Source organism: Bos taurus, chromosome 11 (assembly GCF_002263795.3).
Source record: "Bos taurus isolate L1 Dominette 01449 registration number 42190680 breed Hereford chromosome 11, ARS-UCD2.0, whole genome shotgun sequence".
Taxonomy (NCBI): Eukaryota; Metazoa; Chordata; class Mammalia; order Artiodactyla; family Bovidae; genus Bos; species Bos taurus.
Window position 1 is genome coordinate 100,932,292 of NC_037338.1, and position 251,744 is coordinate 101,184,035.

Below are 251,744 nucleotides of genomic sequence, written 5' to 3' on the forward strand. Positions count from 1 at the left end.
CCCCTGGGAAATCAGAACCTAAACGGGCAGCCTGGATGTGGCCCGGTGCATCGGCCGCCCGCCAGTTCCTTCCACGGCCCGGGGCCTGCCCCTTCCCTGGATGGGTGCCGTTTTCTCTCAGCCCACATCAGTGGTGGGACCTGGGCAGCTGGGAGAGCTGGAAAGTGCCAGGAAACATGCTCGTTCTGTTTCAGTGTTTTTATGAAGGAGACAAAAAGGGGTGCCCCTACCCCCGGGTTGAAGCCAGGGAGGGTCCTGTGGATTCAGGACACATGGGCACAGTGTGGGCCCTGGACTGGAGAGTTTTTGAGGGGGTAAGGAGATGGGCCTTTGAACTCTCCTTTTCCTGCCTCCTTTCCCATTGGTGGAAGTGACCAGCTTTGAACAGAGCTCTCCCCTTGACTCTGAACTCTCCTCCCTCTGCTGTGAGCCGTGCGCGTGAGGCACCTCTTGGTTTAGACACAGGGCTGCGAGGAGGACCCTGTTTAGAACCTCCTTATGGCTCATTCTCATGGCATGTGACTCCCGTTCTGGTCCCTTTTCTTCTCTCTACCCCAGGCGCTTAAGAGGAGGGGGAAAAAAAGCATCTGTGGCTCCTTTAGGCCAACAAGGGGTGTGGAGAGCCGCCCATCTGTAGCCATTCTGAGGCCTGTTGAGAGCCGGAAGACAAAAAGGAGACGTGGCATCTCTGACTACACCTCTAGAGAATCGACTTTGACGTTGAGAAATTGAATAGTAAAAGCCACTTGGAAAGAAGGAGGGGGTCGCGCCAGAGAAGGGCATAAACGCTGATGGTGGGAATGGGATTTAGGGAGACGGCATTACAGAGAAGACTTCCTTCTAATTCATCTTCCAAGCTCCGTGCCAAAACAGCATTTGGCATGGTTCACAGGGAGCGATTGTGTGATAATGAACCCTAAGGTGTCCCTTAATTGAAGACTGAGCATTGCGGTTTGTGCCAAGAGTCATAAATGGCGCAGGCTTGCGGGAGGATGCATTTTCTTAAATGTATCGGTAAGTACAGATTAGCGCTTGTCCCCAGTGAAATGCCCATACTATAAATTATGGAAATCTCTCTCTCTCTCTCTCTCTGATGCAACCTTTTATTGAGAGGGGGTGGGGTGCAGTATAGCAGGAGGAGGGGGGAAAGTTTGCAAGCATATGAAATTTGGCCTCTCATTAACATGGCGCCCACGGAAGATGGTTTTCATCAGCAGTCTGGTGTCCTGGAAGGCTAAAGTGCTTGAAATGTACCAAGTTCAGCGATTGTGTTCCATTAAGAAAGCTGCATGGTCATCACGGGAAGGACAGTCTGTGTGTTGGGGGAGGCGGCGGAGGCGGGGCGGGGGCCCAGGCTGTCTGCAGAACTCTCGCCTTGCCTCTGTTCTCCATCACACGAGTATGCCTAGTTTCTGCCAGCCACCTAAGCTCAGGTTCCAAGGACCCAGCCAGGCTGTTCCCCATCCATCCAAGAGTTTGGGCTCGGGGTGGCGAGTCCTCCAGCCAGGGTGCCTCCATCATACCCCTGGTCTCAGGTAGGAGGCGTCCTTCTCCAGGGGTGATCATCTATGACATCCTCACGCATTCAGGTTGGCTGGGGTACAGACAGCGTGGTGCAGGGCTTGGTCCAAGATGGAGTCTGGACACCATGGAGCCTCTGCTTCTGGCTGGCTACAGCAGTACTGTTTCCTGAGCCCATGTCTGGCCTGCTGGGACCCAGCTGGGGTTTTTTAAGATGGGCTAATGCAAATGCTCCTGATAGACTCTTCGAGATTAATGGCCAGAAAGTGGACTGACACTCAATTCCGCAGGGGGTGCTGGTCTGGGTCCACATCTTGGGTGGAAGGGCAAGTGAAGACAGCCCTGAAACAATGGGAATCTTTGCTGGCCTTTGTCTTGAGGGCCTGTGAGTAGCATCTCCCGAGAAGGTTCTGGCCCTTTTCCAGGCATTTCCTCTGCTGGGGTCTCCACACCTGGGGAGTCAGGCAGGTCCGTGCTTCCCCTTTCCCAGATGAGGGCTCAGAGTCAGAAGCGAATCAACTGCCTTTATCCACCCAAAATCATGGGCCTTCCATGCCGGGTTCTCTGCTCTGCTTCCCCTAAGACTTCAATCGAGAGAAACACAATTGCCCACCAGGACCTCATGGTCAAGGAACGGGGACCCTGCCATCGCCACCAAGTGAGATGCTTGGTAGGAGGAAGAAACGGTCGTGAAAGTCGGTGCCACGTGACAGCCACGGGCGAGGCCCTGCCGGTGCACTGCAGTCAACCATCTTCACTGATTCTGTATTTGCAAATCCACCTACTCACTAAAATGTGTTTATAACCTTAAGATCAACACTCACCATACTTTTGTGGTTATTCCTAACAACAAAAAAAAAATTTGAGTTGCCTGGTTCCCATGTTCCCAGCTGAGATGAACCAGGCAAACAGTCTGTCTTCCAGTTCCAGCTCATCCCATAGCAAGGCTCCTTCCTCCCAGCACTCTCTTTAGTGCCGTGTATTTTGCATTTTTGCGCTTTCTCTGGGTGATTTTGCATTTACAACGACCCCTGAGGTAGCGCTGTCTAATGATGTGCTTTACAGAGGAAATACAGGTGTGAGGTAAGCTTTGCTCAAGCATGAGGTGCTGTTGGCTGTGAGTTCAATATTAATGAATCAACAATAATACTTTGGCCACCTGATTTAAAGAGCCACCTCATTGGAAAAGACCCTGATGCTGGGAAAGATTGAGGGCAAAAAGAGAGAGGGCAGCAGAGGGTGAGATGGTTAGATGGCATCACCCACTCAGTGGACATGGGTCTGAGCAAGCTCTGGGAAACTGTGGAGGACAGAGGACCTTGGTGTGCTGCAGCCCATGGGGTCGCTGCAAAGAGGTGGATACAACTTAGTGACTGAACATCAACTGTATATGAAGCAAAGTTATATGCCGGTCAGTTGATGAAAAAATGCAGTGGGCCTATATTTCCCCAAGAAGCAAGGGTTCAGTATTCACAGGTTCAGTGTCTCTGCAACTTTATAGAACATCACATTGCAAATAACAAGAACAGACTGTATCTCACTTTCCTGCAAGAGCCCCATGGCTCTGGGTACCCACATGGGAGATGAGGAACAGGTTTGAGTAGGTTCTTGCCAAAGTCACACCCCAGATACGGAGACAGCAGAGCAGGGCTCAGACCTCAGTCCGACTGTAAAACCTGTCCATTGTGCCCCGCCAAGGACAGAAACAGACATGTTCGAGGGCCCCCTAAGTTCGTTCTAGAGAGATCTAACAGGTTCAGCCCACATGGGGAGCAGAGTGGAAGGTTTAAAGATACAAACTCAAGCTTCCATCTCCAATGCTCAACAGTCATCCACAGAGTGGGGATAACAGCTATCTCCCAGATCTTGGGGCTGAGTGGGGGGATCCATGACTGTATGTAAAGCCCTGGCTTATCCTGAGCTCTCAGAAAGTAGCAGCTTAGAGGAGTCACTGAGTCACTGGGAAATTGTGGAAACTGTGGAAACTGAGTCCACAGCTTTTGACTGCTTTGATGGTATTTTCTGCTCCTCTCTGAGGGCCAGGACAGGCTGAGATCTGAAACAAATTCAGCCTCAGCACAGACCCTCTAAGCTTCCCCTGGGGTCTCTGGGTCTCCCCAAGACACATGATCTGAGGCCCAGCTCATTGGTTCCCTGGAGTCTGGGCAGCTATAGGAGATGCATGCACGCTCAGTCATGTCTCACATTTTGCAACCCCACGGACTGTAGGCTGCCAGGCTCCTCTGTCCATGGGATTCTCCAAGCAAAAATATTGGAGTGGGTTGCCATGCCCTCCTTCAGGGGATCTTCCTGACCCAAAGATGGAATCCAGGACTCCTGTGTCTCCTGCATGGCAGGCAGATCACAAAAATGACTTTAAAGCTGCTAGGATTTTGATTGGGATTGCAATGAATCTATAGGAAGAATCGGCAACCTAACACCATTGTCTTCCAGTCTATGAACGTGGTATAGCCCTGTCTCTTGTTTAGTTCTTTGATTTTGCTCTATAATTTTCATGGTTCTCAGTATAAAAGTCTTGCACATCTTTCCATTGATTCCTGGGTTTTTGATATCTAGCTGTTATCCAAAATGATGTATTTTCCATTTCAGTTTTTTGGCTGGTGATAGAAATATAATTTATGCTTACACATTGACTTTGATTCCAGTGACTTTACTTGAATTCTTTATTAATTCTAATAACTTGTAGGTTTATGTAGCATTTCTATGTACAGAATCATGTCATTTATAAATAATGATGGTGTCTTTTTTTGCATTCCAATCTTTATGCCATTTGTTTCTTTTTATTTCTTCCTATTACTGGCCAAGACTGCCAGTACACTGTCAGCCAAAAGGAGGGAGAGTGGTCTTGTTTGCAGTCTTAGGGCACACTTTCAATAACTCGCCATTAATTATGTGTGTTGGACAATTGTCATAGATACATTTTATCAGGTAAAGAAGTTCCCTTCTGATTCTGTGTTGCCAGAAGTTTTATCATGAATGAGTGTGGAATTTTTCACATGCTTTTCCTGCATTTTTTTCACACTTTTTCATAGACATCATCACATGAATTATCTCCTTTTTAATTTTAATGAAATGAATCACATTGATGAGTATTCAATTTTTTAATTAATTGTTTGCTGTTTTGCAATGTTGTGTTAGTTTTTGCTGTACAGCAAAGTGAATCAGCTATCGGTTCGGTTCAGTCACTCAGTTGTGTCCCACTCTTCCTGACCCCATGGACTATAGCATGCCAGGCTTCCCCATCCATCACCAACTCCTGGAGCTTGCTCAAATTCATGTCCATCAAGTCGGTGATGCCGACCATCTCATCCTCTGTCATCCCCTTCACCTCCTGCCTTCAACCTTTCCCAGCATCAGGGTCTCTTCGAATGAGTCAGTTGAAAGAAATGCGAAAGTGTTAGTTGCTTAGTCATGTCCGACTTATTGCGACTCATAGACTGTAGCCCGCCAGGCTCCTCTGTCCATGGGATTTCCCAGGCAAGAGTACTGGAGTGGGTTGCATTTCTTACTCCAGAGGATCTTCCCAACCCAGGGATGGAACCTGGGTCTCCTGCATTGCAGGCAGATTCTTTACCACCGGGGAAGTCTATAAATATATAGAATGTTTCATGACTTTGTCATCCTTGTGCAAGGACTGCTAATCTTCTCTATATCATTTCAATTGTAGTGTATGTGCTGCCTAAGCGAGCCCGGATTTTCAAATGTTAAACTAGCCTTGCATTTCTAGAATAAACTTCACTTGGTGGTAATGTATTACCTATCCTTGCATATCATTGGATCGATTTGCTAATATTTTTGTTTAGGATTATTGTGTGCATATTCATGAGAACAATCTATAATCTATACCATAACTTAACCCATTGAAGACTAGAAACGTGCCCACCCATGCTCCTAGCTTAACTCATTCCCATTTGGGTTATACGCCCACTGTTCACATTCCTGATGAGGAAAGTTCTCACTCCGGACTTGGTCTTGGAATTCAGACTGCCACTATCTACTCTAGCAAAATCGTACCCAAAAGTTTATCACTCAGTTTATTACTGAGTTCCATGCTCGGTTAGAAGCCAGGCAAGAGGGAAATGACAATCCACTCAAAATCCCATGGACAGAGAAGCCTGGCAGGCTACAGTCCATGGGGTCACAAAGGAGTTGGACATGACTGAGCGACCAAACACACGAGACTCTAGCAAGCAGATCATCTCAGCATGGCCAGTAGACATTGTGCAGTTAATATTCACAACTAATAGCACTGGAGCACCACCTATATACTCAAGGCACTGACCTTGACCCTGGTGGTCAAGTTCTCCTGTTTCTCCCCCTACAGACCTTCTCGCCCTATAGAGCTCCTCCCCCTATAGAGCTTGCCCTGCTGGAGAGGGGCTCCTTTACCACTGGCCGTGGTTACTTAGCAACTCAACTTTGAAACAAAAAGTTCTTCCCACACGTTCTTTTTGAATCTTCTTCATCGGTTTTATTAAAGAGTTATCTAAGATAACAAGGTAAGCAGTTCAAATACCATTGTCATTAACAACTGCATATTTGTCTGAGTCAAGGTCATGCCCATACTGTGCAACTGATGCAGAAATAACGTGGATGCTGTGGCTTCCGTGAAACTCATCCCCAAACTCCTAGTTTAGATTCTATCACTAGCCACGGACTGTTGTTTTTGCTGTTTAATCACTCAGTCATCTCTGACTCTTTGCAACCCCGTGGACTGCAGCACGCCAGGCTTCCCTGTCCTTCACTATCTCCCAAAGTTTGCTCATAACTCATGTCCGTTGAGTCAGTGATGCCATCCAACCACCTCATCCTCTGCCGTCCCCTTCATCTCCTGCCCTCAGTCTTTCCCAGCTTCAGGGTCTTTTCCAGTAGGTCGGCCTTTGTGTCACGTCTGGCGAGTAAATATGTAAATATGAATTTAGCTCTTACTATTAAATGCCACTGAGTGTCTTTTCTTTGGTTTTCTGCAGTGTGACTGTGTCGTGCCGAGATGTGGTGTTTTTGTGCATTTGTTTCTGTTGTTTTGTTTCTTTTTGTTTGCGTTTTTTTTTTTTTAATGTTCTCTGAGCTTCCTAGATCTATGGTTGACTGCCTGTCAATTTTTTTAAATTAAAGTAGAGTTGATTTACATTGTTGTGATAGTTTCAGGTATATAGCAAAGTGATTCACACACACACGTATGTATATATGTTCTTTTTCAGATTCTTTTCCTTACAAGCTGCTGTGCTGTTTGTGTGTGATCATTTGTGTTCCACTCTTTGCGACCCCACAGACTGTAGCCCGCCAGGCTCCTCTGTCCATGGGATTCTCCAGGCAAGAATCCTGGAGTGGGTTGCCATTTCCTCCTCCAGATGAGCTTTCTGATTCAGGGATCGAACCTGGGTCTCCTGCTTCTCCTTCATTGGCAGGTGGATTCTCTATCACTGCACCACTTGGGAAGCCCTATAGGTTATTATAAGATGTATTAAGCATAGTTCCCTGTGCTATATGATACGACCTTGTTATTTATCTAATTTATACAGAGTAGTGTGTAGATATCGATCCCAAGTTCCTGAGTTAGGAGGGATAAGCTAGGTGCCTGTCATTAACTTTTGAAAATTCTCAGCCATCATTATTTCAGATATTCTGCTCTCTCGCTCTTTCTGCTCCTCATGGGATCCCAGCTTCACAGATGTTACAGCTTTGGAGACAGCCTCACAGTTCGTGGCTGCCTTTCCTGTTTTTTTCTCTTTGCACTTCAGTTCGGAAAGTTTCTCTTGACGTCTGTTCAGATTCACTGAGTCTTTCCTCAGCCGTGTCCAGTCCACAGATGAACCCACCAGAGGCACCCTTTACTTCTTCCGTTGTTTTCCATCTCTAGTATTTCCTTTTGATTCTTCCTTAGAGGTTCCATCTCTCTGCCTAAATTACCCATCTGTTCCTGCATGGTGCCCACTTTTTCTATTAGAACCCTTTATGTATTAATCAGTTATTTTAAATTCCTTGTTAGAGGGACTTCCCTGGTGGTTCAGTGGTTAAGAATTCACCTTCCAATGCAGGGGACGTGGGTTCAATCCCTGGTCGAGGAGCTAAGATCTCACATGCCACGGGGCAGGAAAGCTCACATGCTACAGCGAAGAGCCCACAGGACACAGCCAAGACCCAGACAAAATGAAGAGCTAGTGCAGCCAAAAGCCTATCAATCAATCAATAAATTTCCTGTTTGATAGTTTCAGGCTGGTATCCTATCTGAGTCTCGTGCTGATCATTGCTCTGTCTCTTCAAATTGTGATTTTTTTTCCCTTACCTTTTGGCATGCTTTGCAATATTTTGCTGAAAGCTGCACAGGTTGTATGAAAGGATAGGAATTGATGGGTTTTTAGAATGAGGGTACACGTTCATCTGCCTAGGAGTAAGGCTATATGCAAAGCTCTCCATAGACGTACGTGCCAGAAGCTTCAAATTCTCGAGTGTCAGATTCCTCCCCGACCTCAGGGTTCCCTACACGCTCCTCCTCAGATAGAACCTGAGACCTGCAGCTCTTTCAGTGGCAATGCACCAGTTAGCATCAGTTCAATTCAGTTCAGTCACTCAGTCATGGCCGACTCTTTGTAACCCCATGGACTGCAGCACGCCAGGCCTCCCTGTCCATCACCAACTCCCGGAGTTTACTCAAACTCATGTCCATTGAGTCGGTGATGCCATCCAACCGTCTCATCCTCTGTTGTCCCCTTCTCCTCCTGCCTTCAATCTTTCCCAGCATCATGGTCTCTTCCAATGAGTCAGTTCTTCACATCAGGTGGCCAAAGTATTGGAGTTTCAGCTTCAGCATCAGTCCTTCCAATGAATATTCAGGACTGATTTCCTTTAGGATGGACTGGTTGGATCTCCTTGCAGTCCAAGGGACTCTCAAGAGTCTTCTCCAACACCACAGTTCAAAAGCATCAATTCTTTGGCACTCAGCTTTCTTTATAGTCCAACTCTCACATCCATACATGACTACTGGAAAAACCATAGCTTTGACTAAATGAACCTTTGTTGGCAAAGTAATGTCTCTGCTTTTGAATATGCTGTCTAGGTTGGTCATAACTTTCCTTCCAAGGAGCAAGTGCCTTTTAATTTCATGGCTGCAGTCACCATCTGCAATTAGCATACTAGGGCCCTGCTGGGGCCCTAGAGAGGGGTGGGGGATGGGGAGTACCCTAGCATCTCCCAATTAAATATCAGACTTTTCTTTATTGTTATACTTTGGTTGCACTGGGTCTTCATTGTGGCCTGCAAGCTCTTCACTGAAGTACACAGGCTTCTCAAGTTGCAGCTTGAGCTTTTCTTGTGGTGCCTGGGATCTAGAGCACACGGGCTCAGCAGTTGCTACTAACCCTGGCATTGGAAGACAGACTCTGAACCCCTGGACCACCAGGGAAGTCCCCTAAATGTCAGTCTTTTAGTGCACCTGTGTCTCAGGGTTATTTCTTCCAGTGGTAGAGCTGTACCTTCTGCCTCCCCAACTTCTCTGGCTGCAGCAATTCCAAGCAAGTTCCTATCCTGTTTGTTTCTCCCTGAGGTGATTTGGGAAGTCTGGAGGTGGCTGCAGGGAGAATTCCCATTCCCCACATGGGATTGGGCTTCCCTGGTGGTTCGGATGGTAAAGAATCTGCCTGCAATGCAGAAGACCTGGGTTTGATCTCTGGGTCTGGAAGATCCCCGAGAGAAAGAAATGGCAACCCACTCCAGTATTCTTGCCTGGAAAATCCCGTGGACAGAGGAGCCTGGTAGGCTACAGTCCATGGAGTCACAAAGAGTCAGACACGACTGAGTAACTAACACACACACATGCACACACATGGGATAAGCCTCTTCACCAGGATTTTTCTCCTGTCCTCCCACCAAGGACTCTAGAGGGTCTTTACAGATCTTCTCCTGGAGAACCTGGTGGGATTCCTGGAGATAAAACCCATGAAAGTATGAGCCTTCCCCACCCCTCCCCCCCTGCCAAGACAGGAAACCCTGGGAGTTTCTCAGCTGGTCCACACGCAGCCTTCCAGCAATTCATCAAAATTACCACTCAGTGTTCCTACCAGCCTGTGGCCCCAGGGATTGTTAAAACTGAACAGACCTCAGCTGTGATCCTCCAGAGTTCCGTCTCTCCAGATGGCAGGGTGACAGCTCACCTTGCAACCTCAGTTCTCTGATGGGCCCAAGAAAAACTGCTGATTTTCCATTTGGGAAGGTGATGCAAACTCAGGGAGATAGTGAAGGACAGGGAGGCCGGGTGTGTTGCAGTTCATGGGATCACAGGGAGCTGGACACGACTTGGCGAATGAAGAACAAAAAAATGGTGAAGGTGATGATTTCCAGGTTTTCCACATGGCAGAGCTGCAACTGAAAGCCCTGTAACTGTGTTCTAATCAGATTCCTTCCCAAGATCTCACCCAAAGAAAGTATTTCACTGCTCACCCAGCATTCAAAGCCCCCCATCTGGGGGTGTGAGTGTGTAGCTTCTGGGACTTCCCTGGGGGTCCAGTGGCTAAGATTCCATGTTCCCAATGCAGGGGGCCTGGGTTCGATCCCTGATGGGAGAACTAGATCCCACATGCCAGAACTAAGAGTCCACGTGCTGCAACTAAAGATCCCTCATGCCCCAATGAAGACTGAATATCCCATGTGCCTCAAGTAAGACCAGGCACAGCCAAATACACACATACATAAATATTAAAAAAAGAAGAGAAAGTACAGCTTCGCACTTCATGGTGAGAAGAAATGGGCACGGTGGGCTGGTGGCTCCAAGCACTCCCTTCACGGGAGCTGTAGGGAGGAACAGGACATTTCGACCAGCGGGAGAACAAGGAGACGAAGCTTTTCTTCTTGAACCTGCATGGAGAAGGAGTCTCCATCTCTGGCTAACATCTCATGCTTGGTGTGGGCACGTGGATATGCCTGGCTTGCTCCGGAAGCATCAACATGCTGAGGGTGGAAACCAGCTGGGTCCTCTTTAGCCTCTCAGTGCCTGGACAGGGCTGGTGTGTGCAAGTGCTCCTTAGATGCTGGCTGAACTAAATGACCTTGAACCAAAGTCTCTGGAACCAGAAGCCACCAGGGCCAGGCTGACCCTGCAGGACGGGACAACCCTCACTCGATCTTCAGGTCCAGCCTGGCACCCAGCGGGCATGCATTAAACATTTGCATAATTAAAATAAGTACATGAGGGACTGTCCTGGCTGTCCAGTGGTTAAGACTCTGCTTTCCAGTGCAGGGGGCAGGGGTTCAATCCCTGGTCGGGGAACTAAAATCCCACACGCCTCTGGGCCAAAAAACCAAAACAGAAAACAGAAGCAATACTGTAACAAATTCAGTGAAGACTTTAAAAATGGTCCACAACCAAAAAAAAAATCTTAAAAATAAATAAATAAAATAAATACATGATGATCTGAGAGACTGGGGTGTCCAGAAACCTCCAGAAAAAAAATCCAATTTGTGACTTACTGGATATCTGAAAGTGAAAGTCACTCAGTCATGTCCAACTCTTTGAAACCCCATGGACTATACAGTCCCCAGAATTCTCCAAGCCAGAATACTAGAGTGAGTTGCTATGCCCTCTTCCAGGGGATCTTCCTAACCCAGGGATTGAACCCAGGTCACCTACATTTTGGGCAGATTCTTTACCAGCAGAGCCAGCAGGGAAGCCCTGGATACTTGGAGCGGCACCTTTCCTTTCATTATAACTGTACCTTATTTGGAAAAGGAAATGGCACCCCACTCCAGTATTCTTGCCTACAGAATTCCATGGACAGGGGAGCCTGGTGGACTATGGTCCATGGGATCGCAAAGAGTCGCACACGACTGAGTGCACAGCACACACCTTATTTAACTGGTCTGCAAGTGAGTTTGTTTTTCCTGATTGCCAAAGTCTGCCATAAGACAAAGAGGAGGAGGGGTGGGAGGAGAGACATGAGTCTAACGTTAAGAAAAATCTCCATCCCAATTTGAAATGGATAACCAACAAGGACCTACTGTATAGCACAGGGAACTCTGCTCCATATTATATGGCAGCCTGGACAGGAGGGGAGTTTAGGAGGAATGGACACGTGCACATGTATGGGTGATTCCATTCGCTGTTCACCTGAAACTATCACAGCATTGTTTTGTGTGTGTGTGTGTGTGGGTGGGTGTTTGTTTTCTTTTTTTCTTTATTCTTTTATTTTATGGGATTTTTTTGTTTTCTCTTTTTTAATTTTTTTTTATCACAACATTGTCAACTGGCTATACCCCATACAAAATAAAAAGACTTAAAAAAAATCTCCATTCAGTCCAGTTGAACACCCATTTTCTGATACATCTAGAGGCCTGAGCATGGGGGCACATGGAGGGTTTTCTTCTCTGGCTTATACTCGGGCTTATACACAGATATGAAGACACCACCCTGAGGGCTTTCTTCGCTGGCTGCAGAGAGCAAGGAAGGCATAGAAGGGAAGGGTCCAGGCTTGGAGAGCATCCATTACTCTTGCACAGCCTCCATTTCCTCTGCTGTAGGATGGGGTGACTGTGGAAACCTATCTTGCAAAGTTGCTACATAAGCTCTTCACAGTCTCCTCTGCACTGCCTGACCCAAGGCCGCAGAGGTGCAAAAGAAGCTCTCAGAGAGCAGCAGCCCTCAGCACTTTATACTCCATGCTGTGGACGGTTTTGGAGCTAGGACAGCAACGATGATGATCAAATGCTACGGGAGCAGCATCTCTCCGTGGATGAGATATAGGACTGGAGGCAGGAAGGTCCAGGGAGTCTGAGGCCCCAGCTAGGATGAGTAGGAGTGGGCCTGGCTTGCAGTCGTGGGTCCCTCTGGCTCAGCCTCTCAGGTCTGATGACATACATCCCACAGCCTCGTGTCTACCCAGATGGGAGCATCCGAGGCTGAGCCTTGGCATCTCCTCCCTAACATCCTAACTGGGGCCCAGGGTTCTGAGGATCTGGGCTGCCCTAGCCTGTTGGCTATGCTGGCTCGATAGCACCTGGAGATCCCTAGATGTCACTTCGATGGGACAAAGAGGCTTCCTCATGCCGCCCAGAGAAGGTGAGCGAGTTCAGAGGCCTCGTGGTCCTTTGAATTAGTCCACACCAAGAAAGCTGAGCACTGAAGAACTGATGCTTTTGAACTGTGGTGTTGGAGAAGACTCTTGAGAGTCCCTTGGACTGCAAGGAGATCCAACCAGTCTATCCTAAAGGAAATCAGTCCTGAATATTCATTGGAAGGACTGATGCTGAAGCTGAAACTCCAATACTTTGGCCACCTGATGTGAAGAACTGACTCATTGGAAAAGACCCTGATGCTGGGAAAGATTGAAGGCGGGAGGAGAAGGGGACAACAGAGGCTGAGATGGTTGGATGGCATCACCGACTCAATGGACATGAGTTTGAGTAAACTCCGGGAGTTGGTGATGGACAGGGAGGCCTGGCATGCTGCAGCCATGGAGGTCGCAAAAAGTCAGACATGACTGAGCGACTGAACTGAACCGAACACCATCTTGCCTCCATCCACCCCCTTCATTCTTTCCCTGGCTGAGCATCCACTGTGTGTTAAGCCCCAGAGCTGGCCCCAGAGACCAAGGAAGATCCAGACAAGGTCTCTGCCTTCCAGGAGCTCCCAGTCTGATCACTAGGCTGTGAATCTGGCAGAAGGGAAGGTGAGCAGGTGCAGGGGCCCAGAGATGGTGGAGGAAGGGCCTCTGGAGAAAGAAGGGGGTATGAGTGAGTCAGGGACCCTTCCTTGGGGCTGGTCCTAGGCACACAGGAGGGGCTGAAAACTGGTGAGGGGCCAGGCCAGAGGGCCTGGAGAAAGACAGGCAAAGAAGGGTACCACCCATCTCCCACCTACCCCTGCCCCAGCCTCCTCTCTTCATCCTTCCTGCCTGCTTTCTCCAGACCCTCTCCCTGTACCCCAGTCTCTGTGTCCCAGGCACCCCCATTCCTGCCTCTCCACCGTTTCTCTGACTCTCAGAAGTCTCCCCAAGCCCCAGGCTCTTTTGGAATCCCTGCCTCCACTTCCTTCATTTCTCTGCATCCTTGGATCTCCAAAGTCTCAGACTAAATTTTATTTGGATCCTTCTCGGCCTCTCTTTGCCTCCGTCTCCCTCCATCTCAACCGGACTCTATCTCCCAAAGCCTGTGCCTTGCCGCGCCCCTCCTGGAGTTCCAGCTTGCCCACGTGCCTCACCCCTCAGCCCCGCCGCATCCATCTGCCAGGACTTCCCGGCTTCCAACCGGCGGGCCTGGAGGCCCCGGGCGTGGGCGATGCGGGGGGGAAAGTTCCAGGAGGCGCAGAGGAGGGGGCACTCGGGCCTCCACGCCCAGAGAGACTCGCGTGCCAGTCACCTGCCTGCCGGCCTGGGCGCAGATGACGGCGGTCGACCTGGGAACCCCCGGGGCGCGCCTTTGTCTCCCCGCGGCCACGGAGGCTAATTAGATTGGAGATGGGGGGAGCGGTCCTTTTTCACGGCGGTGCTGAGGCCGCCACTCCGCCCGACAGCCCCGCGCTAGCCAGCCTGAGTCACGTCTATTGAAACCGTTTCGGCGGACCGCGCCCCCCACCCCATCTCCGCAGTGGTAGCTTGTTTGCGCGCGCGAGCGGGGACGCACCCCGGACCCCCAAATCGGCCTGCGGGAACCGAGGAGACACGGGCCCCAGGCGAGGAAGTAATTTCCTTAGGCCCCGCGGGCTTGGGGACCAGAGAGACTGAGATTTAGCAGGAGAGAGAAATTTGGGGAGGAAGCCCAAAGGGTGTGAGAAAGCTGGAGGGGTGGCCGGAGCGCAGGAGAAAAAGGAGAGAGCGCCAGGGACGGAGCGGGAGAGAAGGCGAGACGTGGATGGGGGCGCGCGACGGCTGCGGAGAGCTGGCGGAGCAGGGACGTGGCGGGAGGAGACTGGAACCGGCGTGCGGACTAGGAGGGGCGGGGGCGGGGGCGGGAGCGCGGGGCAGGGGAGGGGGCGAGGAGCAGCCAGAGGCAGCCGGACCCGCCGACCGCCGGACGCGCGGACCGCGCAGGGGCCCCACTCCCGCCTCGGGGCTGCAGCTCAGGGGGCCAGGGGACCGGGGTAAGCGGCCGGGGCGCCGCGGGTCCGCATTCTTCGTCTTTTCTTCCTCCGGCTCATTCCGGCCGATCGATACCTGCGCGGGCCCTGCCCCCGCCGCTAATATCTTTTTAATGAGTTCGCGGGGCTTAGAGCGAGTGCGAGCTGCCCTCCAGGGTGGATTTTCCCCTGGCAGATGTTTCGGGAGGAGGAGGCGCGCGGGGCCCCTGGGAGGTGGGGACAAATCTCTCCCTCCGAGGGGCGAGGCAGAAGACTCTCTTCTAAAGTTCAAAAGAAAGACGGGCTTTCACTCGGCCCCCAAAAATGTATTTCCCGGCGGACAATGGGCTCCTTTCTGCGCCTCCTAGGGCCGGCGGGGCGGGAGGGGCGGGAACCCGTGCGCCGCGGCCCCGCCTGACAGACGAGCGCCCCCTCCAGCCCGGACCGGGGCCGCCGAGTGAGGCCGCGGAAGCCGGGAGACAGGCTTCCCCTCCGGTCACCCCGGGAAGAGAACAGACCAGACCTGAGCGCACCGGCGAGAACGAAAGTGCCTTGCGGGCGGAGGAACGGGGCCTGGGGAGCCCTAGGCGGCCCCCCTCCAACCCTGTGCCCTGGGCCTCGCAGATGCGGCCACCGCACCCGAAGGGGCTCCTGCGGGTGCCTCGAGGGGAGGTAGGACAGGTCTCTGGGGTCGGGCTGTGGCCCGGGTTCTCTCCGCGATCCGCCCAGCGCGGGTCAACAAGTAGAAATCACCAGCCAGCCTCCAGCGGCCGCAGTGCGCCAAGTCCGCTTCACCTGCCCGGATGTCCATCTGCCCCGCCCGCCCGCCCAGTGCCCCTCAGTCCGTGGGGTCGGCCTGCTCGCCGCCGCCTCCCTCTCTTCACTCCCGTGGGCTCGCGGAGAAGGGGGGACCCCGGGCTATGAGGATGACCTCCGAAGAGCCGCGGCCGATTGATTCGTTCCGCCCGGAGCCCGGGCCGCGTGAATAGGGGCCCGGGCTGCAGCGGCGGCGGCGGTGGCGACGACGGGGATAAAGATGTTGTCCCCGCCAAGGGGAGGGGGCGCGGGGCGGGAAGCGGGGCCATTCACTCCTGGCCCGGCCCCTGGGGAAGCCGCGCTGAAGAAAGGGGGCCGGGGCCTATTCAAGCCCTACGAGCCTCCCACAATGGACCGATATACTGGGGGCCTCTCTATTAACGCCCATGAATATTAAAGAGATCTCGGAGCGGCGGCCCGCGGGCGCGAGGGCGGAGGTGGCGGGGGGAGGGGGGACGCGCCTGCGAGTTCAGGCCAGGCCCGAGCTAGGGGAGGGGGCTTGGAGCGGACACACTCCGCGCCCGGGACCCCCGAAAAAGGACTCGGTTCATCCGCGGAGAAACCTCAGGAAATGCAGGGCTTTCCCTCTCAATCTCAGCGAGGGTAGATGCAAGTGCGGGGGCCTTGCTCCCCAATTCCAAGGGGCCCTAAGACTGGGGCGCGGTTGAATGGGTCGGCGCCTAGACACGAGGCACAAAATGTGAGCGCGCGGTGGAGATGCTCCCAGGCCGCTCCGCCTCCGCCCCGCCCACAGCACCGCTTTCTGCGTTCTTGGGTGCAGACGAAGGGAATAGGGCTCTCTAGCTGCAGTCCGAACCCTCCATCACTTCATCTTCTGACCCCGAGCCAAGAAGGTCCAGGACCTAAATGCTGCACCCCAGGACAGAGGGACCGCACAGAATTGTCTCGGTGGGGTGTGGCCCCTGGAATCGGCAAAATTCGCAGGGTATTCATTGGAAAGTGACCTGACCCAGAGAGACACAAGGCGCGAAGAAGCCTCAGTTCACAAAGTCCAACGCAAACCATTGCACACACAGGGACATCGAGGCTCAGAGAGGAGAAGGGCCTTCCCAAGGACGCACAGCAGGCGTCGATCCGCCGCTGTCTCCCGGAGGCGCTCGCTGAGCTTGGCTGCGGCTCCTGGGGGCTCTCCCCGACGGCGTAGTCGCCTCCATCCTGGGCGCATCTTGCTCTCCACCGAGTCTTCCTAGAAACAGAGGCCCAGGAGCGGGGGAGGCTCCCACGCCCTGAGTCCCTCCGCTCCCCTCGGAGTCGAACTCTCGGCTCAAGCCAGAGCCAGTGTGGCTCTCTGGCGACGTCTGGAAGAAAGTCGAGGTTCCCGGGACCCTGACCCGCGCGCGGGCTGCAGCTCGCTCCTCCGCCGCGCTGCCCTCTGCTGGCGCCACGCCCGACGGTCGCCCCTGCTGCCCGTTGCGGCTTCCCCTGAGGCATCAGACTCGAGGTGACCTCAGGCCTTGGGTCTGAAGAATAGGGGTTCCCGCCTTCCTGACTCTATGCCCCGATGTGCACCCTGGGATGACAGGAGACCACTGGGCCAAACAGGGTGTGTCTTAGTGTGTCAGTGGTGGCCAGGTGCGGGGCTGGCTTAGCAAAGACAGGACTTGGCTGTGAAAGGAGCTCTTTGCCAAGGGGCACAAAGACAGTACTCCTTGTAGGAAACCAGGCCCCCTTGACCCTCTGCCCAAGTCCCCTCTCTGAGGACAAGGCCTGTAGGGGGGGTGGGTCCCATTCCTCCAGCTCACCAGTGAGCCCAAGGCACTGGCCTGAAGGTCCAGAAAACTGGTTATTGGAATCTGACATTGGTGGGGAGGGTGCGGAGTTCAGCAGATTGGGGTGCCCTCGGTGCTCCCCATTCCTCGTCTGTGGCTGGTAGGGGTTGGGGGGCGGGGCGGGACTTGAGACTAACCCTGGGCGGTAGCAAAGCCCGCAGGTTAGCGGTGGCCTTCCCGCTTTGGTTCCCGGCTCCCGGTTTCCCGAGAGAGACTGCGCTGGCCCTCCGGGAAGCCTTGGAATCTTCGTGAAGAAAGTCTGCTGGCCGGGTCAGGTTGAGGTGGGGTGGGGAAGCAAGTAGGGAGGGAGGGAGGGAGTGAAGTGGGAGGCCAGAAGAGAAAAAGGTAGGAGGCAGGAAGGGGTGCAGGACACTGGTGGGCTTCCCTAGGTCGCAGCTGAACTGAAGGAATCAAGGGGCTCGAGCCTCAAGCCAAGGGCGCAGCGCGGCCCGGCCCCGGGGAGCTCCCGGCAGATATGCGGAGGGCGTTCGCTCCAGGGCACCGCCGTTCCCATTGGCGATGCTCCAGGGACCTCTTTTGATCTCTCTACATCCGTCAGGAAAAAGCCTTTGCCACGCGACCCGCGAATTTCGGTCTGTTGGTGTGCCCTTCCCAACCCTGATCTAGCCCCCCTAGGACCGGGAGATGTCTCCCGCGAAGCCGTCTCGGGACAGCCCCAGCCCCGACGGCGGCCGCAGCTCCGCCCCGCAGCCCTCTCCGCCCAGAGAGGAGTTTCGCCACCGGCTACCGGCAGCCAGCCGGGCGGTTGCAGAGGCCCGTTTGAAGCGAAGCGCCGGTCTCCGCAGCGCCGTCTGCGCAGGAGTTCAGCACCGGCCTGCGCCGGGCCGGCTGGCTCCGGGGCAACTACCGCTGGGGCGTGGACAGCGCGGCACCCGGCGGGCCAGGCGGGGCCAGGGAGCGCAGGGGAGGTGAGTGGCGGCCTGGCCCGGCCGGGTTGCCGAGCGCAGATCCGGCCTGGGATCGTGGGTGAGCGCGGGGCCCGAGGGCAGGCGTCTCCTCTTGCCTAGTCTTGGTCCCTGGAGTCCGAGCGAGCCTCGCTGCGCCCCCTGCCCTGCTCCGTTCACCTCCTCTCTTCGCCGCGGGCCGAGCCTCATGCTTGGCCCGGCGCTTCCCACGGGGAGAGGAGGAGAAAGAAGCGGGGGGGATGGGGGGGGGGGTGGAAGGGCCAGGGAGGGCCGGGAGGAACGCGAGGGGTGGGTGGGTACCGATCCGAGCGGCCGAGCGCCCCCGCCCCTTGAGCTCTGGCGGCAAAGGCTCCTCGCGCCTGGGCCGGGTACAACAAGTCTGTCCTCCGACGTCAGGGGGTCATTAATAACCAATTAGGAGGGTCACTGCGGCTCCTATAAAGGCGCTGAGATTTTTTGCCAAGGGGAAGACCGTCCGGGCCGGGTGTGTGAGAGGCGAGCGCGCGGCGGAGAGCCCCTCGCCGCCCGTTTCTCTGCAGCCACCCGCCTCCTACCCACCCCGCACCGCCCGCCCCCGCCTTCCCGCACCCGCCTCCGCCTCCACCCCTGGCTCTCCAGCCCTTCTCGCCGCCTCTGCCATCGCTGCACATTTCTCGTTTCCCTCTGCCTTCTGCCTCGCTCTCCCTCGTTCACTTCCCTCCCAACCACCCCCTCGCCTCCCGCTCCCTCCTGCCCCTCTTCCTTCCCCATCACAACCCTCTTCTCCCGCTCCTGGGCTCCCCGCCCCCCGCCCCAGCTCATCCAACACATCCCCCGCCTCGGCCGGGCCGTCCGTCCGTCCGTCCGTCCCTCCGTCCTCGGCGCCGGCGAGCCCCGGGCCGCCCATGATGGGCTCCGTGCTCCCGGCGGAGGCCCTGGTGCTCAAGACCGGGCTGAAGGCTCCGGGGCTGGCGCTGGCCGAGGTCATCACCTCCGACATCCTGCACAGCTTCCTGTACGGCCGCTGGCGCAACGTTCTGGGCGAACAGCTCTTCGAAGACAAGAGCCACCACGCCAGCCCCAAGACCGCCTTCACCGCCGAGGTCCTGGCGCAGTCCTTCTCGGGCGGTGAGTCGCGCCGTCGGGGCCGATCGCATCCCTCCCTCCCCGCAGCCCTCTGGTTCCCGGGCCCACACGCGCGGGCCACGGCGGGGACCAGAGGACGGTGGCAGCCATTCGCGCCCATCCGGGCGTTCCACACGCGGCCCGTGACTCAGTTTCCCGTAAGCCGAGCCGGGGCGCAAGCAGCCAAGCCCGGGCGGGGGGACGCCTCCACCGCGCTCGGCTCGAAGTCCGAGATCTGGGCGCTCCGGCTGTCGGGCCCGCCGCCCCCGCGCTTCCCCAGCCGCCCCTCATCCCCTTTGAGCCGGCGGGTTCCCGGCATTTAAAGCCTTACTAGGCGTGTAATAGCAGTTGACTCAAAAAGAAGGGGTTTTAAATTCATTTAGTTAACTTGGGCTTGACCCGCGAGAGTTCCCACTTAAACCAAGAACTTTAAAAGGCAGCGGGGGCTGGGGAGGGGGCGAAGGAGGGCGGACAGGAGAGAAAGCGGCGGAGAGAGAGCGAGGGAGAGAATGAGAGAGGGAGAAAAGTTTCTTTTCTTTAAGATGTCTCAAGTTCTTACTCCTCATTCATCAACCCGCAAACAATATCTTCCCCCCGGCGCTGGCATCTCTGCGCGTCGCCCCCTTTTCCCCCTTTACGATTTCTGTTCCTCTCTTAATTTACCGTGCAGACTAATTCCACTTCCATTCACGCTATGTCAACCGTCTAATCCCCCCTTTTTGTAAGGGGAATTCCTCGGCCCCTTTTAAACAAGTCCCCTCCGCATTGAGCTACAATTTACTGCTACAGCATTCTTCCAGGGCTAATGAATTTAGAATTAGCAATTTCTTTCGAATGGAGCCGAATGAATGCGATCACTTTAACAGCGTGACAAATTGCCGGCCGCGCCGCAATGGACACCGTTTAACCCCCTCTTTCAGCCGGCCCGCTCGCCGGGTATTTTCCCAGGTAGCTTAGAGGGGAACCTTGTAAGACATGAAGGCCGCCCCTGTGCGCCTCGCCGCTCCCACCCCGGCTGCCCGGCCAAGGCAGGAGGACCCCCCCGGGGGGTTGCGGGCCGCCCCGGCTCTTATCCACCCTGAGAAGCGACTTCGCGGCTGGCCTAGGTCCGGGCACTGCCCTTCCTGGCACCCCCGGATCTCGCCGGGCAGCGAGGAACCCGGGCGCACCCAGGGTCACCCAGAAAGCGTGAAACACGGCCCGCGGCAGTCGTCCGCCTTTCTTTTGAGCCGCCTCCGCCTCAGAGCCCGACTTGCTTTCCCAGCGCGGTCGGCGCGCCGCGGCCGCGAGGTTCCCCGCACCCCGAGCGGAGTCAGAGCCCCTGGCCGAGCTCCGGGTCCTCCGACAGTGCCCTGCGCTCGGTGCGGGAAAGCGCAGCGCGCGCGGAGCCATGGGAGAACCGCCCAGAATCCGAGCCCGGCGAAAGAATCTTGGCTGGACCGTCACCTCCTCGTGGGAGAGGGCCTCAGTTTACTCATTGGTTAAGGCCTAAACTGCCATCGGCCCAGCAGTTCTTAAACTTGGCCGAAGTGGAGGGAAAGAGCGGTTGTGGATGTTCTGAGAATTCGTGGAGAGACCCCAAACGAAAACAAACACAAGAAAACCCTCCTAGAAATGAATCCCAAAGGCACCTCTTGCTTTCGGAGGCTCCACGGGTTGCTGAGCCTCCACCCCCGGGGGGGGGGGGGGGGGGGGGAAGAGCCGGGCCTCCCTGCCTCCCACTCTGACTCAGTCCCCCTGCCTGGCGGCCACAGAGGTTCAGAAGCTGTCCAGCCTGGTGCTGCCGGCCGAGGTGATCATCGCGCAGAGCTCCATCCCCGGCGAGGGCCTTGGCATTTTCTCCAAGACGTGGATCAAGGCCGGCACCGAGATGGGCCCCTTCACTGGCCGTGTCATCGCTCCGGAGCACGTGGACATCTGCAAGAACAACAACCTCATGTGGGAGGTAGGCAGGGTCTCCGGGTCGTGGGGGTGGGGGGAAGAGCAGCGTGGACTGTGGAGTGTGGGATGTGGGTGGGGCCCTGGCGGCCTGCCTGACCCACCGCTGGTTCTTCCCTTGCTGGAAGCTGTAGGCGCTTTGGGCTGGGCCATGACTGGTCCCTGAGGTCGATTTCTACACCTGCCCGATGTCTGGAGGTTCCTCCCCAAATCACAAGGCGAAGCCTCTCTCCTCCTGCGAGCCTTGGGGAGCACTTCCGGGGGTGGGGTGGGGCGGCGCCAGGACCCAGAGAAGTCATGTGCCTTGCCTAGAGTCCCACTGGAGACCTGGGAAGCCATTCCTGGGAGCCACCTCCATTCCTGGGAGCCATCTCCCAGCCACCTGCATTTTTCCCCTCATTCCAGCAGCAGCAAAAGAGAGCCCCTCAGAGCCAGCCTTGGCCTTGGGGTGATCATGGCTGGAAGGAAGGATGAAGGGAGAGGGTGCTCCCTGGGAGTCAGCTTCTCAAACCAGGTGGAACAATGACAGTGAACATGAATGCCATTGAACTGGCACAGAGTCCGCTTTCTGAGCATGGAGTCAGCTTTCTGAGTGCCGGGCCTGCATTCCACCAGATTGTCTCAGCAGCCCAATGTATTATTATTCCCATTTTAGAGAAGGAAAGTGACCTTCCATCCAAGGTCTTCTGTCTCTCCTCCCTACAACAGTGCCAGATGCCAGCAAAGCGCTCCCCCCGCCCAACCCGCCTCAGGATAAAGCCACTCCGAGAGCACTTCCGCCTCCTGGGGCTCTCACTTGGAGGAGGTCAGCTGATGCACCCACTCCCTAGTGTCATTTCCCCTCCCTTCCCCAAGGCTCCACCATAACCCCCTCCTAGCAGATGCTCAAGGAGCCGAGTGGGACAAATGTTACACATGGTCACAGGAGCGGGGGAAAGAGGCCACGGGATGCCCCGCGGCCTCTCCTAACCTCACCTCCTCCCACACCTCTGGAGGCCTGAGCCAGCAGTTCCTTTCTCCACTGGTTGCTGGGTTAGTAAGTTGGGCTCCAGTAGATCTAGAAGTACTTTTGGTGACTCCCACATAGAGAGGCCAGGCCAAGGTCCCTAAGTGGGCCAGGCTTCCCTTTATAGGCTCCTCTGTGTCCCCCTCTGAGGTCCTGGCCAGCGCTCTCCACTACTTCCCCAGAGAGCTGGCTAGAGGGGATGCCGTTTTGGTCAGTGATCTCCTGGAGATCCCTTTTCGTCCAGGGATGGGGAGGCTGTGGCAGCAGGAGCCTGTGGAGTCCTGGAGACTGACTCCCTGTTGGCCACTTCTAGCCAGCTGGCCTCAGGCAAGTCGCCACACTGCTCTGAGCCCTCCTTTCCTCCGCTGGAAAACCGGGATTATAATAGCTGTGTCCACTTCCTGGGAGTGTTGGGAGGCTGGAAAGAGACAATGTGTGGATGGGCCTGGTGTGGGGCCTAGCCCTGGCCCCAGGCAGCACACACCACATAGCCCTGCCTCACCCGGGCCCCGATTTACCTGCGCCCAGGTGTTCAATGAGGACGGCACGGTGCGCTACTTCATCGATGCCAGCCAGGAGGACCACCGAAGCTGGATGACCTACATCAAATGCGCGCGTAACGAGCAGGAGCAGAACCTGGAGGTGGTCCAGATTGGCACCAGCATCTTCTACAAAGCCATTGAGGTGAGTGTGTGTATCATTGTGTAGGGGGCAGTCGGGGAGCAGCCAGGCTGGGGTGCAGGGCAGTTGTGTCCAGGGACTGAGGTGGAAGCAAGAGGGGAGTGTTGGGGAAAACGCTGGCCTAGCTGGCCCTGCCCAGGCTGGAGGACTGAAGCCCGAGCATCATGGTCTCTGGGAGCATGACCTCCAGGGCAAGCTTCCTGCTGCAGATCAGAAAGAACAGAACCTTTGACTGTATGCCATTGTGAACGTCATGGGTGCCTCAACAGCGAGGTCCCGGGATACCGGCTGAGGGCGTCCCGGGATTGAGAAGCCACAGAGATGCAGAGTCATCAGAAAGCAGTCCAGTCCGGGGAAAGCATCTGGTGGGGAGAGAGGGTACCGCGTCAGCAGTGTTTCGGCTGTGCATTGCCCATCGTCCCACATGCATGGGCCACCAGTGACGTGTGGATGGTGTGGATCGCGACTCTAGCCTCAGCTATCACATCCTCATCACTTGAGGCGTCAGGCTTTTCCTAGATGTGGTACGAGCGTGATCGCATTTAATCCTCATGCATTTAATCTGCGAGGAAGGCTTCTGTGATCATCTACAGTTTACTGGGTCTCACTTGATAAGACTGGCAGACTCGGGAGCTTTTACGTGCATTGGAGTGGGGTGGGGGTACGGGGATGTTAGCATTGATATCTGAGCGAGTGAAGCTTCTCAGACAAGACGGAAAGTGAGAGATAGCAGGCAGATATATATCGCTTCCCATGATGGGGGTGGGGGTGGGGTGAGGAGCTGGCCAGGCCCAGGGCAGGAGGTTCAAGGGGGATGGAAAGGAGGTGTGAAATGCTTGGGCAGAGGCAGAGGCAGACAGGCTCATGCTTTTTGGGGAGAGGATAATGGCACGAGGGGTGGTAGCTGAGGCAGCCTGGCTGTTGGGACCCTTAAGACCTTGTCCCTTGGCAGGAAATTTGCTCAGTGTCTGGCCCAGGATGGGGGCTAGCAGCCTCGCCTCCCCATGGCAGGTTGGCAGCAAGTGGTGTGTGGGGGGGTGGGGGGTCGGGGGGGGGATTGTGCGCCCACAATCCTCTGGATCCCATGCTTGTGGAAAGAGGCACTGTGCCTCTTGGGGTGGGGCTGGGCTTGGCTGAGTTTGGGGGTGTTCTGAATGACTCGCCCTTCCTTTAGTCCATTTTCTTCCTGCAACTCAGAGCCTCACGTCTTTCTAAGGCTCTGAGCGGGCACTGGATAATTGTCGCTTAATAACCAAACCCCAGGGAATTTCCCAGGGGTGTCAACAGAATGGCCTTTGCTTGGGCCCTGGTGTGGCCAGGAAGTGTGTTCCGAGGGCTGGACCTGAGGAGGACCAGGAAGGGTAAAGAGAGGTTGGGAATGCCCTGGAAGTCCAGGGGTTAGGGCTCGGCGCTTTCAAAGCCAGGCCCAGGTTTGATCCCTGTCTCAGTACTGAGATCCTACACGCCCTGCTGTGCAAAAAAAAGGAAGGTAAGCAGTTCTTAGACTGAAGTTTGCATGAGACGGGGTAGAGTGAAGACAGGACTGATCCGAACCCAGGCTGAGGGTGGAGGTGCTTCTTACAGGAGAAAGGCCAACCCTAGGATTGGTTTCATGTGTGGCTGAACCCCACTTCTGGCAGAGAGCACCCCCTTTCACCTGCTCGACCTCACATGCATCCTTAACATTTGTGCACTGCTTCTTGGCTACACTGAAACAGATGAGATGGGGGACACACATTCATTCCATCCCTCCCACGGAGAGACGCGCACACTCATATACACACACACTCACACCCACGGGAAACAGGGTAAGGATGCCAACGTGATTTTAGCAAAGGACTCCCGACAGCATCAGTTATGGAGACAGGCGTCTCCTCTCACTGTTCAGGTCACTGGCTGAGCGCTGAGCAGAGTCAGGAAATATTAACAGACATTTGTACGGAAATTCAGAGTCAGAGGACAACGTGGCTAAGATGTGTCTCCACAGAGGAATCTAAGATTATCAGATTTTTAAAAGTCATCTACATTTGACGGGGAATTAAAATTGAAGAAAAGAAGGGAATTTCTTAGTGGTCCAGTACTTAGGCCTCAGCCCTGTCACTGCCAAGGGCCTGGGTTCAGTCCCTGGTCGGGGAACTAAGATCCCAAAAGCCGCCACTTGGAGCGACCAAAAGACAAAACAGAATAAAATACATTTTAAACATTGAAGAAAGAAGATTAGGCAAATATATCCTCCTGGATATGATCTAGATTAGTGGATATCAGCAATTTGGCTATCCATGCTTCTACAGAATTGGCAAGCAGAGTGCTGGAGTGAGGGATAAGAAAACACAAAATATCACCCATTTTACTTTAAACAAGTGATGTTGGACACATATTTTTTTTTTTTTTTGGTGGTGGCAGTTTTCTTAAAGTGATGCGCCAAAATGTCAGATGCCACTTACCGGACCAGCTGTGCGTCTGGGTGTGTGTGACTGACTGCCATGCAGCAGGGCTCGGCTGGAAGAAATTCCTGCTGCCCCAGGCCACTCCCCCCGACGCCTCTGCAGTGTGGGGGCTGTCTGTCCTGTGTTTGTGTGAGGGGGCCAAGAAGACTCTGTGCCATGACCTGTTTTCTTAATCTTCCTGTCACCCAGAACTGCTATGTTTATTTCATAACAGTAACCCGTTTCTTGCGAATAAAAGAGAAACAATGGAAAGAAGCATCTTCAGAAAATAACAGAATATACTAATGTGGCTCTAAAATTTTCTATAAATTCAAAAGGAAGGCTGTCCAAATGGAGACGAGGGTGATGGGTTTCTGGGGCCAGCCGGTCCAGGTGGATTTGGTATCTGGCTGGATTTGCCGGCATGTTATGCTAGGACCCTCCTCCCTTTGCTGTCCTCTACCACGGAAGAATTTACTGTAACCTCAGGTGCCTAAAATGACATTTCTAGAAATTGCCCAGCACATGGCACATGGGCACTACATGTTAATGCATAAGTCTTTCTCTGGGTGATGGGAGCTGGCTTGAAAGTGGACACACAGACCTGTTTCTCCCAGGAAAACAAAACCGGTAAATAAAACTGGCTGCCCTGCGAAGCAAGAAATTTGACCCCCAAATTCAATACAAATAAAGTATTTAGGAATAATTTATGCAAATTTTGGATTTGGGAACTGGGAAGAAACTTCTCAGGCTTTCCTCGCCCTATGTTTTGGCATAGGACAAATGCCAAATAGCCCTGAAATGTGGGCTCTTCGCTTGTTTGCGACTTTTATTCTCTTTCCAAGCTATTGAACTTCTTCTCCCCCTGGAGCCCAACAGCTCCGTCTCTCCATCCTTCTTTTTCTGTGAGGACAGGCTCTACTTTCCTTTCAACCTTGCTCACTGGTGGGTGCAGTTAAGGGACTTTGATTATTAATATTAAGCATCATTAATGATGCTACCATCCATGGACCAGTTACCATGTGCCAACACCACGCTAAGGATTTTCGCAACTTTCATCCCCTCAGCCTGGGGCTTTCCTTATCCCCATTTTAATGACGATGAAACTGAGGTTCAGGGGGATCTTGGGAGACTGTTGAGCTGTGGTTTGAATTTGTCTGATCCCCGAGCGGAGCCCTTGGTCACTGCGCCATGGGACCTCCCTGGCCAATATCTATTTGCTGGAACTCTATTAATTGCTATGTCAGGACATCTGTGGTACAATGGAAATTGATATTCGTCCAGATGACACCGAGGTCCTTCTGGACTAGGGTTTCTGTACTGCCGGGGGCCGGGACAGGGGGCATTAGAGCCTCCTGGGAGCATGTTCCATGTTGTGACATGAATTTATATTAGGAAAACAAACCCAAACCCCCACACATTTTCAACTGATAATAAAAATTCAGAAATGGGTCAGGACAAAAGTTCTGGGCTGATAGGGAAGGTGAAGAAGCACACGTTGGGAGATCATGTAATTTGTCAATTAAAGAGTCAGGCTCTGAAATTCACCCAGAGTCTTGATGATGCGAACTTTATGGTGCGGCATTCGTCTCTTTGGGAATTGCTTTGTTTATTGTGTGTCCCGAGTTAGTCTCCGCTCTCCAGAAAAGTGAACAAGCAGTTGATTCTCATTCTCTGAGCCCTAGTGGAGAGCCCCGGCTGGGCCAGGCCAGAGTGTTGACTGGAAAGAAATGGGGCTAGGGTCTTCCCAGGCTGTCCAAGGGTTAAGACATCACACTTCCACTGTGGGGGGCAGGGTGTGGGTTCGATTCCTGGTTGGGAGACTAAGATCCTACATGCTGTGCAGTGGGCATCTCTTCAAAAAAAGGAGAAATAGGGCTTCTGAGGGCACTGGGGGGCCCTGCAGAGGACCGTGGCTATTCTTTGCTCTCAGGCGATCAGCATCCAGGAGCCTCCGGCCAGTGGTACTAGGCTTTCAGGGAACAGGCTGCCGGTTCTTGGGCTCTCCTGGTCTCCATCCCTGGGGCCATTGGGAGCAGGCAGAGGCCAGAGGTCCAGGCCAGGAGCTGCTGCTAGTTTCCCGGAGCTCTGATGGGTAGAGAGAACCTTCAGTGCCTCCAAGAGGTGAGGCTGCCTTCCCCAGTGCTGCCTTGAGAACTGGATGCTTGTTTTTTTTTTTTGTCTTGACCGGGATAACCTCAAATACGCTCATGTCATCAGTTCCGATTAGTTTATTTTTTAAACATGTTTAATTTTGTACCGGGGTACAGCCAATTAACAGTGTTGTGATAGTTTCAGGCGAACAGCAAATGGACTCAGCCATACATACACATGTATCCATTCTCCCCCACACTGGAAACTTCTTGCTGTCAGGGGATGTGTGTCATTGTCAATTCTAGCAGGTTCTTTTTAATAGATTTTCTTTAAAAACTGTTCTTTTTTGGGACTTCCCTGGTGGTCCAATGGCTAAGACTCCACGCTCCCAACGCAGGGTGCCCAGGTTCGATCCCTGGTTAGGGAACTAGATCCCCCATGCTGCAACTGAAAAAAATAAAAATAAAAAAGTCCCTCTTGTTGCAACTAAGACCTGGCACAGCCAAATTAATTAATTAAAAAATATATATTATTTTTGTATAAAAGTAATATGTGCTCATTAATTCTTAAAACATCAGATGCAGCATGTAGAAGATGTAAGTCAATTTTTATCAACATTAAAAAAAAAAAGTCTCAAAATGACAAACCCGTCTGAGGAAAGATTCGCAGAAAACCAGAAAACGTGGCTGGGCACCTTGGTTGGGAGAATTACTTTTCCCATTATGCTCCTTTGTGTCTGTGTCACTGTTCTAATTTTTAAAATCCAGGAGTAAAATTAATTTTAGTCCATTTGAAAAACGTGTACATAAATAAATGACTCAAAACAGTCAATATTAAAGCTCTTATTTTAAAAATATTGTCCCCAACCACCATGTTGAATAATAATCTTCAGAATTCATGCATTTCCAGATGCTCTTGGCTCTTCATTCACCACCATGATTGCTATCACTGTTATATTTGTCTTATGTTTCATAATGGTTGTCACTGTCAATTCAAATGAAAAGGCTGGTGTTGACTTAGGTATTTGACTCCCGGACTGCAAGTCTGGAGATGGCGATGCAGTTTTCAGAGACATCGTGGGGGCTTGCTGACCCCTCTCACCCCACCTCTGGGCTTTCCCCTCCCGCTCAGGGCAGATGGGGCCAGGACACGGTGGCACCAGCGTGGTATTGGTGTCCTGGGGGCACGCGGGCCAGCCTGTGCTTTTTTTGTTGTTCTGCCTCGTGGCATGCGGGATCTTAATTCTCCAGCCAAAGATTGAACCTGGCCCTCGGCAGTGAAAGCACCAAGTCCTAACCACTGGACCGCTGAGGAATTCCCCAGCCTGTGCTTCTGATGGTCACTGAAGGCAGAGCCACGGGCATCCTGGGCCCCCCCTCGCCACACTGCAGGCTCCGTGGGGACAACCGGGGGACCCAATACCCCAGAGGTGGATGTCCAGCAGAGGTGTGGTCACTGTTTTACAGTTGAGGAAAGTGAGGACTGGGTATAAAAGGCCACTTGCCCAAGGGGGCACGCTCAGCAGGCGGGGAGCCCAAGTGGACCCTGACCTCTGTGGCCCCAGCACCTGAGCTGGAACCCTTGGCAATACCACCTCCTGAAAGAAGGGGCATGTACAGACAGCTGGACAGCTGGACCAGACAGCTGGTCACTTTAGAAGAACCATGATGTACAAAGATCTGGTGTCGTGTGAATATTGAAGCCAGTGGCTGGGACAGTGTCAGAGGTGACTGACAGAGTCTTAGAATTGGGGAGACCTCAGAGATCATGCTCCCCACCACCCTCATTTGAGGAGACCAGCTTAGGAAGGCCGAATGCTCGCCTAAGGTCACCCAGGGACCCAGGGACTGAAGGCCCACCGGCACCATCTCTCAGCAGCTTCCTTCACAGTGAATTTATCCTGAATACTTTAGCTCCATCACCCTCTTTTCTAAGGGGTTCACTGAACCTCTCTCAGCTTTTCCAGCAGGGCCTCCAGCTCTGACCTGCTGGCCTCCTTGACAGTGGCCGTGCCTGTGAATGATCAGAGGCCACGAGGACTCTTGCTGCAGTGCCAGATTCTCATCTATCTGCTTTTAGGCATGGCCTAATTTCCCTTGGCTTCTGAGACTGCCTTTGATCTTTCCATATTTAAACCCCATCAATCTGAGCAGGCGTGGTACCCTCTGCCAGGCTCCTTGTCACTCAGTGACCATGTGGCTTGCCATGACACCCCAAGGGCTGTGGGGTCTGTTAGAAAGGGACATGGGGACTTCAGGCCAAGTCATTGGAGGATGGACATCGCCTAGGCCCCCTGGAACTTTGCTTCTTCCACTCTCTCCTCTCCCTGCTTCCCTCCCCTGCAGGGTAGGGCAGAGCTGGCTCTGATGGTCGGAGGTTCTTCCTGGCTCAGACCAGAGGAACGCAGGTGTGGCAAGCAGAACGGTTCTGTGATTGGCAGGGGTCTGCAGGCCAGAACCAAAGGGAAGGGGTGGGGGCTTTCTCTGTGACCCTGGAAGCCAAGGAGAAGGGTCCATTCTAGGGTGATTTCAGACAGCCTACATGGAGTCTTGTGTGATTTTTTTGTATTCACTTCAACTAAAAGAGGACTCACCTGGGGACTTCCCTGGCGGCCCAGTGGTTAAGACTTTGAGCTCGCACTGCAGGGGGCACGGGTTCAATTCCTGATCCAGGAACCAAGATCCCACATGCCACGTGATACAGCCAAAAAACCAAAAAGGGCCCACTAGGAAACAACCAGCTGTTGCCTGGAGGTGTCTACCTTGCTCTGGGCCGATCAGAGAGTGACCCCCAGTGGGATCCACCCAGTGGGTGCCAAAGTCACTCCTCTGGGGTCCAGGCCTCAGGAGGTGATGGGCCTTGCCCTCTCGCCTTTGCTCTAGCTGGCTAGGACCAGAGGGTTCTTCACCTTGAGTAACTGGCTGCCACCAGAGGGGTGGGGGCCCCTGGGATGTCCCAGAGGAAGGGGTCAGTGCCACCTCAGGCAAGAGCCTTCCGCAGCCTCCCTGGATTGTCACTGCAGAGCTCTCCCGACGGCAGGCCCCTGTAGCAGGTCCTCCCCTGGCAGCAGCAGAGCCCCGTCACTGTGGAGTTCTCTGCCATAGACCTATCGTTGCTTAGTTCCCAAGTCATATCCGACACTTCTGCAAACCATAGGCTATAGACCACTAGGCCCCTCTGTCCATGGAATTCTCCAGGCAAGAATACTGGAGTGGGTTGCCATTTCTTTCTTTAGGGGATCTTCCCGACCCAGGGATGGAACCCTCGTCTCCTGCACTGCAGGCAGATTCTTTACCTCTGAGCCACCTGGGGAGCTGTGCCACAGGCCTATGACATGGCGAGACAGATCCCATTTAAGGCTGGGTGCCCTGGTATGTCTGGAGGCGGAAGCATTCATTGATCTGAATGCTTCTCTTTTAGCCATTTGCAGGGAGTCATACAGAGGCCTGTGACGGGGAGAGAAGTATATGTGACGTGGTGCTGCCTCCTGGGTGCGCTGGTTGAGAGATGTTTCCAGAACACCGTCAGGCAGGGTATAACTGAGAACCACAGGGCGCCCCACAGCCCATTCTCCTTGGGGATGTCTGGCTTAGCCCTGCAGACCTGAGGGCTGGTTGGCTCTGATTCCCCTCGGAGAGAAATGACAAGTTTTCTAGCTTTCCTTCTTCAGTTATTTCTGCTTGAAGCATGGTTTCCATCCCATTGTTGTCAGTATGGGAGAGCGGCCAGGAGACAGCTCTGGTCCCAGCAGCAGAGCCAGGATGAGATGGTGAGAAGCCTGGGCAGAGTGAAGCAGAGGGGCGGAGCATCCCAGGGCCTCCCGTGTCTGTGAAGCTTGTTGGAGATAGCCTGGTAGAAAGGGACCCCAGTGTGGCTCTCTTGGGGCTGCAACTGTATCCACATGTCCATGGTGGGAGCTAGGACAGCTCCTCCTGGCTGTGAGGGGACATTCTCCCCTGGTGGGGGGACAGGGGACTGCTGCCTCCCTGACTTCCTCTTGCCTCCTTCCCTATAGATGATCCCTCCAGACCAGGAGCTGCTGGTGTGGTATGGAAATTCACACAACACCTTCCTGGGGATCCCTGGTGTGCCCGGACTGGAGGAGGAGCAGAAAAAGAACAAGCATGGTAGGTAGTCCCATGAGTCCACAAAGACAACGGACCCACAGAACTCAGAGAGTGAGAAAGTAAGGGTGTGTGTGTGTGTGTATTTGGCAGGGAAACTCCTGGCCTCTGGGGACCTTGGTTCCATCTTCAGCAGCGTCAAGCACATGACACTTCCTGGTTTAAGGAGGCTGATGCCCCTGGAGCCGCTGCCATGGTCCAGGCATGGATGGAAGACAGTTCTTATTCTGGACAAAATAGACTGTCTGGGGGCAGATTGGGTGGAGGGAGAAGCAGGGTGTGGCAGAGAAGCAAGGGGCCAGGCAGTAAGGACACTGGATTGAATTCCAGTTCTGCTGTGCAATCTTGGGAAATGGCTCTGTGCTCGGTTTCCCTACCTCTAAAAGAAGGATGCTTGTTGGGCAAGATGATGTCTAAGTGCCCTCCCCGCTCTGTCCATGGTGCTGGACCTGGCACAGAGTAGGTGCTCAGTGTGCCTCTGTTGAATGAAGTCTGAGCAGAGTGTGTTCGCGTGTGTGTTTGTTGGGCGGTGGGGGCTGGGGGCGGGGGGGCGCAGCACTGATCACCATGGTACAGACCATTTGCTCAAAACCTATTTCCTGCCAAGTATTGGGCTAAACCTTTTACAGGTATCATCCCACTCGGGTCCTCATAAAACCTTTGTGATATTTGGTCATTTTTATTTTTAAAGGATGAATCTGAGGCTCAGGAACTACTGTCTATCCAGCCCTTGCTCTAATGTTTCACAAACCATTTTTTCTGATCCTCATAGCAACTTTTTGCTATGATAAGCAATGATAACAATGTCATCATTGCTTTCATTTTGGGGATGAGAAAAGTGAGGTACAGTTCACTGGTACATGGTTGAAAAAGTGCAAGTTTCTCAGTCAAACCCAACTCTTTGCAACCCCATGGACTGTGGCCCACCAGGCTCCTTTGTCCATGGAATTTTCCAGGCAAGAATACTGGAGTGGGTTGCCATTCCCTTCTCCAAGGGATCTTCCCAACCCAGGGATCAAACCCAGGTCTTCTGCATTGCAGGCAGATTCTTTACCATCAAGGCCACCAGGTACATAGATGGCACTCAGTAAATAAATGTGGGATAAATAAATGAGAGGCTTTGGGGGAAGAGGAGTAGTTATAACAGTTACTACCATTTATGGACGGCTGCTGTAAGCCTGGTACTTCCTAAGTCCAGGCTTAGGCAGGTAAAGTGCTCTATACAGAGTAGCCTTTGAAGATGTCAGCTTTTTTTGTGATCATCTCAGGAAGATCCCCTGGAGGAGGAAATGACAACTCACTCTAGTATTCTTGCCTGGAAAACACCGTAGACAGAGGAGCCTGGTGGGTTACAGTCCATGGGGTCACAAAGAATCTGACACGACTGAGAACTGAACACACGCACTCAGGTGTAGCTGTGTGTAATCCCCGTGAGGTCGTAGTAGGTTCCCATTTTAAAAAATTATTTTTCAAAATGTACTTATTTATTTTAATCGGAGGATAATTACTTAATACTGTGATGGTTTTTGCCTTACATCAACATGAATGGGCCACGGGGCATCCATGTGTCCCGAACCCACCTCCCTCCCCACCTCATCCCTCCAGCTTGTCACAAAGCACCTGGCTTTGGGTGCCCTGCCTTCACGTAGGTTCTCATTGTACTGGATGAGAAACTTGAGGTTTCCCCGAGAGGCTAAGTCACTAAGTCCCCGAGATCTCGAAGCATGGGTCTGGAGTCCGACTCCTAACGGATGCCAGGTCAGGGCGCTCGCTGCCCCTTCCAACCCCTGTGCGGTGGCCCCAATCAGTCTGCGGAGCGGTCACCCCGACGGATCGATGATCCGAGGCGGCTGAGCCCCGGGAGGGGGACCCTCGGGGAGGCGTACGGGGGCGGGGGGAGGGCATGGTGTCGAGCCGCCGGCCTCGGGGATGCCAACGAGGCTGCTCTCTCTCTCTCCTCCTTCCCGCCTCCCCGTCCCCCACCCGGACCCCGCCCGCGCGGCCAGAGGACTTCCACCCCGCGGACTCGGCGACGGGCACGGCGGGCCGCATGCGCTGCGTCATCTGCCACCGCGGATTCAACTCGCGCAGCAACCTGCGCTCGCACATGCGTATCCATACGCTGGACAAGCCCTTCGTTTGCCGCTTCTGCAACCGCCGCTTCAGCCAGTCGTCAACGCTGCGCAACCACGTGCGCCTGCACACGGGCGAGCGCCCTTACAAGTGCCAGGTGTGCCAGAGCGCCTACTCCCAGCTGGCGGGCCTGCGCGCCCACCAGAAGAGCGCGCGCCACCGGCCGCCCAGCGCCGCGCTGCAGGCCCACTCGCCTGCGCTGCCAGCGCCGCACGCGCACGCGCCCGCGCTCGCCGCTGCCGCCGCCGCGCACCACCTGCCGGCCATGGTGCTGTGAGCACCTGCGCCTGCGTGCGCGGCCCCGCTCCCCGCGCGCGCCCCCGCTCACCCCCGCGCGCCCCCGCTGCCCAGACCCCAGGTCGCCGCAAGACACCTGCCGGCCTTGGTGCTGAGAGCGCCTGCGCCTGCGTGCGCGCCCCCGCTCCCCGCGCCCGCGCCCCCATACCCCAGGCCGCCGCGCAACACGCGGCTGTCATCTCTCCTGACGCGACCTCTCGGCCGCACGCGGCTGCCGGACCCGGCTCAGTAGGCGCGCCCCAGAAATGACGCCGAGGCTTACCCTCTTCGCCCCAGTTTCGCACACGAGGACCCTGAGGGGCGAAGTTCCTCTCCCGGGCCTTCCCTACCCCCTCCCCGACCTCGGCCACCTCTTCTTCAGACGGTCCCCGAGTCGCACGCCTCTTGAGTCGGCTGATCGGGATGATATAGCCCCCTTGTGAGTGGCCGGAGAGGGGACTGAAAGCCTCCGAGGGTCCTCAGCGAGGGGGAGGGGAAAGGGAGACCCCCACCATCCTCACAGAGAGCCGCGTGTTGGGAATGGAGAGTGAACTCCCGGTCCCAGGGTGGGCATAGCGGGGCTGGCACGCGCCATCTCTCTCCTCCTCCCTCCTCAGGGACTGCTATCCTGCAGTGTCGCCCCCTCCTTGAGAGCTGGGGGCTGGCGGGCTCCGGGGCAGCTAGAGGAGGCCGGAGAGACCTGCCCTTCCCTGCCAGGACGGGGTTGGGGGGCTTCTCTCCTTCGGGCCACCTTCCCCCCCCCCGCCCCCCGCCATGGGCTCCCTGGGGACACACAAGGCACAGATGTGCCAAACAGGCTGAGAAGGAAGGCGAAACCGCGGTGGCTCAGCGGTAAAGAATCTGCCTGCCATGCAGGAGACCAGGTTCGATCCCTGGGTGGGGAAGATCCCCTGGAGGAGGGCATGGCAACCCGCTCCAGTATTCTTGCCTGGTGAATCCCATGGACAGAGGAGCCTGGCGGGCTACAGCCCACAGGGTTGCAGAGAGTCGGACAGGACTGAAGCGACTTAAGCACGCACCAAGGCAAAATAGAAATCCACTCCTTGGGATGAGGCCTGCCTCTCTTTGGGCCTACGCTTCCCCTATCCCCATCTGTAAAATGAGAGAATTGGACCAACGCCGCCTCGCTTTCAGCTCTAACGTCAAGCTTGGAAAGGGGATGCCGGGCCCTCCTCGCCACCCTTCGGTACCAGGAGGCCAAGACTGGGTTTTCTGCCCGGAAAGCATCTCCGAGCTGTGCGGGATGCCAGGAGGTTCCGCCCTGGGCTCTGTCCGGTTTCCCCACGCTCCGGGCCGTGGGCGCCCTCTAGTGTCGCCTTTCCCCACCTTGCAGTCATTTACTAGAATCCCGCCTAGGGCGTTTTGTAAAATTAATTATAATATTGATGAAAAGTATAAAATGTATAGAGTTTTCAAGAACCTGTGCTCTACTTCCAGAAAATGGTCACTTTAACTTTGTAAATATTTATCTTAAATGATATTTACGAACCTGTGATATATATTATTTGATTGTACATGTACAACTGTAAATACATTTGTACCTCTCTTGTATTCTAAAATAAAAATTACTTGGGACATTTACCACTTAGCATCTGAATGGGTCGACGCTTTTGTCTGCATGAAAGGGAAATGTGGAAAATACCTAGGAGTTGGAGAGCGGGCAGGAAGAGTTGTTTCACCTACTGGTTTTTAAAATAACCATCCTTGTCGCAGCTGGGGCATCAGCTCCCGGAAGAGAAGGCCACAGTATAAAGCAGTCAAAGCTCACAAGGCGCTGGGCAGATTCCTCCTGGTTTCCAGATGACTCTAAAATATCAGTGTCTTGCTTTGTTACTGCCCCTGAATCTTTGCTGCTTTTTTTTTTTATTAATTTTCATGGACAGCTTGAAGGAATCCATGCAGCCTGTGCAGGTGGACCAAGATGGACCTCAAGTGCCCTCCCAACGCCTAGAATTTCAAAATGCTCTGGTGCCCATTTCCAGATCCTCCTTCAGGAAGAACAAAGAGCAGGGAGGCCATCAGTGTAGAGCCAGGCCCTGGCTCTCCTCTCCAGGACCTCCTGGCCAGGAGGAGGTGCACAAACTGGGAAGTGTGAGTTCACGCCTGTGCTCTGGCATGTAACAGCCGTGAGGCTATCACCCTTCCAACCTGCTGGCACCCATCAGGCCCGCCTCTCTGTGCATTCTAGCTGTGTACACACATACACACACACCCCTGAAGATGCTGGAATTCACACTTGTACGTACAGGCCATTCCCATTTGGAGCTTCAGGTATTCCCAAAGACCCAGTACTTCGGGGGGCTGATCTTGCTTGAAGGTCCTGCAAGTTGTTCGCTTGCAGGTCTTTGGGGCCAGTCAGGGACATGACTCTTCGTACTCCTCCTCTTCATCCCGTTACAAATTTTGCTTCCCCTTGGGTTCCTCGCGAGACGTTTTCCGATGCCTCTGGTGGCCCCTGGCCTTCCCCTCCTCTCACTGCAATGGCAGTGTCAGACTTCATAAAAGTCAGTGCGCCGGCCCTTGATCAAAAATCTAAATTGCTTTCTGTAGGTAATTTTATGAAATTCCAACCGGCAGATCTGAAGGGCAACAGCTCCTGCTCCAGAACCCACCTGGTGGCAGCAGGCTGTAATTGCAGACTAAAGTGCTTGTGTTCGATAGTGTTGCTGGAGATAATACTGGAGATAACAGGATGAGCAGGGAGGCATTGGCTGCCGGAAGGACTGCACACAGGTGGGGGCTTCTCTGGTGGCTCAGCTGGTAAAGAATCCGCCTGCGATGTGGGAAACTTGGGTTCCATCCCTGTGTTGGGAAGATCCCTTGGAGAAGGGAAAGGCTACCCACTCCAGTATTCTGGCCTGGAGAATTCCATGGGCTATACAGTCCCAAAGAGTCATGTCCCAACCCAAAGAGTCATGTCCCAACCCAAAGAGTCATGTCCCAACCCAAAGAGTCGTGTCCCAAAGGGTCATGTCCCAACCCAAAGAGTTGGACACGACTGAGTGACTTTCACTCCTCGCTGGGAGGCTTGATACTCAAAGCTTAATCTCTTACTTTGTTCACTTTTCCAACAGGGGCCTCGGGCTCCTTTCCCAAGAGTGCACGTCCCCCTCCTCCCAACAAAGGCACACAAATACACCACCTCCCAGTCAGTCTGCAGATTCAATCTGAAGGGCTTGCTGCGTATCCTGTAGGCATGCGGTATAGACCAGCTGGTCAAAAGGTAAAAATAAATAATTAAGTCTTTTAGGATATTCAAAAATAAAATAAAAAATAAAAACAGGTCAGATTAAATTACTTCCTTGCTTAGAACACTTCTGGCAGCTTCCCTGTTCCCAAGAATAAAATCCAGATGCATCTTTGCCTGACTGTGCCCATCTGCGACCAAACCTGCTCCCTCTCCCAGTACACACGCTGCGGCCAGAGGTGCTGGCACCACGGATGTATGTGCTTTTGGCGCTGTCTTGACCTTGTAGCCTTAATCTTGGAAAACTCACTTATTCATTCTTGTAGCTTTGGGAGGTTAGATTCCTTAGGACCTCTGTGTACATGATTATGTTGTGTGTGAATAAGGCAGTTTTATTTCTTTTCCAATCAATATGACTTTCATGTCTTTTTTTATTGCATGGTTCAGGACCTTTGTGTATAGAGAGTTCTAGATAGAGGTCACTGCTCTGTGTTTGAAACTCTACTTGGCCATTCACTAGCTGGGTGACCTTGGACAAGTGAATTAATGTCTGTGTGTCTCAACTTCCTCAAATGAAAAATGTGGTGATACTTCGCTTCTAAGGAGATTGCGAGGACTAAGTGGGACAATGGATGTAAGTGAAATACATGACTTGGGATCTGGCACGTGGTAAGTGCTCAGTAAATGGAAGCCATTGTTAACACAAGGATGCCTTTGGTGGAGTAAAGGGTTGTGGCTTCTTCTACCACCCACCTCTCTGGGCATCCCCCAGGGGCATCCAAGGAAGCTGTCCATCACCCCATCTTCTGCCCTTTCCATTAGCCATTATCCTTGGAGCTCCTGCAATGGAGGAACAGATATTCTAAGCTCTCAGCTTCCTTCGCACTTTGGGGCTGGTCTGCTAGGCTGCATGGCCATGACGGGGTGGGACAGATTAAGGACAATGGCTTGTTAGCACCCATCCTGCCTGCTTCCCATGGCATGGCTGCCTTGGGGAAGTCAAACTTCGTGCGTGTTGGCTCAGGGCTTCAAGGGTGGGTGTTGTGGAAGAACCAGGCTACCTGGTCTGTTCTGATTGGTCTTTGGAGTCCTGTAGAGGCACTTCTGACATGTGCTATCAAGATGATGGACAACTGCCTTAGTCACAAGTCTGCCAGATGTAAGACAAGGAGGCACAGACTGCCATTCTTAAAATTCGTGGACATGCTTAAGAGCTGCCATAGGCATCAAAACTGTTTCTAATATTTTGGGGAGAGGCAGTCCTCAAAACATGAGGTCCTTGGGTGGAAATCTTTGTGCACATCTCTGATTGCAAAACTTCTGGGGATCCGGGGGTGGGGGGAGGAATTCCCTGGCGGTCCAGTGGTTAGGACTCCATGCTTCCAAAGAGCTCAGGGCTAGAGGGTTCCTGCTGCCTCTGTTTTCACACTTTTCCTAATTTTCTTTTTGGTTACTTTCACTCAGAGTTCTCTGTGGCCCTCAACCCAACTCCTGAGTATCAACAGTTCCTTGCCTTCAAGGCTCATTCGAACACCATTGCTGTCAGGAGGTCTTTTCTGTCCTCCTCTCGACCCTCTGATCCCTGAGCTCCTGACCAAACACCCTGATGCCTGGGGTAGAAAGGCTCCAGAAATGCTTGCGGAATAAATTCATTCATTCCACAGATATTTGCTGAGTGCTGTTCTGAGAGTCCCTGGGTTTGTTTTTCTATTTTTTCATCTTGTGACTGCTCTGCATGGCATGTGGGATCTAGTTCCCTAACCAGGGGAAAATTCAATGCCAAGAAATAAAACAGGATCCAGTGACAGAAACAGGATTAGTCTAGATAAGGTGGTCAGGAAGGCTTCTCTGAGGAGGTGATATATGAGCTGAAATCTAAGTGAGGAGGAGATACATGAAGACCTGGGAGGAAGAGCATTCCACGCAGACAGCGCCAAAACACACACGTCCTTGGTGTTAACACCTCTGGCTGCCGCGTATGTACTGGGAGAGGGAGCAGGTTCAGTCACAGATGGGCAGAGTCAGGCAAAGATGAATCTGCATTTTATTCTTGGGAAAGGGAAGCTGCCAGAAGTGTTCTAAGCAAGGAAGTGATTTAGTCTGATCTGTTTTTATTTCTTATTTTATTTTTGAATATCCTAAAAGACTTAATTATTTATTTTTACCCTTTTCCATTATGGTTTATTCAAAAAAGTGAAGGTTAGTCGCTCAGTTGTGTCGGACTCTTTGTGACCCCATGGACTGTAGCCCACCAGGCTCCTCTGTCCATGGGATTCTCCAGGCAAGAATACTGGAGTGGGTTGCCATTTCCTTCTCCAGGGGATCTTCCCAACCCAGGGATTGAACCCAGGTCTCCTGCATTGTGGGAAGATTCTTTTACCATTTGAGCTACCAGTGAGGCCCTGGTAAGGTTTATTACATGATATTATATATAGTTCCCTGTGCTATACAGGAGAACTGGTTGTTTTTTGTTTTTTGTTTTTTTTTTGCTTTATGTGTCTTGCTCATTTTGTTTGTTTCATTTTTAGTTACATGTTTTATTGAAGTATAGTTGGTTTATTATGTTGTGTTAATTTCTGCTGTACAGCAAAGTGATTCAGTTTTATGTGCTCAGTTGCAGAGTCGTGTCCAACTCTTTGCAACCCCATGGACTGTAGCCCACCAGGCTCCTCTGTCCGTGGAATTTTTCAGGCAAGAAAAATTGGAGTGGATTATCATTTCCTATTCCAGGGGATCTTCCTGACCCACGGATTGAAACTGTGTCTCCTGTGTCTCCTGCGTTGGCAGGCAGGTTGTTTACCACTGTGCCACCTGGTAGGCCCCATTCAGTTCATATATATATGAACATGTACCATTTTATACATATATGTATATGTATGCATTCTTTTAAAATTTAATTAACTAATTATTTAGTCACATTGCCATAAAATAGTTTTCTCTTCTTTTCTTTACTTTTGTATACATTCTTTTTAAAAAATATTCTTTTCCATTATGGTTCATCGGGCTTCCCTGGTGGCTCAGCTGGTAAAGAATGTGCCTTCAATGTGGGAGACCTGGGCTCAATCCCTGGGTTGGGAATATTCCCTGGAGAAGGGAATGGCTACCCACTCCAGTATTCTGGCCTGGAGAATTCCATGGACTGTATAGTCCATGGGCTCGCAAAGAGTTGGACACGACTGGGTTACTTTCACTTTATGGTTTATCACAGGATACTGAATATAGCTCCCTGTGCTATATAGTAGGACCTTGTCGTTTATCCATATATAATAGTTTGCGTCTGTTAATCCCCAACTCTCAATCCATCCCTCCCCTGCTCGCCTGGCAACCACAAGTCTGCTCTCCCGGTCTGCGGGTCTGTTTCTGCTTTGTGGATAAGTCCAGCTACCTCTGGCTGCTGTACAGAAATTGGGTGTAGGCATGGTAAAGGTAGAATTAGGGAACTGAGTGAGGTGGTGATGCCATTGGCTTGGGGTGATGGCCCTGGTGCTGCACAGATGGGGCGGTAGATGGATATGGGAGGAAATGGTGAATGTTAGACCTGTTCAGCAATTAATATCACTTTGGAAGTTCAGACACCTACTCACAGACTTCTGGACCCCTCTTACAAAACCCCAGTGCTTAAATCTGGGCTCAAGAATCAGTATTTCTAACAAGCCTCTTGGGGATGTGATGCAAAGTCGTCCACCAAGGATCATAATGCCTACCTCCAAGATGAGCTGACTTGGAGGAATGTAAAACACAATATTTTATTGTTTTTGTTTTGGCTGCGCCAACCAGCTTATGGACTCTTAGGTCCCCGACGAGGGATCAAACCTGGGACCCTGGCAGTGGAAGCACAGGGTCCTAACTACTTGACCGCCAGGGAATTCCCATAACATAACGTTTGCTCAATGCAAAGCACCAGACGCTCAGGATGTGCAAGCTCTAGGGTGAAGCAGGTGCAGTCAGGAGGAACATGGTCCTGCCACCAACTGCTGTGTGAATTCCAGTCCTTTTCGGGGCCTCAGTTTCCTCCTCTTTAAAAAGGGACCTGCGGTGGACTAAATGAAATCTTAACCCCAAGGTGATGGTAGTAGGAGGTGGGGGCCTTTGGGAAGTGATTAGGTCATGAAGGTGGAGCCTTCCTGAATGGGATTGTGTGCCTTATAAAAGAGACCCCAGAGAGCTCCCTGGCCCCTTCCACCATGCAGGGGTCACAGGTACCCCCTATCTGAACCAGACACTGAATCTGCCACTATACTAAGACAGATCCACAATCCCAATATTGTGAAAGGCTCCATAAGCATAGTGCCGTGAGAACGGGAGGGGTTATGGTTATGTCCATCCTTCCTTGAAACTGGATAGTGTCAAGACTATAATCCAGCATACATCTATAACCTAAGACTAGAACTTGGTCTAGGAGCGTTCCCAGGCCTGGCAGCCTGACTGAGCTATACTGCTTCAAAGGACACCACCGCCCTCTTCTGGTCGAGAGCAGACTCAACAGACGCACCCTTTCTCATACTTTTCTTGACTCTAGCCCCTTCTCCTCTGTCCTCTGTCTTATGAGATGGTTGGATGGCATCATCGACTCAGTGGACATGAGGTTGAGTAAACTCCAGGAGTTAGTGATGGACAGGGAGGCTTGGCGTGCTGAAGTCCATGGGGTCGCAAAGAGTCGGACATGACTGAGTGACTGGACTGAAGTGAGCCCCTTCTCCAGGCAAGGAGGAGGGCAAGTGTCTGGCTGTCTGCTTACCGATTACCTGTGAGCAATTAGAATCTATATCACTGACTACCTTATAGGGTTGGCTTTCTAGACAAATGTAGCCACGCTTAGGTGAAAGAAATGCTATCCTTTTGAAGATTTACCAGGCTATTGGTCTGATGGATCTTCAGGAGAAAACAGACTTAATTTACTGGTCTCAGTGAGTGGTGCTGATGCAAGTTATTTCATTTCATCCTGTTTAGAATCCCTGTGCTGGGCTGTGCTGTGCTAAGTCACTTTAGTCTTGCCCAGCTCTTTGCGACTCCACAGACTGCAGCCCACCAGACTCCTCTGTCCATGGGATTCTCCAGGCAAGAATACTGAAGTGGGTTGCCATGCCCTCCTCCAGAGCATCTTTCCGACCCAGGGATTGAACTCGTGTCTCTTATGTCTCCTGCATTGGCAGGCGGGTTCTTTACCACTAGAGCTACCTGGGACGCCTGCATGAAGAATTATCACCTCCAATTCCCTGAGGTTAAAACTAAGTCTGTTGTGAATGCTATAAAGCATGCAGGGCAAGGGTGAGGGAGAGGGTAGGACCTGGAGAGAGGGACAAGCGAAATACTCCTGACGCCTAGATAAAACCACATATCCTTCCATCTGTTCATCACTAAACCCTTAGGACAGCTCCTGGCTCATTTCTCTGTGTGAGTAAATATAGGCGAAAATCTTTGTATTGTGTCCATTTGTCCTCCCTGTCAAAATACACCCGCTTGGCAGGATTCAAATGTGTTCTTAGACGGTTTCCTGCTTTTTCCAAAAGAAATACCAGGGAAATCAGCTCACTTAAGAAAGAATGGAAAAAAAAAAAGAAAGAATGGAAGCAGCACCTGCAGCACTGTTTGGGGGTGTAGGTGATGGTTGGTGCTGAACCAGCACTCAAGGGCTACTAGTAACAGTACGAAAAGAGGCTCTTTCCTCTGTCCAAATAGTGTTTTTTTCTCTTGATCCTCCTGGTCAATCGCATACCAAAAAAAAAAAGAGACAGAGAGATTTCAGCAGCTTTGAATTGGAAGGAAACTCAGAGGCCCATTTCACAATTATTTCTAACCTGGAAAACAGTAAGTGGGATGAGCACAAGAGTTTTGCTGAAAAGTCAAATGCTATGCAACCTGAGATTTTATTATTTGACAAGAGCAGCCTTGCCAATAGTAAAAATGGCAACTTGACTCCTTCCTTCCCTTCGTGTTAACCTAATGGTTGCCAATAGCCAACATGGAGGCCAGGCTGTGAGTTCCCATTGGCGGCTGTTCTGAGGCCCCGCCCCTACGAGCGACGGCTGGGAATTGCGGAGACGGAAAGCGTGACTCCGAGTGGGGCTGCGCCTGCGCGAGTTATTGGCGCCAAGATGGCGTTGGAGATGAGGCTTCCCGTCGCTCGGAAGCCCCTTAGCGAGAGCCTGGGCCGCGAGAGTAAAAAGCACCTAGTGGTGCCAGGGGACACGATCACCACGGACACAGGCTTCATGCGGTACGTGGGGTTGTGGGGGACTCTGGGCAGCAAGGGGCGGCTGCATTGCTCTCTCTCCACGTGAAACCTGGGCCTGTGTTCTGCATCTAAGTGCCCGCGGTACCCGCCGCGCATCTGCGGAGCATCTCAGTTGCCTTGTTTTCGAGACTTCGGACTTCCTACTCCCTGCATCTTGTATGTCCCCGTCTGCAGCTGCCTCAGCGGCCCCGAAACCTTCCTGTGTCCCAGGCCCCGATTCTGAGCCTTCCTCGTTGAACCTGGAGCTGGGGCCTCTTCACAGGTTTCGGCGTAAGGGATAGTGGGCGTTTTTGACTTCGTCCACTTAGCCCTCAGCATTCCATCTCCTAGTCAGGGGCACGGTTTTGGAACGAGTCTTTGGGCTTAAACAAAGAAAGTGAAGTCGCTCAGTCGTGTCCGACTCTTTGCGACCCCTTGGACTGTAGCCTACCAGGCTTCTCCGTCGATGGGATTTTCCAGGCAAGAATACTGGAGTGGGTTGCCATTTTGGGCTTAGGGGGCATGCAAATATATTACGTTACATGCACCAGAATAGATAACTTTGAGTCTGAGGGCAGGCTCCAACTTAAGGGCAGCTGGGGTTCCAGCCCTGCTGCCATCACAATATTAGCTGTATCACCTCTCCGAGGTCACTTTCCTCGTCTGTAAAATAATGATAATAACTATTCCAGAGAGTGGTGAGGATTCCATGAAAGTGAAAGTGTGGAAGAGTTAGTCCCTCAGTCATGTCCGACGCTTTGCCACTCGGTGGACTGTAGTCCGCTAGGTTCCTCTGTCCATAGAATTCTCCAGGCAAGAATACTGCAGTGGGTTGCATTCCCTTCTCCAGGGGATCTTCACCACCCAGGGATCCAACCCAGGTCTCTTGCATTGCAGGCAGGTTCTTTACTGTCTGAGCCACCAGGGAAGGATTACATGAGGGATAATGATTATGGAAAAAAGTAAAGACTCACCGTTCTATCACCATCACAGGGGTCAGCACTGCTGATAAGCCAGCCTCCGCCCTCCCCCCATGTGCATATGAGAGAGGTACAGCATTTATTCCATTGCCCTTTAACCTCTTAGTTTGGCATTATTGGTTCCCAGGAAATCTTAAGATTCAGTCCTTTATTCATGCAGTCAATAAATATTATTTGTGGTTGGGGTATAAATTGAACAAAGAGGAAATCTCTGTCCTGGTGGACTTTATGTTCTGAGAGAGACAGAAGAGAAATAAGCACAACAAACAAGTTATTCAGAATATTTGCTGGTAAATTCAGTAGAAAAAAATTAAGAAGTCAAGCAGGGTAAGTGGAGCATAAGTTGGAAATATGGTGGGGGTGGCAGCCACAGGGCCGGTGACTATTACAAATGGGAGAGTCGAGGAAAGCCTGGTGGAAAAAGTGCCATTTGAGTCGACTTGAGTACAGTGAAGGAGATGGCCACATAGGACTCTAAAGAAGGAGTGTTTAGGCAGAGGTGGCAGCCAGCACAAAAGCCTGTCTTTGAGGCAGGAGGAATCAGGTTTGAGGAACACATTGTTCTGGCTGCGAGAGGTCACCTCAAGCATTACCCTGGTATCCTTTGTATCTTCCTGTTGCAACAGGGGCCATGGAACCTATATGGGGGAAGAGAAGCTCATTGCATCTGTGGCTGGCTCCGTGGAGAGAGTAAACAAGTTGATCTGTGTAAAAGCTTTGAAAACCAGGTGAGAGCAAAAGGTGTGTATTTTGTGGCATCTGAGTTGCACAGCCAGGTCTTTTCGGCCATGACACACCCCCTACCCACAGCCCTCCCTGCCCTGTCGTGCTGTAGGTCTGGGATTTCGGGAACATGACTGGAGGAAGGGTAGAGATGACAAGGTAAGGGCAGGCTTCAAAGGTTTCCCTACGATATCTGACCTCTTCAAACTTGGGTTCCCTCTTCTGCAAAATGAGATCTTGCCTGACCTCCTGGGTAGGATCTTCCTTGGAATTCACTGAAATAGTGTGTATAAAGTACACAGAGAGCCGCCTGCCTTGAGGGCTCAATAAAGGTTAGCCCCAGAACATAAGCCAGTGGGGTTGGAACAGAGTGAGCAGGCGAGTAGTAGGAGCAGATGCAGAGAGGTGAGGTAGGCAGTCTGCATGCCTTGAAGCCACGATGAATGTTTCTGACTTCCACTTTGTGCAGTCTAGGAAGGCCCTGGAGCAGGTGGAGCAGAAGAAGGACATGATCTGATTTCTGTTTTAATGAAATCACTCTGGCTGCTGTTGGGGGGTGGGGACAGATTCCTGCTCTGTTTTCATCATCTCAGTTGATGGTGGCTTGGACTAAGGTGATAGCCATAGAAGTGGGGAATAGTGATTAATTCTGCGTGTATTTTGTGTTCTGAGTGTATTTATCGTGAAAAGCTGTAGGATTTTGTATGTGGGCTTTTCTACATGTAGGACTGTGTCTGTGAGAAGAGATAGTTTTACTTCTTCCTTTGGGATGCTTTTTATTTTCTGCCTACATTGGTAAGATAGAGGTTCTAGAATCTGCTGCTGGACTTGTCCTGGAGCAGGAGAGGGAGGGGAGGCGGGAAATACACAGGGTTCCTCCAGAGACTCTAAGGACTGTGGCTTGAGCAACTAGAGGGGTGGAATTGCTATTTCCTGGGCTGGTGACAATTGGGAGAGGATCCATTTGCTATAGTGGAATTGAAGGGGCTGCTAGAAAGCTTTGTTTGAGGTTTGTAACTTATGCAGATTCCTCTTAGTCACGTAAGTGAAGGTGCTGGGTAGCCAGTGGTTGACTAAAGCTAGAGCCTGAATTCAGGGGAGTGGTGGACTCATCCTTGGTATTTGAAGCCATCGAGCTGGGTAAGCTCACTAAGTGAGTGAGTGTGGGCTGGAAAGAGAAGAGGCCCAAGGACTTAGTCTTCAGTGTGGAGGCTCTAATTCATCATTAGAGTTGGGAGGAGGAATTAGGAAAGGGGTCGAGACATGCAGCCAGTGGGTGGGGGAGACATGAGTAGACCGGTTTGGGTGGTGCCTGTCTCACTTTCCTTTCTCCTCTTCTGGCTGATGCGGAATTTGTCTGTGTTCCAGAGCCCACCAGAAAATATCCCACGCGTATCCATTTTTCATGCAATTAACAAAATAAGGGGTTTCAGATTTAATGCACTCCTTGCAATAAATGGTGTGAGAATAGTTGATGGAGACTTTATATGCATAGGAACGTTGGAAGTTGTCAGTTCCTGAAACTAAGTTCGAACAGCATGTGAATTTACCAAATGTGGTGCCTGATCCAGGCCTGCGTGCTCTTTAACTGAAATCTCAAATGATGCTTGGTCTTGTCATGGAGTCTTTTCACTGATGGAGGACCTTCTGCTTTTTCTTTCAGATATAATGGTGAAGTGGGAGACATTGTAGTGGGGAGAATCACAGAGGTAAAGTCTTAGCAGATTGGTTTTCACAAAGTAAAAGTGAGCTGGTGATCTAATGAATGAGATAGTCATCCTATTACACGCAATTACACGAAAGAAGGATTCACTGTGTTTGGCTCTTACGTGACCTTTGATGAAAACAGTTTGTTTGTAAACAGTTTGATGTAAATGGTTTGTTTGTAAACAGTTGGATGTAAGTGGTTTGTCCCATCGGGGGTTATTGTTCATTTACAGTGTGAGCTCTGGCCTTGGAGTATGTGTCCAGGTGTGGGGTTCCTTTGTTTTGTAGGTTCAACAGAAGAGGTGGAAGGTGGAGACCAACTCCAGGCTGGATTCAGTCTTGCTTCTCTCATCCATGAACCTTCCCGGAGGAGAGCTGGTAAGGATCTCCAGCTAGGAGTGTGTATAGCTTGCTGGTGAGAGTGCTGGGTCCCTTGCGCCACCAGAGGACTTTGCTTTATACTGAGGCTGTCACTTGTACTCCTGTTCGTCTGCTGTGAATTTTGCTGTCTGGGTGTACACGTAGGCTTTTCACTTGGCCCAGGCCTCCCAACTCAGGCAGCAGTTGGTGTGTGGTAGAATCTGGGATGTCTGTGGGGAGATCCCAAAGGAGAGTTGAGAGAAGCTCTCTCAGATGCTTGGTGCTAATAATTTTCCTTTTCTGGGTGTGTCAGTTTTGCTCAGTGAAGGTCTTGCTTGAAAAACTGTGTTTACAAATCAGCTTTACGTGAATCGAATGACATTGGGTTATTCCAGACAACCATAGTACCTAAGCTGCTTGCTTTTGTAAAATGTTGTGATTCAGCCTTATCTTCAGGCCAGCATCTATTTACTGAGAGGCTCATGGTGCTTAGCTGTCTGGAGAATGCCAAGATCCAGGAGGCGTGATTCAGTTCCTGAAAGAGCTTAGACGAGCAGGGACTATGAGATAACTGGTCTAAATACCCGGCAGTCCAAGAGTAAACAAGTGTGTGATTGTACAAAAGGCGTGATTAAATTCCCCGCGAGAAGCTTATAGGAAAAATGAATGTTGAAGTTGATTCTATCCTTGAAGGATGGCTAGAATTTTAACAATGAATTCAGGAATCTGAGATAAACGGAAATGTGTGAGCAAAGATACAGTTAAGCTGGAGGTAGCCGGTCATACTGGAGCGTGGTGGGCACCACGGCAAGTAGGTAGGCTCGATTGGGGTTTGGCAAATCACGTAAGGAGTCTGAATATTATTCAAAGAAGAGGGGCCACGGGAAGGTCTGTAAGACAGAAAGTAGTGGTCATGGCTTTGTCTTCTTTGAGTGGCACGGGTTACCTACCCTGGTGTGTGTACACTGTGGCTGCCTTCGGAGGTCTTGGGAGAAAGTGAAAGAAAAAGAAGAGATGGAGCAAGATTTTGGTTTAGGGTCGGACTCCCTAACGTGGCCTTCTCCTTGTGTGTTTCAGAGGCGAAGATCTGCAGAAGATGAGTTGGCCATGAGAGGTTTCTTACAGGAAGGGGACCTTATCAGTGTATCCTTCACCTTGCATTCCAGCATCTTTATGTTTGCTGTGGAGCTGGGGAATGGGGCTTGGATTGTCGGTCTCTCACAGGAGAAACTTGTTATCTTGGCCTTGACCAAGAGCCAAGGCTTCTGCTGCAGCCTGTCTCTTTCTTTTCTTTTTACATTAAAAAATATACATTAAAAAAAAATTGAAGTATAGTTAGTTTTGGGGGCTTCCCATATGGTGCTAGTGGTAAAGAACTTACCTGCTAATGTAGGAGACATAAGAGACGAGGATTCAATTCAGTCCTTGGGTTGGGAAGGTCCCCTGGAGAAGGCAATGAATATCCACTCCAGTATTCTTGCCTGGAGAATCTTATGGACAGAAGAGCCTGACAGGCTACAGTCCAGGGGGTTGCGAAGAGTCAGACATAACTGAAGCGACTGAGCATGCATGCTCACAATTAGCTTTATGTGTATAGCAGAGTGAATCAGTTATATACACACATGTATGAGTATATGTATATTCTTTTTCACATTGTTTTCCTATATATATTATTATAAAATATTGAGTAGAGTTACTGTGCTAGACAGTAGGTTCTTGTTTCTCTGTTTATGCATAGCAGTGTGTATATGTTATTCCGAGATTCCTCATTTATCCCTCCCCACCCCATCTCCTCAGCCCAGGCTACGCTCCAGCTCTTCTTCAGACCTGCTGCTGCTCAGTCGGGTTTTTGGGTCTTGTAACTTACGGTGGCTCATGCTTGAAGCCAGCTCCAAGTTTCCTGGTGATGTTAACTTTCATCCCAGGAAGGAGAAAAGGTGGCGTTCATGTCAGGATATTCACGACAGCCAAGGGGGAGAGATTAGGTCACAGCAGTGTGACCTCCGAGTCCACCTACAGCTGTAGGCGGGACTGGTGGACACAGACACGAGGGTGGAGGGAGAACCAGGGACACAGGTGATAAGAAAGTGTTTGTTCCTTCATCATCGACCAGGCTGAGGTCCAGGCAGTGTTCTCTGATGGAGCCGTCTCTCTGCACACGAGGAGTCTCAAATACGGAAAAGTAAGTTGGTCTTTGGGTGTTCTCTCTGGATGAGTGAGACTTCAAATCCATTTCCCGGTCTCCAGCTGTCTCTGGCATTCTGGCCTAAAGCACCTGGAAGTTAAGCGCTGACAGGCTGGCATTGTGCGTGCTGACTCACATGGTTGTGGGCTGGTAGCATCGTAAAGCATGACGACACTCACCCTTTTTTTGCGGAGGAGATTGTTCTGGCAAAAGAGCCCCTATGACCCTGGGCCCTGGCCCCGCGGCTGTCTCTGCTCTCTCCCAAGGGGTGCGGTGGCTTTGCATGGCCTCAGCGCTGAGTTGCAGCCAAGGGAGCTCATGGACTGATGAAACACGATGGCCCCCGGCCCTTGGACAAACGTCCGGTCAAGAAAATGGATATTATTGTTAGGAAAGATGGGTTTGTCACTTGAGCCTCTAAAGGAAATTTTGTTGCTTTTCTTGCTATAAGGTGACAGACATTATTGAGGCTATTTTTTTAATGACAGCATGTTTTCCCAAACAAATGATGACTCATTAGTCTTGGCTTTGTCTGGGTGAACTTTCTCATTCCTGAGTGGAAAAGAAACCTCCCTGTCAGTGGAGTGGCTGCAGCCGCCACACCCGAACCCTTGAATCAGGAGGGGAGACAGGCGCACTGCCTGTGCTGATCTTTGTGGGCCTGGGGCCTGTAGCAGACGCGCCTTCTGCAGGATGTGGGCCTTGAGCTCACCTGCCAGGACCGGGGATGTATTTGTGCCCAGCCCTCAGCCAGTCCCCTTCTCCAGTGGCATATCTCGTGGGCAGGACAGGCGGTTGGGGTCAAGGTGGAACAGAGCAGTGCTCCTTGGCCCTCAAGAGGCTCAAGCCCACATCCTCATTGGCTCCACCCTCTCTCAGCCGTCACACCAGCCCTGGATCAGAACATGATGACGCTCGCAAAGGAGAATAAATGGTGGAGAAGAGAGTGAAAGTCACCTTCTGTTGGGATGTGTAAATGACACATGTCTCTGGAAAGTGTCTTTATTTTGCATGTGCGTGTCATGGCAGTTGTCACCAGCAAGGAGTCCAATTCCAGCCTCCCTAGGACACAGTCTGTACTCTGCTTTATAGTCGCCTCATTGGGGATCCTACAGTGACTTAATGTACGATATATATATTTTTTTAGCTAGGTCAGGGCGTTTTGGTTCAGGTCTCCCCCTCCCTGGTGAAACGGCAGAAGACCCACTTCCATGACCTGCCGTGCGGCGCCTCAGTGATCCTGGGCAACAACGGCTTCATCTGGGTCTACCCAACCCCCGAGCACAAAGAAGACGATGCAGGGGGCTTCATCGCAAACCTGGAGGTGAGCACACTCCGCCCACCGTTGCCCTTTTGGGATGGAGAGGCACTGAATGGGTACTGTGCTTCAGCGGCAGGGGCGGGCACTCTCTGTTTCTCCCTGCTGCGTGGCGGTAGTTAGAGCTGGTTTGCATTTCCACTGAAGTCTGCTCAAAACATCGTGCTGCCCTCTCTTGTTCTGGAGAGATGAAATCAGCGACTTTGATCTCTGTTGGCCCAGATGGCAGTTGCAGGGTAACAGCCAAAAAGCCACTGGAGGTGCCATCCTTTTTCATCTTCCTTGGAGTCAGCAGTTTGCTTGGTTTGGAGTCCCAGCGTGATCCCGCCTCAGCTGTAAGTGGGTCCTGTGATCTGCTGTAACCGTTCACTCGTTCTGGTCTTGATTCTGTTTGCCTCCCCTGGTAGCCGGTCTCCCTTACTGATCGAGAGGTGATCTCCCGGCTCCGGAACTGCATCGTCTCACTGGCAACTCAGAGGATGATGCTCTATGACACCAGCATTCTGTACTGCTATGAAGCATCCCTTCCACATCAGGTATGCCACCCAGGGCTCCCCTTCTTGCTGATCTGTGAGCAGGCGTGGCGTGTCATCCGCTCCATGTCCCCGCCACGTACCTTCACCATGCCCATCAGTGTGAACTCACCTGGTGGACACCCTTGTTGACTGGTAGAGCTTTACCAGAGATGCTAATAATATTCTCATTGTCTGATGTCCATGTGAGGGTTTGCGGGCAGTTGGCGGTGCCAGGTGGGGCTGGTTTATGACAGCGACCCCCTGGACTTCATCTTGGCCATCCCAGTTTTAGCTCCCTTTCTAGTGAATGCTGGAGTAATAGCTTTGTTGTTCTTGTTAGCTATATCCCAGAGAACTTTGCTGATTTATTAAGCTAGTTCTAGCAGATCCTTTCTTGCAATAGGTAGCCTCTGATAAACGAAAGAAGAACAGAAGGCTCGTGTTAGCCAGGCTTGGTTTCTACATTTGGGTTGGCTTGATGGTGTGCTTACTGGTTGAACAAATTACCTTTTGTCCTTTCTTTTTCAGATCAAAGACATCTTAAAGCCAGAAATAATGGAGGAAATTGTGATGGAAACACGCCAGAGGCTTTTGGAACAGGAGGGGTAAGAAGAAGCACCTGAAGGCCAGGACTGTGTGGACCCGAGCAGAGCAGTCCTTGGAGGTGGAGAATCTGATTGGCAGTCCCTGCGTGCAGCTCAGTGAAGAACTGGGAAATTCATCACTGGACCTACATCGGGCTGCCTCTGCCTTGAAGACCTGCTTTCTCCTGTTTTAATGGAAAGCGAGGGGGCAGGTGATTACTGCTGCCACCCCTTGAGTTGCCCACAGACTTCGGGTGCTACAGGTAGTTTCAGGCCCTTAAAAGCATTCCGAGTTCCAGCCGAATACACTCCTATCCTGGAATCATACGGGGAATCTTTCGTCTTGTAGTCACCGACAACTCACCAGGCACAGTGCCCCATGAAACTGCCCCTATGTAAAACATAGCCTCCCTGATCCCCCCAGTTTGATCTCCCCAGTTGTCTGTCTTGGCCTCCATTCCCACCTCCTCTGCAGTGCGAGAATGACACTGAAGAGTGTAGCTTGGTAAAATGAACCCAAGAGTCGGTGGAAGAACACAGCGACCAAGCAGCCTTTTGCTTGGACGGAATCTCATTTCCTGTTACATGTTCCTCCTAGTGACAGATGTAAGTACATCCCCGCCAGGCTGCCTTAATCTGTTCTGCCTTTGAGGATGATCTATAAGAAGCTGAATAATTGAGGAGAGAGAGAATGAATGTTTTGGGTGCTCTGATGAACATGAAAACAAAGTAAAAAGGTGGAGATGGAAAAAGAAAAGGTTTTCCTCCTATAACTGAAGCAGCAATGCATTTACTTTTGAATAATTCAGGGTTGAAAGATGAAAACAAGATATTGAAGTTCTGTCTCACTGAGAATGGCTAGAATTCCTATGCATTCTTTTTCAAATGACTTTCTAAACATGGTGCCCTGATTTGGGTTTGGGGTAAACAGTTCTTTTAAAGTCAGTATATGAGAGTGCTATTTGGTGAGCTGTTTTTTTTTTTTTAATTTATATATGTGGTATCACTGTTTCTGTTCTTGTATTCTGTGTAATACTTGGGAGTTAAGTACAGGTGAAGGATGACTTAGGAGATTGAAATTCTTCTGACAGAGGACCTTAAATTTAAACCTAGAATACCTAATAAAATTTAAACCTAGGACAGTTTCAGTAGTAATGTGGAGCATATGGCGGTTTTGAAACATAACTCAGCTCTTTTTTGTTAAATTGTACGTCTTCATAATATTATTCAGTCTGTCACCTGTTTTGAAGAGTGCAATCAGCTGAGTTGGACAGGGGACGTTGCAGCTGTAGGTTTGCTCCCTGTTTTTGAGATCATGTTCTAGGTTGTATGTCCCTGTAGAGAAGGGAATGGGGAAGGATGGGAGCCTGCATGCCTGCTTTGGGTTGGTTTTGATCAGAGCCATAAGTGGGTTCGTTGAATGTTTGCCCTTCTCACTTGGTCTCCCAAGCTGCCAGCCCATACTGTTCACTCAGAATTTCCTGAATAGTAATTACCTAAGTCTCAAAACACCTTTTTGGTGAGTATCTACTTTTTTTTATGGCCCACTAGAGGGTGCCCTTGTTAAGCGTAATTTCAGTAGGTATTTAAAAAAAAAATAAAGCTGAAGTTTTTACACTGGTTCTGAATTCCTCTAGCAATGTGTAGGTTGCTTTGCTTTATAAGCGTGAGCACAAAATTAGGCTGAACTGCATCACTCTTAATGATGAGCTTAAAGGGATTTATTCAAATTTGGCAACATTTATTTACTTCTGACTGTCAGGCATTTTCTGGGCTCTGGATTCTAGCTTTAAGTCCTTAAGAGTATCATTCTATAGTGTTACACAGTGCATCTCTGGAAAAAAATATAGTCTAGCTTGGGGGTTCACCTAAAACTAGAAAATGGCAGTTAGTAAATGGCAAGTAGGATAAACCTTTAAATCAAGTGCTGCTGGCCTCTAAAGCACAGTTAGTCTCAGTATTTATGGGAAATAAAATCCCATTTGATTCTCATGGTAACCTGTAAAGTTTGATATGACCCTCGTTTATAAATGAAAGCCATTCAGATAATTAAAGTGACTTCATTAAAGCTCATTAGCAACTATGGATCGGTAGGCTTAAGCTCTCGGGATGGATCATGAAGCAACCCTCGAGAGAAGGGGTTGGACTGACACTGAAAGGATATGGGGTCCAGCATGGAGACCACACTTTGGATTGTTACTCATTTTGTACACTGCCTGTCCCTCCCATGTCTGCTGGGGGAGACGGATGAGGCCCTCCACCCCCATGCCTCATTTGTACCCCAGCACCTAGGACGATGCTTGGCACACGGGCTGAATGCTTGTGAATGATTTATTAGTTCAAGAAGTGTGGGTTAGAGTTCTGATTTGATTGGTCAATTTTAAGCTAGAGAGTGAAGAATGAAGATGTGTAGGAAATGATGAAAGGGTGAAGAGGAATAAAAAGTGAAATCTTCAAAGAGAAAGGATGATGGTAAGGATAAGGTGATGGGTAAATTAAGGGAACAGGGTGTTGACACTTGAAGACTGATCTATAAGCCAGGATGATGTTCATCAGCCAGACTACTCAGTGATAGAGCAAAGCTAACCTAGTTAACATCTAAATATAAATTCTGCTTCTGAATTTGCTTCACATTCAGTACCTCCAAGGAACTCTATTTTTACAAGCCAGTGTCTATAAAATCACCATTTCCCAATCCAGCAGAAATATTTCTAAAATACACAACTGAACATAGAACACCTATAATGCAACTGGTTTTCCCCTACTATCAGTAGCAACTTCTAAAATATCAACTAACTTTAGATCAACAGTTACTTGATATTGAATGATACAACAGAAAATTCAAGGCTTTGGAGTAGTATCAGTCTGGGCTCAAATTGTCACATGACTAGGCCAGTGACCTTCAGTAACTCACATCTTACTTGGTTTTCTCATCTGTATACAGGGGATAACATTACTTGTGTTACTGGGCTACAATACAGTAAGGACTAAATGAGAATATGGTTTATGAAGAGCGGAAGACCACAGTGTAGATTAGCTGGGATGAGTATATTCCCTTAGAGATGGGTATATCCTGGCAGGTGCATTGCTCTGGGGAGACGTGGAGAGTGAAGAAGGGGACCAGGAGGGTACATTTTAGTTGCATAAAAATGGGTTATGGCATGTGTGGATCTGGTTGCATGGGTCATTAGCTAGTTCTGTAAACTCAACAGTTTCGGCTAACATGTTTTCATGTGACTATGCGTACACCCCTGAAATTAGATCGTGTAATCTTTTTCTACTGTTTACCCCGCCCCCCTCCCCAGTTTTATTGAGAAAAAGTTGACAGACATCACTGGACAAGTTTAAAGATTCCTTCTCTCTCAAACACCTATGATCATGCTTCGCCTCCGAAAAGTTCTTAAAATGCTGTTAATGAGTGGGCTCCCCGATACTCCAAAGAAACAATTCGTTAGCAATATGTCGACGCTCTCCAGTTGTTTATTTTTCGCTCGTTCTAATATTTATGCTTCTTGGAGTCAAGGTGGAAGTTGGTGAGGGGCGGCAGTGGAGGCACCAAATAACGTAGGTTTCGAGGAGCGAGCTAAATTCTAAAGAAGCTCAAGGAAGCGATCCAACTCCGGTTCTGGGGAAATCCAATCCGCAGTTTTCCCCTTGCTTTGGTTCCTCGCCGGCCTTACCAACCCGCTCAGGGGAGACATTGGCCAGCCCTGCGCGAGGCCGGCTAGAGTCCACTGGCTCCCCGGAGGGCGGGACCGACGCTCAGGAGCCTGGAGCAGAGGCCAAGTCTCGGGCGATTGCGGACAGGGGCGGGGGCGCAGCAGGACCACAAATTCCGGCCTGCCCCGCGGGCTACGCCGAAAGTGGTTGGTTGGGAGCTCTAGCTCCGTCGGCCAATGGGGTGCAGGAGAGGGAGCTGACACGGATTCTCGGGGGCCAATGGCAGTGCAGGGGAGGCGGGAGCTTCCTTACCACTCACCTTGCCCCTCTGGAGAACCACATTTAACAGGTCGTACGGGGCCGGACCTTGGAGGGCAGGTGGACCAGAGCCGAAAGACGCCGCAGTGTCTCCGAAAGCGGTGTCTGGAGGGTCCCGGTCCCCACGCGAGGCGCGCACCGGACGTCATCGGGGGGCGGGGCCGGGGCGGGGCCTGGCCTCGTTGTGGAGCGGCTAGTAATCCATCATGGCGGCCGCGGGGGTCGGTGACCGTCCCTGAGCAGCGCCGGAGCCGGAACCGGTTCCTGGGTCCTGCAGCTGAGGAGCCCGCCTTGCGTTGTCCACGGCCCCTACTTGGGCGGGGAGGCCGGGTCTTGCGACGGAGCCCGGGGGATGTGACTGCCTGGCAGCGGCGGCCGTAGCCACGTTCGGGCGCGGGGGAGGCGGGTGTCTCGGACAGAGACCCCCCCCCCAGGCTCGGGGCAGCTGAGGCGGCCGGGCCTCCTCCCCGTTCTGTCCTCTACCCGCCTTCGGGGCCGCAAGAGCCCGTCGTCCCTTATCAGCTCCATCCCGGCTCTGGGACCCTGGGGTTGTGGTCTCTTTCCCCAGACCTGGGGACACCCCGTTTCCTGAGGCTTGGAGGAGCGTCGCCCCCCGGAGTAAGCCGCCCATGCCCCCCCGCCCCGGCAGCCTCTCTCTTTACCCCCGAGCCGCCCCTTAACTCCGAATCCCGGCCTCAAGTTTGGCCTCGGAGGCCCCCCTCATTCAAATCCCCTCCCTGCTGTCAAGTAGCCTCCCCTTCCCCCCGCTCCCAGCCTCCCCCCGCCCCCCGCCCCCCCACGTTGCTCCCGTGAGCCTGTAATGCCCTGACTTCTTCCAATGTCACCTACGGCCCCCTCAGCCTCAGCCCAGCCAGAAACTTTAATGCAGAGGAAAAGCCTGGACTGGTTTCACAGGCCTTTTAAAAAGCGGACTTAAAAAGTTGCTGGCCATGCATTCCTTCTCGTCAGAGGGCCAGCTCTCGCTGAAGTCGGGGTGACCCGTGTCCTTTTCCGGAGAGCAGGGTAGAGAAAAAGCAGGAGCGGCAGCTTGTGTGGCAGGAAATTTGTTGGAAGATGGAGACACCAAGATAGGGGGTGGCTGACTTCCCCAGGAAAAGTTCTGGAGGAGCATTCAAAGACCGATCCACGTTTCCTCGATGTGTGGAAATCGACACGACTTTAGCCTCACTGACCGTTGTACAGCATCCTCTGTGAATATTTCTCTTTAGGTTTTTCTCCTTGAAAGGGAGGAAACGTAGCCAGTAAAAGACACGTGAAATCCAGGAACTTTGAGGTCGCACTGCAGTTACATTACTTCGAATTGATAAACTGCGAATATAATCGGAACTCCTGTTTGCACACGTCAACCTAAAATCCTAAGATCTTCGCTTCCTTTTATTGTGGAAGATGTCTTGTGATTGACCTCAGTTACTGACTGGTGGAGATGCGGGGAATGTGAAATCCCACGTAAAGACCGTTTCCTTCTCAGCTCACTGATCATTCTGAAAGATCTTGAACCCTCTTCTGGAAAGGGGTGCCTATCCTTGCTTTATGGGGCAGCAGCCTGGAAAAGTTCTTGGGGACCAAAGGAGGCCAAGTCTGCCTGCCCTGCACTTTATCAAAGGAGCAGGCAAGAAGGAGCCATCAAGGCACGGGGGTCCACACTGCAATGTTTTTGTGGAACACGGTGAGTGCTCTTCCTGATTTCTGGTCCTATTTTCTGCTTTGCCATGCGTAAGGAACTTTCGAACCACAGGGCTTGTGTTGGTTCCTTCCAGCTGTATTTAAAACTTCAGTTCCTGTAGTTATCTTTTAGTCTCACGTGGAACTTTCTTTGTATAAGAAAAAGTTACTTGGTGACACTGGATGGCTTTATTCAAAGTCTTACTGATTATTTCTTGCCTGATTGCCTTTCTAACTCACCGTTGACCTTGGACAAGCCATTTTACTATTCCAGTTTCCTGAGGAGGTTGGACATAAGCTATTTCTCAGGATCCATAGTCCATGATTCTGCTCTAACCTATGGCCTGGGCTCTTCCTTCCTCTGAGGTACATGGATCCTTCACTGCTTTATCTGTGGGAAGATTTCAATCTTATCCTCAAAGGGGTTTGTGCACCCCCCAGAGCTGAAAACCACAGGCCCTAGTTGACACTAATAACCTTGATCTTTTCAGTCATAAGTAGAACTTGAAAATCCTCACTTTGGAGCTACGTGGAAACAGTTGGGGGAGGCCACATTCCTTGTGAACTGAGGAGCCCCAACTTTCAGTGGTTCCACCTGAGACAGGGAGTAGTCCTTTCCTCAGAATGGAGCTTTTTATTCCTTCTCTCTTTGTTTCACATGACACCTGGGGCAAGAAAGGTTGTCTTTGACATTTTTATGAACACCACTGGCATTTGAGTGCTGACAGTACATATTATACTGGTCACGTCCAGTAATTCTGCGTGAAGTTTTAACGCTAAGGATCAGCTTAGACTGATGTCTGTGCCAGGGGCCAGCCACGCACCAATTAATTAGCATCCTGTTTGTACTGTCACAGCCTGACATTTTTCAGACCTAGTACTTATTAAAATATCAGTCGAGCCCACCCACCCTCTGTAAGCAAATGGACGACGTGTGCAAGTAGCATATACTTTGAAATTCAGTCACAAATACCCTTAACAATCTGTGACTACAATAAACAAAGTTCTCTATTCAGTGAACTTGTATTTGACAATTGAGGTTTGATTTTTCTGAGTAATCTGGGTACTTGGATTTTATTTTTGCCTTGAAACATGTTGGATTTTACTTTTGCCTTGAAACACGAGTTGTATTTTAGCATTGGTTTTAGACAGGTAAATAAAGTAATGTATTATGGCACTTCCCACGATCAAGATTTATAAGTGAATTATTTGCATTTCAACTAGTGATGATCATGCAACCTTAGGTAGTGAGAATTGTTCAGTCTCTGAGTCACGTCCAACTTTCTGCAACTCCATAGACTGCAGCTTGCAAGCCTTCCCTGTGCTTCACTGCCTCCCGGAGTTTGTTCATATTCATGTCCATTGAGCCAGTAATGCCATCCACCCATCTCCTCCTCTGCCACCCCCAGTGAAAATTGGTACAGACTTTTTGGAGAGCTTTGGCCAAACATATCTGAATTTAAAATGTACATAGCAGCGACCCAGTAATCTCACTTGTAGGAAGCGGTCCTAGCATGGAACGGTGTAGTGCCCTTGGTGTGCCTTTCACCCCTTCAGGGGGTCCAGAGGTGAAGACTTTTCATATTAACACAATACTAAGATGTTGGGCTTCCCCAGTGGCTCAGCAATAAAGAGTCCACCTGCAGTGCAGGAGTTGAGGTTTCCATCCCTGGGTCAGAAAGTTCCCCTGGAGAGGGAAATGGCAACCCGTTCAAGTATTCTTGCCTGGAGAATCCCATGGACAGAGGAGCCTGGCAGGCTACAGTCCATGGGGTCACAGAGAGTTGGATACGACTGAGCTGACCTTAGCATGCACTCACACAAGACGTTATTTGCAATCTTTGCAGTAATGGTGCAAAAGTAATGTAGGCTTCTAGGCATGAATCAAGGTTGTGGCAACTAACCATAGTAGCCATTGTGTTCTTCATGCCATGCACTCATAGTAAACTAGTTCAGTTCAGTTCAGTCGCTCAGTCGTGTCCGACTCTTTGCGACCCCATCAATCGCAGCACACCAGGCCTCCCTGTCCATCACCAGCTCCTGGAGTTCATTCAGACTCACGTCCATCAAGTCAGTGTTGCCATCCAGCCATCTCATCCTCTGTCGTCCCCTTCTCCTCCTGCCCCCAATCCCTCCCAGCATCAGAGTCTTTTCCAGTGAGTCAATTCTTCGCATGAGGTGGCCAAAGTACTGGAGTGTCAGCTTTAGCATCATTCCTTCCAAAGAACACCCGGGGCTGATCTCCTTTAGAATGGACTGGTTGGATCTCCTTGCAGTCCAAGGGACTCTCAAGAGTCTTCTCCAACACCACAGTTCAATAGCATCAATTCTTTGGCGCTCAGCTTTCTTCACAGTCCAACTCTCACATCCATACATGACCAAGGAAAAACCATAGCCTTGACTAGACTAGTAAAAATAATAAATACATATATTTTTTGGTTTTCACTTAAGGATGTTCCTGATGAAACAGCAAAAAGTATTAATTTTGTCAATTCTCAACTGTTAATATCTTTGTAATCTTCAGTGAAGGAACTGGAAAGTACTTCTGTGTGCTGTTTGTCTCTAGGAAGAGCTTTGGGCAGTGGTTAGTTCGAGCTGAACTTGCTGCTTTTTTCATAGACTACCGTTTTTACTGACAAACTGGTTATTCAGATTAAAAAAATGTTTTAAAAAGTGTTTCAAGGAAAACAGCTGGTAGTGTCTGTTGTCAATGAAAACATCTTTGCTTTCCAGCAAAAATTAGGGTTTTGGAAAACTTGTATCTGCTCCTGTGAAGTAGAGATTGGTGGTAATATTTATAAACACACTATTTTGATGTCTTATAATGGACTACATTATTTGGAAGACCTGCATGATCCAGTGAACTGATATTTTGTAAATGACAATACATCATGTTATAAAGTCAAGCACAGGTGAAAAAGATTCATTCAAGGGGCAAGAAGGACCATTGAATTTTCATGTAACAGAATACAAATATTAATTGATACGAGTTTTAGATTCTATATCAAAACTAGCCTTTAGGAAACTACCACTTACCGAGTTTGGTGTAGCTTCAAAGAACAGTATCTATAGTTATCTACAAATGGGGGAAAACAAGCCATTTCCCAGTGGAAACAGACATGTTTATTTTTAGGTGAACAAATGAATTATTTAAAATTTTCAGTTTAAATTATACTACAGTAAATATTGATGAGGTAATCTATATAAAAGCACTTTGGGGTTCTATATAGTTTTCAAGAGTGTAAAGAGGTGAGATAAAAGTTTTTAAACTGTTGTTATAGAAGGTCTATCAAGAAGTCATATAAGGGAGTGAGCAAACAAACAGAAATAGGAAATCATATTAGGATGTTTATTGCCCACATACTGTAAGTGCCAACACGGAAAGCTGTCCATGTACTGGTAAGTGGAAAAAAGCAGTTTGGGGATCAGTCTACGTGGTGTGGCCCCATTCTTGTAAAACAAAAATTAACTATTTATTTGTACATGTATGGAAAAAAGATAGAAGCATTTAGACTGACATAATTGTTAATCTCTAGGGAATTTGGGATTTAGGTGAAACAGCAGAAAACTTACACTTTTTACTTTGCATTTGTGATGTTTCAGACTTTTTACAAAAAATTTGTTCTATTTTGTAATACCCAAATTAGGGTTTAAAAAACAAATTGATGGCATCTCAACCAAATAGTCAATTCTTTGTAATACATATTGTTTAATGAAAGAAATTGCCTAGATCATGTTTTAACTGAAGACAAGTGAATTTCTTTGGACTTTGGGTATACTTTTCCTAGGGGAGCAAATGGTTCTTGATCTCTCACAGGCTGATCTTTCTAGAGTTGGTTAATATCCATATAGTTTGGATTGAAAAATTCGCAGCCGTAACATACAGTGTTGGACCAGACGTGAATCTGGAAGCCAAGAATAGTGTGTGGTACGGTGGTGGTGATGAACCTGAATGGAATGGGCAGATGGCAGCTTTTTGCTAGGATTATTCAGGGTCAAAGGGCTAGTCATATGTACAGGCAACGGGGGAAGGAAACCATCATATTGTTTCATGGACCTTCTGTTCCTTCCAAATTTCAGTGTCTTGACCAAGAAAATTCACTTTTGTGAAAGTTGGTAAAACAGGATTGAAAGCACTCCCTAGTAAACTTGTTTACCTTAATGTGTCCTTTTCTCAGCAAATATCTATTGAGCTCACACTACGTTCCAGGAAGTGTTTTAGTCGTTGGTGATACATTAGTGGGTAAAAGCACCTCCCTGCCCTCCTCAAACTTACGTTCTAGTTGGTGGAGTTATTGTTCATTGTTCAGTCACTAAATGGTGTTTGATTCTTTGTGACCCCATGGACTATAGCATAGCAGGCTTCCTTGCCTTTTACCATCTCCCAGAGCTTGCCCAAACTCATGTCCGTTGAGTCAGTGATGCCATCCAGCCATCTCATCCTCTGTCACCCCTTCTCCTCCTGCCTTCAATCTTTCCCAGCATCAGGGTCTTTTCCAGTGTGTCAGTTTATCGCATCAGGTGGCCAAATTGGAGCTTCAGCTTGAGCATCAGTCCTTCCAATGAATATTTAGGGTTGATTACCTTTAGGATTGACTAGTTTGATCTCCTTGCTGTCCAAGGGACTCTCAAGAGTCTTCTCTAGCACCACAATTCAAAAACTTCAATTCTTTGGCATTCAGCCTTCTTTCTTTTTCTACTGGAAAAACCATAGTTTTGACTATACGGACCCTTGTCAACCAACTGATGTCTCTGCTTTTTAATATGCTGTCTAGGTCTGTCATAGCTTTTCTTCCAAGGAGCAAGCATCTTTTCATTTCATGGCTGCAATCACTGTCTGCAGTGATTTTGGAGCCCAAGAAAATAAAACCTACCACTGTTTCCACTTTTTCCCCATATATTTTTCATGAAGTAATGGGACCAGATGCCATGATCTTTGATTTTTTAACGTTGAGTTTGAAGCCAGCTTTTTCACTGTCCTTTTTCACCTTCATCAAGAGGCTCTTTAGTTCCTCATCACTTTCTATTATTAGAGTGGTTTCATTTGCATATCTGAGGTTGTTGATACTTCTCTTGGCAATCTTGATTCCAGCTTGTGATTCATCTAGCCCAGCATTTCACATGATGTACTCTGCATATAACTTAAATAAGCAGGGTGACAATATACAGCAAAATCCTTTCCCAATTTTGAACCAGTCCTTTCTTCCATGTCCGGTTCTAACTGTTGCTTATTGACCTGCATACAGGTTTCTCAGACAGCAGCTCACGTGGTCTGGTGTTCCCATCTCTAAGAATTTTTTTGTTGTTGTTGTTTTCATCTCTAAGAACTTTTCATAGTTTGTTGTGATCCATACAATCAAAGGCTTTAGCATAGTCAATGAAGTAGAAGTAGATGTTTTTCTGGAATTCCCTTACTTTCTCTATGATCCCGTGGATGTTGGCAATTTGATCTCTGGTTCCTCTGCCTTTTCTAAATTCAGCTTGTACATCTGTAAGTTCTTGGTTCACATACTGCTGGAGCCTAGCTTGAAGGATTTTGAGCATTACCTTGCTAGCATGTGAGATGAGCACAATTGTATGATAGTTGGAACATTCTTTGGCATTGCCTTTCTTTGGGATTGGAGTGAAAACTGATCTTTTCCCAGTTCTATGGCCGTTGCTGAGTTTTCCAAATTTGTTGGCATATTGAGTGCAGCACTTTAACAGCATCTTCTTTTAGGATCTGAAATAGCTCAGCTGGAATTCCATCACCTCCACTAGCTTTGTTTGCAGTAATGCTTCCTAAGGTCCACTTAAATTCACACTGGCTCTAGGTGAGTGATCATACCATTGTGGTTATCTAGATCTGGTTAAAAGGATCATTAAGACCTTTTTTGTATAGTTCTGTGTATTAATGCCACCTCTTAATCTCTTCTGCTTCTGTTAGTTCCTTGCCATTTCTGTCCTTTATTGTGCCCATCTTTGTGTGAAAAGTTCCCTTGTATCTTTAGTTTTCTTGAAGAGATCTCTGCTGCTGCTAAGTTGCTTCAGTCGTGTCCGACTCTGTGCTACCCCATAGATGGCAGCCCACCCGGCTCCCTCATTCATGGGATTTTCCAGGCAAGAGTACTGGAGTGGGTTGTCATTGCCTCCTCTGTGAAGAAATCTCTGGTCTTTCCCATTCTGTTGTTTTCCTCTATTTCTTTGCATTGTTCACTTAAGAAGGCTTTCTTGTCTTCCCTTGCTATCTCTGTTGAGTATATCTTTCCCTTTCTCTTTTCTTCTTTTCTCAGCTATTTGTAAGGTCTCCTCAGAAAGCCATTTTGCCTTCTTGCATTTCTTTTTCTTTGGGATGGTTTTGGTCACCGCCTTTTGTATGATGTTATGAACTTCTGTCTGTATTTCTTCAGGCACTCTGTCTACCACATCTAATCCCTTGAATCTATTCGTCATCTCCACTGTATACTCATAAGTAGGATTTGACATAGGTCATACCTGAATGGTCTAGTGGTTTTCCCTACTTTCTTCAATTTAAGCCTGAAGTTTGCAATAAGGAGCTCAACACCAGCAACAAGTAAAACATAGAGTTGCTGAGGAGCTGAATAACACCGAAAGGGACAGGGACTGTTAGGGGGTGACTTTAGTTAGGGTGGCCAGAGAGGCTCTTTGAGAAGGTGGGGTTTGAATAAAGACCCGAGGAGGAAGGTGAGGGAGCAAGCCATGGAAGTAATGGCTTTCAGGCAGGAGGGGAATCGAGGCGTATGGGGGCCCTAGGTAGAGCTTGCTTAGCAGGTTCGAGAAGCCCAGAGTACCTGGAGCAGAGAGAGTGAAGGAGGGTTGCAGGAGATGAAGTGAGGGAGCCGGGAGGTTGGCTGGAGAAGAAAGTGGCCTTGTTGTCCACTTCAAGGATCTTGGCTTTTCCTCATGTGGTCTTGGGAGAATTTCGAGGGAGGAGGACCACAACCTGCTTCATGCTGTAATGAAATCTCTCTGGCTGCTTCGTCCTGAAGGGGAGCCGAGGAGGCAGGAGGGAGTCCACTGGCCATTGATGGCACTAGTCTGGGTGAGAATGGCGCTGGCTTGGTCCAGGGTGTGGCTGCGGTGAAGGGGTCAGATTCTGTGAATATCTGAAGGCACTCCTGACTAGATTTGTTCTTAGATGTGGGATGTGAGAGAAGTCAAGGGTCCGGGGACTGAGTGACTGGAAACATGGAGCTGCCTGTTCCTGAAATGTGAACCAGAGGGTGGGAGTGTGAGGAAGTGGCAGGGACCTGGAGCTGCTGCTTGCACTGGCTGTGTGTGAGGCGCCTGTGCGTGGCTCTGTCAGATATGCGTACATGCACACCCAAGCTTGACTTCAGGGAGGCAGTCCAGGCTGGAGAGGGAACCCGAGAGTCACCAGGTTCTCGCTGGCATTTAAAGCTACGAGAGTGGATGACATCCCCAAGGGAGGACCTCTGTGTGTGTTTCACATAAGCAAGTTGCCATTTGGTGGTTTATGAAGTTAAGACTTGACACCTTTTTGTAGGATTAGTTTGAATTTTTTTTTTTTTCTTTTGCGGAGGTCAGGGTGGTGATATTCAAAATTTTACAAGACAGTGATTTTAACTCATGTTTAAGTTTTAAATCCCATTTCTCTAGGTTTTTCCACCCTAAATCAGAAAGTTGCAGAGTTAAAAAAAAATTTGCACACGAGTTTTCCTGTTTTTCTTGGTAGTGAATGTTGTTAATATAAAATCATTTCAATTTGTAAAGCTTTGTAATGCTTTTCTAGTTAGTACTTTTAAAAATGGAAGGTTTTTTCCCCTCTAAATTATTTCTAGATTTTCTAATTTTAAGTTATTACATTCTATGTCTTTCAGGGTATTACTTATTTAATTTGTACATATCAGATGTTTTACTATGAGCTTAACTGAAAAATGATTGTAAGAAATTATTTACTCTCAGTTTAAAACTATTTCACTGTTTTCAAATAAAACTTTATTCGAAGTAATCAAATAGGAACTTCATAGAGCAACAATATAGTTCTTACTGTTGTTAAATTATATTATGCAACCATATAGATTAGAAGGTGGGAAGAAGTACAGCTGTTGAGTCTTATAGGTATTGAAGTTCACTTAGGTCTTTAAATAAAGAGGTTGTTTAGAAAGATTATATCATGTACTTTATGTTAGTGATTGGGGTTGTGGTACATGAACTAAGAAAATGCAAAATTGTATGTTTGTAGATTTTTCAAGGCATCCTGTTATTTTTCATAGTCTAATACATTTTGTATGGCTTTCTTGTTTTTCATCAAATCTTATTCCCCATTTTTAAAAAAAAAAAAACTTATTTTTGGCATTACAAGTAAGGTTTTTAAAATTTTTATTGACCTATTATTTATTTTGGCCGAATTATTTTTGGCTGCACTGGGTCTTCGTTGCTGCATGCTGGCTTTCTCATTAAAGCCTCACCTGGCTTTAATTGCAGCAGGTGAGGGCTGCTCTCTAGTTGCAGCCCACGGACTTCCATTGCGGTGGTTTGTGCAGCTCTAGACACTTGGGTTTGAGCAGCTGCGGCTCCAGGGCTCCAGAGCACAGGCTCAGTAGTTGTGGCACATGGGTTTAGTTGCTCTGCGGCATGTGGGATCTTCCCGGAACAGGGGTCAAACCCATGTGCCCTGCACTGGCAGGTGGATTCTTTACCACTGAGCCACCAGGGAAGTCCCTTGTTCCCCTTTTTAAGAAATATGCTAATAATGTAGAAGAAAACAGAAAATTCAGAAAACAGAAAAATGGGATTAGTAACGGAGGATAATCAAAGATGATTTAACTGAAAGAGTTTTTACCTTATTTAAATGAAGCAACCTAGCGAGGAAAATAATAGAAATTGGAGGAAAGAAGAAATCACTTTGTATTGGTTAGGGACTTTGCCTGTGCCACAGATCTCCATGTGATAACCACTGGTGTGTTGTGAAGTGTGTTGCAAAGAGATGCATTTAATGAGTGGGAGGGAGAAGGACGAGTTAACATGATTGAGTTGGGAATTACACCCATAGGAGTATGTCAGGCATATTATCTGAGTCTATGGGCTAAAAAGATGAAGACTGCTACTCAGAAGATGAGCTGCAGTGAGGGGAAGCACTCCCTTAGGGCCTTCTGCGTACATCTTCTGCGTGGTGGTTGTGCCCCGGACATCACTGTTCTGTGTGTTCAAAACCCATCTGCCCTTCAGAACTCTGCTTGACTCCCCCCTCCTTCTTAAAGGCAGACTTTGATGTGTTGTTTTTAAAGGGTTTAATTCCCAGATATTTGGGAGAGTCTAGATATCTTACTGATTTCAAACTTAATTCCGTGTCGTCAGAGAACATCCTCTGTAAAATTTCAGTCTTTTGACATTTACTGAGATTAATTTTATGGCCCAGCCTTTGACCTGTCTTACTGAATGTTCCATTTGTACTTGAAAACAATATGTGTTCTGCAGTCATTGGTTGTAATTTTCTGTAAATGTGAATTAGATCAAGTTGGTTGACAGTGTTGTCTAAAATCTTCTATGGCCTTACTTATTTTTTGATACTTATTTTATCTGTACTTTTGCTCAGCTTCTTTTTTGGTGTGTTTTGTTGCCGAGCCTTAGATGTTAAAAAGCACAGCTATGATGATAGATTTGGGGGTTTTTTTGCTTTTAATTCTATCTTAAATTTTTTTATTTTTTAGCTTTAAAAGTTTTTATTAGAAAACAAAGATGGTAGGTAACTAAGCTTTTAATTAAAGAAGTTAGGAAAGCAGAGTAATCCCACAGTACACAGAAGAAGAAGAGTGGCAAAAATAAAAACACAAGCTGAGAGATGGAAATGATCAAAAATACCACAGGCTGGGGCTCCCCTGGTGGTCCAGTGGTTGAGCATCTTCCTGCCAACGTAGGGGACTCAGGTTTGATCCCTGGTCCTGGAAGACGCCATGGAGCAACTAAGCCCGTGCATCGCAACTCCTGAGCCACCTCGCCTAGGGTCCGTGCACCCCAATGAAGAGTAGTCCCTGCTCACCACAACTAGTGCAAGCCCACGTGCAACAGCAAGGACCCAGCACAGCCAAACAAGTAAATAAATAGATAAAAAATTTTAAAATATACCAAAAGCTGACTTTGAAAGAAATTTGTCAAATAGGCAAACATCTAGTGAGATTGATGAAGAAAAAGAAAAGGCATACAAGAGCAATATTTAGAATGAAAATATAATTATAGATATTGTGTTAGTTTTCATGTCATATAGTTTGAAACTCTATTAAGTCACCAGACTTTTTTTTTTTCCTATTTTTCAGTTGAGATACTTTCTGTTGATCTACAAGTTCACTAACTGTCTGCAGTTTCTAATCTTCAGTTTCTTTAACATTTTCATGTCAGATATGATCAGTTTAAATTCTGAAATTTCCATTTGGTTCTTTTTTATAGTTTACATTTTTCTATTGAGATTCACCATCTTTTCACTCAGTAAGTCCATCTTTTCCTCCAAATCCTTGAAGGTAGAGACCTGTCTGTTAATTCAAATATCTGAGTCAAGTGAAAGTGAAAGTGAGAGGTGAAAGTCACTCAGTCATGTTCAACTCTTTGCAACCCCAGGGACTATACAATCCATGGAACTCTTCAGGCCAGAATACTGGAATGGGGTAGCCTTTCCCTTCTCCAGGGGATCTTCCCCACCCAGGGATCGAACCCAGGTTTCCTGCACTGCAGGCCGATTCTTTACCAGCTGAGCCACTGGGGAATCCCAGTCTGGGTCATCTTGGGGTCTGTTTTGATTGATTGCTTTTTCCCTGCCTTAGGAGTCACCTTTTCCTGCTTCTTTGCATGTTTAATTATTTTTGATTATATGTCAGACATGTGGATGTTACACTGTAGGGATTTTCAGTCTTGTCTTACTTTAGAGAGGTTTTCATTTTGCTCTGACAGGCGGTTAAGTTACTGACATGCTCTTTTGACCCCGTAGGTTGTTTGTATTTTGTTAGAGTGAGTCTGTTTGGGGATTTATCCTTAGTCCAGAGGCATGGCCCTTACTGTAGAGGACATTCTTGATACTAATGCTTGACTTTTCTGGAATCTCAGCTAAATGAAAGAGGTGTTTAGCAAGGCCTCTCCACTCTGGACCGGCTGCACGTGCATGTTCTGGGCGCCGTGAAGTCTTGGTACCCCTGTTCACTTCTCACCTCGCAGCTGATGCTGCCTATTGAGCCTTATGGCATCTCACCTTGCGTGTGTGTCAGCCACCTGCTGTTGTCTGATGCTTTCCACTTCCCAAAGCCTCCCCCCTCATGTCCTGCCCTGCAGTTCTAGTTACCTCAGCAGTCTGGAGCTCCAGTCTTGTCTTCCACAGTTCACAGGGACTGCTGCTGTCAGCTTGGCTACCATCGTCTCCCTGCACCATGGTTGGGAAAGTGCCCTGTGCAGGAAGTTGGAGCTTCCCTGCTGTTTTCCTCTTCTCTAAGGGTCACAGCCCTGCCTTGCCTGCTGTCTTATGCCTGAAAACAGTTGTCTCATTTATTTTGTTCAGTTTTGCATTTGCTTAGGGCGAAAGGATATCTGAAACTGCACTATGGCCAGAAGCAGAGGCTCAGGTCTGCATGTGTTCAACCCGAGCAGGATATATCTGTGTAGATTTCTGTGCTGTGAGAGCTTCTTTCATTCCACATTGTTTTTGTAAGATTCACCCATGTGGTTGCAGGTATTGGTAGTTTGTTCATTTTCATTGTTAATTAGTAGTCTGGTCTATAAACGTTCAAGAATTTATTTACACATGCTATTATTGATGGCCGTGCAGATTACTTTCAGTTTTAGCTACTTACAAATAATGCTTCTACGAATGTTCTTATTATAAACCTAGAAGTGGAATCGCTCGTTTACATGGTATAGGCATGTTCCCCGTCAAAGAACTTTCCAGTCATTGCATCAGCGAAGTTCCCATCAGCAGTAGAGGAGACTAAGTTTCTTTACATTCTTCTCAAATCTTGATGCTGTCAGTGTTTTAAATGTCCACTTTTTGTGGGACTCTGCAGTAGTGTCTCATTCTGGGTTTCATTTGAACTTTTTTGTAACTCGTGATATTAAGTACCTTTTCATATGTTTATTGGCTATTTGGGTATCATGCATATATACACATACATATATGTGTTTCTTATTGATTTATAGGAGTTGTTTATATATTCTCAATCTCTTTTTGAATGCATTTATTGCAAGTATCTTCTTATACTTTGTGGCTTGTCTTTTTTTTTTTTTCTCTTATTCTCTTAATGGTATCTTTAATGAACCAAAGTTCTTAATTTTAATGTTAAATTTAACAGTCTTTATGATTAGTGCTTTTTTTGGTCCTATACAAGAAATATTTGTCTACCGCGAGGTCATGGAGAAGTTTTATTCTATTACCTTTCGTATTTAGACCTATAGTTCACTTGGAATTGATTTTTTTTCTATGTAGAGACGATGGTTGTTTGTTTTTCCCCCATATTTAACTAGTTCTTTAGTTGAGAAGAACATCTGCTGCTGCATAAATCAGGTGTCCACGTGTGTTGAGGTCTGTGTGGGAATTGCTTACTTATTTGTGCGATTTGTCTGTCCTTGGCACCAGTGTCTTGTAGTCTTAAACACTGTAGCTTTAAAGTAAGTCTTACTAGCCAGTAGAGGATGGAGAAGGAAATGGCAACCCACTCCAGTCTTCTTGCCTGGAGAGTCCCGTGGACAGAGGAACCTGGGGGACTACAGTCCGCGGGGTCGCAGAGTAGCACAGGACTAAAGCAATTTAGCACAGAGCAAGACTTGTTCTTCAGGATTGCCTTGGCTATTCTTGTTCCAAGTACCTTTTAGATACATTTCTAGATACATTTTAGAATCAGTTTAATTAATCTCTATACCAAGGTATTACTTAGTATCAATAGATAGTGGTAGGTAGTAGATATTAAGGTGGATACTATGTTGATACTACACTCTCTTCACTAGTAATGCACAAGGGTAATTGTATCCCTAGAGCCTAGCTGAGAGCCTGTGTTATCAAATTTGGGGACTTTTCAGTAGGAAATAGTCTCTTGGATTTACTATGGGTTTAATTTAATTAGTAGCTCTCCTCTGAGTGAGGTTGAGCATTTTTAACATGCTTAAGGGATATATGTATTTATGTTGCTGCGAACCATCTCAGCAGGCTCACTGTGTGGCAGATCCTGAATAGGTAACTGCAGGGCCGGGTTGCTTGCCTGGCCAGCCCCCACTGCCCTCGGCTCCTTCACTGCCCTGCACCTCTCAAGGAACAGCCCCACCCTAGCCTCCAGAGGGGTTCTCACCAGGTGGTTTTTAGCCCCCACTCTGCATTAGAATCTCCTGTGTGTTAGTCACTCAGTCGCATCCTATTCTTTGTGACCCCATGGACTGTAGCCCACCAGGCTCCTCTGTCCGTGGAATTCTCCAGGCAAGAATACTGGAGTGGGTTGCCATTTCCTTCTCCTTAGGGGCTTGAGAAGACTTCCATCTAGGTTCCACCACTCGGGAGGATTTAATTGGCCTGGGGAGATACCCTGGGGAGCATCAGTTTTTTTAATTTGTTTTTTAGCAGAGAAATATTTTATACAAAAGGATTACTGCGAGGGAGGGAAAGGGGCTGTTGTGCTAGAGAGAACACCGTGACCATAAGGTCTGCAAAGTGTCTCCTCGTTTCTGTTTTTAACTCTCCAGGTGATTCTAACAAGCAGCCAGGATGAGCACCCCTGCCCTCAGACCCTCATAGCATTCTGAATTGGCCCTCTGATGGAAAGCAAGGCCTTTTCTTCCCTGAAGTTGTGGGAGGACAGTCTTTGCTTCTGGCAGTCAGTGTAAACCATGAGGCAGCCACCTTCAGGCGGGAGCCCGGAAGCCTTGGGAGGGTTGGCATTGTGGTGGAGCTGGGGAGTGAGGGGGACAGTGTAGGGCTGCTACTGCCAGCTGACCTTTGGACTTTGAATTCTGTGACATCATACTGTTTCCTGATTGTTTAAGCCAGTTTTGTGTTGGATTTACTGTTACTTTTGGGCTTCCCAGTGGCGCAGTGGTGAAGAATTCACCTGAAGTGCAGGAGACACAGGAGATAGGAGGGTTGGATCCCTGGGTTGGGAAGAGCCCCTGGAGAAAGAAATGGCAGCCCACTCCAGTACTCTTGTCTGGGAAGTCCCCCGATCAGAGGAGCCTGGTGGGCTGCAATCCATGGGGTTGAAAAGAGTCGGACACAGCTGAGCACGCCTGCGCTTTCCTGTAACTTATACCACCGGTGTTCTTGCTGAAAAGGCGATACATTTTAAGGTGATCAGTTATTTCACCTTTCCATTTTTTGAAAGAAAAATGACAGATTCCATTGACAAATCATAATTATATTTGTTAGGCTCTGCCTTAGTCTAAGGGATTCCCTGGTGGCTCAGACAGTAAAGAGTCTGCCTGCAATTCGGGAGACCTGGGTTTGATCCCTGCATCAGGAAGATTCCCTAGAGAAGGAAATGGCAACGCATCCCAGTACTCTTGCCTGGAAAATCCCATGGATGGAGGAGCTTTGCAGGCTACAGTCCATGGGGTCACAAAGAGTCGGACTCGACTGAGCGGCTTCACTTCTGTGTTTGTATTCTACTTTCACATTCGTTTTTATGTTTTGTGAAACTGGCAAAATTCTGTCTTATAAGGATGCTTCTCCCTACCACGGACTTCCCTTGTGACTCAGCTGGTAAAGAATCCACCTGCAAAAATAAGTTTAAAAAAAGAATTCAGAAGCAATGCAGGAAACCCGGGTTCAATCCCTAGGTTGGGAAGATGCCCTGGAGAAGGGAAAAGCTACCCACTCCATTATTCTGGCCTAGAGAAGTCCATGAACTGTATAGTCCATGTGGTTGCAAAGAGTCAGACACGACTGAGAGACTTTCACATATTTGGGCTTCCCTGATAGCGCAGTTGGTAAAGAATCCACCTGCAATGCAGGAGACCCTGGTTCAATTCCCAGGTCAGGAAGATCTGCTGGAGAAGGGATAGGCTACCCACTCCAGTATTCTTGGGCTTTCCTTGTGGCTCAGCTGGTAAAGAATTTGCCTGCAATGCAGGAGACCTGGGTTTGATCCCTGAGTTGGGAAGATCCCCTGGAGAAGGGAAAGGCTACCCATATCAGTATTCTGGCCTGGAGAATTCCATGGACTGTATATGTATAGTCCATGGGGTCACAAAGAATTGGATGCGATTGAGCAACTTTCACTCTCCCTACCGCACTATACTAATTATATCCCTGAAGTATATTGCTGGACTGCCTTGTTACAGCAGCACTTTGTTAAAGATAATAGGTTATTTTTATTGCCTTTAAACCCAGTCCTGGGTTGGTAGTGCGGCCTGGCTACTGCCACTTCTTGGAGACTGACTGGGCTAGCCAGTGCCAGCCCTGGCACAGTGCCTGGCCCTCCTGTGCTTGGCTCTTCCTGTGGTCAGCACCCCAGCTAACGTGCTGAGTTCCAGGTCAGTTTAAAGAACCCAGGACCTCTGGCTTAAGGAGCTACTGTGTTTGTTCCGGACCGTTTTACATGGAAGCCGTGTGGTAGAGTGTGCTGAGTGCCCAGGGTAAAGACTGGTCAAGGACTCAGCTCATTTTCAGTGCCTTCTTTGAGGCTTGCTGGTGGCCACTCTTGTCTAAGTATTAAAACTGCCTCTGCCTCCCAACACTATCTGTTCTTGAGCGATGACAGTTGGAAAACCAGATACAGTCATAAGGCAAAGAACCTCAAAGTGTAAGATACAGTCAGAACATTGCCGAAGGGGAAAGAAATGTCACAGTAGTGTTTATCTTTCAATTGCCCTCCCTTCCACAGTAGGAACTGGCGACATTTGATGAGGACATTCAGGTAGGAGTCCAGTCACTTGTGATACATTAAGTTATTTAATACAACTACAGTTTCAGATACTTTTAACAGCGAGGAAAACATGGAAACTAAGAAGTGATCATTTTTAGCACATTTGGAAGGTTTGTTTTGTTTGAGAAGCACATTTGACGTAGTTGCTGGGATCAGGTGGTCTGCGTGGGTGAATGATAACATAAAAATGTTAAATCATGTTGTTAAAAGTAATAGTGACAGTTATTACTCTCCACCCCCCCCCCCATTATTCAAAACAAAATATATTGTTCAGTGGCTACAAGGTAAGGAAAAGTTTTTATCCTTAGAAAAATATGTGTTTCATTGGTGATATGTAAGCCTTTTCAGCCTAGCAGGGAAAATGGAGCTATTGAAATACAGAAAAGAGCACTGCTTCTGTTATGTGTTAGCAGGAAGCTGCCTGTATAGCCTTGTCTTACTTTGGCTGAGCCATGACATGTGATGTTTAATTAGTAGCACCTGCCTTGGCGTTGTCTAATTCACAATCATGCCATCATGTCATTGTCAGTTAAGTTAAATGCATAGCGTTTCCTGAATTTCTTTTTTAGGGCTCTTATTTTTTAAAAAAGTTTAATTAAGATGTGGGCATAACAGAGAAAGAGCTGAGGTTGTATTGCTGTAGAAGACTCTTAAGAGTCCCTTGGACTGCAGGGAGATCACATCAGTCAATCTAAAAAGAAATCAACCCTGAATATTCATTGGAAGGAATGATGCTGAAGCTCCAATACTTTGGCCACCTGATAACAAAGAGGAGCCGAGTCACTGGAAATGACCCTGATGGTGGGAAAGATTGAGGGCAGAAGAAGAAGGGGGTGACAGAGGATGAAACGGCTGGGTGTCGTCACTAGCTCAATGGACATGAGTTTGAGCAAACTCCAGGAGACAGCGAAGGACAGGGAAGTCTGGCATGCTGCAGTTCATAGGATTGCAAAGAGTTGGACACAACCTAGCAACTGAACAACATCGACAAGGACATGACGGAGAGACACCTTCAGGAAATGTAAGAGGTGTTACTTTAAAAATAGCTTTTTTTTTTTTTACAAAAACAACATGTATTTCTGTAAATTATTCAAAGAAGAGTTGATTCAGAAAGTAATTTAAAATTCAGTCAGCATTGTTCAAATGAAAAATTAATACTCTCCTGGGACAAGCAATACATGATCCAAGTAAGAAAAATGGAGGTGTCCTGCGACAGTTTTCAGGGTGCGTTTGGGTTAGTGTTTCCAAATTATGAAGTCATGGTTATGGGATGGATTCTGTAAGTTGATCAAACTCTGGTATGACTTTCTAAGTTCACATCATTGTTTTGTAAGAATGTGTAATCATGATGTAGATAGTGAGTCAGTGGAGTCAGTAACGTATGATTCTTTAATTAAAATGAAGGTTTTGTTTAAATTGACTTGTGGGAGGACTTACCAGTAAATTAATAATGAATCCCATAATGAATGGCCACAGATAACACAACCCAAAGAACCCTCGAATTGCAGGGCTGGAAAGAACTGGAAATTGGCTCCTTTTCTGTGCATAGGTACAAAGTTCCTAAGCTAAGTGGGCGGCTGCTCTGTGTGGTTGCTAGTCATGGGGCTGGCTGCTCTCACAGACGCCACCGGAGACCCGTGAGCAGGGATACCAGTGAGCCCACCAGAGTGCCTATGTTGGCCAAGAACTGTGGGTTACACAGAAGAGGGCAAGACCACACGTGTCCTCAGCCATTTACAATCCAGCACAGAGGAAAACAAGAACAGGGTAAGGAAAATGCAGCAAAAAGGGAATTGGATGAGAGCCTAAGAAAAGGGATAAAGCAGGTTTGTTGGGATTGGCGACGCCCAGCTGCTTGGCCACTGCACAGCACCGGGGCTCTGAGGGCTGCGATAAATTGGACCCAGACCTTCCGTGCTGTTAACAGAGCAGTCGCCAGCCCCATCGCCTGGGTCCTCTGCTGTGGTGCGATGCTCACTCCTAGGCCCACAAAGGTTACAGGGTCACGTGTACTCTCTGGTTGTCTTTGGCTTTGGCTGAACTCAAAGGAGGGCCATCTGTGAGGAATAGCAGTTCTCTTTCCCACATATGTGGGATGTCTCCAGCTGTGTGGATGTCAGTCATTTTGAGGCTGTGCGCTCAGCAGTGAGTCAGACAGGACGCACACCGGGGCTTTTCAGTCATTAACCAATGCCGTGCACTTGGACAGACTTCTGAGAAGGCCTGATGACTACATGCAAAACCTTTTCTCCCCTGGCTGGAGGCTGAGCCCCATTTCAGCAAAGCACGTCCATCTCTGAAGGGCGTTAGGTGAAGTGAAGGCTTGGACACTAGGCGTCGTCATATACCCCTTACCTGTTGTACCTGCCCCTGGAGTGCTTTCTCTGTGCAAAGCACTGTGCAGAGCCCTTGGTGTATTACTTTTTAAAATTATTATTATTTTTTTTTACGATTTATGTCAAAGTGTATTCTTTTTCTCAATTAATTTATTTTAATTGGAGAATAATTACAATATTATGATGGCTTTTGCCATATATCAACGTCAGTCAGCCACAGGTATACATGTGTCCCCCCACACACAGCCTGAACACCCCCCTCCCACCTGGCATATTATTTTTAAAACTTACCAAATTAAGCCAGAGCCCTTATGCTAAAGAACAATCTAAGTGTGGGGCATTGTAGCTTAAAACCTTCTGGTGGTTCCCATTATGTAGAGCAGCAGTCTCTATTTTTGTAAAATATCACGTACCTTTATCTCTCAAAAATTTTTGAGCAAGCAAACTATAGTTCCCAAAAAACACCAGAGCCCTTGTGCTAAGGTGCAATCTGCCGTTGTGTAGCTCAGAAACTTCTGGTGGTTCCCATTATATAGTGAAACAGTCTCTATTTTTGTGAAAAATTACGTAGTCTTATCTAAAAATTGAGCAGGTAAACCATATATATGTACATACATATTATACATATATATATATTCATTTTTTTTCCTTTTGCTGAAGTTGTGTTAGAGTAGAATTGTTTTCACTTCTTTGCTTTTACAGAGACAAAAGTGGGCAAGAATAGAGGTAGGGAGCTGAGAAGGTCCTCTCCCTTCCTTCAGTCGGTTCAGTCGCTCAGTCGTGTCCGACTCTTTGCGACCCCATGAATCACAGCACGCCAGGCCTCCGTGTCCATCACCAACTCCCGGAGTTTACTCAAACTCATGTCCACCGAGTCAGTGATGCCATCCAGCCATCTCATCCTCTGTCGTCCCCTTCTCCTTCTGCCCCCCAATCCCTCCCAGCATCAGGGTCTTTTCCAGTGAGTCAGTTCTTCTCATGAGGTGGCCAAAGTATTGGAGTTTCAGCTTCAGCATCAGTCCTTCCAATGAACACCCAGGACTGATCTCCTTTAGGATGGACTGGTTGGATCTCCTTGCAGTCCAGGGGACTCTCAAGAGTCTTCTCCAACACTACAGTTCAAAAGCATCAATTCTTTGGCACTCAGCTTTCTTCACAGTCCAACTCTCACATCCATACATGACCACTGGAAAAACCATAGCCTTGACTAGACGGACCTTTGTTGGCAAAGGAATGTCTCTGCTTTTGAATATGCTGTCTAGATTGGTCATAACTTTTTTTCCAAGGAGTAAGCGTCTTTTAATTTCATGGCTGCAGTCACCATCTGCAGTGATTTTGGAGCCCCCAAAAATAAAGTCTGACACTGTTTCTCCATCTATTTCTCATGAAGTCATGGGACCAGATGCCATGATCTTCGTTTTCTGAATATTGAGCTTTAAGCCAACTTTTTCACTCTCCTCTTTCAGTTTCATCAAGAGGCTTTTTAGTTCCTCTTCACTTTCTGCCATAAGGGTGGTGTCATCTGCATATCTGAGGTTATTGATATTTCTCCCGGCAGTCTTGATTCCAGCTTGTGCTTTTCCAGCCCAGCATTTCTCATGATGTACTCTGCATATAAGTTAAATAATCAGGGTGACAATATACAGCCTTGACGAACTCCTTTTCCTATTTGGAACCAGTCTGTTGTTCCATGTCCAGTTCTAACTGTTGCTTTGGACCTTTTAACTGTCTGCTGTGTAGGTGGCTTAGACTGGCCTGCCTAATAGACCACCCTGCAGTTTTGATTTGTATTTTTCTGTAGAAAGAAAAAAATAAACAACAGCGTAACTCTTGATACCTCCTCGTTTCTCCCTTCCTCCCTTCTGCCTGTGAATTCTGGCTCACGATAGGAAATGGAAACTCCCGGAGTGAGGGGGAAATGACTTTCACATTTGTGTTGATCATTCTGAAGTTCTTTCCCTCAGATTTCAGCCTGAACTCTTTTGATAACAGACTTTAGCTCTTGTTCTTTGAAATGCATGTGGAAAATGTTTATCAGCGTGGAAATTGGCCCGTTTTTCCATTCCTTTTGTTTTGGCCACAGTCTGCCACATGGGGATCTTAGTTCCCCCTGCCAGGGATCGAACCTATACCCCATGCATTGGAAGTATGGAGTCTTAACCACTAGACCACCAGGGGAATCCTGAAATTTGTGGCATTTTTGATCTCATAAAACTCCCCAAATTGTCTAATTATTGAACTCCTTCTTGTTTGATTGTGGCTGGTTCTGTTTTTGAAAGAGAAATTGAAGATTAAGTTAATAACTTAAAGTGAACCTGGAAAAGTAAGGCTTCAGTGAATGAAGAGTATATGTTAAACCAAGCCTTCCCAGAAATCAAAGTACAGACTATGGAATATACAGGGGTTCTTTTGTTCCTTGACAGTTTCCTGCTTCTGTGTCTCCCTCCTTGTCCCAACAGGGAGATAAGGGTGATACTGAAATCATGACTTTTTCTGAATGCAGATCCCTGTTTACCACTTCTGAGCAGTGTGACTGCCGACACCAGCGTTGGTGTAGTTGGTACTAGCTTAGGACATCCTCTGTGCTACACATTTTGCTGGGTACTAACAAAGCACTGGCACCCCACTCCAGTACCCTTGCCTGGAAAATCCCATGGACAGAGGGGCCTGGAAGGCTGCAGTCCATGGGGTCGCTGAGGGTCGGACACGACTGAGCGACTTCACTTTCCCTTTCCACTTTCATGCATTGGAGAAGGAAATGGCAACCCACTCCAGTGTTCTTGCCTGGAGAATCCCAGGGACTGGGGAGCCTGGTGGGCTGCCGTCTATGGGGTCGCACAGAGTCGGACACGACTGAAGTGACTTAGCAGCAGCAGCAGCAGCAGCAGCAGCAGCAAAACACTACAGAGCCTCTTGATGAAAGTGAAAGAGGAAAGTGGAAAAGTTGGCTTAAAACTCAGCATTCAGAAAACTAAGATCACGGCATCCGGTCCCATCACTTCATGGCAAATAGACAGGGAAACAATGGAAACAGTGAGAGACTTTATGTTTTGGGGCTCCAAAGTCACTGCAGATGGTGACTGCAGCCGTGAAATTAAAAGACGCTTGCTCCTTGGAAGAAAAGCTATGACCAACCTGCTGCTGCTACTGCTAAGTCACTTCAGTTGTGTCTGACTCTGTGCAACCCCATAGACAGCAGCCCACCAGGCTCCCCTGTTCCTGGGATTCTCCAGGCAAGAACACTGGAGTGGGTTGCCATTTCCTTCTCCAATGCATGAAAGTGAAGTCGCTCAGTTGTGTCCGACCCTCAGTGACCCCATCGACTGCAGCCTTCCATCCATGGGATTTTCCAGGCAGGAGTACTGGAGTGGGGTGCCATCGCCTTCTCCTGAACAACCTAGACAGCATATTAAAAAGCAGAGATGTTACTTGACTAACAAAGGTCTCTCTAGTCAAAGCTATGGTTTTTCCAGCAGTCATGTATGGATGTGAGAGTTGGACTCTAAAGAAAGCTGAGCACCGAAGAATTGATGCTTTTGAACTGTGGTGTTGAAGAAGGCTCTTGAGAGTCCCTTGGACTGCAAGGAGATCCAACCAGTCCATCCTATAGGAAATCAATCCTGCATATTCATTGCAAGGACTTAAGCTTGCATATTCATTGCAGTGCTGAAGCTGAAACTCCAATACTTTGGCCACCTGATGCAAAGAACCGACTCATGGGAAAAGACCCTGATGCTGGGGAAGATTGAAGGCAGGAGGAGAAGGGGACAACAGAGCATGAGATGGTTGGATGGCATCACTGACTCAATGGACAATGAAAACTTAGTGGAGTTTTTTAGTAGGCTCTGGGAGTTGGTGATGGACAGGGAAGCCTGGCGTGCTGCAGTCCATGGGGTTGCAAAGAGTCAGACATGACCGAGTGACTGAACTATACTGAGCAATACAGCAAGTGTTGTTTTTTTAATATATATATTTACAATTTTATTTATTTATTTTTGGCTGTGCTGGGCCTTCACTGCTGCTTGGGCTTTTCTTTAGTTGTGGAGATCGGAAGCTACTTTAGTTGTGGTTCATGGGCTTCTAATCGTGGTAGCCTCTCTTGTTGCGGAGCACAGGTTCTAGGGTGCGAGGGCTTCAGTGACTGTGGCTCCGGGCTCTAGAGCACAGGCTCAATAGTTGTGGCGCACAGGCTTTGTTGTGCCGAGGCGTGTGGGATCTTCCTGGACCAGGGATCGAACCCGTGTCTCCTGCATTGGCAGTGGATTCTTTACCACTGAGCCACCAAGGAGACCCAGCAAGTCTTTTTAACTTCTCAGAGTCTCTGGTTCCTGATTTGCAAAATAGGAATCATAGTACTCACCTTGATTGTACTGTTGATGGGAGAATTAAATGAGATAATAAAAAGTCTAACAAAGCCTGGCACTTAGCCTCTCAGTTCAGTCACTCGGTCGTGTCTGACTCTTCGACCCTATGGACTGCAGCATGCCAGGCCTCCGTATCCATCACCAGCTCCCGGAGTTTACTCAAACTCCTGTCCATTGAGTCAGTGATGCCATCCAACCATCTCATCCTCTGTCATCCCATTCTCCTCTCACCTTCAATCTTTCCCAGCATCAGGGTCTTTTCCAATGAGTCAGTTCTTCGCATCAGATGGCCAAAGTATTGGAGTTTCAGCTTCAGCATCAGTCCTTCCAATGAACATTCAGGACTGATTTCATTTAGGATGGACTGGTTGGATCTCCTTGCAGTCCAAGGAACTCTCAAGAGTCTTCTCCAACACCACAGTTCAAAAGCATCAATTCTTTGGCGCTCAACTTTCTTTAAAGTCCAACTCTCACATCCATACATGACTACTGGAAAAACACAACTACTTAGCCTCTAACAAATGTTAATTATTGCTGCTCTTATTATTTATAATTCTAGAATAATATACCTGTCAGTCATAAGGAGCAGGCCAAAAAGGACTAAACTAGAGGAAAATTAAGAGATAAACTCTAGTAGTGATAATGTTGTGATGAGCAGTTTGCCAGAGACAAGGTTGCACAGTGTTGGTAATTATGGCTTATCTGTAAAATCCATGGGTTGTATATGAACACATGATGACACTGGAATGCAATGCCTCAAGAAAATTCTCAAGAAAACCCTTCTTAAACTGTAAATACTTTTTTTAAAAAAAAGTACTTCCTTCAGGGTGGTTGGAGGATGTGAACTGTAGAGATCTTTCCATTCCTGCTACTTGATTTGTGTGCCTCTAATCACCTGCCCTGAGGATTTCCTTGTCATTCGGGCCTTCGGGCCATTCCTGCTGTAGTGGCAGCGTCCTCTGACCTGACGCCTCCTTTTCTTTCCCTCCTGTAGTTTCATATTTCTTCAGGACAGTTTTCTAATCCTTAAATCTACTGCTTGTCATTTCGCACACATTTTTTTTTTTTCAGCCCTCTTGTCAGAGTCTGCATAGGTTTTATTTGTGAACCTTTGCTAGTTCGTGAGGCACGGTTTGGTGTAACGTGTTGTGGATAGGGACTTCCCTGGCGGTCCAGTGGTTGAGACTGCGCTTCCAGTGTAGGGGGGCATGAGTTCGATCCCTGTTCGGGGAACTGAGATCCTGCAAGCCACACAGCACGGCCAAAATAAATAAATAAAAATGAGAATAATAAAACAATTTATAAAATATTTAAATTTAGATATTGTGGTTAGTTTGCTAGAGATTAAGTTCTGAGGTTTATAAGCAACCCTGCAAGCCTTCAATTCTCCTAGGTCAGAAAGATTTCTTGCATGGGTAAAAGCCTAAGGAATTTAGTGGTCTACCAGAGCCCGGTGGGCTGCAGTCCATAGGATCGCAAAGAGTTCGACATGAGTGAAGCAACTTAGCACGCACACACCAGAGTATTTGCATTTTTTCTCTGTGTTGTTGTGATGGCTGATTCTCCTCATGACTTTCTGGGCATTTGTCAATTTAAAGAAGTCTGTAGGGATTTGAAGTAAAGCTTACACTCTGCTGGTTATTTGGCAACTGGTTTTCCAGGCCCTTGCTTTCAGCTTCCTCCATTCTTATACTATGTAGCCATGTTATTTTTCACCAGCATTTTCACCTGCTGGTGAAGGATGAAGGGAACGGGTGAATTTCTTTGAGGCTCTTCCAATACAGAATCATTTTTTGACCTTATGGTCCTTAGGCTTATGTTTAGTTACATAGTGAATGTGGACTGACCCAAATGTCTTTGGAGCATGCTTTGGGCTCAAAAGTTATTTCATTCTTCTTTATTACTGTGTTAGTGCTGATTTAATTAGAGAAGATAAGAGGGAAGATATGGAATAAACTATAAATAACTACCACCCATGACAACAGGACACAAAATGCTTTCAGTGCCCCAGTAACCTTCCCCTTTCGATTCCTTTGCAGTCACTCCCTTCCTTCATCCTTGGCCGCTGGCAACCGCTGATGTGTTGTCGTCTCCGTATTTTGTCTTTCTGAGAATGCCACGTTGTTGGAACCATGCAGTGTATGACCTCTGAAGGCTGACTTCTCTCACTGAGCATAACACCTTTGAGATACACCCACGTGTTGCAAATAGCACTAGTTTGCTCCTTTTCGTTACTGAGTAGTAGTCTGTTGTGCCGACGTACCGCAGTGGTTTATTCGTTCATCAGTTGAAGGCCATTTGGGTCATTGCCAGCTACTGATGCGTATGAATAGAGTTGTTATAAACCTCTGGGTACAGTTTTTAATGGGAATATAAGCTTTCAATTCACATAGCATGTTAGTTTCCTATGAATGCTATAACAAATTACCACAAGCAAGAGAAATTTCTTTCCCCACTGTTTTAGAAATTAGAAGTCTGAGACTAGTACCGCTGGGCTGAAGCCATTGTGTCGGCAGGGCCTTGCCCCTTCCAAGGTTCTAGGGAAGAACCTCTTCCTTGCCTCTTCCAGCTTTTAGAGGCCACCAGCACTCCTTGGCAAGCCATGGAGTAGCTTCCGTGGAAGTAACTCCTTCCTCAAATCCCTCCAACCTCTGACTTCCATCTTCTCCTGTTTTGTAGTCATGTTTCCGTCAGCCTCCCCCTTCTTTTTCTGTTATATTCGTTTGCTTGTTTCATTGTTTGGATTCCACGTATAAGTGATAACATATAGCAGTCGTCTTTGTCTGGCATTTCACTAAGCGTGATACCCTCCAGGTCCATCCGTATCCTTGAAAATGGCAAAATTTCGTTCTTCTTTATGGCTTAGTAGTGTTCCACCGTATGTATGTATGTGTATGCACACATATGTGTGTGTGTCTGTGTGTGTGTGTATATATATCTCACACCTTCTTTATCCACTCTTCTGTTGGTGGACACTTGGGTTGCTTTCATATCTTGGCTGTTGCAAATGCTGCTGCTGTGAACACTGGGGTGCGTGTAGCTATTTGAATTAGCTTTTTTGTTTTCTCTGGATATATGCGCAAGAGTGGAATCAGTAGATCCTGTGCTGATTCTGTTTTCAGTTTTTGAGGAACCTGGACGTTGTTTTCTGTAGTGGCCAGTTACATTCCCATTGACAGTGTCCAGGGGTCCCTTTTCTCCACATCCTTGCCAGCATCTGTTACTTGTGATCTTTTTGGTGATAGTCATTCCAACAGGTGTGAGGTGGTACCTCACTGTGGTTTTGATTTGCATTTCCCTGTTGATTAGTGATGTTGAACATCTTTTCATGTGTCCATATGTTTTCTTTAGAAAAAAATGTCTATTCACTCTCTCATCCCATTTTTTTAATGTTTTCCTTTTTGATAATGCGTTTTATTAGCTGTTTGTATATTTTGGATACTAACCCTTATCAGTCATATCAGTTGCAAGTATTTTCTGTGGATCTGCAGGGCACCCTCTCATGTTGTCACTGGTTTCTTTTGTTGTGCGAGAGCTTTTAAGTTTAATTAGGTCCCACTTGTTTATGTCTGCTTTTGTTTCGTTTGCCTTAGGAAACAGATCCAAAAAACTACCTTCAATTTATGTTAAAGGATGTTGTACCTATGTTTTCAAGGAGTTTTATAGTTTCTGATCTTACATTTAGGTCTTTAATCCATTTTGAGTTTATTTTTGTATATTATGTAAAAAATGTTCTAATTATATTCTTCTACATGTTGCAATTCATGGGGTCGCAAAGAGTCGGATATGACTGAGCGACTCAACTGAACTGAACTGAGTATACCAGTTATTGAAAAGACTGTCTTTTTCTATTATATATTCTTGCCACCTTTGTTGTAGGTTAACCATAAGTGTGTGGGTTTATTTCTCAGTGTGGGTATTACTAGGTCACCTGATAAGTTTATTTAGTTTTATAGGAAACCTCCAAACTCTTTTGCAGAGGAGCTATCATTTGACATCCCTACCAGTACCTTGCCGTGCCAAAATTCCTGGCTTCCTTATCAACACTTGGTACTATCTTTTTTTTTTGCTATTCTTGTTGGATATTTCTTTCTGGTTTTAATTTGCATTTCCCTGCTGGCTAATGATGTTGAGAATCTTTTCATGTGAAAACTTTATACATTTTAATTTTGCTCTTTTTATTGCCTTTATAAATATGAGGAAGAAAAGGGTGAACTGAATCATAGCTAAAGAAAGAACCTGATCGTCTTGGAGCAGAATCTGGCCTAACAGCATTGTCATACAGTACAGTTTCACATGCTAGGAAGTTTAAGCTCAAAGTCCTTCAAGCCAGGCTTCAGCAGTACGTGAACCAAGAACTTCCAGATGTACAAGCTGGATTTAGAAAAGGCAGAGGAACCAGAGATTAAATAGCCAGCATTTGTTGGATCATAGAGAAAGCAAGAGAATTCCAGAAAAACATCTACTACTGCTTCATTGACTACACTAAAGCCTTTCACTGTGTAGATCACAACAAACTGTGGAAAATTCTTTAAGAGGTAGGAATGCCAGACCACCTTACCTGTCTCCTAAGAAACCTGTATGCAGGTCAAGAAGCAACAGTTAGAACCAGACATGGAACAACAGACTGGTTCAAACTTGAGAAAGGAATATGATAAGGTTGTATACTGTCACCCTACTTATTTAACTTATATGCAGAACATATGATGCAGAATGCCAGGCTGGATGAATCACAGGCTGGAATCAAGATTGCTGGGGAAAATATCAGCAACCTCAGATACACAGATGATACCCTCTAATGGCAGAAGCGAAGAGGAACTAAAGAGTCTCTTAATGAAGGTGAAAGAGGAGAGTGAAAAAGCTGACTCCAAACTCAGCATTCAACAAACTAAGATCATGACATCCATTCCCATTATTTCATGGCAAATAGAAAGGGAGAAAGTGGAAGCAGTGACAGACTTTATTTTTTTGAGGTCCAAAATCACTGAAGATGATGACTGCAGCCATGAAATTAAAAGATGCTTGCTCCTTGGAATAAAAGCTAGATAGTGTATTAAAAAGCAGAGCCATCACTTTGCTGACAAAGGTTTGTATAGTCAAAGCTATGGTTTATCTAGTACTCAAGTACTGATGTGAGAGTTGGACCATAAAGAAAGCTGAGCACCAAAGAATTGATGCTTTTGAATTGTGCTGGAGAATGGGAGTCCCTTGAGCTGCAGGGAGATCAAACCAGTCAATCTTAAAGGAACTCAACCCTGAATATTCATTGGAAGGACTGATGCTGAAGCTCCAATACTTTGGCCACCTGATGGCAAGGAGGAGGCAACTCATTGGAAAAGACCCTGATGCTGGGGAGGATTGAAGGCAAAAGGAGAAGGGAGTGGCAGAGGACGTGATGGTTAAATAGCATCACCTACTCAATGGACATGAGTTTGAAAAAACTCTGGGGATTGTGAAGGACAGGGAAGCCTGGTGTGCTGCAGTCCATGGGGTCGCAGAGAGTCAGACATGACTTGGTGCCTGAACAACAACAACAACAGTGCAATACCACGTTGCGGATCTCTGTTATTCCATTTAGTGCGTCTTCTCTCAGACTTCTTTATAAGATGTTATCTGAGTCGATGATATTCTTGATTGTGTTATAAGAGGTGAATGTTATGTAGCTTTCTAATGAATAATTTTAAAAATCTAAAACATGTTGATTCTTTACCTAATTATCTTTTTAAATGAAGAATCTCTACCAAACCCTGTCTCCACCATGACCCCAAGCATGATGAGTGTATCTTTTTCCTGCTGTCAGGCTGCAGTTCACACTGGTTTAATGTTGCTATAGATCACTTTTAGGGACATTTAATCATCATTTAGACTAGATTTGAAGTACAACCGTTTATCTCCTCCTGAAGCAGTGGTAATTTATCGTAATAAATTGTGCTAAGTTGTGTTTTGGTCCTTGATTAAGTCCAACACACGAGCTTCTGATGTACGAGTTCTTATTGAATTATGAGGGGCAATTAAATGAATGCTGGTAACCATTATCTGAGAATAAAAAAACCTCAGTTCAGAAAGGCATGGCAGAGTAGAATAAATGAACTGATACGAAATAAATGACATATCTTTATATTATTATGTTAGTCTAATTGTGTTCCTTTTAATATGACATTTGGGGTTTAATATAAATAAATAGCACCAAGTTTCAATCTCTGAAAACTGAAGAGCCCATTATTTAACCTAAAAATGGTCATGGCTCAGAAAAAGGGATTCCATGTCATTTCCTTGCTACCTGCCAGAATCCACCCCCTCCAGAGAGGTATCACTTCCCCTGCTCCAACTGCATTCTTTGCTTATCACTGTGGCATTTATCACTCTGTTTTATAATTGCCTCTCTGTCATTTCCTCTTACATGTCTTTAGAGCAGAGATTGTGTTTAGTGCCTGTCACATAGGCTATTCAGTAAGTATTCAGTGACTGAGTGTGTAAGGAATAGTTGAACCTGGGTGATGTTTTGAGCTTGGAGAAGAGACCAAGGGAAGGTGTGTTAGCTGTCTGAAGATATTTAAAGGATGGTTATTGAGAGGAAGCGGGTCTCACCCTACACTGCTTTAGAAAGCAGAATTAGGAGAAGTTGATGGCAGTCACAAAGTAAAATGTGTTTGGGCTCAGTGTGGAAAGAGTTTTCAGACAGGAGAGCAGTTGAGCAATAGCATGAGAGCCTTGGAAAACCAGGATCATTTTATCACTGGGGTTATTCAGAAGGAGGCAAGATGTGACGGTAAAGAGGGATTCGAATTCAGTGGGGCCTCTCAGGACTCTTCCTTCTCTGAGTATCTTCATTGAGTGCCCTAGGGAACAGTCTCAGGGAGATTATTCTTTAATAAGGGAGAGGAGATGTCTTCAGGTGGCAAAGGAAAAAATTTGTTAGGAATGGCTTGGCTGCAGTATTTAGGGTGGTACATGGATTAAGGCAGAAAGGCACGTTGCGCTTGCTTCAGTGATGACCTCAAATGCCAAGCCAAAGATTCTGGGGATATTTGGCAGCCAATGAAAGTTACAGAGGATTCCCATTAATCTGTTAGCGTCATGAGAGTATCCCCAGTACTTAGAACAGTAGAGTACATGTTTAATAAATGTTTGTTGAAGGAGTTTGTCAAAAGATCAGAGCCATGATTTAGCATAATCAGTCTGTAGTTTGAGAAGGAGGTAAGGAGGGCCTGATGAACAGCAGTGATGCCAAGAGCCATCTTGGGTATGGGCTCGACTGGGTTGGTCAAGTGGGCAGAGATGGGCAAGAGGGAAAAGTGACTCTCTTGAACTTCAGTCTGGTAACCAAAAACAGCAGTGAAATCACAGAAATAGGGCAGTTCCTTGCACTTCTCACGTAAGCAGAAGGTGAGCCTTGTTCTGGGCATGCTTTAGTAATGCTGTTGGTTGACAGTCTGCATCCACTCTTCTCACTGTTTTGTACACAGCTGCACTCGCTCACCACTTATTTCCATGGTGTTCATGGTTCTCACTTGACTTGGGAAGTCTAGGTCTCTGGAGAGAATCAACTGTAATGATGAGAATAAGTGCCTGGTAGGATTACTTCCTGAAGATTCAGTAAGACACACCCCTTCACGTGGTTTTCCTCTTCACTTGTAAGGTGTATTTGATGTGTTAGCTATAATAGTGTGTAAGTTAGGAGACCGTTTTGAGCAATTCTCTCCTTTTTTCTACTTTGGAAAAGCTAAGCAAAACTGTATTTTCTTGTGTTTTGGGCACCCTGGAGCTCCTCTCCCTGGGCATGCGGCGCTGTGGAATGAAGGCTGTCTCTGCAAACCCAGTTCCAGGGGCCTCTGCGTAGCTGCTGCTCTGCCTGGTCTCCAGAGATGGGGTCTGTGACCTGCCATCTGCGGATGACTGCCCCGGCTGACCAAGGAGGCCGGGCCTCGTTCCAGGACCTGTGCCTTTCACGCCTTTAATTGTGCAGGAAGAACACCCTTTAGCGTCAGGATAAGTTTCTGTCAGGATACCCAAGTGTCGACCACACTTCTCCTTTATTAAAAAGTGATCTGCAGACTGTGGTTGTTTCACTGTGTACGCCATTTAGTATTTCTCTGTGAGAGAAGAGGCAACTACTTTTCTTATGAAGACGAATGGGTTTCGAAATGCAAAGATCAACAAATAGAAGCTGGTTCCCTGCTGTCATAGCCTGCTTCCAAGTTTATACCGCTTTAGGAAAGCAGCTGAGTCTGGGAGGCTTTGTGTTTTCTCACTTCCTTTTCTCCTTGACTTTGGTCACACCGGGCTCACACAGAGCCCCCTCTCCCTGCCCCCCTGCCCCAGGTTTCCTCCTGCAGAGAGCTGCTTCTCCGGCTTTCTGCATCTGGGTGGGGAGTTTAATTAATTATGTGGTCAAATGAAAGGCATTTACTTCAGATATTCCGTATGAAATTGCAACAGACTTTAGATTTCCAGCTAGCTTATTCAGTGGGTCACTTAATTCTTTACGACTTTTAAAACATTTTGACGAATGCAGGCACAACAAAATTGGTGCCTTTTTCAGCAATTTTTCAGCACTGCTATAAATGACCGTTTTCTCTTCTAAACCATTGAAGTCCATTTCACTCTTAACATTTCCTCTTCACCTTTAGACTTACCTTGACAGTGTCTAAGGCCGCCCGATAGTGTTTCACCGAAAAAGAGAAATAGTTAGGGCTGTGGGAGTTGAGGGGAAGATGTTGTTTTATTGCTGCTGTTTGCCAACTTATCTTCAGATGTCTAAGGGAACTTTTGTGCCCATGGTGCCAGCTTGCCGCTGGCCTCTGCAGAATAGCGTTGGCTGGCTACATTCTATTATGTGATAACTGATCTGTGTCCACTTTGCCTTGACCATAAGGAGGTTTTGAGGTGTGTGTGCCTGGGGCATTTTAAAAGGAAATGAAAACCAAACTCTTTCTTGCCCCATGCTCATGGCTGTGGGATCAGGGCATTTGGAATCCTCTAGAACCTCAGCCTGGGCAGAGCAGGGCTTCTCTTGGTGTTACCTGCTGGATTCGCTACACAGTTGACCTCAGGAAAAGGGGGAGAATCCTGAATGCTGGGTGGAAAGGGGGGTCTCAGGCCGCTTTATTCTTCAGAATTTCCTTCTGACCTTGTGGGAAGGCAGTCTGGGGCCCTCAAAACTTGCCGTGTAAGGGAAGAAACTGAGATTGGCTCAAGCATTCTTTCTTATGACAGGCTTATGACAGGCTCTGAGTTCAGCCCACTGGGGAAGTCTGCTCGCCTCATGGAGGAGAACGCCAGATCCTGTTGAGAATCTAATGTCATACAAGAAACTGGAGAGTTTGGGCAAGATTCTGAGAAAGCTGAGAAGCCATGGTCTCTCCAGGACGCCCCCATGCACTGTCTTTTCTCCCCCAGGAGCATTACCCCAGTTCCCTTCCTTGAAGGGATATTGTTGACATTACCTCGGTGGTTCCCTGACTTAGATTGAGGGCTTACTCTGAGTGGGCGACCTGCTGCTGGGTGCTCAACGTCTCACGCCCATTTTGCTTTGCAGAGTGGCTAAGAGTTTGGGCCCAGGAGTGAGTCAGACGTGGGATGGAGTTCTGACCCTGTCTTTACCAGCTTCAGATCTGGCTGGTGGTTTCAGCTAAAATCATACCTGTTTCCTTGGGTTTGGGAGGGCATTCTCTCACTCATTAGAGCAGAGGGAGGCCTGGTAAGTGCCTAACAGCAGTTCTCCAGGGCTGGGGAGGCCTGGGGGCACCCGCAGAGCTTGCTGTCTCAAGTAGAGCAAGGGGTGAGCGTTTCCCAGGATGTCTGCCATTTATTATAATAACTATTGAGCATATCGTGTCTGGAATTCTCCTAGTCTCTGGCTTAATCCTCCCAATCACACTGCAGGGCTAGTGTCACTAAGTAGCCACGCTTCCCATCTTCTCAGTGGTGGGCCTGGACGAGAGCCCAGGCTCCTGTCACAGACTTGGAAGGCTCACCCTTGGCCACCTTGCGGCTCTTTAGTTTCCCCACTTTAGCCTTGTTAAAATGTGGTCTCCTTAGGATTGTCACTGCCTTGCCTGCAGATCCTGGGGCTGTCGGGACGTCATTTTGCTGTGCCAAGGAGAAGCAGTGGCTGTGTTTGGTCTCTTACCCCCTCCTTAAAGGCAGTCCTTTGGTGTGGCGACTTCCAAGTGGCTGCTATCGAGTGGATTCCTGTTATTCTTGGGTTTGTATTAGACAGCACCGTCCTATAACAGGAGACCTGTTGTTCCTGAATTTCTTTCCGTTCTCTTAACATTCACTCTTACAAATGTCAGGGGTTCTTGAAAGCAGGAAATACTCCATTCTTTTCCAAGTGGCTGCATAATTGATCCTTGTAAGAAGACCCAAAAATATTAGGTGACAGCTTTTCTGCTAAAATATTGGGATAACACATCCTTAACATACTGCTTCTCTACTTTTTAAGGAAGAAATTTTCTCGGTGGCTAAATGTATCTGCCCCGCCCCCCACCCCCACCCCCACCCCCGTTTTTATGACTATTCATGGGCTTTGGCATATCACTGAAATCTGATCATTGACTTTGGAGTAGCAAATCACACCTCTAACCTGTCAGTCCTTCCCCACCCTGAAGCTTCTCCCAGCCTTTTCTCTTTCCTCTGTGAAGGAAAGGTCTTTTTTGGGAAGCATTTTCAGACCAGGAGGACAAAAATCAAGAAATGCTGAAATATCCTGTTTTAACCAACTCCCCCTTTAATTTTTTGAAAAATCATTGTTAGACATTAACAGATTTCTTCCATGCTCTGTCACGAACATCGCATCTCGCAGCTACCATGTGGCCAGAAGATTCTCCCAGTTCAATTATTCTGCTTTGAAATAATATAAATCTTCATTTAGTGGGCTATCCAGCCATTTCTTCAAATGTTTAAAAAAAATATTTGAAAAGTTAAGTATTTCCTTACCAATGAAAACAATTTTCTGTTTCTCTCCGTTAAATGAGTGCTCATTACTAAAAAAGAGAATGCATGTTTTTCCATCAGGTCTACCGTGTGTGTTAGTTAAGTCACTTCAGTTGTGTCTGACTCTTTGCGACCCTGTGGGCTATGATGAATAGTGTGTATTTATACGTGTCTTTTGGTAAATACAGGTAAGAATTCTTAAACTGCTAGCCATAGGGTGTGCATATACGAATTTTTAATAAATACTGTTAAAGAGAATTCAGAAGTATAGAAAGGGATCACAAAGAAAGTAAAAGCCGTCCACAATTTCACTGAGCTCTCCGATCCTGTTTAGAGATAACCCACTCTTTGTTCTGTGGAAACCTTTCAGATTTATTTCTCTGCTCAGAGCCATACCACTCACATATAGAAACTGTTCATTTACTTTTAAAAAAAACTTTCACAATATATTGTAAATATTTTTCCATGCCACTGAATGTAGAATATGGTAACTTTTATTTTGTGTTGGGTGCACGGGTGTGTACTTTTTAGTGATTGCCTATGTTTATACTGATTTTCAAATTGAGCCTTCCCAAAGGAAAAAAAGAACAGTTGGGTGCATAAAGTCTGCCAGGCGGTGTGCCCCGTACTCATATAGGAATCACCGCATCAGATCCTCATTTCATCCGGCCGTGCTCACTGGCCTCTTCTTGCTTTTGGACTTTATGCTGTACAACTTATTTTTCATACAGAAGCCTGAATAATCTTTCAGGAATGCAAATGAGATCATATTGCTCCTCTGCTAAAAACCCTCCAGTAGCTTCTCATTTCACTTCAGCTAAAAGCCAAACGCCTAACCAAGATCTGCCCCATCCATGTCCCCAGCCTCCCCCCACAGCCACGTTGGCCCCATCTTGCTATTCATTAAACAGGACAGATCTGTTTCAACCAGAGGGTCTTTGCCCTGCTTTCTAGTTCCTCTGCCCTGGGACACTGGGTGATGGGCTTTCCTTCCTTTCAGATCCCAGTGCAAATTGAATTCAAGTGAAGTGAACCCCAGAATACATGTACTTGGTAGGAACACTTCAAAAAACCTAGCCAAGGGGCTTCCCTGGTGACTCGGTGGTAAAGAATTCGCCTGCCAGTGCAGGAGACACAGGTTCAATCCCTGATCCGGGAAGATCCCACATGCCTCAGAGCGCCTGAGCACGCGTGCCACAACTGTCGAGCCTGTGCTCTGGAGCCCGGGAGCTGCAACGACTAAAGCCCTTGCCCCTAGAGCTTATGCTCCCCAGCAAGGGAGGCCACGACAGTGAGATGCCTGCGCAGCAGCAGAGAGCCAGTACGGCCAGAAATAAACACAACAAATAAATACAATTAAAAACCTAGCAAAATGTAGGCTAGAGCAGGCCACCTTATAAATTCCACTACTGACTCCACATTTTGGTGATTCTTTTCATTTATTTTTCTTTTGACAAAATATCTGCTATATGCCAGCTCTGTTGTACTGGTGTTTGGTGGGGTTATAGCATTAAAAAGAAAAAAGACAGTCATGATTCTTGCTTTTATGGGGTCCTTTGGGGTCATTACGGAGAAGGCAGTGGCACCCCACTCCAGTGCTCTTGCCTGGAAAATCCCATGGGCAGAGGAGCCTGGTAGGCTGCAGTCCATGGGGTTGCGAAGAGTCGGACACGACTGAGCGACTTCACTTTCACTTTTCACTTTCATGCACTGGAGAAGGAAATGGCAACCCACTCCAGTGTTCTTGCCTGGAGAATCCCAGGGACGGTGGAGCCTGGTAGGCTGCAGTCCATGGGGTCACACAGAGTTGGACACGACTAAAGTGACTTAGCAGTTGGGGTCATTAATCCTGCTGTGGAGAAGGCTGCCAGGTGGAATGATTCAGAACTCAAGTTCTGGAGTCAGACTGAAAGTGAAAGTGGTTCAATCATGTCTGACTCTTTGCAACCCCAGGGACTATACAGTCCATGGAATTCTCCAGGCCAGAATACTGGAGTGGGTAACCTTTCCCTTCTCCAGGGGATCTTCCCACCCCAGTAATCAAACTCAGGTCTCCCACATTGCAGGCGGATTCTTTACCAGCTGCGCCACAAGGGAAGCCCAAGAATGCTGGAGTGAGCAGTCTATCCCTTCTCCAGCAGATCTTCCCAACCCAGGAATCAAACTGGGGTCTCCTGAATTGCAGGCAGTTTCTTTACCAACTGAATCTTTCAGGGAAGACTAGTGGGATTCAAAAATGTTGGTCGCACCACTTGTAAGTTGTATAACCGTGTTTCATTCTGCATCCCAGTTTTCCCATCAGTATTATCTATTTCTGCATGACAAATCTCCTCACAGTGTAGAGGCTTAAAACAACAAGCATCACGTCACAGTGTCTGTGGGCCAGGAATTTAGAAGTGGGTTTGCTGGCTGAGTCTGGCTTGTGATCTTCAGTGAGACTGCAGTCTGGACATCAATTGGGGCTACAGCCATCTGACAGTTTGACTGGGGCTGGTGGGGAAAGGGGGGTCGTTTTCAAGGAGGCCTCCCTCATAGGGCTGGCAGGGTGATGCTGAATGTTAGCGTGAGGCTTCAGCTTTTCGCCACATGGCCCTCTCCACAGGCTACCTGAGTGGCTGCAGAGCAGGCAGTCCAAGAGACCACAAGGCCAAAACCACTGTGTCTTTTACGACCTGGCCGCAGAAGTCACACTGTTGTTTCTGCTGTATGCTGTCGGTTATACTGGCCAGCATTATTCAGTAAGGGAGGGGACTAAAGTTTGCCAACAAAGGTCCATCTAGTCAAAGCTATGGCTTTTCCAGTAGTCATGTATGGATGTGAGAGTTGGACTATAAAGAAAGCTGAGGCCGAAGAATTGATGTTTTTGAACTGTGTTGGAGAAGACTCTTGAGAGTCCCTTGGACTGCAAGGAGATCCAACCAGTCCATCCTAAAGGAAATCAGTCCTGAATATTCATTGGAAGGACTGGTGCTGAAGCTGAAACTCCAATACTCTGGCCACCTGATGCGAAGACCTGACTCATTTGAAAAGACCCTGATGCTGGCAAAGATTGAAGGCGGGAGGAGAAGGGGACGACAGAGGATGAGATGGTTGGATGGCATCACCGACTCGATGGACATGAGTTTGAGTAAACTCCGAAAGTTAGTGATGGACAGGGAGGCCTGGCATGCTATAGTCCTTGGGGTTGCAAAGAGTCGGACATGACTCAGCGACTGAACTGAACTGAAGGTGCAGTGGGAATCACTGGGGACCATGTTGGATGCTGACTGCTATACCGGCCCTGCAGTGACCATCCTAATGGTACTCGCATCCTTGGGTTATAGTGAGGATTAAACGAGATTATACGGGTAAAGTGAATGAGGAAAACTCCCCAGGACACAGCAGGCACTGCGGGCATCTCAGTTGTGACTGTGTCTTGTCATTAACCACCACCACTACCTCCTCTGCCCTCCCACATGAGATACCGTCCTAACATAATGGGTTTGGGGGGAGGGCAGGAAGAGGAGACCTTTAAGCCGAGACTGGACCAAGGGGCAGGCTTCGGAGCAGTAAGAACTTTCCAGGCCAAGGGGCAGCACATGCGAAGGTCCTGAGTGGGCAGGCTGCTGAACGGGGAAGGGAGAGTGGCCATGAAGGGGCAGAGAGCAGGTCACACCCAGCTACAGAGGCCAGGATGCGCCATCACCGTGCTCTTTAGGGAGAGTTTCTTCTCTAGAAGAACAGCTGCGTTTATCCAGAAGATAGCAGAGAAAGTAAGAGCTGAACTTTCTGGATTGTGTTTATCCTGCAAAGGGAGGTATTTGTGTACCATGCATCTCCTGAGAGCTCTTTGTTTTCTTTCGTTAACCTTGGAGGAATGTATGTCCGGGTCTTCTGGTTTGGACTAAACTCTGTTGCTGACCTTTCTACGTGTCAGAGGTTCCTTCTCTCATTAGAGGGTCTGGGCTTTTTGTCTCAACGATGTATTGGGTTTACTTAGCAGGATCAGACTCCTGTTCTAGTGAATGTATGCAAAAATCTTGGAAATCGCTACAGATTTCTCATTCCTTGTGCTTGTGTGTTGTAGGGCCAGGCATTTTGTGTTTTGTGTTCCCCACACCTTGTGTGGATTGGTTTAATCATTTCAGGAGATAACAGGTAGTATGGCAAAAACCACCACAATATTGTAAAGTAATTAGCCTTCAATTAAAATAAATAATTGAAAAAGAAGATCCAGGTAGAGTTCCTGGTGTGCTTGGGGCCTGCCTCCAAAGACTCAATTTCCCCTACCCCTGTTCTTTGTGGTCAGAGTTGCCCATATTCAGAATTTGTTACCTTGCCAAGATGATTGTTTATGCTTTGTTTGTTTATTCTTAAATATAAATGATATGCTTCTCTTTGGATTTTGTAGGCCTTTTTGAAATTATATGCAGACATTTGTATATTCACGTGGCTTTTGCGTGTGTGTGTGTGTGTGTGTGTGAGAAGGCCTTTATTGGTTTCTCAGGGCGGTTGTTAGAGACGCATGGAGAGGCTTTGCTGCAGTCATGACAGCGCTGCAGCCGGCAGCCCGGGCCACCTGGGTTCTGCTCACCTGCTTCTCTGCCGAGTGCTCTCAGGGGAGGAGGGAGCACTGCACGCATGTGTGGCAGGATGGAAATCTCATCTGCCTGGTAGATGTGGCCACGCCATGGCCTATTCTAATCGCCATTTACGAGCACTGAATGCTGTTTGCAGTTTTTCTCCCCAAGATTGTCTTCATAATCCATTTTTGTATGTTATTATTTCCTCAGGATAAGTTTTTTAGAAGTGGGATTTCTGCATCAAAAGAATAGGTACTTTTAAAGGCTTTGGAGATGTCCTTGGGAGTGCCGCCTGGAAGGTGTGTCCAGTACAACAGTTACCTGTGCACTGACAATAACAGAGCAGTGTTTATTTCTCTTTATGAAGGAGGAAATTCACATCACTTTGTGGTGTGGAGCCATAATTCCACCCGACGGCCCCTGTGTTTCTGATCTGCCTCTTAGGCCCCCAAGAGCCCCTTTTGCATTTTTTTTCCTTCTTTTTTATACCATAGCTTAATGCTTTAACAAATGTTGAGGTTTTTGAAAGCGTTATAAATCTAGCAGGGCATCATAGTTTGGCACATTTTCCAAATCCTGGCATGGGCCAAAAAATCAGTCGTATGCATTCGCTTGGTGAAAAAAAAAAAAACTAACAACAACCCTTATCAGCAGAGTTAGGTACGGAGAGGAGACGTCACAGGGACCGGGTGCTGGTTGCCTGATGAGCGCTTCCCCGAGGAGAGCAAAGCCAAAGCAGAGAACTGGGCGAATTCATCAGAGCGCATCTGGCAGCACGGAGACCAAGTGGGTGCGGGTCATCGCCCACGACAAGTTTCCCGGGATTGCCAAGAAACGGCTGCCCAGCAGGGGCTTCCGGTGCGTTGGTGCGCGGCGCCGAGGAATGCGGCCGTGGCCGTGGCATTGCACACACGCATGCCGAGCACACTTGTCCTCCCCCCGGCGCCCCCCACCGCCCGCTCCCCATCAGGCCGAACAGCCAGCGCAAGCTGCGTGACCGCCAGCGCGGAAGGTGGGTCTGGCCGGGCGGAACCATTGGCTCAGGGAGAGAAGGTGATCCCCAGACAGACTCTTGAGAAGGATCTGGAGTAAAGAAGGAGAAACCTGTGGTGAACGGCCGCCCAGCCCGTGGGGGCTTCTGGTGGGACGCCGGAGGGCCGCATAGGTGGGCTCCCCCGGGTGGCTGTGTCGGACGCAGCTCGTTAGGGCGCGGATGAGAGTGAACCTTGTGACTGTGACGAGGAAGACGCGCAGGCGCTTTCAGGGTTGTTGGGTGTTTTTTTTTTTGCGTTAATCCGTTCTTCCCAAACCTGGTCTTCGCACTGTGGTCCTGTCCCCTTTTTTTTTTTTTTTCATGGCTTCGGGCCTGGGGAAGAGGTGACAGCCTGTGACCATGGCATCGTCTCCCCAGGTCTCCAGCCCACTCTCCCTTAGGTGTCGACCTGGACCTCTCCTTCATCCCCACTCCTGCATCTGAGGTGGCAGCAAAAGCTCCAAGAGGAAGAACTCCCAGAATAAATCTTAGAAGAATCCTAGCATCCTAGAATAAAGGCTAACAGCAAGTACGCACCACCCTGGCCCCTCACCCCCACCTCTGTTCGGAAAAGCTCTCCGCCTTCCAGCCCGGTCTTTTTCCCCTCGGTGTCTGCTCGCCTGCTGTCAGAAAGACCCTTTTGCAGACATTCGTGTCAGACCTTTTCACTTCCCAGTCTTCGTCCTCTGCTGGGTGCCCACCTCAGAAGGGAGTCCCCAGTCTCCCTCCACGGCCTGTGGGCCCTCTGTGGTCTGGGCCTGGTCTCCTGCTCAGACCCCTGCTCCCTTCCCTCCCTCTGCCCACTCGGGTGCTCTGCCCTGTCAGTACCTGCCCCCCAGCCCTGCTCTGCCCTCTGCTGGGTACTAGTACACTGGCTCTGGTTACTGGCCTTTCAGATCATGCAGGCCCAGCTCACATGGCACCTTTAGGAAAGACCTTCCCCGGCGACCTAGCCAGAGTACCCATCCCAGCAGAGTGCCCATGCTAGCACCAGCGCTTTCTCCCCCTTTAATTTCTTCCCAACTCATGCCATCCAAACTCAACCTTGTTTATTTATGGAAATGGTTGTGTGTGCTAAGTTGCTTCAGTCGTGTCAGACTCTTTGAGACCCCATGGACTGTAACCCACCAGGCTCCTCTGTCCATGGGATTCTCCAGCCAAGAATACTGGAGTGGATCTTCCATGCCCACTCCAGAGGATCTTCCCAACCCAGGGATCGAACCCATGCCTCTTACTTCTCCTGCACTGGCTGCTGCTGCTAAGTCACTTCAGTCGTGTCCGACTCTGTGTGACCCCAAGGGCTGCAGCCCACCAGGCTCCCCTGTCCCTGGGATTCTCCAGGCAAGAACACTGGAGTGGGTTGCCATTTCCTTCTCCCATGCATGAAAGTGAAAAGTGAAAGTGAAGTCGCTCAGTCGTGTCCGACACTTAGCCACCCCATGGACTGCAGCCTACCAGACTCCTCTGTCCATGGGATCTTCCAGGCAAGAGTACTGGAGTGGGGTGCCATTGCCTTCGCCAGAGGATCTTCCTGACCCAGCGATCGAACCCATGCCTCTTACTTCTCCTGCACTGGCAGGCGGCTTCTTTACCACTGGCGCCACCTGGGTCTCCCCTCTGTCTATACTCGTATAATGCAGAGGACCCCTTCATAACCCTACCGTTTGTATTTGGCCACACTGCACTGCATGTGAGATCTTAGTTCCCCAACCAGGGATTGAACCCAGGCACCCTGCAGTGGGAGCACAGCGTGTTAACCAGGGAAGTCCTCCATAGTCCTGTTCTTCTAGAGGCTTGCTTGGCCTCAGAATGCCCTGGAGAGTCTGACCTCATGAGGGAATACCAAGTTTTAGTTGTGAAAGAGTTGCAGTTTGTCTGAGAAGCTCATTTGATTCTTCCAACCAGCCACAGAACAGCCCTCCAAAATAAAGTGTGCACATTTATCCATCCCCGCCCGCCCTCTATACGCAGAAAAAAGCACCTCTCTTAAACAGGAGTCGTCACCCGCAAATGAGCAAAGGAAGTTTTCACAGGAAAAGAAACAATTAAAATTCAGCCTCCTAACATGTTAAACTTAGTCATCAAAATTAAGACAGAGGGCAATACTGGAGCAAAGGTCTTGATTTATTTAGAAAGTGAATTAGAAGAAAAAGATTAAGTGGAACCTGTAGATTAAAGGAGAAGTAACCACAGTACATAGAGCTTATTAAGATCTGAACTCAAGCAAACTATAAAAATTGGAGTGGTGGAAATGCATTTATGAGCTGGGGAAATTTGAAGTTTAACTGAATATTGCATGATATTTAAGATTTACTGTTAATTTTTAGATCTTATAACCAAAAGGATCATTATGTTTATAAATTAGATTTTATCTTCTAGAAGTGTGTATTAAAATATTTATGAATGAATGAAATTATATAGTATCAGATATATGCTTCAAAATTATTTGGGCCAAAGGAGTGGGCCAGGTCTAAGTGAAAGATGATCGCTGTGCGTCAATACTTGCTGGAGCCAGGAAGAGTCGCATGTGGGGACATGGAGTATGTGGAGTGCCTGGAGGTTCCAGTGCTCTTCTGTTTTGAGATACATTTTTTTAACTCCCATAATACCTTTAAAAAAAAAAAACTGTGAGATTTTACCCCCAGACCCTGCATTTCTACTTGTAGCTGTCTGCTGGCTCTGAATCACTGCTTCTTTCAGTTGCATCTCTTAAAATGGGAATCTTTCCCTGTGCCCTTCGTTCATGTCTTCGTTCATGTCAGAGCCCACGGCCTCCTCTTTTTCTGTTTCCTCTTTGAGAGAAAGATTTACTCGGTGGCCTCATTGGTGAACCTGTGAGCTACTTTATGATTTGCCGAATGTACCACTTCCTGGGAGGCTTGGTGTGAGCCAGCATGTAGCAGCAGCAGGTGGACGACTTCCATTTTGGGAGCAGAGCCGCTCTGGGATAGAGTCCTCGACGACTCTCCCTGTGTGTCCTCCGTCTGATGGGGATGGAGGAAAGGCCGCAACAAGTATCAGGAACGGGAAGGCCTCCCCCGGCGGTCACTCTGCACCCAGTCCAGGCCGAGAGTCCCTCTGCATGCCCCCAGAGCCCCTCTCCCATCAGCCCTGACTTGTACTAGTTGGGGGACTGAGGGGGTTTTTACTGGTTACAGCCAGTGAAGAAGAAAGGTAGTGACTTAGGTGGTGGCCAGGAGTGTCTGACCTGTGCACTGCTGTGTTCCTGGCACAGAGCAGGATTTGTGGAAGGAAGGACTTAGTGCGTCTTTCCAAAGCCCTGGGGTACTTATCTTTAATACGCCCTCTCGTTGTGGGGTCATTGGGAAAATTAAACTCTCTACGAGGAACCTACCTTAGAGCATTTGGAAGGAGTTAGGTACACGTTATTAGGGAATGGCTAAATAAATTATGGTATGGTTCTGTGTAACATCCTGCAGCTGTTAAAGAGGTTGAGGCAGCTTTACACAGACACGGAGCGACGTTTAAAGCGTTCAGTAGAAAAGCCAAGTGTAAGATGGAATACATCCCATTCATACCACAGGGGAAAGTGTGGGTCTGAACATGTGTAGAAAAAAGTCTGTTGATGGTGGTTATGTCCTGGGAGTGGAATGGGTGCGGGAGCATGCTATGGAGAAGTGAAGGGGCATTTTCCCCTCCTTATCTCATATGTATCTGAAGTTGCCATAGAAGAAGAAGCAGTAAAGGGGAAGAAACAGAATAGTGCTTGTTACATAGTTAGCTCCGCAAACCATAACTATCGTGAAGGGTAGTTATAAAGTTAATAAAGGACAGAGGTCCGTGACAGAGAAAACAATCTGGCCAGTTTTTGTTTCATTTTTCTAAAACGCAACTTCTTTAGCTTCTTAAAATATAACCAGTCTTTAATTTGAAAAGCTAAACTATGGACCTAGTCAGGTTTATTGAGGTATAATTTCCATATAGTATAAAACTTACTCATTAGGGTACAGTTCTGTGGACTGTGACGCATGCGTGCAGTTGTGAAATTACCACCTCATTCAAGACACGGAGCCCTGCCCTCATCCCCCACATCCCCAAGCGCTGCTCCTTTGGAGTCATCCCCGCCCCGCTTCCTCCTCAGCCTCTGGCAACCACAGCGAGTTTTCTGTCCTTATATGTACAGGACATCCTATAGCAGAGGCATATAGCCTATGGCCTTTGGAGTCTGGCTTCTTTCCCTTAGCGTCAGCATCGTGAGTCATTCATGGTGCTGCGTGTCATGCGAGTCCCTCCCTTTATGTCTGAGTGCTGTCCCTCTGTGTGGGTGTGTTGCTGCTCGTGTTTCCAGTCACCAGTTGAAGGACAGTGCTCCAGCCTTTTAGAGCACAGACTTCTGGTGTTTGCTTTTAGCTTGCTGCTACTGCTAAGTCACTTCAGTCGTGTCCGACTCTGTGTGACCCCAAGGGCTGCAGCCCACCAGGCTCCCCTGTCCCTGGGATTCTCCAGGCAAGAACACTGGAGTGGGTTGCCATTGCCTTCTCCAGTGCATGAAAGTGAAAAGTGAAAGTGAAGTCGCTCAGTCGTGTCCGACTCTTAGAGACCCCATGGACTGCAGCCCACCAGGCTCCTCTGTCCATGGGACCCTCCAGGCAAGAGTACTGGAGTGGGGTGCCATTGCCTTCTCCTTTGCTCTTAGCTTAATTTCTATGAATTTTGCATCCTTTAAAAAAAAAACAAAACCCTAGAAGATTGCTGAGATTCTATAATATAGGCTGTTGCTTCAGACTCCTCAGATGAGAAGAGCTGCATTAAATACAAATTATTTGGAGATTTTCATTTTTCGTTTATTTGACACGTGTAGTGTTTACTGTGTGCCAGGCACTGCTCTAAATATTGCTTTACAAATATTTATAAAGTGCTGACAACAGTCGCAGGCACATAGTAAGCGCCATGTACGTATTTGTTAAATAAATAAAATTGAAAGTTGCCAGATAACCTGCGTCTTATACAGAGGAGCTGTGGGGTTGGGACAGCCAGGCAGGAGACCAGGATTGCAGGGCCTAGCAATGTTCCTGCCCCACCTCTCAGCCCTGCCCCAGTTGCTGTGGGGATTATTGACTCTGGGTCTCACTAACATGAAATCAGGGTCCCAACCTGAACCCTCCTGAAAAGAACAGAGAATATCATATTAGACTTAAAAGTCTGATCATTTGTGAAAGTGATCTGTTATAAAATGCGGCCTGGATAATTTATTCCTTCCCCTCCTGTTCTCGAGCACACAGCGCACCTTAGTGGCATCTGTTAGAAGTGTGCTAAAGTCGGTCACCGCATGGTGGCACTCCCTGAGAAAGTGAGACCAGGAAAAGCTCGAGGTTTGGGCGTGGATGAGTACGGGCAGCTGGAATGCCAGTTTATGTTCTATACATTTGTGCTTTGAGCTTGGGGGGACAAATCGGGGCCTAGAGCCCTTTCATTCTGTTGGCTCAACAAATTATGCAGATGTCAGAATATAGGAACATTTGTTCTTTCTTAAGCACTGTGACATATTCATGGTACATTAACCGGTGCTAGACTTTTGAAATGCTGCAGATACCTTCATTCAGAAGCGTGTGTGCTTATGAGGGAAAAATACATCTGTAAAGAAAGTATCATCGATATTTCTCCTTCAAAAATTGGTATTAAAAATGCTACCTGATAGTTACTCTAGGGAGTGCAGTTTTAACATTTTAGTTGTGATTCTCTTGAAGCAAACTGTACATGCCCTGTAGATTTGAAATGGATACTTCCAAACAGTTCTTGCTCTGACTGTCTGGATTTAAGTGATTTGTATCAGAATGTCAGGCTGGTTGGGCTTCCCAGGCGGCACAGTGATAAAGAATCCTCCTGCCAATGCAGAAGATGCAGGAGACTCAGGTTCGACGCCTGGGTCAGGGGGATCTCCTGGAGGAGGAAATGGCAACCCACTCCAGTATTTCTTGCCTGGAGAATTCCATAGACAGAGGAGCCTGGCGGGCTATAGTCCATGGGGTCGCAAAGAGTCGGACACAGGCCCACGGTCGGCCCTTGTGCACCTTTGGGAGATCTCTCCCATTCTAATAATTTGCCCTTAAGGATTTTCATTCCCGAGTACATTCAGTGATTCATTTGCCAGGTGTTTATTGTTTGTTTACAGGACCACAAGGCATTGTGCTAGAGCTGTGGGAGATTCAAAGATGGTCCTGATTTTCAGGAACCAAGTTGAGAAGATGAAACACCCAAGCATTTAATTCAAATGCTAGGCATGATTTAGTTCCCATTAAGAGAGTTGGTGAGAAGAATTACAGAGGTCGAGAGGAAGGAGAGCCTGCCACTCACTAGGGTGATAGGTCAGGGAGAGATTTGGGAGTGGTATTGTTTGGTGGGGGGAGGTGAGAGAGAGCTTTGGGGCATGTGCGAAGGCCGGGAGTAAAGGGGTGGGATTTCACTACAGCCCAAGTAGGACTGTTGAAAGGAGTTAAGGGTACAGGACGAAGACACAGCTTCTGGGCAGAGTGCATGTCAAGAGCCCGAGGAAAGGACAATACAAGGCCCGTAAGGATTAGGTTGTGATCCAACTCTGCTCGCCCTCCGGGTTTTATTGTTGAAGGATCTGGGATGGGATGGCATAATGTCATAGGACTGGAGGGAAATTTAGCATCGCCTGCAAGCACAGATACAAGGGAGACTTTCACTGGTGACGTGACAGGTTAACTGTTCTGAAAATCCACCTGATAAAAATGCTTAGACACAATGCTTAAATAGATGACATCTTTTAGTAACTGGCAAGAAAAGGGGGAACTCCTCAAGGCCTAAAAAATAATGGACAACCTGAAAATTAGAGGCGCAAGCTGAAACCACAGCTGTCTTGGCGTCATTTGCTGTTTTCAGTAACCAAGAGGCCTTTTCACACCCCCCAGATAGTTTTATTGAGGTATAATTGACCTATCAGTTCAGTTCAGTCGCTCAGCCGTGTCTGACTCTCTGCAACCCCATGAATCGCAGCACGCCAGGCCTCCCTGTCCATCAGCAACTCCCAGAGTTCACCCAAACTCACGTCCATCGAGTCGGTGATGCCATCCAGCCATCTCATCCTCTGTCGTCCGTCCCCTTCTCCTCCTGCCCCCAATCCCTCCCAGCATCAGAGTCTTTTCCAAATGAGTCAACTCTTCACATGAGGTGGCCAAAGTATTGGAGTTTCAGCTTTAGCATCAGTCCTTCCAAAGTTCACCCAGGACTAATCTCCTTTAGAATGGACTGGTTGGATCTCCTGGCAGTCCAAGGGACTCTCAAGAGTCTTCTCCAACACCACAGTTCAAAAACATCAATTCTTTGGCGCTCAGCCTTCTTCACAGTCCAACTTTCACATCCATACATGACCACTGGAAAACCATAGCCTTGACTAGACGGACATTTGTTGGCAAAGTAATGTCTCTGCTTTTGAATATGCTATCTAGGTTGGTCATGACTTTCCTTCGAAGGAGTAAGCGTCTTTTAATTTCATGGCTGCAGTCACCATCTGCAGTGATTTTGGAGCCCCCAAAAATAAAGTCTGACACTGTTTCCACTGTTTCCCCATCTATTTCCCATGAAGTGATGGGACCAGATGCCTTGATCTTCGTTTTCTGAATGTTGAGCTTTAAGCCAATTTTTTCACTCTCCACTTTCACTTTCATCAAGAGGCTTTTGAGTTCCTCTTCACTTTCTGCCATAAGGGTGGTGTCATCTGCGTATCTGAGGTGACTAATATTTCTCCTGGCAATCTTGATTCCAGCTTGTGCTTCTTCCAGCCCAGCGTTTCTCATGATGTGCTCTGCATATAAGTTAAATAAGCAGGGTGACAATGTACAGCCTTGATGTACTTCTTTTCCTATTTGGAACCAGTCTGTAGTTCCATGTCCAGTTCTAACTGTTGCTTCCTGACCTGCATACAAATTTCTCAAGAGGCAGATCAGGTAGTCTGGTATTCCCATCTCTTTCAGAATTTTCCACAGTTTATTGTGATCCACACAGTCAAAGGCTTTGGCATAGTCAATAAAGCAGAAATAGATGTTTTTCTGGAACTCTCTTGCTTTTTTTGATGATCCAGAGGATGTTGGCAATTTGATCTCTTGTTCCTCTGCCTTTTCTAAAACCAGCCTGAACATCTGGAAGTTCACAGTTCACGTATTGCTGAAGCCTGGCTTGGAGAATTTTGAGCATTACTTTACTAGCGTGTGAGATGAGTGCAGTTGTGCGGTAGTCTGAGCATTCTTTGGCATTGCCTGTCTTTGGGATTGGAATGAAAACTGACCTTTTCCAGTCCTGTGGCCACTGCTGAGTTTTACAAATTTGCTGGCATGTTGAGTGCAGCACTTTCACAGCATCATCTTCCAGGATTTGAAATAGCTCAACTGGAATTCCATCACCTCCACTAGCTTTGTTCGTAGTGATGCTTCCTAAGTCCCACTTGACTTCACATTCCAGCATGTCTGGTTCTAGGTGATCACACCATCATGATTATCTTGGTCGTGAAGATCTGTTTTGTACAGTTCTTCTGTGTATTCTTGCCACCTCTTCTTAATATCTTCAGCTCTGTTAGGTCCATACCATTTGTGTCCTTTTTCGAGCCCATCTTTGCATGAAATGTTCCCTTGGTATCTCTAATTTTCTTGAAGAGAGCTCTAGTCTTTTGCATTCTGTTGTTTTCCTCTATTTCTTTGCAACTACAAATATTTAAAGTGTACAATCTAATAAATTATGACATACGTATACACCCATGAAATCATCACCATAATTAAAATAATGAAAATATCAATCATTAGGTTTTCTTATGACCTCCTGCAGCCTTTCCCCGTCTACACTGCCCTGTCCCCTGTCGGCCACTTACCTGTTTTCTATTCCCATGTGTTAGTTTTCATCTGTATAAAATTCTAGACAATGCAGTCATATCCTGAATACTGTTATCTGTTTTGAGATTCACCTGTATTGTTGTGTGTATCAGAAGTCTGTCCCTTTCGATTGCTAAACGCGATTCATTGTCTGGACATGCCGTACTGTGTTTATCTGCTCACCTGTTATTGGACATCCAGGCTGTCTCCCTTTTGGGGCTGTTACAAATAAAGCTGCCAGAACATTTGTGAACAAGTCTGTGTGGACATATGCTTTATTTCCCTTTGGTATATAGCTACAAGTGGAGTGGTTCCCTCATATGGTGGGTGTCTGTGAGACCTGGATTTTAAAGGCTTTTTGGAATAGGAGACAAAGTCTGGAGCGTGTGTTAAACAGGCAGGTGGAACTGAGACTACTGTATAAAGTTAGGGTTATTGAAGTGCTACCTGTATCTCTAGCAAAATGGTAGAATGAAAAAGTAAGCCCATTGGCAGATTTTTTTTTTTTTTAAACTTGTCTGATTTGGCCTGTACTTTGAATTGCTGGGGCAGAGGTTTGTGGTGGTGATGGGATTCTCCTTGGATAGTTTTTACCCTAGGCCTGCTTTCTCATGAACTTTGTTTGAATTTACCTGACCTATGTAGTCTGGAGAATTCCAAAAAGAGAAATTATCTTAAAGAGATCCTGGGTTGATAGAGTTCCCGGATACTGGCAGTAGTCAATATATATCCTGTTTGGATATAGCTGCCTTTATTCTAGCCTTAGCCCAGGATTCCCACAGATAAAGCCTCTCCAAACATTAGCTCATAATCCTCAATTTAAAAACATGAGGAAATAAGCAACTATGAGTGCAAGAGAGAGAAAAAAAGCAGAACTGGTGTGGAGCTTTAGATATTAGAATTATAATATAAAATTATACCTTAAAAACATTTAGATGAGTAACGTGAAATAGAAAATAAGAGCTAAAATCCTATGAAGAAAGATCTGGAAGAATTGAAAGCAGAGATACGTAATCAGTGAAATTAAACCTTAGTGGATGAGTCAAACAATGTGTTGCTGCTGCTGCTGCTGCTGAGTCGATTCAGTCATGTCCGACTCTGTGCGACCCCATAGACGGCAGCTCACCAGGCTCCCCTGTCCCTGGGATTCTCCAGGCAAGAACACTGGAGTGGGTTGCCATTTCCTTCTCCAATGCATGAAAGTGAAAAGTGAAAGTGAAGTCGCTCAGTCGTGTCTGACCCTCAGTGACCCCATGGACTGCAGCCTACCAGGCTCCTCCGTCCATGGGGTTTTCCAGGCAAGAGTACTGGAGTGGGGTGCCATTGCCTTCTCCGAACGATGTGTTAGACAGAGCTAAAGAGAGTTTTTGTAAACTGGGAATAAAGCTGAAGAAACTCCATAGAATACAGTATAGAAAGACAAAGATGAAAACTGTGAAAATTAAATCTAAAGAAACAGAATGAGATAATTTAAATAGCGAGGCAGAAAAAGATAAAAGAGATAGTGAGGAAAAGGCAGTATTTGAGAAAATGATGCTAAAAATTTCCAAAAATACTGAAACCCAGAAATATTTAGATTTAAGAATCAGAGTAAATCCCAAGTAGAATTAAAATTAGAAAAAGCATTATCCAGACAAATTAGTGTAATAGACCACCAAAGGCATAAAGATGATCTTAAAGCAGTCAAAAAGAAAACTGATTGCCTCCCAGGGAGACTTCTCTGCAGCAGCAATGGAAACCAGAAGGCAGTGGAATAGTGTTTAAAGGGGCTGAGAGAACATGATTGCCAAACCTAGGCTCTTAAACTCAGCTAAAATGTAATTTTTTAATAATCAGGGAATAACGTTTTCAGATAAATGAAAACTGAGCTTTGACCTGCAGCAGACTCTCGCAAAGAAACTTTTATACTTTAAGGAAAAAGGGAAAAGGACCCCAAAAGGTAGAACAGATGTCTGCAATGCAAGAGAGACTGTGTGCGCCTGAGTGGTATAGCCACTGTGAGATACAGGAGTTAAACCTGAGGGTCAGTCTGCTCTAGGTGGTCTCTGTGAAATTTGCATCAGGTGAGCTCCAAGTGAACCTCAGGTGACAAGTTGTGGTAGCTCATTTCCAGGCACCCTGGTGGCCAGGATGGTGTCACGCAGGAGAAAGCCCCGGAGGGGCTGGGCAGAGTAGGGAGAGTGCGGACCACCACGCAAGCCGTGAATCTGGGTTGTGTTTACTACGAGGGCTCTTTGTATTCATTTCATATTTGCCCTCCTGGACTTTGCCTTTTTTCTAGGGTTTTGGGAAATTTCCTTGACTACCTCTCACTCTTTAAAAAAAAAATAATAATAATAATTAGGCTGCCCCAGCTCTTAGTTGTGGCATGTGGGATCTGGCTCTCCCGCCAGGGATCAGACCTCCACTGGGAGTGTGGCCACTGGACCCCCAGGGAAGTCCCTATTTTTCATTCTTTTTTTTTTTTTTTTTTTTAAGAATTTTTATTTATGTAGTTGGTTATTTTTTGACTGTGCTGAGTCTTCACTGGTGCACCGGCTTTCTCTAGTTGTAGTGAGCGAGGGCAGGCAGCTCTCTTCTCGAGGGCTCAGTGGTTGCAGCTCCCAGACTCCAGAGCACGGGCTTCGCTTCTCCTCCTCGGCATGTGGGGTCTTCCCGGATCAGGAATTGAACATGTCTCCTGCACTTTGCAGGCAGCTTCTTTACCACCAAGCTACCAGAGAAGGCCTCATTTATTTTTTTAACTAAATTTTTTTTTTTTTTTAATATTGGCAGTCATGTTTTTAACTACCAGAGGGTTTCTTTAATTTTTTAAATCTTTTCCCTAGCATGACATTCTTGATTTCTCAACATGTAATCCTTAGGAGACTCTGAGGGTATGAATTAGAGGAGTTGGAGGGTCTTGTGTTTTGGTGCTTTAAATTTTTTTTTTCCCCCTAAATTATCTGTTCCCTTCAGGGTTAATCAGTTTGTCTTGATCTCTTTCTGTGATGCTCTAGGCTTTCCTCAAGAGTCTGGTGATCCTTGTTGTCCATAGAAAAGTGGGAATTGGGAGGTTGAGTGTGTTCTGTGTATGTGGGTGAGTAGGGGAGTGAAGAAACCTTCTCCGGTGGCTTATGTGACATCGGGGCATCAGTGGGCTGCATCTGTGCTCTGCAGACTTGCCCTTAACTCCTTTGGAGCAGACTCCTCCTTGCTGGTGGGGTGAATGTCCAGGGGTACAGAGGTGGGTCAGGTGTGGGTTTTGGCTGCGGATCGTTTTGTGCTCAGGCTTGCATCCCTCAGTTTTCACTCCCCTGTCTCACTTCCACCCTACGTTCTGCTTGCCATCTTGGTGCTCAGAGTTCTCCCGGCACACGGGCTCCCTCTTAACCACTCTCCTCTTTCAAGACTCTGTGCAGCGGTGATTTCTTCTGCTCTGCTTCACCAGGCAACATGTACCCATCCACTTTCAGATTTTAAAAAAATTTAGTTAGAACTTCTAGTCTGATGACAACCCCCCTATCTTTTCTCTTCCTTGTTGTGGGTTTGCTGCAGTCATGTCCGACTCTGTGCGACCCCATAGACGGCAGCCCACCAGGCTCCCCTGTCCCTGGGGTTCTCTAGGCAAGAACACTGGAGTGGGTTGCCATTTCCTTCTCCATTGCGTGAAAGTGAAAAGTGAAAGTGAAGTCGCTCAGTCGTGTCTGACTCTTAGCGATCCTGTGGACCGCAGCCTACCAGGCTCCTCTGTCCATGGGATTTTCCAGGCAAGAGTACTGGAGTGGGGTGCCATTGCCTTCTCCGTGCCGTGGGTTTAGACTTCCTTTAAAATTCCTTTATTGCAATTTAAAGGGGCTGCCGTCAGGAGAGGAGCTGAGCACGTGTGCTCAGTCCATCATCTTTCCCCAGAAACCCAGTCGTTATTTTACCACCTTTGATGATGATGGATGACTGCAGATAGAGGAAAGCATAGGCCGTGAAGCCAAATATAGAGCTTAGAATTTTTTAGAAGTTTCTTATATTTTGAAAATTTGTCATTTTCTCCTTGAAAATTAAAAAGTTGTGGCCATTAGGGAAGAAAAAACTTTCTAGTTGATTGAAAATTATGATTGAGATTTAAATATTACCGTATATTGAGAACTAGGACTTAGGAATTTTCCTAACTACTAGTTCACAAAATAGCCCCTCGTGCGATGTGCTAAGCAGCCTCTGGTCTAAGCAGCTGCCAGGTGAACAAACGCCGAGCTGGAGTGACAGAGCGGCAGTAACAGCACTGGAGATGTGTATGCAGTTGTTAAGATGATTCAAATAGTAGTTATGGCAACGGAGATCAACAGAGGGAGAAAGAGGGAGATACTGGAAAAGCAGCCGCACATTTTAGTAACAGTCATTATTCACAATGGCAAAGCTGTTTACTATAGACATTCCATCCTCCGTTGCCTCTTTGCTGCCCTCCGCCATTTTTTACTTTATGTTAGAGCTTGCTGACTTACGGCCTAATGGGGTACAATTTCACCTCTGATACAAAGTCCTGTAAAGTCTTGAGATGTGTTAAAGACTTTAGTCCCCAACAGTAAATCCCGAAAGGGCCTTGTACTGTTTATCCCTTTATGCTTGGGGAGGGAGAGCATAAACATTTATATAGAGAAATGAGTTCAAAGTGGTGCATTTGATAGTGAACTATCTTAGTTGGGTGCCTCAACTAAGCTCCCAACAATATAGAGCATGTGAGTAATCTGTTATGTGAGGAGCTTCTCTGGGCTTAAAACACTGTCATACTTCTGATACTTTAGGTGGCTAACGTGCCTGCAAGGCTCCTCTGTCCATGGAATTTTCCAGGCAAGAATACTGGCGTGCTTGCCACTTCCTACTCCAGGGGATCTTCCTGACCCAGGGATCGAACCCTTGTCTCTTGTGTGTCCTGCATTGGCAGGTAGATTCTTTACCACTATCGCCGCCCATGTTGTAAGGATAAACTAGAAGTGTGATGAAGTTGCGTTTGATTTTGAGAGATACTACAGGCAAAGCCTGACATTTAGCTTGATTACTTGAGGTTTTATTATTTACAGCTGCTCAGCTGTTGTATTAATAGACCCCACTCTGCTTTCTGGCACCACGGATACCTTTTATAATTTGAATGTTCTCAGAAAGAACACTGTGTGAAAATGATCAGCCCCAAATGTAAACTATTTTTTTTTTAAAAAGCACACACATTTTATGTTGGTTCAGTCTCTCTGCGTTTTGGGAAGGAAGCAGTAGGGCTTTTAGGAAATGTGCTGAACCAGGTAACCCTGAAGTTACCTGGTTTTCAGGCCAGGCAGCTGTAGCCTTATTTGCCTTTGTCACGTTGGCGGTGATTGGGACTGTCTATGTGACTGGTCTCCGGGTGAAACCCCTTGAAGCTTCAGGTTTGCATTCTGTTCACCTCATATTGATTCTTGTAGCGAGTCCTTCCTTGCCTCGGGCCTTTGTCCCTGCTATTGCTAGGTGATCTGTTCCCCGCATTTCTCATATCCCACCCTCTCCTCTCCTTGGCAAACATCACCTCTTCCTCCAGGTCTCATCTTACCTGTCACTTTCAACGAGGCCTTTGCACTCTCAGCCAGATTGTCTAGCGCCTGTGTTAGCCCTTGTCAGCACTTCTCCGTGCTTACAATGAACCCTATTAGTGTGACAGTCATTTAAAGCCTCCATCCTTCACTAGAATGTCAGCTCTGTGCAGGGAAGGCCCATGGCTGTCTGGGCCTGCTCCATCTCTGGTGCCTGCACGGCGCCCGGCGCGTGCCATGGGCTGCTGCTCTTGGATTTTGAATGGCTGCATGGAGGTCCGCCACGGCCAGTGCTTCCCGTTCCCCACTCTGCCCATGGTTGGTGGATGCAGACGGGGACTGATGCAGGAGTTGAGGGGAACCATTCGGTGTTGTCTCTGTTAGCACTGGAAGAAATATTGAGTTATAGCCAGCTCTCAGTTTTTTCTAATAATGGGGCAGGAGAGCATGGATAATTGAAGTTGCTCTCCCACTCCCCCCCCCCACACACACAAAAAAAGATTAGAGGAGGGAACTGGAGATGTGTAAGAGACCCAGCACTGGAGAAATTTGAACTGGATTTCTTGTTTTCATTCTTCTCTTACTATATACCCAAGTAAGTCCAAGAAAGTAGACTGGACCCCACATGGGCAGAGAAGGTGGCTCTGAGGTCCTGAAGAGGATAGGCAAGTTAAGAAAAGATGTGGAAAAAGTGGTCAGGGTCTTCTACCAGTTGAAGAAAGTTTTCAGACCGTGACTAAATTGAAGATGAGAGGCAGAGCATTCTCGTCACCGGCCCGGTCCTAGCAGTGGTTGTGCGAATGGGTGCCTGATGGACCTGTTGGCTCCCCAGACAGCCTTTGCCTGGATATGTTCACAGTCTGTTTTGAAGTTGTACAGAGAAGCTCACTTGCGTCATTCTGAAGATGCAGTGAGTCAGTACAGTCCCAAGGGAGCAGTAATGGCCTTAAACAGAAACTTGGAATGAAAAATAGCTGTGGATTTAAAGACATAGTACTTTCTTCCTATGACTTCATTTGGTGCTGGTAAGACTAATTCACAGATAACCCTCTTTAAATGGTAGTCCTTCAACACATTTGGAATTTTTTTTTTTTTTCCCCTTCACTTTTCTCATTTAACCTTTTAAAAAAGGTTGGGTACTTGGTTTGGGGAGACGCTACTGATATAATTCTCTACCACTCATTTGCACAGTCCCACGCTGCCAGCAGCACACACACATAGCCATACACGCCTCACCTTGGACTTCTCAGTGTAGTTTTCACTCTTCATTCTTGACCTCAGTCTTGTTGACATGCAATGGGATTTTCAGTGGAGAAGAATCACCAGAGAAGAATTTTCATTTAAAAACTGACTGTATTTATATGCACTATTTCAGCCGGAACTTTAAATTGGTATCTTTTAATAGAATGGCAGATAACATCTTACTGTAACAAACATCAAGGGGATTATCCAGATTCTTACTTGAAAATGTCTTTTATATTAGCAAATTTGCCAGCTGCATTGTTATCTATTAGTGTGTACTACAAGTATATTATTTTGGCTTATATTGAGATTAGAGAATTCCCAATGGACTTTTCCCTCTTAACTCTCTGAATCTGCATTGCTTTTTTTTTCTCTAGTCTCCTAAACAGGCTTCTGGGCAGGAAATGAAAGAAGCAGCAGCAATATAGAATAACGCAGTGGCTTTCAAACATTGTAACCTGTGTGGGGAACATATACTCTAGTACGATTCACTCTGTGTGTATGAAGAAAATCTGTGAATTAATACGCACACTCTTTATCCTACACAGTGATTTCTCTATTTTATTTCATAGTTGAAAAATGCTGGACTATGACTTACTAGTGGATTTCATGACCAGGAATGAGTCCTGATCCAAGTTTGAAGAGACGGTATAAAGAGTAGGGGCCCCAGAGTTTCTCTGCCCAGAAATCCTGACTCTACCGTAACTGGAGTGGGATCTCATAGTCACTGGGTTACCCCTTGAAAGCTTTGGCTCTGACTCCCCTGAGATAGGAATGGTGATAACACACTCCCACCTCAAAGGATTATTGAGAGGATGAGGAGAGGCCACGGCTAAAGCTCTTAACACGGTGCCTGCAGAGACCTCCCCGGTAATTGTATTAATGGCTGCTTCAGTGGTGGTCGGGATTCCCCTTATTAAGATGCTGCAGCTGTATTGGCTACAAGGGAAGTCAGGAAATTTCCTTTCCTGAAGATGTTAAGAAGGATAGATTGTACTTATCAAGAACATTTATTTTCTTTTCTTAATTTTTTATTATGAAAATTTTCAAACCAGTAAAAACTTGAAATAATAAGTGCAGAGAACAACCAGTCTATCCCTCCCCTTGATTCATCAGCTGTTAACAACTGCCACACCCTCTCTGTCTCTCTTTACATACAAAACTTCCTTTTTACCCAGCCACCTGGAAATTGGCTGTAAACGCCTGGTAGCCAAGAATAAGGACCCTCTCTCTTCTACCAACACAGTACCAATGTCGCGCATAAGAAAATCAGCATGGATCCAGTGGCATTGTTCAATGTGCGGTCCATTTGCAAAATTGCCCAACTCACAGGAAGGTTGTTTTTTTTTTTTTAATTTTATTTTATTTTTAAACTTTACCATATTGTATTAGTTTTGCCAAATATCGAAATGAATCCACCACAGGTATACCCGCGTTCCCCATCCTGAACCCTCCTCCACCCTCCCTCCCCCACCCTCCCTCTGGGTCGTCCCAGTGCACCAGCCCCAAGCATCCAGTACCGTCTATCGAACCTGGACTGGCGACTCGTTTCATACATGATATTATACATGTTTCAATGCTATTCTCCCAAATCTCCCCACCCTCTCCCTCTCCCACAGAGTCCATAAGACTGATCTATACATCGGTGTCTCTTTTGCAGTCTCGTACACAGGGTTATTGTTACCATCTTTCTAAATTCCATATATATGCGTTAGTATACTGTATTGGTGTTTTTCTTTCTGGCTTACTTCACTCTGTGTAATAGGTTCCAGTTTCATCCATCTCATTAGAACTGATTCAAATGTATTCTTTTTAATGGCTGAGTAATACTCCATTGTGTATATGTACCACAGCTTTCTTATCCATTCATCTGCTGATGGGCATCTAGGTTGTTTCCATGTCCTGGCTATTATAAACAGTGCTGCAATGAACATTGGGGTACACGTGTCTCTTTCCCTTCTGGTTTCCTCAGTGTGTAAGCCCAGCAGTGGGATTGCTGGATCATAAGGCAGTTCTATTTCCAATTTTTTAAGGAATCTCCACATTGTTCTCCATAGTGGCTGTACTAGTTTGCATTCCCACCAAGTGTAAGAGAGTTCCCTTTTCTCCACACCCTCTCCAGCATTTATTGCTTGTAGACTTTTGGATCGCAGCCATTCTGACTGGCGTGAAATGGTACCTCATAGTGGTTTTGATTTGCATTTCTCTGATAATGAGTGATGTTGAGCATCTTTTCATGTGTTTGTTAGCCATCTGTATGTCTTCTTTGGAGAAATGTCTATTTAGTTCTTTGGCCCATTTTTTGATTGGGTCATTTATTTTTCTGGAGTTGAGCTGTAGGAGTTGCTTGTATATTTTTGAGATTAGTTGTTTGTCCGTTGCTTCATTTGCTATTATTTTCTCCCATTCTGAAGGCTGCCTTTTCACCTTGCTAATAGTTTCCTTTGTTGTGCAGAAGCTTTTAAGTTTAATTAGGTCCCTACCAACGGTATTCTTCACAGAGCTAGAACAAATAATTTCACAATTTGTATGGAAATACAAAAAACCTCGAATAGCCAAAGCTATCTTGAGAAAGAAGAATGGAACTGGAGGAATCAACCTACCTGACCTCAGGCTCTATTACAAAGCCACAGTTATCAAGACAGTATGGTACTGGCACAAAGACAGAAATATTGATCAATGGAACAAAATAGAAAGCCCAGAGATAAATCCACGCACCTATGGACACCTTATCTTTGACAAAGGAAGGTTTTAAAGATGAACCATTCAAAAGAGTTAAGGATGAACCAGATGGCCTAGGAAGGTCCTCACTCCTGTGAAGATGAAAATAAACACCCAAAGTGTAACTCTCATGTGGAATATTAAATCAGCTGCTGGCCTCCTTTTATATGAACCACAGAGAGCTGCTGAGATGAGATGGAGCCGGGGGTTGTCTCCTCTGTGTGGGGACAGCCATCACACCTGCAGTAGAGAGAGCATCCTTTACTCAGCCAGTTCACAGAGATGTGCTCTGGTAATAAAGTGAAGCACCAGAAAGGTACCCGCCAAAATGCAGAGAGGTGGAGCAGCAGGTTACATGTGAATTTAGACAGCTGTGAATTGGGAGCACATATTTTGTTGGAATTAGAATGTGTCTGGGTAGAAATTTAAGTTCTTCCCTCAAATTGAGAGTGACCAGGATGTCTTTTAAGGAGAGAATTTAAGATGAATAGTAGGGAAGTTTGTGCATGTGTGTTTTTTTAAATACAGTGAGAAAATGAAAGCAACAAAGGAAGGCATGGAGAAGGCAGTGGCACCCCACTCCAGTACTCTTGCCTGGAAGATCCCATGGACGGAGGAGCCTGGTGGGCTGCAGTCCATGGGGTCTCTAGGAGTCGGACACGACTGAGCAACTTCACTTTCACTTTTCACACTCATGCATTGGAGAAGGAAATGGCACCCCACTCCAGTACTCTTACCTGGAAGATCCCATGGACGGAGGAGCCTGGTGGGCTGCAGTCCATGGGGTCGCACAGAGTCGGACACGACTGAAGCGACTTAGCAGCAGCAGCAGCAAGGTCTACCTTGCTGGTTTCTCCTGTGTTTTTTCAGAGCTACTTTGTGAAAATGTCCATTATTTCACACTTAAAAAGCTCTATAACAGATATTTTATAATAACTATAAATGGAATATAGCCTTTAGATATTGTGAATATTGTGCACCTATAACATATATATCAACTGTATGCCAGTTTTAAAAAATGGTTAAAAAATTAAAAATTGAGAAGAAAAACTCTAATATCAGGATGGATCTTATGAGAATTCTATTAGAATGCCATGGTTTAATGATACATAAAGTAAAACTATCTCACAGTGGCGTCTTAGGTTTGATGAAGTTTAATATTGTATGCATATAGGAGTTAGTGTGTTCCTTTTGGTTTCTCCGTCTCTTTTAAAGACATAGAGTAATGTAGACGAGTCATAGATTTATATACTACCACCTACTGTGCAGAGATATGAGAATCTTTTTTTTCCTTTAAATCACCAATCTGTCTTCCTCATAAATTGCCATCTTGTAGTGGGGAGAAGCGTTTTAATTAGCCAGTTAACAAGGTCTGATTTCCTTTCAGTTTAAAAATTACCTTCTGGGTAAGCTCTGAGGCGTCCACATTTCCCTCCTCCCCCTCCCCCGCCCTTCCCCAGGAGAGAATGACATCTGAGCGGCTTGAGGATAATAAGGTCTTATGATGAGGGCGGGCTCCCTGTTCGCCGCCTTTGCTGATCCAGCCCCGTCTGGTCCCTTGGCCCTTTGTGCAGACGTCCCCAGAGGTGTGTTTGGTAACCTTGTGTTTTTGTTTTATGCTTTTGTTTCCATCAGGTCCGGCTGACTAGCCTTTTCTGCCTTTTCAGTGCATTCACCCTGTGGCAGATGACATGGCCCTTGACTTGATTTTTTTTCCGTGAAGCAGAAAAGAACTTCCGAGTCCCTTTCTTCCCACACAGAAACTAAGGGAGGCTCAGAGTGCTTCGTTCAGACTTTCCCTGTGTCTCATCCTGCCACGCTACTCCCCACTTTTATTCTGTGGCCATCCCTGCGTATGATGGGAGGTTGCCTCCTGCAAGGTGGTCCCCTCTCGAGTTTCAAGTGGGGCACAAGCCTGTTATTTCCCCTCCACCTACTAGCCTGCCCTCCCCTCCCCTCTCTGTGCCAGATCCCCATTTATTGCCTTTCATCTCCAAATCTGTTTTTCTTTGCCCTGCTTTGTGACATGGGATCTGGATGGGATCTGGACTCTGTAAGCATTTCTCCTTTGCCAGCTGGCTTCATGTTAGGCTTTGTCAGTAGAGGGACAGAGTTGAAGGGACCCTGCAAGGCCATGGAGGGAGAAGGGGTTTCCTTCCCTATTTCCGGTGTGCTGATTTTCAGTGGGGCGTGGCTTTTCGTGGACTACGCCCAGTGACACTCAGCATCCCTCCCAGACCACCCAAGAGGCCATACTGTGGACTGGCTCCAACCCATTCACACACTCTCCCAACAGGTTTCCCCACCGCGCGGAGGCCCACTTCCTTTGTGCTTTGCTCCCCCTGGCAGGTGTCCTGTGTGGGACACACAGCTGGCTGTGTGTTCTTGCTGTGCAGCAGGACCTCTCTGTGCAGGGTCTGAGCCTCATCTTTGGAGTGGCGGGGAGGCTCTTCTGAGCTGTCAGTTCCTTCCTCGTGTGCTTTCCCTTGGCCCTGGATGACTTAGGGCAGGGGAAGTACCAGCTGGGTGTGTGAGAGCTGGATAAGGATGTGGTTTGGAGTGAAGGCTCTGGATCACGGGGCAGATGTAAGCAGCTTGGCTGGGTACTTTGGCCCTGTAGTTAATGGATGCCAAATAGACACGTAGAGATTCTTAAGAACACACAGCTAGAAAGCCCTCTTACTAGTTAACAACTTTTTGTTATTTAATTCTTTATATTAAAATTGCCCTGTACAAATTACTGTTGTGGTTTCTGTCTCGACCGATACGTCTGTCCCTGACTGATAGGTCATCCCTGCCCTCAGAATGTTGCAGGAAGGGGAGGTGATGACACGTCTGTCTATTTGCTTCTTTCTCTCTTATTCTCTTCACACTTCGATACAATGGGAGGTTTAGACCTTCTACTTGTTTCTGGTGGGACTTAACTCCTCTGATATCGTCTCCTCCCTCTTCCCTAATGCAGTAAACATCTCTGCCAACTTGTCATAGGACATTTAAGTTGTTTTGCTAACACAAACAGTGCTGTGATGAAAATAGGGCATATGTTGAAATTAGTCATTAGCTTTCAAAGCTGGTTACCTACCATATAGTAACGAGTGATAAAAGTTGGACTAGTAAGGATGGAGGAAGGACAAAGAAATGACTAGTTGGAATGAAAGGAAAGACTAAATTACTTTTATTTAGATTATTTCTTTTTATATTTTAAAGCTGTGTTATTAGGTATAGACACAGTTAGGACTGTTTAGACTTGAATGGGCCTCTTTATCATTATGTATCATCCCTCCTAATCCCTGGTAATACTTTTTGTTCTGATAGCCACTTCAGCTTCCTTTTGATAATGCTTGTGTAGTTTTTCCCCTATTCTTTTACTTTTAACCTACCTTTATTATTACCCAAGTGGTAAATTGCTGTAATTTTCTACTTGGAGACAGGCGCGTGGTTGCTTGGGACAGGGAATTTCTTGGTCCCCTTAGTCCTGTGGTGGGGCTTTCTTAGGGGCTTTCCAGCACTTCCACCCTCTGTGGCACACAAACTCTACCTTCTGTGGCAGGAGTGGAATATAATTTCTCACGGGCCGCTCCTCCCCAGCAATAGCAGACCTCTATATTGTATCAATGCCCAAGTCAGCCAACAATGTCTTTGCTTCTCCTCCACCCCCAGAAATGGTAGATCTTTGCTTGGATCCTGGAGTGCAGGGAAGGTTTCTTGCCCTTCCCCCTGGTGGATTAAAACGCACTATTTGAGAGAATGGTCCAGGAAGTGGGCACGACTTTATCCCAAGTCAGTACTGGGGGAGTGAAGGGCTCTCCAGTCTTCCTCTCTGCTCCCAGTCTTTCTCGTGAGCATCTGGTAGAATCCTAATGGGAAGGAGCTCGCAAGTCAGTTCAGACAGCAGTGATGTTTGGACCCCCCAGAGATCTGTTATATGAAGCCACAACTGGCTTTATAAAAATTTATTAAAATTTAAGCTGTTTCCCTTTTACCTGATTTTATGGCATCCAGCTTTTTCTCTTGTGCTCTGTGAAAGGTCGCAGAGTTTGTGTGTCTTGTCTCTCCTTGGAGGGACTTGTCACTCTTTAGAATTCAGTTCACTTGGTTACCTCGTGACCTCAGCTCTCTTTGATTAGCTCAAGAAATGTTATGATTTTATAGATACTCTTAACTTTTTCTTGTTAGGTTGAGAGAGATGTTCTCTTACAACTTTCTGTATCTTAAACAGGAGCAGAGCTCTATATTATTTCTTCACCGGCTCCTCAGCAGGAATACTTGGTAAAATGGAGTTTTAGGTTCCTCACAGATCAGTATAGTTTGCTAATGCAAGCACTGTATGTCTGTTTATTCTGTTTTCCACGGCTGCCATTGGCTCGAGTTGGATCACCCACTTTTTTTACTTTGTATTTTGAAATTATTTCAAAATTTACAAGATATTTACTAGGATAGTATATAGAGATTCCCACACGCTCTTTACTTAGATTCATCGATTTTTAGGATTTTTATCAGTTTATATTTTCTTTATCCTTCTTTCTCGCCCCCCCCCCCCCCGATATGTGTATGTGGATATAAAATTCATTTTTCTGAGTCATTTGAGGTTGTAACATTTGTCCCTTAATGTTTCAAATATATTTCCTTACAACAAGGATATTCTCTTATTTAACTACAGTTTGATTACCAATTTTAGGAAATTTTTAACTCTGATAACTATTTTTGTTTAATCTATAATCCGTGTTTCCAGTTTTCTCAGCTGTCCCAGTAATGCCCTTTAGAGCATCTCTCCACCCCCACCCCCAAGTGTAGGATCCAGCCCAGGATCATGGATTGCATTAAGCAGTCATATTCTTTAATCTCCTGTAATCTCAAACAGTTCCTTAATATTTCTATCTTGCACAGCACTGATATTTCTTAATGAATATAGGCCAGTTATTTTATAGAATGTTTTTCAGTTCTGGCCTGTTTCCTTCCTGTTAGATTCTGGTTACGCACCCCTGGTTAGAATACTACAAAAGTAAAGTCATGTCTTTCTCATGGTGTGACTTCCAGGTACCCACCGTGTCCTTCTGCCTGTCATTCGTGACATTGATTTTGATTACCTAGTGAAGTGCGTGGTTTGGATAATTAGTTGCTGGCTTTGCTCCTGCAACTAAAAAGCAATCTGGGGAAGACCTTCTGTGACAATGTAAATAATCTGCTATTACAAAACTTCACCCCCAGAATAAGCATCCATTGATGATACCCTGGTACATAGATTCAGATGACCTGGAACTGTGGTGGAGGGAGGTAGGGGGGTAGTGTGCCTGTGACAAGCCTTGGGCTCTCTGAGGATAGAGAAGTGAGTTCACTGGTGATCCAGGACCATTTCTTGTGAAGCCAAGACTTGAGAGAGGTTACACTCGCAGAGGAAAGGTGGACTAGGAGAGAAGGACTTTATGTAATATCAAGCAGCAAGAAAAGTTTCTGTTTCACTTTTGGCTTCCGGTGGAGGACAAAGTTGAAAAAAAAAGTAACATAAGAACTGTGGCTACTGACCTGCTCTCACATGGATTTGGAAACTGATTTTATACTATTTCTGTGATCCCCACCCCCCTCCAATAACTACAAGTTGGAAATCTTGACTTAAAGTGGACCTAGGTTTTCAGTGGCCTTGGGCACTTGACAGAAGCAAATCGAAGTCTTCTCTGGACTCAAAAGAGTTCCTTTGGGTCATTCCAGCCAATGTGAACACACCAAAAAGCCGACAGGCAGACACACAGAAACAAGATATGAGCAAGCGTCACTAGAAATCATAGTCAACTCTGACATCTAATGATTTCAGATATTTGAAATATCGGATATTGAAAATAAAAAAAAATCACTTAGTAATTTTTGGAAACAAAAAGGAGGAGTTGAAAGTATGAGTAAATAAAAAGATCTCATCAAGCAGAACCAGGCAAATTTATTTTAAAAACCAAATATAATGTCAGGAAGTGAAAAGTGTAATCTTTGAAATAAAAATTTCAAGAAGGGATTGAATATGGAAACAGACCTAGCTGAAGAGAGAACTAGTGAACTGGAAGATAAATTTGAAGGCGGAACAGAGGGTGCAGTTTGGAGAGATGAAGAGGCAGACAATGCGATTGGTTAAGAGAGAGTACATAGCGAGAGCATCCAGCTTATGTTTAATTGGAGTTCTAAGAAAAACATGCTGTGGGCAATGGCCTAGAGGAAATACTGAAAGCGACAATGGGTGAGAACTTTTATAATTGATGAAATCAGGCCATCCCTTAACATTTGTGAGAGCTAGTGCATCAGTATAAATGGAAACATACACACCATATGTCTAAATATTTAGAAGTTACAAATGTAACAAACTATTAAATAAAATATGTTCTGTATTCCTTTCTCGGTGGATATACATGCCACAGTACCCTAGGAATTTAGAGTGTCCAGACGTCACAGAGTTTTGCACTGGCGTGGAGCAGCACACACTGAGCCAAAGCCTGGCCTGTGGCCTGACCCCCCTTCTCTTTCTTCCCCCGGCTGCTTTCTGCGCTGCCGAGGGGCCTTGAGCACACATGCATGGATGTTTCACCCTACGTGTATGATCTCAGGTCACACTTCTCACAGACATGCCACCTGAGGACACCTCTGGCATGTTTCCACACCGCTGGTGCCTTCCACTTTTAGAGTAGACGTGGGGAAGAGATCCAGGTAAAGCCTGACTGTGGGCTTGGAGCTGTTTAGGCAGGGGATTCCGGGGTCCTGGGTACCTGAAATATGCTACTCAGGCTCTGGGTGGACATATCCCCTGAACCTTCAGACCCCTTGCCTTACGGAGAGAGCTGGAGTCTTAAATCGTGGAATTGAGGACGAGCCTCTCTTGTCCTAAGTTCTAAGTAAGGGTGGTAGAGAGATAAAAATTCTCAGGTTCAGGAAGCCTATTAGAGTCCAAAGCAGTCAAAGAGAAAAGGGAAAGAAGGAAAGAAACACATGTCTAAATATATAGTGAACCTACAGAACATCAAAAACAGAAAAGACTCTTAAAATAGCTATAGAGAAAAGACAGATTACCTACAAAAGATTAGAGTGATGGCTGGCTTTTCTAGAGAAGCCCTGAAATGGTAGAGTGGTATTTTCAATGTAGGCAAAGAAAATAACTGTTAACCTAGAATTACATAGCCATGAAACTGTCTTTCAAGAATGAGAGTGAAATAAAGACATTTTCAGGTAAATAAAAAGAATTTACCACTGAGAACTCGGCACTAAAAGACATCCCCAAGGATATATTTCAAAAGGGAAATGACTCTAAGAAAAAAAGATAAAATTTAAGAAGCTGAATAGACCCAGAAAGGTGGATTAACTTGCCTGAAGATCCCAGGTGGTTTAGAGCCTGCTGCTGCTACTGCTGCTAAGTCGCTTCAGTCGTGTCCGACTTTGTGCGACCCCATAGACAGCAGCCCACGAGGCTCCCCCGTCCCTGAGATTCTCCAGGCAAGAACACTCTAGTGGGTTGCCATTGCCTTCTCCAATGCAGGAAAGTGAAAAGTGAAATCGAAGTCGCTGAAGTCTTGTCCGACTCTTAGTGACCCCATGGACTTCGGCCCACCAGACTCCTCCATCCATGGGATTTTCCAGGCAAGAGTACTGGAATGGGGTGCCATTGCCTTCTCTGGGTTTAGAGCCTAGCCAGGACTTAAACCTCCAAATCATCTTTCTTCCATCCAGACAGAATGAGAGTTAAGGAAGTTGAAAACAGAATACCATTTCTGTCTAGGAAGTAGACCTCGGGCGCCTTGGGGTTCACTTGTGAGGTAAAGCCTGCATGTTTGCCAGGACCCGCCATCACTTAGGTTGAGACAGTCTCTGGGAATTTGCTCTGAACTTCTCATTGCTCATGTGTTATTTTCCCTTTCTCTGGACACTGGTTGCTCAAACAGAACTTTCTTATCTTTATTTTCTGCCCTTAAGAGGCCACATGGTAGCCTAAGGCCACAAGTAACCGAAAGCCTCTTCTGTTTTGCCAGGGACGTGACCACTTTCATTTCACTCCTGGGCTCTTGATTTTCTTCTTTTTCCTTTCCAGTTTCCATCAGCTTCTTCTTGCACTGACCACCCTTCAAGTGTTTCATCCTTTTCCCAGCCTTCCACAGACCAGTAGCTGCGTCAAGTAAGATTTCTGACGTAGGGTCCTGGGCAGCACAAAGAGTGGAAATAGCGAATAGGGAGAGTATGAGATGGGTTAAGATGTGTGAAACATGTTGAATAGGATATTTTAAGAGAAAATCAACTAGAATCATGGAGAAGGCAATGGCACCCCACTCCAGTACTCTTGCCTGGAAAATCCCATGGACGCAGGAGCCTGGTAGGCTGCAGTCCATGGGGTCGCTAAGAGTCGGACACGACTGAGCGACTTCCCTTTCACTTTTCACTTTCATGCATTGGAGAGGGAAATGGCAACCCACTCCAGTGTTCTTGCCTGGAGAATCCCAGGAATGGGGGAGCCTGGTGGGCTGCCGTCTATGGGGTCATACAGAGTCGGACACGACTGAATCGACTTAGCAATTAGCAACTAGAATCAAATTAAGAAAAATAGATTTTTAAGAGCTATTTCAAATAATACTGTACCTTCTGTTTACATGGTTGTGCTGGCAACACTGGTCATGTGACATCATCTCATTTGGTGTCATATGAGATGGCTGATATTATCTCAGCTGTATGGGTAAAGGCTGCTGGGCTTAGAGAGGTTAATTGACTTGCCTGTGTTCATGAAGGGACAGAGTCCCAGGACTCAAGCTCATGTCTTCTTGGTTTCTAATCAGATACTCTCCACCAATACCATCTTGCTTCTGTATAGTAATGGCTCATAGATGTTGCTAAGGAACAGCACTTTTTAATCAGCCACCAAGAACCATATGCAATTTGCTTATTTTTAGTATTCCTATCACTATTGATGAATTTCTTCAAAAGTTTCTTCCATAGATTTACTTTGCTCCGCATTCCCCCAGTTCCTCCAAGTACTCAGCCTCTACCCGCTTTGTTCTCAATAAGTATTGTGAAGTCTAACCTGGGCCCAAGTTATCATGAATTTTTAATGGGTGGTAATCACACTAATCCAGAGAAGGCAATGGCAACCCACTCTAGTACTCTTGCCTGGAAAATCCCATGGACAGAGGAGCCTGGTAGACTGAAGTCCATGGGGTCGCTGCAGGTCAGACACGACTGAGTGGCTTTGCTTTCTCTTTTCACTTGCATGCATTAGAGAAGGAAATGGCAACCCATTCCAGTGTTCTTGCCTGGAGAATCCCAGGGACGGGGGAGCCTGGTGGGCTGCCGTCTATGGGGTCCCTCAGAGTCGAACACGACTGAAGTGACTTAGCAGCAGCAGCAGCCATACTAATCAGGAATCCCTGTAATTGGAATGTTCTTAAAACCTTTCAGGACATTGTTGATATTATCCTCTGGGTGGAGTTTAGAAGTTCAGACTATTCCCTCTGATAAACAGCTCTGGTCCATATAAGCTGCGTTGCGAACTGTACATTTTGATTTGGATTTTAATACTGAGCTTTTCCTGCTTTTTAAAGAGTGAGGTAAACCCAGCTAATGAGTGCAGTTTCAAACCTGGGCCACCATTACCTTGCGGGTGACATTGGATGGTGGTACCTCGCTATCTTGTTGAGTTTAAGTTTGTGACTGCCTTTAGGTCATATGTATTATTTTTTACCTGTAAGCTTACATCCGTAAATTTAGCAGAATACATCACAGTCAGGTTCATAAACTAACTGATTTATTTTGTTCATTTAGTGAGCTTGGGAAGAATCTTTTTTAAAGGTCTAGTTTAAGATACCTTAGACCATAAAAATGTGTGTGTCTCCTGGCCTGTTCTGTCTTTTGAAGGCCAGATTTCATCAAAACAAATGAATCACTGTTTTTTCTTCCTTCATCCTAATTGGTTTCCAAAATAAAATGATTAATGGCTGCATTTCTCAACTGCGTTGTTTTGATTACAGTCCTGCCACCACTGCTGATGACACATTGGGAAACACTTTCATAACGGGTGATAGTCCTGACTGGGTCACATGACTTCACGAAGGGTTCCCCTGATATACTGCCACTAGGAAGTCTTCAAAGAAGCAAGCTCTTTTTTGTGCTTTTGTTATAAGTTAAGGAAAATGATTTTAAATAATGAAACCTTGTTTATGATTCAGACTCCCCTTTTTCTTGAGATCTGCTTTAGTTTTCAGATTGGAAAATAAGTATGCATTTTTTTAGAATTCCCTAGAGCATATTTTAATTCAAGGAGTGTTTTTTTTTTTTTTTAACCAGTTTGTGTGAAAGCATCATTAGTTGACCCACTGGCAGAATGTTGTTATTCCTGACTATAGGCCTCTCTCTCCTGGTACCCTCAAAAGAGCGGCTCCCTTCACATTTCTTCAGCACGTTGATGCGTGATATGGAGGCATAAAGCTATTTGAACTAGCTAGTAAGACGCAAGGTTTTTGAGGGCATCCAACTTATGCTACAGTTGGGCCTTTTGTTCACTGGTACACTGCTCCTTGCCATGCTTTCTTATACCAAGTTGGCCATTGAGTGTTTCCTTTATAGCAACAGGAAGGAATAATTACCCAGATATTATGAAGTGGGTGGTTTTAGAATTCCACTTCAGATGGCATTGACCCTTAATGCAGCTGGTTTCACTTAATACATTTTGTTTAAACAAACCCTATTCCTGGAAATGGTTTCAGAATAGTCTGTTCCTTGTAGCTGTTTCTTTGCTCTTATTTTTAAAATTGTTTTCCCAATAATATCATAAGTACATGAGCATGACAGATTCAAAAATTGTGCTTAAACTTACTGCACTTATGAATACAGTTGTGTCCACATATGATATGTTGATTATTGACTTCATAGCTTAAAGATTTAATTTGGTATCTTACTTTTGCATAACTGGCCAGATATTTTTTGTTTAGCTACATTTCTCTGTAAGGGACTCTGATGTCTAAAAATTGCAGCTGGCTGAAGAGATAAATTACAAAATAGGTATTTTTCACTTTATAAATATGAAAAATTCTTAATAAAAACCCATGGCTGGGCTGATTAAGCAATCAGTATATTTTCAAATGGGATGTAAATTTCTAATTATTTGAAATTTTATTTATTTATTTTTAATTAGAGGATAATTGCTTTTCAATAAAGTGTTGGTTTAAATTTCTATTTTAGGTATGATACTATAATACCAAAAATAAATTTTTAAAAAGACTAAATAGAAATAAAAAATAAGATACTAGTATTCTCTACTCTGACTTTTCTAAAATAAATTTGTATTACTTCAAAAAAATTTTAGTGAAAGAATCTTTTTTATATATTAATTTTTAAACTAGTGAATGTATTATTTTATCAAAAACATTATCACAGAAAATAGGGCTGGCTTGGTTTACTAACATAAGAACAGAAATCCTAATATTCTGCAGGATGCTGGAATCCAGTAGGGGGTTCTTTGGAATTTAAGTTTATTGGTGTATACCTCAATTAAAAAAAAAAAAAGAAATGGTGCTTATGTAAACTTCATAACTCTAGAATCTGGTCAAAAGCCAGGAAACCAACAAGTGGAATTCCAGTGAACCCTTCCTTCAACAATAGATATCTATCACTATCCTTAGAAAACAGGGCTTATGGAAATTCACCTTAACACTGTTTGCTTAACAGTGGAATTAGGTTCTTAATTCAACCAACCCAACCAATCAATAATGAATAACTATAGGACTTGGCTCTAAGTATGTACAAAGGTGAATTGGACATAAGACTTGGTTTTAGCTGCCTGGGGAATTCACAGTATAGCTCTTCTTTTGAGCAAAATATTACTTAAGTTGTTGCCTTAATGGTAGGCTAAATCTGCCTTGGAATTAATCCAAGGTGATTTAATTACTATGAAATAGTTGCTCCAGTAAGACTTAAATTCCAGAGAACGCCCTACTGGACTCCAGCATGCTGCAGAATATTAAGATCCCTGTTCATATGTTAGTAAGCCAGGCCAGCCCTATTTCCTGTGATGATTTTTTAAAAGTAAAATAATGAATTTGCTAGTTTAAAAATTAATGTGTAAAAAAAGTAGATTGAGAAGTCTTCCTCTGACCCTTGTGCGGAACTGCTTGGTTATTCCATTCTCATTTCTTGCGTGAATAAACACGATAGTCAGTTTTGTTAGCTGTCTTCCCATCACTTCTTTGTGTAAACATAAGCAAAAATGAATTCATATCCTTTTAAATCCCATTCTTACACAAAGCTAGAATACCAGTTCAAAGGTGGTCAGGCAGTAGGAATTCTGTCTTACTTGGGAGAGGATCAGCCCTTTTTTTCTAGTCAGGTCTTCAGCTGATTGGATGAAATCCACCCACATGAAGGAGGGCAATCTCATCCAAAAACACCCACATGGAAAGAACCTGAATGACATTTTGACCAAATATCTGGGTGCTTTGTGACCCAGTTAAGCTGACACATAAAATTAACCATCACAAGGGTCTTGCCCCAGTTAACGGTACAATAAATGCTACCCTGGTCTTGCCTAACAACATTTAAGAGCAAAACCCCAAAGGGTCAAACTGTTTCCAAACTGTATCTCAGAACAGAGCTAAAGAATACTTTTAGCAATGGAAAAATACCTAGGACCTAATATGGTAAAATTCACAATGTCTGCATCCAATCAAAAGTTACTAGGTATGTAAGGAAGTAAGAAGGACAACCAGTGACTGACCAGAAATGACACAGATGGTACAGATAGTAAATATGGACATTAAAATAAGTATTATAATTGTATTCCATATGTTTAAGAAGCTAGAGGAAAGATTGTGTTAGAGACATGGAAGATAAACTTCTAGAGATTCTAGATGAAAATATACTGAATGAAATTAATGTCAGAATAAACAGCATGGAAGTAAAGATTAGTGGTTTTGAAGGCAGGACTCTTTGCGACCCCATGGACTGTAGCCCACCAGGTTCCTCCGTCCATGGGATTTCCCAGGCAAGAATACTGGAGTGGGTTACCATTTCCTTCTCCAGGAGATCTTCCCAACCCAGGGATCGAACCCAGGTCTCCCACATTGTAGGCAGACACTTTACCGTCTGAGCCACTGGGGGAGTCGAAGACAATGTACGTTGTCCAAAATGAAACACAGAAAGAAAAGAATCTGAAAAAAATTAATGAACAAGGCATCACTGAAGTGTTGTGCCAAGTATGTATGTAATTGGGATGCCTGACAAAGAAGGGAGTGTGAGGGACACAAGAAATAACACAAGAGAAGAATAACTGGAAAAAAAAAATCTCCAAATGTAATGAAGGTAATAAACCCACAGATCGAAAAATCTCAAGAAACTCCAAGCATTAAAAAACATGAAGAAAAATGGTTTCAAGGCACATCATACTCAAATTATTTAAAACTAGTGATAGAGAAGAATGTGAAAAGCAGCCATAGAAACAGACACATTGCGTATATGAGAATGAAGCTCAGGATGACAGCAGATTCCTCTTGGAAAACAGTATAAGCCAGGCAGCCGTGGAGGAACGTCTTCAAAGTAACGAAAGAAAAAGAAAATTGTCAACCTAGAATTCTTTTCTTGGTAAAAATATCTTTCAAAAACAAAGGCAATATAAAATCTTTTTCAGACATATTAAAAGCTAAGAGAATTCATTATTGGTGGGCTACCACTAAAAATATGTTTAAAAGAATGTTCTTGAAGCAGAAGAAAATTGATACCTGGTGGAAACCAGAGCAACAGAAAGAAAGTAATACACTGGAAAAAGGACAACTATTATTACAAATATGTAATATTTCTTCTCTTTATTTAAATCTCTCTTTAAAAGATATGTCTTTTAAACAAAAGCGGAAATAACACACTGTGGCATTTATACCTTATGTAGAAGCAAAGCACAAATGGGAGTGGGGAAATGGAAGCATACTGTTGTAAGATTCTTTTTCTAATATTTATTTATTTATTTGGCTGTGTGGGGTTTGAATTGTGGCATGTGGGATCTTTCATTTTGGTGCACAGACTCTCCAGTGATGGCACGCAGGCTTAGCTGCTCTGCAGCATGTGGCATCTTAGTTCCCCCACCAGCGATCAAAACCATGTCCCCTGCACTGCAAGACAGATTCTTAACCACTGGACCACCCAGGAAGTCTCAAGATTCTTATACCATATGTGAAGTTAATATATCATTTGCAGATAGATTGTAATAAGTTAAAGATGTACATGATAAACTCTAAAGCAGCAGAGTTATAGCTAATAAGCCAACAGAGATAAATTGTAATCATGAAGTTACTTACCACAAAAAAAGGACAGGCAGAAAAACTTGGAAAAATGAACACAGAGCCAATTACACATCAGTACTTGTCTTGTTCAGTTGTTAAGTCGTGTCCAACTCTTCGCAACCCCATGGACTGAGGCACGCCAGGCTCCTCTGTCCTCCGCATCTTCTGGAGTTTGCTCACATTCATGTCCATTAAGTCGTTGATGCTGTCTAACCATAGCAGTACATCTGAAGCTTACTATTTGAAAAAGAATAGATAGGATAAATATAAAATAGCAAGATTATAGATTAAACTCTATCATTGATATTATGTTAAATAGAAAAGTTGTAAATGTCCCAATAAAAAACAGAGATTGTCAGATTTGGTAAAAAAGTAAGACCCAATTATATGCTGCCTACAGTGAACCTACTTTTAGTATAAAGATGTGTTGTTGTTTATCGCAAAGTTATGTCCAACTCTTTTGATACAGATAGACTAAAATCAAAAGGGTAGGGAATAATGTACCATATCAACACCAATTCAAAGATAACTTGAATGGCTCTATCAGACAAAGTAGATTTCAAAGCAAAACATATTACCAAGGGTAAAGAGAGTCATTTCACAATGATAAAGAGGTCAGTCTAATAAGAATCTATAATCCTAAGTGTTCATATATGTATTAGAGATTTGAAATACATGACTCAAAAACTGATAGAACTTCAAGGAGAAATCCACAATTATATCTGGAGATTTTAATACTTCCCACTCAGTTGATGGAACACATAGACAGAAAATCAATAAAGATATGGGAGGTTTGAACAATAAAAACAACTATCTTGGTTTAATTTATGCTTATAGAACACTCTGGCCCCGCCTCCAAATAGGAGAATACACATTCTTTTCAAGTGCACATGGAACTGTTACCAAGACAAGTCGTTTTCTGGGCCATTTAAAGGGTCTCAATACATGTAAGTTGATTCGATTCATAGAAAGTATGATCTCTGACCACAGTCGAGTTAAATGAAGAATCAATAACAGGAAGATATCTGGAAGAGCTTTCACCTGTTGGCAAATGAAATAACACACTTTTAAGTTAAACCGTGAGTCAAAGAAAAAAAAAAATCAAAAGTGAAATTCTTAAGTTTTTGGAACTGAATGAAAGTGAAAATGCAGTGAAAAATTCGTGGGATCTTTGCTCTTGCTTGAACCTTCCGCAGTCATCCTCCCTGCCCCACTGACTGTACTTTCTGTTCCCTGGGCTAGGAAAGTGCTTCCCCATAGTTGACGCTGCCTCCTTTGGGTCTTTGCTCAGTTGTCATCTCCAGTGATGGTTTTCCTAATCACTTTATTTAAAATTTTGCTCTCAGTCCCTACTCTTCAACCTCAGCATCCCCACCCCTATTATGTGCTTTATTTCCCTAGTGTTTTGTTTTGTTTGTTTTTAATTTATTTTTTGGCTGTGTGGGTCTTCGTTGCCGCATGGGCTTTTTCTCTAGTTGTGGGGCTCGAGGACCACTCTCCAGCGGAGGTGCACGGGCTTCTCGTTGCGGCGGCTTCTCATTTCAGAGCGCAGGCTCCAGGGCACGTAGGCTGCAGTGGCTGCGGCGTGTGGGCCCAGGAGCAGCAGCTCCCTGGCTCCAGAGCCCCAGCTCAGTAGTTAGCTGTGTTCTGTTGCTCCATGGCAGGTGGGATCTTCCCTTACCAGGGATCCAACCCGTGTCTTCTGCATTGGCGGGCGGATTCTTCACCACTGAACCACCGGGGAAGCCCTCTCTAGTGGTCCCTACCCTCTATGGAGTCTGTAATTTACTAGTTTATTTTGTTGTCTGCCGCCACCCCACCCCCACCCCTACCCCGGGCATGTGAACTGTCAAGGGACAGGGATTTTTTTCCCCCTCTATTCTAGCTGTCGTAACCCTGCCGTGTAGGACAGTACCTAGCTCTTAGTAGGTACTCCATAAACATTTGCAGAATATTTAATATTTATCTCTTAATGGGCATCTCTTTGTTTTGTTCTCACAAAAAAAAAAGAAAGAAAAGAATTGTTAATCCACTATCAGATCAGATCAGATCAGTCACTCAGTCGTGTCCGACTCTTTGCGACCCCATGAATCGCAGCACGCCAGGCCTCCCTGTCATCACCAACTCCCGAGTTCACTGAGACTCACGTCCATCGAGTCAGTGATGCCATCCAGCCATCTCATCCTCTGTCGTCCCCTTCTCCTCCTGCCCCCAATCACTCCCAGCATCAGAGTCTTTTCCAATGAGTCAACTCTTCACATGAGGTGGCCAAAGTACTGGAGTTTCAGCTTCAGCATCATTCCTTCCAAAGAAATCCCAGGGCTGATCCCCTTCAGAATGGACTGGTTGGATCTCCTTGCAGTCCAAGGAACTCTGAAGAGTCTTCTCCAACACCACAGTTCAAAAGCATCAATTCTTCGGCGCTCCGCCTTCTTCACAGTCCAACTCTCACATCCATACATGACCACAGGAAAAACCATAGCCTTGACTAGACGGACCTTTGTTGGCAAAGTAATGTCTCTGCTTTTGAATATGCTATCTAGGTTGAATATGCTATCTAGGTTGGTCATAACTTTCCTTCCAAGGAGTAAGCATCTTTTAATTTCATGGCTGCAGTCACCATGTGTAGTGATTTTGGAGCCCAGAAAAATAAAGTCTGACACTGTTTCCACTGTTTCCCCATCTATTTCCCATGAAGTGATGGGACCGGATGCCATGATCTTCGTTTTCTGAATGTTGAGCTTTAAGCCAACTTTTTCACTCTCCACTTTCACTTTCATCAAGAGGCTTTTTAGTTCCTCTTCACTTTCTGCCATAAGGATGGTGTCATCTGCATATTTTAGGTTATTGATATTTCTCCTGGCAATCTTGATTCCAGCTTGTGTTTCTTCCAGTCCAGCGTTTCTCATGATGTACTCTGCATATAAGTTAAATAAACAGGGTGACAATATACAGCCTTGACGAACTCCTTTTCCTATTTGGAACCAGTCTGTTGTTCCATGTCCAGTTCTAACTGTTGCTTCCTGACCTGCATACAAATTTCTCAAGAGGCAGATCAGGTGGTCTGGTATTCCCATCTCTTTCAGAATTTTCCACAGTTTATTGTAATCCACTATACTCAAATACAAAATAAAAAAAATTTTTTTTTAAAGAAAACCAACTTCCTGTCTAAAGATATATATTCTCATATTGTCCCATGGTTTATAACCAGGAATTTTTAAACCCATGGACTTACGAGGGGTATTCCTCTACTTCGTGGCGAAAGTGAGGGGTCATTATGAGAGCAACATTAGTCAAGGAGAACTGACAGAGGCGTTCTTAGGCAGATCAGTTGTAAAAAGGATAACGTGTGAAATTGAAGCTCTGAAAGTTGATTCCTTTTATTTATTTATTTTTTATTCCTTTTTAAGTAAATACTTGCATATTTCTTGGAAAGCTAATGTGTACCCCCATCCAGGCATAAATGTACCCCATTTTGAAGGCTAAGACCAAAGTTTCTTTAACTTAAAGATGGATACTTGCTGTTTAAACAATCTACAATGAATGTATGTATATTTGAATGAATATGTGTATATTCGCATCCACTTGTGTGTGTATGGATGGCTATATAGAGTAAACCCCCCAAAATATAATCGCTGGGTCAAAGGGTAAATAAATTTATAGTTTTGATAGATATTGAATATTGTCAAATTTCCCTTATGGGGCTTTTTGAGACTCAGGAATCAGATATGCAAACCCTAGGCAGAGTCAAGAGCCCACAACTATGGGACAAAGTTAAAGGCAATTCTATGGCCTTAAAGAGTGGAAAGCTGCAGAATTAATTAAACAGTGCTTTCAATCCTTAGGAGATTGTAAACCTGCTCAGCCCCACCCCATCCTCGTCTTTGTACACCTTACCAGCAGGAAGTTGAATGCCCAGGGCTCTGGACATTGTTTTTCATAAAGCTTTCTGGCTCACTTGCTCTGGAAATGTTGAGAGCAATCAGTTGCAGCCAGCCAGGGCTGACCGTCCACACTTCTGATGTGATTTGCTGGAGACCTGCCCTTCATTGTCCTGTGGCCCCAGTGCTCCTAAGTCCATCTGTGAAGATTGACTGGCTGTGGACATGGTCTAGACAAGGGAAGCCAGTCTTTCGGTATGGTGCTGGCATTTGTAAGTTAGCAAACCTAACTTATCCTGGTCAGGAAAATGCCTGTGGTCATTTTTAAAAAGCCCTTGACAAGGAGAAGCAGAAAGATTTACCTTAGACCTTGAACCAGCTTATCGACCGAGAGCCTGGACGTATCACAACAGCCATGGTACAGCCTTCATTTTGCAGGTGAATGAGGCTCAGAGCTGGTGAAGTGCCTTCCCGAGCCTTACAGAAGCCTCTGGAACCCAGGGTTCCACTGTCCTGCAGGGCTTCTCTCCATCCGCCACAGCTACCTCTCCTCTGTGGTCACCAGTGCCTTCCCATCCAGGTGCAGGGCGGTTTGCGTTAGAGAAAGACAACCCTTTAGCATGGATGTCTGCCGCCTGGAATGACAGTGGATAAAGCTGCTTATCAGTGCTGTGTGTACTTCTGATATATATTCATCTTTGAGTCTTGTAGGTAGAAGGAACAAAGGCAAAGAAACCAAATGGTATAGACTGTTCTCACCCCTCTAGGACCACTCGTTTAGTTCCATTAATGTAATTCTCACCAGCCAAATCAAGTCCAGTAATGCAGTGCCCTCTCACAGCCCCTGAGGGGTGTTATTCACAGGCAAGCACCAAGCTGGGGCTCCGGCAGTGAGTGGATTTCCTGAAGAAAGAAGGAAATGTTTTTATTGAGGCATAATTTACCTACAGTAAAATTTGCCCCTTTTAGAGTTTTGAGTTTTGACAGTGCTTATAGTCATGTGGGGCTTCCCTGGTGGCTCAGCAGTAAAGAATCCGCCTGCAATGCAGGAGATGCAGAAGACGCTGGTTCCTGGTTCGATCCCCAGGTCAGGAAGATCCCCTGGGAAGATCCCCTGGAGTGGGCATGTTAACCCACTCCAGTATTCTTGCCTGGAGAATCCCATGGACAGAGGAGCCTGGTGGGCTACAGTCCATGGGGTTGCACAGAGTCAAACACAACCGAAGTGACTAAGCCCAGCACACACAGTCATAAAACTACCACCACCCTTGAGATCGAGAACTGTCCCATCACCCATGCCTCCAGCCCTGATTCCTTTGGTTGTCAACATATCCTCCCAGCCCCAGCAAGTACTTTTCGGTTTTCTTTCCTGAAGATTCTGTCTGTTATAGGATATCATAAACAGAATTATGAGTCAGAATGCATTTAAGATTCATCTGTGCTGTCGCATGTAGTCAATATGGTTCATTCCTTTTTATTGCTGAGCAGCGTCCTGTCATGTGATGGTGTGGCAGTGCGTTTATCCATTCAGCTGTTGAAGGACATTTGAGTTTCCAGTTTTTGATGGTTATGAATAAAGCCACTATACTGCATGTAAATTCACATACCGGTTTTTGTGTGAACATTAGTTTTCATTTCTCTTGATTAAATAGGAATGGAATCAGTAGGCCATATGTTAAGGGTATGCTTAGCTTTTGAGAAACTGCCAAACTGTTTTACGATGTGAATGTGTTACTTTGCATTCCCCATCAGCAGTTCACACCAGTTGCTCCACATTTTCACCAGCGCTTGGCATTTTCTCCCAGTCTTGTCCTTTTCATTCTCTCTAGATTGTCTTTAGAAGAGCAGAAATTTTTAATTTTGATAGAGTCCAGTTTATCAGTTATTTCTCTTAAGGTTTATACTTTTGGTATTGTAGCTAAAAAATTTTTGCTGACACCAAGGTCACAAAGATACTCTTCTAGAAGTTTTGTAAGTTTTCATTTAGCATATATGGTGCTTATTGACCAAGTGTCATTATTTTGCGTATGGATGGCACAGTGTTCCAGCTCCATTTGTTCAAAAGACACTTACTCCTTGGAAGGAAAGTTATGACCAACCTAGATAGCATATTCAAAAGCAGAGACATTACTTTGCCAACAAAGGTCCGTCTAGTCAAGGCTATGGTTTTTCCTGTGGTCATGTATGGATGTGAGAGTTGGACTGTGAAGAAGGCGGAGCACTGAAGAATTGATGCTTTTGAACTGTGGTGTTGGAGAAGACTCTTGAGAGTCCCTTGGACTGCAAGGAGATCCAACCAGTCCATTCTGAAGGAGATCAGCCCTGGGATTTCTTTGGAAGGAATGATGCTAAAGCTGAAACTCCAGTACTTTGGCCACCTCATACGAAGAGTTGACTCATTGGAAAAGACTCTGATGCTGGGAGTGATTGGGGGCAGGAGGAGAAGGGGACGACAGAGGATGAGGTGGCTGGATGGCATCACTGACTCGATGGACGTGAGTCTCAGTGAACTCCGGGAGTTGGTGATGGACAGGGAGGCCTGGTGTGCTGCGATTCATGGGGTCGCAAAGAGTCGGACACGACTGAGCGACTGAACTGAACTGAACTGATCCCCACTCAACTGCCTTTGTACTGCCTCTGTGGAGAAGCAACTCAACACATATGTGTGGGCCACTTGTATGCTTTTAGTTGATTTCTATATTCTAAAAGGAGATAGTACTGTACTACTGGTTTCTCCACTGGAAAACCTTTCCTGACATCTCTAGGCAGAATGTCTAGGATCTTCCTGGGTCGGGAAGATCTGCTGGAGAAGGGATAGGCTACCCACTCTAGTATTCTTGGACTTCCCTGGTGGCTCAGCTGGTAAAGAATCTGCCTGCAATGCAGGAAAGCTGGGTTCAATCCCTGGATTGGGAAGCCCCCCTGGAAAGGGAAAAGCTTCCCACTCCAGTATTCTGGTCTAGAGAATTCTGTGGACTGTATAGTCCCTGGGGTCGCAAAGAGTCAGACACGACTAAGCGACTTTCACTTCACTTCTAGACAGAATTAGCCACTTCTTCTGGGCTCCTGTAGCTATTATGCAAATACTTATTATTGCAGTTTTCTAAACTGAAAGATAGCTCAGTTGGTAAAGAATCCACATGCAGTGCAGGAGACCGCCTGCAATGCAGGAGATCCACATTCGATCTCTGGGTCAGGAAAAGCCCCTGGAGAAGGAAATGCCTACCCACTCCTGTATTCTTGCCTGGACAATCCCACAGACAGAGGAGTCTGGGGGGCTACAGTTCATGGCGTCACAAGAGTTGGACACGACTTGGTGACTAAACCAACCACAACCTTTTAATTCCTTGTTTCAGTGTCTGCTCCTCTCTTTCCCATGTCTCTCTCAAGACCAGCATCTTGAGAAGGCTGGAAGTGTGTCTTCTTCCTTTTTATCGTCTTCATCACCACTGGCTCTATAATGTTTGTTGCATGAGCAGCCCATTCTCAAATCTCTGATGACAAGTCTAATCTTTGATTGACAAGTAATAAGAGTTTTATGAGAGCTAAGTCAAGAGTCAGACAAGGATCAAGAAGTGAAGATAAATACCCAGATCTCTTTAAAGCAGGAACTGACTCTTATTCTACTTTCACACATTGGAGAAGGAAACGGCAACCCACTCCAGTGTTCTTGCCTGGAGAATCCCAGGGATGGGGGAGCCTGGTGGGCTGCCGTCTATGGGGTCGCACAGAGTCGGACACGACTGAAGCGACTCAGCAGCAGCAGCACATGCATATACATGGAATCATACACTATGCGGCCTTTGTGACTGGCTTCTTTCGCATCACAGTGTGTTTCTGAGGTTCATCTATTCTTTGTCGCTGTTGTTGAGTGGCTCCACAGCGTCCGACTCTTTTGTGACCTCATGGACTGTAGCCTGCCAGGCTCCTCTGTCCATGGGACTTCCCAGGCAAAAATACTGGAGTGGGTTGCCATTTCTATTGTAGCACTTCATTCCCTTTTGTTACTGAATATTACTCCATTCTTTGGATATACATGTTGTTTAATTCATCAATCATCGATGGGTATTTGGATTGTTTCCAGTTTTTGACCATTACAGACAATGCTACTGTGGACATTCATGTGTGGATACGGTTTCATTCCTCTAGGGTAGATTCCTAATAGTAGAGATTTTGGGGTCTTATAGTAAATTTATGTTTAACTTTTTAAGAAACTGCCGAAGCATTTTCTATAGTAGGGCCGTACCATTTTATGTTCCCACCAGCAGCGCTGTAACAGCTGTTCAGTCGCTCAGTCGTGTCTGACTCTTTGCGACCCCGTGGACTATAGCACACCAGGCTCCTAGTTTCTCCACATTCTCACCAGCACTTGGTTTTGTCTGTCTTTTTGATCAGTTATTTGAGTGGCTGTGAAGAAGTACCTCGTTGTGTTTTTAGTTTCCCTTTCTAGAACAACCAATGATGCTGAGCCTCTTTTCACATGCTTATTAGCCATTCATATTTCCTTTTTGGTGACACTCCAGTTTAAATCTTATATCCATTTTTTATTTGGTTTGCTTACTGTCTTATTGAGTGTTGAGTTCTCTGTATTCTGGATACAAATTCTTTCTCAGATATGTCATAGAACACAGAATCTTTTAATCTTTCTCACACCAGTACCAGAGACTGTGGAAAGGTGAAAGGGACAGTTAAATACTAGTAATAACAGTTAATGTGTAATATTTGAGTCTTTGCTATGAGCTGGATACTGGACTGTGTTTTTCACAGCGATTATTTAAAACACTTTCTCATTTTCTAAAGGATATAGGGCAATTTCAAATGCTTGCTCTCTGATTAACAGTTTTTACTAGATAAAGAAAAGAAACAGTTGATTTGGGAAATTCTTCGATTTATAGGAGTTAGAACTGGTCTTTTAGTATTATGGTAAAGAATAAATGGCTGTCGTACAGACACAGAATATCTGTGGTTTAAACAACTGCATGTTTATTTCTGGCTTCTGTAACAGCCTGGCATTAGCAGTCCTGCATGTGTATGAGGACTCCACAGACTCAGACACCTTCTCTCTTGTTACTTCATGATCCAAACGGCCACTCCAGTTAGCCTGTCTCCTTGCAGGCAGTGGGAAGTAGAAAATGGGAGGGAAGCTGTCCTCACTCCTTTTAAGAACCTGGCCCAGAAGTTACATGCATCATTTCTGCTCACCATGTTGCTCAGAGGCTCATTCGTGTCTGACTCTTTGTGACCCCATGAACTGTAGCCTGCCAGGCTCCTCTGTCTGTGGGATTCTCCTCACAAGAATACTAGAGTGGAGTGCCATTTCCTCCTCCAGGAAATCTTCGAACCTACAGTCTCTTGCATCTCCTGCACTGGTAGGTGGGCTCTTTGCCACTGGCGCCATCTGGCTCTAGCAGAGCGCCACCTCTGCTCCCCATTATCATTGGTTAAAACTTCAGTTGTCTCTCAGTCATGTGTCCGACTCTTTGCGACCCCATGGACTGCAGCACGCCAGGCCTCCCTGTCCATCACCAACTCCCAGAGCTTGCTCAAACTCATCTCCATCGAGTCGTTGATGCCATCCAACCATCTCATCCTCTGTCATCCCTTTCTCCCACCTTCAGTCTTTCCCAGCATCAGGGTCTTTTCCATTGAGTCAGTTCTTCACATCAGGTGGCCATCATATTGGAGCTTCAGCTTCAGCATCAGTCCTTCCAATGAATATTCAGGGTTGATTTCCTTTAGAATCGACTGGTTGGATCTCCTTGCATTCCAAAGGACTCTCAAGAGTCTTCTCCAACACCACAGTTCAAAAGCATCAATTCTTCGGCACTCAGCTTTCTTTAAAGTCCAGCTCTCACATCCATACATGACTACTTGAAAAACCATAGCTTTGACTAGATGGACCTTTGCTGACAAAGTAATATCTCTGCTTTTTAATATGCTGTCTAAGTTGGTCATAGCTTTTCTTCCAAGGAGCAAGTGTCTTTTAATTACATGGCTGCAGTCACCATCTGCAGTGATTTTGGAGCCCAAAAAAATAAAGTCTGACACTGTTTCCATGGTTTTCCCATCTATTTGCCATAAAGTGATGGGACCGGATGCCACGATCTTAGTTTTCTGAATGTTGAGTTTTAAGCCAACTTCCACTCTCCTCTTTCACTTTCATCAAGAGGCTCTTTAGTTCTTCTTCACTTTCTGCCATAAGGGTGATGTCTGCGTATCAGATCTGCGTATCTGAGGTCATTGATGTTTCTCCCGGCAATCTTGATTCTGGCTAAAACTTAGTTACATGGTAATGACTAGGTACAAGAGGGACTAGGGGCCATATGTCCATCTAAAACTTAAGAGGTTGAGGGTGAGAGAGGAGAACAGATATTAGGGGCCATTGTTGGGCTTGGCGGTTCCTATAACTAGTCTGTGTGGGATTCCCATGACTTTTTCATCAAAGAAAGTCTAGTTGATATGCTGTTATTGGCCTAAACCTTTTGGAGGAGTTCATTTTACTATTGTTTTAGAATTGTTCTTAATGGTGAAGTAGCCATAAATACTAAATATGAATAATTATTACTTAGGGAATGTGAAAATACCCTAGTGATCAAATACAGTTCTGGAGCTGCTGTACTGAATATAGATTTTATATACCAATGGTAGGGAGGTGGCAGACAAGAGGACAGCCTCTGCCAGGTCAGCTTCGTTTTGTAGCTTTTCAAGTGGCTCTTTCCCCCAGAAGTGCCGTTTAATGAGCAGTTTCTCCAATGTTAACTGTGGCTGTTCTTCTCTGGTGAGTCTGTAGTTCTGTATTAATATGCCAGATCTGTCTCTTTAGGAGGAAAAAGAGCAGCAGTGTTTCATTTAGAGATGTCATTGCTTCTCTAAGGACCGCGGTAATTTCTAACAAGTGTAGGGAAGAAATCTTCTGAATCCGTTTGTCCTTTGTGTGTTTAAAACCTTGACAACAAAACAAATTGGTACTGAATGTTGGAAGAAACAAACATTAACGCCTCCTGAGTGTTTCATTTCTAGGTTTTCAGGCCTTGGTAACAATTACCAAGAAATCCGCTTTCCCGGGTGCAGCTCTACTGCTGAGAAGGTTTTAATATCGAGGGAGCCCATACGTTCACAGCCCGTTTCAGCTGCCCCAGAGATAACTTGGATAAACACGGGCTCCTCCACGTACCTCCTAATCCCTGCTGGGTCTTACACTGTGGGGAGGTTCAGACAACTTGTTTTCTTTCCCTTCTGGCCCTTCTCTCTACACTCCCCTCCAGCTGCCTCCTTCCCCCCACCCCCAAAGTAACGTGATCCCCAGGCCTGGTCTGCTGCTTTCGCAGATTCTTTTAGTCTTACAGAAAGAGAGGAAAAAAGATTAACCATTGATTTTCCAGTTCAGACGGAACAAAACTATAAAAGCCAAAAGCAGTGCTAGTGTTTGAAAATAAAAGGAGTACTGTTTATAAATAACCGGCACTTGGGCTTTCTTTTTTCAACCAGTTCTACTTAAGTGGGCTTAAATTTACTTTATTATAAAGAAAATAGTTTGAATCCTTTAGATTTCGGCAACATTGCTCTTTTTTATTTGTCTTGTAGATTTCTCAATTTTTATTCAATATTCTGATTAAAAACAAACAAGACTTTCCACGATTTAAAATAAAATTCCGTGGCATTTATTTTAAAAGTTAACCAAAGTGAAAGGGACAAAGACAATTTATGAAATCATGCGAAACCTCTTTAAATTGAATTCAAGCACTTAAGAGTTTAATAAGAATATCCCAAACTATTTCTGTTTAATAACATATCTGTTTATAATTTAAAGTTATGTGACTGGATTTAAGAATTCAGGGTTTGGTTGTTTCTTCACTACCAGCAATATTAAGATTTGAGACCTGTAGCTCGCAACAAATTTTAAATACTTTTTCAGCCTCATATCCTAAAATTAGTCTGCCAGCTCTTGATTATGGGTGCCTCGTGGGTGTCATATAATGGAAAAACTCTAGCAAGGTAATTCAGAGATCCGGGCTCTTTCCCTGGCTCTGCCACTAACTGGCTATGAGACCTTGTCAAGTTACTTAACCTGCCTCAGTAGTCTCATCTGTAAAATGGTCAAATGAGACTCTGATTTAAAATGATTAAAGTTTGCAGACCTGTTTTCATTTCTACTACCTCCTCCAAGGCCTACTGGAACAGCAGTAAGATGATTCTTTTTTTTTTTTTAAGTGAAAATGTATAAGGACAAAAAGAACCCAATAAGAAAAGCAGATAAGAAAGACAAAAATGTTTTTTGAAAATGGAAGGCAGTCAAGAGCATGGTAATAGGACTTCCCTGGTGGTACGATTGGAGAAGGCAATGGCACCCCACTCCAGTGTTCTTGCCTGGAGAATACCAGGGACAGGGGAGCCTGGTGGGCTGCCGTCTATGGCGTCGCACAGAGTCAGACACGACTGAAGTGACTTAGCAGCAGCAGCAGGTGGTACGATGGATAAGAGTCACCTGCCAATGCCGGGGACACAGGTTCGATCCCTGGATGGGGAAGATTCCACATGCCACAAAGCAGCTAAGCCCAGAAGCCACAACTGCTGAGCCCGCGTGCTCCAACTATTGAAGCTTTCGTGCCTACAGCCCGTGTTCCACAACAAGATAAGTCACCGCAATGAGAAGTACCACAATGGAGACCTGGCACAGCCAAAAATAAATGAATAAACTCATTAATAAAAAACAATTAAAGAAATTCATATATATATATTTTTTTAAATGTGTAATAGACCTAGCAGAATCAAAGAAACTAAAGCCTAACCTCTTCTGAGAGAGACACTGATTAGAAGTAAGCCAGTTATAAGAATCTGAGAAGAAAAAAATAAGAAATTGGAGTCTTTAGTACTACAAAAAGCAGGGGGTGGTGAGGCTCTTAACTGAAATCAAGCGGATCAGTTGAAAGCTTGTAAAGGAGTTTTTAGATTCTTCATACCCCTCCCCCTCCCTGTACAGCCAGATCACCACTTCTCCTTCCCACTTTCATGAGACTAGAAGTATTACTGAGAAATTGCCCTATAAAGGCTCCAGACTCTGGGGTATTATCCCAGCAGAGGTGTGGGTACACCATTGGGCTGAAACCAGTGGGGTGGGCAAGAGCAGATTCTTTTTTGAGCCTGCATACTGAATAATGAGATTCTCCAGCCCTCTTCCTAACAGAGAAGAGATGGAAAGAATCTTTTCTAGAAAAAAACAACAAAAAACTGAATGGTCTCAGAGAAAAGCCGACTTGGGCATTCTCTTGATGGAAAAGTAAGCTCACCACCTCCCTTCATCTAAGTCCACGTGTTGTACCCTTTCTGTGCATACTTTTTAGTTCCTCTCCCATGGATAATGAATGGACAGCCAAATTAAAAGTCTCTGCATGATAGATAAAGGGTAAAAGAAATTCACAGAGAAAGGGAACGTGGTGGAAATAAAGACAATGTAGGAAACAGAGGAAGAGTTCAGAAGAACTGTACAGGAGACTTGGAAATAGTCCCTCTCGGAAAGCAAAACATAAGGCAAAGACTCAGACAACAAAACAGGACAGGTAAGAAGGTTAGAAGCTCAGTCCCAGGGCTTTAGTAGCCATCTGGCAGGACTTCCAGAAAGAGAGAACTGAGAGCAAGTGGAGGAGAATTTAGGAAACAGTAAATATCAGAAAAATTTCAGAACTTAATGAAGTGAGTATTTTCTGGAGTTCAATGACTGAAATCTTTGAATTGGATTGGCTCCCTGAGTGCACAGCATAATATATGAAAAAAGACTCACTCCAAGCCATCTCATTGTAAAATCTCAAGACACTGAGAATATTAGAAGATCTTAAAAGCTTCCAAAGACAAACGCAGGTGATATATAAAAGATCAGGAGTCACAGTGGATTTATATTTCTAAACAACAGAACTGAGAACTAGACGATAGCAGAGAGATACCTTCAAAATTAAGCAGGGAAAATGATTTTCAACCTACAGTTCTATACCCAGCCAAACTTACTGGAATGGAAAGGCATTTTTTTCAAACATGCACCTCTCCCCACCCCCAGGAAGCTACTGGATGGTGAATTCCAGCCACCTGAGGATGTGAGTCAATAAATAGAACTGAGGATATTTTAAATGTTTTTTAATATTTGGAAAAAATACTACTAGTTGTTTAACAGATATTTGAAATGTTTGGGGAAAAAACAGTAATAGGTATACAGAAGACTAATCAAATGAAAAAAAAAAACAAGGCCATTATTAGGTTGGTGCAAACGTAACTGTGGTTTTGGACCGTGAATTTTAAATCATTATATATTTACATCTTTATTAATCAAAGGAGGAACTGTAACAATCAACACATTTTTTCCAACGGGAAATAAATTTGTTTATTCTTTTAGCATAAAAATCTGTGCTTCGGCATTTGATGAGCTATTGGAAAGCATTTTCCGCCTCCTGCTGGTTGTGGCCGCATTTTCCCTGCAAAAAGCTGTCAAGATGCTTGAAGAAGTGGTAATCCATTGGCAAGAGGTCAGGTGAACGTGGCAAAGCTTCACAGCCCAACTCTTTCAACTTTTGAAGCATTGGTTGTGCCACGTGCGGTTGGACATTGTCATGGAGAAAAAATGGGTTCTCTCCGTTGACCAATGCCAGCTGCAGGCAATGCAGTTTTTGGTGCATCTCATCGATTTGCTGAGCATGCTTCTTGGATGTAAGGATGTAATAGTTTCGCTGGGATTCAGAAAGCTGTAGTGGATCAGACGGGCAGCAGACCATCAAACTGACCATGACCTTTTTTCAGGTGTGAGTTTGCTTCTGGAAGTGCTTTGGTGCTTCTCAGTCCAGCCACTGAGCTGGCCATTGCTGGTTGTCGTATAAAATCCACTTTTCATCGCACGTCACAATCCGTTTGAGAAATGGTTCACCATTGTTGTGTGGAATAAGAGAAGACAACACTTCAAAACGATGATTTTTTTTGATCTGCAGTCAGCTCATGAGATACCCACTTACCAAGCTTTCTCACCTTTCTAGTTTATTTCAAATGCCAAATAACCTTAGGTAGAATGGTCAATGTTGAGTTCTTCAGCAATTTCTCATGTAGTTGTAAGAGGAGCAGCTTTAATGATGGCTCTCAATTGGTTGTTCTCAACTTCCGATGGCTGGCCAGTACGCTCTTCATCTTCAAGGCTCTCATCTCTTTTGCAAAACTTCTTGAACCACCACTGCACTATCCTATCCGTTCTTTAGCAGTTCCTGGGCCAAATGCATTGTTGATGTTGCAAATTGTCTCTGCCCGCTTTATGACCCATTTTGAGCTCAAATAAGAAAAATCACCCGAATTTGCTTTTTGTCTAAATCATTTCCATAGTCTAAGATAAAATTCCCAGCAAGTAATAAATCATTAGCAAAAAAAAAGTGAGAAGTGCACATTAAAATGATGTATAAAATAACCACATTTAAGAATGTATTCCAATATCAAATGGCAAAGTTAACAGTGCAAAACTGCAATTAGTTTTGCAACCTAATAATATTTCCAGGATAAACAAAGTTATATAATAAAGGAAACATTCACAGTATATTATTGGTGGAGCAATGAACAATATTTATGTCATTGTAATAATGATCAACACTGACCGTTGTTGATTTAACCAAAAATTGTGATTGTATTGTTATGGGAGATTGGAGATGGTGATAGCATGATACTACTATAACCAGTTAATATAGCATGTGGAAAGTTGATGAATCCAGAAACAACAATATGAGGATATTCAGAATCTGAAGAAGGCTGCCTTTGGAGAAACAGACAAGGGGATGGAGTCAGGGGACTTCTGATTTTATTATATGACTTTTAGTACTATTTGTTTTTAACCATGTACTTTTATTACTTTGATTAAAAATAAAAATAAGACTATTTAGGGCATACCAACAGTAATACTAGTTTCCTCTGGGAGAAAAATCACTTAATAGTAATGTTTGACTTGTCAATTATAAAAATATAGTAAAATCTTTCTCGAATGAGGTTTTCTAGAAAGTGGATGTAATTACCCTAAAGCAGTTCAGATGTGCCTCTCCACCCCACCCCCGTTGAGAATTGCAGGTCTGGAACTACCAAAGGGAGTAACAAAACAATCAGTGTTTTGCGAAAGACAGTCCCATGTGTAGACCGCACATCAAGCTCTCGAGTTCTGGGCCTGAAATAGGCTTTCACTAAAGATGTGCGGCGTGGAGTTTGTGTTTTGCCACCGAGCTGTGGTTGTAAAACTTAGTCTTTAGAAGTTAAAGATAGGACTCCCTGTGACATTTGAACCTTGGTTGCTCCTCTTACCCCATAACTAGTGTTTCTTTCCCTTAATAAAATAAGTTGATTTCCTTGTCCCTTGGAAAACCTCCAGATTGCTTTCACTCCCTCAGACTGTGTTTTCTGGAATCATTTTCACATATCACATTTGTTAATTTTAGCTCTTGACTTGGTCCTAGTAAGACTTAGACAGGAACACAGAGCATCACCTGATACAGTAAGAGTCCTCTTTTGGAAATAAAAATACTGTTCACTGAGCACCTTCTCTGAGTGGGGCACTTTTCATACACTATTTCTAATTTTCATCACCCAGGGAGATGGCTACTCTTAAGACCACCCCACAGTTTTACAGACTAGAAAATTGAGTCACTTGGCTATGCCACCACGGTGAATGGAAAATCTGAGAATAAGGTCGCGTGATGTCATAGCTCTTTCAGCCTCACTGCACGGCCTCCCGTCTCACCTGGTTCCCCCACACCAGAGTACCTGGACCTTTGTGACACTTGACCAATAAACAGTGTTATCTCACTGAAAATCTATGATACTTAAAGAGATGCATGCATGCCCTTTACTGGGGCAAAAGCAGGTATGGTTGATATGTTCTTCTAAGCCACATTTTCCTGTGGATTGGACCCATCACTTGGGAACCTGGCAGGCTCTCACTGGACAGTGTCTGCAAATCAGAGGATGTAGTCTCTGTTGGCACGTGAAATAGTGGAATAGTAAGCACGTACATACCTCAAGATCTTTGCTCTTTCCTCCTAAAGTTATTAACTGGGCTGGAAACAGAGAAGGGGTCAGTCAGATCTGGGATCATTTGGTCCTGAGGGTCCCAAACCAGGCACCATATCAGATTTCATCTGTCTCCCTTAAACCCCCACCCCCATCCTGCTGCTCCCAGGTAGAGCTTCCACATCTTGCCTCCTGCATCCATATCCTGCTTTCTTCCCTCGAGCAACTTCTGTGGTGGGCCCTTGCCTATCCACGCCCCACCCCCTGCAACTCTATTTAAAAAAAAAAAAAAAGGACTGAACTCCAGACTTTAAAAAAGTTCATTCTTTATCCAAAATTTTCAGAGAAAAGTCCTCTTTTGGTAACTTGTTTTCAGTTCAGTTCAGTCGCTCAGTCGTGTCCGACTCTTTTCGACCCCATGAATTGCAACACACCAGGCTTCCCTGTCCATCACCAAGTCCTGGAGTTCACTCAGACTCATGTCCATCAAGTCGATGATGCCATCCAGCCATCTCATCCTCTGTCGTCCCCTTCTCCTCCTGCCCCCAATCCCTCCCAGCATCAGAGTCTTTTCCAATGAGTCAACTCTTCGCATGAAGTGGCCAAAGTATTGGAGTTTCAGCTTCAGCGTCAGTCCTTCCAATGAACACCTAGGACTGATCTCCTTTAGAATGGACTGGTTGGATCTCCTTGCAGTCCAAGGGACTCTCAAGAGTCTTCTCCAACACCACAGTTCAAAAGCATCAATTCTTCAGCGCTCAGCTTTCTTCACAGTTCAACTCTCACATCCATACATGACCACTGGAAAAACCATAGCCTTGACTAGAGGGACCTTTGTTGACAAAGTAACTTGTTTTAGAGTTATACAATTTCTTAAATGCAGAAATTGCTTTCAGATGAGTAAATTTTAGAAATATCCATCCTTATTTGTCCTATTTCCAAGGAAAACAAGGGGGAACTCTTCCTTCTTCCAAAACAATGGTTGTCAGACTTACGTATGCATGCAGATCATCTTCAGATCATGTTAAGATACCACCATCCATATATTCTGATTGTGTAGGTCTAGACTGGAGCAAGAGTCTGCATTTTATTTTATTTTTTTATTTTTTATTTTTTTAGTTCTACCAGTTTATTGCTACCAACCCGTGACCCTCCACCCTCATGCACACATGCTCAGTCATGTAACCCCATGGACTGCAGCCTGCCAGGCTCCTCTGTCCATGGACTTTTCCAGGCAAGAATACTGGAGTGGGTTGCCATTTCCTTCTCCAGAGAGTCTGCATTTTAAACAAGCACCCCAGGCAATTAAAAATAGGTTGTCCGTGGACCGTGCTTTTAGAAACACAGCACAGATAACATATTTTAATGTAAGTAAGGACTTTTATTCTTTCTCACTATTCTGATATATTTTAAAATATTCTTAAATAGTTCTAATTCCATCAGCTGTTTCAAGACATTTTTCAATAGTTACTGATTTTTATTTCATCCTCTGGCTTTGCTACAATTATCCACCTTTCACTTAAATTACAAATTATGTCCATTTTGGAAAGTTCAAGGGCTTTAGACCTTACTACTTCCTAGCTATGTGAACCTAGACAGACTGTTAACCCATCCCTGTACCTGCTTACGCCTCAGTTTCCTTACCTGTGAAATGGAGTTAAACTACAGGAAATCCATAGGATTGTTGGAAGGTTTGCGCCTGGCACATATTAAAAGGTTATTCCTTTCCCAAACTGAGTACAACATAGCAAACAAGTTACTTCACAACCTTTTAGATTTGTTTTCCTTAAAAAAAAAAAAAGTTAATGGCCTTTAGGTTTAAGATTACTTGGAAGGAATCCTTCTCAGGCTTCTGTTTGTTCTAGTAAGAAGACTGGAGCTCTCCTATCTGCTTGTAGCAGAATGTTTTTTGTACTTGTGAGTGAGTTTCAAAGGCATCAAAAGCTAGATCTGGAAAGAATAGTCCTAGTTTAATTTGGTAGTGGGGAGCTCTGCGATATTTTCAGTGTTCATTGCTGCTAATTCAGAGTGTTTTCCCAGACCTGATGATGTATGGTTTTGTAACTATTTTAAAAGATCTGGACACAGTTTATAAGCATTACTCATTTTAAGATGTTTTAAAGGGATAAGATCATTTTAGACTCAAGAGCAGAATATTAGTAATAGTCATTAACTTTTAAAAATCAACTTACGTCTTAATATAAAGTTTAACACATGCAGGCAAATATCTGGGCCTGTATTAATTGATAGAATTCAAGGATATGGTTAAAATTGCAAAAATGCCCACTGTTCTTGTCATTAAGGTGCCTATTTGAATATAGCCATCACATTACATCTGAAATGCTATATGACAGACTTTATTATAGTCTGATCCAAAGCCCTTGAACTTTCTAAAAGGTACCAACACAGTAGTTTTCAGCTTATTTGTATTGGTGGCACCCTTTGGGATTTTATTTTTGGCATTATACTTGGAGGTTGAAAGGTTCAAGGAACAGTTGGCCGTCATTACACATGGGCTGTTTGACAGAATGATAGTGTCTCCCAGCATCCATCAATAGATGGCATCCACAGTCACGTGTCACCTCGTAGCCCTGTAGCCCTGTCTCCAGGCAGTGGGAAGTGCTGTGTCTTCTTAGCTGCTCATGAGGTCTGACCTGGTACCACAACACAAACCACAGGTCACTTGGTTGCAGTAAAAACACATTTTGTATGTGAATCAGAATTTGACAGGACATCTCTGAAAAATGAATGATACCGAGGCTGAGAAACACTGATACACACTAGTCGTATCTAGTCCAGCCTTGAATGGTCAGGTTTTGGCAGTGTGAGTGAAGGTCTTGTTACTTTGCCACTCCTAGTATAGTGAAGATACCCAGGCTTCGTCATTACAGGATAGGCTGGACCACAGATGAGTCCAGCTTTGCCTGTGGAACTGATGACTGTAGCCAGGGTCTCTTGTTTCAGAAGGTTTCTTCTGAAACATATGGTAACCTTAGTTATTAGCCAAAGATAAAGATATATGTAGCTTTAATTTACTTGGGATTTATTTTTGGTGAGAAGGGACTGCATAATCCACTGGTTAGGAGCCTGATCCTTGGAGCCAGGCAGACCCCGGCGTAGTCCAGTTCAGACTTTGGGCAAGGTGCTTGACTCCTCTTGAATTTCAGATTTTCACCTGAAGAATCAGGATGATAATTCTGTTTTCCGTACAGAATAGTTGTGCACAGGTAACGATTGGAGGGTGTTTCTCACAGGAGTCTGATTCGTAGTAGAATCTCAGTACCCCTCAGCTCTTAGTATTCCTGGACGCTATCTTGATTTTTCTCCCTGTTGCAATTTAGTTATCTAACACTGTTTAAACAACTTCTCCTTCCTATACTTGCTAAAACGTTTCTGATTTTGTTAAATTATTTGGTATGTCTGGATTCGTATTCCACTGATGTAGATTTCCAGTTTGGTGCCAAGTCACACATTATTGTTATTTTTTATGTTGTTATATGTGATGATATTGTCTATTGGAGCCAAGCACAGCAGTGAGTGAAAGTTGCTCAGTCATGTCTGACTCTTTGCGACCCATGGACTGTACATGGATTCTCCAGGACAGAATACTGGAGTAGGTAGCCTTATCCCTTCTCCAGGGGTGAAATGGGTTTTAAGTAATGTGTTTCCCCTTCCCCCCGTGGCACACACCAAACAAGAGAAGGGTTTTCTCTCAAAGAAAAATGAGGCTTCTTAAAGAAAGGGCGTAGGCCATGCCCCTGATGAGTTCTCATGGAGGAGACTAAACTCCTTTGTTAATAATCAGACATTGTGTTTGACCTCACACGTCTCCTTTGTCTCCTAGTCTGGATGTATGACTTGACAAATGTGTTGCAAACTTGTGTAGTTGTACTGTGGGTTGCAGCTCTCTGATTATTCACTCCTCAGACACCCACTGAGTTGGCCTTAATCACAGTAAGCTCACCGAATAGAAATGAGACCAGTATTGATAACTGCAGAGGAATCTGCCTTATTCACCAACAGTCAGGGGACACGGGGTTGGCCAGGGCACCGCGCCCGGTGCAACTCGCTTGGCCTGCAGCGGTGCAGTTGGGGGTGGGGTGGGGTTGGTGGGGGGGATCTCCTCCCAGAGATGCAGGAGGTTCCTCAAAGTGATGCTGAGCAGGCCCGCCCTCCCCCGACTTGCCTGCCATAATTGCTGCTGTCTTTCCTTGGGGCGTCAGGACAGTACTTCGCAACTCTGAGAACCAAGGCATGCCGCGCTTAAAATCTCCATCCCCCCGCTTTGCTTAACGTCGAAACCCGCGAGGCGTCGGTTTTGGACGGCGGCCCGGGCCGGTCGGAACACGGGGCAGCCCTTGGGTGCGGGCGCGGCGCGCAGAGAGTTAAGGCGGCGGGGGCGGGCCTCGCGGGGCCGGGCTCGGGGGCCCTTTGTTAACAGGCGCGTCCGGAGCCGACACCGGGAGAGGCCGCGGGCGTGGGACGGCGGGGCAGGCGGCGGGGCAGGCGGCATGGTGGGGCCGCGGGGTCCCGGGGCGGCGCGCGGGGCGAGCCGGGCCTGAGCCCGCCGCGGAGGGCAGCCCGGGGCGCGGGCTCCCCGACGCCTCCGGCGCGCCAAGATGTTGGAGATCTGCCTTAAGTTGGTGGGCTGCAAATCCAAGAAGGGGCTCTCGTCCTCCTCCAGCTGCTACCTAGAAGGTGAGCTCGGGGGAGCGGGCCGAGGGCGGCCGCGTGTCCGCCGCCCGGCCGGCCGGCCGGCCGGCCGGCCTGCCTGCTTTCCTAGGCCTCGCCCGGCCGCGCGCGCGCTCCCTCCGCGCCCGCCCTCTCCCCCTCTCCCCTCTGCCTTCCTCCCTCGCCCTCTCCCGCTCTCCGCTTCCTTCGCCCGCCCCTGGGCGCCGCCGCCAGCCCGGAGGGTGCGGGGCGTCGGGCCCCCTCCAGCCCACCCCACCCCCGCGCGCACTAACCCCAGGGGTGTGGGGGGAGCCCACACCGGGAGGGCCAAGTCACGGGGCCCCCAGGCCTCCAGGGTCTCCCCGAGAAAGTTTGAGAAAGCGAAGCGTACAGGCCCGAAGGGCCTCGTGAGCCCACGTCGTGGAATTTCCACCGCTAATTGGGAATTACGCGTCCAAAAGGTCGACCCGTGTTTGCGAAACAGACGATTTTCATTAAAGTCTCGTGGACAAAAGGGAGCACGGCTCTACCATTTATGGATACAGAATTTGAAGTGATCTTTCTACACCATTCCCCCCCCACCCCCCAACACACACACACACACACTCTCCATCTTATCTACGGACCACGTAGAGGTCGTAAGAATTCTTAAGACTTCTGCGGGGAGAAAAGAGAAGTTCCACCGCATTTTAGGAAGATTTTGAATGAGTCCAGGGCACTTGGAGGAGGGTCAGCTCGTGTTAAGTTCCTTCCGTAAAGCCTCAGAGCCCCAGAGCCCGTGCGGTTCACATTTGCCCTCTTCCCATTCTACTCCCCTTTTCTTCTCTAATCCGCCCCCCACCCCTTTTTTCCCCTTTCCTGTGTGTCTTTGTTTTCTGTCCTAGTAAGGTGACAACTGGGAAAAAAAAAACAACCCAAGAAACCAATTGACTATGATGAGTGGCCTTCATTTTGTAGCTTCAGGATGAAGCGGAAATTTATCTGACTTGGGGACTCGTGGCCCCAGACTATTGCCTTTCAGCAGAAAAGTTAATTGTACTTTAGGGATGTAAATCTGCTTACATTTGTCTGTTCTTTTTATTTAGGACTTAAAACAGGAGTAGAAATGTAAAGCTCTTTTTAGAACAAGTGCCATCAGAGTTGTAACGTTTTTCTCTTTAAAATGGAGAAATGAACACGAGGCCTTGTTCATTGTCTCACCTATTTTTCTTTTCTCTCCAACTTTTTGACCTGAGGGTCTGCATGAAGTCACGTGCGCAGCTCAAACCATAAACACCAGTGGTACAGATGAAATCAGCTGGCCCTTCTTGCCATGAGACGTGTATATTGGCCGCCTGGGAGAAGGCGCATCCAGATGGAGTGGGCTCACAAGATCTAGCGTTTAGAGGGAGAAGATGGTTTATTTGTCCCTAGAAGTTGGCATGTGAGCCGCCAAAATCATCTTCAGTTAATATGCTGCTTATTTTCCAAGTTGCTCAGAGTTCTGAGCACATGCTCATTTACATCTGTAACGAGTTAGTGTTAGGCATCACCATCCATTTTGCAGATGATGCTTCAGGCAGGGTAGATGAATGGACTTTTGTAGCTGCAGAGATGGAGGAAGGTTTAGGTCACAGCACTGTTGTGACATTGTTTTGTATTCCCTGAGGGTAAACAGTAGATTTAGTTCTTACCTGGATGGCTTAATTATGGTTTTGTTTTTTTTTTGGAGGTGAGGGTTTACAAAATCTAATGTGTCTTGAAATGATGTTGACTCTCAAGTTTAAAAAAAAAATTCTGATTACAGCAGACCACCTGGCATTAAGTCTCCATCTAGGAAGGTATCACTCTAGGAATTCTTTTCTGTTACTGAGTTTTCCTTCTTTCATTGTTACGTTTAATTGGAGAAAGTAAATGAAATCATTGTTGTGTAGTTGAGGGAATTTAACAGACCTAAGTGATCGTTTCTTAAAGACTGGATGTGCTATTAGCTGCTTGGGAGAAATATTTCTAACATCTGGATAAGTAGTCCAGCCTTTTTGTTTTTAACCGACATCCTAAATCAGTCAGTCAGTGTTTATTGACACAAACTGGGGGCCCAGGTGTCCCAAGTGCCCGAGAAAATCGAGTATGATCAAGTTTTCCATTGAGAGTAAGTTCAGCCATATATGCAACTTGATCGTGCATCTATTGCTATTTAGGCCTAGCTGCCAAAGCAACAATTATTAAATGTTTACTGTATTCCAAGCACTGTTTGAGCATACTATATGATTTTATTTGCTTATTTCTCATGATAGCCCTTTGGTTGCTTCCATTTTATAGATGAAGAAAACTTGACGCATCTGAAAGTTAGAAAACTCGTCCAAGGTCACAGAGCCTGCAAGCGGTGGTGCTAGGACTTGAACCCTTGCTGTCTGGCCTCAAAAAGCCCAGTTTTAGTCACTATATGCTTTACCAGCTATGACTGTTCATCTCCTTTGGAACTCTCTGTGGATATTAAAATAGTATCTTCAGAAACACTCTAAAGCCTGAAACAGGGATTTTTTTTTCTTTCTAATACTGATTAAAAATGACTACTTTTAGCAGTGAAATTTTAAATGTTTAAATGTTTATTAGAATAGCTGTACATCATTAAAAAATTCTTAAAGGTTAGTGAGAAGCAATTCTGTTCTTCATCCAGAAACCTCACTTGAGTTTCTTGTGTATCCTTTTAGAAACATTTTATGCACACATAGGCATTTATAGCATTTAACTTCCATGTTCCAGCTTTGCAAAAATGTATGTTTATAGGTGTATCTGTCCTTTATGGCCACACTGAACTTTACAATCTTAGGTCTACTTCAAGCACTGAATTTTCTGATTAATTTCTTCTCTCTCCTAGAGGTGTGAAAGAAAACATGAACATTCGCCAATTGAATTCTTTTTTTTTCCCCCACAGTTTACTTTGATTTGTTCGTGTGTTTGTGTTTGCGTACACTGTGCATGAATCTTACATGCGGACGCGTGAGTTCTGTGAAGTGAACTCTTTGTGAACTGTCCGCATTTATTTTAAGGGCCCACTTTGAAACGCTTCTATTCAGCAGTTAACTTTCTGGTGGAGGCTTTGTGTGGTGCCAGCCACACAGATACACTTTTAGAACTTCTGCCTCACAGAAGCTCATGCTCTCTTTCTAAATACTCTCTTCTGAGGTCATCAAATACTTCCCTTGTTTAGTAACAAAGAAAAATCTGAAGCTCTTTCTGTAACCAAATAGAAAGCCAGTCAGTCCTTTTCATTTGAGGGTTACATTGAAATTGTCGAGCATCAATGAGGTGACAGTTCTTTGGCACCAAGCACTTCATAGACATCCTCACTTCATTCTCGTACTGATGCTATGAGGTTTCTAGAGAGGAGGAAGAAGAAGGGCCCCAGTTCAGTTGGGTAGGAAAAACATTTGAATTTGGAGTCAGGCGAACCCAGTTTTCTTCATGTCTCAACTTTTCTGCCTTCTTACCTCTAAGACCAAGAGAACAAACATTCTCTGGCCAGCCCACCTTCGAGGATTGTTTCTGAGGATCCAGGAGATGAGTCACAGGAAAGCTTTGAGACCAATGAAGTGCTAAGTGTATGTATTTATACTGATGTGAGGCTCCTTTGGGATGTCCTTAAATCCAGGCAGTATTATGGCTAGAATGTTGCCGAGGTCCTGTTCTCCTGGGAAGCACACAACTCCCAAGCCAGCCACCTGGCCCAGATGTCAGCCATCCTGCCAGTGAAGTGACTGGCATGTTGCTCCCTGAGCCTCGGTGTTCTCATTTCTAATAAGGCTCATCGTAGTCCCTGCCTTCTTGAGTTGGGAGATTCACATCAGACATTTCATTTAAACTGTTTAGCACGGAGCAAGATGTTAGCAAATGTTAGCTGTTGTTAATTTAAATATTTCACGGTCTAAAATGTTGGCATTGCCAATTGCTGTAATGGCTGAAGTGTGATGATAGAATTTGAACTAAACCCACTCATAGTTTTTCTTGTTAAGAAAACAATTTGTTTCCAAGTTTGCTTTGATGCCTATAATTAATGCTTCCTGTCCTTGGTTCTAAGGAAGAGTATCTTCTCTTCCTCTGACCCTTTCTTATTCCCATGGTGAATGTTTTAATTGTGAAAGAAAAATCCTGTTGGCAGGAATAGATGCCGTAGTTGGCATCTTATTTCTCATCTCTAGAGATGCATTTCCACAGCTCCAAACATGTGAAAACTTAAAATTTCGTACTACTTATTACCTTATTGTAAAATCAGGCCGCAATTTTATCAGCGTAATCACTGATCTGAAATAGAAACATAAAAAATTATTGATGGATAGGTTTTAAAAATGCGTAACATTGTACAGCATGGTGACTATAGTTAATAATGCTATATTGTATATTTGAAAATGACTTAGAGAGTAGATCTACATTCTCCTCACAAGCAAAGTCATCTGTAACTGTGTATGGTGGTGGATGTTAACTAGACTCCCTGTGGTAATCATTTCATAAAATGTGCATATATCATCTCAGTATGTTGTACACCTTAAATTTAGACAATGAGGTATGTCAATTCCATCTCAATAAAACTGGAAAAAATAAAACCAGAAGTATATGTAACCAAGAACCAAAGATCAGATGAGACATTGAAAGAATTTAACTTTTCCTCTGTAGTGGTGATCTGGCATTGAGAGTGCAGAATCCTAACCACTGGACCACCAGGGGATTTTCGTGTTTTTTACTTTTTTTTTTAGTGGAGAAATTTTAAACCTGTAACAAAAGCAGACAGCATAGTGAAGCCCCTTGTACTCCTTGTCCATCTTTAATAGTTAGCACTGTGGTGAGTCTTGTTTCTTGCCTAGTGAAGTTCCAAAGCCATTCGGAAAAATAGCTTGCTAGTTGCTGACTTTTGAGAGACTTAAACTTTGTCCTCAGATACTGACAGTTGTTATTCTCTGAAATTGGCTTTCGAATGCTTCTGTCTTAATCCACACCTTCGATGCTTTGTTATACTGTCGGTGTTAGGTGGTGGAGATAGAGCAGACAGACAGAAGGAGGAGGAGGTACAGACTGGAAGACAAAGACAAGACAAGTTGAGACAGGAGAGGTGTAAAGAAAGATGAGAGAGGAGGGGGTTAGGGGCTAGGACGGGCAGAGGGAGGGTGGGGGGAGGGGGACAAGAGATGCCGGAGTGGAGAAGGAAAAGAAAGAGCCAGACCTTGAGAGAGCAATGCTGAGACTGAGTGAGACTGTCAGACAGGGAGCTGACGGAGGGGTTCCTGGAGAGAGAGCATGTGAGGCACTTCACATCTGCTTCCATTTCCTGCCCTCTCAAGTACCCTCATAATAGAGGCTACTTAATGGGTTGTGGGGATTTCATGCAGATAAAGTGCTTGACACAGTGCTGGCAGTCAGCAGGGATCAATAAGTACTAGCTGTTGTTCCCTTACATTCAGCTGCAAAAATTTCAGCCTTATTACTCTTAAATTTTACCTAATCCCTATCAGTCTTATCAGTCCTCAAATTTAGCCAACAGTGCTATACACTGAATACCTTAATTTAACTTAAAGATGGGCCATGAATAAATAGAGTTGACCATTGTGTTTTGGAGACAAAATACCTTTATTGGGGTTACATTCAGTTACTCCAATTTTTGTTGTTTGCTGTTCAATCCCTAAGTTGAGTCCCACTCTGCAACCCCATGGACTGTAGCACGCCAGGCTTCCCTGTTCTTCACTTCACCGGAGTTAGCTCAGATTCATGTCCATTGAGTCAGTGATGCCATCCAGCCACCTCATCCTCTGTCACCTTCTTCTCCTTTTGCCTTCAATCTTTCTGAGCATCAGGTCTTTTCCATTGAGTCAGCTCTTTGCATCAGGTGGCCAAACTATTGGAGCTTCAGTATCAGTCCTTCCAGTGAATATTCACGGTTGATTTCCTTTAGGATTGACTCCAATTAAAGTTATTCCAATAGTAATGGCCGATGAGACGTTCTAGGGAAATTGCCTTCCATTGGGCAGCCTCTTCACTTCAGTCACTCGGGTCTAAGTGACCCAGGAGCCTTGATGATGCTATAACAGAAAACAGGAAATGCGAAATGAGGGTTTACATACCCTCCCAAGCCTGGCAGGCAGAGGGGGAGGCTTTCAGTCTGTTGCAAATGGCCTGTGACAGAATAAAAAGGCTTTTAAGGTTAGTTGGCTCACTGTGGCCACTTTGACTCTGGGCCAGTCTGGGGACTCGGGAAACCTTTCTTCCCTCTCAAACAAGAAGTCTGTGGAGGCATCTCGGCCTGTTATGAGACAGTAATGAATCCTGTTTCTTTTGAAAGCACAGAGAAAGGTACTTTCATGCTACACCTTGTTTTAGGTTCTTGGCTGTGGTGTAGATTCCATTTAAAAAGTTACTGTATTTCCTAAATCTTGCTAAGGTTTCCTGGTTGGGTTGCATTTGCTTCTCGTCTTTCCCGTCTGTCACTTATGCTGTTCTTACTTAAGGTTGACAGGTCATTAAGGTGCACTCTTCAGTCATGACCTAATTTTTTTACCTTGCTGCCAAAGACAAACAAATGCAGGATGTTCTTAAAACTGAGTTCCTTCTAAGAAACCCTGAGCAGGGCTGAGTCATATTAGGCAGGTGAGACTGAAGACTCTGTGAGAAGAACGCTCCATCTCTGCCCCAGAGGAATTTACATTATTGTGGTAACAATAATAAGAGAAGGGATGATTACCCTTTGTTGCGGTGCCCTGGTGCCAGGCTCCATGCCCGCATCCGTGCGAGAACATCTCCACCCGCAAGTATGCGTTGATCCCGCCTGACGGCCCGACTCGGTTTTGAAGCCATTGCAGTTGAGAAACTGAGGCTCAGAAATTAGTATCTTAAAGACATGGTGGGCTGAGATTTGAACAAGCCTTGTGCACCCTGGAGCCCAGGCTTAGTGTCCCACGAGGGACATGGGGGCAGATTCCTCACGGCACTCTTAACGGACATCAGGTCCTTCCCGAGTGTGAGGCGAACCGGAAGTAATCAACCAGAGATGGGTGGGGAGGCAGAAGGACCAGTCAGAGGTTTGCTGGGGATGGTGCCGCCGGGAGGATGAGAAGGGACTAGGCATTCCAGGGGGCATGACTGGCCCTGGCCAAGGTGCTCACCGCTGAGACAGCAAGGGGGAACCGACGGGGGCATATGGGAGGAGGCTGAATGAAGAGCAAGCGTCCTGGGGGAAGATGGTCCTTCTGGAGCTCAGACTTCTCCCGCAGAGGTGGCAGCAGCAACAGCCCCCGCCGGTGTCTGGGGGAACAGTGTCTCCTACATTGTCAGCCAACTGCCAGCTTCCCCGTGAGGCACAGGATAGCCCTGTTCCTCACATCGCCTCAGCTGACCGCGCCAGTAAACGTGACCGAGGCCCACAGGGAGAGCCGCCTCCCAAGCTTTCTCTTCGGCTTCTCGGCCGGCAGCCATCTTGGTGGATTTTAACAGAAGAGCGACTTGGGTCAGATCTGCATTTTTTCAGGAAGACCGCTCTGGTGGCAGTGCGGAGGTGGAACGAGGGGTCAGATCAAAGTTGGGAACCAGTCTAGGGTGTGGAAAATACAGGTTTGCTGAGAGATTTGGGAGGAAAAGTGGCCAGGCTGTGGGTTTGCGCTTACCGGGTTGAGAGGGAGAGGGGTGTGAATGTTGGGCTCAGAATGGTGTGAAGGTAGTAGTCTTCTTTTGTCGGTCCTTGTACTCCGTTTTTAGTCGTCGTAGACTTCATTGACAGTAGAGTCTTAGAAAGTGACACGAAATTCCTTTGGTTTTGCTTTCTGGTTGAGCGAAGGGGGACAGGGGACTGTATCTTCAGAAGAGTTAGTATCTGAACTGCCTATCGGGACAGAGGTTAGGATGGAGAATTCTGTTTTCTAAAATTGACTGCCTAGGAGTATCACAATATAAAAAGGTTCTCAGCAATAGTTACACCTTGGGCCAATTTAAATAACTTGTTAAAAAACTTTTTTTAATTTTTAAAGGGGATTTCTCTGGAAGCCCATCCAATTTATTGCCTATAACACCCCTAGATGGAAAGTAATGGAAAGAAAATTATTAGTTCTTTTTACTTAAGACGAAAGAAACTTGCATAATCTGGACTTCACACGAACTCACAGCGGCCCCCTTTCTAGGCCTGTGTCTGTCGGGTTGCTGGGGTTCTGCTGAGCTACGTCGGTGGTGTAGACGTGGACCTGCAAGGCCCTTGGGGTCTGGGGTGACATTCAGAGGCTCCATGTCCTTGGATGGAAAAATATTTAAGACTTTATTTCACTAAGTGCTAACTGAAAATTAGTATTTTATCTTTTTTTTATAAATGTATATAACCACAGTAATATTAGCAGTGCTTGTGACTTTGCCAGCAGTAGAACTCAGATATTTTCATATTACATAACAATTGTGATTATTACCTAAACTCATCACTACTTTGAAATGACAGCTACTACTTGAGCTTGCAATTTAATGTGTTAATAAAGGAGCGTATATTTAATGCATAGTAGAGAAACACCGTATTACAGATTTCTTTCAAAAGATACTTTGAGGACTGTTTCAGTACAGTTGTTCTCTGCGGTGCTCCATATGTATTTGATGTGTTTGCAGACTTTGTTCTGAGGAGTAAAGTCAGAATAGTCTGCATCACCACAGGGCCCACAGCACAGCAGAGATGAAGCCCCCTCCCTGAGTAGGCTTGATGTGTCAGGCTGCCCTTGGGTCCCTGTGTTAATCAGGCTTCTCTTGCTGGGCACGGTCTCGTTCAGAGTCTACTTCTTCCTAACCCTGTCTCCCCCCTTCACAACTCCTGGGAGTCCATGTCTGTGTCCTTAAAAATTAATGCACAGGACAGCGCTTGTCTTCTGTTAGACTTTTTGCTTTGAGGGTGTGTACATTTTCTGAATGGGTGTTTCTCCTTCAAGAAGTAGAGGCTGTGTTCCTTGCATCCTCACCTCGTTGCCCTACCCTTGCTCCCCAGCAGCTGACACAGTGTTTTGGGGGCGCTGGGAACATTGTGTTCAGAGCGTGAAGTTAATGCCAAGGCTGTATTCAGCCAAACTTGTTTTTTTAGGTTTAACTGCTCTGGGTGAGGGTGTAAATTACAAAATAAAGGACCATGTAGAATGTAGATAAAATGACTTTCATCGAGTTCAGATTGTGGGAAATCATCCTTTTCCTCTAAGCTCATATTATAAAAAGTTGTATCAGACTGTTATAAACTGACTTGAGAATAGTCTGAGCATGATCTCATCGGTTGGAACTGAGTGTGAAATAAAACACGAAGCCGTCCCTCTTTTTTGAAGGATCTGTTTTATAGATTTTTAAATTACAGAGATTCCTTGAACTGGAGGATCATAATGAAGGGCCCACAAAGGAAATAAGACTAAAGCGACCAGGGTTTAAATAATGGAATGTGAGCAAAAGTAAAGGGGGTGTTTATCACGTGCGACGTGCCCCGTCCTCCTCCCTCCCCCGGCCCCCCCAGCCCCCCCGGCCCCCCCCCCCCCCCACCATCCATGAGGTGAACAGAAATGACTGCCACATAGCCCGGCTATCTGACTCTAGCAGGAACCGTGAGCTTGCACGATCACCAAGAAGAAGGTGGGAAGCTTCCCTGGGATGTTTTTCCTGGAGGTGAAGCCTCCCTTTCCCTCCCCTTCCACCCCCTCCTCACTCATATCCCCTCCCCTCTGCCCCTCCCCCCCCCCCCAGCTCCTATCCCCTCCCGCTTTGGGACTAAAGTAGCCTGTTCCCCTCCTCCTTGGCAGTGGCAGCTTTAGCAGCAGCCCCTGAGAGTCTAGACCAGACATGCCATATGGGAGAATCTTTTGTAAACATTTTTGATCAGTGACTCACAACTTTTAAGAAAGGATTATTTTTGTATAAAATGATCTTTAAATTATACTTTAAAGACCCAAGCTCTTTTCTTCGAACGCCGTCCAAATAAGTTAATCACTCACAGATCCAGTGAACTCTGTGGCATCGTTCTTACAGACTTTTCAGTTTGTTGTCACAGTTGGAGCCGTAACTTTGGAGCACATTTAGATAGCACCATTCTTGGTATTCAACTGGCTAATTAATGACTTTTCCTGAGTTTTGTGGGTGAGTGGAAACCTTTTCGTGAAGGATATGGTAATAACAAAAGGATTTCCAATGAGGTAAGAGGCGTTCTTGAAGATAAAAATCTTAAATATTTTAAAGCTATGACTCAGAATGCCGCAAAAAATGTTAAACTAACATTTTTAAGAAGAATAGATGCAAGGATTTCTTTATCCGTTGGCAGAACAGAAGAGAGGAGCTATTTTGGTCATCGTTTTTTTAATGAGTCCTTTGAGCTCCTTTGAGGGTCCATCCGGGGACTGGCAGGAAGTTCATGTATTAGGCAAGAAAGATTTAAGTACATTCTGCAACTTGGGCCTTGTAAGCTGTGATCATTTTTAAGGTTGACGAGCATCGTTCACTATGAAATGAAGCAAGGAACTTGGCATTTATACATCGTGAGTCAATTTTGACATCAGCCTGGATTGGGAATTGACTGGAAGGTTTTGGTGTTGGACTGTGGCTGCACTTCAGCGTCTCTATCCAGAGGCATGCATGAGCAATACTTCCCTTTGGGCTTTGGCCATTAATTTGTGGAATGGAGCAAGAACTGGAGAGGAAAATCGCGAGGCTGCCTTGGATTTCCTGACGTCCTGTTGAATCAAAAAGCAGTGGGAGGCCCTTTCCTTCCTGACAGAGAGGCCTCATCCCCTCACATGAAGTTCTCAGCATCTGTCTCCATGTGAGGGACAGTCCCCCTTTAATAATCCACACTTTAAATCGATAGTCACCCCCGGGCCGGTGTCTGTGTTCTGCCCATTCCAGGTGTTTTCCAGGCCACTTCCCCCGATTATGTAACTTTGATCAAATCCAGATGCTGCAGAATGTTTGATAGAAGAGGTCAGATGGCCTTTGAGAAGAAAAGCATTTCTGTATTCATGACTCTGGTTTAATTTCCTGTGTAGCCCTGGTCTGCCAGAGTCGTGTGCTCACGCCCACGAGGTTGGGATCCTGCAGGGAAACGCACATGGACTTTTTCAGGACAGAGAGAGAAGAGTCCATCCTCCTCCTGTGTACTTTTTCATGTTAGATGGTCAATTATATAAGATGTTATATATATATATATAAGATTATATATAGATGTTTCATGTTAGATGATCAATTATATAAGCGTCAGCAGGCTTCTTTATGACCATTTTTCTATTCTTGTAATTGTTCTCTGGTTATGGAAACAATTCGCATTCATGATGAGAAGTATGCCAGGATATAGAAAAGAAAAAAGAAAATTTAAAATGTTTGTAATCCCACCACCCTGTGTTAAACTACTGTTAATGGTACTGTTGACAACTACCATGCATTAACTACTGTTCACATTTTGGTGTAGTTCCTTCTGGACTTTTTTCAATTTTTATAAAATTATGATTGTTATAGTATGTTTCCAAGTTATTAGGTATGTTTTTCCAAAAATATTTTGAATGACATTATGACTATATTCTATTTTATGGATGGACCACAAACTAACCTATCTTGAATGGATAAATATTTTGTGCTTTTCCTTTTTGGTGCTGTTATTTTAAAAATCAGTGCATACAAATCATTGGAGAAGGAAATGGCAACCCAGTCCAGTATTTTTGCCTGGAAAATTCCATGGACAGAGGTGCCTTACGGGCTACAGTCAGTGGGGTCTCAAAGAGTCAACACAGCTGAGTGACTGAGCATATCCAAATCATTGTTTGGGTCTCCTGGGACAAATTCCTCGAGGTATATCTAAGGTGATGGAATTCTTCAAAGACTCAGTTCAGTTCATGTTTCCAGTTTTTCTCCTAAAATGTTCCAGCAGTGTCTACATCACCTACTAGCATTGTATGAGAAGGCCCATTTCATCCAGAAAATGTCCCTGCCCAACATGACAGAGAATTGGCCTTTCTTTGATTACAAGAAAGGTTAACATGCTTTTCTTGTTTAGTAGTAATTTAAATTTTCTGTGCATTGCTTATTCATAGTTTTGGTCTGTTTTTCCATAGTGGGAGTGTGTATGTTAGTCGCTCAGTCATTTCCAACTCTTTGTAACCCCATGGACTGCGGCTCACCAGGCTCCTCTGTCCATGGAATTCTCCAGGCAAGAATACTGGAATGGGTTGCCGTTTTCCTTCTCCATTTTTCCATGGAGGAGGGTTTATCTTTTCCCTTTTGATTTGCAAGAGTTCTTTTATGTTAAGGATCCTTTGCCTAATAAGTCTGCTTAATATAACGACCATAGACGCTCTTTTGACTTACTTTCACTTAACTGACTCACTGCAGCATGGAGCAGCCTGGCTCCCTTCATAACACACGCCTCTCTGGTGCCCACAGAGTCAAGCAGCCGCTCCTGTGTCACATTCTGCTCCCACCCCCTGAGTCACAAGCACACCCAGAGCCACTTGTATTTCTTCCCACGTCCCTTTTTTTCAGATATACTTGTTTTATTACTCGGTTCATATGAAACCAGTGAAATCCAAATGTGAAGAGATTTGTCTATGAAAATTTAGGTCAGTGTTTTAGAGAGACTATAAATGCAGGTGTCTTTTTAAAAAATTGTTTCAGGACTAGGTGTGAGTGACACAACTGGGAACAGTTGGAAGGGATTGTACTGGGATTTTATAGCGAGTAGCCCACCCTCTTCCTCCACCTGCAGGAATGTAAAGCTGGAACTGAGATGAGGCATCGTGGGTAGGATGGTAAGACAGCATCCAGCTCTAATCACACACCCACCCTCAGGACAGTCCTCAGCCCTATTGTCAAGACTAGCAAATCAGTGTACATTCAGGCAGGGCTAGGGGATCTCATGTTTTAATTTTCAAGAATGCCCTGCTTTAACCAGCTTTTTTGGTTGATTGGTCAGCCTCTGATCACAATGGCACTAGATATGCTTTTAGAGCTGTCTATATTGTAAGTACTCAGAGAACAGGGCCTAACACATCTCACTAAGCCTTTTGCACATTCTAGGAAATGGTAGTGTCACAAGACCCTCTTCCTTGAAATTCTCTTTGCCCTCATGATTCACAGGATGAAATACCAAGCGTGGTGGTGACGTAATTTGGGACTTACTCTTTAGAAAAACAATTCCTGAAGACTCACTGTGGTCAGTAGTACAAAAACTAGGATAGAAAGGGCTTCTTATTTATGTTCTGTTGGTTTATTTCAAAGAGATTGTTTAAAGAGTGTTTGTTTCTGAAAGTTCTCCAGTCATGTTTGTGGAAGGTTAGCCTAGTTTCTCAGATACTATAGGTGCCTCTAGTGTGTCCTTTGAAGTGACTACTGGAAAATCATGCCCACCCCGGAGATGGGTGTCATTCCCCAAGAAGACATGTTTGGGTCCTCCAAATCCATAAAAAGGAAAAACTGAAACAATTTTGTTTTGTTGCTTTTGGCATAAAGTTAGAATTTCCCACTTTCCTGCTTTTTAAAAGTTTGATTTCTTACTGTAGTGTCCTTAAATGAGTATCAGATTTCACCCCATAATATTCTACAACTGTAAAGATCTACTTGAAGTAGATTTGCTGCCTTGAAATAACCTGTGGAGAGTTTGAATGTAGTTCGAGAAAAAAAAAAAAAAATAGAAGAAACTTCAGGAAAAAATACTGTGTTTAACCCCTTAGTGGGTAATAATCACACTTTCCTAACATAAAAGATGTTGATTGGTTTTCAACTTTTAGAATATACCTAGGCGATGGCACCCCACTCCAGTACTCTTGCCTGGAAAATCCCATGGATGGAGGAGCCTGGTAGGCTGCAGTCCATGGGGTCTCTAAGAGTTGGACACGACTGAGCGACTTCCCTTTCACTGTTCACTTTCACGCATTGGAGAAGAAAATGGCAACCCACTCCAGTGTTCTTGCCTGGAGAACCCCTGGTGGGCTGCCGTCTCTGGGGTCACACAGAGTCGGTCACGACTGAAGTGACTTAGCAGCAGCATAGACAAAAATGGAAGACTTTGTTGACAAAATAGAAGAACAGAACTTTTACACAAAGTAAAAGAAAATGAAAAGAAGGCCTACCTGGAGTGTGTGTGTGGGGAAGTGGGGGTAGGTGGAAGGAAGGGTAGGGTGTTAACATCCTTATCTTGTGAGGTAAATCACTGAGAGAGACTGACTCTAGCAGGGAGAACAGGAAATTAAAGTGGAAGTCTGTTACTGAAAGTAGAAAGGTAAGTAGTAGAGCCTGGTGTGGGAGAGGGAGGGGCAGTTGTAATGATAGGACAGCTTGTGTTTAGAGAGATGGAGGGGATCACCAAAATAAGGCAGCTGTTACCTCTGGGTAACGGAAGAGTGGGATGGAAAATGTTTGTCCTTCATTATAAGCCCTTCCACGCTATTTGATTTTTAAATCATGTATGTATGTTAACATTCATACATTTGAAAACGTTTTAAAGCAGGAGGCTTTTGCTCCATATTATAACATAAATTAGCAATGGCAAAGAGGTGTGAGGATGGACCGTCTCTTTCTCATGTAATTCATTTTGAGTTAAAGAACTTAAAGTTTAAACCGTTTGGCAGCAGTAAGTAGTTACCTCTCAGGAATGTAAATGCTTAGGATTTTTCACAAGATTTGGGAATGGAAGAGTCCCATTTTTTAACCCCCCTTTTTATTAGTAAGTAGTATGTACGGATGTTAAGAAGTAAAAGTAAACCAGGAATGTATTACGTTGGAAACACAGACTTTGCTCCTGATAATGAAACTTTTTTCCCTGTTTCTTCTCTTTCTCTTCCAGAAGCCCTTCAGAGGCCAGTAGCATCTGACTTCGAGCCCCAAGGTCTGAGCGAAGCAGCTCGTTGGAACTCTAAGGAAAACCTTCTTGCTGGTCCCAGTGAAAATGACCCCAACCTTTTTGTTGCACTGTATGACTTTGTGGCCAGTGGGGATAACACTTTAAGCATAACTAAAGGTAAAGGAGCTGTGGGCAGCTGCTGGTGGTTGCAGGAGACAGAGATCAGGGGAAATGTGGCTTGACTGGCCACACCTTTGCTTGCTGAAAGAGCTGTTTGAAGTGCAAAGAGAGCCAGAAAAACTAAGAGCATCTTTATGAGAGTCACTTTTCCTTCAGGAGAAAAGTTCTTGTATAGTTCTTAGCAAAAGCAGAGCTTTCTCTATTTTGTATTGAAAAAAACATTTGGACCAAACACTGAAAACCCTTTTTTTTTTTTTTTTTTAAAGAAAAAGTATTTTTCTACAAAAAGCTTGCTTATATTAGAAACTAGGTCACTTGAATAATAGATTTATAAAAACTGTAGCTATGTATTTATCTACATATTCACTGTAAACAGGAAACTGTATACTCATACAGTTCTAAATGCATATATTTATATGGACCTGTTAAAATGAAGTAGATATTTAGGAATTTGGAGATTTTTTTTTTTTAGTAATCACAGAAGAGTGAATGAAAACGAACGTGTTAGCTTTTAAAACTGACGTGTCCAGTTCGGGTGTTTTTCTTCTAAGGTGAAAAGCTCCGGGTCTTAGGCTACAATCACAATGGGGAGTGGTGTGAAGCCCAAACCAAAAATGGCCAAGGCTGGGTCCCAAGCAACTACATCACACCGGTCAACAGCCTGGAGAAGCACTCCTGGTACCACGGGCCTGTGTCCCGCAACGCCGCCGAGTACCTTCTGAGCAGCGGGATCAACGGCAGCTTCTTGGTTCGGGAGAGCGAGAGTAGTCCTGGGCAGAGGTCCATCTCACTGAGATACGAAGGAAGGGTGTACCACTACCGCATCAACACTGCTTCTGATGGCAAGGTAGGTGGCCCTAGGCAGGGATAGCAATGGGCCGGGGCGGGGACCAGAGAACCTGCCGCTGGGCTGCTAAGTTCTTGCAGCAAAGCAAGCAGATGTTTGAAACAGCAGGCATCATCCCACTAACCTGGTCAAAGACCCTCTGTGGAGGAGCAGTCGTATGCAGTTAGAGGTCTGCAGCGTGATGTTCTTTCATTGTCCTGAAGTGGTGTGGTCAGCAGTTTCATAAGACAGGTGGACTGTCTGTTGGGTTGTGGGCATACTTCTTACATTAAGACTCTCCCTTTTTAGAAAATCTCTTGTTATAGTAATTTATCCTTAGTGAGAATTCACACAATAGATTATTATTTTTAAAGTGAAAGATCACCTTAATAGTACCTCTCCAAAACAAGTGTGGTACGTGACCTTCTTCCTGTCGATAAAATCACATGTATGTGTAATATTTTAAAATAAACACGGGAGGGTTCAAGTCCCTGTCTAGGTACCAAAAAATAAACAAAATAAAAGATCTTTTAAAATAAACATGGGATCACATTATACCTATATATTTCCAAACCTGAGCTATAGTTTTGTAAAGGAGTTGATATATATGGTTTCTTGATCTTCCTATAAACAGTCATTAAGAGTCCATGAAGGGAAAGGAGAAATTAACGTTTACTGAGTTCCTACTATTCTTTTAAACCTCACTTTAGTCCTCAGGACAGATAGTGCTTTTATCTGCATTTTTGCATTAAGGAAATGAAGGTTTGAAAGTGAAAGTCACTTAGTTGTGTCTGACTCTTTGCGACCCCAGGGACTAGACAGTCCTTGGAATTCTCCAGGCCAGAATACTGGCATGGGTAGCCTTTCCCTTCTCCAGGGGAGCTTCCCAATCCAGGGATTGAACGCAGGTCTTCCGCATTGCAGGCACATTCTTTATCAGCTGAGCCACAAGGGAAGCCCAAGAATACTGGAGTGGGTAACCTATCCCTTCTCTAGCTGATCTTCCTGACCCAGGAATCAAACTGGGGTCTCCTGCATTACAGGCAGATTCTTTACCAACTGAGCTATCAGGGAAACCCCCAGTGAAGGTTTAGAGGGATAAAATTTCTTTGTTGAAGATCACATAGTGAGTCATCGATGGAACCAGGCTCAGATTCCACTGTCTGCTTCACGCTGTCATTGAGGGTGTAGATAGGTGGATTGTTGGCATGGGTCCAGATGGTGTATGTATTTTTTAATAACGTGTAATGCATGCATATGGTTTAAAAACAAAAAAAAAAGAAAGTCAATTGCCGTGAAACATAATTCTGTCCCCTAATTCAGTTCCCCTGCCCAGAGGCAACCACTGTGACCAGTTTCTCCCATAGTTCCCCTGCGTATACTTGTTTATACTTTTTAAGAAACACAAGTGATCCATAATATACACTGTTCTGCATCTTGCTTTCTCAATCTAATAATATATTTTGGAGATTGTTTTATAGCAGCACATTCAGAGCTGCCTCATTCTTCTTAATGACTACATAGTATGGACGAACCGTCATTTTTTTAAGCAGTTCCCTGTTGGCCAATTTTTAGGCCGTTTCCAGTCTTCTGCTATTATAATGCCGTTATGAGGTGGATTTCAAGCCTTTAAAAAAAAAATCTCAGCTCCCTGTAAAAAAAAAAAAAGCTTTACACCACCATCCCATATACACACTAGTAACAGAAGGTTCAGGAAACCCTACTCATTACTCTTACTGTATGTAATGCACTCTGATATTTTGTATACCATTCTGTTCTGTTCCATTTTAAAACATTCTGGACATAATCCACTAAATTTATTCCGTAGACCCCACTGGTGGGTCATGACCAGCATTTTGAAATTACACTGCACATACTTCTTTGTGTACGGTCCAAGTTATGCAAGATAAGTTACTAGAACTGATTGAAGGTTATTCGTATCTAAAACTTGTATAGATGGTGCCAGATTACTTTCTTTAGGAATTGTGCAGATGCATTTTCTCACCAGCAGTGTTGTGAGAGCGTGTTCCCTTTCCCCTCCTCAGCAGTATGTTCTCAGACTTGCAAAAACCTCTCTATCACTGACTGGTAAAGATGATACCTCATTATATTTACTATACCTGTGCTTCCTAAATTCATCTTTTCTTATAGATTTGAAGTATACCAAATTTACATTTGTATTTAGGTATATTCTCTTTCATTGGTCTGTCTGTACATATACCAATACCAGACTTTTTAATTGTACGACTTTATATTTTAATATCTGGTGGGGCTAGTCCTTTTTTTTTTTGGCCAAACCTCGGCAGCAAGCAGGGATCTTAGTTCCCTGACCAGGGATCAAACCCATGCCCCCTGCATTGGAAGGCAGAGTCTTAACCATTGGACCAACCAGGGAAGTTCCTAGTCCCCTTTTCTTAATCTTGCTAGCATCTTCACGGCTATTCTCACACATTCATTTGTACCATATAGACGCACAGTACGTGTCTTTTTTCAGTGTTCTCATCTGATGTTTTTCTGATCCTTTCCGTCACTGCCCATGTCTTTACACCAGCACCGGAGTCTGTATGACAAACAGCATAGTCTGCTGTTGGCGGGCGACCAGGGTGCAGCCTCATCAGCATGCTTCGCCGGCCATTGTTCTCAGCCCAGCTGTGGAGCCAGGTCCTTCCACTCCGCGGGTACATTCCAGGGTGCTGGACCCTTTGCAACCGTGCCTTCAGGCCGCAGGGGAGCCTTTTCAGTGAATTAGAACAGAGTGCACCACCCATGGCGGGGAGGTGATTTCCTGGAGCTGACAGCTTGCTTCCCATCTGTGCTGTTTACCCAGGGCGAGCCATGCTGCACCGCAGTAATCAGGCGAGGTCTGTACTGAACAGGATAATGGTTTCTTTTCCCTGGAGTTGTTTAATCAGCATCCTTGGAACAGATGCAGGGCAGGCATGATCTAGTTTGACAACTCATTAGCTGGGGGTTGGTCTAAAATATTGTTAAAGCGGGAGAGAGAGCAAGGCCTGCGTGGATACATAATCTGCAGCATTTGAGAGTCATCTAACGAGGAAGCCCAGCTCCCTGTCTGGAAGCTGATGTGTGCCAGGTGGGTTCCTTTCATTCCAGGTAGTCCATGGGGAGCTGACCAGGCAGTGTCCACTGCTGGGCAGCTCATGAGCGTGTCCTAGGTTTCTTGACTCCCCTCCCCTCCTCCGCAAAGACTCTCTGTTCAGCTGTCCCAGCACCTGGAGACTTCTCAGCCCATGGGGTCATCAGGTCACACTCAAGGGGACTCCGTTGGGTGGGGTCGTATTCCTGGAATGAGTGGAACAGCCTCAGAGTCAGAGGGAGGGGGAGGTATTACAGCGGCGCGTGGGACAACGTGGCTCGGCACTGAAAAACGCTGCTCGCATAGCAGAGCTTTGATGCAATCCTTTTTGGATTTTGAAGGGGAAAATTTAAAGTTTGGTGGGAGGAATAGGCCAGGGTTGAATAAGTTTAATTCTTATTTTCAAATTAGCTAATCTTTAGAAAACAACTGAATTTTTAGAAGATTCTTCTCTCAGGCCCCAAAGGATTTCTTTCTGCCTCCACCCTCTTGGCTCTGGTTTCAGCAGCCCTTGTGGCTGGTCAGTCAGCCTGGGGGCCCAGAGCCCAGGACTCCAGGAGTTTCAGGCTAGCCTCTTGGAAGGGCCATACCAAACAGCCATTGCTATTTCCTGGGTGTCCTGTGAGGCTTAACAATCTCCAGATACCCTGGGATTTGGTTTTTGTTCTTGATGCTTTCTTAAAGTCTGGAACCCTTTGCCAACAGAATTAAAGCAGAATTAAAGGCCGCTGTTCCTCCTCCACCACCCACCTCCGTCATTCTCCCGTTGTTTGGTTATTTGTGTCTCTATCTTTCTTACTTGGGGGGACGCCACTGCCAAGCCCCACAGTTCCTCACAGCCCTCGGTAAGAGTCTTTTCCTTCTTTTCTTCAACGAGCCGCCCAGTTGGCGTTTATTTTTGTGGGCTGCTGAAGTCACAGATTCGGAGTTGGCAGGAGCAGAATCTGGGCTTTAGCAGAGGTGGCATGATGGGGCACCACCTGTATCCCCTCTTGTGTCTTTAAGACCTGCCCGCCCTGACACTGGCTCAGCAGGTGCAGGCACCTGGTGAGAAGCCTGCTGAACCAAGCTGACCTTCCCTAGTCCAGGAGACCAGGGGGAATTATTAGTAAGGACTGCCTTCCTGTTGCTGTTTGAGGCGCTTGGGAGTTGCTGGGCAGGTGTCACTTCCTAGCCTCACAGCCTGTAAATAACACGTCCGAGGTGGGACGCCAAGGTCTAAGGCAGCCATAGGTTGCCCAAGCCCGATGAGCCCGTGAGCCTGGCTGTCAGGAGGAGAGCTGTTCCTGGTGAGTGTCTCTGACAGGCCCCATCTCTCGGGTCCCCGTGTGATTAGGAAGACGTGCAGCCCTGGCTGAGCACCCAGAGTGTTTACGTAACTGGGCGCATAGCATGGTGACATGCCATTCATAATGCTCATTTCACTTTCTCCTGTGCACATGCCATGAATTCCTAATGAAGATTCCCCCAGTTCACTAAGCAACATGCCGCTCACAGACCAGCCCTAATCAGAAGGAGGCCCCCAGACTTGACTCTTAGAAGATGGCTGTGCCGTACGTTGAAGGGAGAGCAGTGTCAATATTTAATAAATGTCAGGATGTAAATTTTATGTTGAAAGATGAACTCAGTCTCAGGGTCTGTAAATTTAATTATTGAGAAGGATAAAGTTTGCCCAGTCAGTGAAACCTCCCATCATTCTGAAATCTTTTAACAAAGGAGCCTGAGAGGGAATCAGCTGAGACCAAGAACAAATTCTGCATAAACTAGGGCTTAGGGGAGCCATTAGCATTCTGTGCAACTGAGTGAACTTGATCCTCGGGTTGGGGAGCACCGCTTTCAAGCTGACAGGAAGAAATGGGTAACGAGCCTCGCTCCCAGGCGACCTGCCCTGGGAGCCCAGCAGGCAGAACAGGCTTTCCTTCTGCCTGTGCTATGCACAGATTTCCAGGCTGGGAGGGTCACTCTGGTCCCAGGGGGGTGCCTCCTTGGAATGGCTTTTCCCTCCTCTCGTCACTCCTTGGTAGGAAAAGTGCCCACCAGCTGAGCAGCCGGAGAGAAAGGACTTGGGGAGCTGGGGGTGGTCTGCAGCCTGTAGTAGTGCAGTCAGACTTTTCCAGAGAAGGACAGGGATTAGGAGCTCTCCCCGCATCCCCCACTCCGTCATCTTCTTGAATGGCAGGTGCACTGGTGACTTAACACTGACTGGGGTGCCGTGTCGTCAGTGTGCAGACATTAAGCTGAGGGCAGGCTCAGCAGTGCCCTCCTCTGCCCGCCCCGACCCCGCCTCATTCAGGGGACCTGCGGGTGGCCCATGGCCTCTCCCGAGAGCGGTTCACTCATGGCTTGGTCCTCGGCACTCTGAGGTGTGAAGGTGGGGCCTCACCCTGACTGATCCTCCCACCCAGAGGTGCCCTCTTCCTGGGGGACAAGCTCCCCAGGGCTGCAGGATCGTTCTGCACAGTTCTTGGGGTTAGAATTTTATTTTAGTAGAATTGCTACAAAAAGATTACAGATTATAAACCTCTAAGCCAGAATGATTCCTGAATATTCATTGGAAGGACTTATGCTAAAGCTGAAACTCCAATACTTTGGCCACCAGATGCAAAGAACTGACTCATTTGAAAAGACCCTGATGCTGGGAAAGCTTGAGGGCAAGAGGAGAAGGGGACGACAGAGGATGAGATGGTTGGGTGCATCACTGATTCCATGGACATGAGTTTGAGTAAACTCCAGGAGTTGGTGATGGACAGGGACGCCTGGCATGCTGCAGTCCATGGAGTTGCAAAGAGTCGGACATGACTGAGCGACTGAACTGAAGCCACAGTTTGCCACTGGCTTGCCTGATTTTTAAAACTTTGTCATCTTCCCAAGCAAAGAAAGATCTGTTATTAAGGACTCCAGTTTACCTCTTGAGAGCTATAGCTGGGATCAGCTTGTTATATCTGTTGTTATTTCCTTCCTTTAAACTGTTTTTACTGCCTACAATTGCAGACATGCAGAGAGTAATGGAGCCTTCTGTTGCCAACAGCCGAGGCCGTGGCCCGGTCATAGGTGTTCTGGGCTTTCTCTTCCTGTTTCTTTTTTTTTCTTAAGTAGGGAGTTAATACAGCTGCAGCTGACTGATCCTGTTCCTTCTGTCCCTCTTGCCTCAGGCATCACCACTGTCCCAAATCTGTATTCCTCCTTCCCACATCTTTGCAGTTTGACCAAGGCTTACGAACACCTAGTTGTGATTTTAAAGATCCGTTCCACCTTGAGCGATTGTCAGCTGCCCTTAGTGAGCCAGCAGAGTCACTTATATGCCTGGATCCCGAGTGTTCTCTGTGAATTTTAATGTGAATTGGTTTTGGTAAGGAAATACCCCTTCACTGCCTCATTGAACCGAAAAGAAGGAAGAAAGAGAGCTGTCTTGTCCTCATGCTGCTCTCTGCCAGCCTCTGCCTTCCTCCCCTCTGCACGTTCAGACCAGGACGCCACACGGAGGGGTTCGCTGTGGGGGTGCTCACCGGCCGTCAGTCTCAATTCCAGACTGACGTGTATTTGTGTCTCTATCCCTTCTCCTACTTCCCTGTGCTGGAGGGGGCCGTGTGGACTCTGTGTAGCCCTCCACACCCCCAATCTGTCCTGAGAGAGAGCTGGCAGGACATCCCACATGGGCACGCCACGGGCATTTGCAAGTCTTGGCCTCTGATGCTTCCTGCTCAGCCCAAATCGAGGGAGTAGGAATGAGAAGGAGATTTACGTTTTATTTAGTGATTTTCACCTCTAATCACTGTTGTTGCTGTTCAGTTGTTAAGTCCTGTCCAACTCTTTTGCAACCCCATGGACTGTAGCCCGCCGGACTCCTCTGTCCATGGGATTCTCCAGGCAAGAAATACTGGAGTGGATTGCCATTTCCTCCTCCAGGGGATCTTCCCAACCCAGGGGTCAAACCCACATCTCTTGCATTGGCAGGCGGATTCTTTACCACTGAGCCACCAGGGAAGCCTGATCACTGTTTAGTTCTAGACAATTATATCATTATAAGTTTAGGGTAATAAACATAATTATTATAATTCATTTTCTTTTCTAATCAGCAAATACTAAGTTCTCATCTTTACTAATTTAACCAACAACATTTGCTGAGTATCAGTTATGTGCTTGTATCTTTTTCTGGACACTGGGGACACAGGATAAAAGCGGACGGCCGAAGGGCTCTATTCTTATGAAACTGGCATTCTGGTAGATGGAGACATACAGTAACCAAGCAGGTAGACCAGGAATCATCAGCCTGAGGTGAGTACAGTACAGAGAAGTAAGACAGGTGATGAGAAGACTGATGCTGAGCCGTGACTTTGCGTTGGCCAGTCAGGGAATACTTCATGGACGCTGCCAGTGTACTCAGGCTGGTCACAGAGAACCAGACGTGTGGCAGTCAGGCAGGTGGAGGATTTCACAGAGAAACACAGCGTGAGTGATTTTCTCCACCCGGGGTCCTGTGTGGAGGGTGGTTGCTCTGAGGGGCTGCTGTGTGTTAAGGCCCAGCACACAGAGCCGGCCTCCTGAGTCGTTGGGCTCTGTCTGCTCGCTGGCTGAAGGCTGTCCCTGTCTCCTCAGCTCTACGTCTCCTCCGAGAGCCGCTTCAACACGTTGGCCGAGCTGGTCCATCACCACTCCACTGTGGCCGACGGGCTCATCACCACTCTCCACTACCCGGCCCCCAAGCGCAACAAGCCCACCGTCTACGGCGTGTCCCCCAACTACGACAAGTGGGAGATGGAGCGCACGGACATCACCATGAAGCACAAGCTGGGGGGCGGCCAGTACGGGGAGGTGTACGAAGGCGTGTGGAAGAAATACAGCCTGACGGTGGCCGTGAAGACCCTGAAGGTAAGCCCGGGACCTGCCCGGCGGGCTGTCCAGCGAGACCAGGCGCTCGCGGAGCCTCAGTTCCGGGGGGCCTGTTATCCCCTGGGGCCCCGCCGCGTGCCCTCCATCGCCTGCCTGCACGCCCAGCCCCGGGCCTGACTCCCCGGCACACGCCGTCTGGGTTTCTGTGAGCGGGTTGACTCATTCGCCTATTCTCCACGTGTTTCCACATATGCTGAGAGCTGAGAAGTGCTGTGGGTTTTTTTTTTTTTTGGTGTAAAACGATTAGTCATTTGAAGGAGTTTTTTCATTCTATGGCAAGGGTGTTTGAAAGCTGCGGGTTTCCGTTCAGTTTGTGTGGCATTTGAATCACTTCCTATTGAGTTAAGAGGGCGGGGGCGGGTGGGCAGGGAATCTCTTGAGTTTTGTAGGAGACAAAACCAAATCTGTGGATTTTTTTTTTTAGATGTGAGAGCAGATGCACCAGGTGTTTCTAGTTGGTTCCAGTTCTCTGTATTATGTGTCCAGACACCTGGAAAGACGAGCGTGGGGCTGCCCCACCAGGAGGCGTTATGAAAACACGAGGGCTTCTTGCTAACTCAGATACCGTCTGTTTTGTGCCCTTACTGTGGCTTTCCCTCTCAGCTGATGCCTAGTGTTTTTCGTGTCCAGGCAGCTCTTAGGACGCCCAGGGAGAAGTTTTCATTTCCAGGCCTCCACCTCCTTAAAAGTGTGACCCACAGTTTTAGCTGTGGCGAGAGTGTCCCCTAGTGTTGACCTGCGTGGTTTTCACTTGTTTTAAATAAACTCCCAATTCCATTGAGCTGTGCCCAGGAATGGGAGAGAGGGGAGCCCCGTTTTGCAGCTATTGGCAGAGAAGCAGAACTGAAACACCCACCCCTGGGGAAATGAACCCGAGTGTGTACGCGCTTCTTCTCGAAGGTCGTTCGGGTGCACGTGGCCAGAACGCCTGCCCTTTCGGGACCCAGTTAATTCCCTGATGCCCTCACTCAAAGGCATGACAAAATAGAAGTTGTGGTTTCTGGTTGATACGAAGTGACACTTCAGAGAAAAGATCCCATTCTTTAGTCCCAGATACCAAAGGTGGCTTCCTGGCCTTTGTACTGACTGCGTCCCCTTAGCTTGGTCCTTGGATGCAGGATTGATACACTTGGTGAGGGGGTGGCATGGGTGTTTTGAGGACTCCCGTATGTTTTCCAGATAGTGAAGAATTTGGTAAATGCCTATCAGATTTTAAAAATCCTCTTATTTGCCAGACCCTGAGCTTAACACTGGGACTGTGACAAAGGAATCGGACAGAGTTCTTGGCCTTGGGCTAAGTCTAGGTAGTTAGAGTTGTCTAGCTGGAAGTAGGTAGTCTGAAAAGTGCAAGTGTTAGTCTCTCAGTTGTGTCCACTCTTTGCGACCCCATGGACCGTAGCCCAGCAGGCTCCTCTGTCCATGGAGTTCTCCAGGCAGGAATACTTGAGTGGGCAGCCATTCCCATCTCCAGGGGATCTTCTTGACCTAGGGCTCGAACCTGGGTCTCCTGCACTGCAGGCAGACTCTTTACTGTTGAGCCACCAGGGAAGCCCTACTTAGGTAGTCTAGTTAGTAGGAGAGATGGGTCGGTGTGCCACTCACTGCACCACGTGTGACGGAGGCTGTGATCGAGACAGGAGCTCAGAGCTGTAGTGCCGCGTGGGGGACGAGAGGAGGGACGGGTGAGCGCTGCTGGCCAGGGAGAGGGCAGGACGGGCCCGAGCCAGCCACAGAGGAGGAACAGGGTGAGCGAAGGGACGGAGCTGGGAGAGGGAGGTAGGGGGCAGAGCAGACTCAGCATGTCTCAGAGCCCTCAAGCCCACCTGAGGAGCTGGGGTGCTGTCCCGGAGGCAGTGGGGCACCCTGAAGGTTTTGATGCACAGGAAGAAGGTGACTGGATTCACCGCTCCTGGGGCAGCCCTGTCAGCAGGCTTCGAATGAGCTCAACGGAGGCCTGGCGACGGCGGGGAGACGCATGCTCCCACGTCCCCATGTGACCACAGCTGCAGACCAGGCCCCGGGAGACAAGGCCTCGGCTGGCTTGCAGAACTGGTCAAGGCCCAGGCGCTACCCACACGCTTGCCAGGATTTGCCAAAGCCAAACAAGAGGAAAAGCACAAATAGACGGCAGTCTGGGAGAGGCCTGTTGGAAAACTTGAGGAGGTAGCAGTTGCACTTGGGAAAACCGTAGCCCACTAGCTGTGCCGAGCCGTTGTTTTCTGAGTGACTGAAGAAGATGCTTCTAGAGGAGAGGCTCCCTGGAGCTCGGGGGGTTTTTTATTCTACCCGTATATCACAATTAACTGGAAGTGGGTGCCTTCCAGAACGTACTTCTCTAATGATGTGTTATTAAGCTTTTTATACTTTTAATGATTTTCCCTAAGAGCCTTATTAACTTATGATCCCATAGTTCATGAAAAAGAAATTACAGAATATAGTTGCATAGATTTCTGTGACTAGTCAGTCATTCCCAGTGGCAGCTAATTAGGGAAGGGGGAGTGCGTCATTTTCTAGAGGTGGATTAACCCAGTAATAAGGTACTGAGCAATGGCTAAATAAACGATCCCTCCCTTCCAGCACACCCTGCTCAGAAAGCGTGTGCGCAGTATGTTTCCCGCTTCTCAGATCAGCCTGCTGTCAGCATTTGGGGCGTTCATCCCCACTACAGACGTGGAGAGTTTGTGTGGGCTCTAAGTGGCAGTGGTAGCTGTCGTTTACTGATGCTCCCAACGTGCCTGGCAGAGTCTGAGTGCTTCATGCTCTGCATTGAGCATCTCATTTAATCCTTCCAACCTGAAGAGAAGGCTGCTGATTACCCCTTCCGTTTCAGAGTTGAGAGACCTGAAGCAGGGGGAGGTTCACTAACTGGCCTGGCGTCAGTTGCATGGCTGGCAGTGACGGAGGCAGGGCATGAACCCAGACATCCTGCTGCAAAGCCCAGGTCTTTCTAAAAATTGTTACACAGCATCCGATTCCTCGTATACCATGAAGAATACACACAAACTACAGTTGCGCACCTTAAAAGTCACCTTTCCCCAGTCCCCCCCGCCCCGTTCCCTTCCCCCACAGGCTGTGATCTGCCTTTCTCTTGAAGACGCCTTGGGAAGTCCTCATGTTCTAGCCCAAGCTTTTGTCCATTTAGCCAGTTCTCACTGAGGCCCTCTTTGTCCTTCCTGTTTGGTACCGCGGGGCCCTCTGCAGACAGAACCAGACCCTCCTTAACCAGCGGGGGGAGCAAGGCCCTGCTCTTAACCACCACTCTGTACTGCTCCTCCAGGCAACACTGGTCTCTTCCCTTCAGGGCAAAAGGAAGACCAGAAGAGAGAAAAAGGGGACCCTAGGTTGACCCCTCTTGCCTGAAAAATCCCATGGACAGAGGAGCCTGGTGGCTGCAGTCCATGGGGTCGCTAAGAGTCAGACACGACTGAGCGACTTCACTTTCACTTTCATGCATTGGAGGAAGAAATGGCAACCCACTCCAGTGTTCTTGCCTGGAGAATCCCAGGGACGGTGGGGCCTGATGGGCTGCCGTCTATGGGGTCACACAGAGTCGGACATGACCGAAGCGACTTAGCAGCAGCAGCAGTAGCAGCAGGTTGACCCCTGTGGTGGGAAACTGGAACTACAGCAAAGGCCTCCTGATGGGGAACGTTTAGTTTGAATTTTGACAGTCTTCAGTCTTGAGCTGTCTAGTAAAAGTTTGTACATCAGTCATCTTTGTATAAAACAGCTGTGTAAGTAATATAATTTGGAAAAGTCTGCCATTGATCTAATTGTGTTAATATTGACTCATAAGCTAGCTGACAAATTTACTGTTAAAATAGCAGAAAATCGCACTGTTGAAAAAAGTTGAAGCTTAGCCTGTACTCACTTGTTTTAGCCTGTACTCACTTGTTGACCTGTTTTTCCAGTAGGTGATATATATACATAGTTTCCTCCACCCTTGAGTTTAACGTCCTTCCAGAAATAGTCCACACCTGTGTTACCTTTCTTAACCACGTGGTAGCCTGCTATAGACACTGCTCTGAACCTTCTGTTACTGTATCTTGGAAGTTCCTCCTTGACAGTACTTGGAAGGTGGCCTTGTTTTTGGTTGGTATTTTAGTATCTTACCAGCCTTCCGTAGATGTGTGTCTCCTCTCCACTACTTTGCTGTTACACGCAGTGTACAGGGACTCTCCGTGTTTGCACATGTGGGAGACTGAGCTGGTAGGTCAGTTCCTCAGAGCAGAAACTGCTGGATCCAAGTGCTCGTACCAGTGTGCACTCCAGCACCCGTGTGGAGGAAGTGCCCGTTTTCCCCACCTGCACCAACACAGTATGTGTTCGGTTTGGGTTTTACATTCGTTACTGCCCCGCCCACCCCCAGGAAGCTGGTCTTACTGGAGAGCTCCAATCACGAGCAGAGAAGGGAAGGCCCCAGGACACCAGGAACCCCGTCCAGTCTCCACGGTCGCTCTGGCTTCGTGAGGAGCCATGTGCTGGGGAGAGGGGCTGCTGCCCTGTCGCATGGGTTCCCTCTGGCCATGGAGCTCAACACGGCTACCCTACTGGGGACCAGAGTCTGGGGTTCCTCTCCGAGATCGTCTGTTATGGACTTTTCACTTGAGCTTTAAGCTCCCCACCTGATTTGTGAACCAGCTGCCTTCCTCACTCTAGCTCAGAACCTCCCCTGTCTCTCCCATGTGTTGATCCTGGTTGAGCCAGTGGTGCGGGATGGCACTTCAGTGTGCTTGTAACTGCCCTTCTCTGACGTTGGGTAAACACGAAATGTGGAAGCTGATCTACTTTAGACACGAGCCCAGCTCAGCCAAGAGGGAGGTCTGGAGAGGACTGAGAGCTGGGCTGGACTTAAAAATGGTGTACTCTCCTGTGCCATAGAATTCCTGCTCTTGGGGATGAGGCCAGTGAGCAAAAAGGATGAAGCTACCTGTGACATGTTGAGTCTGAGAGAATGTGAAAAAGACCCCAAAACCAGTGTTAAGTAAAGTCTTCCATACAAGCGATATGTTTAGCCTGCTTCTCAGGAATAGAGATCAGCTGTCTTAATAATAGTGACAGTGAATCCCCCGGAGTGGTGATGACCGTGTTCCAAGTGCTGCCCTCGGCGCTCTCTGTGTACGAGCCAGGTAATGCTCTTCTTTCCATGCGGTAGTCGAGAGAGCAAGTCCAGCGATACTGTTTCCTGTCATGTAGGTGACTGACCGTGGTGACGCAGCAGCAGAGCTCGGTAGGGATAACTCACGAGCATCCTCTTAACCACTGGGCCAGCCACAGCTTTCATCCGCATCCAGTCAGGCCTCGTGAAGAGAGGCCAGGGGACCCATCTCCCTCCTTGACAGACAGGACTGAAATTCACAGCCTTTACTCAGAGTGTGGCCTTCGCCCTAATCATTCAGAATTCCTTTTATTTTACTATGTAAATGGAAGAATCCTCTTCAAAAAGGTGATGGAGATTTTTAAAATGAAAGGACTATAGCAGGATAGCATCAGGGCTATTTCCAGTTGAACACAGCTACCAGTGTAGGATGCTATTGAACCAGGCCTGCTTCCAGCAGGGGGAGACAAGTTCACACAAGATTGTCCTGAAAGACAAAAAACAAGGAGTTATTTATACTGTCCACATGCCGTGTGTGCGTGTGTATGAGTGAGTAAGTGAATGAACGGAGAGAGAGGAGAAGGATGCCTTTGAAAGCCGCAGTGTTCCTTTGCACGTCCACACCCCTCAAGACCTGGAACGTGGTTCTTGTAGAAGAGTCAGTACTACAAGAGCAGTGTTACTTCGGAAATGATCTCACTCTGCGTGGTTCGTTATGGGGGCCTTTACGCCCATGAGCCTTCATTCGAGGGCTGCTTATTGAACATACTGTTGGCTGAGCAAGAGTCTTACAGGCCCGGGTCCTTCCTTTGAGTGGCGTTGAACCTGTGGTTCCGGCAGGCACTTGCCCTCCAGCCATCCGTAGTAGTGTGTCACCCTCGTAGATCAGAGCCCACCGCCCCAGAGACAGCGTGGTCCTGCAGTGTGGGAGACCTGGGTTTGATCCCTGGGTTGGGAAGATCCCCTAGAGAAGGGACAGGCTACCCACTCCAGTATCCTGACCTGCAGAATTCCATGGACTGTGTAGTCCATGGGATCTCAAAGAGTGGGATGTGACTGAGCCACTTTCACTTTCACCCTGGTAGATCAGAACCCACCACACCAGAGACAGCGTGGTCTGTTCAGCATGCTCAGGAACATAGAGGACTTAAAGAATTAAACAGCCAGGAAGGTGGCGGCAGGGGTGTATTCTTTTCCCACCCATGCAGCTTGACACAGAGTCCACCCAGGATGTTTAACTGACCTTAGAATGGCTCACTTTTTTTTTTAAGCAATTTTCTTTCTTTATTTTTGGCTTCGCTGGGTCTTTGTTGCTGCATGGCTTTTTCTTAGCTGCGATGAGTGGGGCCGCCACTCTAGAATTGCGGTCCATGGGCTTCTCATTGCAGTGGCTCCTCTTTTTGCAGAGGACAGACTCTAGAGCACGCAGGATTCATTAGTCGCAGCTCGTGGGCTCAGTAGATGCTTAAAAAAATCTGCAGACAGTAAACACTGGAGAGAGTGTGGAGCAAAGACAACCTTCCTGCTCTGTTGGTAGGAATGTAAATTGATACAGCCACTATGGAGAACGGTATGGAGATTTCTTTAAAAACTAGGAATTAGTTGTGGCTCATGGGCTTAGTTGCTCTGCAGGGCATGTGGAGTCTTCCCAGATCAGGGACGGAACTCTGGCCTCTCGCATTGTTTGGTAGATTCTTTTCTTTTTTTTAATTTATCTAATTTTAATTGGAGGATAATTGCTTTACAATGTTGTATTGGTTTCTGCCATACAGCAACGTGAATCTGCCATAAGCATACATATGTTTCCTCGCTCTTGAACCTGCCTCCCACCTCCCACCGCATGCCACCCCTCGGTTATCACAGAGCACCAGTTGAGCTCCCTGCTTCATACAGCAAATTCCCACCGACCGTTTTACATATGGTGCTGTGTGTGCTTCTATCTCGGTTTGTCCCATCCTCTCCTTGCCCACTGTGTCCACAAGTCTGTTGTCTGCGTGTCTCTAACACTGCCCTACAAATAGGTGCCTCAGTACCATTTTTCTGGATTCCATATGTAAGACTTAATATATGATATTAGTTTTTCTATTTCTGATTTACTTCACTCTGTGTAACAGGCTCTAGTTTCATCCACCTCACTAGAACTGACTCAAATTTGTTCCTTTTTATGGGTGTGTATTACTCCCTTGTATGTATGCGCCACAACTTCTTTGTCCGTTCATCTGTCATGGACATCTAGGTTGCTTCCAGGTCCTGGCTGTTGTAAATAGTGCTGCAGTGAACGTTGGGGCACGTGTGTCTTTTAAAATAGTTTTCGCAGGGTATGTGCCCAGTAGTGGGATTGCTGGGTCATACGGTAGTTTTGCTGCTAGTTTTTTAAGGAATCTCCATAGCGTTCTCCATTGTGGCTGTTATTAATTTACATTCCCACCAGCAGTGCAAGGAGGTTCCCTTTTCCCCAGACCCTCCCCAGCATTTGTCTGTAGATTTCTTGATGATGGCCATCACCTCATACATTGTATTTTGATTTGCATTTCTCCAGTAATAAGCGATGTTGAGCATCTTTTTGTTTTATTAATCATCTGTATGTCTTCTTTAGAGAAATGTTTGTTTAGGTCTTCTGCCGGTTTTTTGATTGGGTTGTTTGTTTTTCTGATGCTGAGCTGCTGCTAGGTGGATTCTTTACCCCTGAGCTACCAGGGAAGCCCTCACCATTTCGATAGGGCAGTAAACTGCGTCTACGTTTCAGCCCCACCAGGCCCTGAGCTGAGTGATTCAGGGGCTGACGCACATCCTCACTGGTCCTGCTTCACTGGTAAACACGTTGAGCAGAGCAGGACAGCGCCCAGTAGAGGGTGACCTGTCCTCGGGAGGTCATCCCCAGGTGCCAGGGTGGGAACCGGCAGCTACGGTGAGGAGGACACTTTAGCTCTTTGTTTCCCAGAGGGGCCGCAGGTACAGTGTAAAGAAAGCTCCACTTTTACAGTAGTCGATAAAGCTTTCTTCTTGGGGAATCTAGTTTTCAAGACGTGCTCTCCCCGTCTCCCCTGCAGTCTTGCTCTTCAGACAGACTCAGACTCCATGTTGAAACCTGGGAGGGGACGGTCTCACTTCCCTCATTGGCCTTTATAGCAACAGACTACGTCACATCTCATCCACTGGCTTCTTCCTTTGGTGGTCAGAAAAGAAGTCTCCCTGACATAAGCCCACCCCCACGATCTTGATAACAGGGCCAACCCCAGGACCCAGCACCACAGCACTCCGCCCTGATAGGTGAGGAAATGTAGCAATATTGTCACATTTGCTCTGGGCGTGTGCTAATATCTTTGTCTCCCCTTGGCATTTAAATGCTGTGAGCTCGCTGAAACGTGGTGTGGGCTGGTGATCACATTTATGAACCCATTGCTAGGGGAGCTGCCAGTGAGGCTTGTTTTAGGGTCTGAGTAAATTGACCTGACAGGTAGTGGCGATTGCTTCATTAAGGGCCGCACAAGACCACGTTCTTAAGAAACTCAGCGTCCTCTCTTGCTGCCACATCTTGAGGCCCTGTTCTTTGGTAGTGCTATACATCTTTTTGTGTCATCAAGGTCTCTTCTCTTGAATCAAGTACCTTTTGGATTCTTCAAGTGATTTTTTTTTTTTTTTTAATGTTAAACGTTTTGGGAGTCCTTGGAAACCAGCCGTTCCTTAGGGGAGTGGTACCATGATTGTGGTGGTTGCCTTCACACATCTCCCTCCCTCCCCGTAAACTTCACTAGGTGATGGAAACAAGTAGTGTGCATGGAGCCACCAGAGCAAGTCACCAGCATACCCAGCCAGCTTCGCTGTTGTGCTCAGGGTGAGAATTCAAAAGCTCTGCGCCATAGTAGAAAATTCTTTGTGCCTTCGGCTGATGCCTTGGAACCTTGGAACTTTGTGCCTTGGAACCTGTCAAGAAGGATGTCGTGGTTGAAACCGGTGGACCAGGATGATTACCTGTCGAAGCTCCAGCTTGTGTTAACCGTTCGAGTCGTACTTCCCCACTTGAACACTTTCCTTGCTGAGATAATTTCATCACTTCCTTCTTTCCTGCAGGAGGATACCATGGAGGTGGAGGAGTTCTTGAAAGAGGCTGCAGTAATGAAAGAGATCAAGCACCCCAACTTAGTACAGTTACTCGGTGAGTGTGAGGAGCGCTGAGCTCTGAATTAAACTCTCCGAGCGATACAGGCGCTGTTGAAGCAGAGGTGAATGGCTCACTGCCTTAAGGTTTCTGGTCTGTACATCTGTTCCCCACCTGTATCAGCCCTTGGTGCAAAGAGACCTGTGTGGAATGGGGGTGTGTGTGTGTGTGTGTGTGTGTGTGTCCATGTGCCCACACGCGTGAGAGAGAATGTTACAACTTTTAAGCTGATACTCAAAAGTGGTCAAGCACAAGTCTCAAATCAATATCTTGAAACCTAAGAATTTCAGAAGTTCCTTCCTGAAGCGATTCTGTACATAGAAATATCCATGTATCCATTGGGGTGATGACTTAGTGTGTTTGATGTGGCTCAGCCTCTGCTCTTGAACTCAGTGGCAGCTTGTTTCCTTGAAGCCCATGGGCTTGAGAGGAAGAAAAAAGGGAGGGGGTGGGGCACGTCCCTCCCGAGGGAACATAATCTGAACCCACGAGTGCATGGAGTCATCGCAGGACGTGGGCCCGGGATGTAGGGGCAGAGAGAGAATCCGTCTCAGAAGCCTCGTTCTTCAGGGCTCATCTTTTCTGGTGTGTACTCCGTTGGGAGCGGAGCGGCACGCTGAAGCCTTGTCTCGTTGGCAGGGGTCTGCACCCGGGAGCCCCCATTCTACATAATCACTGAGTTCATGACCTATGGGAACCTGCTGGACTACCTGAGGGACTGTAACCGGCAGGAGGTGAACGCCGTGGTGCTGCTGTATATGGCCACGCAGATCTCGTCCGCCATGGAGTACCTGGAGAAGAAAAACTTCATCCACAGGTAGGAGCCGCGCGAGGCTGCCCTCCCCGCACCAGCGGAGTCGCGGGGCAACCACGGGACCGGGCATACTTTTACAAAAAAAAATCCCAACCTACAAGGTCTTGTGGCTCGGCCTCTGAATTTTTTAGCGTCGGCAGCTCCTTGGACCTTGGAGCAAAGGCGAACACCATGTTCCTGACGTTGCCAGCTTCGGGTGTGCGTCCAGGACTGCACTCAGCCCGGCCTGGCCCTTGGACCCACAGAGCAGTTATCCCCAGGCTGAGAAGTATGTCACTGCAGAATCATTTTGGACTAAGAGGAATACTGGGTGAAGTTTGTCAGAAGGCACCCCTTTTCGTTGGCAGGGCTCCTTGTGACATAGGGCACCTGTTGCTCCTCCAGGGCTGGGGCTCATCAGTAGTGTCGTGACCTCTTGCCAGCAGCCGCTGGGGCGTTTCTCCCCCACAAGCTCTCAGAAACGGCCCTGCGTGGCTTTTGTTCCCGTGTTGTGTGTGTATGTGTTTTCCCCTCCCTTCTGGTAATTATCATTTCATTCTCCACTTAACTTGCTGTCATCTGGTTCAGGGATGTTTCCACCATTGTCAGGATTGTGTATGCGTAGTTCTAAATTAAGCATCTCGGCTGCTTCAAAGCCTGGAGTGTTCTGACCTTCAAACATGCCACAATTATCTTGGTCTCCACATTCTTTGCTGGTGGAAATGGCTTCCTAGCAGAGTGACGGCCTGTGCAGGACAGGGCCTGATGGGCTTTGCCAGAGTCTTCTATACAAGATGTTCTCCAGCCACCGTGGTGACCTTTCCTTCCCAGTTAACTCAAGTATGAAACCTGTACACGGGACTTCATAGTGAGAAGTAAGAGGAGCGTGTGTGAACTGCTGGCGGTGCCTTGTACAACAGATTTTTCTCTGGTCCATGAGAGTCTGCTTCAGAGGCTCCTGTCACTCAGGAAAGTGAACCCTCTGAGGCTGCAAATTGAAATTTCTTGACTTCTGGTTTGCCTTGCACGGCTCGGTTCATTCTCTCTTCATTCACGCAAACTTAAAATGCTTTACCGAAATCCTATTAGGCACCACCCTCCTGAATTTCCTTTCCCTCTCATTGCTGGTGATCAGGCTATCTCTCCCAGCCATCGCCTTCAGCGGGGGCTTCTCTTCATCCCGCTTTCCAGGTTGCCTTGCGATTTCATGCTTAATGTCCGTGAACCAGAGATTAGGCTCCTGCCTCCGTGGGAGAATCAGGAGGCTAAAGGAAGCTGATTATACAGGAGAGAATCCATAGGATACATTTGGATACACATCGGGAAGAAATAGGAAAGTGGGAAATACAATTTGGATAAAGAATGTCATGGGCTCTATTTTATCCTGTTGAGTCTAAATAGGACAAGCAGAGACTCACGCTGATGTACGTTTCTCGAGATCAAGGCCTGGCCTGGATATCCGCTCCTGGTGCCTGGCACAGGGCAGGAGTAGCTGAACAGACTCTTAAGGACACTGTCCCCAGGCATCATCGGTGCTTTACTGTGAGTTCACTACCACTCACAACCACCCTAAGAAGCAAGCACCGTTATCATCATCTTATGGGTGAGAGAACCGAGTCCTGGGGTGATTCACTCACTCCAGGTCGTGGGGCCAGGGAGCCTGTTCCCCCGCCACCCGCTGCGGGTAGAGCTTGGTGGTTACTATTTACAAGCAGATGTATTTATTTAGGATCTCCATTTTCCCATTGTGGGTGTTGCCCCTTGGTAAGCAGTGGTGGAAGATTTGTAAAGCTGACAGCCAGCCAGGAACTCACAGATAAACTGTTTCCTTTCCCAGAGATCTTGCTGCCCGAAACTGCCTGGTAGGGGAAAACCACTTGGTGAAGGTGGCTGATTTTGGCCTGAGCAGGCTGATGACAGGGGACACCTACACAGCCCACGCCGGGGCCAAGTTCCCCATCAAGTGGACGGCGCCCGAGAGCCTGGCCTACAACAAGTTCTCCATCAAGTCGGACATCTGGGGTAAGGGCCACCGCTCTGGTTTTGTCCTCGCCCTCGTCTTGGGGGGGGGGCTGTGTCCCCATTTTGCTTTCTCTCCTTGCCTTTTGAGTTCCTTTTCCCTTGCTCTTTCATTTCTTTCTCATTGCTTCCTTCTCTTTTTGTTTCTTTTACTTCTTTTTCAATTTCAAAAATCTCTTCTCCCGTGTTTTCTCTCCTAAATAAGGTAAAAATGAGGTTTTTTTTCCTCTTCGAAAATAATTCAGATGAACTCTTTCCCCCACTTAACAACTTTATGTCTTCTTCACTCTTAGATTGCCTGGATGTGCAGGGCAGCCAGCCCACCCTGCAGGCACCCAGGGTCTGCCTCTGCGGAGAGAATGCTGCAGAGTCTGGTTTGAGATTCAAGTAGAATGTTCCTCTCCGAAGCCTTGTGTGACAGTATTTTATTTTTACTTTTTGTTATGCAGATTGTCAGCAGGCAGTCAAGGAGGCAGAGTTGCCTGATGACTCCAGGCATTTGCCACCCCCAGCTTTGCTGTCTTCACCTTGTGGTACCCTCTCACCCTATACCCCCGCCCAGCCCCAACCCTTGTTATTTCAAAGCAAATTCCAGACAGCATAATGTTTTGTCCATGAATATTTCATATGTCTCTTAAAAGACGGCTTTTGTATTTGTAGAACCGCAAGTTGAGTTTAGTTTCTGGATTTTGCGTGCTTAGTCGCTCAGTTGTGTCCGACTCTTTGCGACCCCTTGGACTATAGCCCACCAGGTTCCTCTGTGCATGGGATGTTTCAGGCCAGAATGCTGGAGTGGGTTGCCATTTCCTTCTCCAGGGGATCTTCCTGACCCAAGGATCGAACCCGTGTCTCCTGTGCCTCCTGTATTACAGATTCTTCACCTGCTGAGCCATCAAAGAACCGGTTTCTAAATATTAGCAAATATCAATGTTCAAATTTCAAGTTAATCATAAAAGTCACCCCCCTTTTTTTTTATCTGTTTGAATTGGGGTGAAAATACAAATTTCCCAGTGCAATTAGTTGATGACATCCTTTAGGTCTCCTCTCATCTGTAAACTCCTTTCTCATCTCTCTGTGTGTCTCGCTGGTTATTTGTGGAAGAGATCCTGCCATTTGTCCTTTAAAGTCTCCCACATTCTGGATTCTGCTCACTGTTTCTCATGTTCCTCAGTCTTCACTATTCCCAGAAAATGGGTAGTTGGACCTAGGCACCTTGATCACATTCAGGTTTGACTTGTTTTGTTTTTGTAAGAGTACTTCATAGGAAGGAAGGTACCTTTGATCAGTAGCCCCGTAATTCTTGATTTTCCCTCTCTGTCTAGAGGCACTGATTGATGAGGGGCTTGCCAAGTGACAGTTCCCAGGTTCTCTTATTCCTTACTCATTTATGAGCTCCATACTTCTAAGAAGAAACTTCCTCTCTCCTACCGTCTGATTACAGTAGGGTAAACAGTTCATACAGGAAAGACAAGATAAATATAAACTTCCTTGCCATTATTTACCAGTTGCCATGATAACAGATTGAGTTCTTAATACCCTCCAGTGGTGACCAATTAGGTTTTGTTTTTCTTTTGTAGTATTATTACAAGCTCTTGGATTTAATTATATTTGAGTATATTATAGATTAATCCACTGCAGGAGTTTTTTAAAATTGATATTCAGATCGTCTCAACTTTGGCCTGTGGGGACTTCAAATTATTCCTGGTTCTTTCTGACAAAACCCTATAGTCTTCTATAGCATCTGTGCTATCTAAAATGGGTGAAATACTCCAGGTTCATTCTCTGCCCCTGACTTGTAGCACTCACTTCTCCAAGGAATTAGGTTCCTTAGTGGGACCTGGAATTTCAGTGATTTCGTTAGATTTTAATGGAATTTTTGGAGTTGGAAGGGATCTTAGAGATCACTTCATGTACCCAGAAGAGAGAGGTGCCTGTTGGAGGCACGTGGCTAGTTGGTCACAGAGCCACGACTAGAAATGGCCTCTTCAATTCCAGTCCTAGGCACCTTCCACCACATCTCCCAACAAGATGGCCATGCTCCCTTAAAGACCCTGGAGGGGTTGGTCACCCCAGGCCCCTCCTCTCCTACAGTATGTGCTAGTCCGTGGGCTTGAGTGACTGGAAAGCCTCATTCTGTCCTGTTCTGTCCAGGGTTGTTGGTAATTAAGAGCCTTATAAAATGTCAGAGTGTCTGGGCTGCTTCTGAGGGCGTAACTTCTGAAGTCTGCTGCACAGTTAGCCAGTTTTGAATGTGGTGCAGTCAAATCTTAAACGCACCTTGAACAGTCTTGATCTTTCTTCTTTCTTTTAGCATTTGGAGTGTTGCTTTGGGAAATTGCTACCTATGGCATGTCACCTTACCCAGGAATTGACCTGTCCCAGGTGTATGAGCTGTTGGAGAAAGACTACCGCATGGAGCGCCCAGAAGGCTGCCCAGAGAAGGTCTACGAACTCATGCGAGCATGTGAGCCTTCCCCGCCGGTTCCGATATGGGCTCTGTAGGCAACCCGGTGCGGGGCGTGTGTGTCAAGTCAGGGCTTAAAAGTGCTCCATTTCCTCTCTTCCTTCCCATTCTTCAGAAGTAACTACTGTACAGTTTGGTGCTTTTTTTTTTTGCTTAACTTTTCGCATATTTCTCTGTGCCTTTATTCATGCATAGTATTTTACATGTGAGGGTTTTTTGTTTGTTTTTCATGCAAAATGAGACTGATGGCTACCAAACCTGTGTGGATAAAAGTCACTCAGAATATTTGCCTACTATACAAGAAATTTGCATTTATTAATAAGAACCCCAAGTTTTACAACCCTGTGAACTGTAGTCTGCCAGGCTCCTCTGTCCATGGGATTGCCCAGGAAAGAATACCGGAGTGGGTTGCCACTTCCTTCTCCAGGATCTTTCCAACCTAGGGATCCAGTTTGCATCTCCTACATGGGCAGGAGGATTCTCTACTGCTAAGCCACCAGGGAAGCCCATATATATTATTCAGCAATTTACATACGCATATACATATACATACACACGTGTGTATGTGTGTGTGTGTGTTATACGTGCGGTGTATGTATGTTATAGGCGTGTGTATATGTATGTTATGTGTGTGTTACAGGTTGTGTGTGTATAAGTATGTAACGTGTGCATTATATAAAATGTATAAAAATTTATCACCTCACCTTTTTTTTGTACTTAGCAGTGGAACAGGCCTGTCTTTCCATGTCTGTGATTCAGAGCAGGTGCACTCTCTTTCCCCCACTTTCCTGTCTCCTATCTTTATGTAGCTCTCTGGCATCTATCGCATGATTTATTCATTCATCCAGTCCTCTTTTGATGAGCATTTGGTTGTTTTACACATTTGTTGTTGTTGGTTTTTTGGGTTTTTTTGTCATTTTAAACAAGGCAGAACCAGCCCCCTCATACATACACATATATGTATATGTACATATATATGTATATGTATAAGTACTCTAGTACTTCTAGAAGTTGAACTGTTGGTTCAGGGAGCTAAGTGCATTTTAAATTTTGATAGGTTTTATCATCTTTTTCTCAAAAAGGCTATATGAATTGATACTCTCAACAGAAGTTTCTGAGAGGGACTCTGTGTCTTCACTAACAGGATTTAGTCATCCCTTAATCCCCATTTTAACCTTGTTTTAATTAGTACGTCTTTTCTGATGAGGAATTTGGGCTTTGATAACCATGAAGTAAGGGTAAGGTAGGAAGTGAGCTACTGGGTTTAGTAACTTTCTACGTTTGCTGGAGGCAGGCTGGTAAAATCCTATTTGTAAATGTAGTTGTTGCTGTCAGCCTGTCTCTGGGATTTTAGACTCCATATTCCTGCCAGTATGTAAAATTTTCTCAAATTCTCAATGTCTGTAATAGGACACAGTGACATTCGTCACTTTAACTTGTCATAGCAAAAGATGCTTAAGCAGGATTGGAATGTTAATTTCCAGACTTTCCACTGAGAATGTCTCATCCCCCCATGTTAGCGAGGCCTCGTGGGCCGTCTGACTTGGGTCTCATCTGCAGGTTGGCAGTGGAATCCCTCTGACCGGCCCTCCTTCGCTGAGATCCACCAAGCCTTTGAAACGATGTTCCAGGAATCCAGCATATCAGACGGTAAAGTGCCCGTCCTGGGGTGCCCGTGGTGGGGAGCGAGGTCAACCTGGGAGGGACAGCCGTGTGGGGCCCAGCCCAGGCCTTCAGTCCGCTTCCTGCTAGAGCACGTAGACCAGCATCTCGCCGGAGACCAGAAAGCGGAGCAGGGCTGCTGAGGGTGGCTTTCCGTCTCTTGAAGCCAGGGTTCTGAAAATCGCTCAAGTAGTGTTTCTTCAGAGTGTGTGTCCCTTTTCTGTAACCGTATATAGTTTTCCACTGTTGCCTTAAAAAGAAAAAGCCAACATACCACAGTGACACCGCTGCTGATGACTGCTGCTTTTGTTCTTAATTTTTTTGGTGTTTCTTAGAAGTGGAAAAGGAGTTGGGGAAGAAAGGCATGCGAGGGGTTGCAGGTACCCTGCTGCAGGCCCCAGAACTGCCCACCAAGACGAGAACCTCCAGGAGAGCTGCTGAGCACAAAGACAGCCCCGACATGCCCGAGACACCCCACTCCAAGGGCCCAGGAGAGACTGGTATGTGCCCACCCCCCACCCGCCTCGGGGGCTCCAGGGAGTCGACTCTAAACTGAAAGGCAGGCACATCCCTCATGAGTGGGCCAGCTGCAAAGAGAGGAAAGTTCTCCTTTTCTCTGCACTCTCTACCCACCACACCCCTGCCCCCATCAGGTAGGAGCCATTGCTTTGGCAGTCAGTCTAGTCAGATAGGCAGAGACATTCATAAAACCTACCAGGAACAAACCCACCTTTTCATGTATCATTCACATTATTTGTGGCTGTTCTGCATTGTGGACAGATAAAGCAATAATAAACACTGAACCAAACAAAGAGCAGCTCGTTGTGAAAGCACTGATACGAAAAGCTCACTGGTGCTGACGGAGCCATGAGACCCCCGTGGCAGAGCTGGGGTCCTCTTGTGGTCCCTGAGAAGAGACTCTGGTGCTGTCCCCTTGACGAGCGAGGGCGGTGGGAGCACTGCAGGAGGGGTTAACAGGAGCAAACATGGATCCAATGCTTCCTGTGTGCCAGGCTCTGCTCTGAGCGAGGCTGCTCTGGTTTTGCAGTTGCCGCAACCGAAAAAAAAAAATACAGAAGTCTGGATTCCAGAGCAGACCAACTGAGTGGAGATGTCTGCAGTGGGCCAGGTGTCTGGGTTTTTAGCTGCTTCTAGGGGATTGGTGTGATGGGCCACACACTCTGGGTGAATGGGAAGGGACAGGACAAAGCCAGAATCTACAAGACCCCATGATTCCAATTTTTTTCATCATGTTGTTCAGTGACTCAGTTGTGTCCGACTCTTTGCAGCCCTGTGGACTGCAGCACGCCAGGCTTCCCTGTCCTTCACCATTTCCTAGAACTTGGTCAGACTCATGTCCATTGAATCAGTGATGCCATCCAACCGTGTCATCCTCTGTCGTCCCCTTCTCCTCCTGCCTTCAATCTTGCCCAGCATCAGAGTCTTTTCTAATGAATCGGTTCTTGGTATCAGGTGGCCAAAGTATTGGAGCTTCAGCTTCAGCATCAGTCCTTCCAATGAATATTCAGGCTTGATTTCCTTTAGGATGGACTGGTTTGATCTCCTTGCTTATTCAAGGGACTCTCAAGAGTCTTCTCCAACACCACAATTCAGAAGCATCAATTTTTCAACATTCAGCCTTCTTTATGATCCAACTCTCAAATCCATATATGATGACTGGAAAAACCATAGCTTCGACTATATGGACCTTTATTGGCAAAGTGATATCTGTGCTATTTAATACACTGTTTAGGTTTGTCATAGCTTTTCTTCCAAGGAGCAAGCATCTTTTAATTTCATGGCTGCAGTCACCATCTTCAGTGATTTTGGAGCCTAAGAAAATAAAGTCTCTCATTGTTTCCCCATCTATTTGCCATGAAGTGATGGGACCCGATGCCATGATCTTCATTTTTTGGATGTTGAGTTTTAAGCAAGCTTTTTCAGTCTCCTTTTTCACTTTCATCAAGAGGCTTTTTAGCTCCTCTTCGCTTTCTGCCATAAAGGTGCTGTATCTGAGGTTACTGATATTTCTCCCGGCAATCTTGATTCCAGCTTGTGCTTTATCCAGCCCAGCATTTTGCATGATGTACTCTGCATATAAGTTAAATAAGCAGGGTGGCAATATACAGCCTTAACATACTCCCTTCCCAATTTGGACCTAGTTTGTTGTTGCATCGTCTGGTTCTAACTGTTGCTTCTTGACCTGCATACAGGTTTCTCAGGAGGCAAGTAAGGTGGTCTGGTATATCCCAGCTGTTCCACAGTTTGTTGTGATTCACACAAAGGCTTTAGCATAGTCAATGAAGCAGCAGTAGATGTTTTTCTGGAATTTTCTTGCTTTTTCTATGATCCAGCAGATGTTGGCAATTTGATCTCTGTTTCCTCTGCCTTTTCTAAATCCAGCTTGAACATCTGGAAGTTTTCTGTTCATGTGCTGTTGAAGCCTAGCTTGGAGAATTTTGGGCAGTACTTTGCTAGCGTGTGAGATGAGTGCAATTGTGCAGTAGTTTGAACGTTCTTTGACATTGCCTTTCTTTTGGATTGGAGTGAAAACTGACCTTTTCCATTCCTGTGGCCACTGCTGAATTTTCCAAATTTGCTGACACATTGAGTACACCACTTTCACACAACATCTTTCAGGATTTGAAATAGCTCAACTGGAATTCTATCATTCCACTAGCTTTGTTTGTAGAGATGCTTCCTAAGGCCCACTTGACTTCTCATTCCAGAATGTCTGGTTCTAGGTGAGTGATCACACCATCATGGTCATCTGGGTTATTAAGATCTTTTTTGTACAGTTCTTCTGTGTATTCTTGCCACCTCTTCTTAATATCTTCTACTTCTTTTAGGTCCATACTATTTCTGTCCTTTATTAAGCCCATCTTTGCATGAAATGTTCCCTTGGTATCTCTAATTTTCCTGAAGAGATCTCTAGTCTTTCCCATTCTATTGTTTTCCTCTATTTCTTCACATTGATCACTTAGAATTTTCCACAGTTTGTTGTGATTCACACAGTCAAAGGCTTTAGCATAGTCAATGAAGCAGCAGTAGATGTTTTTCTGGAATTTTCTTGCTTTTTCTATGATCCAGCAGATGTTGGCAATTTGATCTCTGATTCCTCTGCCTTTTCTAAATACAGCTTGAACATTTGGAAGTTTTCGGATTTCGTATCTCTCCTTGCTGTTCTTTAATCATGTACCCATATTTTAAAAGTTGAATGTGTAGCTCCTATATATAAGTATTGTATAGGTACTGCTGCACAAATATATTTACTATGAAATATAGCAAAAATATACACTTAAAAGGTTTACCTAAGAGATAAATGATGCTGCGCTTTCTGCACACTCCCGGGACCGTTGTACTTACCCTGCTTCGACAGCATGTAGACTATGTAGAACCTGGCCCCTCATCCTTCTGGTAGTCATCCCGACGTCAGGAAGTGGGACAGCGGTGGGGAGGAGGGGCCACTCTGAGAACTTGCGGCTTATTAAAAGGCCAGTGATAAGCCATCATGTTCATTTACCCCCCATCAGTATTCATCTGAGGGGCATTCTGATATGTAATCTCATGGCGCGCCAAGAGAGTCAATTAGCTGTTCAGCCCGTGAAACAGAGCTGTGCATAATTCATTAGAAATTCACTCTCTTCGCCTTCCTCCGACGGGGCTGAGGTCTGTGGGGGGCCTCGACTTCCCCGGATCCGGGAGTCCTGTGTGCCGCCTGCTGTTCTGACAGATGCCCCGTCCCTCAGCGTCCCAGGTGCTGACGGCCACCGCGCCGCTGCCGCCCTCGGAGGGAGAGCTCTGTCACTCACTCGCGGGGAGCTTGGCAACGCCAGAAAGATTTCTTAGGCACTGTTATTCATATTTAAAGAATGCCCATTTAAAAGTTTTAAAAGGTCACCCTTATAGTTCCCCGAGCATAATAGCCCGTTGTCACTGCACTCCGTGGCACGCGGCCCCCCTCCCTCCTGCCCGGCCTCGCAGGAGCCGCGAGCAGCCGCCTGGTCAGAGAGGCCCAGCTCCTGACCCTGTGCTTGGCCTCGTCTGCCTTGTACCCTCCAGATGGTGGTGTGCAGGGGCCTCTGCGGCTTTAACAGGGGTGGGGCGGTGGGCTTGGGTGCCCCAGCTTTTCTGTTGTCTTCAAGGAGAGAGACTTTAGCTCTGCCCAATAATAACAACACCAACATACAGTGACAATAGCTACTGAGGATTTCGTGCCAAGAGCTGTGATAAATGCCCCACATCCATTCCATTCTCACGGCAGCACTCTGGGTAGCTCTGTTGTGCTCCGTTTTATCGATGAGAAAGCTGAGGGTGAGCAGAGAGAAGTCGCTCGCCAGGGGCGAGCAGCCCAACCACACACAGAGCCGCTCTGTGAGGACAGGCCGGCCGGCCCAGGTGACGCTGGGCTCATTGCTTCTGGCCTGGACTCGTTCAGCTCTTCCCTGTGTGTTTCAGATCCTGTGGACCACGAACCCGCTGTATCTCCACTGCTCCCTCGAAAAGAACGGGGTCCTCCGGATGGCAGCCTCAATGAGGATGAGCGCCTGCTTCCCAAAGACAAGAAGACCAACCTGTTCAGCGCCTTGATCAAGAAGAAGAAGAAAACCGCCCCAACCCCTCCCAAACGCAGCAGCTCCTTCCGGGAGATGGATGGCCCGCCTGAGCGGAAAGCGGCCAGCGAGGAGGAAGGTCGTGAAATCAGCAACGGGGCGCTGGCACCGGCACCCCCGGATGCAGTGGAGTCGGCCAAGTCCCCAAAGCCCAGCGGCGGGGCCGGGGTCCCCAACGGAGCCTTCCGGGAGTCTGGGGGCGCGGGCTTCCGGTCGCCCCACCTGTGGAAAAAGTCCAGCACTCTGACCAGCAGCCGGCTGGCTGCCGGTGAAGAGGAGAGCGGCAGCGGCGCCAGCAAGCGCTTCCTGAGGTCCTGCTCGGCCTCCTGCGTGCCCCACGGCGCCAAGGACACAGAGTGGCGGTCAGTCACCCTGCCTCGGGACCTGCAGTCCACCGGCAGGCAGTTCGACTCGTCCACCTTTGGAGGCCACAAAAGCGAGAAGCCGGCCCTGCCTCGAAAGCGGGCAAGCGAGAACAGGTCTGACCAGATGACCAGAGGCACGGTTACCCCGCCGCCCCGGCTGGTGAAGAAAACCGAGGAGGCCGCCGACGAGGTCTTTAAGGATGCGGCTGAGGCCAGCCCAGGCTCCAGCCCACCCAGCCTGACGCCAAAACCAATTCGGAGGCAGGGTGCGGCCGCACCTCCCTCCAGCCCTCCCCACAAGGAGGAGGCCGGCAGGCCCAGTGCCGCGGGGATGCCCGCTGAGCCGGCACCCCCCACCAGCCGGGCCGGGCTAGGAGCCTCCGGAGGACCCAGCAAGGCTGCCGCCACTGCTGCAGAGGAGCCCCGGGGGAGGAGGCACAAGCCCACCTCTGAGTCCCCAGGGAGAGACAGGGGGAAGCTGTCCAAGCTCAAACCCGCCCCGCCACCCCCGCCACCCACCTCCGCTGGCAAAGCCGGGAAGTCCTCGCAGAGCCCGAGCCAGGAAGCGGCCGGGGAGGCAGGCGCCGGGGCAAAGGTGAAACCTGCAGCTCTGGCTGCGGATGCCGTAAACAGCGACACCGCCAAGTCTGGCCAGCTGGGAGAGGGCGCCAAGAAGCCCGTGCTCCCATCCATGCCAAAGCCGCCGGCATCCACCAAGCCGGCGGGGACCCCGACCAGCCCCGCCCCCACCCCCGCCACCTTGCCGTCAGCACCCTCTGCCCTGGCAGGGGACCAGCCGTCCTCCACCGCCTTCATTCCACTCATATCGACCCGCGTGTCTCTTCGGAAAACCCGGCAGCCTCCTGAACGGATCGCCAGTGGCGCCATCACCAAGGGCATGGTGCTGGATGGCACGGAGGCCCTGTGCCTGGCCATCTCCAAGAACTCAGAGCAGATGGCCAGCCACAGCGCCGTGCTCGAAGCCGGCAAAAACCTCTACACATTCTGCGTGAGCTACGTGGACTCCATCCAGCAAATGAGGAACAAATTCGCCTTCCGCGAGGCCATCAACAAACTGGAGAACAACCTCCGGGAGCTGCAGATCTGCCCAGCAACAGCAGGTGGTGGCCCAGCGGCCACTCAGGACTTCAGCAAACTCCTCAGCTCCGTGAAGGAGATCAGCGACATCGTGCAGAGGTAGCAGGAGCCGGCGGCGCATGAGGGCTCCCTGTGTGTGCCTGGGGCAGCGGGCAGGCGGCCAGCAGGACCCGCACGTGGGGACCTTGGCCTGTAGCTCTGCACTGGGCAGAGCGGCTGCCGCCGTGGAACGCGGCGCCACGACTTTGTCCTACCCGCCGTCCTCCTGCGCTCGCCTCCCCCCTCCTCCTGGCCCCCGGAGCCTCATCCAAGTTCTGTCTGTGGAGTTCCCACTCTGTGGACCGCCATGGGCATCCCAGCCTCCTCCCTGCACATGGGGCTTCAAAACTGAGCCCTCGGGGCCAGGCGGGAAGGTCGATGAGCATTTCCTTTCCATCTTCCTCCCTGGAGGACCTCCACTGGCTCTGCCTTCGCCCCCTTTGTCCCAAGGAAGGAGCACTCTGAACGGGAGCTAAGTCAGCAGAGCTTGGGGACTGTCCCCTCCACTCACCCCAGGCAGCGAGTGTACACTCCCCTCGCTCGGGCCGCCTGCTGAGGACCTGTGTCCAGAGCCACGCCCCGGGAAGCGGGGCCCAGGGGTCACCCCACCCCCCCCTCCTTGCACCATCCCCCCATGTGAAGGACAGCTCTTGACTAGGGGCTGAGACAGGCCAGGGCGCCGCCATCAGCCAGCTTCTGGGTCCCGGTCTGGGGGGGAAGCCAAGGAGTCCGCGATGGGGAGAGTTTCCTTGTCGTCCTCTCCAGGTCCTCAGGGCCCTGTCACCTGCTCTCCTGTGACGTGCACTGCTAATCCTGGATAGAAAGCTTGAGTCTGGAGGGTAGCAGGGTCACGGGGGAGCACACGGGGGCTCCAGAGGCAGGAGGAGGTGGTGAGCTTGGGGGCGCAGCCAGGCCCAGGATGGCCCAGAGCAGGGCCTGGCAGGTCGGCAGTGAGCACAGTTACCTTCCTTCCGAATTCCCGGGGTCCCTGATAAGGTGCTTGGTCTTTACTTCCACTTGCTCTCTTTCCATTCCATTGTGCTCCTCTAAGGCAAAGTAGATTCTTGCAGAGCTCTTTCCCTGGTGACGAGCCAGTCTTCAGCTTTCCAGAGTTCTTGAAGCATTTCCAAACTGCCCTCAGCACAGCTGCCTCTCCAGAGAGAAGGACCTGCCATCGGGCGCCCAGCGAGCATGCAGGAGGGAAAGGACTGGGGCACCAAAGCCCCGCCCAGCGTGGGTCATGCCCCGATGGGCACATAGCTTATTTAATTACCATGAGCACGCTTAACCTAATGTTCCAGTGGGAGTCATCAGGGATGAAGAGAATCAGACAAAGGAAACCCCAGGAAGTGTCTGAGAGAGCAGTCCTCAGCATCATCTCCTCGGGCTGCCCAGGACTAGGCTCGGGGGTAGGAGCCCGTGTGCCCTTGACCTGGAGCAGCTACTGAAGAGTGGGCTGGCACCTGCCTGGGCCTTGCTCAGGAGAACCGGTGGAGAAACCAGGAGGAGACCGCCTCCCACCCGCTCCCCAGGCCACCCTGTGCCCATGACCTCACTCTGGCCCCGTTTGTACACTAATCACCTGAGTTTGTCTTTTATTTCTCTGATAGAGATGGTTTCCTCTGGGTCGTTTTATGCTGTTTTCACAGCGCCTCACCTCTTTGCTCCCCCCGGGCTGCTGTGCTGTGCAGGCCGAGGGGGGAGGGTGCCCCAACACCGCCAGTGGCCTTGCAGACGAAGCGGAACGAAACCCACCAGGTCCCCTCAACTGCCCGTTTCTGAGGTACTTGTCTCTTCCCGTTCACACGATGTGCCACTATATTTTGCATTTATACTTTGATATTACACTCTTTTATAGACTCGCCCTTTTATAAATGACTGTAAATAGTTTCCCACTGTCCTCCCTTCTGGAATGCCTATGGTGTCTTTTTTTTTTTTTTTTTGGTCCAGTACATTTTGTTTCTGTATATGACTCTCTGTTTTTTTGAATCCACGTCTCCCCTCCGTAGTATTTTTTAAATAAATGTTTACAACACCAGACCTTGGGCGAATTGCTGTGGTCCGTAATTCTTCCCTGTCATCCTCAGAGTCCCGGCGCACGCGTGGGCCGGGAGGGAGCCAGGCTTTCCCGAAGTGGCCGGGGGCCACGCCGTGTCGGGTCTCACATGACAGGAGAGAACAGGAGTGTGGCAGAACCCCACACCGGCCGTGTCACCAGCCAGCCCTCACGTCGGCCCCTCTGCACCCTCGAGCCCTGCTCGCCAGCGGCCTGGCTCATCGGCAGCACCGAGAATGGGCCGTGCTCCCACGCAGGCCACGGCCATCTGGCGTGGAAAAGGAAGACCACCGTCAGCAGTGCCGCCCGTCCCTGGAATGGAAGGGGGAGGTCACATCCGGGATGCCTCTCTGGCCTGAAAGCATTCAGCCCTCCCCACGGATTTTTTTTTTTCCTCTTTGCATTTGAATTCACTTTCGGGCACTGTCATCTGTCCCCAAAGTGCCGTCCGCTCACTTTAGTTCAGCACACCAGGCGTCTTATTTCTCGGTGGATGAAGACGAGCAGGGTGTGCCGGCCTGCGAGGGGATGGAGCCGCAGGCCAGGGCCACAGCGTGACTTCTCCCACGGGGACCTCCTGAGGGGTGTTGACGTGTCCTCAATATCCGTTCTCCATTTGACGCCAGCTGGTGGCTCGGAAAGTGGACGTCGGGGAAGTGAGTAGCTGCCCCTTGCTAATGATACTTATTAAGCCAGCAGGCCTGTCAGAGGACGCAAATCCTGTCCACCAGAGCCCAGTGAAGACAGCCCAGCGGAGCCTCTCTCCCAGAGACCTGGGCAGCGGGCCGCGCCGCTCCGCAGCAGGGGCAGTGGAAACGCCAGCCTGGGGAAGAGGTCGGCAGGACCCGCGGTGTGTGCTCAAATGGCGTGGCCCCAGGCGGCACCAGGGAACAGGTCTCCCTGTCTCACGGAGGCAGAAACAGGCCCAGGCCGCAGGGTGGGTCAGTGGCAGAGCTGTCACAGGACACCAGAGCTCCCGAGTCGGGACTTTTCCATGGAGAGCAGGCTCTTCCTTTGAGTGGCAGCTCTCAAGTCTGAAAGAGGATGTGGGATTGCAGTGACGGTCCCCGTTGACAGCTGCTTCCCCTGGGTCAGGCGTGCGTGGGTCCCGAACTCAGCCTCACAGGGTGAGCTGTCCTGTCTTCCCAGCTCCCAGCAGAGAGCTCGTCCAGTCACAGCTCCCACGTGGTGAGACCAGGACGAGGCCTCGTGTACGCGCCAGCCACCCTGGCAGCCATACCGGCCTGAGGCAGGGGACTCAGAAGGCTCTTCTCCAAAGTAGCGTCTTCCACGAGTGTCAGGCGAGCTGAAGAAGCTTGCTTGGGTCTCACTGTTCTAGGTCAGTGGTCCTGAACCTCTTTGGTCACAGAACCCCTTGAGAACCTAGTGAGGACTCGAATATAGCCCCAGGAAGACATATCTGTGTGTACACACAACGGTGGCCAAAGGTCTGAGTCGTGCCTTTGAGGTCCAGAACAAAGGAGGGGGCACCCAAGGGCCAAGCCCCAGAAGGCTGGCAGCTGCTGTTGACATGGTTACCTCAAAATTTATAAGCTTCCAGCCTCAAAAATTTTAAAACCTTTCAGATTCCCAAACTGAAAGCAATCATCAAGAGGGGGACGGAATAGGTAGGGGTGGTGTGTGCACGCCATGGAATATTGGGGGGCACTGGGAGTGGGAGGGGACAGACTCACCCCACTCTACAGTACACAGTGCCGGGTAGCCGCCAGACCCAGCACAGTGGTGTTTAAATGGGCACGTGGTCTGATGGAAGAGGTCAGAAAGGCGGGCAACGTGGGGTGTGTAGCCTGGGTGGTGCCGGCTAATGGGTGTGTCACTGGCTGGAAACTCATCCAACCACGCTTGGAATTGGGGCGCATTTCAGATGTGTGTTAGGTTTCACTGAAGATTTTCTTAGAATTACAGCTCACAGGGGATTGCTTTTAGCTACTCTACGAATGCACCACCGTGGGAAACCCCACACCTTTTTCAGAATTAACGAGGGAAGTTCTGTGACCATCTTCATTTCATGGGTGAGAAAGCCAGGTTCCGACATGTGCAGCAGCCAGCCCGAGGTCACACAGCACATGCCTGCTTAATGCCTACTGCGCCGGACTCATCTGTCGACACTCCAGGTGGGCTCCAGGGCCAGGCTCGCCTCCCCTCCTCCATCGTGAAAGAGGGGAGGCGAGAGCTACAGCTCGCCCAGCCCTGTCGGCATCGGGGGTGTTTTATAGACGGCGCTCCTCAGCTGAGCACTCTGGGGGGCCCATGTCGACGTGTTGTCTTCGTACAGAAGATGTTAGGTGGGAGAAGACTGCCCAACCATGGTGTCCCCTGTCTTTGGTGCCAGCCTTCCTCCGTGGTCGCCCCCCCATCTCGGGCCAGGGCCCCGGCTCCCTGCCTGGACGGTGAAAGCCCCCTGCCTGGGTCCGGGTCTCCCTTGGCGTGTGTCTTGCAGCATCTTTGGCACCGGGGCACTGTTTGGACGAGTTGATGCCTCACTTACTACAGCTGCTGCCTGATGGTCTGCTATTGCTCCCACCCCCAACCTCTTTTTTTCCTGGACATTTTTATTAATATTTCAAACATGCAAGAAAATATCGGCAAATATTCCCCATCCATTTTAAGAGCTAAATACCTGGAGATCTGCACACCAAGATGGAGCGTTTTGTGTGTGTGTCTTGAATGCGTAACATGAGAGAATGCATCAGCTCCCAGGTGCCTGGGCCAGAGCACAGCATGGCCACACCGGGTGCAGCCGGCCGGGCCGCCAGGGAGCGCAATCGCCCTGCTTCCAAAGCAGGTGTTTTCCGAAGAGCCTCACCCTCACTAATCTGGAGAGTAATCTCCTTCAAGGATTGGGGGGGTGCTATGTGGGGATGGCACGAGAGACCCCCAAACCTTTACAGAGCTGGGGGGTCGAGAGGTGTGGGGAGGTTAAAGAGGAAGGTTAGCCAAACTCAGTGGGAGTGGATTTAACAGATCAGCGCCCATAGCAGTTTGATTGTTCTGATTTTCAGGTTTATTGAACTCGAATGTACAAGCAACTGGAGAGGACAGCTTTGTTGTTGATTTCTGTTTAATGATGAAAGCCTAATGACAGGTTATCCACTGTTTGAAGGCCCTCCCCTCTCCCCCTCCCCGCTTTATCTCGGATTTCTCCATCGAGGTTAACCTAAGCCTAGTAAATTAAAAGCCACCGGTGCATACCCACAGCGCGCGTGAACACGTGCGGGAGCATTTCCCCCTCGGTGACCTCCAGGCTCTCAGTTCTCACCGTTGGTGACTGCGGGGGTAGTCCTTCAGTCCCGAGTAGAAGGCCCGAGCGCGTGTGGGCCAGGGCACCTTGCTGCAGGGCGTCCCTCTGCCCTTGGTCTGTTGTTTCCCCCATGTGTCATGAGCACATTCTCTGGCTTCTCTGTGTGCGTAAGTGAGCTACGGCTGGAGTACTTACTCCAGGACGCTGCCTCGCCTCTCCCCGTATCAGAGTGGAGGTGAGCACGTGCCAGGGTGAGAGCCCAGGCTAGGACCCCGCCTGCCTCCTCTGGCCACCCCGTGTTGTACGGCCTCTGCAGCGGGGCTGTCCTTGACTGGTTTCGTGAGCTTTCCCTCTGTGGCTTCAGGGCCGAGTGTTTGCTTCTTTTGCCCACAAAGACCGCCCCCCCCACCGCCCCCCCCGCATCAGCCTGCCACATTTGCAGCAGCCCTCCCGGCTCCTCCCTCCCTCGCCAGTGGCAGAGGCCAAAGGGTACACCGTGCCTCCCAGACTCAGCGTCACTGCCGGCCCCGTCACTGCGGCCCTGAGCCCAGGACGCATGGTCCAAGCAGCTCGCCTCAGCATAAGGCGAAGCTCCGACTCCTGCATCCCCGTCCCACCCCACCATCCCATTTCTGCTCCCCAGTCAGCCCGCCTCTTTTTATGGCTCAGATCTGTCACCCCTTAATGAAGTGACTTTCCAGGCTGTCGAGGATTGAGAACTGCTACCGGGGAACCTAAGTCTCTAATAGAACGGGAAAAACACTGTGAAATGCTCTGAGGTGCCAAGCTGGGCCCAGGCCCAGTGTGGTTCTAAAAAGGCTAATAAGAATCTACCAATTAATTGTGACAGCTCAATGGAGAATTATTCAATTGTGAACAGGGGCAAGCCGTGGCTCCCAAGGGAGGAGAGGTGTTGCCATGGCAACATCGATACAGGTTCTGGTCCTGGCAGTTAAAGCCAGCCGGGGAGTGAAGGGCATCAGACTGCCGAAGCTGACTAGGGTCGGAACGCAGGACTCACCAAAGCCACGTTTGAAGGAGATGCTCCGCCTCGCCCCAGGGCTGCCCAGCGCGGGCTTCCCTCGGGGGCAGAGCAGTTGCTTTCAGAATTCTCCTCGCTTGGAGAAAACCAGGGCAAGAGCTGTCTAGCGCAAAAGGAAAAATGCACCACCCCGTGTGTCTTTCCCTGTACCTCTGACCACAGGTATTTCACCAACTGCCAATTAAGGGGATGCCGGGAGAGGTGTGGGGTACAGGAGACATGATTTCCATCTCCCCGAAGTCAAGGCAACTCACAATTCAGGAAGCAAAGTTCCCAGGGCACAGAGCACCTGCAGGCAAGAGTTAGGCGGGCTTCCCATCAGTTTGCAGTCGCTACAACTTTTATTTCAAAAGACAACAACACATTCACATTCTGAACACTGGACACTCAACCTTGCTGCAGCAAAAAAAGAAATGTATTCCTTCCTCATTCACCTCCCACGAGACTTCTCAGCTTGGCAAACGTACCACCGATGAGGACAGTTGTCAGAAGGGCTGGGCAGTGGGTTCCGGGTGGCATCGCAACACCGCAGCAAGGTTTTCTTGCCAGAGGGATGTTGTCTTAATGGGATGGAGAACAAGAATTTTTTTTCCATTGTTAACTTTCAGAACCACAGTCTGTACCCAGTGGAATGTGCTCGCTCACAGTCGCACTTCAGATGTCAACCCCTGACGTCCTGGTGGAGACTGTCAAAACTTCAGTTATCCTACAGAATCACTCAGGCCACCTACCTTTAAGCCAGGGCCAGCACAACCAGCTCTGCCTGTTCAGATTTGTGGTCCAAGGGCATCCTCGGCTCCAGGCCCCCGGAGGAGGGGGCTGAAACACAGCAGTCTGCCACGGGGCTGTGCCAGATGTGGTATCTCTTGTTACCTTGCCTTTCTGGTCTTTTGAGCTCCTTTTTGACACCATCCAGGGTTTTTTTGCTTCAGCAAAGTTGGAAATCAAAAGTAAGCACCCACCTAACCAATCCTGCTGCTTTTATAATTCCTATTGTCGTCCTTTATAAGAACACCCCACACCTTCTCAGTATCTTGGTTTTTGAGGCCAGAGGAGAAGAGGGGTCAGGTGGAGGGGGCCCTTCCCAGGATGCTGGCCCCTTCACCCCCGGCCAAAACGGAAGCTGAAGCCCCCTTTCTTCCTGCTGTAGCCATTGAGCTCCTCAGCCAGGGTTCCCAACAGGCCCCCCACCTTCTCGGCCTCCCCCAGGAGGAGGCCAGTGGCCTCGCTGCCATCGTCCTGCCTCCCGAGACGCAGCTGGAAGCCAGCACGCGCCTTGCCTGACGCCCGCAGCTCCTTGGCCGTGACGAGCAGGGCGTGTGGGTACGGGGCTCTCGGCCACCCAGGGGAGCCCCACGGAAAGGGGCGTCCCCCCGCCGGGTCCATCCAGCTCATTTCACGTCCGGTGCCCCCTACGGCATCCACAGGCTCCTCTGTGTCCAGCACCGGGAAGCAGGCACCCAGGGGCAGGAACAGGAGGTAGGGCAGGGAGTAAGGGCTCCGCATCTGGTCCAGAGGAGAGAGAGGAGGGGGTTACGGGCTGCACCCTGAGGCCACGCACAGCCATGCGCGTGCTTCCCGGGAACCCGGGCCGCCGTCAAAGGCGTGATCTGGCGGCTTGGTTGAGCCCAGCCTGCAAGCAGCGAGAGGAAGTGTCACCACGTTGCGGGAACCAGGCCTTTATTTTCTTAGCAGGTTCAGGAGCCAGCCACACCAATTAGGCTGATTCTCCCTCTCTTGCAATCTTTTGATGGCTTTGGCAGCTTAGCACACTAATACCACTGCCACTGGGACGGCTTACAGGCGGCCCCGGGAGAGCTGAGCAAATTTGGGCTCGTCCTTCCCTTATTACAATTATTGACTCCTGGGCCATATCATCTCAGAGCCATAGGGTAGAGTTAATAGCAGCTACCCCTCTTCGTTTTCAACTCGATAATAAATGGGTCTGGTTAAGCTGTTTAGCGGGGATGCTCTGCTCATGTCTCTGCGACGTGGAAGCCAGTCTCTCCCGAAAGCAGGAACCAGATCTGACGGCCCAGCCTAACTCAGACGTCCTCCCAGAGAGGAGCGCTTGCCAGTGCCCGCTGAGCACCAACTGTGTACCTGAGTGACAGTGATAGTTGCTCAGTCGTGTCCGACTCTTTGTGACCCCATGGACTGTGTAGCCCGCCTGGCTCCTCTGTCCGAGGACTTCTCCAGGCAAGAATACTGGAGTGGGTTGCCATTTCCTTCTCCAACTGTGTAATCTGGCTGCAAGGTAAACCTTTGCCTGCATGGTTGCACTTTATCTTCACAGTAAACCTAACTTGAAGCCCTGTTATTCGAACATTTTTATTTACAGGCAAGAGAACCATCAGAAAAGCTAAGAGACTGTGCTCAGGCCCCACAGCTAGAAAGTAGAGGCTCTAGGATTCCCAATTCTAATGGCCAGGGGGCTTCTTGGACTGTGGGCCATCCCCACCTGATACTGTCCTTGAGGGCCTCCCTTATTCCCTTCTACAGAGGAGGCAGGATCCGCAAACGGGTGACGGGCCCAAGATCTCAGTTCTGTAAGTGACAAAGCTAAGATGCAAGCCCGGGTCTAACTGGGCTGGACGCGGGAATGGCTCCTCTACCCCCTGCATGGTGGTCCGTGGGGGATGAGAAACAGAAACAGAGCTTCCCCTCAGTGCCCCTGCCTTGGCAGTAACTGCTCGTTCCCTCGCAAAGGAAGCCTCTTTGGTAACGACCATGGTGGGTGGGAGCTGGCTGGTCCTCTGAGGAGGAGAGCTGAGGCTGGAATAGAGGGAACGGGTTCTGGAGAAGACAGCCCAGGCCTCCCAGAGCTCTTTCCAGAACTGGCTCCCTTGAAGACATTTCAAAGTGTACTCAGCCCAAAAAGCTTAAAAAAAAAAAAAATCTTAGAGCATGTCCTCCCTCCTCTTCCTGAATCCAGCCCTCCTACGCCTCTCTCATCTCCTGAGGCTGGAGCAACCTCTTACCTGCCTCAGGGAAGCCTCTCCATCAGCATCTGGGTGGGGTGGGGGCTTTTCTCAAGGGCTTTCCTCCCCACAGAAAGCGAGGCAGACAGCTTTGAGACCAGGTGGGAGTCCAGCCGGTGGATGAGTCTACCTGGGAATGGCCTCTGGGTCTCAAAAGGGGGGGTGGGGTGCCGTCTCTCCTTCCTTTTGGGGGGACCCGTGGACCCCTTCAGGAATCCAATGGGAGCTTGGAACACTCCACACCAAAAACTGGACCCCAGCACAAGTTGGGGTTCAGGCCCCAACATCCAGGACTTGGCAGGAGAAGACAGAAGGAGGCCCAGTGCCGAGCCCTGGAGGGCGCCCGTGGCCAATCTCTGCCTGCTCTAGGCAGCAAGATGAGGTGCGGGTCTCCACCCCTCAGGGCCTTCCCAGCCCTGTGGGTCCCCAGGATTCCCGCCGCCTGTGCCCAGCTCCCAACCTGCAGGAGGCCTGAGCGCGATTCCTGCCGGGGATGGAGCGGCCATACTCACGGTGCTGCGGGTCTGCTCCCAGCTGGGCGGCTGGACCTGGGCCAGGCTGGGCAGAGCTGCTCTGGGTTCTTGTCCAGGAGGTGCGGCTCCCGGGTGCTCCCTGCTTTATATAGTGACCCCCCCAGGGGGCCCGTGCCCTGGGCACTCCTGATTGCTGCGCATTCCTGACCCTGGGATTCCATTGGGGACCTGGTAGTGAAGGATGGGACTGCACGGACCACGTTGATAAAAGACCCAACACAAACAGGATGTGATCTGACAGGAGGCCGGACAGGGCCGCCTTTTGCGCAAAGGCAGCCTTGCTTGGAGGAGCCAGGGCGCCTCGTTCATTGTGAGTCACAGGCGTGGCCCTGGGGTCCCACCCGGCCCGGAGGAACCCTAACGGCCCTGCCTTTGTCAGATCTGCTTGCCGGGCCAGCACCTCCACCCCGAGGAGACTCGGGAGGCCAGACGGCTTGGAGCCCGCCCCGGCCTGTTGCACGGGCGAGGTGAGGAGCTGTGTTCAGTGCCACAGGTCACCTGCTCTGGAGCCTTACGAGGGGCATCAGTGCCAAGAGGCTGACCTAGGCAGCAGGAGAGAGCGTAGAGGGGGGCGAGACCAGCCCCTCTCTCAAGTCCACACCCCATAAAACACTGGAGAGTGTGCCTTTTTGCAGGGAGGCTCAGTCCCACCAGGCCCCACTGCCCGGCTCGGTGGGCCCCACTGAGCCAGCCCCACTTGGGGAAGGACGGACGGACCCGCGAGTGTGCTCAAACCTCGTCCGCCTCTCTGCCGCAGGCCATGGAGACGAGGCTGTGAGCCTGGTGTGGGGCTCGTCGAGGCCTGGGTGAAGGTCACGGTCATGGAGGGCACCGGCGTTCGTCCCTCCCCAGGCGCTCACTCCCTGATAGTTTCCCCGGGAGCTCAGAGGCCCGGGTGGGGACCTGCACATGTGGTCACCTGCACCACTTCCCCACAGCAGGGTACAGGGCTGGAGGGGGTGCGCCGTGGGTGCACGGGTCCCTGTGGGATCCACTCTGGTCCCTCGGCATCTTGCTCACACCTCAGGGCACTCACCCCACGACTATTCACCACAAAGTCCGGTGCGCCCCTCCGCCTGCCCTGTGTGTGATCGCTGAGTGGCCCTGGGGCCTGCTGGGTACGGGGCGGGGAGGGGGTGGGCTGCGGGCTAAGCCAGGGCACGGGGCCCCTTGGGCAGCATGTTCCCCAAGGCACCAGCCAAAGGGGTATGGCCGGTGCCCAGCATGGGGAATCGCTCTCCTGGGGGCCCCCACTGGCCCGTAGCAGCCCACAGACCCAGGAGCATCCCTCCCCATCCCTTCCGGTCCCTCTCCCTCCCCCGCCCCTCCCCCATCCACCACCAGTGTCTGGGGAGACCAGGAGGAGGTGCCCAGCACAGCCCCAGCCTCTGTGTCTCACCCAGCCTAGATTTCCCAGAGCGCGCCAGGCGGCGAGGTGAGCAGGGGCTTGGTGAGGCTTCAGCCGCATGGCAGTTGTCTAGGGGTGGCTGTTCAGGCCGGACTGAGGACTGAGCCCAGCGGATTCCGGCTCCAGGGCTCTCACCCCGCTGACCTGTATTGGCTTTGCCTGTGAGGTGCTGGTGTGCGTGAGTGTTCAGTCGCTTCAGTCATGTCTGACTCTTTGCAACCCCATGGACGATAACCCACCAGGCTCCTCTGTCCATGAGATTCTCCAGGCAAGAATACTGGAGTGGATTGCCATGCCCTCCTCCAGGGGAATCTTCCCGACCCAGGGATCGAACCTGCATCTCAGGCTCCTGCATTGCAGGGGGATTCTCTATCGCTGAGCGACTGAGGTGCTAAGGACGGGTGGGAATCACCGCATATGGGAACAGACGGCCCTGAAGACCCTTCCCCGCCCCCAGACCTGAGGAAGGGGCTAAAGTCTTTACTGCCCTGAAGACCCTTCCCCGCCCCCAGACCTGAGGAAGGGGCTAAAGTCTTTACTGCCCTCATGGTGACGGGGTGGGGGGACAGAGGCACCGAGATCAGAGCTGTGTCCTGGCGCTCCTGTCTCCAGCCCCGTCTGTGGCAGGAACGAGGTCAAGAGCAGGCAGGCAGTGCGGGCTGCCTCCGGGCCCCTCGGAAGGGTGTGCTCAGCCTCCTTGGCGAGGGCGAGGACTTTGCTGGCAGGCGCAGGCAGAGGGCACACCCTGTGCCGACTGAAGCAGGTGCAGAGCCAGCTGTGTGTATGTGCGTGCACCTGTGCACACGTGTGTGAACGTGTGCAGTGAGCTGGGAGGTGCGGTGTCCTTTCACCTCCCTGGTGAGTGCTGGCTGGTCGTGACGCTGGGTGCTGGTTGACGACGGAGCGCAGCCTGCAGTGGGGTCACTGACTCACTCTGGGGCCTTGGGCCAGATGCTTGCCCTCTCTGTGCCCCAGTTCCCATGGGCATCAAATGAGACAGTTTGGTTCCCAAGCTGTGCCCTGCAGAATTCCTCAGGGACGGCTGTGGACAGTGGGGACGGCAGAGGTGGGGGTGAGCCCTGAGGGCCACCCCCTCTGCCAAGGAGGAAAGTTCCACCTGGCTGTTAACACACTGGGCCCAAGACAATTCTGCTGTGAAAACAAGCCCCTGGTGTGGTTCAGGTTGGGGGCCCAGGGCTCTGAGAAGTGGCCACAGAAGGTCCCAAGTGTTGGGCGTGGGTGGGGTAGGGAGCAAGACTGGGGGGCAATCAGGAGTCCTCCACCCCAGCCCTGGAGCAGGGGTACCCGGAAGCAAGTCTGATGTCAGATTTGGTGCCAAACATCCCAACCCCAGGGGCTTGCCAGCAGTTCCCCAGGACACCTGGCCCAAAATATTGGTTTCAAGTCCCTTCCTGGGCTCCTCAAAACCCCTGACTTCCTCCAGGGAACGAGCCCCACTCCTGAGCAGGAGGGGGTAACAACTGTAACACACGGGGTGACTGTGACACGTGGAGGTGACAACTGTGACACTCTGTAGGACAGTGGGTGGGGTCTGTCAGGGTCAGCTTCCAGAAGCAAAGGCTTTCCCTGGACCCCCCGGTGAGCGCGGGAGGCTGTGGGGGAGGGGGTCCCAGGGCCACCAAGCTCCCTGGGAAGCCGCCCCCCGCGGAGTGGCGGAGCTGTGTCCCGGGATGTCCAAGCTGACCAGCGGCCTTTGCCCTGGCAGAACCTGCCAGGAACCCGCGGGGTGACACAGCCTGGCTGTGCTGAGCCCAGGCCCCTGCCTCGGATCTCAGATGCCTCCCTCTGCCATGCTTCAGCCTCATGAGAGCCCCTAGGGTCAGGCTCCCCTCTGCTCAGCAACAAGGCAGCCGTGGCCTCGGGCAAGTCTCGTCACTGCCTGAACCTCCAACTCCTCCTGATGGGGGCCCACAGCAGAGCCCACACTGTGGGGAGGGAAGGGTGAGCCACAGGGCACAAGGCAGGTGGGCCCAGGGTGGAGGCTGCTGGTGTCCAGGGGAGCCCAGACGATGCCCTCTTCACAAGCATCGGCCTCCCAGGTCAGCTGATCCCCCTGAGAGCTCCCGGGCATGCCAGCTGAACCCTCCTTGCCCTGGGACTCTTACCATGTGGATTCTCCCCTGGGTAGGTTTAGTCACTCAGTCATGTCTGACTCTTGGAGACCCCATGAACTGTAGCCCAACCAGGCTTCTCCATCCATGGAATTCCCCAGGCAGGAATACTGGAGTGGGTTGCCATTTCCTCCTCCAGGGCATCTTCATGATCCAGGGATTGAACCTGGGTCTCCTGCATTGCAGACAGATTCTTTACCAACTGAGCCACCAGGGAAGCTCACTATTTGTCACTAAAATGCCAGCACCACTCGTCAGGTCCGAGAACCTCCGTGTGCCTGAGTCATCGGACCTCGGAATGGTGCTGTGAGCCGGGCCAGAGGAGTTGGGTTGGGTGGCAGAGGAGAGGGGTCCCCCTGGGGGGTGGATGTGGCCTGTGGGAAAGCAGGCGGCCATGGTCACCCTGGTGACTTCCCACGGCCTGGCTCAGGGGTCTCACCCCGCGGTGTCCCCATGGGCCTGATACGGAGCTGTCAGAGGGCAGGACCACATGCCCGTCAGCGAGGACACTTTGTGGAGGGGACCAGTGCTAAGGACGCTCCAGGGAGTCTTGGGCCGCAACTTCCATCTACACAGGCCAGCAGTGCAGACGCCCCAGCCTGGGGGTCCCCTCTCAGGCCGGCCCAAGGCAGGACACTAGGTACATTCACTTCCCCTGGCGCCCATGGTCCCCAGTGCAGGCACTTGATAAATACTGGATTTCATTACAGCAACTCAGGGAACGCTATATCCTTAAGCTTCAAATTTGTTTTATGAATAAACAGTCATTAGGGACTGATTTTCTGAATGGGGCTTCCCAGGTGGCTCAGTGGTAAAGAAGTATTGTGTTAGTTGCTCAGCCGTGTCTGACTCTTTGCGACCCCATGAACTATAACCCATCAGGCTCCTCTGCCCATGGAATTCTCCAGGTCAGAATACTGGAGTGGGTAGCCGTTCCCTTCTCCAGGGGATCTTCCCAACCCAGGGATTGAACCCAGGTCTCTCGCATTGCAGGTGGATTCTTTACCAGCTGAACCACAAGGGAAGCCCCAGAATACTGGAGTGGGTAGACTATCCCTTCTCCAGCAGATCTTCCCAACCCAGGAATCAAACCCAGGTCTCCAGCAGTGTGGGCGAATTCTTTACCAGCTGAGCCACCAGGGAAGTGGTAAAGAATCCACTTGCCAATGCAGGAGACACAGGGGATGTGGGTTTGACCCCTGGGTCGGGAGGATCCCCAGGAGGAGAAAATGGCAACCTACTCCAGTATTCTTGCCTGGAGAAACGCATAGACAGAGGAGCCTGGCGGGTTACAGTCCATGGGGTTGCAAAGAGTCGGACACAACTGAGTGCTTGAGACAGTGACTGATTTTCTGAATGAAGAGTCTCAACAACTCAGGACTGAAGCCCGGCCACAAGAGAGACCCACTGAGACCGACTGGGACCCTGGGGACCATGATGGGAAACAAGGGCCCAGTTTCAGCCCCGGGAGGTGCACTCTTGAGGGGAGAAGGCCTCCCCTCTCCCACCCCGATGCCCAGGCTGCTGGCCAGGAGTGGGGCCGGTTCTGCCCAGGGTCTCGTGCGGTTCCTGGGGGTACAGAGCTGTCTGGGGAACAGGGGTTGCCCATGTCAAAACAGCCATGCTGGGGAGTGTGCACAAGGCGGTCCTGGCACCCTGGGGTGTCTGACCCACCCTGTGGGGCACCGAGCAGGCGGGAGGCGGAGGCCCGAGTCGGTCACCACGAGACTTTTTATTGGAGACAGGACCACACATGACGCCAAGTGCACACGGGCCCCACGGGCACCCGTCCTGGGCTGGGCTTGTCCCTCGTGTGGACAGTCAGGCAGCCTGGGGGTACGGCAGCGGGCCGACGTGGCCAGGTCAGAGCCCAGTGTACACTCCTTACCCCCCATCCCCACCAAGGTCCAATGTCAGCGCCCCCGGGTCTGCCAAGTCCTGCCAGCTGTGTGGGCACGCGGGGTTTGGGGGCAGCCCTCTCCCTTCTCACAGATGAAGAACCAGGCCCTAGGGAGGTGCTGGCCAGCCCACTGGACCAAAGCCTTGTGTCCTTGTCTGCACGTCCCTTAACAGTCTCTCCCGTGAGTGTGTCAGTCCTCAAACTCCATGTCAGGGCCCTGTCCTGGGTCCCCCAACGTCAGCACACACGGCCTCCCCACCTCCCTCCCCTTCTGCTGAAGTGCAACACGACCGGCGGGTCCTGTCGACGGACCTCACGAATCCTCTGAACCCTGGGTGACGGGGCTCCCAGCTCCTGGGCCAGAGGTCTGCGTGGATGAGGGTGCGTGGCTGTGGGGGACCCGGAGGCGGTGGGTGCTGGGGTGTGTGGCTGTCGCTTCTGCTCCAAGACCAACGTGACAAAACCTATTCACGTGTGGCTGCAGGGGGAGCATGCCATCTGAGAACGGCCCCCGGCTCCGTGCTCAACTCCTGCTGACCGCACTGAGGCCTTCAGGCTGGAAACCCAGGGCCTGTCCACCCTCCGAACTCGGGGAGCTGGGGTGGCCAGCTGGGTGGCGTCTCAGAGATGGATCCAGAGTTTGAGCGGCAAGGATTGAGGCTTATCCCATGAAACCTGCCTATGCCTATGGAAAGGAACTTTCAGAAGAGGGGAGGGTGAATGCCCTGCCTGAGGGTCCCAGTAGAGAGAGCCCCCCCCTCCCCTGCTTGGTTCTCGCCTCATCAGAGAAGGAAGGAGAAAGCAGGAGGGGGTTGATCAGACAACATGGATGGCTGGGTCACAGGTAGCCCACTGTCAAGCCATCGACTCCATCATCATGATGGTGGTCAGCGTTCGGGTGCAGTGACCGTGGGTCCCAGGTGGCCTTTACATGCATCTGTCACCTCTCCGTCTCTGTTGTGCTGTGGCTGCCCCTCCAGCTCCCCCGGCATGTCCTTCCTTCTGTGGTCACTCCCATCTCTGGTGACAGCCACGTGCACTGGAATCACACTGTGGGCTCCTCCAAGCGGGGGTCCAGGCCTGCCTCGCACACCTCAGCCTCCTGGCCCTGGGAAGGGGTGCCCTTTAGGAAGAGGGGTGCACTGGCCTTGGCTGTCCTCACCATGACGGGCCGTGTGCCCATTCAGCCAGCTTTCAGTGCGGCTGTGTCCCTAGTGACGCCAGACCTGGGTTCCGGAGGGGGACCGGGGATCTCCAGCAGGAAGGAACCAGTGTCTCCAGGTTGGTTCGACACTCCTAAAAGCCACCCTCGCCTGGCCCCCAACCAGGCCAAAGCTGTGGCTCGTCTGTTCCTGGGCCAAGCCCTGGCATGAGCGCCCCTGAGCCTTCTGACGCACACGCACATCTGTGAATCCATTAACATCACGCTCACCAGGAGCGTGTTTGATGACAGATCAGAAAGCGCTTGGCACTTTCTAAACAGTGGCTGGCACTGCGAGGCTGGCAGCAGAAGCTGGCTCTGGTCTGGAGCTGGAGGGGGAAGAGGGGTCCCCAGGATGAGGACGCAGGGTTCCACATGGCCTCTGCTCCTTGGCTGGGGGTCCCAGCGGCCAGGAGCGGGGGCGGCTGGCTCTCTTGGTTTCTAGAGGATGGGGAAGGGGCCAGCAGGGGGGCCCGTGTGGTCATCTTACACACATCTCCAGCACACTGCCCCCACCCTGCCTGCACCTGGCACTCCTGTTACCACCCTGGTGACTCTGGGCTGTCATCGCCAATTCCTTGGCTGTCTCTGATTCCAGCTGAGGGCCAGGAGAGCAGGGACTGGATCTTGTCCGGAAAACCTTGCCAAATGCCCAACAACCAGGTGAAGCTGGAGGGGACCGGCCAGGTCCCCTAGCACGTCAGAGGCCCTCGGGGCCTTTCCTGCAGTCCGTGGCCAACTCTGGTTTATTATTTTCGAAGCACGACCTTGGTGGGAGGGGAAGGGAGGGCTGGCTCCCACACTCCCCACTCAACTGCCTTCAGGTGTCCTGGTTAGGAATCACTCCCAGCCCCTGCCTGAGGAGGGGGTCGCTGGGATGCCCACCCTCTGGGCCGCTTTCCAGGCTGATCTCCTGGCCCTCTCAGGTCCCTACAGGCGGAAACTCAGCAAAACAGCCCTGGCCTTGGTTCTGACACCAGGACCCCAAGGCTGTTTGAGCAGGGGATCATGGGCTGAAGTCCCTGCTCTGCCCCTCCCGGCCTCTGGCCTGGGGAACCTGCGGTTCTTGTTACGCAGGAGCAGTAACAATGCACTGAGCGTTGAGAGGATTCGATGAGAAAGGTCTCTGAATGCCTGGGAGGTGCTTCAGTCTCCCCCACTTGCCCAGTGACTCCCTCCCTTTCCCCTGATCCAAGGTGGCAACACCCACAGTCAGCAGCAGGGGGCAGCCTCCCCGCTGAGACAGCCATGTCCAGGCTGACCAAGTACCAGCCACCAAACCCCTCTGGGTCCAGCATTCTCCGTCCAGCCTGCTCCTTGGAGGACTAGGATCCCAGAGTCCCTGCTTGGAAATTGATGGTGGGGGTGACACAGCCCCGCCAATGCCCCGAAAATCAAGAGGTCTTCACTGGCCCAGCATAGGTCCCGTGCCTCCCACAGGTAGGAGGATGGGGTGGGGCCAGACTTCAGCTGCCCCCGGAAGGCAGGAGGATGGGCAGAGCAGCCAAGGGGAATGGGGGCCTCCCAGGCCTGGAAAGACATTGGGAATCAGGGTGGGTGAGTAGGGAGGGCTCCAGGAAACGGATCTCAGTCACCCTGGGGTGTGAGTTCCTGAAGGCAGCTGTACCCCAGCCTGGCCTCGGGACGTGGAGGGATGTGGCCACCTAGCCCGTGGGCACAGGCAGCCCTGAGTACCACGACTCCCCAGTCCTTGGGAGAGAAGGGGACCTTCAGGCACCAGAGAAACTGAGCAAGGGTCTAGAGGGTCAGAGGAGGCTGGCGTCGGACCCAAGTAGAAATATCTGACCCTTCCCTCTGTCTGCTAAAAGGGCTCCAGGGGTGCCATCTGCCCCTCCTCCGCCGCCCATGACTCCAGATGTTTGGGCTGGCAAAGTGGAAGGGCTGCCAGGGGCACGTGGCCGACTCCTGGCCAAGGCCAAGGCAGACACGTGGCCCATGGAGCTAAAGTCAGGGCAGGCAGAATTTGGGGTGGTCAAATTTGCCCCGCCCTCATCAGCAGGGCCAAATTGGGGGTGGGGACTGTGAAGGTGCTGTGTGGCCTCACTCGTTCAGGGGGTGCTTCGAGTCGGGGTCGGCCTGGACCACCCCATGGCGAGAGCAGGTCAGTCATGCACAGGTAGGCGGGCATCTGGGCAGAAGGGCATCTGGGCAGGAGCAGAGTTGGGGTGGGCGTGGTGACGGCTGGGGGCGGGGCTAGGGCGTGGTGACAGCGGGGGGCGGGGCTAGGGGTGTGATCTTGGTGGCTACAGTGGCGAGGGGTGGGGCGTGGTGACTGGGGGCGGGGAGAGGGCGTGGTGGGGGCTTGGTGACTGGGTTGGGGCGAGGGGCGGGGTGGGGCGGGGCGAAGGGCGGGGAAGCAGGGGTGGGGCGGGGCCGGAGCGTGCCAGTCTAGCGGTCCTCACGGACCGGCCGGATCTTCATCTCGGAGAACTTGAGTGAGTACTGCCAGCCAGTCCAGGAGGACCACTCGACGCCGTCGGCATAGGAGGCGTGTGCCCCGCGCAGGTACTGCCCGTTGAGGTTGGATGTGTGGCAGTTGCGGTACCACCAGGCGCCGCGGTAGAAGGCGGCGCAGTTGTTCTCCGAGTGGTCACTGTCACGGTCCTTGGTGGTGAACTTCATGCCGCTGTGCTTCAGGAGGGAGTCCCCTGCGCAGGTGCACACAGGTGTGTGTTCAGTGGGGCACAGGTGCGTGCACGTGCTTCCCGTGCACGATGCACACACGTGAGCATGCGCGCACCTGCCCCTTCCCACACCTTTGGTGTCCACAGGCAGCCCCAGCGCCCCCCTGATGGTCCCGGCGGCTGTCCCCGCAGCCTCTCCCTCCTTCTAGCTTTGTCACACACCCTTTCCCGGGTTTTCTTGCCTCGGCCCTGGGAGGAGAAACCCAGCCCAGAGCGGGTGGAGAGGCTCAGCAGAGCTCAAACTCCAGATGTCCTGATTCCTGGCTCTGGGCTCTTTGCTCATCTGCAAAATGGGTGGTTCTGTGAGAGAGGCCCTGCGAGCTTTATGTGGCTGGGATGAGGACTAGCTGGGGATTTGGTGGTGGTGATGAGAAGCCTTGATGCTGGCCCCTGGCCTAGAAAGACTTCCTTTGTCCTTCTAGCTGGGGAGGTGGCTGGGCTGCCCCGGCCCTTCCCCACCCCCCACTGCAGCCTGGACCCCTACCTGCCGTGCCCGAGTAGTCGGCCACGGTGAGCGGGTATCCATCTTCCTCAGGGTCCACAGAGAAGAGCCCCACACCAAAGCTCCCATAGTGGGCATAGGCTGTGCCATTGTCAAAGTCCTCTAGGTCCACATGTAGCTCGTAGGCTGCCTGAGTGGTCAGAGCATGGATCCTCTTGAGCCCTGAAATACAGGAGAGAATGATGAGAGAAGTTGGGGGCTGAGGAAGTGACCTCCCTGTAAAGAACCAAGGGGAGATGAGAGCTAAGCTGATGTGGCTGGTGACAGAAAGGAACAACCACCACCAAGGGTGTACTTTCAGCCCTGGGCTACTTCCTTCTTCCTGCAGAGCTGTGTTTGGCAGGAAACAGGACTGACGGTTTTTCATATTTTGTGTTTGCTTTAAATCAGGCTGTGCTTCCCAAATGTTTTAAGCTGAAGGCTGGTAGAAAGGCTGCAGGAGTCAAGAGGAGTCTGGAAAACCTTCTGGGTTAGGGGTGATGGTGCCTTTATCTTCTCTGACACTCTGGGCTCTGGCCATATGGGATCTGGTCCTCAAATGCACTCCCTGGCCTGACAGCCTTTGAACATGCTGTTCCCTCTGCCTGAGACACTTTTCCCAACTCTCGTCACCTGCTTTGATGTTCTTTAGTCGCTCAGTTCTGTCCAACTCTTGGCAACCCCATGGACTGTAGCCCACTAGGCTGCTCTGTCTATGGGGTTTCCCAGGCAAGAATACTGGGGTGGGTTGCCATTTTCTTCTGCAGGAGATCTTCCTGACCCAAGGACAGAACCCACATCTCCTGCATTGGCAGGTGGATTCTTTACTGCTGAGCCACCAAGGAAGCCCCGTCACCTGGTTATTTTCTGTTCATTTTCAGATCTCACTTCCTCAGGAAGACTGCCTGACTTCCTGTCGAGGTGGAGGACCTCTGCCAACCCAGGTGCCCCCTGTTGGTGTTTATCATTCTGGTCCCAGCTGCCTATTTCCATGTCGGGCTCCCCCACTCCACCAGTGTGGAAGCTCCATGCGATCAACATGACTGTCCCGCTCACTGTGGAACCCCAGCATCTGAGGTGGGCCAGCTCACAATAGGTGCTCAATAAATGCTGGCCTAGTGGACGAGAGGCAGAAGACCATGCCTGGCTCTGGACACCCCTCAGCATACCCTGTCCTACTTCCTCCCCCACCTCCACTGTCCCTCCCCTCTTGCGCTCTCCTGTGCCCACCCTAGGGTCTCATGCCAGGCCCTCCCCTTCCCCTTCCACCCCACTCCTGCCACTCACACTCAAGGTGCTTCCCTGCCAGTTTGATTACCTCTTGATTAAGAGGGCTTTTAATTAAACGCCTTACAAGTTATCGGCACCAAGTGACATTTCATCAGCCTGTCCCTCCTGCCTTCCTTTCCTGCGTGGGTCAGTGTGTGCATGCCCCCAGGGCGGGAGGGCTGTGTGGGCTCCTCCCCAACCAGCCCAGAGGGAAGACTCCGGTCCAGGTCCAGGGCAGAGAAAAAGGAACCATGACGAGAGCAAAAGCCGTCCAGACAGCCAGAACCTCCCTGCATCCACTGAGGACCCGGATGCCAGAGCCCAGGGGCCTCGTCTCCCTGGGCTAGAGCCTCATAGCAGCTGCTGGCCCTCTCTGGGCCCCAGGCTGCACGCCTGTGGAGTGAGGGCCAGAGGCCTCCCAAGCTGCAAAGGGCAGACCATAGGCACCGCCGACAGAAGCCCCCACCCCCCAGACAGCACTTACAAATGCCAGGCGCTGCTATGAGCGCTTCACGTGGATTAATGAAGCCGGGGGGATTCGAGTGAGTCCGATTTAATTAAAGGGTCCCTGTACAGCTCTTAGAACAGCGCCTGGCCCACTGCACACATGATCCAGGTGTTTGCCACTGCTGTCGTGATCCAGTAGATGGCTGCTAGTATTATCCATGTTGCATAGGTGAGAATGAGGCACTAAGAGGTGAAGTCACTGGCCCACGTCACACAGCTGCTAAGTGGCAGAGCTCAACCCAGGCAGGCTCGCCCAGACTCCATGAACTCATTTAGTTCTTGCCCAGGACAGATGATCTGATCCAGGTATAGGGCAAGAGGGAGCCCAGCCCCAGGGGATGCTGGAAGATTCCTTTCCCCACCCCCGAGTGGGCCCCATGGACCCCCATTTGGACAGCACTCTGCCGGGATAAGCAGAGTTCCACTCCTTAATGGGCCAGCCCAGTGCCTACGGGGGCCCCGGGGCAGGTGTCCTGAAGGAGGGGCTGGGGTCTCCCTCCTCTCTACCCTTCCTCCCCTCAAGGCCCCCTTCCCCCTGCCTCCACCTCCCTCATCTTTACTCTCTGGGTTTCTCCAGTCCTTGTTGATCTGCCAAGATGCTCACAACCCCCCACTTCCCTGGGCCCCTTGGGTGACTGGAGTTCCATCCCCACCATCCATCAGAGTTCAGATCACAGCGCGTGAGGAGGAAGATGCAGAAACATACTTAGACCCCCATTGTCACCCCAGTGAACTCCCAGGTGGATTAAAGAGCTGAACCTACCATCGAAAACTGAAAAGGCATTTTAAAAATAGACATTTTTATGACACTGAGAGAGAAAAACAGGGCCTAAAACTCAGAAGATATGAAGGAAAAGACTAGCACAATCAACTACATAAAAAAAAAAAAAGTTAAAACTCCTAGGAAATAAGTAATAATGTTACCAAAAATAGAGAGGCTGAATGACAAATGACTGGGAGTAACTATGTATCAGGGGTATCTGACAAAGAATCAATAACCTTAATATATAAAGAGCTCTCATAACTCAATAGGAAAAGAGAAAACACTGGATGAAAAGGTGGCAGGGGAATGTGGAAAAGCAGAGGCAGGGCACATCACAGGGCAGCTGAGGACTGGGCTCCCGCCGACATTCTCATCGGGGCTCCCTGCCTGCCAGGAGCTGGCCAAGGCTCCACTTAGATGCTTTTCCTGCACTCAGTGGCTGCTGACAGACTTCAGTTAAGATGCCAGGAGTGGCAGGGGCACCAGTGCTGCTCTGGGGAGGTGGGTGCTGACCCTCAAGGGGAGCGTGAGGGTTGTCCTGGTCTTCCAGCACCTGCATCGGCCACAGAGGCCTGAGCTGGGACAGAAACCAGGTCCCAGGGTGCCCCCAGCGGGACAAGCACACATCCTCGCGGGACCCACCCACGGCGAGCGCACTGCCCTGGGCTTCCTGCTCCTAGAGCACATTCCACTGGACGCTCAGGTCCCCTTTCCATGCAGAACCTGGGAGCTGACCTGGGCGTGAGGAGGTCATGGAGACCTGGCTGGCATCCATGTGAGGAGGGGGCTCATGCCTGACAGCGTGCATTGCACAGGGAGAGGGTGGGCCAGGCTTCAGGCAGGGGTCTCACCTAGCCAGTGCTCCCCCGTGAGCTTGCCGAAGCCATCACGGTATGCCTCCCAGCCTCGGAAGAAGTTCACGGAGCCGTCCTCCCGTCGCTGAAACACCTGAGAGCGGATGAAAATGGAGAGCTGGTCCCAGCCTTCCCAGGACCTCACATGCGTCCCCTGGCCCCCCACTGCACCTCACCTGCCCACTTGGGGAGCACAGGGGCTGAGCCTCAAGTCTCTCAACAGCTCTCGCTGGGACCTGGACCTGGGAGGCTCATGGTATTCCAAGGCGGGGGGACTGACCAAATGCCCCCAGGCCCTCAAATGCCCCCTCGAGGAGGAACTGGGGTGGACTGGGGTGCAGTGGAGAAAGCCAGACTTCTAGACCCACTCTGCTGCCTTGCTGTGTGACCCTGGACTGGTCCCATCCCTGCGGGGACCTCAGTTTACCCACTGGTCAAATAATAAGCGGGTGAACAAGGGTCTCTGTACCTTTTCCTGGGTCAAAACAACACTGAACAAAAGCCCATTCTTGAGTTTTTAAAGCCCAATAACACACACACACAGGGTGTCCCTGGTGGCTCAGATGACAAAGCATCTGCTTGCAATGCAGGAGACCTGGGTCCGATCCCGGGGTCGGGAAGATTCCCCAGAGGAGGGCACAGCAGCCCACTCCAGTATTCTTGCCCCGAGAATCCCATGGACAGAGGAGCCTGACGGGCTACAGTCTATGGGGTTGCAGAATCGGACACGACTGAGCGACTGACACTTCACGTAACACACACAGAGACACACACCCGGGCTTGGCTGGGTCTCTCAATGCGCCCTTGCTGCATTCATGTACATCCCCACCAACTCTATTAAAAAGCCCCTGGTAGGGGACCGGCAGGGGGCCCTGGGAAAGCTGAGCCCCGGCCACCTCTCAGGGGAGCACCAGAAGTCCGCAGCCAGCCTCCGGGCCGCTTCTGTTCTTCATTTTAATAACATTCTTGATTTGGGAGTCCGGAATCCCATCGGTTAAATTGCTTTGAAATAAGTAGCACGCTGGTCCAGGCCAGAGCTGCCTTGAGTATTTACAGGATCCGCTGACAATCCTGTTCCCCAGCTCGCAGCCCCCCGCCCCCCCTCCGCCCCCAAGCCTTTCTGTCTAACAAGCCTTTTTCTTGCTCATTTGCAGAGGCAGCACTCGCCCCCACCGCCTCCATCTGCGCCCGCGTCTGAGGTGTTAGAGGTTTGGCCGCGGCACAGAGCCACCCGATCCATTACTAAGCAGCCGGGCTTCAGCCGCCTGGAACCGCCCTGTGCGGCGTCTGCCCGCAACTGCAGGTCTGTCCGCAGGGCACCGTCCATCACCGCGGCTGCTTGGGCAGCTCTGACGTCAGGTGGCGGGAGGGGAGGGAGGCGGCGACACCTTTTTCCTTTGCTTCGCTACCTTCAGCCCGGCCTGGCCCTGACACGTGAAAGCCCTCAGAAGGGACGCGAGCAGAAGGAAATTCGATCAGGCTCGGAGATCAGAGAGCCGGTGGAGAGCGGGTATTGATGGCTGCGGATTGGGACCCTGAGCACGCGCCCTTTGAAAGGCCTAATCCTGGCAGAAGCTCAGACACTCCCCCGAGAAGGCCTGGACAGCAGAGCCTGTTTCTACAAGAAGAGCCGGGCTGGGGGTGGGGTGGGGGGAGGGCTGCAGGGGCCGAGGAAAGGGGCGGGGCGGGGAGAACAGTGGTTCCCAATCTGGGCTCTACAGCTCGGGTTCTGCCACTTAGAGTGCCAGCCAGTGACGCTGCCTCGCTGAGCCTGTTTCCTCATCTGTAAAATGGGGATCTCAGCATCAAACCCCCGTGACCACTGGCTGTAGATAGCTCAGATTGTTAAAAAACAAAAACAAAAACTGCCTGCAATGCAGGAGACCTGGGTTCAGTCCCTGGATGGGGAAGATCCCCTGGAGAAGGGAATGGCAACCACTCCAGTATTCTTGCCTGGAGAATTCCATGGACAGACCAAGGGGTTGCAAGGAGTCGCACAGGACTGAGGAAGTAACACTTTCACCCACAGACAGTCCGCTCAGGGCCTGGCACATGGGCGGTGGTCAGCCCATACCAGCCAAGGAGACCCACAGCCCCAGGACATGGGCCACCAGGGCCTCCCCTCCTCCCTTCTCTCCCGGCCCCCGCCCCAGGCCATATTCCTCCCAGACTTGGGCGTGTCTCCTCCAGAACTGTCCCAGGGGCCTGTCCCAAGTCTATTCCCCCAAATGTCCCACTGAGCACATCCATGTCAGGCACCAGCTGGGAAATCCAAGTCAGGGCCCTTGGGGCAGGGAAACACAGAGTGAGGCCTAGTTGAGGGGATTCCCGCCCAGGCTGGAAGCAGGGCAGATCAGAGGAATAGTGGATGGCCAGAGGGGCTGGCTTCTGGGAGGAGATCCAGGGTGACCCTGGAGCAAGGGCCCATCCTGGCCCCCGCATGTCCCAATGTGTGGCCCAGGAACATCATTCCTGCCCCCGGGGCCACGCTTGCCTCGCCCACCCTCAGCTCACCCCCCGGACCTCAGCGAGGAATAAATCACAGAGTAGTTGGTATCATTATTGCCATCACTGTTGTTTTTCCTGTTCCCGCTATTATGAAGTGGAAAGTGGGGGTGTCACGCTTGCAGGCATAGGCAGAACATGAACCCTAGCCGCTGGGACAGACAGACCGGCTTGGGTTGAGAGCTGACCACAGCCGACGCTCAGGCTAAGTTCTCCTTGTCCGGTGCACGCACTTCCTTACCCCTACCCCAGGAGCCCGGTTCTGGGTCCCCTGACCCGCCCCACTTTCCATTCCAGGAGATAGAAGCTCGGACACTGGCCAGAAGTCAGGCAGCTATGGGTGGACAGTCTGACTCACCCCTCACTCCGTAGCCTGAGGCCATGCTGGACACCCGGAAATCCGCGTCTCACCACCCACATCCACATGCTCACTTGCTACCCACCAGGGGCGTCCCAAACCTGCCCCCTTGTCTCCTTGCGAGGCCTCTCAGGCCAAGAGCTGATCTCTCAGCATCCTCCCACCTTCAGCCCCGCTTTCCCGCTCCCTTTCCAGGTTGGAGGCCGGTGGCAGGCATGGCCCCGGCTGGGGCTCGGTCTGGGAATGATCAGAGGTGGTGAGCACACGTTCCAGACCACGGGGCCTCCCGGCTGCTCTCCTCCACCTGGGAAGCACCTGCCGTCACTGACAGCAGCAGATGTCTTGACAGTCCGCCGCAGCTCAGAGGTCAGAGCATCGTTTGCCAACACGGGCGCTCTTCCGAGTGGTAACAAACCATGACCGACCCCTTCCAGGGCCGAGACACAGCTGTGGCGCAGTTCCAAAGAAGTGGCTTTTAGACTCTTGGACCGTGACCCAGGGAAATGTAGTTGACATCCTGACACACATATTCACAGCTCTTTGTATCTGAAACAAAAGCTTCCCGAAACGATACTTGTCCTTCAGATGGAGGGGTGTTAATATTTTCCACCCTGTTCTTCTGTTCTATTCCACTCCATTTCATTAAAAAAAAAAAAAAAACAAAAAAACAAAAAACCCATGTTGCTCACAACCCATTAAATTGATTTTTCCACCAGCCAATGGATCACGACCTGCAGTTTGAAGTTGTCGGCCTTTGCCATGGGCTGTCTTGATCCTATAGCTCCAACTCTGGGTGACCGAGCATGCTGGGCAATGGCTGGGATCTCAGACTCGGAAGCCCTGGTCTTGCCCTTGAGCTGACCACGGCATGCCATGCGTTCCAGGTCGGCACAGGCCACAGGTCATCCGCAGGTCCTCCTAGGCTCCCAGGAGTGTTTTCTCTAACTCGGGGTTCAGGGTGAACTGCAGTTGTGGCTTCAGGTTTTTGGAAACCAGCTGGGCTTTGGGGACCCTGGAGGGCCAGATGTCACCCACTAGAAGGCCTTCAATTACAGAGCAAGGATCAGCCAGACAAGAAGATACAAAGAAGAAAGCAAGGGACTTCCCTGGTGGTCTAGTGGTTAAGACTCCATGCTTTCACTGCCAAAGGCCTGGGTTCAATCCCTGGTCGGGGAACTAAGATTCCCACAGGCTGCTCAGTGTAGCAGGGGGAAAAAAAATAAAAAGACCTCTTGGAACTTCCCTGGTGGTCCAGTGGCTAAGACTCGGCATTCCCAATGCTGCGGGCCCGGGTTCGATTCCTGGTCAGGGAACTAAATCCCCCATGCTACAACTAAAAGGTCCCACGTGCTTCAAGTAAGACCTGGTACAGCTAAATGAAAAAAAGGGGAGAGGCAGGTAAAGGATTGAGGCGTCCACCTCCCCCTCCTCTGTCCCAGCCATGGAACAGGAGTCTCCATTTAGGCACAAAAGGTGGGGGAAAAGTGGGGAAACAAACGATTAATTTTAGGGCTAAAATATCCACTGGCCCAACTCTTGGGGCCTCTCCCTCGGGTTCTGGCTGCAAAGTGATTGATGGAGAAACGCTTCTGCGGCCTCTTGGGCAGATGCCACGAGTGGGAAGACAGACGGGTGCGTTTTTCTGGTACGGATTCTCAGAAGCCAGCCGCCTGCCGCCCGGCATCTTCCAAGTGCCGCTCAGGGAGGCTCTGCCAAGGGAGCGCTGGGCCCACATGGTCCTGCAGATGGTGCCCGGAGGTTTCAAAGGAAGGAGCCGCTGCATTTGGGCGGCAGGAGGGGGTGGGGGGAGGAGCAGAGCGGCCGACTGTCCCCTGTTTGTCAGACAGGCTCCTGGGGCCTGTCTCGCGCTCCACAGGTTCAGTGTCCTCTGGGCCTCTTCCTCCGATAGGCCCCGGCTGATCTCGTTAGCCACGCCGCCCAGAGTGCGGAGACCTCCTGAGAGTCAGGGTCTGGCTCTTTGGTCACCCCAGTGCCTTCAAGGATGATCTCAGTCCTCCCCACCACAGCCCAGGAGGGAGGGGTTCATGCTCCCATTTGACAGATGAGAAGACTAAGGTTTGGAGAGGTGGGGCCACCTCTGCAGAGTAGGAGTGCTTCAGGGCAGGGGCCCACTGAAACCTGAAGTAGGGAGACTGACAGTACACAAAGCTGAGGGTGGCCCAGGGGGGCCCCATGGCTAAGGGGGTGGACGTTGCCCCCCAGGCCTGTGAGCCCCCCATCCCTCCTCATCATAGCTGAGCTGAGCGGGTCCCAGGAAACGCACTGGGCTGGCACCCAGGAGATCCAAGTTCTAGCCAGGCTCCAGCCGAGGGCCATGCGACCATCTGAGTCTTGGTTTCTCTCTTCCGCAAAATGATAGGGTTGCTGCTGCAGACCCCGTGTGGTGTGCCTGGACTGGTGGAGGGACTCTGACTCTCAGAGAGCTCACAGCCCCAGAAGAGAGGGATGCACAAACCAGCAGCCTCAGGGCAGAGCAGCTCCCAATCTGAGGTGTTCTTCTGATCTTCGTGCCTCAGTTTTCTCATCTGTAAAACGGGAATTGTAACAGCTCCAACTCAGCAGCATACGGGTGACGTGGTTAAATGGGCTGGTTGATAAGAGTCTGTAAGGGTCACACTTGTTACATTTGTCCGGAGCTCAGAGGAGGATGAGCCACCTGTTGGGATGGTTGGGAGGGTGGGGTCCTAGAGGGCTTCTCGGAGGAGGAGACGTTTGGGTGAACTGCAGATTGAGCAGGGTCTTGGCAGGTGGTCAGAGGAGCTGAGGCGCAAGAGACAGGCACGGGGTGGGTCCAAACACTATGAGGTGGTGGGGGGGGCGGTCTCTGCCGCCATTGAAGGGTCCCCAGGAGGCAGCATCTGAGATTTTTCCTCAACTCTGATGAAGTTGCTGCGGAAACCAATTACAGGCAGAACTGTGTTGGTTGTGCTCCACCAGCCTTCCCAGGCCTCCTGAGCAGGCGGTGCCGGGAGGAGGGGTGGCAGGCGATGGCAGAGGCGGATTCTTGTCTCTAAAGAACAAAGAACTTAGACGTGGAACAAACGCAGCCCTTCAAAGCAGGCCCCTGGGGATGCTCTGCCGGCTTTCCCAGGAGGCAGCTGCTCCTCCAGTCCTTTCTGGACACCTCTGGGCAGCAGCTCCCAGAGCCTGGGCTTGCTAGCAAGAGCACTATTGCTGGAATAAGGCTGAACTGAGTTCAAATCCTGGCTGTGCCTCTCATGGGTTGTGTGACCTCAGACAAGTCACAGGACCCTTTCTGAGCCTTAGTTCCCCTCTCTGTAAAAAAAAAAAAGAAGGTTCCAACAGGGACTTCCCTGGGGGTCCAGTGGCTAAGACCCCGAGCTCCCCACGCAGGGGCCTGGGTTTGATCCCTGGTTAGGGAACTAGATCCCTCACGGCACGACTCAAGATCCCGCAGGCCACAACTAAGACCTGGGCAGACAAATAAATAAATATATATATTTTCAAAGGCCCCATCAGCAACCCCTTTGTCAGCCTTGCAGGGTCACAGTGAAGATGCCATGCAGGAAAAGGTAGGTGTGAGCCCGGTGGGGTCGGGGAGAGGCACGGTATGTCTAACCTCCCTCTTCTTCAGAACCAGCCACCAAAACCCAGAAGGAAGTGGGCCCACTCCTTGTCTGTGACTGCAAATGGTACCCCTGGGCCTGGCGCCCCGCCATGTTTCCCAGGCTTGGCAGGCGGTGGCTGTCGGCTCCAGGCAAACAGCGCTCAGAGCTGCCATTTATCAGATGCTGAGGTGCCGGGCTGAGCTCCACGTGTACCCCCCCACCTCGTCTACGTTCAAAGTTTGAAAAATCCTAAACGCTCCCAGCGGATCACTCATGGACCAGAGGGGTGCCGTCAGCAGTGGACGTGGTCATTACTAGCGTGCGCTTGGAGGACTCCCCCGGAACACTGGGGAGCCGGGCGACAGCCACTGACGTCACGGCAGGTCTCCTCCTGCCTCCGCAGCCCCTGGGACACAAGGAGGAGACCGCACCCTGGCGGACCCCCAGGTCCTGCTAGGCAGCGCCCCTAGTGTGTCCCACAGCAACACCCCCCCATCACCTGCATCCTGGCATCCTGGCTGAGGCTGGGAGCTTTCATCTCTCCTGAGCCTGATCCCCTGCTGGGCTGGGCTCTGTTCAGGGGTTCAGCTCCTTTGATGTCTTCCCAGTAAGAGAAGGATTTTCCTCAGCCTGGGGAGCACAGGTAGGGAGGGAATGGACACGGTAGGAGGGGAGGTTTGCTCTCGCAGTGGAGCCAATTAGAGGCCCGTCTGAGCCAGCTGACCCTGCACGGCAGTAAAAATGCCTGGCAGAGAACGCAGGCTCGGGCACTCGGCTGGTGGGGCCGGGGGAAAGCTGGCGGCACCGTGGATCTGAGCGGGGGGCGCAGAGCAGAGTCAGTCCTGTTGCAGGTCCCCGCGGTAGGAGACGCTGAACTGGACCTGATTTCTTGACCTCGACTGGTGATTATGCAAAGATGAGGGCTTGGCAATCACGCCGGCTGGCAGCTCTGCTGAAGCAACCCTGGTGGGGACAAGGCTGTGTCCCCGGGGCCGAAGGGCAGGACAGTGGGGGATCCAGCCTGCAGACGCTGGCTGGACCCTCCCTCCAACCACAAAACCCGAACCGGGCCCTGGGCCTGGTCACCCTGTTCCCCAGCCCTGAAAGGTGGCCACGTAAAACACAAGGGCCACCCCACTGGCCAGATGAGGAAGGGGACGCCCCAGAGGGAATGTGACCTTTCCAGTCTCTCAGGGCCCCGGGGATGAGCTGGAAACGGCTGCTTCATCCCACGAATCGCCCTTCCAAATGAGGAAATTTGGCTTCTGTTTTTAACACATCTTCCTCCTCTTTAAAAACACCGCTTGGGATTCCCCCAGTGGTACAGCAGTGACGACTCTGCCTTCCAATGTAGGGGGCGTGGGTTCGATCCCTGGTCAGGCAACTAAGATCCCACGTGCTGTGGGGTGCAGCCAAAATGGTAAAAAATAATGAAAGACACTTTGACTATAAGATCCTACAGGGTAGAGCCAGTTCTTCTGTTCTCAGGGAATCCCTAGGCTCAGCAAGGACCCTTGGTGCCCCTCCCTCTTCCTCTGCCCCTGCCCCACAAGTGAGCAGCCTGTGGGGGATTCTGATGGCCCCCCCACCATGAAGAGCACTACTTTATTCCCATTTAACAGATGAGAAAAGTGAGGTTCCAAGAGGGGAAGTTATGCTGCCAGAAAATGCCAATGGTTACCCATCCGGCAAGTATTTAGGAGCACAGATGGTATGGAAGCACCATGTGGACGCCTGAGCTACAGGGGCCACCAGGTGACCAGCTGCCCCCTGCAGAGCTCTAGCCTGGTGGGGACACAGACGGACAACCCGTGACAGGTGCAGAAAGGGAGCATGAGTGGGGGACCCGGGAGGACTCTCAAATGACCCAGCGACCGAGCTGGGCCCCTTGCCCAGGGTTACAGGTGAGCAGGGGCAGACTGTGCATCCTGCCTTCCTCCTCCTTTTGCGGGGCGGGTGTCGGTGGGGTGCACGGGGCAGGGTCAGCAGTGGCCTGGCTGATCAGCTTGACCCCGTGTGGCCTGGGTCACTGGTCAATGATGAGTGTGTAGAGGGGCTGGGGCTCCTCCAGGGCCAGTGAGCAGAGAGGCCACCTTGAGGCCTGTGTCCCCCTGTCCCTCGACCTCATTCCCACATGGCGACTCCCACGCCCTTTGCAAGGGTTCAAGGCCCCTGCAACCCCAGCTCCTAAGCTGCTCGCACACTCTCCACCTTGGCTCCACATCTCTGGGTCACTCCCTCCCAAGAGCCCACCGTGCCCCCAGGGAGAAAGCCAGACTCCTATAGCATCTGCAAAACCATGCTAACCAGGCCGTGCCTGCTTCCCACCCCGTGCCCGGCCCCCCGAGGGCTACGCCAGCAGAACGGAGCCACCATGGTCCCAGAACAAGCCCTGCCCCACTCCGTGCCACCTCCGCACGTGTTCCCTTTGCCTGGACATTGTTCTCACCTCATCTCCCTGTGCCCCAACCTCCCAGTCCAGGAGCCTCTCTGGCCGCCCCAGGCAGGGTAAGGGGGCTCTCCTCTGGGGTCTCCCTGGACCCCTAGCCCTGCAGCCTCCATACAGGTTGGCTGACTTGTCTAGCTCCCTGCAAGGCTGGCACCTTGCTGCGGAATCCTCTGGCCCGTGGTTGGCACCCCATAGTTGAGCCATAAAGTGACAAGTGACAAGTGACACCGTTGACAGTTGGTTCCACGAACTTGCATGAGGCTGGGCTGCTTATTTGCCAGGTGCGTGCATGCTGAGTCACTTCAGTTGTGCCTGACTCTTTGCGACACTGTGGACTGTGGCCAGCCAGGCTCCTCTGTCTGTGGGATTCTCCAGGCAGAAATGTTGGAGTGGGTTGCCATGCCCTCCTCCAGGGGATCTTCCCGACCCAGGAATTGATGAACCTGCATCTCTTATGTCTCCTACATTGGCAGGCAGATTCTTTACCACTAGCACCACCTGGATGACCTTGAACAAACCTCTTGCCCTCTCTGAGGCTGCCCTGTGGGTCTCCAGGGGTTGGAGGAGGGCTGGAAAAGTGCCAGCAGGGCCACAGTATATAAAGTGTAAAGTGCCCCTAGGCAAACAGGGATGCTGCCTGCCAACCTCTTGCAGCTCCGGCTCTCTGAGAAGTAGGTTCTGGTTGGTGTGTCTGGCCCCAGGCACCCTGTCCCCGAGTGTTGGCACTTGAGGCCCGGCAGTTTGGACATGGAGCCTAAATGAGGATGGATGGTATTCGGATCCAGCAAAGCAGCAGCCAGCTCCCTCCCAAACAGCAATTGAGTTTCCGAGAGGTTCCGTGCGGCAGAGAGGTGATCCTGACAGACGCCCAGAGGTATCCGGGAAAAGATTGCTTTTGACGGAAGCCCAAATGGATATTAACGTCTGTGGGCCTCGCTAGCCCTTCTCTGCTGAGAATGGCCTTTCTTCCAGGCTGGCTGATCCAGATGTCTGGGTGGGAGGGCTGGGCAGACCTGTGCACCTCATCGACTCCCCTCTAATCGCCCCCAAAGCCCAGGCCCAAGAAATTACTCGCCTCCCAACCCCAACCCTGATTCACTTCCCAGGAGACTGGCTTCCACTCCACCCGAGTGGAAGATGCATGGTCTGGGCCGGCATCCTGGTCTTTCATTAAGCCTGTCCTAACCCTTAACTCTGATTTCTGGGCTCTGGCTGGTGTATCAGAGCTGTTCTGCCCGCCGAGGGGGTCCCAGAGGTGGAGGCCATAACTCAGATGCTCTGAGATAGGAAAACAAAAGTGCTTTTAGGCTCAGATGTGAGTCCAGTGCATTTAAACGCTCCTCTCTCCGGAGCTTGTAGGGATATTTAGAAGAATGTTTGTCTTGGGGTCCTCGGGGGGCTCTCAGCGGCTCTCACACCAGCTCCTGATGGCAGCTCTGCCCTCCGAGAGCATCTGCTTGGGCCCTGCCCACCTGCCTCACTCGGGCCTCCCCGTCTTGCCTCCTGCTCCATTTGGCCAACCCCCCTGCCCTCACCCTTGTATGCCAGCACGCACCCCCAGGCGTTTTAGTTTTGTGGCTACATTCCCCCTGCAAAGCCAGAGTTGAGGACTTGCGGCGCAGACCAGGGGAGACCTGTGTGTCGACCCTGCTGTAGAAGGGGCTTCTCCGCTGTCCGATCAGGAGACCTCCAGGTCTTCAAACCAGGGCCTCTGCCCCGCCACGCCACCTCCTCCTTCTCTTGGCCCCGGGGAGGTCTCGGGCCACCTGTGGCTCTCACCCTTCCCTTTCCATTGCTCCCAATTCCCATCAGGGCAGGAATCAGGAGGTGCAAGGAGATGGCGACAGCCCCTCGCCAGGAGACCCTGGTGGGGGGGGGGGGCTCTCTGCTCACAGCAACTGTGCTGCTCCTTGTGTCTCCTGCACACGCACCGTCTACTGAGTAACTGAAAACCTCCGCCCTCACATTAGCAGCCGTTAGTTCCAGGACCCAATCTCAGCAACCCCCACCCCTCCAGAACCACTGTCCAGGGTGGGGGCGGGGGCTGCAGGCTCAGGGAGTGGAAGGCGGCTCCACTCAGACATGGGGATCTGACACCTGCTCCCAAGTGGCCCCCACGTGTCAGCACATGCCCCCCACTTGCCCTGTGGAGGCTTTGGTGAGATTACGGGCAGGTTTGTGATGGCTGGTGAGCCTCTGGGCAGGGCCAGGCAGAGCACCCCGGCTCACGTGCACAGCCTCCTGGGTCACCCCAGCATCTGCCCCGACCATCTGCAGGGCCCAGAGGAGGCGGGGCCTGGCCCAGCCGGCCGCACACTCGGGGAGACTCACTGTCCAGCCGCCTCCATCTGTGCGCATGTCGCAGTAGACCTGGAAGCCGGCGGGGTCATGTGTGGGGAAGACGGAGTAAACGCCGTCCTCCTGCTGTCCGCTCAGGAGGACGTCCAGACAGTCACGTGGCCGAGAGCCTGAGACAGGGAAGGCCGTCAGGGCACTGGGCCCCGCACCCACGTTCCTCCCCTGTCTCCTATGTCCCTGGGTCTCTGACTTGTCTGTCCAGCAGTGTCAGGTGGGCTCCAGAGCACTGGCCTTGGGGGCAGACTGTGGCTCTGCCTCTCCCTTGGTGGATGTGGTGAGTGAGCACCCTCTCTGAGCCTCAATTTCCTCATCTGGAAAATGGGTGCAGTGAGCTCCACCTCATCGGGCAGGGAGAGGGGTCAACAGGAGGGTATAGGTAGGGTGCTCGGGGCTGCCCGGCAGCAGGAAGTCCTCAGCACACAGAAGCAGTGTAGCCTTGTCAGTGGGGCAGGTGGGGGACGTTGTGGGAATGAACCTGGGCACCCAGGTCATGCAAGGAAGGCAGTCCCCACCTCACTCACCGTTGGCGCAGCCGCGGGGCCGTGATCCCCTGGCAGGTGCCCTCTGAAGGTCAGCCTTGACGTGGGGTCGGGCCAGCCCCCGGTCCCTCTGCAGGGCGTCCAGGACATCGCTGACCGAGTTCACCAGGTGAGCCATGTGGCCTTGGCTCTCAGAGAGAAGCTGTGGGGCACAGAGGTGGGTGGAGCTCTGGGTGGGTGGAGTTCCGGGTGGGTGGAATTCCGGGTGGGTGGGGCACTGGGTGGGTGGAGCTCCTGGTGGGTGGAGCATTGGGTGGGTGGAGCTCCTGGTGGGTGGAGCACTGGGTGGGTGGAACTCCTGATGGGTGGATCGCTGGATGAGTGGAGCTCCTGGCGGGTGGGGCCCCAGGTGGGTGGAGCTCCTGGTGGGTGGGGCTCCGGGTGGGAGGGGTTCCTGGTGGGTGGGGCCCCAGGTGGCTGGAGCTCCTGGTGAATGGAGCCCTGGGTGGGTGGAGTTCCGGGTGGGTGGGGCTCCTGGTGGTGGGGCCCCAGGTGGGTGGAGCTCCTGGTGGGTGGGGCACTGGGTGGGTGGGGCTCCTGGTGGTGGGGCCCCAGGTGGGTGGAGCTCCTGGTGGGTGGGGCACTGGGTGGGTGGAGCTCCTAGTGAGTGGAGCACTCGGTGGGTGGGTCGCTGGATGGGTGGAGCTTCGGGTGGATGGGGCTCCGGGTGGGTGGGGCCCAAGGTGTGGAACTCCTGGTGGGTGGAGCACTGGGTGGGTGGAGCTCCTGGTGGATGGATTGCTGGGTGGGTGGAGCTCCTGGTGGGTGGGGCTCTGGGTGGTGGGGCCCCAGGTGGGTGGAGCTCCTGGTGGGTGGAGCACTGGGTGGGTGGAATTCCGGGTGGGTGGGGCACTGGGTGGGTGGAGCTCCTGGTGGGTGGAGCATTGGATGGGTGGAGCTCCTGGTGGGTGGAGCACTGGGTGGGTGGGGTTCCGGGTAGGTGGGGCTCCTGGTGGGTAGGGCCCCAGGTGGGTGGAGCTCTTGGTGGATGGAGCCCTGGGTGAGTGGAGCACCCGGCAACACCTCTGGCGCACACACACTAGTCCTCAAGGTGGAGGCACTCCCCTGGTGCAAGCCCCTGATTTACTCTGGCCGCCGCCCACGGCGGTCTCAGCCCCGGTGTGCAAAGGAGGGGGCTCAGGTGGGAGGGGACACCTGTGCCGCTGCTGCCTGCAGGCCCCGTCCTTCATCCATTTCTGTGCCTTCAGCCCAGCTGAGCTGACTAAAGGAGACCCCGCTGTTCAAATCCCAGCTCACCCACTTGCCAGTTACACGGTTGCAGGTGAGTGATTAACCCAGCCTTGAGATGGGGCTAACCTAGCCTCCCTGGCCCAGCTGTCTTGGGGATCAGTCACAGCGTGCGGCCCCCAGCAGGGACTCAGCACTCAGCACCTGGGTGCCTGCCTCAGTATGGGAATTCATGAGGCACCTTCCAGATTACAAAACACCTTCACTCAACATCTCTTCTTATTGCCCAGCAAGGCTACAAAGCAGGGGTGCTGGGTCTGCACTCCACAGGTGGGACCCTGGAGGCCTGCACCACCCCATGAGAACCCGGCTTTGACTTTCCAGGGCTCTCTGATGTCCACCCCTTCACCTGACCCCATAGCAGTGCCAGGTGGAAGGGCTTGAGGTGTCATCCCTTATTACAGATGGGGAAACTGAGGCCCAGAAGGGGAGGTCCCTGTGGGGGACACACTCAGGCCATGACCCGCGGGCTGACTGGCAGGAAAGGAACCCAGGGCTGTGCCATCGTGCAGGGAGCCTAAGGTGGGGGCAGGCCGGGCGGTGATTTGGACCCAGGCTCTGGTGTTGATTCTGAGTTTTGGCTCAGGACCCTCCTCCAATCACTTTCAAATAACCCTGGAAGGGTAACCAAACCCCTTTCACATTACTCTCCTCCCCACGAACCACCGCAGTGGCCCCTGTTTTCTGGGGAGGGGGGAAGGTTCACGACAGCATGTGTTCAGTCTTCTTTCTCGATTTGTACCATCCCCACTGTGATTGCGGTCCAGAGGTTTGGGGCTCAGTTAGTGCAGCTCTGTTCCACCTGGGGTCTCTCGGTTGTGCCTTCTGTGGTCTGTCACCTCCCCACCCCAGGGCTCCAGGGGGAGGGAGGCAGGGTCACGGGCAGACTGCAGCCAGCCAGCGAGCATGCAGCTTGCTGGGTCTTTACACACCGAATCTGTCACTGGCCAGATAATAGCTCGTTCGAGGAAGGGAAATAGAAATATACAGTGCCAGCAGTTCACAAAATATGATTCTCGGCTTGTCCGGGAGCAGGGGCCCGACAATGCTTTTAGTTTCCTTGTCAGTTTCCCCTCTGCTGAGCAGGTGATTCAGTGGGGGCTCAGGCCCGGGGAACAGGCACCCAGATGGGTGGAGAGAGCATTGAGGCGGGGTGGCAGCTTTCTCCCGGGGTTTTATTGCAGTGTCCTGGAGACAAGCCCCATTGGAGGAGCCCTGCGGTGGGATGCAGGCAGCCCCAGGGAGCAGGGGCAGGGGGCGGCCCTACAGGATGTAAGCAGGAAAGATCACCGAGCCCATCGGTTCAGTCAAATCTGTACTGCCCATCCTTCTGTGACGAGGCAGACACACTCGAGAAACTCAGGCACGGCCAGCTCTTGCTAACGGGCAAGGAAGACCTCAGTTTAAACCAGCAAATGATTAAAGTTGAAAATGTACATAAAAACATGCCCCGAATTAATGGGGAAAGTCAGTCCCTGCTCGCTGAGCCGCACAGCTGCATTCAAGAGGACTTGGCGACTTTCAGAGGCAGTGAAATCGGAGCTGCTGCTTCCAGCACTTCTCAGTTGTTGGAGCTTAAACAAGTCGCTTTGCCACACTGAGCCTCAGTCTGCCGCTCCGCAGAATGGGGATAATGATTCCCTCCACTTCCTGGGCTTCCCCTGTAGCTCATCAAGTAAAGAATCTCCTGCAATGTGGGAGACCTGGATTCGATCCCTGGGTTGGGAAGATCCCCTGAAGAAGGGAAAGGCTACCCACTCCAGTATTTTGCCCTGGAGAATTCCATGGACTGTATAGTCCATGGGGTTGAAAGAGTCAGACTTTCACTTTCACTTCACCACCTCCTGGGGCTATTGTATTACAAAGTGCTGATTACACACAGTGTGGACCGAAAAAAAGATTTTCAGTGGTGGCTCCCCATAGGCTGAAACTTCAGTTTACAAAGTTTCTACCGTCATAATAAAAGAAGTGGGAATGTGTAGACAACATCTCTCACGTGCCACACGCCCACCAGGCCCAGTACAGCTATGAGTGACAGCATGCTACTGGGCATGGACCGTGCTAGCCCCATGTTACTGGTGAGGAGGGCAGTGCCCTGCCCAGAGAGGGCACTGGAGGTGCTCAGGGATGCACAGCTGGTCCTCGGTGAAGCCTTGACTCTACTGACTCAAACCGTGAGGGCAGGAACACTCAGCTCTGCCGCTCCTGGGCCAATGGGTCTTAGACACCTGTGCATCAGTGCACAGGAGTCACCCAGGTGCTTGTCGACCTGCTGGGACCCGGGGGTTTGGGGGTGAGGTCCAGGGACACACCTTTTAATGAGCAGCTCTGGTCACTCCAACAGGGAGTGCCGTGGGCATTCCTCTGAGAAGCCCAGGTCTCGGACTGACAGCGGAGGGTCTGGGAAGCTCGTAGAAGGGGAACTAGGAGCTATGGCAACACAGCTCTGCAAGACACATGGTCTCTGAAATCACCTTGAGTCTGTGGGAAATGAGTCAAATTAAACATTCTTGTGAGAAGTGAATATATCAGGTGAGCTGAGGCAGTGCTGGGCCCCAGAAGAGCCATTAGTCTTCCGGGGATGGCTTTAGGCCTCCATGCAGGTGAGCGGGTGGGAGGCCCAGGGCTCCCACCCAGTCCCCCGCCCCTGCCCTGAAGGTGAGCATTTGCGGGCAGGCCAGGCTGTCCAGGGCTGAGCCACGGGGAGAGCAGAGTGAGGCGCCCAGATGCCCCAGAAAGTCTGGAGGTCTCCCCGAGCCCTGAGGATGAGGGGCAGGGCCGCTGCAGATGGAGGGGCAGCAGGAGGGCAGCTGAACACCCCCCCAGGATGGGGAGGCCGCTTCCCCATCAGTCACCTAGACAGGATGACGAGGACTGTAATTTCTCCAGCTGCAGCCTTCGGGGGAGGGAAAAGGCCCGTCACTCTTGAGCTGGTGAGTGACCAAATGCCTGGCCATCTCACATGTCCGGAATGGGCTGGACCCATGGCAGGGGTGGGGCTCACCTCCCAGTCCCTAAGGACCTAAGTCATGGGGGTGGGGGATGGGCAGCAGCAGGGTAAAGGCTGGAGGCTGGGCAATGCTCCAGAGGCCAGATGCCAGGCCTGACCTGGCCGCTGTGCACAAGCATGTGGTGAGTCGCTTCAGTCGTGTCTGACTCTTTGTGATGCTATGGGCTATAGCCTGCCAGGCTCCTCTGTCTAGGGCATTCTCCAGGCAAGAATACTGGCATGAGTTGCCATGCCCTCCTCCAGGGGATCGTCCCGACCCAGGGATCAAACCTGTGTCTCTTATATCTCCTGCATCGGCAGGTGGGTTCTTTACCACTAGCGCCACCTGGGGAGACCTGGCCACTGTACCCCGGACAAATCACTGCTCCGCTCAGGCCCTTAGTTTTCTCTTCTGGAAAACAGCAGAGGGCCAGTGAGCTGATCCTGAACCCTGATTCTATGAGGGGGAAGATTCTTGCTGGTGCTGCAAGCATGGTCAGTGTTAGAAACCCTTCACCCAGATCCACCTGGTGCTTGCTGGGACCTACCTGGCTGGGCTCTGGTGGGGGCTGGAGTGGGGCGGAGGTGTTGGGGACACACTAAGGGTCTGGTTGAGCTCTTCAGTTGGTCCCCCCTTCCCTGGAAGGCTGTGGGCATCAAATGGCAGTGGATGGGGTGACCTGGCGGAGGGGGTACGGCTCTCTCTGGCCACATGGCACAGCCGAGGGTGTGGGGGCTTGCCACTGGGCACCACATGACCGTGAACTTCTATTAGCCTGATGACCGTGAACTTCTATTAGCCTGATGGAGGCCACATCCTGCCTCTCCTGTGTCCCCTGGCACGGGAGCACCTGGGAAGCCCCTCCAGGCCTGGATTTGACTCGATGGATGGATTTGACCGATGGAAGGACCACTGCATGCCATGGAGATTACACTAACACCCAGGTCACCAGGATGGCCGCACGAGCTGTGTGACCTTGGGTGAGACTCTCACCTCTCTGAGCCTCATCTGCTTGTCCACAGACAGGAATCACAACAGCCCCTGGCCCTGGGACGGAGTGACGCTGAGGGCACCAGGCACTCAGCAGGGCCAGCAGGTGGTGGCAGCCACCCCACCCACCCCTGCCCAGACCCCGAGGGAGGCACAGACCCCCACCTTACCTGGATGAGGCGGCCCTGCTCGCTCTGCAGGGCGCTGAGCCCCTGGCCCAGGGCGCCGTGCCCCTTCCGCAGCCCAGAACACTCGGCCTGTAGCTCCGAGGCCCGGGCGAGCAGCCGAGGGAGCTGGTCCGCCAGCGTGTCCAGCAGCTCCTGCTCCTGCTCACCCGGCAGCCGCAGCTCGGCCTGGCGCTGGCTCAGTGCCTGCAGCACGGAGGCCTGGGCGCCCTCCAGGCGGGCGAAGCCGTCGGCGAGGTCAGGGCACCGCGGGTCAATGAGGATGCTGAGGCGCGAGCTGTCGGCCCTGTCCACGGTGACCAGCGCGCTGTTGGCCCCGGCCGGCCCGGTGCTGACGACGGGCGGGGGCGCCGTGCCGGGCACGCGGGCGTGGTTCAGGAGCAGCACGGCACCGGTGACCGCCACAGCCAGCAGCACGGCGAGGGACAGCAGCACGGTACACAGCACGTAGCTGCAGCTCGGCCGCTGCGGGCCAGCCCGGGCGCGTGGACGCAGAGACGGACAGGGACAGACAGGAGAGAGAAGGAACAGCGTCAGGGGCAGACCCGGGCCTCCGGCTCCAACCCTCGGACGGGGCCCTCTGCCCTTTGTGAAGCCTGGACGAGCCTCCTTCTGGGGCATGAGGGAGGGGAGTCTTGGAAAAACAGCCCCAGAAGGGAGACAGAGAAACAGGCTCCCACCCGCTGCCACCAAAGACGGCGAGCTCGAGACAGCAAGAGAGGCAGGGAGACAGAGATGGGGATGGCGACAAGAGGAACCAGGGCAGAGAGCCAGGAGATAGAGGGACAGTCCCTTCTCCCTCGCTGCCCCTGCCCCAGGTGGGCACATCGCCCCACATGGAGCCCTCCCAGGTCTAGTAAGGGCGAGCGGGAGGTGGACTCCCACTCTGCAGCCAGACAGGCCAGGCTCAGGTCCCCAAGCTGTCATTTTCTGCAGGGTGACCTTGAGTGAAGGTCTTTGCCTCCCTGAGCCTCGGTGTCCTCATCTGTGAAATGGGGGCAATGATGACTCGCCTACCCCATAGGCAGGCGCCCGATGCCGTGCACACTCGGGAAGGGGGAGCTGCGATGGTGACACAGCGATGCTGCAAATCATCGCGCTGTCTCAGCGGAATGGATGCCTTGGGGTCATGGGCTGCTGTCACTGACGGTCTTTTCAACCCAGAGCACCCACACCCCGCGTCCTGAAGCCACTGCAGGCCCACGAGGCTGCCATGAGTCCGCAGGCCGGGGATGGCCTCCCGAGCACCTCCCCACCCCCTTTCCTCTCCTGCCTGCCCTTCCTTCCTCCCCCTCTTTCACAAAGCACCCCCGCCACCCCCTGGACCCAGTACAGCTTGTAATTAAAGGAGGCACCGTGATGGAGCACAAATCCAGACTCACTGGCCCGCATCACTCACGGCCCAAGGGAAGCCTGCAGAGCAATCACAGCCTTTGACACACGGGGACACCGAGGCCCAGAGAAGGCCAGGGGCTTGCCCACGGTCACCCTGCAGATGAGAAGCTGGGCTTGGACTGGACCCCCCACCTCCCGCCTCTTCCCGGGGCCAGGAATGTCCAAGCGCTGAATTTGCCCCACATTTTCAACTTTCTGAATCCAAGAGGCATCTTTAAATGAGTTAGTATATTAAAGCACTTGGAGCCATGCCTGGCATACTGTGTTTGCGCAATAAATATTAGCGGCTTTTATTATCTCGTGATCAATGTGCACAGAGCATCTGGAGGTGTCGGGTTTTTTATTTTCCACCCAAAGTGCTATTTCTGTGTCACTGATGCTAGAATGTCCCTTCCCCCCCTTTTTTTTTTATCTCCATATCTCAACATCTCTGACATATGGGAGGATCTTACAATTGTGATTGACAACTTTCTTTCTTGGTGATACATAAAGTAGCCTCTAGGGACGTCCCTGGTGGTCCAGTGGTTAAGACTCCATGCTTCCACTGCAGGGGGTGCAAGTTTGATCTCTGGTCAGAGAACTAAGATCCCATGTGCAGCAGGATGCAGCCAAATTAAAAAAAAAAAACAGCCTCTTATATACAGTGTTTTTCTATGAGAAAATATGGTAGAGCAAATAGCTACTTTTCCCTAAATTCAAATTCTACAAGTAACTCCTGAATCTCCCATTTGGCACCAGAGGAGGAAGGGGTCAGGGGTCTGTGTTGTTGGAGAGACAAGGGAGAGGGTTCCTTAGCCTGTCCTTGCAGTGATGGGACTCAACATTCTACCCCACCTCTCCCCACACCTGCCCAGACATGCTGGGACTCCACACAGTGGGACAATTTATTCCAGCCAGACCTGAACACGTCAGCTTCCCTCCGTCAGCTCTACACAGGCTGCTCCCTCGGCCCGAGGCATCAGCCTCCCCTGCTTCTCTTCCACAGCTAAACTCTCTTTTTTCAGGGCTCAGCTAGATGTCACTTCCTTCAGGAAGCCTTCCTAGACTGTTTCCTCAGCCCTCCTCCCAGTTTGGGTGAGGCTCCTCCTCAGTGTTTCCACAGCTCTTGCTCCCGGCTGAAAAATACAGTCATCACCTTTGACTGCATTCATTCACTCAAACATCCATTCAGTATTACCTGGTGTTCCCCCTGAGCCAGCGTCCAAGCCAGTCCCTGAGGGGTAGCAGTGGACAGTCATGCCAGCCTTGCCCGTAGGGACCTCGTGTCCCATGGACTATGACTCTTACCCTCTTTGGGGGCATGGCTCCCCTTGGAGATGATGAAAGCTGTGGATACAAGAAAGCTAGAATTCTGGGGCCTGCAGAGCCCAGATCTAGGAAACCTGCTCTAAACCGTGAGCCCCCCCACTCCCCCAAAAGGCATAGAGCGGCTGGTTGTTGGATGGATGGAGGGCAGGACAGTCGGGCTAGGTCATTTCTCCATGACCTTGTTGGCGTGGGAGGAGGTGAAGGCCCTGGGACCCATGGTGCGTGGCAGGGCAGAGGATCATGACCTCCATGCTGAGCCCTGTGCCCACCCAGGATGGCCTGGCACAGAATGAAGTTTGCCTCCAGGCTGCCCCAACCCTGCCACGAGTCGGCAGGATCCACAGGGGCGGGCATTGCCTCATCACCGCTATTACTTGAGTTTATGCTGTGTTCCCACCAGTGAAACCTCCAAACATCCCCTTGTTGAGGTTGGTTACATTTTGCAGATGGGAAAACTGAGGCTCAAAGAGTGAAGAGCCTTGCCCAAGGTCACAGGAGCATGTGAACCCAGGCCTGGGTGACTGGGTTCAAACCCATCGCCTGTTTGTGCGGCTGTTGCTGAGCCATCTGACCACAGTCCTGCCTTGTGGGAAGCCTGGCCCGGTTTGAAACAAAGCCCTGTGTCAGCCAGTGAGTCCCTGTCAGTCCCCTCCCGGACTCCATCGAGAGACACCTTGCCCCGAGCAGCTCTGAGCGCCGTCCTCCACAGGAGAGCGTTAAGGTCCCCAGCTGGGGAGGCAGAGCAGCCAGCCACGTCCCCCATGTGCATCCCCAGCTCCTCTTGGGCATCTGCTTCCACCCAGGCCCTTGGTCCCTGGCGGGAAGGCCAAGGGTGCAGAGGGGGCGCGCTGCAGAAGGCTGCAGGGGGTCCCCCGAGGGGCAGGGGGATGCCGGAGCCTGGAGATGAAACCGGCCACTCAGCAGAGGAGAACCAGTCTTCAGAGATCACCTTAAACGTGAAGTGCTGTTCGCTTTTATAGGCTGCAGTTTACGTGCCTTGCAAAGAAATCTATCCGAGACCATAAGGGGGGCTTCGGGTGCGCGCTGCCCGGCGGAGAGTGTGGGGGGCTGGCGTTTAACTCATCAGCCCTTGGCCGGGGCAGAGCGGTGCATGCCTGGGGTTCCCACCTCCCGGGGCAAGGAGCCTGTAGTTTGGGAAGGCATCCCAGGAGGGGGGTGGGGGGCATTCGAGGAACCCCAGGGTCTGAGACCTGCTGCTAGTGCTAAACGCCTGTGCAAGCTTCCGGCTGGGGGGATGTGGCTTCGTCCCCTGCATCAGCCCTAGTGCTGGCCCGTGGTCCAAGGCGGCCCAGGACGCCCCAGCCAGGGTAGGACATGGTGGGCTCACGCCAGGGGAGGCAGGAGGAGAAAGCCCCGGAGCTGCCTCATTAGAGGGGTGGTATGTGTCCCGACTGCCTCCTCTGAGTCCCCAGCCTCCAGGGATGGCCACAGGGTCTGGCTGAGACTAAGAGAAGGAAGGGCTCACGGCTACAGTGCTCTGCCTGCACTGCACCTCACTTCTTGTTTTTTTTTAAGGCCATACTGTGCAGCATGTGAGATCTTAGTTCCCCAACCAGGGATTGAAACTGTGCCCCCTGCACTGGGAGTGTGCAGGGGGCCACCACCAGGCCACCAGGGAAGTCCCTTTCCCTATTTTTTTAAGGGAGCTGGGTTGTGGTCCCGTGAGTAGGCTGAGACTACACTTCTTGTAGCAAAGTGGGAAGAAGAAAACCTCCCCGAGGGGGAGGCCAGGCAAGGTGAGATCCAGGTGCAGGCCGCTCACAGCCCCCCATCTCCTAGGAGCACCCCAGCCCCAGAAACCCACTGTGTGGGTCTATGTTGAGAAAGCCAAGGTGCGGCAGTGTGGTCTGAGCCTGGCAGAGACTCAGAGTTGCACCTGGGCTCATGGATCGTCGCGAGCGGGGCAGCCCAGCCCCTGCCCAGCCCAAAGGCCCTGGGGGAGTCTTCCTCCTCTCTCCCCAGGAACACACATCTGCTGCCCCAGCCAGGCAAACAGCGCCTGACCTGGGCTGGGCTCTGATGCTCTGGCCCTGGCAGAAGGAGGGTCCCAGAGACCCCTTAAAAAGAGGAGGTGGTTGTTCTGCTTAAAATTCTGGGTGGGGTCCCAAAGATTTAGGAAGAGGGCCTGCTGGCTCACTCTATGAATCCTGGGGGAAGAGCTCCCTGTCTTGCCAGGGGCCTCTGAACATGACCCACGTTGAAGGCCATCTGAAGCCTCAGGCCACCAGGAAGTCCCCAGGAGACTGGCCGGAGGTGTTCTAGGGACAAAGAGAAGGGTCTGGGAACTGCCTGCGTCCACCCCTCCCGAAGGAGCTGAGCCGCCAGCCTTGTCACTCCCCATAGAGCACTCAGCTCTGAGTCCATTTCCGATGAGGGAGGGCCTCTTGATGTATCTTGTGAGGGTCTTGCTCACCCTCCCCACCCCCCAGATCTCCAGGCCTCCAGCCCACTGACCCCTAAACCAGGCTCATTCCACTTCAAACCTGAGCCCTCCTGAGAGTTCCACCCAGGGATGGTATCAGCCTCACCAGCCCCCTCCAAAACCGGGGACCTCCCTGGGCTCCCCTCCCTCACCCCATCCCCAGCCAGCACCTGGCTGCGTACACTCTTACCTCCTCGAATCCCCAGGGCCCCTCTGTTCCTATGGCCCCCCAGCCCTGATATGGTCCAAGCCCCATCGTCTGCTTTAAAATCACCTCAACCATCTCCCCGTTAGCCTCCCCACCTCCTCCCAGCCCTACCAACCAATACCCCACCCAGAGGCCCAGGACCCTCCTGATGGCAAAAAGCCCAGGACACTCCGGCCAGACCACTCCGGGGCTGCGGAGGCCTCAGGAGCAGGTCCCGCCCCACCCCCAGCCTCCGCTATTGCACCCTCCCCCAACCCCCACTCCTGCCCAGCTCTCTCCAGCCGCCTGCCTGCATGCTAAGTCCGACTCTTTGCGACCCTATGGACCATATCCCCCCGCCAGGCTCCTCTGTCCATGGGATTCTCCAGGCAAGAACGCTGGAGTGGGTTGCCATGCCCTCCTCCAGGGGATCTTCCCCATCCAGGGATCGAACCCGCATCTCTTACGTCTCCTGCACTGGCAGATGGGCCCTTTACCACTAGCATCACCTGGGCCGCCCCCTCTGTCATTTCCCCCAACACACATTGGTGTCACAGATCCGACAGATGCTGTCCAGCTTAAATGCCCAAGTGGTCTCTGACCTCCCACCCCAGCCTCCGGCCTCCTCATCACTGCCGCACGCTGGTCTGGGGGTGAGTTCCATGGAGAGGGGCCCAGGAAACAGAAGGAGAAGGAAGGCCCTGTTCTCTTCAGCCTCCTTCTCATCCAACCCGGACACAGTGACCTCCGCCCAAAGCCCAGGCAATGAGGACCGAGGCTGCATGGTTTTCTTTACAGTGCCCATCGAGGTTTGTCATAATCCCATGATGCGAGTGTGTTCCTCCCAAGAGACTCTATAGAAGTTCCCAAGGCACAGGTTTACAGCTGTCTCTCCTAGAGGAGGGAGCGACTCTATAAATAGCCACTGAGTGAATTAAATGCAGCAGGGTTTAGGTTAGACATCAAGAAGAACTTCCCAATGAGAACTGTATTCCCTGTCTGGAATATTTTTCAAAGTTTTGAAAATATCAAGAGACACTGCCTGGGATGGTTCAGAGGTTGACCTCCCTGTGGGGTGGTTTGACTCAGGGATTGCTCAGAAATGAGCCTCCCCGCCACCACCCCCCCCGCCCCCCTGCAACAAGAGGAGATAGTTACAGGGTGACTTTCTGCCCCACACTAGAAGATTAGGAGAATTGTGACTATTTCTGGGTCCTTTTATCTGAGCAACTCCGAACTCCTGGCAAATATCCCACCATCACCTGCTGCCCTAAGGGTGTGAGAGCCCCTTGGTTTCACAGGGGAAGAAGTGAAGCTCTAATGAAGTTGGCACCTTGTCCAAGGTCACTTGGCAAATGAGGAGCTGAGGCCGGACAGGCCCAGGACACAGCCGGCCTGAGGCTGTCCGCAGAAACAGCAACACTTGGATGTAGGCCCTTCAATGGCAGTGGGTACGGTGTGTGCCCTGGGGAACCACGCACTAGGTACCAGAGCCCTCTCCTTGGGAATTACATAATGTGCCCAAGCAGGAGGAGCCAAGGGCAGCCAGCCTCTCTTCCCTTAGTCTTCCCAAAAAGGCTCATCGGCCACCCAAGTTCATGTCCTGGTTGCAACTCTCAGCCTTAGTTTCCTCATCTGTTTAATGGGTTGATCATTCCTGCTGCCAAACTCTGAGAGTGGTTTGATTCAGAAACGAGAAGTTATGCAGATGAGCACAGCTGGCACTCAGACTGTGGCTTTGGCACCTTTTCTGGAGGAAGTGCCTTGTTAGAGAACCTCAGTCAGAGTCTTCTGGAGGGAACTGGGGGGTCATATTGCTTTCCCTGGTGGGCAAAGGGGTGATCAGGACATTGACAGCCTGGCAAAGGGGTCAGGCTGCTCTGAGAACCACCTTCCTCAAGGGTGTACAGCGCTTTACAATTTGTAAAGCATACCATTATTTCACTCAGCTCTTGTTAAGTCCTTGTGAAGTGAGGAGGAAGCAGTGATTGCTGTTCCCATTTTACAGCTGGTAAAGCCCAGACTCAGAGAGGGGACATAACTTACCCAGTCACAAAGCATGTCAGTGGTGGAGATGAAACTAGAAGCAATGGATGCAAGAAGGCCAGGCCCAAGGGAACCCTGGTTCCCTTCTGATGGTGGGCACAGGAAAGGGCTTGCCTCCTACCTGAAGTTTCAGACAAGCCTGGAGCTGGCAATGGGATAGCCTGTCTAACATGCTGGATCACCAAAGGGGTGGAGTGAGAAGGTGGTGTTTGATATTGGCCCAGGCCGCTGGGACCACAAGCTCTTGGCAGCCTCCGATGCCAAGGGGCAGACAGCTGAGCTCTGGCCTGGTGGCAGTTGGAATATATACCCCACGACGCAGCAGAGAGGCCAGGGCTGACCCAGGAGGCCTTAAAGCCACATTTCAAATACATCCCCCAGAAGCCACCTCCCCTTGAGACACATCAGCACTCGCTGCTCTCCCAGCTCCTTCTGGCCGGGCTTCATGCAGCTCAATTCAGCAAAAATCCCTCAACTCCCGGTCTGAGCTGCATGGAAAGACAGGAGCCTGGACCCAGGGGGAGACCCCAGGATGGGGGCCCAGAAGAAGCATATGTCCAAAGGGAGCTCCTGCTAGAGGAGGGACCAAGGCTAGGGAACAAGGCAGGGAGATAAAGGCAGCTGAGTGGCACAGGCTAACTGCTGCTGGGAATCAAGTTAAAGCCCACGGGGCATCAGGCATCGGGGAGGGCTTCCTGGAGGAGGTGGCATCTGAGTTGGTTTTGAAGTATATGTAGGGTTTCCCTGAATGAAGTGTATGTGTGTGTGTGTGTGTGTCTCTGTGTGTGTGTGTTTGGGGGACAATGAGGCAGCAAACGTTTGGAAACAGGCAGTCTGGTGTCATTTGCTTGTTGGCAAATGACAAGCAGTCAGTACCTGTAAGGGGGCTCACAGGAAAGGGGAATGGACCAGGAGGTATTGGGAGAGGCATGGAGTCAGTCCCGGCTTTGAAACTTTGCTCTTCCGCTAACATGCTGTGTGACTTGGGTGCATGCCTCGACTTCTCTGCACCACCATTCTCCTGCGACAAGGGCACGTGCACCCCTGCCTCCCCACCCAGGCTGCTGCCGACAGCGAGGTTGTGCAGACGGTTGGGAAAGGGCTTTGCAAAGTGTGGAGGCATGTGGCTCCAGACAACGCTCACTCAGGCTGCCGCTCCCAAGAGAGTGAGGGGCCCGCCAAGGCCCGCCCCTGCCACCCCCCTCCTGCCTCTGCAAACAAGAACTGTTCCTTCCCCAATGACATCTGTCTGGGAGAAATTTGAAATTTAAAACGGGCAGCTCCATTATTTCCTCTCCTTGGCTAGCAGACCTCGGCATCTCGCCTGCCTGCCCCAGTCCCTTGGCAGCCCAGCCTGGGGCGGCCCCAGGGCTGCCCCTCCACTCGGCTTCCCATCCCTAGCCCCCTCTCCGGCCAGCCCTGGAGCTCTGTCCTCACCCCCCTTCCAGTGCACAGCCCTGGGCATCCTCCACGGCCCCCTGAAGAGGGGGCACAAAGCATGGGATGAACAGACCTGCAGCCCAAGGACCTGAGGTTCAAATCCCAGCAGAGCCACAGGCCTGGGGCAGAAGCAACTCTCTGAATCCTGCTTCCCTTGTCTTAGGGCTAGAGAATCACAGTATCCTGTGTTCTTACAAGAGGCAAATATTTATTGATCCTCTGCTGTATGGGGGTAGGGATAGGCTGGCTAAAGTGTGAGGATTCAGAGGAGATGAAGGGGAGGGTGTCGCATGCCAGGCGCCTGGCACGGGGTGCTGCCCAGGGTGGGATACTTAGTAAATGGTTCAGATGCCCATTGTAGAGATGAGGAAACAGAGGCTCGCGCTCAAGGGCTGGTGACACTGTAAACTCTGTGGGTCCCTTACTTTCTCTGTGCAGGCGTGCACCTGAGTCCGTTGGAGGAGCAAGGGGGCTCCTGCAGGGGTGCCGCCCCCATCGGCAGCCCGAACCCCAAGTTCAAGTGTCTCCTCTGGAGCCGAGGACGGTGCCCGCCCCAATTCGGGCCTGTCGAGCCTCACGGGAGGTACGCCCCAAACTCCAGCCCGGGTGCCCAGCCCGCCGGCTGGAGCCTCCACCGCCTCGCCCACCGCGCGGGACCCCCGTATCCCCACGCCCCGGGCCCGCGGGTACCTGCGGCTTGTCGCGCGGCCGGTCCTCAAGTTGGGAAGCGCCGCCCATGGTCTTCCACCGGTCGTTGACCATCTTCCGGCAGGACCGCTGGCGGGGACGCTGGGCGAGGCGCGCCGCTGCGGAGCGCAAAGGCGCCGAGGTGGGCGCGGGCTCGCTCTGTTCGCCGGCTTCCCGCCTCGGTGCCCCGCACCTGGACGGCCCGGGCCAGCGGGCGGGTGTGCGAATGTGTGTGTGTGCGTGTGTGTATGCGTGCCGGCGTGTGCGCGGGTGTGTGCGGGCGACAGCGGGAGCGGGAGCGCGAGAGCCGCCGGCCGCCCGCCGCCCGCCCGCGGCTCGCGCTGCGCGCCGTCCCCGCTCCCGGCTCCCGCGCCTCCCCTGCGCGCTCCTCCCTCCTCCCTCCCTCCTTCTCAATCTCCGTGTCTTTTTTGTCTCGGACTCTCTTTGCCTTTTATTGCTCCCCCGCTCTCCCTCTGATACACACGCACACACCGCGGACAGCAATGGGGAAACTCCACCTCCCCAAAGGCTAATTAATAGAGAAGACGCGGGCGGGCCGAGACCCCCGGGGCCAGCCCGGGAGGATAGCAAAGAGCTGCGGCCAGCCCTCCTCTCTCCGGGCCCGGAGGGGCTTGAGAACCCCGGGGGCCGCCTCCTCGCAAACTTCCTCCCGGGCCGGACCCGCGCCAACTCACCGTGCGCGGGGAGCGCGGCGCCGGGCAGGCCCCGGGGTCGCCCCCGAGGGGGCCTTCGGCCGTCTCCGGGGAGTGGCGCCGCGCTCCTCCCGGCCCCCTCAAGGCGCAGGGGCTCACCCTGAGACCCGTCGGGGTCCGGGGGGTGGGGGCCAGCCGAAGGGCGCCCCCTTCGGGTGTCCGAGATATGGGTCCTGGTCCCGGGGCAAGTGCGCCCAGGCCCGGAGTGTCCGGTCACCAGGGACTGCCCGCTCCCGACCCCGACCCGCGAGGCCGGCCCTGGGGGCTCCTCGGCCAGAGCCGGTAGGGCTGCGTCCGGTGCTCGCGGACGGACAGCCGGCCCCACGCCTTCTCGCCCAGGCGGCCCGCGGTGTCGCGTGCGAGCCGCTCCGCTCTCTGCCCGCGCTCGCGGCCGATCGCCCGCATTCCCCGGGCGCGCCTAGCGCTGCCTCGGCCCCCGCCTCCTCCTCTGTCCGGGAGAGGAGGGATTTGTGCCGGGAGGGGGCTTCTTAGTCGCCCCCTCCCACCGGCAGCACTTTAAAAAGCATTTAATCCGCCCGGTGTAGCCTTCAGAGGTAATTGACAAAAGTCCTTAATCTGCGCTGTTAACGAGCTGCTATTGTGACTCCTGACCGGGAGGCGCCCACACGACCGAGGCCGCATTCCCGGCCTGCCGCCCCCTCCCCCGGGCCACCGACTGCCCCTCCCCCGCCCCTCCCTGCGGGGGCCCCCCATCTTCGGCTCCCCCAGCTTCAGAGTAGACTCCCGTCTTCCCTTCCCCACGCTTCTCCCCAGAGCTGTGTTCAGGCTCCCGGGGCGCCTTGGCCCACCAGGCTGTTCCCTGGCACCGTCTTCGTCTCTCTCCCACCGGCTGCCAGTCTGTCGCCCCGTACTCGTCCCTCTCCCGGGGCCCTCACGAGTGCAGCAGACTGCCTGGGGGTGGGGGCCCCAGAAAGCTGGGGTTGGGGGGCACTCGCTGCCCCTGGAATCCGAGTGGACTGTCACTCACCCACAGAAGGTGGATTCCCAACCTGCCAGCCGCCTCCTCCTTCCAGAGCTGTCTGCCGGCCTCACCTGCAGCCCACTCCCCAGGCCCAAGGGAGGCAGTCGGGCCACCTGGGAGTTTGGGTCCCCCAGCATCGACTGGGAGTCGGGGACCTGGGTTGGAGTCTTGGTCCCTGGGCTCTTTCTCGATGTCATCTCTCACTTGAGGCCTTTCCAGTAGGTTAAATGGATTGGCAGGGGGGGGCCATCAGCCTTGCGGAGAGGCGTGTGGTGGCCAAGTGGCCTGGGGCAAGCAGCTGTGCCTCTGAGCCTCGGTTTCCCCACGGTTGCTAAAGGGCCAACAGCACCCTCTTCAGAGGGCTCTTGTGAAGTTCTGAGAGTGCGTTGAAACACTTGGCAGGATGAGACCTCAGACTTTCCCACTGTGACCTTGAGCAGATTCCCTGTCTTCTCCAAGCCTGGGTCTCCTCATTGAACAAGAAATCACCACCTCCCCCTTCTAAATGGGGACTTATGAGGTTTGTAGACGTGAGGCGGGAACTGCAAACCTGAGTCCGATTTGGGGAGAGGAGGTAAGCTCCAGAAGTGTTTCTGTACAGACAGAAGGTCACCCTTCTGGAGGACCCTGAGCTGAGATTCTGAGTGGAGGGGGTGCTAAGGGCCAGCAGAGTTTTGGGGGTATCTGCTCTGGATGGGCGGGGAAGACATCCTAGAGGAGGGGGTGGGGTACTGGGCTGTGAAGGTGGAGACACCTGGAATGTTGGGGGCAAGGCATTCCAGGCAGCAAAGCCGCAAAGCAAAGGCAGAGGATGGAAAATGACAGCTCCCCGGCACAGGCAGGTACCAACCAGAGGACACCAGCCAGAGGACCTGCTCCCAGGCCTGCAGAAGGGCGGTTGGACAGGTAAGCGGGGGCCACCTAGCGGCTGCTCATGGCACTGTTTGCGGTCAGCCTGCCTCACACGCTGGGCCACAGATTCCTCAATTTCCTGCCTGCGGGGGTGTGGTGAGTGCATGTGTGGGAGTGGTCTTCACCCATGACCCCCGCTGTGATGATGGCCCCTGCTCAGCCCCCCCAGGAGAAGAGCCCACCCAGAAGAAGGAGCCCGCCGGCGTTTGCTCAGCGCCTTACAAGATGCCCTGTCTGGGGGAGAGGAGGGTCTGCCCTCTGTTTGTGAGCTCCAGATCTATGTGAGCAAAAGGGCAGCTGACCCCATAGAAGGGACAGTGCCCCCGCCTCTAACTTCCTTTGGGCACAGTTGGTGTCCACAGAGCCCCCAGGAGAGCCCAGGTGTGCTCAGTGGACTCAGGGCTGGAGGAGGGCACTCCAGCCAGGACCTCAGCCAGGACCTCAGGGAAGCTGGAACCCGGGACCCCCAGGCTGCTCCGGCACCCCGCCCACTCCTTACACATCGCCTCACCCTTCTCCCTCTGGTTCACTGATTCCCCGTGTTCCTGTCTTTCCTGCCTTTGGCCACTTGGACATGATGGCCGCACCAACAGAAATCCCTCGTGGGGGATTTTTAAATTCCCAAAAGAAGTGCTCTGATTCATCCTGCTCATCTTTTGGAGCCAGGACATGTCACTCATAGGTCATCAGCTGTCTTTGGCCAGGTGCCCACCGTAGTGTGAAGGAGGGGATGGCTGTGGGGTCCTGATGCATGGTACCCCCTTTTCTTTGTAGGGAGGGGGTACAGGACAGGCTGTGAGGCCTGCCAGCCTGAGAGGGATAGAAAGGAAGAGACCCTCTCATCAAGGAGATGAGCGTGGCCAGAGATGCCGGGTGACAACATTCAGGGTTACTGCTGTCCGACTGGCTAGAATCCATTGCCCTTCATTCCTACACTCAGCCCTGCTCCGGGCACAGAGCATCCTCCCAGCCACCCTCATAAGTGAGAGCTATTGTTATCCTTGTTTCACGGATGACAAAATTGACTCCCAAAGGTAAGTTACATAACTTGGGTAAAAGTGCTATTAGCAAAAATGATATAAATAATAGCTACCATTCAGAAAGCATTTTTCATGTGCTGTGTACCGTTCATTAGCAATAGATCTTAATTCATGTGGTTCTCCACAAAAGCCCGTGGATATTATTGATATACCCATTTCATAGATGAGGCGACTGAAGCTCAGAGAGGTTAAGTCCCTCAGCCAAGATCACACAGCAGCTGACGGAGCCAGAATGCGAACTGGAGTCTCCCACTGCTGGAGCGCGTCTTCCTTTCTTCCTCGCCTCTGTCCTCCTGCTTGGCCAGCGCTGGGCCTGAGCCCAGCACTACGAAGCTGGCCTGTGGCAGGAGCTCAGCACACGTGGGCTGAATGTTGAATATGCTTTGTCTCATGGGGCCCTGGGGACCGGCTGACCGGGAGGTTGGGACCTCTGGCCTTTGTCCACCCAGCCTCTGCCCCGGGCTGCCTAGGGTGCTTGACTTTCACCGTAAAGCTGTCTCAACTTCACTCTGACAGTCACATTTATCATTAAAAATAAATTTATCTTGGCTTCCCATGGCATGGAAAGCTACCGTGCAGTGATTCAATGGGCTTGTCACCCCTCACGGTTAGGCACGGGGAGCGGAACAACTGGATGGTCTCCAGCGCTGGCTCTTCATTTTCTGCGGCTAGAGGCAGAAACGTACAGTGGGCTGACATTTAATTTAGAATCCAACATACCTTGACATAAACCCATAATACAAAGGCGGGGGCGGGGGCGGGGGCGGGGGCTGCCAAGCCCGCGGGGGTGGGTGGGGGGGCAGTCCAAATGACAGGGCGGATTTCTTTCATTTTATTTTTTATTTTTGCTTTGTCAACACTGAGTGGTGATGACAGACTAGAGGCCGCGATCAAAGGCAGGAATTAGCATGGAGTGAACGTGCGTGTGTGAGCGTGTGAGCTTTTGGCGTTGATGCGCTGTGCATGGGCGGGTGGGTCTGCACCCCGGGGTCCCCTGGGATGCTGTGTGTGGCCACCTCTGCCGCCAGCCTGTCGGAGGGTGCCAGGGAAATGCAGGCTGAGGCTGAGGCCGGAACCCAGCAGGATAACTCGGGCCTGGCGGGCGAGACGGGACCTCCCTGTGGGTCTCAGTGTCCCCAGCCCTCTTCCCACGTCCTCTGAGATCAACGCTCTGGAAATACGGAGCAGGGAGGGAACACTGGTATTTTTAAAGCTAGAGGCAGAATTCTGGCTTTTTATTCAGCAAAACATCCCGATGGACTACTTGGGTGTAAAAAGCTGAGGCTCAGGCTTCACTGGGGAGGGGAGGGCAGGACCTGGAGAGGCGGGGAGGTAAGAAACTCAGGGAGAAATGTGGTTTCGGCAGAAGCAGCTGGAAGGGGAGGGGATGTGGGGGAGGGGAAGGGAGGCAGAGGGAACCAGAGAGGGAGGGACTGAAGCCCACCCAGCCGCATGGGGGCCTGGGGAGAAGGCTGGCCTGGGAACCCCAGCGCTGATGTGAGTGTGAGCGGGATGTTTGTGGTTTCCGAGCTGCGATACAGGAGAGCGCATCTGTTATCCCCCAGTCTTTGGTTAAGAGTCTGCTTTGCT

General features: G+C 49.5%; 5 protein-coding genes, 1 non-coding gene and 1 pseudogene across 11 annotated transcripts; 4 read left to right on the plus strand and 3 right to left on the minus strand.

The window, feature by feature from the left end:
- Positions 1-5,132: 5,132 nt before the first annotated feature.
- Positions 5,133-5,233, minus strand: LOC112448978 (uncharacterized; annotated as a pseudogene).
- A 12,243-nt stretch (positions 5,234-17,476) lies between these two features.
- On the plus strand, positions 17,477-35,507 carry PRDM12 (PR/SET domain 12). Of its 3 annotated transcripts, none has more exons than XM_059891544.1 (6): positions 17,477-18,119; positions 19,105-19,223; positions 20,975-21,165; positions 22,693-22,848; positions 31,381-31,492; positions 33,496-35,507. In XM_059891544.1, exons 1-6 carry the CDS (start codon positions 17,836-17,838, stop codon positions 33,897-33,899), a joined length of 1,266 nt encoding a protein of 421 aa, XP_059747527.1. In that variant the 5' UTR covers positions 17,477-17,835; the 3' UTR covers positions 33,900-35,507. The 3 variants fall into 3 exon arrangements, with proteins under 3 accessions (XP_059747527.1, XP_059747528.1, NP_001193224.1); XM_059891545.1 differs by lacking the exon at positions 33,496-35,507 and adding an exon at positions 31,583-31,999; NM_001206295.1 differs by lacking the exon at positions 17,477-18,119 and having other exon boundaries at positions 19,001-19,223; positions 33,496-33,899.
- Positions 35,508-43,180: 7,673 nt separating this feature from the next.
- On the plus strand, positions 43,181-53,312 carry EXOSC2 (exosome component 2). 3 transcript variants are annotated; one of them, XM_005213396.5, is made up of 10 exons: positions 43,190-43,323; positions 44,314-44,370; positions 44,927-45,028; positions 46,687-46,732; positions 47,019-47,108; positions 48,168-48,233; positions 49,204-49,272; positions 50,423-50,599; positions 51,001-51,129; positions 51,637-53,312. In XM_005213396.5, the coding sequence occupies exons 3-10, from the start codon at positions 44,943-44,945 to the stop codon at positions 51,715-51,717; spliced, it is 744 nt and encodes a 247-aa protein (XP_005213453.1). In that variant the 5' UTR covers positions 43,190-43,323; positions 44,314-44,370; positions 44,927-44,942; the 3' UTR covers positions 51,718-53,312. The 3 variants fall into 3 exon arrangements, with proteins under 3 accessions (NP_001040026.1, XP_005213453.1, XP_015329152.1); NM_001046561.2 differs by lacking the exon at positions 44,314-44,370 and having other exon boundaries at positions 43,181-43,323; positions 51,637-52,017; XM_015473666.3 differs by lacking the exon at positions 46,687-46,732.
- Positions 53,313-57,058: 3,746 nt separating this feature from the next.
- Positions 57,059-198,735, plus strand: ABL1 (ABL proto-oncogene 1, non-receptor tyrosine kinase). Of its 2 annotated transcripts, none has more exons than NM_001206860.1 (11): positions 57,059-57,357; positions 165,396-165,569; positions 166,124-166,419; positions 174,092-174,364; positions 183,555-183,639; positions 184,282-184,459; positions 186,273-186,457; positions 188,766-188,918; positions 190,479-190,568; positions 190,916-191,080; positions 195,039-198,735. In NM_001206860.1, exons 1-11 carry the CDS (start codon positions 57,222-57,224, stop codon positions 196,757-196,759), a joined length of 3,456 nt encoding a protein of 1,151 aa, NP_001193789.1. In that variant the 5' UTR covers positions 57,059-57,221; the 3' UTR covers positions 196,760-198,735. The 2 variants fall into 2 exon arrangements, with proteins under 2 accessions (NP_001193789.1, XP_024854844.1); XM_024999076.2 differs by lacking the exon at positions 57,059-57,357 and adding an exon at positions 150,401-150,637.
- Positions 198,736-204,156: 5,421 nt separating this feature from the next.
- QRFP (pyroglutamylated RFamide peptide) lies at positions 204,157-204,561 on the minus strand. Its single transcript, NM_198222.1, is given in 1 exon segment — positions 204,157-204,561. A coding segment is annotated over 1 exon segment (405 nt).
- Positions 204,562-211,822: 7,261 nt separating this feature from the next.
- On the minus strand, positions 211,823-247,102 carry FIBCD1 (fibrinogen C domain containing 1). Its single transcript, XM_010810516.4, has 7 exons — positions 246,511-247,102; positions 236,987-237,466; positions 231,571-231,730; positions 231,023-231,159; positions 219,787-219,883; positions 216,400-216,579; positions 211,823-215,879 (listed from the first exon to the last, which is right to left on the minus strand). Exons 1-7 carry the CDS (start codon positions 246,580-246,582, stop codon positions 215,620-215,622), a joined length of 1,386 nt encoding a protein of 461 aa, XP_010808818.2. The 5' UTR covers positions 246,583-247,102; the 3' UTR covers positions 211,823-215,619.
- TRNAG-CCC (transfer RNA glycine (anticodon CCC)) lies at positions 223,893-223,965 on the plus strand. Its single transcript has one exon. It is a non-coding gene; the product is annotated as a tRNA-Gly (tRNA).
- Positions 247,103-251,744: the final 4,642 nt, after the last annotated feature.

What these genes read in the sequence shown, in the direction of transcription:
- PRDM12 (XM_059891544.1), top strand. Translation starts at nt 17,836, where the DNA reads ATGTCTCCCGCGAAGCCGTCTCGGGACAGCCCCAGCCCCGACGGCGGC. An exon ending in GGCGCAGTCCTTCTCGGGCG is followed by an intron (nt 19,224 to 20,974) that starts GTGAGTCGCGCC and finishes TGGCGGCCACAG; the next exon opens with AGGTTCAGAAGCTGTCCAGC. An exon ending in GCAGAAAAAGAACAAGCATG is followed by an intron (nt 31,493 to 33,495) that starts GTAGGTAGTCCC and finishes CCGCGCGGCCAG; the next exon opens with AGGACTTCCACCCCGCGGAC.
- EXOSC2 (NM_001046561.2), top strand. Translation starts at nt 43,202, where the DNA reads ATGGCGTTGGAGATGAGGCTTCCCGTCGCTCGGAAGCCCCTTAGCGAG. An exon ending in GCTTCATCGCAAACCTGGAG is followed by an intron (nt 50,600 to 51,000) that starts GTGAGCACACTC and finishes CTCCCCTGGTAG; the next exon opens with CCGGTCTCCCTTACTGATCG. An exon ending in AAGCATCCCTTCCACATCAG is followed by an intron (nt 51,130 to 51,636) that starts GTATGCCACCCA and finishes TTTCTTTTTCAG; the next exon opens with ATCAAAGACATCTTAAAGCC.
- ABL1 (NM_001206860.1), top strand. Translation starts at nt 57,222, where the DNA reads ATGGGGCAGCAGCCTGGAAAAGTTCTTGGGGACCAAAGGAGGCCAAGT. An exon ending in CAATGTTTTTGTGGAACACG is followed by an intron (nt 57,358 to 165,395) that starts GTGAGTGCTCTT and finishes TTTCTCTTCCAG; the next exon opens with AAGCCCTTCAGAGGCCAGTA. An exon ending in ACACTGCTTCTGATGGCAAG is followed by an intron (nt 166,420 to 174,091) that starts GTAGGTGGCCCT and finishes CTGTCTCCTCAG; the next exon opens with CTCTACGTCTCCTCCGAGAG.
- FIBCD1 (XM_010810516.4), bottom strand. Translation starts at nt 246,582, where the DNA reads ATGGTCAACGACCGGTGGAAGACCATGGGCGGCGCTTCCCAACTTGAG. An exon ending in AGCAGGGCCGCCTCATCCAG is followed by an intron (nt 231,731 to 236,986) that starts GTAAGGTGGGGG and finishes TGTGCCCCACAG; the next exon opens with CTTCTCTCTGAGAGCCAAGG. An exon ending in CGACTACTCGGGCACGGCAG is followed by an intron (nt 215,880 to 216,399) that starts GTAGGGGTCCAG and finishes GCACCTGCGCAG; the next exon opens with GGGACTCCCTCCTGAAGCAC.